General features: G+C 46.7%; 6 protein-coding genes and 1 pseudogene across 10 annotated transcripts; 6 read left to right on the top strand and 1 right to left on the bottom strand.

Moving 5' to 3' along the window:
• The first annotated feature begins 3,595 nt into the window (after window positions 1-3,595).
• ERGIC1 (endoplasmic reticulum-golgi intermediate compartment 1) lies at window positions 3,596-103,531 on the top strand. Of its 4 annotated transcripts, XM_032465086.1 has the most exons (11): window positions 3,810-4,059; window positions 4,435-4,468; window positions 50,314-50,375; window positions 56,638-56,710; window positions 66,358-66,452; window positions 70,593-70,717; window positions 78,027-78,131; window positions 81,836-81,896; window positions 86,617-86,717; window positions 89,214-89,336; window positions 101,735-103,531. In XM_032465086.1, the coding sequence occupies exons 1-11, from the start codon at window positions 3,825-3,827 to the stop codon at window positions 101,840-101,842; spliced, it is 1,122 nt and encodes a 373-aa protein (XP_032320977.1). In that variant the 5' UTR covers window positions 3,810-3,824; the 3' UTR covers window positions 101,843-103,531. The 4 variants fall into 4 exon arrangements, with proteins under 4 accessions (XP_032320975.1, XP_032320976.1, XP_032320977.1 ...); XM_032465084.1 differs by lacking the exon at window positions 4,435-4,468 and having other exon boundaries at window positions 3,596-4,059; XM_032465085.1 differs by lacking the exons at window positions 4,435-4,468; window positions 78,027-78,131 and having other exon boundaries at window positions 3,596-4,059.
• A 4,780-nt stretch (window positions 103,532-108,311) lies between these two features.
• Window positions 108,312-115,051, top strand: RPL26L1 (ribosomal protein L26 like 1). Its single transcript, XM_006183428.3, is given in 4 exon segments — window positions 108,312-108,416; window positions 108,808-108,984; window positions 113,862-114,011; window positions 114,690-115,051. Coding segments are annotated over 4 exon segments (543 nt in total). The 5' UTR covers window positions 108,312-108,326; the 3' UTR covers window positions 114,816-115,051.
• Window positions 115,052-117,040: 1,989 nt separating this feature from the next.
• LOC116659158 lies at window positions 117,041-117,134 on the top strand (annotated as a pseudogene).
• Window positions 117,135-120,019: 2,885 nt separating this feature from the next.
• ATP6V0E1 (ATPase H+ transporting V0 subunit e1) lies at window positions 120,020-151,305 on the top strand. The gene is made up of 5 exons (XM_032466344.1): window positions 120,020-120,031; window positions 121,612-121,847; window positions 126,132-126,179; window positions 144,101-144,230; window positions 150,809-151,305. The coding sequence occupies exons 1-4, from the start codon at window positions 120,020-120,022 to the stop codon at window positions 144,192-144,194; spliced, it is 390 nt and encodes a 129-aa protein (XP_032322235.1). The 3' UTR covers window positions 144,195-144,230; window positions 150,809-151,305.
• Window positions 151,306-164,134: 12,829 nt separating this feature from the next.
• On the top strand, window positions 164,135-214,019 carry CREBRF (CREB3 regulatory factor). The gene is given in 10 exon segments (XM_032465082.1): window positions 164,135-164,273; window positions 180,489-180,694; window positions 182,661-182,786; window positions 184,234-185,320; window positions 190,570-190,764; window positions 192,405-192,439; window positions 192,441-192,595; window positions 193,842-193,915; window positions 200,230-200,352; window positions 208,325-214,019. Coding segments are annotated over 9 exon segments (1,920 nt in total). The 5' UTR covers window positions 164,135-164,273; window positions 180,489-180,685; the 3' UTR covers window positions 208,441-214,019.
• LOC102509501 (N-glycosylase/DNA lyase) lies at window positions 205,602-206,640 on the bottom strand. Its single transcript, XM_032465083.1, is given in 2 exon segments — window positions 205,602-205,994; window positions 205,996-206,640. Coding segments are annotated over 2 exon segments (1,038 nt in total).
• A 4,651-nt stretch (window positions 214,020-218,670) lies between the features above and the next one.
• Window positions 218,671-231,761, top strand: BNIP1 (BCL2 interacting protein 1). 2 transcript variants are annotated; one of them, XM_032465081.1, is made up of 6 exons: window positions 218,671-218,822; window positions 220,690-220,782; window positions 224,386-224,477; window positions 226,726-226,827; window positions 227,647-227,913; window positions 231,130-231,267. In XM_032465081.1, the coding sequence occupies exons 1-6, from the start codon at window positions 218,739-218,741 to the stop codon at window positions 231,131-231,133; spliced, it is 642 nt and encodes a 213-aa protein (XP_032320972.1). In that variant the 5' UTR covers window positions 218,671-218,738; the 3' UTR covers window positions 231,134-231,267. The 2 variants fall into 2 exon arrangements, with proteins under 2 accessions (XP_032320972.1, XP_006183492.1); XM_006183430.3 differs by having other exon boundaries at window positions 218,672-218,822; window positions 227,647-227,765; window positions 231,130-231,761.
• Window positions 231,762-237,564: the final 5,803 nt, after the last annotated feature.

Here is a 237,564-nt window from a genome sequence, read left to right as displayed (position 1 = left end):
CAAGGTTGCAGTCAAGTTGTCCAACAGGGCTGCAGTCATCTCAAGGCTTAACTGAGGCTGAGGGATTGGCTTCCAAGCTCATTCACGTGGTTGCTGGGAGGCCCCAGAAGATTCGCTTGCGAGCTCTCTCACGTGGGCCTCTCACAAGGCTGCCTTTTCACATGGCAGCTGGCTTTCCCAGAGCCATCGATCCCAGAGACAGAGAGAGCGTCCAAGACAGAAGCCACACCCTTTCTATACCTTAGTCTTAGGAACAACACGTCATCACGTCTGCCATATTCTGGTCCTTCAAAGTGAGTCAGTAGGTCCAGCCTACACTCTAAGGAAGGAGATTACATAGGGTTTGAATACAAGGAGGTGGATTAATTGGGATGGCAATTTCAGAGGCTGCCTGCCACGGGTAAGGCGTTATTACCCTTCATTTCATACTCAGACACCCTGCTGGTTAAGCAGTGTGTCCACGTCACCCAGCAAGAGTGTCATCTGACTGCAGCGGCTTACTCTATCACTAAGCCAGTCTGGGGCGAGGTGGAGGAAGGCAGGGAGGAGATGCTGGCAGAACAACAAATGGGAATAAGAGTCTGTATTAACTGTCTACACTGTATAATCGATTACCCACAAACTGATGGCTTAAAAGTAACAGTTAGTATCTCATACAGTTTCCAAGGGTCAGGAATTCAGGAGCAGTTTAGCTAAGTGGTTCTGGATCAGGTCTCCCACGTGGCTATAGTTAAGCCGTGGGCTGGGACTGCAGCTTTGAAGACTTACTGAGGCTCAGGATCCACTTCCAGGATGACTCACTCCCATGGCTGTTGGTGGGAGGCCTCAGTTTTTTGCCACATGGACCCATGTAACCATGCTTGAATATTGTGATGACAGAGGAGGTGACTTCCTCCAGAACAAGTGACGCAGAAGAGCCCAAGCAGACGCCTCGGTGCCCTCACTGCCCAGCCTTAAGCTTCATATGCTGTCATTTCCGCAGTGTCCTGTTGGTTCCCCAGGTTGGCCCTTCTCATTGTGGGAGGTGATTACACAGGGCATGGGAACATCAGTCACTGGAGGCTGGCTACTAGCGTGTCCGGTGTGAGCAGTAATCCCCAGACTCAACTCTTCGTAAGTCATTCCTCGGGGTCAAAGAGATCCATCGCTTCCCCACTTATGGTAGCATGTCATCTGATTTCCTTAGCTCCGTCTCACACTGTCTTTTGGGCCGATGGACCATTTGGAACTGGCAGCTTGGTCTCATTAAAAACCTCAAGAGTCACCTCCAAGTCCCTTGTTGATGCACCCTCTCCCCATCTTCTCTGTTCTGTGGGAAGGTCTGCTTCTCCGGGAAGCCTCCATTCAGCCTTCGACACATAATTATGGCACCTCCACCACGTACAGGTTCTGGCTGGGTGCTAGGATACGGTGGTGAGCAAACAGACATCCATCCTCTACGGAGAACTTCCAGTCAACATGGGGATATAGACACTAGCTGACTAATAATAATCCCATTACAAATTGTGACAAATTCTCCCCTCAAACACCTACAGGGTGCCACATGAGCATTTAATGGGGGACCTGGCCTATTCTGCATGTGGTATTTGAACCAAATCAAGAAATTAACTAGGCTGGGCAGGTGCATTAGCATTAGGTTCAGATGTAAGTGTCTAAAATAGTAGCTTAAGTAAGACAGACATTTATTTCTCTCTTGCTTAGAAGTCTGGGCAAGTATTTAAGGACAGGTACAGTGCCATTCAGTGGGCAGAAACCCAGGCTCCTTCTGTCTTGTTGCTCTGCTCCATATGATCTTCATCACACCGTCCAGGATGGTGGCATCTGCATTCTGGGCAGCTAGATGGAGAAAGGGACACAGTGGGTAATATCCACCAACAATCCCTGAAGTGGCCACAAGATGCTTCCCCTTACATCATAATGGCCAGAACTTAGTCACATGGCCACATCTAGCTGCAAGGGAAGCTGGGAAGTGCAGCTTTCATTCTGAGCACCCATATGCCCAGCCAAAAACTGGGAGCTCCATCCTCATGCAAAAATAGCATCCATAGTCAACCCTGTCTTGCATTTACTCTGTGCCAGGCACTGTCCTGAGTCCTTTAAATTCATCAGCACATTTCACCCTCACAACAGATCTATGAGGAAGGTAATATTATTGCCCCCATTTTACAGATGAGGACATTGAGGTACAGAAGTAAAATAAGTTAGTAAGGAGACAGGCTGGAATGTGATTCCCACGCAGTTTGGCTCCAGAGTATGGGCTCTGTTAACAGAGTTAACAGTTATGAAGAAAGGGAGAATGGCTATTGGCGGGCATGCACATTCTCTGTCCATAGAGCAGGGTGGAAGGCAGCAAGAGGAAGCACTCCAGACAAAAGAAACAGAAAATGCAAAAGCCTCCAGCCACCCAATGTAAGATCCTTTATCGCAGCACCTCTCAAACCTAAATGTGCTGAAGAATCTCTTGGAGATCATGGGAAATGCACTCTTCGTTCAGTAGTTCTGGGCTAGGGCTGAGAAGTTGCCCCATGGTGCCCAAACAGCTGCCCCGTGGACCACCACCAGGCTGTGGGCCATCTTTTGAGAGGGAGGACTCGCGGTCAAATGCCCACCACTGCATGGCTTCTCTCCTGCACAGGGCCAGGCCAACAAACAGTTCAACCAGTAGCTAGCTACCCAAGGCCCCTTCACCGTTCTTGCTGCCCCCAGGGTTTCCAGTTCTGGCTGAGATTTCCTTCTCTCTCCCAAGGGTGCCAGGCTCTTTGCTGAATGAATGAACGAGTAAATGTATGAAAGAGGGAATGCTGGAGGTGAGAGGGAAGGACAGGCCACCGACTGTAGGGTCCAAGAGAAGAGTTCGGTTCACTGGCTCCACTCTACACCAAACCTGGACTAACACTGTGCATTCTGAATCCTCCCAGGGGAACAGATACTACCATTTCCCTCTATTTAGAGATGAGGAAACTGGCTGCTTTTTTAACATGAGCGCCTGCCCTCCTCTTCCCCTGGAATTTTTCAAGCTCCGTGCTACCACAACCTTGGAGGTGGGGGCCAGCGACAGAAGGGGAAGTTCAGAATGCGTTTCCTCCACGTGGGTCTTGTGTTACAGCTACCGTCTTCTCTAATCCAGCAACTCCCCAAGGATATGCCGATTATCTGTGTATTTCACACAAGGAAACTGAGGCTCAGAGAGGTCTGCTGTCCTGCATAGCTGTGACTCGGAGTCCCGCTCAGTGAACTCAGGGAACAGCGCTGGAATGAACCACAAATGGAAGGTGGAAGTAGAGCTCCCAGGCCAGCTACAATAGCTTCGGGTGACTGAGCCCTTACCAGGTGCCTGGTACCGCTAAGCGGTCTCCCAACGTTCTCATTTGATCCCCAGGAAAAAGCTCCTCTAGTATGTGTTATCCGCCTCTTTGTTTAGACGTGAAGGGTGTGGGCTCAGAGAAGCCAAGTGTCTTTCCCAGAGAGGCACAGCACAGCAGGGACGTGCTTGGTCGACTTTACAAACCTAGGCCTGCCTGACCTCCTCCTTCCTCTCACAGCATTAGGCCCTTACTCGGAGTTCGAAGCTGCGCACAGTCCGTATCTGGACCATTCCACTCAATCTTCACAACTCAAGGAAATTGTTTTACAAATGCGAAATAACGGAGGCTGGAGAGGCAGAGGGATTTGCCTACGGAGAGAACGTGATGGAAAAATCCAGTGGGGGGTTCAGAAGGAATGGACGCGGGAGTCTTCCGGGGCTACCCCTCCGAGAGCCTTGACACCCAGCGCGCGCGCCCACGGCCCTCTCCTCCCAGACCCTGGGGCCCGGGGCTCCTTTAATGGGGCGGCGGAAGGGGCGGCCGGGGGCGCAGGCGGCGCCCAATGGGCTTCGCGGAGCGTCACTTCCCGGCGGCGGGAGGCGAGCGGCGAGGGCGGGGGGCGGCCGGCGGGGGCGGGGCGGCCGGAGGAGGTGTTGGCAGCCGGCTGGGACCCACGCGGCGCCGCGGCCCACCTGGCCTGCAGCGCTCCCACCCTCGGCGACGGCGGCGGCACGATGCCCTTTGACTTCAGGAGGTGAGTGTGGCAACCCCGCCACCGGGGAGCCCCTCCGCGAGCACGGGGGATGGGCACGCCGCGGACCCCTCCCGCCTGGAACGCAGAAGCGGCCCCCAGCGCTGTGCATGCGTCTGCAGGCCCTCGGGGACCCCAGGCGGGCCCCCTGCCGCACACAAAGCCAACGGGGGCCGCGGAGGTCCCCCTCCTGCAGCGGGAGGCGAGGCCACCCACCTTTCGGCCGCTCCACCCCTTCCCTCCGCGGAGCCCCAGCCCCTTCCCCAGGCTCCCCCGACACCTCGCAAACCGGCATCCCATTCCTCCCATCCTGGGATACAGATTTCCTCCCTCCCGCAGATGGGAGCCAGCAAACCATCCACTTCCTCTCCTCTACAGAGCCTCGTTTTGTGGACCCCACCCCAGCTGACAGGTGCGTCCAGGGCACCTTGGATAAGCCCCCAGGGGTCTGCAGCCCCATCCCACCAGACAGCAGCTGAAGGGTTTCATGTTTCCATAGCTTCGGGCTCCCCCCGGCTGGGCCGAACAGGAGGCCTGTCCCCCAGCCAGCCCTAGTCCTGTACTCTGGGTATGGGGGCTCTGTGGGGGAGGGGAGGAGGCCAGGGAGCTGTGGGCAGGGCTCGGCCGCGGGGCCCAGCCGGGCCTGGCCTTGGCTTTCTGCAGTCACCACAATGGGCCCTTTGTGGGGGTCAGCCTCCTCCTGGCCCACGTCGTGCTGGGCTACGCCTTTGGAAGCCTGCCTGAGAAGGGGTCTCCACCAGACTTTCCCTTGAGGTGCAGAGCCCTAGGGGATGCCCTGGCCTGAGGCAGCCAGACTGTGGCTGTACGGCCTGGAAAACAGCAGGGTTTTAGCACGAAGGAGCTGAATTAGAATCCTGGCTCTGCCCTCTTCAAGAGCATCTCGTTCTAGTCCAGATGTTAGGGGCGAAGGCTCTGGGTTCAGACCTCGCCTGAGCTGCTCGGCTAGATGACTCAGGCACATGTCTGAGCCCTCTCAGTATTTCTGTGTCACCACCTGCACATTGGGGCTAAAAATAAAGTCCCACCTGCATGGACTGAGTGCATGGGAAGTGCTTAACTCAGAGTCCAGTAGGGTGTAGCGCTCAAAAGTGGGATGTTAGTGGACAAGCAGCCTCTCCATGAGGCCATTTCCTTATCCACAAAATAGGGGATTCTGGTGCCTGCCTGCTCCTTCCCTCTCTACAGGTGTGAATGAAGTCAGGATAACGTGAGAGTCTTCCTGGGAAGAGAAGCCTGGCAGAGACCCCCATGGCACGTGGGCATATTGGGGTTTAGGGGCTTAGGCCTGGAGGGAACATTGGCTTTGGACCTCTTGCACTGACTGATGTGGTACTCAGCCTGCCCCGGACACCAGTGTCATCCCACCAACAGCCCCTTCCATGCAGCCCTGGGGCTGGCACCAGGGTCTCAGATGCACGCTTAAAGACCCCGGGTAGTTTGAAAGCAAGGAGAGCCCCCCTGATGGAATTCAAGGGCAGTCCTCATGTGGACAGTTAACATCTGGACCATGACAGAGCTGTAGCTGGCACATCAGTTCCTGGTTCCAGAAAGCCTCCCCTTACCCATACTGATAATTCCTGCCCCCACTCCCATCTCCATGTGATCCGGTAGGTTTTGGTGAGTTTGACCTTGCTGGGGAAGACATTGCTTTGGGGCGTTTAATTCATTCACTCTGCACCTAACCCCTGCCATTTTAAGAGGAGGAAGTTGAGGCCTGAGGGTTAAGGGTCTTGTCCTGGACCTCAGGGAAGCAAGACTGAAGAGTGGGCCCAGGTGCCAGGTCATGCACAACTCCTGACCTGTGCCCCCTGAGTTGGAGGTTTGGCGTGTCCAGATTCCCTGGGGGCCTCAGCTTAATGAGATAATTAATTTCTTGGAAGGCCCATACCACCACTTGAACAGTGAGAATGGATTTCAGCACTTCACACTGGCACCTTTGAGGATGAGCCTAGTAACCCGCACTTCTTAAGATCTGTACATCACAGGGCTCAGGTTCTAAGGAAGGGTCCACCCACCGTCCCACACACCTTCCTCCGCTTCGGTGTTCATTCATCAGACGTTTACTGAGTGTCTGCTCTGTGCTCAGTCCTCTGCCATGTGCCCCACTATGCAGAGCTGGGTGCCATGTGGCTCTGCCCTTTCAGGCCTCAAGAGGAGAAGGGAGGAGGGCATCCTGGGGTCCCAGGAGTGGGGGTATGGTGATCCAGAGTGTGTGGGGTGTCCACCAATGTACAAGCACTGTGGGGGTGCAGACTTGACGTCTGTTCCCTTGTCCCCTGTGAGAAGGAGTTTCAATCTTCATTTAAATCAGAGGAAAGGGAGACTGCTGGGTGGAAGCTCCTTTGCCCGGGGCCAGGCTGTGGTGAGCTGGTGGAGCTGGGATTTGAACTGGGGACTGTCAGCTCCAAAGCCTTAGCTCTGGGAGGAAAGGGTGGACTCAGAGAGTCCAACAACCCCGTAAGATCTCTTAAAAACTATGGGTGAATGGAGAGGGGCATACTCTGATCGGACCCCCCTCTCCCAGTCAGAGGCCGGGGAGAAGACCAGGCTTCCTGCTTCTTTTGCACCCTTAAAACAGAACAAAATCTTTTCCATCATAGGTTATTACAAGATACTGAATATAGTTCCCTGTGCTATGCAGTAGGTCCTTGTGGTTTATTTTATATCTAGTAGTGTGTATCTGCTAATCCCCCAAAGAATATATAACTGAATGCATGACTGAGTCACTATGCTGCACACCAGAAACTAACACAACGTCGTAAATCAACTATAGTTCAATTTAAAAAAGAAAGAGCAAGATCAGGAAGGCGGGGAAGGAACCGCCTGTCCTTTCTGATCGGTGCTCCCCTTGTCTCCTGACTGCCTGTGGGGCTTCACGTGCCTTGCCTCCTGTGTGCATCGTCTGAAGTGGGGATGAGAGCAGTGCCCATTGTGGAGAGGACTGACTGAGTCAATGTGTGTAACAGCATCAGACACAGATAAGCACCCAATGAATTTGGGGCGTTCTTTACGCCTCTTCTGTTATTTCATCAAAGCTCCCGTATGTCCTAACACTGTGTAACTCACTTAATTATTATACTTACTCCCTTTCTTCCTTGCATTCAAATAAGGGCCTCCGAGGGCAAAGATGTCTATTGATGTCGTTCACTGTTATGACTCTAGCGCCTAGAAGAGTGGTGGGCCACACTCGCGCCCAGGAAATGTCTCTCAGAGTCTGTTGAGGAAGCCAGAGGCACGGTGTGATTTGATATGCCGCATCTTCCTTTACTGGGGAGATCCCCCCCCCAACTTCCTTCCTCAAATGTGCTCTCCTCTAAATTGTAGTGGAGGGGGTGGGGGAGGAGGCAGAGTACAGAGGAGGGACCCTGGGCCTTCAAGGCTGACTCGTGTTTGCTTTGCTCCTGGTGCGCTGTTTTGTTAATCGCTGGACCTTGCCGTGGTGGAACTGGCCTTGTGTCCCAGTTCCGTGGGCGTTGGCTCTGCCTGGACCCAGTTCCGGCTGGCAGGGGCCAGGAGCACCTGCTGCCTCTGGCTCAGGCTGGGGTAGGTTGGGGGAGGGCAGTTCCTGCAGCCCAGGCCCAGGGGAGCCTGAGCGCTGCTTTCAGGGACGCAGTGGTGGCCACTTCCCCAACAATGGTGGCCCCCGAGTTGAAACCCCAAGACCTGGGGTGTGCTGTCACCCTGCCACTGACCATCCAGGCCCTGGGACAGTTGGCGTACCTTTTCCAAGCCTCAGTTTCTTCATGTTAAGGAGAGGTTGGCCTCTCCTGGACTGCCTCACCTGGAAGGGTAGAGGTAGAGGCGGATGAGATGTCCCTGCAGGGTAGGGCTGGCTGCATAATTTTTAGGGCCCAGAGCAAGATGAAAATGCAGAACCTCTTGTTGGAAAAGTATTAAGAATGTCAGGACAATGAGAGCAGAGTATTAAGCTAAGCCTGGACGCAGCCCGCTGAGCAGGAGACCCTGTGGAACTGCACAGGTCACTCGCCAATGACGCCATCCCTGCTGCACCTCCTTGGTTCCACCTCCGTCCCTTCTCAGCCTTCCGAGTCATCTGTCGTCTCCAGGAGACCCCAGGTCTCCTCCAGAATCCCAGGGTTGCTTTCCAAAATTGACCTGATTTTTTCACATCCTGATTGCAACCTCCACACAGGGCCCATGGCTCTGATCAATTCTGATTTCCTTAGCTCCCCATGCAGCCTTGCCTGAGGGGGGCCCCTGCAAATCCTTACAACCCCCTCACTCCCTGCATCCCATAAGTCCCAGCCCCCACGGTGGGCTCTGAGCACACAGTCAGCACTCAGCGGATAGTAGCTGACGTAAGTGCCCGTGTTTCTACCTGCCTCATTCCAGAAAGAACTTGGGGACGCTGAGGGAAACACATACTTCACAAGTTTTTAAAAATCTAAATAGACTTCAAAATCAAGGCATAGGGGAAATAAAGATTAGACGGCAGAGGAAAAATTTGGTGAAAATCCAGCCAGTAATTTGCGTTTGTTGAGCACTTACTAGTGCCTGACACCGGGGTAAGGATCTTTACTCATTTAACTCCCAGCAACCGTGCAATGCAGACCCTGCCATTGTCCCACTTTTCTGATGAGCCGGTTGACACGCAGCAGAGTTGAAGTCTGTGGCGGGTCAGCAGGAGGCACTGGGGTCGGAGCGCTGCTCTGCTGCTCAGAGCCCCACGTGTATCCTGCAGGCTTGTCTCTAAAGCTCTCCGCTTCATTCACCAAGTTCAAACTCCCCTGATTGGACTCCATGGCTTTCTCATCTCTAATCCTTTCCCAGCCGCGCTCATTAAGAAACTTAAAGTCATCAACTTTTTTTTTTTTTTTTAAACTGAAAGTGTGGTCTGACACCTGATTCTGAAATTGACTTTAAAGACCCCCACTGTGGTCTCAGGACAACGTACAGCATCTCACTCTGGAAGGTCCGGGTTTTCCCACTCCGGCCGCTGGGGCTTTAGAGTCGAGCATGTGTTTACCTGCTCATTGGATGTGGAAGGGGATGGAAAATCTCTCCTCTCGAGGCAGTTTGGATTCCTGACCTTGATGCCGTAGTATCTGGAGACTGGCTTGAGCCAACCGTGGCCTCATTGAGTTCCACTTCCCGTCTGGTAATCCTTCCACATTTCATTTTGGAGTTGCTGCTGGGCAGTTTTCATCAGGCATCGGAAAGGGTGTGAGGAGGGCACTTGGGGTGAGGCTTACCCACTACCTTTCCATCAGTGAGCCTCATTTCTGGCTGTCAGAATCGCTGGAGGGGTTTTAAAACTCCCCACACTCAGGTGGTGTGCTCCAGACCCAATAATCAGGATATGAAGATGCAGGCCTAGGGCATCAGAAGTTTTTTAAAGGCCTTCACATGATGCCAGTGCACAAGCCAAGACTGAAAAGATTGCTGTAAATCAGAAGAACCCATAGGAAGCAGGCTGAGAACACCAGGGCAGCCAGGTGCTGGGGGAATGAGTCCTCGGAGGGGAGGTTGGGGAGCAGAGCGTGGTCCCATCTGTCACCTCTGCATGACCTTCAGCCCACTGCTTCCCTATTCTGGGACTGTTCTTCACCGGTAAAGCTGTTGGTAAGGGAGGCGTGGTTACCTTTCCATTGATATCCTTGCTCTTCAAAATGTGGTCCCCACACCAGCCGCTTCAGCATCACCTGGGAGCTTGTTGGAAGTGCAGAATCACAGTGCCCACCCTGCCTCTGCATCTGCAGTCTGACAAGAGCCTCAGGTGGTTTGGATGTACTGTAAGATTGACAGAGCCCTGCTCTGTACGATTGACTAACTCAGCATCTCTATGTCCATGCTTATCAATGCCGTGTCCCCCGCTTGGAGATTCACAATGCATGTGTAACTTACTTAAGGCTCTGACAAGTCCTGCACAACAGGAACAGAGGTCACTTGGTTTAGCCCAGTTTTGCACAAACTTACTGTCTAAGCCACCCTGCTGTTCATAGGGCAGCCAGGATCCGTTCTCAGACTATTGTTTGGGAACCACAGTTCTAACAGATCCTTTAAGGGAGTGGTAATTAGCCTAATTGTCTGTTGTCAGCTTTAACATGTAGGTCTGTTAACTTAATTACATTGGTTGTCTATGCAGGGAAAGTACAGGACAGGGGGGGAATAAAACCCAACAACACTACTGTGTTTTGGTTTTTTTAAAGTCTTGACCCTTGGGAGAGGCAGGAGGACTCAGGACTCCCTGTACTACTGAGAGCTCAGGGCTATGTAAGGGGCTTTACAAATCCTCTCACGCTCTGAGTGGGCACTGTTCCTATTTTACGACCAGGGAACTCGACCCCCAAAGATGTTGGGTCACACAGCTGATGCATCAAGGGGCCCCCGGGGGACCAGCTCACACCTGACAGTATAATCCTTCCTTTGAACGCTTCCTTCTGGAACCTGCCGGGCAGCACAGCTGGACAGGAAGCAAGATCCGTTTGAAACGGACTGCACATTCTGTTTACCCAAAAGGTGGAAACCTTATTTGAGTTGAGAGGCCCAGCTGTTACCAGACTTTAGTCACAGGTCCCTGAAATGCTGGGGACTGGTGACGCGGTGGTTCTTCCACGGAGTTAGCGTTTCTCCCGCGTTCCAGTCTGGAGCTTGAATTTCTTCGGAGGAGGAAAGGAGGCGAGGCTAATGTTATTAGTAATGCCTGACGGCCCCTCAGCTGGTGATGTGTTGCGCACTGTGCCGGTCGTGTCATTGGACTTGAAAGTCACGCTGGCCCCATGAGATAGATATGATTATTAGTCATTGCTTTTCTTTATTTTATTTTTTTAGATTAACATACAGTAAAATTGCCCTTTTGTTGGCATACCCTTCTGTGGAATTCAGGACATTATAAAATGTCACCGCCCCTACAATCTAGATACAGGACAGTTCCATCCCCCTCAAGAAACTCTAAGATAGTTAGACTGTCGATTCAATTTTTTAAAATTGTGGTAAGAACACTTAAGATGGGATCTACCCCTCAACACGTTTTGAAGTGCACAATGCAGTGTTGTTCAGTACAGGCGTGGTGCTGGGCAGCAGATCTGCAGAACTTAATTCATCTTGCGTAACTGAAACTTTACACCCATTGAACAGCAGCTCCCCATTTCCTCCTCCTCCCAGCCCCTGGCAACCACCATTCTATTCTCTGCTTCTATAAGTTTAAATATTTTTAGATACCTTGTATAAGTGGAGGTAGTATCGGACCTTCTGTGACTGGCTTATTTCACTTAGCACAGTGTCCTCCGGGTTGATTCATGTTGTCATATATGGCAGGATTTCCTTTTTAAAGGCTGAATAATATTCCATTATATGTATACACCGCATTTTCCTTATTCATCTGTCCACCTATGGACACTTAGATGGTTTCTACATCTTGGCTGTTGTGACTAATGCTGCAGGGAACATCTATATCTCTTCAGAACCCCGATTCCAATTGTTTTGGGTAAATACCCAGTCGTGGGATTGTTGGATCATATGGTAGTTCTACTTTTAAGTTATTGAAGACCCTCCATACTATTTTCCATAGTGGTTGCACCAGTTTATATTCCCTGCACAACAGTGTTGGAGGGTTCCCGTTTCTCCACATCCTCACCACACTTGTTATCTTTTGCTTGTTTGGATAATAGTCATTGTGACAGGTGTGAGGTGCTATCTCACTGTGGTTTTCATTTGCATTTGCCGGATGATTAGTGACGTTGAGCATCTTTTCATGTACCCGTTGGCCATCTGTATGTCTTATTTGGAGAAGTGTCTGTTCAAGTTCTCTGCCCAGTGTTAATTGGGTTGTTTGGTTGTGGGTTTGTTGTTTTGTGTTTTGTGTGTGTGTGTTTTTTGCTGTGGAGCTGAAGGAGTTTCTTGTGTATTTTGGGTATTAACTACTTTTCAAATACATGGTTGGCAAATATTTTCTCCCAGTGAAACAGTTGCCTCTTCACCCTGTTGTTTCCTTTATTCATTCAGTTTTAAAACAGGAAGGCAAGGGTGAGAGCTGGGAAGTGACTGGCCCAGGGCACACAGCTGAGGAGGTACAGGACTGGGACTTGAACTTGGGTTCACCTTCCAGAGCCAGGGTACTTGACCTTGGTGCCATCCTGCCTCGCTGGTACCCTGACATTGTCGATTTTGATGATTCCCCACCAGGTCTTCATTGCCCTCATCTTTCTTGCTTTCACACCAGGAGCCCCTGACATGTAGAATTTAACCAAAATGTCCCTTGAGAACTTTGAGGGGAATCTGGTGATATTTGACTTGTTTGGAAGTTTTGCAGGGTCCAAGGGTACCTTCGTGGTGTGGAGCAGCTGTCTCCAAATCTTCAGGGGAAAGTGCTCCGCAGAGGGCCATCCTTTCAGAATGTCCGTCCACACTGCGAATCCCTCCGAGGGCTGCTTCCCTGGAGAATGTGGCCAGGCCGCCCCAGGAACAGACCTCCACGTTGTCCTCATTCAGATCCCTGTGGATCTGAGTCCCTTCCCCATGTTTCCCCATCACGGTACCCTGGACAAGACACTTTGCCTCTGTGAGCCTCGATTTTCCTCATCTGCAAATTGGGGTGCTCACACTTTCCTTGCAGGGTTTTATGAAGAGGAGGTGGGCTTGTGTGGAATGGGGGATGAGTGTGCTTAGAAAATGGAATGCATTTCCCTCTGTCTGGCGTGGCCTGGTGGCACTGTCCCCAAGCTCTCACTGAGCCCTGGTAGACCTCAGCAGAGGGGCATCTGGAGGGTGGACACGGTAAAACCGGGGCCCCTGGGGGTTGCAGGACCAGTGATGTACTCACATGAAAACACTTGAGTTCGACCCGGAGCTGGACTCCCCTCAGTGGCACCCACACAGTGACCCCAAACACCAAGGCCTTAATCTATGGTGGGAGAGAAAATGGTCAAATGGTCACACACCCGGATGCCCCCTGGCCGGGGCAGGTGTGGTGGTGGGCAGCTTGGTGTGGGCTGGGGCCCATCCAAGAGCGATGCTCCTTTGGGAAGGGGCAGCTCCCTGTGGCTTGTTGCCCTGCAGATTGCCCAATTTTTCAGGAAATGATGAAAATCTGATAAATAGTGTGAAAATCATTAGTAACTGCGTCCAGTTTTATTTTTGTTGAACATTCTGCTGGGCCAAACCAAAGCCTCCTGAGGGCTGATGATGGCCTGTGGTTGGCAGCGTACAACCTGTGTGTCACACATACCATTGTGACCCACAACACGCTAGCCGGGGCTTGGGGTGGAGCCCCTGGACTCCCGGGACGTGATCTGGGAGGCATGGACTTGGAGCCAGAGGCAAAGGAGTGAGGGACCCCCAGGTTCGGGCTGGGGCACAGTTCCTCCAGGCCTGTCAGCCGGGCTTCCCTCCTTTGGCTGGTGCTGGGATGGCCCCACCAGCCCTGCCCCAGCGCCTCACTTCCCTCTTCAGCAGCCCCAGGGCTGGCCAGAGCTCCGTTCGAGTGACACCCCCTCCTCCAGATCCTCTAATACCTTCAGGCCTCAGGGTGTCTCTTTCTGGTGACCTCCCAGGGCTGTGCTGTGACAACAGTGTTCACAATAGTCCCCATTTATCAAGTGCCAGGCTGAGGCCTTTCTGGGATTCCTTCAGTTCATCGTCACATCGGGTAGGAGCCAGGTGTCATTCCCACTTGCCTGATGAGGATCCTGGGCACAGAAGGGACAGGACTTGACCAAGGTGGCACAGACCATGGGCAAGGGGAACCCTCTGTCTGTGATGCTGGAGCCGGCCTTCTTAACCACTTGTGTGCCCCGGAGGGCAGTGTTATTGCCTCGATTTGAACCTGGGGGTGGGGGCGCTTCATGGACACCCCTAATGTCAGCTGCCTTGTAGGGAGAGGGGCTCTGGGTACCTGAGAGGGGGCTGAGCCTGGCTGACCGTTTCCAGGCCTGAATGACACTGTACATCTTTGGGCAGGAGATGACTGCCGAACCCCTGCTGGGGACCCGGGCTGGGGGTGTGGTCCTTCCCGTGGGGAGCCGGTGGGGCTGACCATCCTGCCCTTTGTCTGCGTGGTCTCCAGAGCCCCAGTCAACAGGCCAGGGACGGGCTGGGGTGGCAGAGTCATCTGTTCATTGAACACATTTATTGAGGACCTGCTCTGTGCTGGGCACTGTTCTTGAAGCTGGGGCTGTAGCACTGAGCCAGACAGTCAACTCCTGTCCCCCCAGCCACATGGAATTTATGTTTCAGTTCTGGTATTTTTCTTGTCTCTTTTTTTAAATTAAATACACTTTTAAATTTTGGAATAATTTTGAATTACAGAAAAAGTGTAAAGCTAGTTCAGATCCCCCCATCCAGTGTTCCCCCTGGTTCACACATACATCACCACGTCTGTCACAGCTAAGAAACTGACACTGGATGTTGTTACTAACAGAACTCCAGACTTTGTTTGGATTTCGCTTGTTTTCTGCTAAGGTCCTCTTACTGCTCCAGATCCCAGCCAAGATCCTGTGTTGTATTCGGTGGTCACGTCTCCCCAGTCTCTGAATGGGGACAGTTCCTCGGTCTCTCTTGTTCTTCATGAGCTTGGCAGTCTTGAGAATCGTGTCCGGGTATTATCCTGCGGTTTGACAGATGTTTTCTCACGGTCAGATTGGGTCTCGGGTGGAGGGTCCTTCTCAGGGCATCCTGTCGGGGGTGCCTGACATCCATGTGACGTCACTGGTGACATTGACCCTTCGTACCTGGATCCGGCGGCATGTGCCAGGCTGCCCCTGGATCGCTCCTCACTGATCAGCAGTCTTTCTCCCCACCCTCCTCACTATAAGCTGGCTCTCCCACCAGTTTCTAAAATCCCTTGCAGCAGAAGTTCATTTCTTGCTCTTGCAAAGTCCAGAGGCAGTGGGGATGCTCTGCCCCTCACGGGCACCGAGAAACCCGGCTGCCTTCCGTCTCATGACCCCTCTTTCTCAAGAGTGTGTAGGACCCTCCCTGAGGCCCAGTGTGTGGAGGGTCTGGATTTGGCACCATCACTTTTGTCCTGAACCGAGGACCTGGCCCCACCCAATTCCAGGGGCAGCCAGGACATCGGGTCGGGCCATGGGCCCAGGAGGAAGAGGAAGGGAACGGGCCTTGATGCGGATAATCGCTGGCAGAGATGCTAACTCCAGCCAGTATTTTCAGCCTCCCACCCTTCTGGTTCCATCTCCATAGTTGGGGGGCACATTTCCCAACATGTGTTACTGACTCGATAAACTTTTCTTTCAACTACTCAGTTTTAGAATTTAATGCTTGTTTGCAAAAGGTAACTTTATAACATCTTTGAAAATGGAAAAATAGTATCACCTACCACAGATAGATACAAATCATTGCAGGGTTGTTCATTCTAGCTGGCTGGTGCCCACTAAGGTGGCGGCTGGGCCTGTTAAAATGGGTGTTAGCAAGTGCTGGGGAGACGAGATGAGAGGCTGACGGCCAGCGAGCCCCGCCCTGAGACGGTCTCTGTGGTGTTCTCGGAACACTCAGATGAGAACTGAACAGGGAACGGCCTCACTGTGAAGTCCAATGCCATTTTAACCACCAGGTCCCCGCAATGCCTGGAATCACTCCACGCCACACTGGTGGCATAGGGGCCACACTTTGGGAAATGCTGGCTTAAGGGACAACCAGCACACCATTTGTGCACAGGCGAATCCAAAACCTGGTGCAGGGAGAGAGGGATGAAATCACCCTTCCACCTCGCAGCACTCATCACTTTGTAGTTTGTACCTTGAGGGAGGAATCAATGGTGTCACGTAACCAGTGGGGAAGCTGAGGCCCAGAGCAGGACACGACCCTCTCCATCCCCCACCCCCCGAGCCCTGCAGGGCTTACAGCGCTTCACTGTCCCTGGCTGCCATCTGTGGTCGGGAAAGGCTTCCTGCCCCAGGTGCCACCACACTGGGCGGGTCATGTGTGCTCAAGCTGCTGTCCCATCTCTCTGTTCCTCTCACCCATCGCCTGCCTGCTACATGTGACTGTGTTTGCACAGGAATGCCAGCCTCCCAGACTTGCTTCAAGGAGCCGAGAAATCAGAGGGCAGCCCTGGCATCCTCGGGAACCTGTCACCCATTCACCGGCCCAGTGGGTGACACAAGATTTGTCCGGGGACGGCCTCAGTGGGTACTGTCCCCGGGGAACTGCTTAGCTGCATGCTGTGGAGGGCGGGGCTCCCCGGATATCCTGGCATGCCTTTCTGAAGTTGCTTTGTGGCCCTGACTTGGGTGGACTCCACGAATGGTTTGCTCACAAAGCAGAGGGGTCCAGCTTCCTCTCGTGCTCCTAACTCCCCTCCCTGATGAGCCACCCACTCCAAGTTATCGCAGCACCAGGCCCACCTGCTGGAAACAGGCAGTGTGCCCTGGATCTCCCAGCGACATGGCCAAAGGGTACTGTTACTCCTGTTGTGGGGATGAGGAGATTGAGGCCCAGGGAAGCGGGGTTCATTCATCCGTTCATGCACTCATTCAAAGATTTACTGGGGGGGAGTCTTGGGAAAACAGACTGACATTGTCTTTACTGTTGTGCCATTTCCAGGGTAGTGGGGAAGGTGTGCTTAATGACAGTGAAGAAATAATGGCACAAATATTTTCCACTGTGGTGAGGACCGAGAGGGAAGGAAACGGAGGCAAGGAGTGTGCGGAGGAGGAGCTGACTGGAGCAGCTTGGCCAACTCATGCCCTTCCTCCAAAAAGACCTTCCCAGACAGCTTCTTTGGTCTTATTTGGGTCGTTCCCCCTCCCCATGCCCCTTCCCTGGCTGTGCCGTGTCATCACACCTGGATCTGTCCTTCAGATCCCTTAGCACACTTGCAGTGATCTGTATGTGCTGTTTGTCCTTGAACATCTGTCTGTCTGTCTCGATGGCGTCCAAGCTCTTGAGAGCAGGGACTGAATCTGTTTGCTGCTCATCACTGGCTCCTGGTGTCGAGCCCGGGGTCTGCACGCAGCGGGTGCTCAGTAAATTTTTATTAAGTAAAGGAAGGAGAGAAGGGCTAGTCAAGCTGGAATCAGATCCCAAGTTCGTGAAGGTGGGGCCCATGCTCCACTGACCTCGCGCCTCCCACCTCCCATGAAACAGCTCAGAACCCCAAACAAGATGAGACCTCCCAGACCTGGCAGAGGGGTCCAGGTAGGCTGGGATCAGGTGCTTCGTGGCCATCTCTCTTTGTGTTTGGAGGATGTTTTCAGTTTTCTTCTAAGAGTGTAAGTGTCTCAGAAAGGATTTATTTCTTTAGTGGTGGGAATGGAAAATGTTCCCTACTGAATGGGTCCTGCGGATTGGGAAATCAGACGTTGCTCAGGCCCTGCCCAAAGCGGGAGTGGGTAGCCAGCTGCCCGTCCCAACAGGAGGCTCCGAGCGCCCCTCCCCACTACTAGTTCCACTTGCTTGAAATGGCCTGTTAGTCCCTGGAATCTGAGGTGGGGACCTGGGAGGGAGCAGACCCTGACATTCTGCCTTCACCCCACCCAGAGGCCCAGGCCTAATTGTTCCCCTTTTGAGAAGACAGAGGCTCAGAGAGGTTGAGGGCTAGGCCCAGAGCCACACAGCTGGCAAAGTAACAGCCAGCCCCTGAAGTCAAGACTCTCTGCCCCCTAGAAAGTGATAGTTTCTGTTAGATCACCTGACCCTGGAGAGCCAAGCGGCCTGGTTTTCAGTTTCAGTGAAACGATTCTGTTCTCTCCAGAACTGGCAGGTTTCCCTAACCTCCTGGGTCCTGCCCTGCCTCCTACCTCCCAGCCCCAGGTCTGGTCCAGTTGGGCCTGGGAATCTACATCTTTCAGAGTGTCCTCAGTAATTCTTAGGAACCAGGAAACTGGGGAAACCCTGAGGAAGGGACCACCGTTGTGACTCAGGTGTAATTCTGGGACTGAGCACCACAGATCTTAATTAACTTAATTAATAAGGATTATCATGAATGCATGACATGCGGCTTAAGAGTTTAGAAAGACTTTAAACCTATTACCTTATTCAGTTCTCACAACAAACCCAGGAAGTAGGGGCTTTTATGTCTCCCATTTTACAGATGAGAAAACTGAGGTGGGGTGGTTTGTCCCATTTTTCGTATGTTCTCAGGTTCCAGGCTGATAAGAATCTGTAAACACAGGGGCTGGCAGGGCCTTAAGATGGATGGAGCCAGCCCCTTCATTTTGGAGCTGGGGCCCCCGCCCCGATTCACCCCGCAAGCCAGGTGCCTAGGGCTATTCCCCTCTCTCGGACCTGAATGCCTTTCCCCAAGCTGGCTTCAGTTGGCTGAGCCTCACAACTCGGGCACACTCAAAACCAGGTGGTTTGTCAGAGCTGAGTTAACCCTGAGTCAAGGAGGAATGAGAGGGTTCACCCACCCACCTCTTTCCTGCCCCACCCCACCTGCCCCTCCCTGGGTCAGGCCCCTCACAGTGGGGTCACACAGACGCGTCACCCTCCTTGGACCTCTGCCTGCCCCCACACTCACAGGAGCATGAAGAGTCAGCCACCCAGGACTCAGCTTGTCCCAGAGCCACTGTTGCGAGCTGCAAGGCAGACCTGGGACAGCTGGGCTTTGGAGCCTGGCGCACCTGGGACCCAATCCTGGTGCTTCCGCCCATTTGCTGTGTGACCTTGGGCAGCTCACTTCACCTCTCTGAGCCTACTTTCTGGTCTACAAATGGGGACATGAACCCTGACCCCACACACCTCTCACAGCTGTTGCCTCACAGTAGGTCCTAATTCGGTGACATGGCCCCTCCGCTTCCTTCCCCCGTTTATGAAACTTCCTGACAGACTTGACCTAAAGCAGGGATTGTAAACTGGTAGTGTTGAGGGTTGATTTCTGCCGAGTCACAGGTGTGATTATTTGGTCCTCACGTTTAAAAAAATTTTAAGTTAAATGCCAGCATTCCAAATTAGATTTCACATAAAAATCTGGGTTTCTAGTGCCTCTGGAAGAATGGGGCTCCTTGGCCTCACTGGCCAAAAGGAAAAGAATCAGAATCAAAAAAATAAATAAATAAATAAATAAATAAAGAATCAGAATCAGGTGTATCGTCATCATTTGGTTTGGGGGGCAGTGTTGTATTTCTCATGTCTCCCCCTTAACCCCAGTGCTTAAAGATTCTCTAAGACCGCCCCATGGGGAAGGAGTAGAGATGAGGAGAGTGAGACTGAGAAATGGTCTTTAATTTTTCGAAACGCTAGCGCCACCTGCCCGGGTGCCATGTGCCAGTGTTTTTACCTGCAGGACCTGGATCAGGCTGGCCAGTGGCATCTAACTCAGACCACGTCCTCACAGGGTTTTTCTACAGACCCCATGCCCACAGTGGACACCAGGCACCTCGACAGGGAGGTCTCCCTTTGGAAGGAGCCATTGGGGTGGAGAAGGGGGTTAAGCGGTAGAGACCAGGGTTAAGAGCTTGGCGTCCAAGCCTCCCACCGCGCTGTCAGCGCTTCGCCCTGCCTTGGCCACTCTGGGTCCCCAGAGTCTAGGTCAGTGATGGGCATGCTGAAAAAAACGTGTCGTATAGTGAACGAGCAGTCTCCCCAGTTTGAACCACTGGTTTGTCACCCGCGTCATCAGCAGGGGTGGTGACGGTACCTTACTCCCGGGGGACAGCAGAACTTCAATGAGAAAACTTGGCTAAGTTGCTCTGCGTGGCACCCCACTGTGGTAACCGCCAGCCGCGTGGCTGTGACTAGTGTGTAGTTTGCACAGGTGTTTCTGTGCCTGAACCTTGAGTCTGGCCACCGCTCGGGACTCTGGCCCTGCAGGTGACGATGTTACAGCCGTCATTTGAGAATCTTTCTGCGCACACTGGCCGTAACAGCCCAGAGGAGGGCGGGCAGGCAGGCTTGGCCAAGGGAGAGGACCTCTGGAGAGAGCCACGCGTTTGTCAAAGAAGCGCCCGTGTGTGCAAGTGTGCATACGTATGTGCATGTGTGTGACACTGTGAGTGTGTTTGCTGAAGTCCCACGAGGTGGCCGTCCCTGCCCCAGCCGGTGTCACATCCGGGGTGTCCTAGCATGGAGACATGGGCTGTGGACTCGGTGTCCACCCGCTCACAGGCTTAACCGGTTCACCATGTGCTGCTGTTGCACAGAAGACGTGATAGTAGGAACGTGCCCCGGGCCCTGCAGGCTCTGTGACGTGTGAGCGACTCCTGGGTCTGCTGCAGCCTCAGGTTTGGAAGCTGCCAGAAGAATCCCGGCTGCAACCCCCACGGCGTGCGTGCGGGCCTTCAGAGTCCCTTTCTAGCCCTGAGGGCTCCGGGAGTGGAAGTGGAGGGGCTGGTCAGGCTGCCCAGAGTGTCTTCCTCGGTAGACCCTTCTGCCGGTTACCTGTTAGCTGTTTTCAGGACGCATACCCAGCACTTCCCTCCTGTGAAAACCCCAGTGGCTCTGTTGGGAAGAAGTCACCCCTTTCACAGATGGTAGGACTGAGGCCCACGGGAGTCAGTCTGCTCAGCTCACTGGGGCAATTTGCTGGTTCAAATTCAGATTCCCATGGGCCTGCCAAGAGAGTGTCATGTGGGGAATCAGGGCCCTGGCCTCTATGTTTTTAAGCCACCTCTCTGGGGGCGTTGTAGTGATCAGGAGGCGGGGAGCCCAAGCCGGGACTCTGGGCTTGTGCTCTGGCCCTGCTGTTTGCTCAGTCGGCCAGATCATTCGCTTCTGTGGGCTTTGTCAGTTTCCTCTGCTGTGGGATGTGGGGAGTAAGTGGTACCCGCCTTGGAGCGTGGTTGTGAAAATTCTGTACATTCTTGGGGTTCAGGGAGTATTGATTTGTTGCTATCATTACACTTGAGATTTGTTACAAAAGCAATTTAAGAAACAGAAAAGATATGTGTGTGTGTGATGTACAGGAGAGTCATCCCATCTCGTTTGAAGTGGGAGTCTCAGGATGCTGGAATCAGGGTCCCTCTGCCCCCATTTTAGAGATGAAACCACTGAGGGGGAGATTGGACTTGGGAAGTCCCATGGAGGTGGCTGCCTTGGGTCGGGGCAGCCGTGGGCTGGAGTGTCACAGGTCACCGCACCCCTACCTTCACCTCCCCCTGAGTGACGTTTCTCAGAACACCAGGAAACACCTCCGGGCAGGAATGGTGACACTGATTTCCAGGAGGGCAGTGGGGGCAAGAGAGGAAGCACAGCCACGTGCCTCCCAGACTTGGTCTGGCTCCAGGGAACACAGCTTCCAGTGATCGCCTCACTTCTCCACTGGTGGCTCTGCTGGGCCAGAAGTTCCCCCTAGAGCTTGTCTGCTGAGATGCTCTCAGTCCCAGCCAGTGCTCTGCTTGCTCATTTGCTCACTCATTCGTGTCACAGTTAAACGCGAGCACCTGCCGTGTGCCAGGTGCTGTGCTGGCGCTGGGTACCAAGATGAATACCACGGAGATGGTACCTACTCTCATGGAGGGGCCATTCCAACAAGGAGGATGGACAGTTAAGTGATTAAGAGTTATCTGAGCAAGAACGCCCAGGGATCTCAGGGGATACTCTGATCTAACTTGGTGCGAGGTCCAGAGAGGCCCTCCCCAGAGTGCCACCTGGAGGCCTTGAGATGAGCAGAGCTGGGTGGATGCCCGGGCCAGGGTTCCAGGCCCCACCAGAGGCAGAGGCAGCTGTGAATTGTCAGCACTCAGCGAACTGGCTGGAGGACGCATCATGGGTGCAGTGGGGGGGTGTGTCCGTGACCTTCAGCACGATGAGGACAGGGGTGAGCAGGGAGCTGGGTTCTGTCTGTGCTGTGGGCAGCCCACAAGTCTGCTCTACAGAGACGGGCCTGGGTGCAGGCGGCGGGGGCCAGGCCAGCAGCCGCTGGCTCTTACACTGTCCTGTCATTCTGCCAAGAGGCCTCTTTGATTCACATTTTCCACGTGGACTTGATGTTTTAGAAATGCTGACCTTCAACTAATCAAATGCCACTTATTAAATTGCAAGTCATATCCTATTCAATTTACAAAAAAGACAATGGACCGGTGACTGAGTTCATGGCCTGTTGGCAAGAGGGAACTTGACAGCCCTTGAGGCCAGAGAAGAGACAGGTGCCTTATCAGTGATCCCCACCACTACCGTCCCCATGTCCCCAGGGGGTGGGCAGTGTGTCTGTTCTGTGAGAAACTGGACTGAGGGTGAGGCTAGGTTAGCAGCCAGACTGGAGGAGCCATGACAAGGCTGGAATGCCCGGTCCAGGAAGGTGGACTTGAGTTCTAACTCACAAGAAGCAGAGTCTTCTTAGAAAGGTGAGGTCGGCTCATATGGGCTGGACTAGAAAAGAAGACAAAAGACAGAATGTGCACAAGCAAGGAGTGAACTGGGAGGGCACTTGAGAAATGAGTTGAGGTGGGGTCGGGGAAGGGATGGCATTCTGGGTGAGGGGCTCTGCAGCTTGATGAGATCGGGAGGCAAGGATAGCAGAGTGGGAAAAGGCAGGGGATACGACAGGCATGTGAGGTGGGCCTAGTTTGTGGACCATCCAGAGGAACTCAGCTTGGGGTCTGCATGTGCTGCATCAGGCAGTGGGGAGCCACAGCAGGTTCTTGAGCAGGGATGGCACTTAGGAAGGAGAGAAGGATCAAATGAATATAAAAACTCTCTAGGCATGGACTAAGGGAAACTGAAAGCCCGTTGGCTTGGATTGATGTGTTTCCCAAAGAGAGTGGGGCAGCGTTCTCCCTGATTCTCCCTGACGGGATGACTGCTCCTTATTCACGCCCTCGAGGAGACAGAAGACAAGACTGTGGAGGCCAACCTGAGACCGAATCCATGCATCCAAAATGCCTAAAGCACATTACAGACAGACGGGCAGCAGTGGGAATTGTAGCCAAGGGTTGGGGCCCCTGAAATCCCCACAGCAGGAAATGCACAGTTGAGACATTTAAAAGTCTTTTAGAAAATAGCACTGGGGTCCCAAAGCCATTAGTGGATCTTAGGGACCTGTTGATGTTTGCTGAAGTTCACTGGAATAGCACAGTGAAGACACTGAAGACTGAAGACAGTGAAGAGACTTAAGATGCATTAAGCATCTTAAATTAGGAATAACAGGAACTTCTCTCAGCTTCAGTTTCCTCATCTGTAAAATGGTCCTAACCATAGTGCCTGCTTCCTACGGCTCTTCTGAGGATTAAATGGACTGAGGCAGGTGAGACTTGGCTGGGGTAGGTTCTCAGCTGATAGCTTGCAACGGTCCAGTTCATTTCCTCTCACCGTCCTTACCCGCTAAGAGCATGAGCATCTCCGTTCCAGCAGTTTCAGGGAGATGCCTGTACATTTGTCTCTCTCTCTCTCTCTTTTTTTTTTTTTTTTTTTTTTTTTTGCAGGAATGCCTGGTGTAAGAGACCCTCCCTATTTGATCTAGAAATAAGCTAGAGTCTGGACTGTTCATTGTGTGCCGCAATGAGCAGTCATAGCTCTGACCCCACTCCTTCCCCGCTGTGGGGGTCTCAGGCACGTCCTTCATCCCCCTGGGACTCAGCTTCCTCACCTGTAACAATGGGCAGGTCATAGCCGCCCTACCCAAGCATTGTGTGAAGCAAGATGAGACAGTGTCCGTGAATTGTCAGCAAGTCCTCCCCCAGGGCCGTTGGATCACTGAGCCCGCTCCTCCTGGGGTCCCAGGAACCCCCAGGCAGCCCTCATCTACCCCCGTCTGCTCCCTGCTGTACTTTCCTTTTCACTGTTCATCCCCTGGGCTGTTTGTTCGTTCACTCACTCACTCACTCATTATGCACAGACATTTATGCTGGTCATTGTGCCAGGCACTGGGTGGGGATCCGGTGGTAAATGAGAACAATACAGCTCTACTGTCGTGGAGGCTTCATTCTCAGCAATTAAATCGAACATCCAGTTAAATTTGTACCAACAGTCGGCGTGAGGGTGGTAAAAGGAAAACACTGGGGGATCTGGGGCCGAGTCTTCCAGAGGTCAAGGGAGACCTCACTGCGGTGACGTTTGAGTGGCTCTCTGGAAGGTGCTGAGGGTTCACTTGGAAGGTGCTGAGGGTTCACTAGGGAGGGGAGGGAACAGCACGGGCAAAGGCCCTGAGGTGGGGAGGTCACATTGTCCAGGTGGAAGTGGCTGCAGGACAGAGCCGGCAAGAGCCCAGGCTGGAGGAGTCAGCTGGGCCAGGCCATGAGAGGGCCTCATAGGGCATGATTAGGAATGTGACCTTTGTCCTAAGAAGCCTTCAGCCCTTGAGGTGTTTTAAGCAGATCTTGGTGAAGAGCTCACTGGCCTGAAGGGGAAGCACAGCAGGTAAGAGCCTCCTGTGGAGTCAGAGCGAGGGCGGTGATGGTCCGCACGGCTGCACACCCCAGGGCCTTTCATCACACGCTGGAGCAGCAACTCGTGACTTGCACTTAGCGAGACCAGCATCCTTGTATGGATATGGAAGAAAGTGACACACAGCAGGATTGTGTGTCCAGGAAACTGACACACAGCAGGATTGTGTGTCCATTCTCTTCCCAATCACCAGCTCTCATGTGGCCTTGATGATTACCATCCACAAGCTGCTCAGAGGAACCCAGGAAAAACCTACTGTTTGCCCAGCAGATCCAAGTTCATGATCTCAGCCGACCTCCCCAGTGCCCTGCGGACCCGGGTGTTTTCTTTCCAAAGAAAGAAAACAGGGTTGGGTGCTGGTGAGGGATTTGCCCAGGATCCCGAGGCTCCTACCTGCCAGGTGTTTTGGGCCAAAGTCCATACTTCCCTGCCCTATAGGTAACAGCAGGGAGAGCATGTCCGGGTTTCTGAAGCACACTGGACAGATAACACCGGGTCAGGAAGTTCTGTGTGTCACCAAGAGCCTGGGGCCAGGAGAACCTTCTCTGAGGGCGTGACTTCTGGGGCTCAAGTTGCCTTCTGCCACCCTTCATACCGTCCCAGGATCCCCCAGACCTGGGTGGCCTTACCAGGGAGGGCTCTGCTCCCCCCGTGCCCCGCTTTCTGTCCCCTGCCCCCCAGTTTATCCTTTCAGGCCTTGGGTCAAGGCAGGGCCGTTCCCTGTAAATACCAGTCCCCTTACATGCGCATTTTTCCTCTATGATTTTTCCTGTTTTGATGAAACACTGCTCTTGGCTGTGCAGGTTCCCAGGAGGGAGCCGAGGCCCTGGCCCAGCCCGGCCAGTCATTCAGGAACTTTGCTCCCAGGCCCAGCCCCACACCCAGCCCGCATTCCGCCAGGGCCATAACCTTAACCTCCAAGCTCTGTGTGAATGGGCCTCCCCCCCTACCCCCCGATTCCCATGGTTCCCATGGCCACCTCCTTATCGCTTTTCCCAGCTGGCTGAAAAAGGCTGCATTCCAGCCCGAAATTATCCTCGCCCCCGCTCCTTTCTGTTTTCTTCCAGACTTAGGGTTGTGAGAGTTTACTGAGTTCAGGGTCCTGCCACCAGTATCTGAGCCCACTGCATCCACCAGCACCTGATTTACAGGCTGTCTGGAGGGAAAGGACGGGGTGGTGCCTGTTAAGTACCTTGGCCCATACGTTCATTTGTTCATTAATTCATTCAGCAAATGTCCTGAGCGCCTACTATGGGCCAGGCATTGTTCTAGGCACTGGGCATAAAAAGAATGGACGTTAACAAGTATCATGGAGGTAACAGTGCCATCTCCCCTCCCGGGGAGGTGCAGCCGCTCTGCTTGGCTCCGCTTTGCAGGTGGCGGTGGAGGTGCAGAGAGCCGATGCAGGTTTCTGGGGGCTGCTGGTCACCTCTCTGCCACCTCTGTGGGGGATCACGGTAAAAGCCGCTGAGCTGGGACCCCTGGCGCCCGGTGCAGCCCTGACACCTCCTGCAGCTGAGTGTGGGTGAGATCCAGCCCTTGCCCTCTGCCCCGCTGTACACGGCTTTGCCAAGACCACAGCATGGGGCCAGTAGCTGGTGATTCTGGGATTTGGGAACCAGGTTCCTCTAATTCCAAAGTCAGTTCTTTGGGATTCTTGATGATTTGCTGGCTGGGTTACATCTGTTGCTCTTTTCCTGCTGTGTTTCTTGCCCCTCAGCGGCGCTGCGCCTGCAGGCCTTGTCCTGTCACCCAGCTCTGCCAGAGGAGCTTTTGTTCAAAGTATTTGTCCTGAGTAGTTACAAGCTTTTAATCTTACCTTTGACGCACACTTACCCATCCCATACTCCTAGCTGTTTGTTCATTACTTATTCATTCTGCAACAAACAGCATTTAAGCAGTACCAGGCCCCTGTGTGCCAGGGAGGGCAGGGACGGGTGAGCTGGACTTGTCCCCATCCCCAGGGAGCTCACAGTTGTATGAGGTGGTGGGCTTGGGGCTCCGATGGGGGAGGCATGATAGCCTGCACTGGGGATTGATTCTGGTGATGCAGGGATGCCTAACCCTGGCGTAGCCTTCTCAGAGCACCTGCACTGCCCTCTTGCATCATCTAATAACTGATCTAATCCTCACCACCAGCACTGTGAGGTGGGGTAAAGGATCTGCTATTACGAATGTTTTACATGCCGGGAACTAACTTGCCCAGGGTCACCCAGCTAGTGGCCAAGGCAGGATTTGAACCTAGGCTTCCTGGCTGCCCAGCCTGGGCCCTTAACTGCACCGTGCTGCGTGAACATGAACTTGCCAGGTAAAGAAACGGGAGCCGGGCACGCACATCGCAGGACCGCCGAAGAAACAGACCACTCTGCGGCTCGTGTGGCAGGATCGTGGCCAGCGGGCGCCCGAGTGGGAGCAGTCCCGGGGCTGGTGCCGAGTTTGGGTCCCCGGGTCAGGGTGGGGAGACGGTCCAGGGCACGGGTCCTGGAGCCGGAGGAAGACCTGGAGTGATCTCCTGTGAGGAAGAGGCCAGGGCGTTGGCCACACCCGTGTTTCTTTGTGAGCACAGAAACATATTCCAGAGCCAGCCCCTGAGTTCCACGGTGTTTGGAGCTCTGCCGGAGGGCCTGGGCCGGTGCTGTGTGGAGGAGGAAGGGCCTGGCTAGAGCAGACGTGGGCCAGGCCAGCCTCAGCCGGAGCCTGGCTCTGTCACTGACCGCTGAGGTCACTCTGGGTGAAACTCAGTCCGCCCTCCTGGGCACTCAGTTCTCTGCTTCACATCCACTGCGGAGAACAAGCCAGAGTCCTTTCCGTGGCCTGCAGGGCCCTGGGTGATCTGTTGTACCCACTTCCATCACTGACCTCATCCCCCGCCACCTCCACTCCCTGTACTCCAGCCTTGCGGGCACCACTGCTCCTTGACCGGGTAGGCTGCGCTCCCACCTCACCCCCCCTGCTTGGATGCCCCTCCTGGGCTCTCGTTATGGCTGGCTCTTTCCTTGTTAGTGAAAAAATGAGCCTTGGTATCCTCATCTGTAAAATGGGAGGCAACTTGCTGATCTGCTAAAGTTGGTGTAAAGATTAGAGTGTGTTTAGGTTAAGGTGCCTAGTACAGTGCCTGGCACAGAGCAGGCACTTAGGATTGGTGGGTAAAGCAAGGGGTGAAGTCCAGGTATGAATTTCCAGCCTGGTTTAGACTCTGTGGGTGCTGCATAGCTGTTTCTTTGACATTGCCAGGCCAGCCTGGTACTCACCAGCTCTAAAAATCAGGGTGATGGGTGGGGCAGGATGAAGTGAAGGAAGGAAAGAAGAAAAGAGAAAAAAGGAAAAGGAAAAAGGCCTAGAATGCAGTGGATTGTTTTTCAGTGGAAACATAGAAAGAGATGGTTTCTCTGAAGGCCAGCTTTGCGCACTGGAAAGTTCATAAATTCCTGCCAAGGACTTTTATTTTTAAAATATTTGGTCTTAAAGACCAAAAGAAAAAAAAAAAAAAAGAAGGAGGGCACAGGTAATTCCAATTAATAAATGTGGAAAGAATGACAGAATTTGAAAAATCACCATTAAAACCCCTTAGTAATAATTGTTTCAGTTAAAGATCCACTAATGGATGCTAAAATTAGTGGGCACAAGTTTAAACCGAAATAAGATATTTGTATAGTCTCCCCCCAGATATTTAGCAATTACAAAGGGGGAAAGAATAACTTTACGATGGAGAATCCTGGCCGATCCCATCTTAGCCGAGTGATGAAGGCTCAGAGCACCTGCGTTAAGACATATGCACCTCATGTGCCCCGTGTGGAGCTCTCAGGAGGGCACCGCACTGTGGGATTCTTCCCAGAAACGCACCACCTGACTTAAACCCCCAGAAAATGTCAGACGGGCCCGGTCTGAGAGGTATTCTACAAAATAACCAACACTCTTCAAAAGTGCCACAGTTACAACGGACAAGGGAAGACCTGGGACTGTCACAGCTTGGAGGAAACTAAGGAGGCACGACGTGGGACCCTGGATTGGATCCTAGACCAGAAACAGGACGTTAGTGGGAAAATTGGTGAAATCTTAATTAGGTTTGTCTTTTCCTTTGTAGTATTGCACCAGGGTCAATTTCCTAGTTTTGAGGCTTTTTCTGTAGTTCTGTCTAGTTCTGTAAGGTGTGAACATGAGAGGACGTTGGGCGAAGGGTGGGGGACTTCCCGTGCTATCTGTGCGACTCTTCTGTAACACTCAGATGATCTCGAGATAAAAAGTTCAGAAGGATGGCACTAGATAAAGAAGTATGGCAGGAAAAATCGAATGGAGACTTCATTATAGCATCCAGACTGTGCAAACGAGGACGTGTCTGCAGAAAGTCCCAGTGATGCTGGGTGATGCTGATGGGAATTCCAAAGCACAGAGGCAGACACCTTTCAATTGCAAAATCCCGTTTCCATGAAGAATTCTCCACAGCTGGGTGGCTGGCTGGACTTGACCTTGCTCTTCCTTAAGGGACTCTGGTTCTTCTCTCCTGAGCTCTGGCACCCCTTACTCAACAGGGGGCGTGTCCTTAGTGACGCCTACTGATGTCAGGCAAAGCCCTGGTAAGGTTCCCTAGCCGCAGATTCCAGAAGTCCTCAGCAGCATCGCTAAACTTCAGCCATTCTCGGGCTACTTTCACACTTTTTGCCGTATCTACCTCTGCCCATACTATTATAAACTTTCTATTTTGCTTATATGGATCCACTTAAAAACTTTGAATAGATGAGTGAAAAGAAACAGTAAAATCAATGTCACCTGCCATGAACCTGAAGTATCCATACAATTCAAAGCAGTGAGGAGAAGGTTTGAACTCAGGGCTGTTGCTGGTGGAAGGTTCTGAGTCTGAAGACTGCTCTTCTCTTTATTTAAAAGGGAGATTATTAGGTGTTAAAAGACCCACTGGTACCAAAAATGAGACTTTCTTCTGCACCCGTTCAGGAGAATTGACGGAGGAGTGGCCTGGGAGTAACTCCCTCACTGGATGATTGTGCTGTCTGCCAGCCTGTCTGGGTTCCACCTAAAACCATGTCATCATGCCGGACGGTGGAAGTCCCCCAGAGCCACCTAGCCCTTCCTGACGGACAGGCGCCAAAGGGCCCTGGAGCCCAGCTGGCCACACCATCGGCCTGTGCGGCCATGAGTCCTCCCTCATCCTGGCCAACCTCCCTTCCAGCCCCATGACACGAGTTCAGGTCTGACTGTGTGAGCCCAGATCTGAAGCCACTTCCTCCAGCCAGCTGTCCCTGATCGTTCCTCACCTTCAGAGCATGTTGGCTTAAAAAAAAAAAGCAAACATCTGACTTTCTTGGAGATACTAGAATTATCCTCCTAGTGCGTTATTGTTCCTGCTTAATTCCAAGAACCGGGCTTGGTCCTGTTGGGCTGGTAACTGCTTTGTCACAGAGCTGTGTGGAGTTCAACAGAGCAGGGCTGTTGAACTCCACACTCACTTCTGGCATCTACCCTTTGTAAGAAATACATTTTATATTGCAACCAGCAGACGTGTGAAAACTCAACACAGCAAGGCTTCCTTTATTACAGGCAATGCAAACAGACATTTTCTATTCTACTGCAGTCCAATTTTTTTTTTAATGCTGGTTACAACCCACTAAGTTGATGTCTCACTTATCAGTCATAACTTGCAGTTGGTAAAACATTGCTCTAGAGGGTGAGAGCATGAACCATAATAACAGGCCCCACTGTTTTTGAGCAGTGTGTGCCAAGCACAGTGCTGAACACTGTCTTGTTGAATCCTGCCCACTTTGCACATCAGACCACTGAGTCTCAGAGAGGGATGTCACTTAGCCCAGCTCACACAGCACGTAAGGGCAGAACCAGGATTCCCACCCAGTTGCCCATATCTTTGGGCTTGGGAACATTTCCCCTGTGTATCTGCCTTTGCACCTTGTTCAGGGTTGTCCCCAGAGGAGGTACTGATAGGTGCACGAATGATGGACTCAAACATCTTGTTGATATAGAAAGAAAGTCAAAAACGATCTCTAATTTTACCCTAAGCCAGTGCAAAGGGTTTCCGAACCTGGTCGATGATTTAATGTTCTTTCTTCTTAACGTTTCATTTAATTTTTAAATTGAGGTATAGCTTATGAGAAAATGTGCAGCTCGGTGGCTTTTTACAGGAATACACTCATCTGCCACCCGGAGATCAAGACACAGAACGTTTCCCACACCCTGGAAGCCTCCCCTGTGCTCCATCCCAGTCAGTACCTCAACCAAGAGGGAACCCTTCTCCTGACCTCCCTCACTGTTGATTGATTTTGCCCGTCCTTCAGTGTCACATAAACTCTCAGTGTGACATCTGTGGGATTCACCCATGTGGTTGCATGCTTCAGTAGTTCATTCTTTTTTATTTTCTAGTATCCAATTTATTTTTGTTACTTAAGCTTTAAAATTTCTTTCATACACTATTTTACTTTGTTTATTAAAATGTTGATTTACAATATGTTAGTTTCTGGTGTACAACATAGTGATTCAATTATATATATAAATATATTATTTTTCATTATTGGATATTTCAAGATATTGAATATAGTTCCCTGTGCTGTACAGTAGGACCTTGTTATTTATCTATTTTATATATAGTAGTTAGTATCTGTAAATCCCAAACTCTTTAATTTTTCCTTCCCCTCTCCTGTTTCCCCTTTGGTAACCGTAAGTCTGTTTTCTATGTCTGGGAGTCTGTTCTGTTTTGTAAATAAGTTCATTTATGTAATTTTTTCAGATTTCACATATAAGTGATATCATATGGCATTTGGCCTTCTCCTTCTGGCTTACTTAGTATGACAATCTCTAGGTCCATCCATGTTGCTGAAAACGGTATTATTTCATTCTTTTTATGGCTGAGTAGTATTCCATTGTACAACTTCTTTATCCAGTCATCTGTCAGTGGACACTTAGGTTGCTTCCATGTCTTGGCTGTTGTGAATAGTGCTGCTATGAACATTGGGGTGCATGCATCTTTTCGAATTAAAGTTTTCTCCAGATACATGCCCAGGAGTGGGATTGCTGGATCATTCAGTCATACACTATATTTAGACACATCAAATAGCAGAGAGGATAATCTACACCTACTCCCTCCCCATCTTAAGAAACACACCCTAAGCCCCCACATTCCTCTTCTCCTGCTTTCACATTTCCATCTTTGATACATCCCCACCCTCATCCCAGGGTAACCACTCTCCCAAATGTGTCGATCCTTCCTGTGCACGTCGGTAAATTCTTACTACCTGTGTGTGAAAATTCCTAATGAGTCTTTCATCTGAGTGCGTGTGAGCATGTATGCAGATGCCCTTTTTTTTCTTTTGCATTGCAGAGCCCAGATAAAAAATATTTTTAAGATGTTCCAAGTCTTTCTGGAATTCAGAACCTCAGCTCTGTGCTATTGAGGTCAGGAGAGTTGGAGCAGACTCCAGAAGGATAGGCCAGACGGGGCAAGGGAGGAAGAGAGCAGAGTAGGGACAGAGCCCGGGGGGCAGGAGGGGGCACGGGGCAGACACTCTGGGCCCTGTGAAGCAGAGTTTCCCAGGGATCTCAAAGCCCCTGCCTTCTGTCCTCTCCTCAACCCATGGGGACCTTAGTGTGCCCCTCTTTCTGACCTGATTTCCTGGGTCCATTGGTGCCACCTCTGCCAAGGCAGCCCTCAGAGGGACTTGGGGTGGGGGGCAGGGAGAATGAGGTTTTCCTTTGAAAAGGGGAAAATGCATGTGGTCCTCTGTACCTCCACCCTGCATCCTAGAGGCAGCCTACAGGTAGAGTAGTGAGCACCCAGTTGTGGGGCCAGGCCCTGTGCTAATAAACACTTCCCACGTCCTAACATATGGACCCCTCAGAGCAACCCAAGGAGGGGGCACAGCGGGGTGAAGTCAGATCCCTGGGGCCTCCACTAGCGAGTGGTGAGCTGGGACTCACACCCAGAACGGCCAGCTCCAACTTACTGTGACCCATACACACTCCAGCCTCAATTCTAATAGTGGGGGGAAAGGCCCATGGCCTCTCTGTCCTGGCGCTCCTCTCCTTCTCTAAGAACACATTTGTAACAGAGGTTTTCTTGACTTAGGCTGCAGGCAGGCAGGGACAGCCTTTGCTTGGTTCACATTGTACACACATTGTATCGTCCAGAACAGGGTAGATGCTAGTGATATTCGCCCAGTCGATGCTGAGTGAATGAGTGCATGAATGGGCAACAATGGAGAAGCAGAGCAATGGGAAACCCTCCGCAAAGAGGCCTCTGGGTGGAGTCTGCAAACCCCAGGCTTGCCTCCGGGCTGTGGGGAAATCCCAAAGCCAAGGGTTTGAGTCCCAGCACCAGTGCACCGTGACAGTGCCACCTTGGGGAACATTATCTTCCTCATCTGGAAAGTAGGGATCATGACCGTCTCTCCGTCCCAGGGTCACCAACACTGCGTGGTCAGGGTGTGATGCATCACAGACCATTCCGGGTACAGGTGCGGGTGATGGGTCGCCCAGGTGGGCGGGTCCTTGTAGACAAAAGGCCGAGGTCGTTTAGTGGGAGAGCACAGGAGTCCTGGTTGAGGCCCCGCAGTTTCATGGAACTTGCTGGTGGGCACATGTGAGCTGTTTGGTAGATGCTGCCCCATATCTTGTCCCTGTGTCCCTAGTTCTGCCCCTCGGAGGCTGCAGGAACAGTGCCGACTGGCCTTGGCCACTGCCTCTGAGTTTCAGCCCTCTACTGTGATTTGACACCAAGAAGACAGCTAGCTGGGCTGCAGGAGTGATGCTGCCCCCGTTCCCGGCCAGCGTCTGTCCCCTGGGTCCTGGCTGGGCAGGACGGCGCTTGCCTCTCCCCGTTCTCATTCTGCTTTGAAGACACGGGCCCTGGCCCCGGCACTAACCCACGGGCCTTCATCTCCATTCTGTAATACAGCCGCCGTCTGCCATCCCTGCATCCTGCACTCGGCAGGGCTGTTCACAGGAAATGCCGGGGACCGAACTCACCTTTTGTGAGTGCCTACTGGGTACCGAGGGCTCTTTCTGCCTGCCAGTTAGGGACCCCATTTGTTTCTCAAAATCGCACTAGAAGGGAGATGGACTCCACTGAGGTTCAGAGAGGTCTAGCTCGTTGCCTGAGCAGAGTCAGCTCTAGAACCACAGCCTGTGAGACCCCAAAGCCGGGGTTGTCTCCACGTCCCCCCTCGTGCTGCTCTGCAGAGGGAAGGCAAGAGTAAACCCGCAGTGAAGAGGCTCAGGGTGGAGCACGTGCTTAGCAGGCACGAGGTCCTGGGTTCAATCCCCAGTACCTCCATTAAAAATAAACAGATAAATAAGTAAACAAACAAACCTAATTCCTCCCCCCCCCAAAAAAAACAAACAAAATGGGTACGGAGAAAAAAGAAAGTAAGCCCACAAGTGGCAGTGGCAGACACAGGCTAGTGATGGTTATCGTGGCTCACACCTGTTGTGTGCTCGCTCCCTGCTGTGGACTCCAGTCAGTGCCTCACACGCGCTTCCCCATGTATTCCTCACTCCCGTGAGGTAGTCAATATTTTTATCCCCATTGTACAGGTGAAAAACACCAGAGGTTCAGAGAGAAATTTGTCCCGAGGCACACAGCTAACGCGCGAGGCAGTAGCATTTTGCAGATCCACACTTTGGGGATTGAAAAACCAGCTACACTGTGGCGCATCCAGGCATTGGAATATTATTCAGCACTAGAAAGAAATGAGCTGCCGGACCATGAGAGAACACGGATGGGGGAAACTTAAATGCATGTTATTGAGCGAAAGGAGTCAATCTGAAAAGGCTATATGCTGTATAATTCCAACTATATAACATTCTGGAAAAGGCAAAAGTTATAGAGGCAATGAAAAGATCAGTGGTGGCCTGGGATGGTGGGGGAGGGATGAGCAGGCAGAGCACGCGGATTTTCAGGGCAGTGAAGCTACTCTGTACGATGCTGTAACGGTGGATGCGTGTCATTATACATTTGTCAAAACGCACAGTGTACAGCAGCAAGCGTGAGTCCTGATGTAAACTGTGGACTTCGGGCGATAATGACAGGTCAGTGCAGGTTCATCCCTGGTAACAGATGCCCCGCTCTGGTGGGGGCTGTTGATAATGGGGGAGCTGTATGTGTGTGGGGGCAGGGGATGTATGGAAAATCTCTATACCTTCTGCTCAATTTTGCTGTGAACCTAAAACCGCTCTAAACAATGGTCTATTTTTCAAAAAGCAAACAGGTCTACAATGCACTTGTTTGATCCTTAAGCCGCTGCCGGCCCGACTCCCTGGCCTGAGCACTTCCCCCAAATCCCAGCAATGATGTGAGGAGGGACATGGCTCTGCAGAGTGTGGGGGCTTCCCTGGCTGGGTTATCTGTGGGCTCATCTTTTCCGGGTGTTCTGCTGTCAGGTGTGGTTTGAAATCCAGTCCAGGAGTGTGTACTGCATGGGGAGCTGGAGGGAGGTAACGGTGCAGTTAGGTGTCCAGGGGAGGCCGAAGGGATGGCAGGCATGCCAGGTTCTCTGCAGGGGTGGATGGACTGATCCTCCCTCTTGGGGAGGAGGAAGGAGGAGGTGAGGGAGGTGATACTCACCATTCTTTGGTTTTCATTTCTGGGACAGCGTGTGCTCAGGGAACCTGGCCTTGCCACTGCCAGGGCATTGCAAAACTCAAGCTCAGTTGATGCAATGTCCTTTGGAAAAGTACATTTTGCTCAGGAGCCAAGTAAAACTGAAGATTCTGCAGCCAGCACACTGAAGTCGAGAGCCGTGACTCACAGTGAGTGGGAGGGAGGAGGGTCAAGCTCAAGGCAGGCCTCAGCCCCTCAGGTGGGCCCAGGCTCCCCTGGCCAGCTCAAGGCCCTCAGCTGGGACAGTGTGTGTGCTGAGGGTAGCATCCTCAGGTGGCTTCGTGAGGCCTCAGATCTCCTTGCTATTTAGAAAAGGTTCTGTCCCTGCAGAGCTGTGGATAAAATGAATCACTGTTAAAATCAAATTTTCTTATTGACTTGCATGATTAGTGTAGAGATGACATCTCTCTAAAGTCTTTGGTAAATAATAGCTCCAAAAGCCTAAAGATTTAGGGGCACCTGGATGTCACAGGAAGAGCCCCCGATGGGGCTCCAGGATAGTTCTCATTTGTGACATTAGGCAAGCCAGTGTCGCTTCCTGGACCTCAGTTTATCTGCCTTTAAAATGGATCTGAACTAAATCAGCCTTGCTGAATACCCAGGAAGCACGTCACTAGTGCTCCCAGTCCCATGTCCTTGGCAGACATCGCTAATCCATCCCAGCACGCACACACCGAGCCCAGTGCCAGCCTTAGCAGCTGGGCAGCCACTAGAATTGATTCCTGAGACGACCCTTTTGGATCACACGGGGACTCCTTGATCTCAGAGTTCCCTTCTAGCTCTGCAGCATTTAGGTCTTCTTACCTATAATTTCAGTTCTGTGGTCTCTTCTGAGACAAAAATACTTTAAGATTTAAGGCCAGGTTTACAAACTGATAGTCCCCACACCAAACCCGAGCCATAGAAGTGTTTTCTTTGATTTGCATATTTGTTTTATTTTTTAAAAAACCAATAAAAAGGTTGTCATCATTTTTAAACTGGTTATTTCATGTAAGACCTCTGATTTCTGGTTTTCCCTGATCTGGCCAGCCCAGGGCTCCTTGTTCCAGTCACAGTCCAAGCTGGGGGTGCTTTCTACCTTTAGATGAGTTGTGGACCCTCCGATTGCCCCAGGCACCACTGGTTCACTTCTCTTCTCCCCAGTACCTACTCAGCCTGGTAGGCATTTTCTACTGGAGAGCGTGTACTTCCTTCGCAGACACATACTGCCCAGTTGTCTCCTATTTGGTGATGTGAGCAGCTAGGGGACAAGTGTCCGGGCCTGTTGATTCATTTGGGACACTTGCTGTTTCCTGGAATCATATTCAGAGGAAGAGATGTTTTAAACCTGTGAATAATCACCCCCTGGTGAAGTGGTTTTAAATTTTCAATTTCCCACGTGCGTTCTCCGGAAGGCAAGCATTCAGATAAGCCGTGCCCTGGCGAGGCAAGTGCAGCTTGAGGCAGATGTGGGATATGGAGGGTGCGGAGGAGTCCCCCTTCCCTCCTTCTCCGTCACTCACTCCCTGTCTCCCAGAGGTCTCAGCTGTGATGTCTCATTGCTGGTGGGTGGTTAGGAAGCCAGGTGGCTCCCTGAGCACATCTCAGGTGAGCTCTTGGCCCGGAAAGACCCACAGTCTTCTGTGACGTGGTGGGCCTCTTGTTGCTTAAAAATGATGCTCACCACTTAAGGCTGCTGTGCCCAGCACTGGGGACCTCACGATGTATAAAACCAGTTCCTGCCCTTGAAGAGTTCACAGTTCAAGAGGAAGACACCAATCTTTTTTTGTTGTTGTTTTTTTAATGAATATAATACTATGAATATAAAGGACAGATAGAAGAAAAACAAGTGATGAGAAAATAACACAGGTTTGGTTTGTTTCTGTTTTTATATTCACTAGTTTGTTGTATTTTTTGGATTCCACATGCAAGTGGTAACATACAGTATTTGTCATTCTCTGACTTAATTCACTCAGCATGATGCCCTCCCAGTCCATCTGTGTTGTTGCAAATAGCCAGATCTCATTCTCTTTTATGGCCGAGCAGTATTCCATATACAGTACCCTGTACACACACCACATCTTCTTTATTCATTCATCTACCGATGGGAGACAGCAATGGTGTTGACGCGACAGAGAGGGCGGTGCTGTTCGTTCATGATTGCACGTGTATAAGGTGCAACACAAATATAATGACAACACACCATGTGCCAAATGATGACAGAGAGAAACTCAGGGGCTGTGGCAGCCCAGAACAGGGCACCTCAGCCAGTCCTGAAGCCTCTGAGATGGCTTCTCAGAGAAAGGGATGTGAGAGCTAAGTTTTAAAGAACTACCTGAGGCCTCTGACCTCATCCCCGACTCCAACTGTATCAGCCTCCTTGCTGTTCCAGGAACCTGCCAGGTACGCTCCCTGCCTCAGGGCCTTTGCACTTACAACCCTTTGGTCTGGAATGCCCTTCCCTGGACATCCAGGTGGCTTGCTGACTCACTTAATTGAGATGTCTATTTGCATATCACCTTGTCAGGTGAACCTTCTCTGACACCCCTTGAAAGCAGCACCCACGTTGCACTCTACCTCCTAGCCTGGTTTATTTTTCTGCATCGCATTGCCATGTATTAGTTCATTTATTGTTACACCCCCAGGGTGTAAGCAAGGTGAAGGCAGAGAGTTTGTGTCTGACCACCATTGTATTCCTAGCACCTAGAACACTGCTTGGTCCATGCTGGGCACTCAGTAACAACAGAGAGAATGAATGAGCTGGGAGAGAAGGAGAGAGGGGTGGGGTACTGCAGACAGGGCACAGTGCCTGCAGGGACACAGCGCTGGAGCAGAATGGGGCGTCCTGGAACAGAGAGGGTGGGTGGGGTGAGGGGGCAGGTAATAGACAGGGGCTGGTGAGTCCAAGACAGGTCTCCTAAAGACCCTAACTGTCTTCGTTTTCCCATTTATAACCTGTTCATTATAGAACAACTGAAAAGTACCAAGATGTGCCTAAGGGAAAATGGTCACCAACGAAGCTCTCCCCCAGGCCAGCAAGGAGAGCCCTATGATTCCTTTCCTGGTGCCTCTTTGCGCGAGATTGTCTGAACATCTCACCTTTGAACTTGTGAGCCAGACCGCATTTCCTAACGCACACAGCTGCTCCCTAACACGGCACAGCAGCTTCGTGTCCAGACAGATGAAGGCGCAGACCCCAGCTTTGTCACTTGCTGACTGAGTGACCTTGGGCCTGCAGAGCCATGAACCTTGGCCGGAGCGGTTGCTCCGCCCAGGACGCCCCTCCACCCCTTTTCCCGGGCCTCGTTTCTGCTCATCTTCCTGCATCGGGGCCTCAGCCTGGGCGTCACCTTCTTGACACAGACTTTTCTGAGGCTCAGTTCCTTTTTCTGTAAAAATCAGGGTGAACCTCGTTGGTATCTTGAACAGTTTTGAAGATTCGATGAGACAACGTGAGGAAAGAGGCTGGCTCGTCGGAGGTGCTCGGTAAAGCCTGTCCTTCCCTTCCCCGTGGTGACACCGGGTCTTTCTCCTTTTTATCTCCAGTTTTTCCTCCTTTATACCTTCCTTATCTGCAGGTCTCTTCAAACCTTAATCCTGTCCTAGGCTTCCACCCCAAGGCCTAGCCAGAACTCAGCCTTGAACACTCAAGGCAGCGGAGAATGTTGTTCTAAAGGTGGTCTCGCAGCACAGAGTAAAACTGAGCCCCTGTGGCAGGTGGAGGTCAAGGGACATTTGGGGGTCCCTCGAAGGGGGCCCCTCCCACAGGTATGTCGGTACAGCTGTCGTTCCCCCGGCGCTCTCCTCCTCAACGTAAAAACACCAGCGGCAGTAGTTGCTTCCTTTTAAATCCGCTGGAGGCCGTGCCCTGGCGGGGAGCCACAGGGATGAGGATCTAATCCCCGGAATAGCTCCTGCCGCTCGGCGTTTAAATGCCGTCTGTATTTTTATCCGATGATGGGTCACTTCTGAAAAGCCCGCTCACGTCCGGCCCCTCTAAGAATACATTTCCATTTATAGCGTCTGCGCTCGGGATGTTGTTGTGTCCCGGTGTGGGGCCAGTGGCCACGTCCTGTTTCCAGTCATTTGGAAACACGTTGGGGGCCCTGGCTGTCCCCCGGCCCTCGCTCCCTGTGGCCTTGACAAGTGGGAAGCCTGACTCCAGGCCAAGCCCCGGCTGCCTGACGGCCTCGGGCTCGGACAGCAGGCCTTTCCTGTTTCTGTGAGCGTGTGAGCTCATCAGACGGTTGCAGGCTGGGCGAGGCCCATGGGGGTGAGGGGACCCCATGCAGCTGAGCTCTGCCAGGGCCTCAGTGGCCCCACGGCGCAGTTCCGGAGCACCACAGGACCCTTCCTCCTTCATTTGCTCACCAGGTGCCCTCAGCCTGATGTCAGTGCCAGGTGCATGGGCAAAGGAGGACAAGCACAGACAGCCAAGGCCCCCAGGGGCCAGTGTGGAGGTTTGGGTCAGTGTACGGCCTCCAGGTGAGGCTGACCCGGGTTCCAATCCTAACTGTGCCTCTTGCTGGCTGTGTGAGCTTAGGCAAGTGGCTCAGCCTCTCTGAGTCTCAGTTTCCACATTTGTTGATGGTACCTCGTGGGTGAAGGGGGAGGGACTCGGTGGGATTGATCGTAGGTCAAGGGTCTTCAGTAGTGCTTGGCCCATGGGGTAGGAGCCCAGGAAATGGATTTCACAGTCCCTCAGGTTCCTCCTGCCTCTGTTGTATTGGGATTCTAGGAGCAGGTTTTGTGTGAGAAGCTACTGAGTTTTGTTCTGGACATGTCAAGTGTGAGGGGCAGGCATGCTGCCTCTGGGAGTGAGGAAGCTCCTTGGACATCGCAGTGTGAGCTCTGCAAGGACGGTGTCCACTTCTGTCTTGTTGGCTTTCTCCTGTCTCCCTCGAACTTGGCACAGTAAATTAAGGCATAGATAAGTTTGGTGTGGAAATTAAAAGAGGAAGGGCCTGAACACAGACCCCTGGGAGTCTACCTGGATATCAGGGGCAGGAGGAGGAAGAGGAACAGACAGAGAAGATGCTGAAGAGTGAGGATGCCATTTTACTCTAGGCGGCTGGGACAGTCAGCAGGATTGGTGCAGAGGCAGTACTGAGGAAAGCCAATGGCATCTGGCCCGTAGTGACTCTTGGGTGATCTTAGCTACATCAGGAAGAGAGAGTGACCGAGGGGGGCTGGCGTCAGGCTGCTGTGGGATAAGGATCAAGTGGAAAGTGAAATGTCAGGTTGTTCTAGGCCAGCCGTTGAAAAGTGTGCCGTGTACTTCCTACTGCATCACATTGAGAGGTCCAGAATAACTGGCTGTCTTCTCCATGAGATGTTAAGGTCGATCACTACGTTCAGGTGGCAGCAGCCTGATCCATCTGTGTGAAATTTCCCATTCTTGCTGATAAATGCCTAAAGCCAGTATTTCATTAGAGGATGCACAGTGCTGATTTTCGTAATTCTATTAGTCCTTCCACATTAGTTTTTGAAATTATCCTATAAAACAGAACTTTGTCTTCATCAGCTATTTGGTTACCTGGAAATCCATTGTGTAGACCAAAAAGGTCAGCTTAATCACTAAGTGCTTTTTCTTTATTTACCAATTTTCAGAATAATGACTTGTTGGCTTAGCATCTTCAAAGGTATCCAAAGAGGCTTTTTTGTTTTTTGAAGTATCATTATGGACCCATAAACTGCTTAATGTATTTGATGTGTTTCCATCATGGCTGTCATTAAAAAGTTTTTCCCAGTTTTATTGGGGTATAATTGACATACAGTAATCGTCACATAAAATTAACAGTTTGAGAAATTTGACATATGTACACATCCATGAAGCCATCATCACAAGATAGCGAATGTCTTCATCACCCTCCAGAATTTCCTCAAGATCTCTCCCTTCCCTCCCTGGGCAACCAGTGCTCTGCTGTCCCTCCAGAGTGATTAACACTTTCTGGAATTTTATATAAATGGACTCATACCGTGTGTGCCCTAGTTTGGCTTTCATTCCGCATAATTATTTTGAGAATGAACCATGTTGTTGATCATGTCAATACTTCCTTGCTTTTTATTGCTGAGCAAACGTTCCGTTGTATGGATATGCAATAATTCATCTATCCATTTGCCCATTGATGGATATTTGGGTTGTTTCCAGTTTGTGGCTGTTACAAATTAAGGCTCCATGAATATTCATATTCATGTCTTTGTATGGGAATATGCTTTCATTTCTCTTGGGTACATGCCTGGGAGTGGAATGGCTGGACCATGCGGCAAGTGTATATTTAACATTTTCAGAAACCACCAAACTCTGTTCCGTAGTGTTTGGGCTACTTTACATTCCACCAGCAGTGTCTGAGAGTTCCAGTTGCTCCGTGTCCTCACCAACACTTGATCTGACCAGTCTTTACAATTTCAGCCATTCTAAGAGGTATAGAGGAGGATCTCTTTGTGGCTTAACTTGCTCTTCCCCAGTGATTCTGAGCGTAGCGTCATTTCACATGGCTAGTCACTGTCAGTAAATCTTTAGTGAAATGTCTGTTCGAATCTTTTGCTCATTTTTTTAATGGGTTGTTTGTTTTCTTACTGCTGAGTTTTGAGAGTTCTTTATACGGGATGTAAATCCTTTATCAGACAAGTGATTCACATATATTTTTCCCAATCTGCAGCTTATAGTTTTATTCTTTTAATAATGCCTTTTGAAGAGTGGAAATTTTTCATCTTGGTGAAGCTCGTGTATCAGTTTTTTCTTTCATGGATCGTGCTCTGGGTGTCTTACCTACGAAGTCTTTGCCTAACCTAAGATCACAAAGATTTTCTCCTATGTTTTCTTCTAGAAGCTTTAAAGTAAGACTATAGTAGGTATAGTAAATAAGTAAGTATATTAAGTCAGATCCAACTTTGTTCTTTTTCAGAGTTGTTTTGTCTATTCTAAGTCCTGAGCATTTCCATGTGAATTTTAGAATCAGCTTGCCAGTTTCTACAAAAATGCCTGCTGGAATTTTGATTGGAATTGAGTTGAATCTACAGATCAGTTTGGGGGGAAATGCCTTCCTAACAATATTGAGTCTTCTAACCCATTTACATCTTCTTTAGTTTCCCTCAACACTGTTTTACAGTTTCCAGTGTAGGGTCTTGCACATCTCTTGTCAAATTTATCCCTAAATATTTAATATTTTTATGCCTCTCCTACGAATAATAGAAGTAACCATTTGTGTTTGGTTTTGGTTACACCTTCTATTGTTTCTTTTTTAAAGATATAAACAAGGATGTAGATTTATTTTTATCACTACCAGCCCCCATGACCCTCCTCCACACACACATAAAATTTAACAGAACACAGTGTTCGGCAGTTTGCTTTTTGCCCGTCACTGTACAGGGATTGTCCTCATTCTTCTTTATGATTGTATCATCCTCCACTTCATGGATGGTCTGTAGTTTATTAACGGGTCCCCTTGGATGGACGTTTGGATGGTCTCCAGTTGTTTGCTATTACAGCTGGTGCAGCGGTGAATGGCCCTCTGCCTACGTCATTGTATATTTTCACCTGGAATTTACTGAATGCCATTAACGGGCCAAGCCTTGCATGACCCATAAGAGAGTCCAGAACAAATCTGACTGTCCCAGCCCAGCAGGAACGGAAGACCCCGCAGCCATCTCAGAGCTGTGCCAGGAATGTGTACGCCCACAGACCCCGGGGAGGTAGGGGGAGGTGGCTTTGAGAGGGACCTTAGAAGCTCAGCAGTCAAATTTACCCCTCTTCCTCTTTGGCCATCTTTGGTGGCTTTTGTGGGAAGGAGGGGAGGGGAAAGTCCAGGGCTTTGTGGTCAGAGAAGGTATTCTGAGATGGAGAGGTCACTGTGTAGATAAGAGACCTCCACATGGGCACTGAGGCTCAGGGAAGGAGCCACGGGGCGTGGGCTGGAGGGAGAAAACTGCATGTGCGCAGAGGATCGCCACTCAGACCTCCCGTGGGTACAGGCCTCCACTCCCGCTCCCAGCCTGTCTCCCTGTACCAGGCAGGCATGTGGTCCAGCGGATAGAGCAGAGGTCCCAAGGCCAGGCTGCAGGAGTTTGAGTCCCCGCCCTGCATCCTGGACAAGCGAAATGGGAAGAATGCTGGTCTCTACTGAACAGGGTTGTACAAAGGATGGGAGCTAACGAACACGCAGTCCTCGTCCAAGGCCCGGGTGCACATGGTCCCTCACGGTGGGGGCCGCCGCAGGGTAGCTGCGAGCACTATTGTTATTCTTCTTCCTTCTAAACTCCTCCATCTGTGCTGGAGACACATACAGACTTTTTTCCCTTCGTTTTGACAGAGGAAGGAGGGGTGTGTGAGCTCAGAGTAATAGCTGGAATGTCAAGGACAGGATTCCGGGGGCAGTGAGAGAGATGCTAGGGCTCTTAAGACCTGGCACTTGCATGGTTCTCTCCCAGCCATGCTCAACTCTCGAGCGTTCGTTTACCTCTGTGTGCCCTCCAGCACACACACACACACACACACACACACACACACACACACCCCAGTGGTTCTCATGAAGGTGGAGGAGATAGGTAACTGACCCACCAAGCACATTTTTCACCCCCTGGGCTCGGCACTGAGAGCTCGGACAGGCTGGTGGGCAGAGGCGACCAGGCCAAAGAACCAACTAAAAAACTCGCTGCCTATTTTTGGGACGAATGACCCACCACTTCCAATGACTTGCTCCTAAACGGCATCTAATTTCATTAGGCCTTGGAAACAGTGACATCACGAGCGCCTGCCTGGTAGCCGCCCACATATGGCGAACCACAGGGCGATCCGAGATTCGTCTTCAAGAGCGGGGAGAAGCGAGGTCCCAAGCAGCAAAAGTTAAAATAGCAAAGCTGAGGCGTTCTGCTATGAAAAGAAATTACAGAAGAAATCCATTAGTCAGAGATTTCCAGCGGCAGTTTCCTTGCTTGGGAGCAAGAGAAGACTTATGCATGTTTATTTTGGGTGAGGTTATGCAGCCGTTCCTCGCTCGGTGAGGCTGGATGTGGCTTGTCAAGTGAATTTCTGTTAAGTCAACCCCACGTTCTCATCGATTTCTAGTACCAATGTTGATGTATGTCTTATCCTAAGAAATCTGTTTTGTTGTAAGGTGTGATGAAGTTAGAGGCATGGATTCAGCACCTTTTTGATTCAGAGGGTGACACTTGTACTGACTGTACCATTACAAGAAGTCACAATTCCAGGTGGACTTTATTTTTCCCCTGTGGGTTCCTTTGCCCAGTTTCCTCCAAGTGTGTCTTCTCAGGCACAGAGCGAAAAAGGAAAGGGAAAGATTGCTTAATCCAGATCCCTGGTCTCCGTGGGGACGATCAAGGCCATGGCCACGACTCCACCCAGCCAGAGCACGTTCTGCTCTGCCTACAACAGGGTTTCTCCACTTGAGTGCCACGGACATTTGGGGTGGGTAACCCTCGGTTGTGGAGGGCCGTCCTGTGCATCATAGGATAGCAGGATGCGTTAGCATCCCTGGCCTCTATCTGCTAGGTACCAGTAGCACACGTACTTCTCAGTGTGACAACGAAAAATGTCTCCAGACATTGCCAGATGTCCCCTGAGGGGGCCAAAAATCACACCTAGTGGAAAGCCACCAGCATATAACATTTCAAGAGTGTAAGATAAGGATTTCACAAGCTTTTTATTGGCTTATTTTTGTTTTAAATACTCTGAGTTAAATTATACTTTGAACTGGGCAAGTCATTCCTCGGGCTTCCATCTTCTCTTCTGTGAAATAAATGGGTTGGACACAGTGATCTTAGAGCACCTCCTAGACCCGATAGCGGAGCGTGGTGAAGGCAGGAGGCCCCGTGGGCTCCCCGTTTTTGGGTCCTGTCCCGCAGGTGATGAACCTCTGGTCCCCCTGGCTGCAGGCACTGCCCCTTTTCTCCCGGCATCCAGTTCAGTTTTTCTCAAGCCCAGTTAATTGTTCTCTTGCTTTAATTTAAGCTCACTTTGCCTTTTTTTTTTTTAAAGTGAAAATTTCTAAATATCCACGGAAGTACAGCAGTGCAGGGAACCCCCCAGGACCCATCATCTGGCTTCTCCACCATCCATTTCATCTTAATCTTGTTTTTAGGGCCAGCTGGTGGGCCTTACCTTCGTGCAGATTCATTCATTAACTCATTCCCTCAGGTCAGTTCTCCAAGAACTTGGATTGGGCAGGGCTGGACAGCAAGGGGACCGAGGTCCTGCCCTCGAGAAGCTGACAGGCTAGTCAGCAGGCAGGGAAAGAGCATTTATTTGACAACTGTGGAGAAGCCATCCTTTAGCTTTCTCTCTTTGAGGTTAAGCAATCCCAGTTCTTTAACCTTTCTTCCTAAAAAGCAATTTCTACCCAAATGGTCCTGATTTGTCCCTGCATTGTTGGGAAGAGCAGCAAGAACATAAATCAGGCCTGGATTTAGACCTCTACTCGGGCACTTCATAGATATACAAGCTTAGCCAAGTCAGCACCCTCTCTGAGCCTCATCTGTAAAATGGGATGACAGTCCCTAAATTCGCAGGTTGGCTGGGGGAATTGGATGAGACTGTGGCCTAGTATGGGCCTAGCCTGAGCCTAGCATGAGCCCAGCACACACCAGGTATGTGCTAAGCATCGCTGCCCCTTGCCCCCACTCTCCTTAGCCTTTCCTCCACATTCTCTTAACAGTGAGTGGCCACAGCGGATGGCATCAGCGTCCCCACCTCACCGCAGTGAGGGACTGACTAATGTGAGCCAGAGAGGACGGCTCACTTCCTGGTCTGTCACAGGCCTGGGTTCTCACCAGCCTCATTTTCTTAGCAACATTCACTGCTGACTCACTTGGCTTGTGGTCAGCTCTGAACCCAGGGTCTTTTTCAGCTCTCTCTTTACCCCACCACCACTCCCTAGCCTGGATTTGTGGTGTGGGAATGGGTCATTATCAGAGAACATTCTGTTTAGGTGGCCCTTCTCAAGGAGCCCAAAGCATTGCTAGACTGACAGTTTCATGAGGGTGGGGGTCTTGTCTCCCTTGACCACATTCATTTTCCCACCAGCTAGAGCACTGCCATTAGGGACTTAGTAAGTACCTGTTGAATAAATTAAGGTACTTTGAACTGGTCCCTGTCTTCCAGGAGAGTCTCACTTGCTCTGGGGCAGCATCCTTGGAAAAGCAAATAAGCAAAAAGCCCTGAGACTTGAGTTTACCAATAAATGAGCTGTAAACTGATTCCCACAAGTACAGGGCAGTGGAAGGACGGTGGCCTGTGGACCCAGACTCGGGTGTGCATCCCAGCTCTGCTAATCATTGGCTTGGTGACTTTGTGCGAGTTACCTATGGCAGGGCCTTAGTCTTCTCCCTGGAAAAATGGGCTATCAGTACCTGCCAGGGTGATCGTGAGAATTACATACGAATATATATGGGAAAGTGCCCAGCATGGGATGGCAGTGATCTTGGTTTCGCATCATTCGCTCTTTCTGGAGCACCTACTTTCTTTGACTGCCATTGCCTCCTGTGGTTTGGTCCAAGTCTCACCTCCTCCCTGACACCTGTACTCACCCAGCCTTCTTCTCCCCTCCCACCCCCGACAAAGACATCCTCTGCCTGCCACCCGGCACACCCGGCCAACGTTTGTTAAGCCAGCATCTCAAATTCAGATGCCTACAGGGACCAAATATACATGAAAAAAGCAAGCTGGGTGGGATTTTTACGTGAAATCTCCCCCCTCCCCTTTTTTTTTTTTAATTTCCATTAAATTAAAAAATGTTTTCATTTTTCATTTTGAAATAACTGCAGACTTGCAAAAATAATACAAAGACGTCCCATATTACCCAAGCTTCCTTAAATGTTAACATCTTATATAACCAAACAATTGTCAAAACCAGGAAAATAACACTCTACAGTACAGTAACTAATCTACAGATCTCACTCAAATTGCATCAGTTGTCCCACTGACATCCCTTCTCTGACTCAGGACATCCTGCAGGATTTGGTGGTCACATCTCTTCAGTCTCCTCCAATCTCTGGCAGTTTCCAAGTCTTTACTTGTCTTCATGTCCTGGATACTTGTGACAAATGCTGGCCAATCATTTTGAAGCGTGACCCTCAGTTTGGATTTATTTGATGTTTTCTCATAATTCTCTTGAGGCTGTGCATTTTGAGCAAGTTCCCCCACAGGCGTGACGGTGTGCCCTCCCCAGTACGTCATATCAGGAGACACGTGACGTGTTTCCTTACTGGTGACACTTCAGTCACTTGACTAAGATGGTATCTGCCAAGTTTCTCCACCGAAAGCTACTCTTTCCTTCTCTATAATGAAGAATTTGGTGGGGGGGGGGTACTTTGAAGGTATGTAAATATCCTGTTCTCATCAGACTTTTGATTTTTACTCATTTCTTTATTTACATCTGTGTAGATTTGTGGCTTCCTGTTTTATCCAATGGGTTATAATCCATTACTATGATTATTAATTTTAATGCTTACGTTGTCCCTTCCTTGGCTCATGGGAGCCCCTTTGAGTTGGCTTCCTGTCCATTTGATAGGTCCCATCCTTCCTTCTTGCTTTCTGACCTAAGAAAGTGGTCCAAGTTTATCTTGTATTTTCCCTACCCAGCCCTGGAATCCGCCATTTCTCCAAGGAGCTGATTCCTTGGAGTAAAGAATGATGCTTGGAAGCCAAGGTTTGAGGGCCAGATGTGCCGATTGCTGTCTGGCTGTCACTGTTCCCACACCCTCTCCACAGGATGAGCTAGGAAATAAATGTATGCATGGTGTAGACACATGCACACGGCTGTTTCTCCATTTGTGTATGTTGAACATCATTAATTCACGGCTGTGCCTTCATTTTCACTCTGAACACCACAGGGTTTACTCGATGTTTCTCTCTGTGTGTACCTCCCTTCCCCAACTGTGAGGCACCTGCCTCCCCACTTTATCCTCACTGTATTTACATATTTGATAAGTCCTCTTGTATATAACAACCTCTCATCTCTCCCCTTCTCTGACAGTCTGCTCTGGGCCATCCCCACCTCCTTACCCTGCGTAGCCTCCAACTTCCCATAAAACTCCCCATTTTGAAATGATGGTTCATATGTTTTTTAAACCATGAGGCCCAAGTAACTGGACCAGGAAGCTGGCTTGTAAGCCCCTCCCGCCTCGCCAGCATCTGCTCCCTCCACTCCCATCCCGGCACCACACGCAGGTAAACTCAGCCCTCTGGCACGCCAGGTTCCGTCCTCTTATCGGCCTCTGCTTTTCCAGTTCTTTCTGCTGAACTAGCCTTCGCCTGCACCTACCCTTTCTCCCTTCCTCCTGCTCTGTTCAGACATCACCTCTTGCAGGAAGCTTCAGGATTACCCCAGGTGCCCTTTCCGGTTCCTCTGGAGCCTCCAGTTGGAGCTCCAGGGTGGAGCACCCCTGCGTTCTCCTTGCGTCTCCTTCTTTGTCTCTGCTGCCTAACTGCAGGCACACAGGGCCGAGGGCCGATTTTGTTCCCACGTCCCTAGTACCTAAAAGAGAGCTGGCACATAGTAGGTGCTCGTAAACGTCGGCCAGATGAACATCAGTCGCAGTAACAGCGGATACTCACGTCGCACTTCCTGGGTGCCAGGCATGGGTCAAGTGCTTTATGTGTACTAAGTCATTTGGTCCTCGGCTCTATGCTGCGACATGCTTACTATTGTTGCCTCCTTTTTTTTTTTTTTAAGTGGGGGGAGGTGATTAGGTTTTATTTAATCGAGGTATTGGGGATTGAACCCGGGACCTTGTGCATGCTACGCACGTGCTCTACCACTGAGCTATATATACCCTTCCCCTCCGTTGCCACCATTTTGCAGACAGAGGAACTGAGGCCCAGAGAGGTTAAGTGATGCGTGCAAGGTCACACAGTAGTGGGATCACATTTGAGTCCAGGCAGGCTAACTCCATAGGGCACGCTCTTCCCTCTGATATTAGCCTCTCACAGCTAAAGGGGCGGCACTGGAGTAAGGGAGGTGAGTAGGTGTGGGTAGTTGAGTCACATGAGTCACACTCCCCTCCTGACCACACTCCCAGCTCCAGTTTCTTGTCCCCTTTGGGGCCTCAGTACAGGCTGCTGGTAGCTGAGCAGGTAGGAACGACAGTGAAGCCTTTAATTCCACAGCCCACAGGAATCTTTTTCCCCTGAGGTCACGGGAAATCAAGTACATTCACCTGTAATTAGAGCGAGTGCAGAGGAGTCAAGTGTCAGATCTTATGCAAGATTTCCAAGTCGTTGCATCGGGGTTAGCAAGGCACTAACATTGTTTCCCAATCACCCAAGAGGAACCACATGCCAGCTGGTCCCCCGAGGGCCAGAGCAGCTGGCCTCTCCACCCGAGAGCTGGGAACACGGTGTGGACCTAGAGCTCCGTTGGTAGAATTGGGCTGAGAACCACCTGCTCAGGTTCAAGTGAAGGGGAGGAAACCAAGTGCCGGAAGAGGCTCCCCTGGGAACGCTGTGTCCAGTCCCTTACGCCTCCTCGCAGTGGCCTGGTCTCGTAGTAGTAGCCCCGTTTCTACAGACAGGGTGACTGGGGCTCAGAGAGGTGAAGTCGTTTTCCTAGAGTCACACAGCAAGGAAGGCGACCAGCCAAGATCTGAACCCAGGGCAGTCTGATGCTAGAGCCCTAACTCTTAAAACAAGTGGCCAGAATGACACCCACGTCAGTCTGTCTCCAAAACCCCAAATTCTTCCACTGCACCCCCACCACCTCTGTGGGCTCTGGTGGGGCCCAGATGAAAGAAAGGCGTCTGCTCTGCGTCTGGGCAGAAACCCACACTAGCTGGCAGTCAGGAGCTGATGCTGAGGTCGTGGGCCCCAGGCAGGGTTTTTCTGTTCACCTCAGACCTTGGAGTTGAGGAGACTCTCCCAGAACAGGCTGCAGGAGCTGGGGAAGGGGGGGAGTGGAACAGGAGGAGAAGGTGGAGGAGGAAAGGGAAGAGGGGGCGGAGAGGTGACGCCAGGCGGGAGTGCAGCTCCGTCAGAGACCTCAGGAAAGACTGCGTTTCCCTGTTCCTCCCAGCGTCAGAGAAAGCCAAGACTCAGGTTCAGTCATTCCACTGACGCTTACTGGGGGCCCCGACGAGGGTCTGGGGACGCGGCAAGGGACAACCCCTAGCAAGGTCCCTGCCTTCGTGCAGGTTACACTCTGATGGGGGAAGACCAACCAAGAACCATGGCCAGATGAGGGTCAAGGCCATCTGTCTCGGGGGCAATAAGTTGTAAGAAAGTGTGACAAGGTGGGGTGGGGGGCAGGTCCCAACAGGGGAACATCCTTCAGGCCTTTTGGGGTGGCAGCCCTCCGACCCGTGTGGCACACCAGCCAGCACCGTTTCCCCCGCTGCCTGACCCCTGCCCTCTGCACCCACCTCACCCCTGTCCCCTTTGCTCTCCGCAGGTTTGACATCTACAGGAAGGTGCCCAAGGACCTCACGCAGCCAACGTACACCGGGGCCATTAGTGAGTAGCCCCCTTCTCGCCATGGCTCCCGACCCCCTCCCCACCCCCGGGCCGGTGCCCGCCCTCCCTCTGCAGAACTGCTGGGCCAGGGAGGGAAGGAGGAGGGGAGAAACGGTGGGCATCTTGCTGGGCCCTGCCTCGAGTTCCACAGCTCATCTCTGTCCTGACTGTAACCCCGCAAGGTATAGCATCCCTGTTTCTGGAAGGAGACACCGGAAATCATCCAGAGTGGCTGCCCCTGGGCGGGGAAGCGGGGGCTCGGGGCTCGGAGGGAGACTTACTTTTCTCTTCACACCTTTTAGGCTCTTGGAGGTTTGGGCATGAGTATATTTCTAGCCATTTAAAAAATAAACGTCTCACGCAGACTTTGGTTTCCGACTGCCAGTCTTCACTAAGAGGACCTAGGGCTCCTTGGAGAAGTGGCTGATTGCAGGGCTGGGGCAGGAAATGTGCAAAACAAGCCTGGGGCACCTTGTGCCAGAAAGCAAAAAAGTGTTTGGAGGTTAAAAAAGGGGTGGGGGGATGTCAGCAGGACCCAGGAGCCGACCTGACAGAGAACAAAGACCAACACTGGGGCAGTTTGAGTAACACAATAAAGCACGGCATTATTGGCTTATAACGCAAAGAGTTAAGAAAAAGGTCCATGAGTCCGTACCGATCTAAATAAATGGGGGAGAAGAGATGAATCTTCCTGACAGAGGAATTCCAAATCATGTGCACGAATCTAGCCCCCTCCAGGAGGTAGACCTGACTCTCCTCTCCTGAAGTGTGGGCTAGTAGCTCGCTCTTAAAGAGGAGAATGGAAGGGAAATAGTAACTTTGCGGTGGAGCCATCCAGGAGGCGGCCCCTTCACTAGGGGAGAAAGGTTCGCGTCAACCAGCGAGAGGTCACGGGGGTGTCACACGCCCCTGCGGGGGTGTGATGGGAAAGGCACCCACCTCTGTGGGATCCTCCCCTAAAACCACAGCCCAGTCTAACCATGAGAAAGCGCCAGACACCCCCAGACCGGGGGACACCCTGCAGTCACCTGCCCAGTACTCTTGGGAAGCAGCAAGGTCTTGAAACCAAGAGAAGACTGAGGAACCGTCCCAGGTTCGAGACTAAGCACACGATCACTAAATACAAAATGGGATCGCAGGTCGGGTCCTCGAACAGAAAACAGGCACTAGCGCGGAAACTGGTGATTTACTGAGTCAGGAACGTAGTTAACAGTGTTGTACAATGTTAATTTCTTCATTTTGCCAAATATACTGGGGTGACGTAAGATGTTAGCATAAGAGGAAGCTGGGTGAAGGGTGTATGGGAACTCTCTGTACTATCTGCGTCCATTATTATTCGACAATAAAGTTTATTTTAAAAATTATAAAAACAAACCAAACTGCCCTTGCGAGCAGGAATGCTCTGGCCTTATTTTCCAGTTGACAGAATGGTCTCAGAGAGGTGAAGTGACTTGTCTGAAGTGTCACAGCTCACAGAAGGTGGGCCTCCCTGCACCCGCCCTGGCCTCTCCAGTGGTTGCTGTGAGAGAGGGACCCTCCCCACGGACTGTCCCCTGAGCAGGGCCCTGGGTCTGGGCTGTCAGGTTGGAGTTCACTCCCAGGACAGGCAGGGTCAGCTTCCGGGATAACCTTGGGGATCTCCCCTCCCCGACCCTGCACCCACCCCCGGCTGGCCCTTCCCAGCTCAGCTCTTCAAAGCTGCAGATGCCTTCTCAAGCCTGGATCTCCACATCCCTGGAGAAGGGACCAAAGCAGCCAGGCAGCAGGATTGGTGTCCTGTTAGCTCCAAGTCTGGCAGAGCTGGGTTCGTTCTCCCGTTTAGCAGCTGGGAGGCCTTGGGCAAGTCACTTCACCTCTCTGAGCCTCAGGTTTGGATCTGGGGATTAAATGTGATCACAGCTGTCAAGTTTGGGGTACATGCCACATCCTCAGTGCTGGGACCACCCACCTCTTCTTATCACTGTCCTCCTGGAGCCCACAGCCCACGAGGGTCTGTGATGGCAGAAGCTGGATGCTTTGTGTCTTGATCTCCATGGAAAGATATTCTGGGGACATGAGAGGAAAGGGGCTTGTTCATCTATCTGTTCAATTAGTTTATGAACCTGGACTGAAAAAAAACTTCCAGTGAGGCTTCGTGTCCTCTTCCTACCACCAACTAACAGCTCAGACCACTTCTTCGCAAGCACTGCAGTCTTTCCCTTGTCAAGTATGTTTAACCATCAGGTCTGTGTTCTTCTAGAATGTTTTAAAAATACATTCAGGCTTTGAAATACCTATGTCGTCATATTAAGCACAGATGGGAGCGTGCTGCGCACACCATCCTTTCCGGCCCCTTTTCAGCTGACATGCCTTTCAGACCAGCACGTAAACAGCCACCACGTTCTTCTTTCCAGCTGTGTCATGTTCCATTATCCGGCTGAGCCACGGTTTATGTAACCAGCCTCCTGAGGGTGGACGTGCTGATTCCAGCTTACTGTTGTCACAGACATCCTTGTCCACATGTTTTCATATCCTTGTATGGTTGCTTCTGTAAGGTAACTTTCCTAGAAGAGAAATTACTGAGTCAAAGGGCATGCACATTGTAAAATTTAGAAGGTGCTGCCAATGGCCCTCCGGGGACCTGGTCGGATTTGCAGTCTCCACCACAGTGTGTGAGAGGGCGAATTCCCTTGCACAGGAGGAAAGGCGAGAGCATGGGAAGCCAGCCCTTAGCTACCATTTAATGAACAAATATTTATCAACCAGGTCTGGAGCCAGGCCCCGTGCCAAGTCCCGGAACCACGCGGATGAATGGGCTTTGGTCTTTGTCCTTGAAGACAGCGCGTGGCTGAGCAGGCGGGCAGACACAGAAGCACACCGTTTCCTTACGTCATGATAAGTGCTATTAATAACTGAAGGAACCAGCAAGGGCACTGGGATCTCATAGGTCAAGGCTTGAATTTTGCCTCCTCCACTTAAGTGGCCGTGTGGCCTTGGACAAATTCCTTGATTCCCAGGGCCTGCGGTCCTGGGTCCAGTGCCCCCTTTGCTGGCTGCCGCAGGTTTCCCACTAGAGAGCTCTCTCCTGGGGTCACATTCCTCCCTTCCGGTGCCTGAGTTAGTTTCGGGAGAAGTCTGGAGCCAGAGGGCCTGAGCGTCTTGCCCAAACATGGACTGAAAACCCCATCAGTATCAGAAAGCCATTCTGGTAGAAATACTGCCTACCTGCCTTTGTGGTTTTTATTCATTCATTCATTCACTCAACGAATAATTTATTTCATACCTTCTGTGAGCCAGGGCATTATGCTAGACTCTGAGGCCCAGTGGTCCTGAGACATTGTCTCTGTCCTCCCAGTCTAGGGACAGGATGCAGGGAGCAGACACAGAGCGTGGGCTGTTGGATACTTGGGATTCAGCTGAGCAGACTCGGCACCTATCCACCCACTAAGTCCAAGCCTGGAACAACACAGGTTTCATAGAGAGGCCTTCCTGTCTCTGTCCCCCAATATCTGATCTGCACAGCGTTGGAACTTTGGGGCCCATTTGCAAGGAAGGCAGCTAGAAAAGCTGGATTGGTCTAAGTCGGCATTGACCTTCAAAAAGACCTCCCTAGTTTGGGCTTGTTCATCATTACAGCAACCATGGGCTGTTAGGGCTTGAAGGGGGAGTAGGAGAGGTGAAAACAGTTCTGACATGTGGGTCACAAAGGTGCAAGATTTCAGGTGGAGGGTGTTTTGCCCACCTGGTGGGATTCTTTATCAGGAGGCATCATAACTTTGGTTTGCAAGTGAGAAGGGGAAGGATGTGAGCTGGGAAATGTGATTGACAGCTGATCTCCTGCAGTGGATTTGCTCAGCCGCTGGAGAAGACGTTTGAAATTCATGTCTATGCCATAAAAACAAACATGCAACACGGCCACTCTATAAACCATGTGGCACCTGCTTAGACATAGACCGCTGAGTGAGCAGAGCACGGTCAGAAGGACGTGTGCATTATGCTGCTCACTTAGAGGAAAAACTCGTATGTGCATGGCAGGGCACAAGGCTGGAAGGGTGATACCTCTGGGCAGGGGGCTGTGGAACAGGAATGAGAGACTCTCATGGTGTGCCTTTTTATACAGCTTGACGATTTTTTTAATCATGTGCATGTATTACCTCTTCCAAAAAAAAAAAAACAAAAACCCTAAATTCTGCCCCATAGAGCTTTTTCAAAGTTTGGAATAATTGGGGAGTCATTCTAGCATCCCTTATGTCTGGGTGTGGTTTTGGAGGCTTGGTGAGGACTCTGGGGATGTCCCCCTCCCACTGTTCGCTTGGAGTTCAAGATTTGTGGCTTCTCTTTCTTAGGGCATTGGCTCTAGGGTGCACAGGGTTTGGTCCTGCATCCCCTCCCCTGCCTGCCATCCCGTGTGTCTTTGGGCCAGTCTCTTCCGGTCTCTGAGCCTCCGTTTCTACACCTGTCACATGGCCTTGTCCCCTAGCACTTGGAAGTGTAAAATGACAGCTGTCCATCAGTGCTTCCACAGCAGGGCACAAGTAAGTGCCCAGCAAACACTCATTCTCTGCCTTCTTCCCCTAGAATTCATCTTTGTTCATTTGACCATAGATGATGATAATATTAGATAATGATGGTGATGATAAATACGTGGTTTCAGCGCCCACCTCAGCCAGCCAGGTACACGCTGTCTCAAGAACATAGCCAAATCAGAAGGTGGGACTGGGAACTTTTTTTTTCTTTGCAGGAAATTTAGGGTCAATCCATTTGCCAAATCACCTTCCTCAAATCATCAAAGCCTTCAAGGTCTCCCTGATGAAAATCATAATAATGAGCTAATGTCAGGCACTATTTTAAGCCCAGCCTCTGTGTTGTGGAAGTTCTCAAGCAGCCCCGTAAGACAGGTACTACTGCTGGTACCATTTTACAGATGAGGAAACCGAGGCAGAGAGAGGTTAAGTAACTTACCCAGGGACACACAGCAGGTGAGCGGTGGGGCCACACTTTGTGAGCCCTTACCCACGACATGCCTCTGTGATAAACCCAGATGAGGCACGCCCACCCCTCATTCTCCATTCTGGGGCTGGCTCCCTGCTGTACGCAAAACCTCCTGTGTACCCAGGCCAAGCATTAGAGCTGTGGAGTTTTTGCCTTTCAGGATATCAGTCTAATGAGAGAGACAGCCACAGATAACCAATAAAATTTGGGAAGTGTTCAAATGGAGGCTGGTGATACCGAAGAAAGAGTGACCAGCTCCACCTCTGAGGGTTGGGGGACCTTCCCATTAGATGGGGCATTTAAGTTGGGCCTTGGCCTGGGAGGATGAGTAGGAGTTCACCAGGCAGAGAGGATGACCAAGGAGGAAGAGGGATAATGGAGAAGGACATTCCAGACAAGAGAAACTGCATATGTAGGGACAAGCCGGTGACTCAGTGTGGCTGGGAGGTTGGATGTTGGGGGTGTGTCAGGAGATGCGACCAGAGATGAGTTGAGGGCCAGCCCCTGGGGCACTTGTTGTGTCTTGCCCCAAGGAGTGACTCCAGGGACACATGGGTGGGGATAAATGGCGACAGACACTCTGCCTCAGCTTTGGAATCAGGGAGGTGGGAGGGAGTGGTGGGGCCTGTGGCAAACTGGTGAGCTCAGACGCCTTGTGGGGACAAAGTCTTGAGTGTTCTGGAACAGCCAGAAATGTGGACTTTTATGTAAAATCTCTGGATTGTTCAATGTCGACTCCAATTTTTTTTTAACATTTTATTTTTTGGGTTTTTTTTTTTTTGGTGGGGAGGGGGATGGTAATTAGGTTTATTTGTTTATTTTAGCAAAGCTACTGGGGATTGAGCTGAGGACCAGGTGCGTGCTAAGCGTGCCCTCTACCACCCAGCCTCCCTCCTGCTTTGACTTCAAATTCCAAAATAAATATCCATCAAGAGAAACAGAACACATCTATGTGTTCCAATAGATGCGCAATTCACAGCTCTTATTTTCAACTGACTTCTGTGTTAAAGTGCTCTTGTGGAAGGAAGCCAGGCTGGCCCCCTAGAGGATCTGCCTATGTAGCAGGGTCGGTTCCCATGGGAGGGTGAGGTCAGTTCCAACGGTGGTCTCCCTTTCTGGAACTGGGGCTGCTTCGTATCGAGGCCAAGAGTAAGAAGGGGCTCTGGAGGGTCTGTGGACCTCTGGCCCCCTCCCAGTAAGCAGCTTTGCTCTGAGGGCAGGAAGGGGACGGCTGGCCTCCCACCGTCAGTGCCCACCACCCTTAACTGTTTGTCTGTGTTGTTTCTTCCAGTCTCTATCTGCTGCTGCCTCTTCATCCTCTTCCTCTTCCTCTCGGAGCTCACCGGATTCATAACAACAGAAATGTAAGTCACATCCCCCAACGGGGGATTCCAGAGCTTTCAGGGACCCCTAGGTGAGAGGAGGGAGGGGCTTTACAAAGGAGAGAAGCCTCCGAACCTTCCACTCCCGGTTCCCAGCCTGTAGTATCCGTTGCGCCTCTGTTTCTTAAAAGGGTTTTAAAGCCAGAGCAAAAGTCGATGTTGCTTTGTTAGAGCTGAAGAGAAAACTTCGGTTCCCTTCTGAGGTCAGGGGTGGGGGGCCTCCTGGGTCCGCAGATGGACAGAAATCGTTTGCTCATGTTTGCCCTCCCTGTGTTTGCCCAGTGGGCTTTTTTCCCTCTGAGTCATCACTCAGAGGGTCATTTGATGTTAAAGCTGGAAGAATTTGGAGAAAAACGGGTGCAGCTTTCTACCCGAGGGGCTGAGGTTCTGACATCAGAGCCTGGCCCCCCTCAGCCAAGCCCCCTTCCCTGCTTGCTCAGGCCCACGCCGGGAGAGGAATCAGTGTGGGCTTCCTGGCAGCGGTTGACGCATTGTGAGTCCGTCTCAGTTCCTAGAATCATCCCTTGTCCAGAAAACCTAGTAAATGCTCGGGGCCTGTGTAACCCAGGATGCCATTGGGATTATTCAGTCACAGCCTCATTGGATACCCCTCTGAGAAGAATTAGATCCAGAAGCTTCCTGCCCTCACCTCTGGCTTCTAAGCCTCTTCATTTCCATGTTTACAGTCCAGAAAGTCGTCACAGGGCTGGACTCTGGCCACCCACTCCCCTGTTCAACTCTGGAATTTTCTCCTTCACTCATGGAATTTCTTGGTTTCCTTTGCCTCCCTCTCAGCCTCGAGACAACAGGAAAATGAAAGCCCCGGACAGTCCTTGTTGCCATTTAAGCATTACCACCTTTAATCCTCAGACAGCCCTGGGAAGTAGTTGTCCCCGAGGGGGCTCAGAGAGGCAGGGGGAGGCTGCCCACGGTCAAGCTCCCACGGGAGTGAGCATCTCGCCCCGCCCACACCGCCGCACCACCCCACCCCCACCCCGACTTATTTCTGAATATGGTTTCCTGCCCTCCTCTGATGTGGGAGAGCTGTCTTCCCCGTCCTCTGATCCTGTTTTTAACCCTGATGGCACCAAAGCCCTGGGGGGGCTCATGGAGGGATGGAAAGAGCACTGGACAAGGCCTTGGGAGACCCAGGGCCAGATCTCTGCTCACTTACCACTTCGCTCTGTCACCCTGGGCAAGTTGCCAAACCCCTTTGGGCCCCAGTATTGTTGGCCAAACAAGGGAGGGCACACCAGCATCAGAGCTCCCTTCCAGGGCCGGGGAGGCTTGTCTGTTTCCCAAGACGCGACTCTCTGGCCATGCAGGGGTCACAGAAGGGAATTTGTCCCCTGGGAGTTGACTGTCCCAGTCAAGTGTCTTCCCCTCTCTGCACATTTGGGCCACTGGACATTTCAGGGGTCATCCCATCATGATTTGGAGGTGGAAGCAAGGAGAACAGCCAGAGATTGAGACCGGCTGGCATTATGAAGTACCTATTATGTGCAGGGCACCTGCTGGTCTCTCTAGGCTGCACCCCATTCCATGGGAGTGAGGGCTGCTGTGCAGACCTCTTATGTTCTGGGCAAGGTGAGAGGGGATGCCCATGTGACAGCAGTAAGGAGAGAGCCCCAATTGTGTCCCAAGTGCCAGGTGAGAAGCTTTATATATTCCAGGCAGGGGCACTAGCAAGTGCAAAGGCCCTGAGGCAGGAATTCCCTGGTGTATACAAAGAGCAGATAGAGAGCTGGTGTGGCTAGAGCAAAGTGAGCAAGCAGGAAGGGTAGAATATGAGGAGGCAGGAGTCAGGCACTGTGCACTGTGCACTGTGCACTGCTGTGTATTAATGGGACTCTTCCTTGGTCCTGAGTCCCTAGAAGTAAGGGGCCAGGTCCGCCTGATTCACTGCTGCCTCATGCTCGAAGGAGCCAGACATGCCAGTGGTGGACACAGATGGTCAACAAGCAAACAGAACGGAAAATGTCAATTAATGATGAGGGCTCTGAAGGAAAAAAAAAAAGCCAGATAGGAGTTAGAGAAGGTATGTGATGTTTTGTGAGGCTTTAAGAAGATTCTTTCCCTGAGAGGTACTTGATATAGCACCTGATTAACATCAATGGCTCTGTATCTCTTCATGCTCATATTTGTTTCATATTTCTTCCGTATCTAACAGGAAAAAGGCTGTAAGACCGCTCAGCGCCTGGCATGTAGTGGTCTTGGATGTACATTTCCTGGTCCCCTCCCTGAGTTCAGAGTGGGCCTCCCTCACCTCCTGCTGGCATTGTGAGGGGCTGCTCGTTAAGCTGATCATCTGCAGCCCATAGTGAGGTGGTGTGCTGAGGCAGTGCCCCAGCGGGCACGTTTTGACGTCAGAGCTGGTGATGGCAGCAGGTGGAGCCCTCCTGCTGTGCACCGGGCCCTTGAGCAGCCCAGACAAGCTCGCTCCATTTACCAGGGCAGGACTGGCTCCTTTCCCGAGAGCACAGTGTGTTCCCACCGCTCTGCCCCTCCCTTTGTCCAGGACTTCCTCTTCCGGGCTCCTGGGGGCATTCTGGACACTCTGGTCCCACCACATCCCTGGAGAGGAAGAAACATGAGAGGTGAGGGGAGGGATTAAAACATGGGGGGCCATTCACTCGGTGTTTGCCCTGCATCAGGCCCTGTGCTAACAAGCACTTCTCCGTTGGCAGTGTGAGTGGCTGGGGAGAGGAAGGGCAGTGGGGATGAGAAAAGAGACCTGTCCGAGCCGGCGGCTCCATCCATGGTGATACAGTAACCCTCATACTCCCCTTCTGTCTGCGACCTTGTAACCAAAGAGAATCCTTGGGGATGAGGGCTGCGGACTCTGCAGAAAAATCCAGACAGAGGATTGCACCTGTATATCTTTCCTCTCTCAGAAGCTTCTCTGACCCCCGGGAAGCCCTGCCAACTTGAGAAGGACCGCAGGTCACAATTTCTTTGCCTTTTCTGGGTGGCTGGCCTTCCCTGGCAGTTCTGTGACCACAGTGGGTCGGCTCCCCATGAGATTGGAACCCAAGGAAATGAGGTCACTGCTGGTTGGATCAACGTCGCTCCCATCCTGGCCTGTGGTTATCAGTGACATGAGAGGCTTTTCTGGCCCGGCCCAGCGGGGAGGAAGGCCTGTTTGTTTGGGTGGTTGGACTTCAACCTGGCCATTAATTGTCCTCGGGAAAGTGACCCCACAGGGGTCCATTTGTGAGGCTCCATTTCTCCAGGGGAGTGGCAGCTCCCTCCTCCGAGCACGTGGCGGCAGAACATTCCAGCCTTTGGCTGCCCAGGACCTAGCTGCTCTTAATTATTAACATGAACAAGAGGTATAATAAGAAAATGTAGTAACTGGAACAATGCATTGGCAATTTATAGCTTAATATTACCCATTGTACTTTCCAGTTATGATTTATAATAGGCAACCACATGCCAGCTACCTAAGTCTGCACCCTACTGTGTTCATCTCATTTAAGGATCACAAACCCCCTTGAGCCAAGTGTTAACTGTTAGCATCAGTCTCACTTTACAGCTGGGGAAACTGAGGCACCAGGAGGCAAAAACCACAATGAAGTTTGTAAGTGGCTGGAGTGAGAGTCAAACTCAGACTTGTCTGACGCCAGCTCCCAGACTCGGCACCCGGGCTCTGACATCCCACCCTTTTCTGCCCAGAGCATGTTGGAGCACCAGGCACATGAGAGCCACTGCTTGTCGGTCAGAATAGTTCACCGGAAGACGTGGATGCACCCTTCCGGGGGAAGGTGGCTGAGCCGGCAATCAGAACTCCAGGAAGCCATTGCCCACCTAATTGGAACTTGGAAGTAACCTCGAACTGTGTCCTCACACGCTCCGGCAGCAGGCCCAGAGTTGGGAGGCCAGTAGCTTAGCCAGGAGGAGGAGCTGGATGGCTCCCTCAGAGCCTGGCTGAGCCGCTCTGAGGCCTGGATTGTGAGCCAGAGAGAGAGCCACAATTGTCACGTGGAGGAGCAATGGGTGGCCTGAAAGCTTCTGAGCATGGAGTGATGGGATGGGGTTCATGCCTTGGAAAGATCACCTCTTGGCAAAGATGGGTTTGGGGTGGGGTGACCCTAGAGGCCAAGGCTCTGGTAAGGGGGCTGGGCGATGACCCAAGGCAAAAAAACTGAGGGTCCCAGGGCAGTGGCTGTGGAGAAGAGGGTGGGGGCAGGACTGAGTAGCTGCAAAGGGGTGATCTTTTTGGACATCCGCCTGGTAGGTAATAGATCCTTACTTACACCTAGAATGGTCGGGATTGAGAAGTCCAAGTCCCAGAGAGCTTGCTTGCATAACCTCACCCCTCCCACTCCCACCAGAGGCCCTTACAGTGAGCCTCGCTGCTGTGTAAGTTTCCATTAAATCAGATTATTAAGCATGGAGGTCAGCGACGCTGGGCAGGAATCCGAACTATTCAAGTGCTCTTCTAAAAGCAAATAAAATTGTTTTCCGTAGATGTCATCGGACTCACGCCTCAGCCTAGAATTTCAAGACGCTCCGTTACATTCCACCTACACTCCCCCCACCCATACCTCCCTGGCCCCTTTCTTCCTCTCTCCCTACATGGCCACTGCTTTCTGACCCCCACGCAGTCTCGTGCAGTCTGGCGTCCCCCACCTGGAATGCGCTCCCCCCCACAGCAGAGGTTGTGCGCATGCGCTCTCTGCTGCCAGCGCAGGGAGCCTGCGTCCTGGTTGGGGGGCTGGGGGAGGCAGATGCTGCAGCCCACCGGGGTGTGGTGGGTGAAGGTGACGGGGAGACTTGTGCGACACAAAGGGAGTGGACCCCTTGGCACCTCTGTGCCCTGAAGATACTTGGGCCATAGGTGGCATGGAGGGGCATCTGGAGATTATCAGAAAGGTGGTGGCCCCTGCATCACACGTCTCCTTAGGGGCCGCCTGCCTCTCGGTCCTCCATTGATTCCTGTCCCGTGCAGTGGAAGGCAGTGGAAAGAGCGCGGCTGTGGGCGCCCGTGGCTCTAGATCCCTGCCTCTGCCTCTTCCTGGCTGTGTGATCTTGGCCGGCCTTTCATCCACCTTCCTTTGAGCCCAGTTACATCCTTGTGAAAAGAGAACAGCAACCGTATTTAACACTGGCTTGCTGTGAGGATTAAATGAAATACTGTATGTGAAGGTGCCTGGGTGCCCGGAACTGGGACATCTCCTTTGATTAGTTATAAGCAAGCAGCTTTTGTGCATGTTTAATCCTCCCCTCGATGCTGCGAGGTGGGTACTGTCACTATGTCTGTCATTGTCCACTGCATAAACGTAATGATATTAGTGATAACAATAAAAGTAGTGGACATTCACTGAGCACTTACTGTTTTCTAAGGTTGTGCCTGTGGTTGTCCCCATTTTACATCTGGGAAAGTTGAGGCTGGTGAATGCAAAGCCCCGTGTACCAGGTCCACCAGCCAGTGGGTGGTGGAGCTAAGATTCGAACCCTGAGAGCCTGGACTTCCACCATCTGCTGCTTCTCTTTGCCAGGAAGGGCCTGTGCTCTGTGCTAGGTCCTCCGAGATAAGTGCCCACCCTGGGGCATCCTGCAGCCCCTCTGCACATCCTCACACAGCCCTGGGAAGTAGCTGGAACCATTATCCTTTTTTTCCCTCCCTTTCTTTCTCCTTCTTTCCTTGTTTTCTTTCCTTTATGATAGGTGTGCGTATAATGTACAAACAGCAACATGCACGAATCTTAAAAGGGGAAACTCTGAGAATGCTTGCCCGTGTTCACAGCCATGTCGCCATCGCTCCATCAAGACCACACATCTCCACCACCTGGGAGGTTCCAGGTGCCCCCTCCCAGTCAGTACCCCACCCCCAAACCACCACTGTTCTAACTTCTGTTGCCATGAATTGATTCTGCCTATCTTCAGACTTCATAGAAAGCTTTCCCAGTTTTACAATTGAGGACACTGAGGCTCAGAGAGGTGAAGCAACTTGTTCCAGGTCCCCCAGCTTCCAAGTGACAGAGCCAGGGGGTGAGCCCACATCTGTCCACTGCTGCCCCACGGGTTCTCATCGCCCACAGTAGTGACAGGAGTCAGGCCCACGCGAGTCCCCAGGCAGCAGCAATGAATCCAGAAAAAATATTTGTTTTCCCTCCAGGTGGGCTGATTTCTAGCCTCCGTTTGCCTTTTAAAATCAGTCCAGCCAACGGCGTTCACTAGCCTTGGCAGGCACCTGTGAGTGGCACTGCGGCGCTGGCAGGGGTGGCGGGAAGCCGGGGGCCCTGGAACATGTTCCTTGGACACGGAAGGCGGCAGCCACGTTGACCTCATCGGGCAGGCGGCACAGGTGATTGACCTTGTTTATCTCGCAGCCCCGGGGCCCTTCAGGAAGGCTCCAGGGAGCAGCCCGTCCTGGCCTTACGTAACCAGACTGGCCCCAAGCTCTGCAGGCCAGTGAGTGTTCCATCCCCTCCCCAGCACCTCGGCCCCTTTGTCCTGGGCAGCGGGTCAGCCCCTGGGAGCCCGGGCTCCGCGGGCTGGGAGAGGCTTCCTGGGGCCTCAAGGGTGAGCTCACCTTGGCGCCACACCTGGGATTCACCTCACTGGGCGCTGAGGTCACCTCCGGAGGATTGCCAGGGGATGACATCATCCCACAATCCCTCAGTGACGTGCAGTGGCCTCGCCTCCCAGGTGGGAAAGGTGCGTGGCTTCAAGGAAGAGTCTCACGCAGCTGTAAGGGAAAGCTGGGGGCTCTCCCTCGGTGACCATTCTGTTACTCACCCAGCGATCTCATTACTCAGCAACCCTGCGGAGTTGCGAATTAAGGCAGGGGTAGAAACTGGGCACCAGAAGGAGCATCTGGCAGTGGAGGAGTTGCTCTTCCTCCTGCATAACCTCCTGTGGTCCTGCTGGCCCCTCTCCTGTGGGCTCATTTGTTCCTCCCCCTCTCTGATGTGGGCCAACAGCATGAGCCTGCTACGCACAGGCCCCTGTCTCCTCTCTCACACCCCGTGACCTCAGAGGACCAGGGCTCCTCTCAATCTTCCTTGACCCTGGGTGGTGAGGACGAGAGGAAGGGCAGGCAGCGTGAGCTGTGGGGAGCCTGGCAGAAGGCCGACCCAAGTTGGGCTTCCATCTTGGCCAGTTCTTACTGTGTGACCGTGGGGGTGGGACTCACCTTCTCTGAGCATCAGTTTCTTGGTTCTGAAAGGGGACATTTCACAGGAGCGGGTGGGACGACGTGAAAGAGTGTAGGCACAAGGGGGCCTCTGCTGGGTGAGTGGGCTGGGGACCCGGCAGTCTGAAGTTTAAGCCGTGTCTGTTGCTCTCTTGTCTCTGGGAACATCTTTGTGCCTGCCACGAGGAAACAAGCCCCAGGTATTTTTTCGAACCTCCCGTTTCTTGTTAACTGAACATCAGCTGTATCATGCTAGGAGCTCGGAGCACAAAGACAGGGTCTTAGTGAACAGTGAAGAGCCCTTGCCCTGGCTTGACTCATTCTTTCCCAAAGAAGTGGCCATTTCCAAGGCTCTCTTAGAGTCCAGTTATTTAGAGCTGACAGCCCCGCTCTATTTTACAGCCTGTGGACGGGACCCAAGGGGCCTGATTCATGTTTAAAATAACCACAGCCCGGCCACCTCCAGCACTGCCCCGCAGCTGCCCACCAGGCTGGCCTTTAGAACATGTTCCTTGGGGAGTTACCTGGGAATCAGTAATGGGCTTCAGCCACAGCCGTCCGATGTCCACTCAGAGGCTCCTTGGAGGTGTCTCCAAGTTACCTCGAGCTTGGCACAGCCGTATGGAACTTGGTACCTTTCCCTCCCCACCAGTTCCAGTCCTTTTCCAGGGGCTGCCAGCCCAACGAGTGGTTCCAGAAAGTAACCTGGCCTGCCTGCCTCCCTCGGCCCACCCCCACCCCCTGTCCATCAGTGAGTCCTGGCTGCTCCACACAGCGTGCCCTGCATCCCTCCCTCCTCTTCATCCCAACCACACCTGGTCCAGGCCGCCATCTCTGACCTGCACCGCTCAGCAGCCTCCTGACTGATCTCTGTAGTCCACAGTGGCCCCTCTGGTTGGTCCACAAAACAGCCAGAGGGATCCTCTCAAAGTGCCAGCTTCACAGCGCTGCTGCACCTGGGATCGAGTCTGAAGGCCTCACCGTGGCCTTCGGCCTCCCCACCACGACCTGGCCCCATTCTTCTTCTGCGTCACACCCACTTCCCTTTGCTCTACTCTGCAGCCACAGTGACCTTCATCCAGTTTCCCAAACAAGCCGTGCCTTTTCCCACTTCCTGGCCTCTGCACGTGCTGTCCCGAGGACTGTCCCTCCCTCTTTGCCAGGACAGCCTCCTCATCCTTCAGACCTCAACATCCATCTCCTCAGAGATGTCGTCCTAGTCCACTCTCCCCAGAGCTCCATTATCCCGTGTGTCTCTCCCGCGGCTTTCCGTCAAAGCAGTGATCACAGCTGGGATAAGGTGTTTATGTCGGAGGCGAGCGGTGTCTGTAAGCTTGATGAAGGCAGAGACCACGTCTGTCTGGTTCCTCGCTGTCTCTAGTGCCTGACAGGTAGTACTTGCCAACAGACCCCAATGTGGTGCCATTGTCCCCAATAGGAAGGTGTCATGGCTGTCCGTGGAGCCACCTGCCCCACATTATGCCCCCCCGCCCCACCAAGATGTCCCCGTTCCTGTCCCTGAAAGCTGAAAATATGTCACCTTATGTGATAAAAGGAACTTTACAAATGTGATTATGTCAAGGGTCTTGAGACAGGGAGATAATCCCGGGTTACCTGGGCAAGTGGGATGAAATCACAAGAGTCCTTGTAAGAGGGAGTTAGAAGGTCAGAGAAGAGAGAGGATGCCCGCAGCTGGCTCTGAAGGTGGAGGAAGGGACTCTGAGCCGAGGCTTCTAGAAGCTGAAAAGGCAAGAAAACAGATTCTCCCCTCACAGCTTCCAGAAGGAGTCCAGCCTCTGAGACACTTCTTAGACTCAGACCTCCAGAAGTATGAGATGATAAATGTGTGTTGTTTTAAGCCTTTAACTTTGTGATGGCTTGTTACAGCATCCACAGGAAGGTAACGTGTGTTAGACTAGTCGTGTCTTGGACCTGCTGCCCGCCCCAGGGCTTTGTGAGAGCCGGGACATTGAGGACGAGCGGCCCGCAAGCCCCCGACTTCCCAGCGGCGGGGAGGGGAGCTCACGAGAGGAGGGAGTCCTGTACCATGTGCCCGTTGGTGCCAGGCCCTGGTCCCTACCTAGCGTGGTCTTATTTCTCATTTAAGTGTTCAGAACACCCCATTAACAGTGGGTGATGGTATCCCCACTTAACAGACGGGTTCATGGAGGCGAAGTTACCTGCCCGAGTTCCATAGAAAAGTGGCAGAGTCAGGCTGGGAAATGAATCCGGCTGACTCCAGAAGCTGAGCTGTTGCCCCCACCCCATCAGACCCGCCTCCCCTCCCTCAAAGTGGTAAGGCCGGCGGTGGGAGAGTGCCACGGAGACCGCAGCCCCGCGCCCCTGTGCCAGGGTAGGCGCAGGCTTCGCCCAGATGGGAGTCCAGGTAATCCGAGCGGTGGTCACCAAGTGAAGTGGTCCCTGGCCGTCCCCTGCGGCGGGGATGGGTGCCCCCATCTTAACCAGGCTTCTGTACTTGTCCCCTCAGCGTGAACGAGCTCTACGTCGATGACCCAGACAAGGACAGCGGGGGCAAAATTGACGTCAGCCTGAACATCAGTTTACCCAATTTGCACTGTGAATGTGAGTATTCCTGGCAGCTCCGGCAAGACACCGCCTCTAGACCGCGCTGCGTGTGTGGAAACGGCGGGATAACCAGCACGGGTTAGGTGGGTGGCAAGCTGCGAACAGCAGACAGCAGGAAATGCTCCCCACTCTTTTTTTGAGGGGGTTAGGGAGGATGTAATCAAATGTGCATACACTTGGAGGTTTTTTGGAATAAAAAACATAGAAACTGCCAGCAGTTTACCTCTGGAGAGTAGCCATGTTGGGGTGGGGGGTGTCTTTGAGGTCAAGTTCACAAAAAGCAGAGCCTGAGATTTTTTGCAAGTGATTTATTGAGCGAGGGCTCTCAGGAGGAACCTGTAAGGGCTTGAGGAGGTGAGACAGCAGGAAGGGTGTGTGTTCAGCTGAAGTCTAACCACAGCCTGATCCCACGGGGAGCTGTGGCATGTGAATGTCACCATAGTTTCTCTCACCCGGTAGCAAGGGGCTGGGCTGTTACTATCCATATGCTTGGCTAATGGCTCAGGATGGCGTGCAGGGAGCGGTGGGGGCCATATTACCTCCCAAGCATCCCAAGGCAAGGGGACCTCCAACCAGCCAAGAGCAGTCACCTGGAGAAGGATGCAGCTCCGAGCTGTTAGCAGCTGTGGGATAACTCCTTTTTTTATTTCACACTCCACTGTTTGTGTTCATGTGTTCTGTTTTTGTTTTCTTTTCTTTCAACCAATTACCTATATAAAACAAAACTCATTGGAAGTCTGGTTTGGAGTCAGATTCTGGCTCCTTTGCTTACTAAAATTACGTGACCCTGGCTAAGGTGACCCCTCTGAACCTCAGTTTCCTCAGCTGTCAAATGGGCATAGTTCAGAGGGAGGGTATAGCTCAAGTGGCAGAGCGCATGCTTAGCACACACAAAGTCCTGGGTTCAAACCCCAGCACCTCCTCTAAAAATAAACCTAATTACCTATCCCCCTGCCAAAATGAAATAATTAAATAATACAATAATAAATAAATAAGGTATTTTTAAAAAATAATAAAGTGGGCATAGTGCTATCTCTTGCTTGAGGTTGGTGGAAGGATCTGATGCACTGGTCCCTAGATTTGTTAACGAGGGGACTGGGTTCCAGCTGTCCCCCTGCCCCAGCCTGGCACGGACCCCACGCAGGGCCCTCTTCTCCTCCTCTCCCCCTCTTCCTCCTGAAGGGCAGAACACTGGGTGGGTCTGCGGCAGAGATGGGGAGAGACTGAGCCCTTGGATTGCTTTTGGTGAGAATTACATCACAATTTTGAATCCACTGTGGGCCCTGAGCCAGGGAACCTGTTGAAATGGGTAGATTTTATTTTTATTTTTACTCTTCCTCTCAGAAAAAATAATTCATCTGGCAGCTTCTCATTCAGGAGTTGGTCGTGTGTTTGGAACAAGGAAATTCTTAGGCCAGAGGACTGGGACCAGCAGGGCAGGGGCGGGGAGGGATGTGGTTCCAGGCTGGATCCCAGCCCCGGGCCAGGGCCCAGGAGGGACTGGGCAACCTCAGGGTGCTGCTACGGTGGCCCACTGGACCCTGCCAACCCCAGCACCTCCCATTATAGTCCTGCACCTGAGCTTTGCTTTAAAAGAACTTCAAACTTAGATTATAGGGGGGAAATATGCATGCTCATCATTGTACCTTTGGAAAATCCAGAGCAGCAGAGAGAGAAGAAATTGCCCATCATTCCACCCCGATGACAGCATCAGTTGACACTTGACGCCGCTCCATCCCGTTGGCCTTCTGTTCCAAGCATTTCTAAACATGGCTGAGATCATGCTGCCTGTGCGATCTCATATCCTGCTTTTAAAAATAATATTTTTCATTTACACAACTCATACAGGGATACTTTTTAAAATTATTTTTTCTAAAAAGATACGTGTTCAAAACACAGAAATATATAAAGAAAAAAAATAAAAGAAGTACGTGCTTCTCAGCATGCCGCCCGCCCGAGAGAAAGCCTGTTAGCATTTGGGACCCCTTCTCCCACCCCTATATATGTGTCTGTCTGTCTGTCTGTCTGTTTGCATACGTATGTCATGTTTGGTTTTGGGGTTTTTTCTTTTCTTTTTACATAATAGAGACCCAACTACAAGGGACCTTCTGGGGTTTCTTGTTTTTTCCATTTATATCTTGGAACTGTTCTTATATTACTCATAATATTAGTAAAATAATAACCACAGCTGCCATTTATTCAGCTCTTCCTCCAGGCCCGTTCCTGTCCTGAATCTTTTGGCTGTGTTAGTGCACTAAGATGAGAGGTGTTCTGGCAATGTGGCCAAAGAATGTGGGCTCTGGATCTAGACTCTGCAGGTTCTGATCCAAGTGCCATTGTTTCGGAGCTGTGCAATCTCAGGCAAGTTACTTAATCTCTCTGTGCCTCAGTGTCCCCCAGTATAGGATGGGTCTACTAATATTATCTTCCCCCTAGGGATGTTCCAATGGTGCACGCTTCTGGAAAAGGCACTTGGAAGAGTGCCTAGCCCATAGTAAGTTCTGTTTTAGTTTTTTTAATCCTCACAAACCTAGATAGAGCAAGAAACTGAGGCCCAGAAAGGTGAGGGAACTTGCTGGAGGTGCCACGGCCAGTAGGGGCAGAGCCAGGAACACGGACAGGTCAGCCCCAGAGCCCATTCTGAGCTGCCTCTTCCCACGTGCGGGTTTAGCTCATTCTTTGTACCCACTGCACAGTGTGCTGGAGGGGGCTGTTCCATTGACCAGTCCCCTGTCGACAGGCAGTTGGGTTGCTTCCAGATGTCACGATTTCAAATAAGGTTGCCCAGAGCAGCCTTGCGCGCATGTCTGGACACGTGTGCGTCTGGAGGACGGGCTCCCAGGGGCGGAACTGCTGAGTCAGACGGGGACCTGCTTACGTTTCTTTTCCTCCGAACATTACGGCATCAGCATTTCCCACGTCCTACAGACCCAGGAGCGTCGTTTTTAGTGGTGCATCACACTCCCTTCCATGGATGGGCCCTCGAGCACTTCCGTCCCCCTTGAAGAATACTGGGTTCTTCCTATTTTTCCCTTTTCCAGTCAGCTCACTGAAAATTGCTTCCAGCTGCTCTTTCTCTGTATTGCAGCCTGCTTTCTAGCGCTCCTCGCAGGGAAATCTCTGCATTTCCGTAGTTTATGGGGACACCCCCGGCAACACTTGCCACTTGGACCATCTCAGGGAATACAGTTGGCCTGGGCCTGCCCATTTTGCAGATTGGGAAGCTGAGTCACGGTAGGTGATGGAGAATCACGCTGGAGTCAGCACCAGGACTCTAGGCGCCAGGTTTCCCATTTTTAGTGCACAGAAGAACCCAGAAAAGTGCCTTTGCTCCTGGAGGGCAGGGCCTCGGGGAGTGGGCATTGGGTAAAGGAAGGTGTGGATGAATGCCTGCCTGAGCCTGAATAGTGCCCAGGGAACACAGAGACAGTCTAAGACGTGGCAAGTGCTGAATAAATGTCGGCACTTATAATAAAATAGTATTATGTAGTATTACCTGAGATTATTAAAGTATAATTATAATATAATATAAAATCATAAAAATAATAGAATAACGAAAGGGCTGGCTTTTATTCCCCACTTGCCAGCTACTGTGAGTATCAGGCCCTTCTTTAAGCATTTTCAACACATATTAATGATTTGATCCTTGTGATTCTCCAAGGAAGCTTTAATTATTATCACCTCCCCGCCCCTTTAAAGAGAAAGAAACGGAGTCATCAAGAGGTCAAGTGCCTCAGCCAAGGGTACAAGCTAGTAAAAGGCAGGCCCAGGATTCAGATGACCTTTTAAGCCTGACTCTCCGCTGCTCCCCTGCAGCATCACGTTTAGCAGAGTCCTCCCCCTGCACCCTGCAGCCTCCTTCCCTGGCCCCCTTAGCTGCTGCTTCTCCGGACTCTTTCCCCTCTTCCTTTCCAGCCAGCAGTGGCCGGGGCCGGGGACGTTGTGGGCTGGCTTGCTCTTGGTCCAGCCATCCCTTCCTCCTCCTCCTTCTCTGCAGCTCTGGGCCCCAGACTGTGAGCTCCTGGAAGACTGGGGCCCCCGCCTGCCCATGAAGTGGATGAAGAGGGGGTCCTGGGAGGAGGGAGCTGGTCTCGTTTCTCTGGGGGTTTGTGACTCTTCTCTCCTTGGCTTCTGCAGTGGTCGGGCTGGACATCCAGGATGAGATGGGCAGGCATGAAGTGGGGCACATTGACAACTCGATGAAGATCCCGCTGAACAACGGGGCGGGCTGCCGCTTCGAGGGGCAGTTCAGCATCAATAAGGTACAGAGACCCTGCCTGGCCCCGCCCACTGCCCCGTATCCCCTTGGTCCCCTTCCTCCCTGGAAACTGGATGGCGGAGCTGTGCGCCCACTCGCCCCGTCCCCGGCAGAGTCCAGGCGCCTGGCAGTTCCTGCTGAGAATCTGGGTGGGGGTTTCAAGCGCCCTGAGATTTGGAGCCCTGCTGGCTGGTTCAGGAAGGGACTACTCTCCTCCCCAGCGCGGAAGGAGTGGGCGGTGAGAAGACTGCAGGATTGGCAGCCCTGAGCGCAAGTGTGCGTCTCATCTCTACCCCGTCTGGGCCAAGCAACATCCGCCAAGTCACTTAACGTCAGCCTTCACATCTTAAGGTTGAGGACGTGATGATAATAATTATATAATGGTACTATGCACGTCACAGAGGTTTACGTGATGATTAAATGAGCTATTGCACATTCATTCATTTCATTCATTCAAAAAACTTTTTGAGCACCTTCTGTGTTCCAGGGTGGGTTATCGGCTCTGGGCAATGCAAGGACTAGATGGGCAGTGCTCCTGCAGTGGTGGGGCTTCTGTTCTAGCAGAGGGAGACAGAGCATGCAACTAAAAAGCATTTCGGCGGGTGGTAAGTGCTGTGACGAGAAGTCAAGCAGGAGAGGAGTGGGACTGGGTGGGTTTGAAAGTACCTGCTCAGCTCCAGAGGACCATTCAGGTATCACTGTTGTTTTGTCTCTAGAACCAGGAACTTCAGATCCTAGGTCAAGGGTGTGCAGGAGGTGCATTTGGAAGAACCAGGGAACCCGGGCGGGAGCCAGTCACATTTATGCTTTTGAGCTGCACCTTCCAGGACGGTAGCTACCAGCTCCATTTAAGTAGAGAAAGGTCACTCTGGCATCTGTGTGGAGGCAGACTGCAGGGAACCAAGAGCAGAGGTCAGGGGCAATGCTGTGGCAGTGGCATTGGAGAGAAGGGTCCAGATTAGGGAGCTAGGGTCAGCAAGACTTACTGATCAACGGAGTGTGGGTGGTGAGGGCAAGAATGGAATCAAAGAAACGTCTTAGATTTTTGTCTTGACAACCAGGGGGTCCCATTCTCTAGATATGGAAGCTTGGGAAAGCATGGGTTCCATGGGAAGTGGGGCTGGGACTCAGTCATTCATTCTGGACATGTTTCATTTGGGGTTCCTGTTAGAGACGTTAAACTGGACGTTGAGGGTGTGCTTCTGGAGTTTGGGAGAGAATTCCGGGATGGAGATATAAATGTGGAGTCATCAGTAAACAGATGGTGTTGGCAGCCATAGGTCCCCGTCAGTGCTACTCAGAGGGGGGCCCCCAGACCACCAGCATCAGCATCCCCTAGAACCTGGTGAATATGCAGATTCTCAGGCTCCACCACCGACCTACTGAATCTGTGCTATAACAAGCCCTACAGGGCACCCTGACACCGCTCCTGTTTGCAGATCACTGATCTGAGCTCGATTACCTGGACAGAGGGGTAGAACGTTGGTTCTAAACCTGGGGTCCACGGACACCCAGGGAGTGCGGCTCAAATTCAAGGGGTCTGTGAACTTAGATGGAGAGAAAAATGGCATGTTTATTTTTATGAAGCTGTAACTTAGATTTAGCATTTTCTTCTGTGATGAATGTAGGCAATGAACCACAGTGGCATTAGCAGCACCCGTGACCTTGTCACCAAGAGAAACTGCCGATGTTCATATCACATTAAAATGGTCACAGATCATTTCAAGATGCTATTTACACTCATCACTGTTTTGAAATGACAGTAATTAGTTGACCCGCAACCAGGTCATTTACTGCAATAATAACAAAGCATATGCAAATGCTTTGATTTCTTTTAATTACTGTTTTAAAATATCATTTCCTTCCCTGTGATCCTATGTATTTTATGCAGTCAAAGCATTTTAAGCATCTAAAACATAAGAATGACATCACTGATGTCACTGTCCCTTGCTTATTTGTAGTGTTTTGGGATAGCTGGACTTCTCAATAAATACATAAAGATTACGTAATCTATAGATTAATAATATAGAAGATGTATAGATCCCTTTTATTTTTAATTTTCATTGAAATATAGTTGATTTAAAACATTGTGTTAGTTTCTGGTGTGCAGCAGGGTGATTCAGTGATATGTATATATATTCAGTTATGCATGTATAAATATATATTTTTTCATATTCTTTTTCATTAAAGGTTATTACAGGATAAAAAAAAAATAAAACATAGGTGTCACCAGCCTGGCAAAGGGTCCATGGCACCAAAAATAAGGATGTGGTTTGAGGACTGCTTCCTGGTGCACACCAGTGTTTAGCAGTGGGGAGGGAAGGAAGAAAGAGCAGCCAGATAGGAGGAAGTCAGGGTGGGGAGGGCCCCCCAAGTATCTGGAAGAGAACACATATCAAAGAGGAGGTCTGGTGCTGCGAGGACAGGGTGCACCACTGACCGTGTACAGCCAGGACAGCCCGCCGTGTTGGGGAGAACGGGCAGCTGCACAGCCACGTCCTGAGGATGCAGGCTGCAGAGGAGGGCCAGCCCCGGAGACGAGGGAAGGCCTCTGTGGGCACAGTGCAGGGAGGTGGGTGAATTGGTGATGGATCCAGCCTCCTGCTCTGCCTCCCATGCCCTCACTCTGCCCCCATCTATGCGTCTGGGGAACTGCTGCTCACCCATGGGTCCCGTTGACTTGGGTCCTTCAGGGGAAGCCCTCCCTCCCCTTCCCCTGACCACACACCCATCACGAGCCTTATCCGAACGCTCTTGTCCGTTTTACTCCCTGACTTCTTCTGACCATTGCCTCCCCAGCCCCGCCCCCGCCCCGCCCGGTTCATTCACTTATGTCACACTCTTGAGTGTTGACTGTGTGCCTGGCTCGACGCTTGGCACTGGGATGTGGTGAGGAGGGAAACAGCCATGGTCCCTGCCCTTGGTGGCACTTAATGATCTATTACGAGATGGCAGGTCAACAAGCAAGCAAATGTGGAATTTGATGAAGCAGCCAGGAAGAGAATGGGGTTGTTATGGTGGGGAATACAGACAGGAGGTCATCAGGGAAGGGATACCTGCGGGGTTGAAAGATGGGTGAAGATGAACAGACAGACATGCACACCTCCCAACTGTAGGGGCCTCCCTTGGCGGGTATGATCACCTGGGTTAAACAGATACCAATGCCCCAGATGGTGAAAAGGAGCGTTTTTTCACGTTTCCTCAGCACCCCAGAGAGGGTGGGCACAGGAAAGACAGTATGACCACCTAGGAGACGGCCCAGCACCACACTCTCCCCACCTTGGCAAATATGCCCAAGGCAGGCAGTGTTGGGGCCCCAGTGGCTCTGGCTGAACTGGAACTTGCTCTCTGGGGCCAGACAGACCCATGCCAGAGAATCCCGGTTGAATGACTGGGCAGTTTAGCCTCTCTGAGCCTCGGTTTTCTCATCTGTAAAATGGGAATGATTTTACTGCCCTCACAGATTGTGAGATGTGAACAAATGAAAATCCGTAAAGCATGTGTCCCAGTTGGGACAAATCAAGCCTCAGTGCCCTGCCCTGGGTGCTCGTCTCCGGTCAGTGGGAATGTCTATGATCGCATCAGCTGGCATCCACCATCACCCGGGTACAGGTGTGCTTGTAGAACGTGCATGGATGAGGAGGGCAGGGTATAGCTCAGTGGTAGAGTGCATGCGTGGTGTGCACAGGTCCTGGGTTCAATCGCCAGTGCCTCCATTAAAAAATAAATAAATCAGTAAATAAATCTAATTATCTCCACCCCTACCGCCCCAAAAAGAGACTGTGCGTGGATGACAACCACAAAGCGGGTCTTCTCTGGTCAGGGGAGGGCTGGGATTCTAGCAAAGAGTCACGCCAGCCCCCACCTTTTGGCTACCACCTCTTGGGTTCTCACCCAACCCTTTACCAGCAGTAATTCATTTAGTCCTTGCAACAATCCTGAGGAAACAGGCACAGGGGATTAAGTGAACTGTTCAAGGGCCAGCATCTCGGTGACATGTGTCCATTCATTCCAGGCCACGGGTCAGGCCAGCCTCTGCGCCCCACCCTTGGAGGCTCAGGGTTCTTGCCTTCCTGGAATTCTCAGTCAAGGGGTGCTCAGATAAGAAAGGCAGCCGTGTTGACGAGCGAGGTCTGCAGCTGGCCCCCACCCTTATATCTCCCAGCATCAGACTCACACTTGCCCCATGGCCCCCTTATCCATCCATCAGGAAATCAGATGTCAGAGTTCACATGTTTCAAGCCGCCCCAGCAGCCCAGCAGCCCTGCTCCTCGCTTAATCACGCAGCAACCCCAGGAGGACAGGACGGCCTGCGGCTTGGGGCCTGGCTCCTTCTATATGTTTTTAAAACCCATCAGAGACAATGACGTAGGTTCCTAAGTCACAGCGCTAAAAGCGTCGTCTTTTCTTTCTTCAGCCCAGCGTGTGCTGGCATGAGTCAGCCACCTGTGATGGATTCCGGGCCGAGGGGGAGTGGGTCACTGAGTCAGCCTTGCGGGGCAGCAGCGGGGGGCAGGCGTGCGGGAGCCAGCCTTCTTGACTCACCTAACTCTGGGAGCGTGAGGCCCAGGCCCCAAACCCGATTCTGAACTCTGCCCACAGCCTTGTCCCCGGGAGGCCCCGTGTCACTGCACAGAAAAGCTCTGAAGGACACACGCGGGGCATTGTTGCTGTCTTACTTCCGGGGGCGGTGGGCAACGGGGACTTGAGTTCTGACTTTGCCATGTGAAATTTTTGCAGTGAAAATATATCCAGGTGTTATTTATGTAACTAAAAATGAAGTTAAAAATATTTTTAAAATACAGTGTGTCTTTTCCCACACCCTGACCGTATACATCCTTGTTCCCTCTTCCGGGAGGGTCCTTCTCTCTTGGCTCAAACGCATTCATTCTCTGAACCCAACCCAGTAGCACCTGCCATTGACTTTGTATTCATCACCTCATTTAATCCTCACCCTTTGTGGTTAATTATCCCCATTTTGCTGATGGGGAAACTGAGGCCCAGACTGGTTGCTGACCTTGCCCAAGGCCCCCCAGCTGGGAAGCGGAGCCGGACCGGAGCCTGTACGTGGCACCCAGCGGCTACTCTGCCACGGGTAATTGGGCCCCTGAAGTGGGCGATGCTCTCCCTCCAGGGAGATCCTGCTGAGCTGTTGCTCCTGTTCACGCCAGACCCAGCGGGTTGCATCCTCCTCCGAGCCCCCTGGGCACCATTCAGCCCGTGGCACACTGCACGGTGAGCTCACTGAGGCAGGGCCATGCCCTGTGAGCCTGGGACCTCCCATGTCAGTCCAGAGCTCCGGTCCTCATGAAGACAAGACTATTCCAGGAGGAAGCCCACAACTTTGTGTTTGAGACAGGCATGCTTACAGAGTAAGCAGACTTTGATGGGCTGCTCTGTGCTAAGCCATAAGCCCTATTCCTTCCCCCAGTGCAGCTTGCTAAACCTTTGTTGAGCTGGAACGAAATAAACCCTGAGCTTTTCATTGTGATGTTGGGGTCTTTGCTAAACAGCCCCAGCTCCCTCTTATGCGTCTTTGTTTCCTGCTGCGGTCACTCCCCCAATCCTTTCTTTTATTCGGGGTTCACTAATACCAAATTCTTCTAGTTCCTTACACATGCCCACCACTGTGCAATTTCTGACCTCCGCACTTCATGCTGTTCCTTCTGCCCAGATGCTGTACCTTCTATTCCTGAGAAATGTGTACTCGTCTTTAGAGCCTTAGCATAGGGTGTTCTTTCCCCTGAGAAGCCGTCCCTGAACATCCCCAGCAGAACTGAGGGCCCCCCCCCCCCGCGGTCCTACGGTCTTTGCATCCCTCTGGTCCAGTGTGGGTCACGCAGTCTCATCTTCTGTTCCAAGCTGTGTCACAGCAAGCCCAGCAGGGGCTCTTCCAGGGCCAGGCTCTCGTCTGAGTCATCTCCCCAAGCCCGGCGCCTCCTGAAGGCCTGGCTCCACGTGGCCATCAGCCCAGGGCTGCTGAAGTTAATGGCCTCAGTTTTAATGTGTGATGTGAGCAGTTTTCTTCACTGCTCTGAGCCTCAGTTTCCTTTTCTATAAAATGGGAATTATCAGGCACCAAAGCCAAAAGTGATGTTTTAGGGAGTAAGGTCATTTACTCGTTCTTCCATTCATCCAGTACGTATTTACTGAGCGCCTGTTCCGTGCCAGGTGAATACAGTATCAAATCAGACAAAAATCCCCACCAGTGTGGTGTGTACATTCTTCTTATGGGAGGAGACAGGTGAAGACGAGATGAGGCCGGGTGGCAGGTGATGTGAGTGCTTTAGCAGGGTTAGGGGCTTGGGGGATGGGGGTCGGGGGCCCCAGAGCCGAGGCCAGAGGGAGAGCCTTGTGGAAGAGGGTTCTAGGAAGGGGACGCGGGCACAAAGGCCCGAGGTGGGACCTTGTTCCCGGTGCAGCAGGGAGGCCAGCGTGGCCAGAGGGAGAAAGCGGAGGAGGACTGGAGACGTGGCTTCAACTCAAGACACCAGAGGCCTTGAAGGGTCCTGAGCAGAGGAGTGACAGGATCAAATGCAGGTTCAAAAGGCCCCCTCTGGCAACTATTGGGTAAAGGCCTGGGGGCACCAGGGATGGAAGCTGGAAGCCCAGGAGGGAGGCTGCCTCCGCGTCCAGTCCAGGGGGGCAGTGGAGGCGGGAGGCGTCAGACACTGGGCATCTTGAAGGTGGAGCTGACAGCATCCCCTGATGGGTGGGACGTCAGTGTGCGAGAAGGACAGGGCCAGCGCAGCCGGGAGGAGAGGCCTTTTGGTGAAAGGGGAGGCCCCAGGAGAACCCACAGTCAGCTTTCATTCAGGCCCTCTCACTGGCGGCGCTCTGCGAGGCCTCGAGACCCAGGGAGCAAAGGAGGCCACTGCAGTCTCGCCTTTGAGGATCCCCCAGTCTAGGGTGACGGGGCAGGTTTGGGTGGCTGATGATGTTGATCTGGAGTTCGAGAAAGCTCTGTTAGTCTGCAGGCCTAGAGGTCGTTCCCTGACCCCTCTGGGGGGTGAACAGCTAGGGAGTTGATGGGGGCAGCTGCCTTTTCAAGCCCTAGTCTTGTGCCAGGTGCCCAGCTGGGCACTTCACGCACATCCTCCCACCCTAGAGCCCTGCATCCCCCTAGGGCAGCCACGGTTGTGACCCCCTTTCTACAGATGAGAGGGCTGAGGCTCAGAGAGGGCATGACTCCTACAAAGTCCCATGGCCCAGCTGGGATCCAAACCCAGATCTGTCTGAGCCCAGGGTGATGCCCTGCAGCCCACCCTCTGGGGCAGCCAACTCAACTCCTGAAACTTGCATCTCTCCCCCAGGTCCCGGGCAACTTCCACGTGTCCACACACAGTGCCACAGCACAGCCACAGAACCCGGACATGACCCACATCATCCATAAACTCTCCTTTGGGGACACGCTACAGGTGAGCGGAGCACACTCAAGGCGGCGCAGCTGGGGGTGGGCATCCAGGGGCCGCATCACCAGAGGCTTCTGCCCTCCCTGGGCGCAGAGAGATGCCCTCCAAGGGGGTCCCCCCTCTTCGAGCCTCTGCTCCGTCAAACAGCCCCTGTATTACTTCTGAACATACGGCTGCCGTGTTGTCAATGCTGCACTGAACGCAGAACCTCAGCTTGAGACCAGGGCCTGGGGGAAAGGACTCACCTTCATGAGCAAGTACTCAGTGTTAGTGCTTTCTGTCTGCCAGGGCAGCCTGATGAGGCAGGAGGGGACACCGCATTTTACAGACCTGGAGCTGGGTCCAGAGAAGCCATTTGTCCAGGGTCCCCCAGCAGGTGTGTCTGACCCCAGAGTCCAGCACACTGGCCACCGCACTGTCAGTGCCCACGTCCACCACATAGGCGTGAATGAAGTATTCTGAAAGTCCTTGCGATTTTGATGGAGAGGCCACCTCCAGCAGGCCCCGCCCGCAGTCTCCTCCTCATGCAGATACTGAGCCCTGATCTCTGCCGGCTGCAGGCAGGGGAGCTGTGACTCTCCCTGTCTCTACCCCCAGCACCACAGGGCCGCAGGAGAATTGTTGCACCCTGTGTGACAAAGAGGGACTCAAGGCTCAGAAGCAGAAGAAACTGCTCCAGCCACAGCGCTGGCTTTGCAACCCCAGCTCCTGACCCCAAGCCTTGCTTGATGAGAACCCTGCTTCCTGGTTGAGGTTGCTAGGTGGGTGCCCTCCAGGCACGGTGATGTGAACATGGGGCACACACAGGCCCATGAGCACACGCACACACACTGTTCTAACACCCGTGTGCACACGTCTGCTCAGACTCACGCACACACTCATCAGACACGCACTGAAAGGTGTACCCTGGCATATGCGTGCTTGTATATGTACTGAGACCACACTCTGAGCACACACACCACATGTGCACACACTCACACCCACTCAGACCTCACACAAACACAGCGCACACACCCAGGTGTACAACTTTCTCGTAAGCATCCCCTGCCCCCTGCCCAGCACAGTCATCCCTGCACACACACCTCACCCAGAGATACGCACAGACTCACCCGGGCGGGAACATCTCACACACAGACCCACACGCACTCACTCCTGCTCACACTGCCCCTCTTACGTGAACCTGCCGCGTGCATCCACCTGCCGCAAGAATGCCTGATGCCGGCTGAATGCTTTGTGTGCGCCGAGCAGCTTACTTCACAAGCACGATCCTCTTTCACTCTGTCAGCAGCCCCAGAGGTAGATACTATATTGTCCCCATTTTTCAAATGAGGAAACTGAGGCACAGGGAGTGTGCAGCCTGTTACAGAGCCTGGGTCTGAATCCAGAGTCTGGCTGCGGACTGCACGGCGGGTCCCGCCTCCAGTAAGCTGTCCCTCAAGCACATGTGCGCTCTCACGCTTCCGTCCCTCCACGTTTCTCCCGCCGCTTTCCCGGGGCATCTTGTGCCCAGCAGGAGTGGCCCTGTCATTGCCTTCCCAGTCCCTTTGGAGGCCCCAGAGGTTTTCCTCTTGGGGACAGGGCATAGAAACAGAGAAGGCCTGGGCTCCCTGGGCCGGACTTGCTGTCCACACACTCCGTGAAGCACGTCCTACCCTGGGACCGTGGGCTCACTCCCTGCAGGCGGATTCACGCAGGATTCACACCACTGCTCCATCCAGAGGACTACTGTGTGCCAGTTCCCCACTTGCTTTTCTGGGTTCACATACTGGCTCCACCACTTACCAGTTGTGTGACCTTGGACAAATTATTCTTACTAAGCCTCAGTTATCTCACCTGTAAAATGGGGACAATGATTGTACCTGCCTCATAGGACTGTAGTGAAGATAAAATGAGCTAATGGCACGTGAAGCTCTTAGAATTGCCTCGCACAGAGTCAGCGGTCAGTGAAATGACCTATGAGCATTGTCACCCGCGCCCTCACTCTGCACCAGGCCCTGCAGGATAAGATGTTGCTGGCCCACAGGGGCTCATACAGCCATGGGGAGACAGACGTGGGGTGGTCCCCAGCCCACTGAGGCAGGAGCTGACACATCCCAGGCAGGGCTGAAGCCCATAGAAAGAGCACCCACCTGCCGTGGGGAAGATGGGCCATGAGGCAAGGCTGCAGGTAGGGAGGTGAGGGAAGGGCTGTAACCAAGGCCAGGGGATGGGACCCAACTGAGGCAGGGCAGGGGGAGGAGAGGAGAAGGGGGCAGTCTTGCACTGCTGTCGGCCACTGCAGAACAGGAGGACAGTAACAGCCTTCTGCTCGGTCCTTATGGTGGAAATAGGATTTTTCAAAAATGTAGCACACTTAGCTGAGGGTCCAACTACCCATCGGTAACCCATCCATCCATTCAGCAAATATTTACTGAGTATCTGCTATATGCCAGTTCTTGCACACATTGGTGAGGACGAGTGTGGTCCCTGCCCACGTGGAGTATATAGTCCAGAGGAGCAGACAGAAAGTAATCAAATAATGTGAGATAAAACGCTGATGCGCGATGATGTGAGGGAACATTCCAGCACTCTTGTCTCCACAAGCACCATCCTCTTGGGTGAGAAACAAAGTCTTTAGATGGTCGATCCCTAGGCTGCAATGAACAAACTTCCCTTTGGGCTTGTTGAGTGCACCGTTCTGTTAAGTGCTCAGTGAACATCAGCCATCTGAAACCAGAATCAGGTGTCAGGTTCCCCACTGTTCCTGGAGTGGCCCTCCCTGTAGGAGCCTGTCCCCTCCTACCTCTCTGACCTCTTTCCTTCCACTCCTTACCCTCTTCCTCTCTAGGGCCACATGGGCTCTGTCTGTTTCTCAGTCTCCAGACTCACGTTTGCATGTGCTGCTTGTCTGATTAACTTTCCACTTTCCTACAGACCGTGGTGTCCGTGTCACTTCCTCCAGGAAGCCCTCCAGGATATCCAGCTCGGCAGCCCCCATTAGTCAAATCCATGGTGACATGCCCTGTGTACTGGGCATGCTTTGTCCTGCCTTAGATTCTCCTTGAGGCTGACCTGGTGTCCCACTGTCCTCGGAGGAGAGGTGGGATGTGCCCTTCAGCCCCACTTTACAGCAGCCACTGCCAGGGCAACACCACGGGGCCGGCTGCCTAGAGGAGAAATCTCTTCACAGCTGCTATACATTCCCCACAGCAGACGAGGTGGGAGGCCAGCAGCCCGGGTCCTCTTTCAGAGGGCTGTGTGGTCTCAGGAGGAGCATACTGGGACCCAGCGCAGCTTTACTTGAGTTTTCTGCGTGGTCTGATGGAAAGAGCCCAGGCTTGAGGTCAGATAGACCTGAGTTCAGAGTTCAGTTCAGCCACTTATCAGTGGTTTGGTGCTTCTCCAAACCTTGACTTGCTCTTCTGTAAAATGGGCCCATGGTACCTCATTAGGGGCATTCAATGAGATGACACTAGGTACACAGGCCCGAATGCCTCATAGTTGTAAGTGCTCAAGATGGTAAGCAAGCTAGTGCCTCCTGGGTTCCAGGCCTCTGCTGTGTCTGTGTCTTGCTCCCCACAACTTCTCTAGAGACAGACCACACTGGATCTCCGTTTTACACATGGACAGGGTCCCGGGACCAGGTGGCACCTGGTCATTCCCCCACAGCCAAGGCCAGGCCTAGAGGTGGCAGCATCCTGGGGTCAGTCCCTCTCTGTGCTTCTCCACAGGTCCAGAACGTCCACGGAGCCTTCAACGCGCTCGGGGGAGCAGACAGACTCACCTCCAACCGTATGTATCTCATGCCTGCACTGGGAACAGCTTTCTGGCCCGGGTTTCCCAGGGCCGCAGAGAGGGAGTGCGGGAGAACGGAGGCAGCCTCGCTGTGAGCCAAGCTGTTCACGCTTCCTTCCCGCTGCTGGCCTGAGAGGCAGTGGAAAGATCCGTATCTTACAGAGAAGGGAAGGAAAATGACCTGGAGCCGGGGAGTTGTGGCGCGCCCCATGAATACCGGCTGTTACAGTATTATTATTATCATCACTGCCACATAGTGGTTCTTGGTTGAGATAATCACCCTAGATCCCACAGGGAGTGATGACACAGCCAGAATTCATCCTGGCTCCAGGTGGCACCCAGGAGAACAGGGCTGTGGGTGGCTCAGTCAGGTCAGGCCACCTGGGCGGCCCCCACCCCGCCCCCCTCCTGCGTGGGCCCCTCCCACCCACAAATGGCCCCTCCCTGAACCGTCTCTTTCCTGGGCTCCCTGGCACCTCGGCCCAGATTAAAGAGAGTGCCACGTCTTTACACACCAGCAGAAGAGCGTGCATACCTAGACACACGCACACACACGCGTGAGGCCTGAACGGAACGGGTCTGGGAGGTCTGTCCGCTCAAGTGGATCCGCCCTCTGGATCCTGCAGGACGGTTACCAAGACTTTTCTTTTCTCACCAGAGCTCACCTTGCCCCCAGATGTCTTTAATCACTTCTTAAAATATATTTCTAAGCAGACCTTAGAGATATTGCAGATCTGTTTCTGGACCACCTCAGTGAAGCAAATATCACAGTTAAAGCGAGTTACACAAATTTTTTGATTTCCGAGTGCATGGAAAAGTTATGTTTACACTATGCTGCAGTCTGTTAAGTGTGCAGTAGCATTATATCTTTTAAAACAGTGGAAATACCTTAATGTTAAAAATCCTTTATCGCTTAAAAAAAAATGCTAACCATCATCTGACAAGTTGCCACAAACTTCAATTTGCTAAAAAAAAAAAAAAATCAGTATCTGCGAAGAGCAATAAAGCAAAACAATAAAAGGAGCCGAACCTCCATGACCTGTCCCCGCCCCAACCACTCAAGCTTTTCATTTCCCCGTGTCGCTGGGGATCCTTGTCCGTGAGCGGAAGTTGGTTTTTCCGAACACAGATAGCAGCCGACCTTCTGACTTTGGTACATGGTGTTACTACAAAACCACAGTTCGGGTACAGTTTTTCCTCTGGTGACAGAGCCACGGTTGCCCACCTAGCAGCTCTGCGGTGCTTTATTAAGGCACTCTGTCTTTTCATGGAAAGTGTCTGTTCCTGGTTTTCAGCAGTGCAGTGATGCCCCCGAGACTGATGGAATTTGCTTTACCAGTAAGCAACATTACCGCGTTGCTTCCCACTGGGTCCGTGCCCTTTCAGGCTGCCTCCAGCGGCGCCTGAGTGTGTGACAGTCGCTCCTGGCTTTCACGCAGGTGTCTGATGCTAAGGGAAGGCGTCGATTCTTCGTATGGGGGGGTAGTCATCGTGGTTGTGTGAGGGCAGCGTGTGGTCCCAAGGGGGGCCGCCCACCTGCTTGCAGCTCGCACTGGCCCCTGGCTGCCTGCTGTTGGAAGAGGCTCAAGCTTGGAAGACCTCAGAGTGTGCAAGCCGATGGAGGACGTGGGCAGAAAGCCTTGCCTGCTCCTGGGCTCCCGAACAAAGCCATCTCAGGCCGCATCCGTGGAGAGAGAGCTGCGTTAGATCAGGCGGCAGACCGCCAGGGTAGGGCGGCCTCTCATCTCCTCAGCCCTGCAGCCCGGTCGCCCACACTGGGCGCTTCGCCTCTGCGGGTCCCTCTGCTCCCAGGTCTCCCACAGGGGCTGCTTCTTGTCATTCAGGTCTCAGCTCAAATGCCACCACCTCAGAGAGGCCCTTCCTGACCACCTTATCTACAGTCACCCCCACGCCCAGCAACAGACCTGTTTTTCTTCTTTGTGCAGACCAATCTGAAGATACTGTGACTGTTGATGTTTTAGCTGTGATGATGGCATTAAGGTGGTGGTGGTGGTTTTTTTTAAGAGTCTTTTCTTGAGACATAATGAAAATATCTGTGGATGAATTGATGTGATGTCTGGGATTTGCTTCAAAATAAAATGAAGGAGGAGGAGCAGTAGGGCAGAGAGGAAGCAAAATTGGACATGTGTTGTTGATTGCTGAGGCTGGAGAATGGGTACCTGCATGTTCCTCAGTACAGTTCCCCGTATATGTTTGAATTTTTCCATAGTAAGATGTTTGGAGGGAGGGAGGGAGCGGGAGGGGCACGTGGGCCCGCCTGGATCAGGTTGGAGCCAGCAGCCCCAAGGAAGGGTCCTCTGCCCAGGAACCCACGTGGGTGTCATTAGGTGCTGTGTTTCCAGTGGCGTTTGGCAAATTGTACCAAAGGCCTTAAAAATGGTCACTGCCTTTGAGTCATCAATTCTACTCATAGGAGAGTGAGCTCAGGGAACGATTAAGAGAATGTGCATGGATTTAGGGAGATAATGGTCATTAGGTCATTGTTTATAGGAGTGAAAATGAGCCACAGCATCAGTGTCTAGCCCCAGAGCCTGGTTATGCACATTGTACGTGGCCACACTGTGGGGCACGTGCGGCTGCGGACGGTCCTGTGTCAGAACCTCGCTGGTGTTCAGGCAGCAAACAGTTACTGAGCACCTACTGTGTGCCTGGCACTGTGGGAGGGGATACGATGGTGGATAAAACCAGTGAGGTAGAGCTTGCACTGTGTCTCAGACCTGAAACACTGCCTAGGGTGTTCAGTGCTCAGAAGAAGGTTCAGTATGATCCAGTTTTAGGGAAACATAAATATACATATAAATAGAAATCTGGTAGTTTATACATGAGGATGTGAACCTACAGTTTTCTGTGAAGAGTGGATTTGTGGGTGATGTTTTTTTCTTTACGATCACCTGTGTATCGCGCAAGTTGTAACAGAACCATTATAGGTGTGATGTTCATAAGGCATCACTCTCTTGTTCCTCCAAGTTTTTAATGAGGGGCGATGGGCATTTGGGCTTCTGGTTTAAAATGCAGATTCTTGTGGGGGGAGGGTGTAGCTCAGTGGTAGAGCACGTGCTAAGCATGCACGAGGTCCTGGGTTCAATCCCCAGTACCTCCATTAGATAAATAAACCTAATTACCTCCCCCTTCAAGAAAAAAAAAGTCTAAAAAAGATTTTTTAATTAAAAAAAGGCAGATTCTGACCCCCACGCCAGACCCAGTGAGCAGAATCTTCAGTGGTGAGGCCCAGGTGTCTACCTTTTAAATCCTGGTGGCCTCAGTGCTCCTGATAGCTGAGCGTTGGCGGTGTTGAGCAGAGGGCGGTTGGGGTCCTCATGGGCTTAGCCCTGACGCTGCAGGACTTTTCCGAAGTTTTTAGAGGAGTCGGATCTCAAGGCAGTTCAGAAAACACTGTCCTTTCCTTACTAAGATGTGGTACTGGCAGGAAGAGGCAGGGGACGCCGTCTGCGTCCCCTGCCCTCTTACAGAAGATGAGTTCTAGGAAACAGGAGTGACTCAGCCAGAAGACCAGGAGTAGAGCCCATAAGCCTAAATTTCTGTGTTTTAGCTGCATGGCCCCTGACCCCAGATTCTAGAAGGCAGGAACAGAGGGGCCCTTGAGCTCTCCCTAGCATCCCAGAAGGCCCGAGGGAATACACCTTTCCCGGGTGGTATCAGCAGCTCTGGGCCAGCGATCTATCAGCTGAGCAGTTTGATTCCGGTTACCTCATGCTTATCAGAAGCTGAGTCATCTGTTCTTCCATTCATGCCTCTGACCAGTCATCCCTCCATCCGTTCATTCATTCAATAAGCATTTGCCACTGTCCACTCTGTACCAAGCTCTGCACAGGGTTCTGGGGACACGGAGATGAGTAAGGCTCGGTCCCTGACCACCGCCGCCTCCTCCATCCAGCGAGGAGGGGGTAAGAGTTTCAGTGGAAGATGACAGGACTGAGTAGAGCGAGAACTGATCTCCCATTAATTGAAAATGGGGGGAAAAATTAATCAGTTCTTTATAGATGCAGTTTTTCTGGTCGGTGGGCTCTTTTTAAAAACATAAACCCAGTTTGTTTCAAAAGTAGCAATATTCAAACAGGATCAGAGGGTGCACAGTGACATGTGATCTTTTTCAAATGCTGCCTTCCTCCCCAGAGACTACAATTGCTAATTGTTTCTTGGGCATCTTTCCAGAAAATTCTTCTGTGTATTCATGCCTATAGAGAGAAGAGTGGGTCTTCCCTGCCCCCAGTACACGGAAACACGTGATTTCCCCTTGTCTGTGACTTAGTTCTTTACACTTCAAAATACCTCTTGGAGAGTGGCCTCTCCCAGCACCCTCTCTTCAACAGTTTCCCTGTTCTTTATTTTTAATGGAGGTACTGGAGATTGAACCTGGGGCCTCATGCATGCTCAGCATGTGCTCTACCACTGAGCCAAACCCTCCCTCCCCCTAACAGCCCTATTGAGGGAACTTTGGGTTGTTTCTAGAATTTATTATTGTATGCAGTGCAGGAGTAAAGACCCTGATGGGTGGAGGTGTCCATCAATTCCTGGTGTCCAGAGGGAGAAAATGAGGAAGTGTCGTTTGGTGGTGAAACTGTGGAGGCTGAATCCCCTCGATGCCAAGCAGGCTTAGGGTTGGAATGACCTAGAAAGAGCTGCCTGCTGGGCAGTGCCCATCCCCCTGCTTCATGCCGCTCTGTCCTTCCCGCAGCCCTCGCCTCCCACGACTACATCTTGAAGATCGTGCCCACGGTTTACGAGGACAAGAGTGGCAAGCAGCGGTACTCCTACCAGTACACGGTGGCCAACAAGGTACCCCAGCGGCAGCTGCGCCCAGCTGCGTGCAATTGCGCCCTCTGCTGGCTGAGAGCGGAGGTGACACGTGTCTGGGCATGCTTTCCTCTGTTTTCCTTCACCGGGCTTTTCCTGGGGTAGGGTGCTCTGGCCTGGCTCTGTCCCTGGGTAAAGATGGGAGGCCAGCCTCAGAGTCAAGGGGAAGAAATCTCACCAGGAGATAGTGTGTGGTCTGTTTGAGAAAGAGCAGGCGGGTGGCCTGCCCCAAAGGTCCATCCCCACAGCCCCTGCATCTGGCCCCAGTCCTTAAGATACAGGACCCTGATTGGTTAGCACAGAACAGATGCTCTGGCTCTTAGGGCACAAGCTTTATCCAAAATCATGATGCCCTTGAATCACACCAGATGGCCATTGGTTAGCAGGTATGTCCCAGGACCCCAACACTCAGAGTCACGGAGAAGCAGGCAGGTCTTGGTGGAAAGCAGAGCACAGTCAGAACCAGCAGAACAGGGTGACAGACAGTTTCAAACCGAAATAGCCTCAGCTTCCACGAGATGACCCTGCCCATGGGACATGAATGCTTGAAACCGGTTGGTTGAGCCCCCCCCCCCCAGATAGACCCCCTTCCTATCAGGAGTCTCCTTTCTCTTCTGTTCCAAGACTGTGCAAACCCCTTATAAGTGATATATTGTTTGGCTCTAATAATAATCACAGTAAGAGTAGCAGTTACCATTTATGGGGTGCTTTCCGCAAGCTGGACATTGTGCTACGCGCTCTGCCTCCAACATCTTTTTCAGTCATCATGACAGCTCTGACATTGGGACTGTTATTGTCCCCATTGTACAGATTTGGCCACTGAGGTGCTGAGAGGTGGTCCTGGAGCTATAAAGTGGCTGAGTGGGTCTTAGAACCAGCTTCTCCTCCGGCTCCAGAATCTGGCCTCTTGATCACATCACCTACTCAGTCTGAAAGAGAGGCCTCTGAGTCTGCCGGGCTGGGAGCTACTCTCTCTCGGGGGACTTGGGGTCCCCCTTCTCTGATCCACCTGCGCTGATGCTCCGGTGTAGCTGGAGCAGACGTCCTTTTTCTCGGAGGGCATCTCGCTGGGACCCTCAAGTGCTGACAGCATCTGACAGATGGGAGAAGGCGGAGGCAGACTGAGCAGAAAGAGCGAGGGCTGGGGAGCAAACTTCCGGCTCAAAGCCAGCGCAGTCACTCACCGGCTCTGGGACCTGGGACAAGTCACATAACCGCTCTGTGCCTTAGTGTACTCACTTTATAAATGGGGATGGTGCCCGCCTCATAAGGTCGCCATCCAATGAGGCAATGCTTTTAAAACTAGCTAGCCCACGAAGAAGGCCTTGGGTAAATGGGACCTACTGCTGCTTTTTTTTTTTTGCTTTTTGTTTTCCTCCGTCCGTCAGCACTGGGCTATGGCCCCATCAGCTCTCCCTGGAGAAAACTGATCTTGTTTTGCCCAAGTCTCCTTCCCCTGAGGCTTTGGCGAAGGCCCAGTGGCCAGAACTGCTTGCTCAGCCCTCTGTGGCCTTGGCCCAGCCTGCCCCTTGAGTGAGGGCGGCTGCGCCCATCCGGGGCCGCTGGCTCCCCAGCAGAGGGCACGTCCCAGGGTTGTCCCCAGAGAAGCCACAGGGCTTAGGTCTTAGTATTTGGGGTTGGGGCATTAGTTTGGTCTCCAGTTACTGTAGACGAGTGAGAGTAGCCCCGAGGTTTCCAGCGTTCTGAAGTGGACAGACACACTGTTAATTCAGCCCCTCGGCATCCTTGGAGTCCCGGCTGTGCCCTCTGACTTTCCAGTTCTGTGTTCCTGCTTTGTAGAAATTCACCCCCCACCCCCCTCTCTCTCACACAACCCCTCCTCGGGACGTCGTGTGTGGCGTTAGACTGTCTCATCCTCCAGACGCCCCGGGGGAGCTGTGGCCGTTCGTTCACAGCCCCGTCAGCGCTCCGTGTCCCTCAGTCAGGGCACGGATGATGCTGCCTCCTGCTCCTGACTGTAAGCCCCTCTGGGGATGGGGCGGGGCATGCTCCCCTCAGGGTCCCCCTGCAGCCAGCATGGGGCCAGCACACGGGAGAGCTGCTCAGTGAACTATCACCGGGTAAATGGATGCACTCTGCATGCCCCAGGAGTTGAAGGGGCTACTAAGCCTTTACTCAGACTCAGCCCAGGTCATGCTTGTCCCTTGACATCTCTGGACTCAGTCTCATATTGATTCTGGTGCTGCCTCCAGGGTCAAACTGTCAATTTCCAAGCAGCCAATAGTGTCCCAAACGCCCCCAGCTCAGTGGCCACCCAGGTGCTATGGCAGAGCCTCGGGGGGTGGGGGTGGGAGGTGTGAGAGGAGGGGGTCCATGGAGCTCGGCTCTTGGAAGGGAGAGAGAGAAGAGCCTGTGCTTGTGCATTGCTGGGGACCCTGTACAATCCACCCCGTGAGACACAGTTTGTGTGTCCGAGTCTCACATCCCCCTCCCCTGTTCTCTCTCCTCCTACCCCAGGAGTACGTCGCCTACAGCCACACGGGCCGCATCATCCCCGCCATCTGGTTCCGCTATGACCTCAGCCCCATCACGGTCAAGTACACAGAGAGACGGCAGCCTCTGTACAGGTTCATCACCACGGTGAGTAGTGGGGAAGTGGGGGGCGCCTGCTGTGGGCTCCTTTTCTTGCCCCGCCCCCCACAGTTCTCAGAGAAGCAGGATGCAGCCCACAGGGCCAGAGGCTCAGCCTGCTCACAGAAGGTCTCTAGGGTGTTTAGAAATGTCGTCAGAATCATGTCAATATCGATGGCATGTCATCGAATCTTTTTCAGAGAGGAATGCCACTCAGTCAGTTCTATTCCTTAAGCAGCTCTTTATATGGCTCAGATGTTCGTGATTTTCTCCACTTTTTAAACCTTTACGAAAGTTATTCTTAGCAGGGCTTATCCTTTTCTGTGTAGATTTTACAGTGGAGATTTAACTCATTTTTTCCCCAAGTCTGTTTTTCACCTCTAGCTGCTACTATGGTCAGGTTTTTTCTTTCTTTCCTTCCTCCCTGTTCTCTTTTCTTTCTTTTTTGCCATTGTCTCCACCAAGTCCAATTTTCCGTGGGGCAGTTTCAAGCTGATATCAGTTTTCTCTGATGCTGAATATTTCTACCAAGTGTACTATCCTGGCCTCCCATTCAAATGTCCTTGGGGTCAGAACAGCAGGATCGCAGTGCCCTGCTCCAGCTGAGACCTGGAGATGTTTGGCAAGCCAGAGTCAGCGGAGGTGGAAGAGATGGGGTCATTATCCCTCCCTGACAGATTTGGAAACTGAGGCCCCCATCTGTAGTGGCCGCCCAGATGCTATGGCAGAGCCTCAGGTGAAAGGGTGTGAGTGGAGGGGTCTTGTGCTTCTCCACCTTTTCATACCAATTCAGGATTAGGTGTCCAGTCTCAGCTGTTTCATTTCCTGCGCTGACTAGGTCTGTATAAGGACTCCGTTACAGCAGAGAGAGAACCCCACATCGAGCTGGCCTGAGGGGTTAAGTGAGCCTCAGGCATGGCTTGATCCAGGCGCTTGGTCTCTCTTCATTCTGCTCTCCTCTGTACTGGCTTCATTTTCAAATAGAATTTACCAGTAGAAAACGCCTCTTTCTCAGTAATTCTATCCTAAGTCCTGAATAGAATGGCACTGTCATTGGCCCAGCTCAGGTCCCATGTCATCCTTGTGACCTGGGGGATGAATGAAGTGCTCCAGCTGGCCAGCCCCACCCAGACCACAGGGACAAAGATTGCAAGGGGGTGGGGTTCCCTAAGAGAAAAATCAGAGGCCAGTTACTAGAAGAAAGAGGAAGGGTACTAGGATGCTGAAAGGCCAAGTGTCCACTACAAAGCCTCCATCATGTAATCTGTGAAACAGGAATCACAGTCCCCACTCTTCCTACCTCCCACGGCCTCGTGGGACTCAAAGCAGACCATGAAAGGGAAGCTCTGCAGTTACAGAAAGCCATGTGCATACTAAGGGTGTCCAAATTCTGGTGCTTCTGTGAGCCTCGGAATTGCCTTTTACTGTTCTCTGACTCCGTAAAAAAATGTGAAACTTTTGTGATCAACCAGGGGCACCTAACATAAAGCTAAAACACCAGGCACAAATTGGGAGACAGTATTTGCCACACGTACAAGAAAGGACACTTCAGAATTTCCACATTAAAAAATTCCTCCAAGTCAGTAATAAAAAGTTAAATGACCAAAAAGAAAATGGGTAAGGGCTGGACCGCTCACGGAGGAGACCACACAGGCAGTGGAAGGTGCCCAAGTTCACTAGAAACTGGAGGAATGAGATTCAAGACAACCAGCCCCGATTCAGTCCTGTCGAGTGGCAGAAATGACAGACCTGCCACTGTCAAGACTGGGAGGAGGGCGCGAAACAGGGGGACCCGCGACGCAGTTTGGTGCGCGGGTGAATTGGGTCAACCACTTTGGGGGGAGACGCACCAAGCCTTTGGCCTCAAATCAGGAAATTTGTGAGCAAGTGGTTTTACCCAGGTTCCCACAGGGTGGCGCCCCAAGCGGGTCTTGGCGCTGATTCTTAGGCCAGCACTCCTAAGGCAGCCCCAGAGTAAGACAGAAACGAAATTACAGGTAGACACCTCTGTGCAGGTGTGGTCTGCACCTCAGAGGACCTGGGGTCCGCGACAGTGACAGTGGCAGGGAAACCCCTGCGCGCACACCTCACCATAGGGTCTTCATGACCCCCTTCCTGTTTGCTCTGCATTCCAGACACCTGAGACTCTGACCCTTAAAACCCCTTGGCAAATGGCTGAGAAATGAAGCAATTTCATTTAGTCACTAAACGTTTGCTAGAATTTACCACCCACCAGGCTGGGTAGCGGGGGTAGCTGAATGGGACCAAATCCCTGCCCTTCAGCTGCTCCCCAGCTGGTGGGGGAGCTGGGCGAGCACACACAGAGCCACAGCCCCGCCCGGCAACAGCTCCGATGGAGCTGTGCACCGTGCACCGCGGTGGGAAAGGCTCCCCTATGTGTGGAAAGTTCAGAGAAGGAAACCCCAAGATGGGTCTTGAAGGGTGGGGAGACATTTTCTAAACTGATGAAGGAAAGAGAGAGGGTCTTAGCAAAGGGCATTGCACATGCAGAGGGGCCCAACATACCATAGATCATGAAGGCCATGTGGCTTCTTTCGATGGCGAAGAACTTCTTCCCAGGAAGTCCCAGGGGACGAGCCTGTCCTTTGTCACCCAGAGACCTTCTCCTCCTCCTTTTGGCCACCAGGCCCCTCCTCCATCTCTGCCCTGTCCACCTCCACCTGGGTGCGGGCCATGCTGCAGGGAACCTCCTGACATCATTAGTCCGGTGGTTTTTCTGAAGGCCCGGCGTTGCCATCTTGGTTGCCACAGCAACCGTAGGGTCAGCCCAGAGTGAGCCAGCCGGCTGTCCCTGGCAGATGGCGTCATTGTGGAGCTTCAAAGGCCCTTGTCACAGGGCGGCAGATGCGGGGATGACGCTCCCACACAGACATACAGACACAAAGACCCCTGGGGAGCCCTCGCCGGGCAGGGTGGGGCTGGGAGGGAAGTGGAGACACCTGCTGCGACTTCTCTTTCTCTCCTTTTAAAATCAAACACTTGTGTGCAAAGCCTCTGAATCCCAAATGGGGGCCTCTGCAAATAGCTCCTTAGAGGGGCTGTGAAGAGGGGGCGTAGGCCAGGATGTCGTCATGGGGCGGCTGCAGGCTGCAGAGGCAGCTGTGGATGGGCTGGAATGAGGGGTGGGTGTGGGGTGTGGAGGGGAGAGGCGGGGGGCCCCCTGATGCATTCTAAGTAACACATACCTGGCTTATCCGGGGTCGCCCCCTCCAGGGTCTCATGGTCTGGGAAGGACCTGTTCACCCCAAGCCTGAACAGACGAGGCCACCTCCTCCCGGAAGTCTCCCCAGGCTGCCCAGCGCTCCTCTCTTGGGACGCCCAGGGCACCTTGCTCAGACCTCCGCTTTGTGCTGCTCCAGAAAATTCCACCACTGAGGGAATAAACAGATGGTGCTTAACAATATGCGAGTGGTCCCCTTCAAAGTGCCCCCTCCCACACACGCACTTTTGTTCCCTGCCCCTGCCACTTGGCAAAGCCCCTTTTCGGAGACAGCCTTCAAGTGGGTTGTAGTGACAGGCTGGATGGCTTTGGTGGTGTCACATCGCTTTCCTTGTGTGTTTTATTCTATTTGTGGGGAACAGCCAGAGGTCATCAAGTACCAGATTGGGTCAGTATGGCCGTGACAGTGTTTGCCCACCAAAAAGTAGCAGCTGGCGATGACACGCTTCCACTGGGCAGCAGGGATAGCTGAGTTGGACATCTTCCCTGCCCTCAAGGTGCTCTTGGCCGGTGACATAATCCCCCAGACTTCAGACTGCGCTCCCTAGGTGCCAGGCCTGATGATGATGAGCTCCAGGTCTGGCTCACCTGTGTCCCAGCATCCAGCATGGGGCCTGCCCTGGACCTGGGTGCTCAGAAAAACACAAGGGATGGCTGCTTGAAGAAGTGATCATATAACTATGCTTATCAAGCGTCTACTAGGTGCCAGGAAATTTTACAGTTATCTCCTTTAACCTTCCCAGGTAGATGAAGTCATTCTTGTTTTATATATAAATCGACTGAGGCCCAGAGAGGTAAAGAAACTCATCCAAGATCACACAGCCAATAAATGGCAAGGCTGGGATTTGACCCCAAAACCTGCCTGCCTCTGCCACATCCCCACCCCCAACCCCTGCCAACCAGCTTGGGAGCCTCCATCTTCCAAAACAAAGGCTTTCAAGGATGTTCCAGCAGCAGGGCTTCCAGAAGCCACGGAGCCCTTTAGAGGACACCAGGATCATTAGATACAGCGACTTTCATCCTAGGAGTCAGGAGAAATATTATAGCAGGAATCAAGGAGATATTGTGAGCGTCTGTGATAAAATCACAGTCACGCACATGCAAACCATAAAAAAATTAGCAAACTGTCCACCTAAGACTAGCTGGCTGGCGGGGTGCAGGTTTTCCTGCTTGTATCTAACCACCTCTCACTCATCTGTTTGGGCACCTGCAAGGATTTCCCATTGACAAAAGGCAGCAGGTGCCTGGGGCACAGGGTGCATAGGATAGTTAAAAATAATAATAATACTGAGAGGAAACAAACTTAAAACTGAGAATGTTTTACCACTGAGATGTGTGAGTTGGGAAAAGAGCAGCTTGGTAGCTGGGCTGGGATGACAGCCCGTTCAGAGCCTCCATTCTCTCCTACTCAGTCTCCCCTCGATGTGTCTCTCCTCCCAGGACCACGGCTCCAGGAAGGCAGGGCTGGGTCTAAGTGTTCTCTGGTCTCCAGACCTGGAATAACATGGTCGATGAGAAGTAGGTGTGAACAGTGCGCAAGCACGTGGAGGGTGTCCACCTTGGTCCACACCCCCCCCAAGACAATTTCTGTTATTTGAGGAACAGAGCAGAACCTAAATTAGCAACACAGTTACTCAAGCTTGGAAATGTGTATAAAACCTCAGTTTCCATCCTTCCAGACGTTTGCGTGAAGCTGGTTCTTCCAGAAGGTTGTTTATCAGGGACAGGTTGCTCCACCTGGGTCTGAACACAGGTATCGCAGTCGTAGCAGAATGCCCTGGGGCTGGCTTTTCTAAGGCAGGTTCTGAGATGAACAAGGAATATTAGGATGGCATGGGCTCCATTTTGCAAACTGCATTTATATTTACAGCCACACAGCTTTTTATTTCATCAGCTTTGCTGATGAAATAAGGACATTTGATATGTAGGACTTAACAGAGCTGAGAAAACAAAATATAAAGAAGCCATCCATGCAGGAAGATGGGGACTGAGGGGCACATTCAGGATGGGGGTGGAGCAGAAGAAAGCAGGCCAGTTTGCAGCCTCCCAGACCCGGATGCTCATCACCCTTACCGACTTGGTAGCTGTGTGACCTTGGACCAGTTGGTCCCTGTCTGAGCCTGTTTCCCCATCTGTGAAATGGAGGTCACCCGGTTTGCCCTAGTACTTGCAAGGATTGAATGAGAAGGCAGAAAAAAGTACCCTCTCAGGCATGGCACATAGTAGGTGCTGAACCTGGCACATAGTAGGTGCTGAACCAAGGTGTTTTTTCCCAAAGCAGGAGGTGGGTGTTTTGCAGCTGCAGCCATTGTAAAAAATGGCAGGGAAGGGACTCCACTCTCCCCAAAGGCCCCTGGACTAAAGGGTGGGAGTGGGGGGGTCTAGCAGGCATGACACCGTTGGGTGGAGACCACCACACCCTCTCCTCTCCCACCCCCACCCCACCCCCACCATTCCTGGGCCCAGTCATCAGCTTCCCTTCCGCGACGGCCCCCACCTCTGCCCAGCCACAGCTTCGGTGTTCTCATCCCAGGCTCCAGTCTGTCTGCCGCCGGCATCTGATGGGACTCCTGTTCATTATTTATTTCCTCCTACTGTGCCTTTTCCACAAGCTTTTCAAGCAGTGCTGTCTGGAGGAAGACAGTGAAAGAACAGTTTCCGCACACTTGCAGCGGCCCATCAGGCAGCCAGGCAGAGGTCATCTTGGTCCTCAGAGTGGACCCCATTTCACAGATGAGAGAAACTGAGGCTCAGAGAGATAAACTGGGTTTCCTGGCCAGGGTCGCAGAGCTGGGATCCGCCCCCAGGAGTGTTTACTCTGGAGCCCCCAGTCTCCCCACCATGGTGGGGTGTGCCTCGTGCTTCTCCCACTGCACATTATGGAAAAGTAAACCTTGGCGGGGAAGGGAGGCATTCGGGGTGATGGATTGGGAAAGCCATAGTGCTGGGGGAACAGCAGAGGGATTCAGCTCGCCAGCCAGTGTGGTTGGAACTCGTCCTCTCTATGTTATAAGGAATCAGGAGCCGTGATGAAAATGTCAGGGAAACAAACACACACACACACACGCCCCCTCCTTTTCAAGGTAGACAAGCTGTCTTCACTCTCCCCATAGTGGAAGGTCAGGAAGCTGAGGGACCCGCAGGGAAGAAGTCTCTGCGTCAGAACAGAGGAACTTTTTTGATGACTCTAGTGAAAAGTGACATGCGTCTCCCAGACTCACTGGGGCCTGCACATCCCATTGTCCTTGTCTCCGTTTCTGGAGCGGGGGCTGCTGACTAGAGGAGGGTGCGTGTGTCGGCTCAGCAGCTCTGATCGCTCATCCCCCACCCCCCACTCCCAGGGGTTGTCCCCTGCCTCAAAGCCGGGAGATACCGCAGTGTGGCAGAGCAGGGGACCAAGGGAATTGGCATCGAAGGTGTACGTGTGACACGGAAACTCTCACTGAACCCCACAGCAGTCCTGAGGGGTGAGAATTAGCCTTCCGTTTGTAAAAGTTAGGCAATGGAGGCTCAGGGAGCGATGGGAGTGGCCCCAACCATCCTGAGTCTCCTCCCCCGTGACCCCCTCCCACTCCTGGCTGACAGCCCTGTGTCAGGTCACCTTTGCCCCCTGCCAGGGACGTGGAATTCTCCTGCCCCTTTCTTTCTTTTTTTTTTTTTAACATTCCTGTGTGTGTGTGTGTGTGTGTCCTTATTTTATTTTGTTTATTTAGGTTCCACATATAAGTGATAATATATGGCATTTTTCTTTCTCTTTCTGGCCCACTTTGCTTAGAATGACGATCTTCAGGTCCAACCATTTGCTGCAAATGGTATTATTTTATTCTTTTTCATGGCTGAGTAGTATTCCATTGTATAAATATACCACAGCTTCTTTATCCAGTCATCTGTTGATGGACGTTTGGGTTGTTTCCATGTCTTGGCTATTGTAAATAGTACTACTATGAACATTGGGGTGCACTGGATTTGTCTTTTTGAGTTTTATTTTTCTCCGGGTATATACTTAGGCATGGTATTGCTGGATCACATGGTGAGTCTATTTTTAATTTTTTAAGGAACTTCCATACTGTCCTCCATAGTGGCTGATCCAATCTACACTCCCATTAACAGCATAGAGGGTTCCCTTTTTTCCATACTCTCTCCAGCATCTGTCATTTGTAGACTTTTCAATGATGGCCGTTCTGGCTGGTGTGAGGTAATCCTACCCCTTTCTTAAGACCCTTCCTTCCTTCCTTCCTTCGCTGTCACACTCACTCACCGACTTCTCATCCATTCTTTCTCACTCCTTTACTCAGTAAACATGTACTGAGCCAAAAGTGGAGCAGGTCCCTCTGCTGTCTCCTCTCCCTGGGGCGTCCAGGAAATCTAGGGTTGACGTAGGGCATTGAGGAGGTAAGAGGTGCTCCCTGACTGGTTGAAGACTGGAAACAGCCTCTAGCCTGAGGTGCCCCGAGGGACGTTCTTCATCATGAACACTTCTTGGTGCTCACCTGAGGAAGTATGCAGTCCAGGTGTCAGCTACTCCATCTGTAGAATGGGTCCTTGGAGGGCTTGGGACCTGAGCAACTGCAAGGAATCTGCCTGTGGTGCCTGGGACACCCTTGTCCTCTGCTTAAAAAGCCAGGTAGAGAGTGGAAATTGAGCCCCAGAGCCCTGCTCTGGGGAATAAGTGATCTTTTACCCATTATTCTTTTTAGAGTGGGTCTCAGAGAGGTTTAGAAAACTTGGATCTTAGCAACAAGGTTGGAGCCTGCCAGTCAACTGGAAGGTGAGCTTGGGTACCATCTTACTGAGCACCTACTAAGTGCTAGGCACTCCAGAGGCGTTGCCTCCAGTATGACAACTGGCAAAATAGGGGTGGTTTTCCCATTTTATAGATGAGAAAATTGAGGCTCAGGAAAGCTCTCCGACGTCCAGAGTTAGGAAGTGACAGCCAGGACTCAGCTTCGAAGGGCTGAGCTCTTCCTGCTGCCCCAGCCAAGAAGGGCACAGTGGGCTCCCAGCGCCCCGCCCCCTGCCTTTGCCGTGTGCGGTGAGGAGGGTCATGCCTCCCGGCCTCTGCACACCACGGAGGCCTGGTTCTCCCAGCTCTTCTGCGTGCAGAGCAGCAGGCAAGGGAACTCAGTGTCGTGGGCGTGATTTGCTGCGTTTTCTTCTTTATTAGTTTGCATTCACCTTGGGCCCCATACTCCCAGGTCGTGGAGACACCCAGTCTCCATCCTCCCTTCTGCCCTTCCGCCAGCCCTTTTATTGTGTGTTCTTAAGATTGCTTCAGCCTCCTAACATCAGTGGTTGGTCATTTCCCCTCAACTCACATCAGCCAAGGAGGCACAAACGTGGTGAAGCCGGTTTTCTGGCCACCACCAACGTAGGGCCGGAGTCCAAAGACAGACAGACCATCTGGGGCAGCCTCAGACGCAGGAACTGTGATCTTCTCAGAGTGAGGAAGGGCCATGACTGACCACCTTCTGGGGCGAGTCCGGATGTGGGAGCCTCCTCGTGATGAGGGTTTCTGTGGCCCCCATGGGTCGGAATCCAGGGAGTGCCACAGCCTGGGAGCACCACCAGACCCTCTCCTCACAGCTCCTGCCTCTCCTCACACTGGTCCCCTCCTGTGGATGTAAGCAGGTTGGCGAGGCACAGGCAGGCCAAAGGCAAAATAATGAAAGCAGGGGCCATGGCAGCAGCAGGCGGGCTGCAATTTCTCTCAGCTTTTGAGGACCACCTCCTTCCCTGGAATGTGCCAGGATCCCACCTCCTTAGTTGATGGGTGACCAGCACCTTCAATAGATGTAGGCTAATGGGAGACGTGCTGCTATGTTGGGTAACATTAGCAGATTTGCACGGGAGCTCCCTGCTGGGCCTCCCAAGCCTCAGGCAGAAGGTAACTCACTCTGATGGGGTCAGCTGCCTAGAAGCTTCCATGCTCCCAGGGCCTCGGTTTCCCCACAGCTCTGTGATGTCTTGTGTGCCTCAGTGTCTGTGTTGTCTCCCGCTCCGGGCCAGCCCAGTGAAAGGAGGCTTCAGTCTAGGTGCCAGGTGCGTGTGACTCATAGACCCCCTCAGGTCCCAGTGTGTGTGTAGATGAATATAGATATGTGTGTATGTGTGGTTATTTTTTTATTTTTTTTTAATTATTTGCTCCATTGCACTTAAGTCACATTTTCCTATCCTCTGATCCAAGCTCTAAAAGCATTTTGCGGTATAAAATCTCTCCTCATCTGATCCACTCTACCAAAATAACCCAGCTCCCCTGCCGTCATCTTCCATGAAAAGTGGTCCTGTGTCATGGTCTGAAGCTGGCCGGGAGGGGCCTTGCCTGCTGAAAACACTTCATAATAATCCCCCCAGCGTCCCCCATCCTTCTGTCTCCCTGGGGGGCTGCTCGGGTTTCTGGGGCTGTTATTACTGGAATGTCAGCTGCTCTACTTACAAGCCATCCATACAGACCTGCTCTGTCTGTCTTGGGCCGCACAGGCCTCCGCTTAGCTCATCTCGTGGAAATATCATTTTAAAAATAAACGCCAATTCAGTTCGCACTTCCCTTTTGCCTCCACTGTGTCTCCTGGCCTCCTCCACTTGGCACCAGGGGGTCCATTAAGGCGCTGCTGTCTCCCAGAGTCCTCCAGTGGTCCAGAGTCGGTGGCTGGGTGGCCACCCGGTGGGGCCTCCAGGGTGACCTCAGGGGCCCTCTGGGGCTGCCCGAATTGGCTTCTTTTGAGTCCTGTGGTCATTTAAGTGGCTCAGGGGAAACAGTGAGAGCTCTGAACGCATACAAACTTGACTCTGCCACACACTTGCTGTGTGACCTTGGACAAGTTATTTCCCTCTCTGGGCCCCACAGATACACGAGCAAAGAGGTACCTCCCTCCTAGGCATATGTGATAGGTGGTATTGGTTTTTATGAACGACATAAAGTATGTCTTTAGGGGAAAAATACATTTGAAATTTCTTTGCAAACCTATTATGAACTTCTTTTATCTTCCATCATCCTCGCTTTGATTCTTCCATGGCACCAAAAAGCAACTCAAAGGTAGGCCAGAAAATTTTGAGTAAAACATAACATCATCTTGCTGCATCACAAGGGGAGTCCTGACAATTTCAAAGCAAAGTCAGTCATTCGGCACGGTGGCATGTTTCACGCCTGGGACGCAGCAGAGTGCCACGTGGAGGGTGCAGACTTCAAAGTTTGGAACTCGGTTCAGCCACTAATGACTGTGGCATCGGATGAGTGATTGAGTGTCCCAGTGCCTCAGTTTCCCTGGCTGTAATATAGGTAGAAGCATGTCCTAGGGTTGGCCTGGGGATTCAGTGAGGTGGGAGGCATGAGGCATTTCAGACTGTGTGCCTGGCACAGAAGGGTGCTGTGTACATGCTGTCTTGTTGTGGTTCTTATCTTATTATGTGGCAGGAAGTGAGGAGTCCAGACAGACAGGTGGCCTCCGTTACCATCCCCCTACCACATTCGTAATCAGGGACAGTTTGGACCTCCAGAGGACATTTGACAATATTTGGAGACATTTTGGTTGTCCCAATGGGGAGGAGGAGGTACTACTGGCATCTCACGGGTGGGGGCCCAGGTTACTGTTGCATGTCCTTCAAAGCACAGGACAGCCCACAGCAAAGAATTATCTGGTCCCCAAAGTAAACAGGGCCAGAAGAAACTTTTCCCTAACACAAGTTTTCTTTTCTTTTTTTCTTTTTTTTTAAACATTTTTTATTGATTTATAATCCTTTTACAATGTTGTGTCAAATTCCAGTGTAGAGCACAATTTTTCAGTTATACATGAGCATATGTATATTCATTGTCACATTTTTTTTGTCTGTGAGCTACCATAAGATCTTGTGTATATTTCCCTGTGCTATACAGTATAATCTTGTTTGTCTGTTCTACAATTTTGAAATCCCATCTATCCCTTCCCACCCCCCGCCCCCTTGGCAACCGCAAGTTTGTATTCTATGTCTATGAGTCTGTTTCTATTTTGTATTTATGCTTTGTTTGTTTGTTTGTTTTTAGATTCCACATATGAGCGATCTCATATGGTATTTTCCTTTCTCTTTCTGGCTTACTTCACTTAGAATGACATTCTCCAGGAGCATCCATGTTGCTGCAAATGGTGTTATGTTGTCAGTTTTTATGGCTGAATAGTATTCCATTGTATAAATATACCACAGCTTCTTTATCCAGTCATCTGTTGATGGACATTTAGTCTGTTTCCATGTCTTGGCTGTTGTAAATAGTGCTGCTGTGAACATTGGGGTGCAGGTGTCATTTTGAAGTAGGGTTCCTTCTGGATACAAGCCCAGGAGCGGAATTCCTGGGTTTCTTTTTTTTTTTTTTTAATGGAGGTGCTGGGGATGGAACCCAGGACCTCGTGCCTGCTGAGCATGCACTGTACCACTGAGCTACACCCACCCACCCCGTCCGCCACTGCAAGCTTCCTGGTGGCACCCCAAGCCCCTCTCTCCTCTGTAGCACTTGCCTTGGTTGTAATTTTGCATTGATAGGTAAGACTATTTGATGACTACTCATTCCATTGATATAGTACACGCTTCTGAGGGTGAGGCAAGATTTGTTTCGCACTCCAGCCCATCCAGGCCAGCACTGCCTGTTCAGCCCACCCCAGACCTCAGTCACAGGCAGCACTGGGGCCTGGGCCTGTCTGACCCAGGTTCAAGTCCAGTTTTGCCACTTCTCGGTTATATGACCTTGGGCCCATGGCACTGCCTTTCCGAACTTCCATGCCTTCATCTACAAATGGGATTGTAAATATCTGATAACTTAGAGTAGAAGGTAAGACTGCCGGCTCCGGGATTGAAGACATGCCTGAGTTCAAGTCACAGCTCTGCTGCTTACTCTGGAAATGGAGTTACCTATAAGCCTCGGTTTCCCCACCTCTGAAATGGGTCTGATAATCCCCTTACTTTCAGAAGGTTAATATGAGATTTAAAGGAACTGATAATGATTACTTTTGTTATTATTTAATTCATCATCCAATGAATGGGGTTTTTTGTGCCCTGGGTGTGTTCAAGACCCCATGGGTTACTGTGGGGGACACAATAGGGCGGAGCGTCTCCAATTGCTAAGCTCGTCATCTCGTGACTTGGGAGAGGTCTGGCCTGGTGCTTCTTCCAGTGCTGACCTCTGATCCTCCCCTCCTTTCAGATCTGTGCCATCATTGGCGGGACCTTCACCGTCGCCGGCATTCTGGACTCGTGTATCTTCACAGCCTCGGAGGCCTGGAAGAAGATCCAGCTGGGCAAGATGCATTGACAACCCGCCCGGCCTGCTGGCCGAGGACCCAGGGAGACCATCAGCCCTGCCTCCAGTGCCCTGTCTCCTCCTGCCCTCTGTCTGGCCTGGGATCTGGCTGTGTCCCAAATTGGGGGTGAGGGGAGGGAGAGCGCGGCTCACAGGTTCGCAGCTACCTCTTTTCCCCATGTTTAATTTGAGATGAATTACACTGCCTGATGTCGTGGTGCCCCTTTCTTTCCCTGAGGAGCCCCAAGACCAAGTCAGGCAAGGAAGGCTTGGAGGTGTTGGGGACCACTCCTGGTAGAACTACGGTCCGGTTCCTCCTAGGGGAGCAGCCCAGCATCCACGTCGACCAGCTCTCAGCCAGGCTTTGACAATCTCGCAGCCCCCACCGTTTGGACGCACTAATCACTTGGTTTCTCCCCTGGGCAGCCAACCCGCAGACCTGGGCTTTGGACCAGACTGCCCAAAGGTACTTCCCACCCAGAGCCTTCATCAGAGAATGGTACCTCCCAGGCAAGCCCCTGAGATGTGGCGCTGGAGCTGGAGCCCTCGCTTCTGCCCGACCCACAGCCCAGGCCTCCCTCCCCACCCCTTTCTTTTTCTCCCCAGAAGCAGATGCCCAGTTGTTGGCAGCAACTGTGTAGACTCAAGTCTGCCCACTGGATTTCCCCTTCCTCTCTTCATCTCATTTCTCTGAACCCCCCGCCAATGTGCCTCAGCCCCCACGCCGCGTGGCAACAGCATTGCTTGGTGGAGGGGCCGCCTGTGACTGGGAAGTCATCCTTTTCTGCGATCCCAAAATAATCATGTCTCAGCCTCTCCCAGGCGGCTGCCATCAGTCCCAAGGCCTTAGGTGGGGGAAGCAAAGCAGACCAGCCCTTCTCCCCTCTTGGGACGTCCACCTGTGCTCCCCAGGGTGCACAGTGCTCGGACCTCTCAGCAGCCCAGTTGTGGTCCGTTTGGCCCACTGAACTCCCCCATTGGCTGGCCACACACCAACTCATTCCTGGTCCCTGGGGCAGCTCCACTGTCTCCCCACTTGCTCTTGGGTGGGTCCCTACCCTTTTGCTCCCCCTCCCCCTTCCCCTTTAGGCTTGAAAGGGAGGGGCAGTGGTCCTGCAGGAATTCTACCCAGGGAATTTGAGGTATGCCCTCCCATCCCAGGGACAGAGGCGCCCACCTGTTTCCCATTTATATCAAGATTGTTTGCATACTTTTGTAATTAAGGGGAAGTGTCCAGTGGAAGGCATTTTTTATCTATATGGATGGCTCAAGTCAGCCATTTGTAATTTTTGGCTCCAAATTCCAAGTAGAAAAGCTTCCCCTTTTGCATATGAGTTGACTGATGTGAGTGTAAACTGCATTTGGTTATTTTCTGGTATTTGTGCCCACTCAGACGGGTTGTTTTTTGCATTCTGCTCCGCAGTTACAGAAAGGAGCCCCTTGGGCATGTGAATACGTGTGCCTGTTGGGGGTGGGCAGGGCAGGCTGGGGAAATGTGTGGCATGCACATGATCTGAAATTCTGCTTTTGTGCATTTAAAAGAAAAAAAACTCGAGGACATAGGGGATGTCAGTTTCCTATGGAAGAGACACCTCTGACCCATTGTTCTTATAAACAAAATCTCAAGGGGGAAAAAAAATGTTTCTGTTCTTTCCCCACTCGTTGGATTCAAACAGATTAAAAGGCTAATTTTCAGAAATACTGCTGTGTGCTGCTGTCCAGTTGATTGAGGCTGGAGGCTGGGATCACAGTCAGAATGGAATTTCCCTCTAGAGGAGAGAAACTGGGAGGTGTGGAAAGGTCTGTGAGGATGACCAGAAAGTCAGGACCCCTTAGATTCAGTCCTTCCTTTATTGAATCCCTACAGAATGTTTCCTGATCTGCTACTTGGCAGTTGTGTGGCCTCAGGCCAGGTCCTTAACCTCACGGGGCTGTTGCAGAAATTAATCTACAATATACTGAAGTAAATTACACGGGATCATAGCAAGCTCATGTATGCAGCAGAGTGATACCTGGTAAGTTTTCAAAAATGGTGGTTGTGCCCTAAAGGTGTTCCCAGAGTAAAAGATCAGCATCAGCTCTGAGAAAGGGGCTTCATTGGGTATTTGCCAACCTGCTGCCCAGTCCTTCAAGGCTTGGGAACAGCACTGGAACAGCACGGGCGTGGATGAACACATGAGGGATAAACGTGAGAGCAAACCAGTCTGCAAGAGTCTTCACTGACCCTCCCCTTTCTCTCTCTCCTTTTTAAAAATATTTTATAAGCTTCAGGTATATGGTATTAGTTCAGCATCTGTATACACTGTACACACATCTGTTTCTCTGGGGGGAGGTAATTAAGTTTACTTACTTTTTTTTCTTTTAATGGAGGTACTAGGGATTGAACTCAGGACCTCCTGCGTGCTAAGCATGCGCTCTACCACTGAGCTGTACCCTCCTCTCCCTGATCTCGCTTTCACATCCTGTGTGATACTGGAGTTACACTGCGACGCTCAGAGCTCACAGTCAAGAGCACATGCCTGCTGGTCGTCAGTTACATGTGTTAGGGCCAGCTTTGCTACACTGTAGTGATGTGACTCACTTAATGCATGAAATACGGTTGAAAAATGAAAGAATCTAGCAAAACTGAGTTGAATACTTTGAAGAGACCTAATAAAGGGGAGTTACCATCCCCTCCTCAAAATGCTACCAAATTCAATCCACTGAAAAAAGTTGAGGGCGGGAAAGTCCTGGAGGATTCTATGTTCACCCTGAAAGCATGTTAAACTCTCACTCCATGCTAAAGAAACCAAAACCCGGAACCTGGGGTTGGCTTATGTAAGGACATGGTTTATGCAGGGAAGATGAAGGAGAACTCCAGCATTCTCAATGAGAAAGTTTTCTCAGTGAAAAAGCTTTGCTTCAGGGTCAAAAGATCGGCCAATGTGTTTTGAGTTGACAGAAAACCTTTAAGTCATGTATGTGTCATTTTTTTTATGATTTCTCCCTTGGAACAATTTTTTCAGTTACCTAACCACGTGCGGAGTATAGTGTGCGTATATGTAAGGACCTTGGTGGTTCAGGCAGAGATGTCTTCTCCCGGGGAGGTGTTGCCCCTGCAGAGGAGGTGAAGTTGGAGAGGGGCTTCAGTGAGGAGAGACCCTCACGTGCCGAGCCCACACTGCCTGGGGTGGGCAGGGGGCCTGTGAAGCTTGGGAAGAGGTGGGGTGTAGCCATGGGGCTGATAAAAGGCAGCTGTATAGTTAGTTTTTATGACTAAATGTCTCAAGCTCGGTTTTGGTTCTTGTCTGAAACAAAGATACACATTTTCTCAATGTGGCAGGTCACTCGTGTTCCTAATCCCTTCTTAAGCTGGTTCATTAGCTGCTCCAGCAGATAGAGGCTGAGGTCCAGGAATGCCAGGGGGAACAGTGTGGAGAACATTCACCCAAGACCCTCCTCCCCACCCCCAGCAGTTGTCTTCTGTCAGTCATGTGTTGATGAGGCCGTGCACTTTATTCTGACCCAAAGAAATTATTTTGGTCTCAACTCGTGTAGTAATAGCTACGAATGACTGGGCCTTCTCCATGTTCAGGCCTCGTGTTTCTCAGTCCTCACAGCAATCCTACAAGGCTGTTCCCTCCTTTTTAGGAAGCAGAAAACAGAGATGTAGGAACTTATCTCAGTCACACAGCTACCAGGCGGTGATGCTGGAATTCAAACCCACGTCCTCCTGACTCCAGTGTTACGAAGAACAGTATGGTTCTGCCTTCCTGCCCACAATCATCTGTGTCAAAAGGGTGAACTGACCACCCACCACCCCCGCCAAAAAAACGAGGATTTAAAGTAGTGAGGGTACTTTTTTGTTTTCTGTTTTCTTCCTCATAAAACAGCCTGCAGAGGAAAGTTGAGTTGAACATCGGGGCTCTTTAACCATTACAACACAGTTTTAATTACACAAATAATACATGTTCATACCAATTGGAGGAAAAGCACAAAAGAGCAAAAAGGAAATAAAGGAAAATTAAACTCACCCATAATCCCACTAATCAGGGATAATCACTTAATATCTTAGCGATAGGCTTCCATCAACAAAGTGGATCATGCTCTTAACGTTATTTTGTAGTTTACTTTTTCGCTCACGTAATAAATAGACACTTTTCCATGTTAATAACTGGATCTCCTCATCTTTATTGCCAACAATAACCATATTGAGTATCTACTGGCAGATCAGCCTCTGCTCCCATCTCATTCAGAACCTGTTTTCTCACCTGTAAAAGGGACAATTTCAAGGGTTGTTTACCAGATTAAATAAGGTGATGTTTGTAAAGCTGTTAGCACAATGCCCGACAGTAAATGCTCAGCCTAATATGACCAGCTGTGATTATTCATCCCTTTAATACATAATAATTTCTACCATTACTTAAGTGCTGACTTTGTGCCAGTTATTGTGCTAGGGGTTCACTGAATCCTGACACCAAACTGATAAGGTAAGTACTTATTATTCCCATTTCACAGATGAGGAAAATGAGTGACCAAGAGACTAAATATCCAAAGCTACAGAGCCAGGAAATGATGGAGCTCCAACCCAGGCAGTCAGAATCCAGGGCTCTTCCCCACCGCATCACCTTCTGCCTTGGAGACATAAAAATATTCCCCGGGCATCTCCTCTGTGCCAGGCACTGTTCTAGGTCCCGGGACTTCTACACCAGTCCCTATGCATGTCTCCAAGGGAGGTACAAGGCAGGATAGTAGCCAATCCCATTAAATCCTAATTAGAATAACGGAACCTCAGGCTTTTGTCCTCTTATCTGGTGATGGCATTGTACCGGTCTTAATTTTGTTGAGACACCACAGGGGGCAGGTAAAGAAATGCTTTCCCCGCCCTGATTGATAGTGAACGCCTCTTGATTACCTTGGGAAATGAGACGCCCTCACATGGCTGCCCTTCACCAGTGAGGCCCTGCGCTCCTTGGGAGCAGGGACCAGATTTCACTCCTCCCCCATCTCTCTGATCTAGCCCTGTACCTGTGGCTCCATGTAGGTACCAAATAAACGATGAAAAAGTTAATGAGCAAATGGATGAATGTGTGAGTAAATGAGCAGCTGACTGACGATGAATGAGTGCGGTAGGGAAGTAATGAATGAACAGAGAAGGAGCCAGTGGGTAAGTGAATGAATGAATGAATACATGAATGAACGCATTTATCAAAGGGCTTGGGCCTGATCAACACTGTAAGGGCTCCTCTGAGAACTCTGTGACTGCCTGTGGGCACTCAGTCATAACAGCGTTTCATTCCCAGGGGCCGCGCGCAAAGGGAGTCTCGGCCTGACGAGCTTTCGGGTGGTACCGGGACTCTGGGCTGTCTTTCCGGGGGCGGGAGGCGGAGCTCCGGCACGACCTGGCGGGACGGGGCGGGGAAAACAGGAGCCGAAGGCGGCCAGGGCAGGGCGGGGTGGGCGGGGCCGGGCTGAGTGGGGCGGGGCAGTGGCCACAAACTCGCAGGTGCTCTCGGAGAGTCCCGGCTGCACTAGATGCGCTAGAAGACTCTCGCAGAGTTTAAAAAAAAAGAGGAGTGGGGAGAGCACGACCCCGAGCTTCCATCAGCGTGGCGCATTGCACATGTTTACACCAAACACGGGAAGCTTACAATTTGCGTCATCAGAAGTTAATGGCAGAAGTCTGATCGTGAGGACCCCGGTGAGGCCTCGCCTTAGGGACTGTCCTGGAGCAAGCCCTACGTAGAGACCTCTGCTTTCATTAGGAATATCAGCCGGCTGTAATTGAGCGCTATGTCCAGACATTATTCTAAACACATTAAACGGATTAACTCATTTAGTCCTCGTAACTATTCTAGGAGCCATCTACTAAGATCATCCCCATTTCACAGATATGGAAATAGGCTCAGAAACATGGAAAAGTCTTCCCAAGGTCCAGCAACATGAAGAGGCACTTGGGTCCAGATCCCACTCGCCAACCTCAGCTCTTCCGAAAAGGGCTAAAAAAAAACTGAGGGGAAGTTTTTCAAAGCCAGGTAGATTCGCAATTACCTCAAACATTGGTGCGCTTCAAAATCTTTGGTGAGGGGAAGAGCTTGTTTTAAATTCTGACTCCCTTACTCTGACTGTCTAGTTTGGTAAGACTGTGGTGGAACACAAGAATCTGCATTTTAAACAGGCTTCCCGGTGACTTTGAAGCAGCAAATCAGCCGATTGCATTTAGAGAATCGTGACGTTAAATCACCCCGGCCATATGCCTAGATGACCTCTGCGGAGAGTAACAGGGGCAAAGAGTTTTGGGTAGGAGAGAGACTATTGCTAATGTACCTATTAAAAGAACACCAGCAAGCCTTTATGCCAGGCCCTACAAAAGTGCCGCTTCTCCCCAGCGGCGACAGCTCACTCGGGCTACGGGCTAGAACCGCGGAGCCGCCTAGAGATCCCATGGCACCTTGAAACAAGGCACTGCGATCCCACCGACCCACAGGGGGCGCTATTCAGTTTCGGTCCAACGGGAATGGAACGTTGCTTTCTTTCTGCGCTTGCGCAGCAAGGAAGCCTCACTTCCGGCCCTGCGCGCCCATGGTCTGAGCCCTGCCGCTGCTTGGTGCGTGAGTAGAGGCTCGGGTGTTCTCCGACAGTGAAGCCCTGCGCTCCATAGGCCCCTTCCCCACGTGCCGGGGGGCTGCCTGCCTCCCCAGAAGTCTCTCTGCCTAATCCCCCGCCCGAATGACCTTTTTTCGCACAGGTCATTCTTCAGCCCTAGCCCTCCTCCTTCTGTCAGCCTCAAGTCCCAGTGCCGCCCTCGCCCCACATCCCTCTAGGCAGACACGCACCCCCACGTACGTCTTACCCGGTCTAACTCCCAGACCCCTCACAGCCTTCATTCTCCTCCCTAGAGCGCTTGCGCGGTGATGGGGAGCCGTGTCCCGCATGGAGAGCAGGTCGTGGTACCCCGCTGAGCGCTCCTTCGCTCCCTCCCTCGCCTCTCTTTGCAGACGGGCACCATGAAGTTCAATCCCTTCGTGACCTCGGACCGCAGCAGAAACCGCAAACGGCACTTCAGTGCCCCGTCCCACGTGCGCAGGAAGATCACGTCGTCGCCACTCTCCAAGGAGCTGCGGCAGAAGTACAACGTCCGCTCCATGCCCATCCGCAAGGACGACGAGGTCCAGGTACGTGTCCCCCGGGCTCTAGTTACCCAGCAGCTTGGCGCTGGGTCGCCGCCTTTGCTTGAGTGTGCTTGGACGTGGGGGAGTCTTAGATTTACGTGCCTTCGGAACCCTGGCAAGTAATGCTACCCTGTAGAGGTGTTAGACCAGTAGTTGGGCCCAGGAGCCACTAGAGAGCGCCTGCCCAGCTGAATTAAGAGCATTCCCATTCAGTTCTAATTTGAAAAAAATATGTTATGCCAACCAGGCAAATTTCTCCTTTTTTACTTAGTCCGGAGGCTGCTAGTTAGCATTGCTCTGGGTGGCTCTTTAAACCAGAATTTACAGGGGAAAAATATTGCGATAAGAGTAACGTTTTGGTATCATTTGGCTTAGTGGAAGCTGGGCATTTGATGGTACTGGATTTGGCAAGAAGAATGGAGAAACAGCAGCAAGTCAGAGGCGTGACATTGTGAGAGTATAACCCATGTGAGAAAGTCTGAGCCCTCTGTTCTCTGTGACTGGCGCTTAGGGTTAGGAAGTGTGGTAGGGAAGTGGGGGTGAGTAAAACAGGCTGGAAGCTAGGTTCATTCCTTGAAGGAGTATTTATTTATTGAGCACTTGCCAGGCACTGTTCCCTGGAAGACCAGCAGTGAACAGGACCCACAAGGCCCCTGCTACCATAGAGCTCACATGTTAGAACCGGGTTTCCCAACCTCAGCGCTATTGACATCTTGGGCTGGATAATTCTTTACTGTGGGGGGCTCTCCCGTGCACTGTGGAAGGTTTAGCAGCATCCCCGGCCTCTCCCCACTGGATACCAGTAGCACCTCCTCACAGTCAGGACAAGCAGAAACATTTCCAGATACTGCTCAATGTCCCTGGGAAGCAAAAGCCACCCCTGCCAACCTCCCCCCGTTAAGAATATTATTTTAGAGAATGAAATAAGGATTTGGTGTATCATCTAAGGCACTGGAACCCTGAAGGTCTGAGGAGGAAACGATCAGAATCAGGGGATCAGTTAGGCTGAGAGTGTGACGGGAATAGAGTGGGAAGAATAGTCTGGAGGTATGATTCAACCTCGCCTCCCAGATCCTTCCCATCAGACACGTTCTAGAATGGAGGAATCGCAGATGCCTGCAGGGGCTGGTTAGGCAGATTAAAGGAAATGGGCTCTTTTAAAGGAGATAGTCGTCCACCCTCAGCCCTTTGCTGCCACAGGGAAATGCAGGCTCCTTGTTGTCAGATTCTTCAGTCTTGCAAAAGAACTGGAAATTTTTGGATTCTTTTCCCAGCCCCACATTTCCTTCCAGCTACTGCTCTCTACGTGGATGGCCAACCTCCTCAAGGTGAGGGCAGTTCCTCACCTCCCACTCACTCTTGGACGCTCTCCAGTCTAATCTCTGTCTCACCACTTTATAGAAACTGCTTTTGGCTGACATCACCAGTAACCTCTTGGCGACTAAATTCAGTGGGCACATCTTGGTCTCACCGTCCTTGACTTTTTCAGCAGCACTTGGCATAGGTGTCACTGCCTTCCTTCTTGAAATAGTCTCTCTGTTTAGGTTCACAGTTTACTTCTGACTCCTCAGACTTCCTTGCAAGCCGTTTCTCCTCTGTCTGGTCCCTGACTGCTGGAGTTGGTCGGGGCCGGCACCTGGTCTTCCATTGTCTTGCCTACATTGTCCACCTCGATGATAATCTGTATTCCTAGAGCTTTAAATGTCTGCCCTGTGCTAACACCTCCCTGTTGTATATTCCAGTCCAAACCATCTTTCTGACCTCGGCCCTGTAGATCTAACTGCCTGCTGAACATCTTTATTTAGCTGTCTCACTGACATCTCAAGCTTCTCATGCAAGGATCCTCTTGATCCTGACACTCTCACTGCCTCTAAAATCTGATTCTCCTCCCATCTTTCACACCTCAGTAAGTGACACTACTATCTCCCCACTTGCGCATGCTATCAACCTTTAAATTATTATTAACAACTTCCCTTGACCCTTCTCTTCTAATCTATCACTAATTCTTATTGATTCTACCTCCAAAGTAAGTCTTGACTCTGACCACTTTTTTATATTTCCATTTTCATTTACAGCATCTGCAGCTTCCCCTCTTACTCTAGTCCATCCTCCAGAGTGGCATTATTTGCAAATCAGATCCTATCGGTGGTGCCTGACGTGCTAATTATAAAATCTAAATCATTGACAAGGCCCCATGTGATCCAGTTCTGGTCTAATACTCTGCCCTCTTCTCATCTCACTATCCCCCACATGCTCTGTACTTCCAACACACTGGCCTTTCGGGTCCTTAAATGCACCCTCTGGGTCTTTGTCCAGAGTGCTCCCTCTGCCTGGAGTGCTCTTCTCCTCTTTACCTGGCTAACTTCTCATTTTTGAGGTCTTATCTTAAATGTTGGCTCCTCAGAAAAGCGTTCCCAGATAGTTAAGCTATGTTTTAGCATAGCATCCTTTATTTTTCTTTCATAGCAAGGAACACAATTTGACATCTCTTTTTTTTTTCAACCGAGGCATAATTTATGTACAGTAGAATGCACAGGTGAGTTTTGCCAAATGTAAAACCATGTAGTCATTACCCTGATACGACGCAGACCATTTTTAATCACCATCTGCCCTCTCCCAATTAGTGCTCATATATTTGCCTGTTTACCTATTAACTGCTTACTACCCTTCAAAGTAAGGTCCACGAGGCCAGAGAACTTCTTTTGTTACCGGACCTCAGTGCAGAGCCTGGCACACAGCTAGGGCACAGTCAATACTGAATGAATGAAAATCTATGGACTAGATGGAACTGGACCGTGAGCTAAAGAAAAAGAGGGCAGGGAGACGGAGCTGCCATTTTTGAGGGCGGAGGATGAATTGTTCTCTTTAGATATGAAGAAAATGAAACTTAGTTTAAGTCATAAAGAAATAGTATAGAAAATGAGCGCCTGAGCCGGGAATTCAGGTCTCTAACTCCAAAAGCCATACTGGGTAAGCACTTGTCCGTTAGGAGAATAAAACAGTCACAATTAGGTTTGTTAAAACTGCCTTTTCTCTCTTGGGAGCTTCTGAATCTCACCTACCGCTTTCTCTGAGCGGTTGACTATTCCCCCTGCTTGATAGAGGAAACCAAACCCATTGTCCAGGAACTTCCAGAGCTCCTGTTCCAGCCCTCTGGTTTACCTGAGTTCCACCCTCCCGCCTTCGTCCTCTCCTCTTACAGAGGAAGCGAAATCCCTGTTTCTATCTAAAGGTATCCTTCTGCCCCAGTCCGTGACACCCACCACTCTTCCCCCCTCCTGAGATCCTTCTGTCCATTAGCCCCTTTCTCTGCAGTTTACCTCTTCCTCCAAACTTGTTCCTTCTCACCAGCATTTAAGCACATTCATGTTTCCTCCTCTTTAAAAATTAAAAAAAAAAAGTCCCTTAACTAACGTCTCCCTTGAGCACATGTCCTCTCTCTCATCCTCTTCAGACCCGAGATGCTTGGGTCTCTTTTTTCACCTTCGCCGTCTCACCTCTGGTGAACTCATCGCCTTAGTGGAAACGCCTTCCATCCCACTGCTCCACCAAAAGCACTCTGGCCATGACCACCAGCGACCAGTTTGTCATATCTGTTACTTTACCCCTCCAGTAGTTGATCATTCACGACATTTGACCTTCTCTTGGCTCCTGTAACACCACACTCCTCTGGTTTCCCATTTTCTCTGGCTGCTTCAATCTCTTTGGCAAGCTCTTCCAAAATGTTGACTTTTTTTTTTTTTTTCCCATATTTCTACATTCTGCTCTCTTCTCTCACCACCAGCTCCCTAAGTGAAATCAGGCTGAATTGCCATCTCTGGGGAAGGCATATCCATCCATCCAGGTGCGCAGCCAGACTCTGGATGTCATCCTTGCCTCTCCTCCCTCACCTTTCCAGTCCAGCCCACTTAGTCTCAGCCCGTCTCCCTCCTTGCTGGTCTGTCCACTGCTCTATCACGGGCGTTCCTTTGACTTGTTTTATTAACAGCTTTCTTCAGTCTTGATGATTGTTAATAGGGGCTTTTTTCACAGACTTTTTTCCACATGAGAATCTCTGTTCATGTGGACTGTGGTGGATTTTCACTGAAGCATGCATGGCTGTTGTCTTTTCAGCCTGAACATCGCCTTGGTGAGTAAGCTGAACAACCTAGGTAGACATTCTAGCTGTATCGAGATTTTCCAGTTCTTTCTATGTGGTATTTTCTCTCTGTGTATTGGTTAACATCACTTATATTATGGCTGCTGTTTAATGGGCTCTTGCCTTTAGGGAAACCACAGTTGAGTTGGTTTTTGAATAGAACTGGAGTGTGAGCAGATTTTTATTATGCAAAAATAGCCCACGAGATTGTAACTTAGCATTTTAATTTTTTTCTGATTATAAGATATTTGAATTAATTGTAGAAATGTTGAAATTTGGAAGACTTTACATTTTAAAATAGCCATCTGTAATTCTGCTTCTTGCCCAATGGCAACCATGATTGACATTTGGATATATTTTCATTTCATCGTGTTCTATGCCATATATATGAAACATGCACACACAAGATTCAGGCTGTATTCTACATGTAGGTTTGTAGTCTTTTTTCTCAGGAGATCACATCTTGAGCATCTTCCTAGGTCATGGATTATTTCTTGAAACAGATTTTAGGTGGTTGCATGAGAATCTCAGTGTAATTTCTCTTACCATTCTTCTCTATTTAGGTCTTGAGGGTAATTCTATATATGCATTTTTAATTTTACTTGCTTTTTTAATTGAACTATAATTGACATATAACATTGTATTAGTTTTAGGTGTACAGTGATTATAATTTTTTTTACTCTCAGGACTAGTCCTGTGATGACCAGTCCTAGTTCAAGGAATGTCTTGTATTTTCCCTTAGGGGGTTTGACGACACTACAAAGGTCAGCAGATCGGCAAGGGAGTCCAGGGGTACAGAAAGAAACGTGTCATCTACATCAAGCGGGTGCAGCGTGAGAAGGCTAATGGCACGACTGTCCCCGTGGGCATTCACCTGAGCCGGGACCAAGCAGTGGTACCGGCCAGGGAGCATAACGTTCCTGCTGGAGTTGTTGGGTGTCGGTACCGTCTGCACAGGTGGCCATCATAAGGGCTTCCAGGAGGTCAGGCAGACCTGTCTGTTTTGTCATCCTCGGTGAAGTCCGCATCTCCAAGCTGGTCGCAGGAGTGTTCCAGGCATTCCAGGCATCACTTCCTTACCAGGTGATGTCCAGGGGAGAAGAGAGAACACCTACCTCTTCCTGGGGCCCTCTCACCCACCAGTGGAATACACTGTTCCTCCTTTGCACTCCCATTTTATACATGGTATTGCAGCATCTCTCTTCTGCAGTTTCAGATCCTTAAGGGCAGAATGGTTGGGCCTTACTCATCTTTATGATCTCTGTATTGCCAGTAGCCAGTTAGAATGCAGGTATTTTTGAAACAACACATTTTGCCAGCCAAGGGGTGATAAACAAATCATCCAAGTTGGTAGTATAATTTTTCACAACCCAAATGATAATTCATCACTGAACTGTCTAAATGGTGTCCTAGATCCTCGGGAGTTAGAAGGTAGGAGGTTGGGTAGCAGGAGAAGGAACCCAAGCTGCTGTTGTCAAGGGGGAGATCTGCTGTATAAGATAATTATAGTTATAAGTCCTTTCCACTTAAAAAAAAAAATTAAGATCTGTTTGTTTTTTCATGCTAACAGGTGGTTATCACCAGGCTAAAACTGGACAAAGATCGGAAAAAAATCCTTGAACACAAAGCCAAATCTCGACAAGTTGGAAAAGAGAAAGGCAAATGTAAAGAACTTACTGAGAAAATGCAGAAATGAAGTTAACCTGTGGCGCAGCCACGGTTTATCTGTAGATTATTTGCCTGATGTGTATTCCTTTGAAACTTTTCAAGATGTCTCTGGAACAGTTCGTTTCCTTCCTGTTTTGTTACTGATGTGTCTCTGTAAATCTGCTTTTGCTGTTTCAATTAATAATTTTATGAAGAAGACCTGGAAATGTTTTCTAGTCCTGAGTGGTATTTATTGTTTTATAGATAAAATCCATCATATTTTCAGTTCCCCACTGCCAGTCTTTCATGTGTTTCATCTACAGAAAAAAGATGCTAATACCTGCACTGCCTTCCTGTCTCATGGAAAACACAGAAATGAAATGCCAGGATCAAATGGGCTATTTCTGAGCACACTTTGAAAGTGTGAGTGGGTGCATTCTAACATTGCTGTTACTGTCCAGTTAACTTGTTTCCAATTCTGACATTCACTTTGCACTCAAAAAAGCAACGATTTTTTTCACAAAAGATTGGTAAGCTCACAAACCATAGAACTCAATGTGCACATTCTGACTTTGTGACATTGACTTAAGAGTAGGCTCTGGTCTTTGGACAGCCATTTTGTGAGCCTCTGTTTCCCTGTTCTATGTAAGAAGCCGGGAATGCTTATCTGCAAGGCTGTGAAGATTAGAACAGCAGTCCACCAGACTCCCCAGATTTTAGGAGTCCCTTGGGTGCTTGCTAAGAGTCTCCGCCTCTTTGCCTGGAGATTCTGTGATGCAGCAGGTCTGAAGAGAGACCTCTTAAGGTCTCGTGTGCCTGTGTATTTTTCATACGGCCCTTGTATGATACTTATGACCAGGGAAATGTGGGAAATTGTCGATTAGGATGTATGTATATGTACCCACAGCACATAAAATAGAGTGGGTGCCCACACACAGTAGCTGTGTTAGCATATTGAGCTGTTCTGTCTAGCAAGCATAATAACTAGGTCGACCAGTAAGGGCTTAGTTTGTTTTTCTAATTTGAGTTCTGTCTTCATTCTCATCCAGGCACATGTTTTAGGACTCCAAATTTGTATAAAAGTCAGATTTCACACTAGATTAAATTCACAGTAGGATGACCTCTTTGGATGCCTGGTCTGGGCCCAAGGCTCCCGCCGTTACTGTCATCATTAAACTTAAATTATGATATTTCTCCTAGGAGTCAGATTTGGTTTCTTTTCAGCAACTTGCTCAGTACAAGTGATAGTTGAGAGCTGTAATCCTCCCAGATCATGCCAGATTGCTTCTCATCAGCCATGTGAACAGCAGGGCCTGATCAAAAGCAGGAATTTAGCATCAACTGAAAGCTCTAATCCCAGCTCAGTCAGCCCCTAGCTGTGTGACCCGGGGCAAACGGCGTAACCTCTCTGGGCCTCAGTTTTATTCTTTATAAAATGGAGATGAGAGGAGTGCCTACCTCATTAGAGGTGCCAGACTTAGTCCTTGAGATTCCGTGCATAAAGCACGGGGAGCTCAGCAGAAGCCTTGTCTTTCAGAGATTGGCAGGGGGTCGCCCTAGGCGCAGGGAAGAGGTTTTCTCCAGGGAGTTCGGACAAATGCCTGAACGAAGAAGGAGGGTTAAAGGCAGCAGTATTGTGTTTGGGCTGCTGTGGGAGACGGGGGACTGGAGAATGCCAGCTGGGTGGGCCTGCTTATCAAGGTTCAGGCGTGGGGGTTCTAGCCTGTTTCCTGGAATGGGTCTGAATTAAGCAGTTTCCTACTGACCTTTTCATCAAATTTGCAGATGTCCACTTACTTGAGTGAGTCCCCTTGTGCTATTTTGGGAAGACTCCAAGCTTTTAAACTTCAGATAACTGCTTCTGAATGTTGGCTTTCAGAGCACACTCGGGTTGAGATGTCCAGCAACAGAGCTTTCAATGGGAGCTGGGTAGGCAAGTAAGTCTTGAACCTTCTGGGAACCAGGCAGAACTGTACTAACCAAGAGTTCTTTGAACTCTGCTGATGCTAAGACTGTGAGCAATCTGGGGGTGGCTTGGGTCTGCCTTCATTATTCTTTTAAATTAGGTTTTTGGTTTTGTTTTTTTTTAAGAAGTTAATAGTTCTGTGTAGTACACCAGAAGGTACAAAAGGTATACAGTGAAAAGTACGTTTCCTTGTCACATTGACCCTCAGTCACTCGGTTCTCCCCAGAAGCAGTCACTGTCCCCAGTCTTTTGTAGCCTTCCAGAAATAGTCTATGCATATACGACTGGGTTTTTATTTAAAAGTTTGAGTGCTTGTTTCTGCAGCACGTATGCTGAAATGGGAACAATACAGAGAAGATTATCATGAATGACACACAAATGAGCGAAGCGTTCCGTATTTTTAAATAGCATGTGGTATCACTTAGATGTGGAATCTAAAATATGATACACATGAACTTATTTACAAAACAGAAACAGACTCACAGATACAGAAAACAGACTTACGGTTACCAAAGGGGAAAGGGTGGGGTAGGGACAAATCAGGAGTTAGGATTAGCAGACACAAACTAATATATATAAAATAAACAAGGTCCTACTGTATGGCACAGGGAATTGTATTTAATATCCTGAAATAAACCATAATGGAAAAGAATATTAAAAAGAATACATGTATGTATGACTGAATCACTTTGCTGTATATCGGAAACTAACACAACATTGTAAATCAACTATACTGCCATAAAAAATTAAAAATTAAAAAAAAATTTAAACAATCCATGAAGAAGTCTTCGTGAGAACAGCAGGTTGTCCAAATTTAAAAAAGTCGTGTATGGCTGATTTATGGCCTGAACACCATAATTACAATGTTAACACGCACCAATAATAAATAAAGTGTACTTTGTCCATCAGAAATAACTAAATGAACCACACGCTAGCCTCTCCCTACTAGGAGGGCAGCGAATTCTGGAACAGGATTTCGAAGGTCTCATCTTGTGCATCAGAGGTCTCTACCTTGTCAAGTAGTATATAATTTAAGTTTTTGGGGTTGACTTACTATTTGAAATAGGAGAGGGAGCATGGCTTAGTGGGAAGAACAGGAGCTATGAAGACCTATCTTCAAATCCCAGTTTTGTCTCTTAAAACAGCGAGATTTGGGGGGTCCGGGGTGGTGAGTATTGCCCAGTGGTAGAGCACTTGCTTAGCACGCACGCGGTCCTGGGTTCAGTCCCCAGTACCTCCATTAACAACAAGAAACAGACTTTGGGCAAGTTACAAATCGGAGCTCCTCTTTCGTAATATGTAAAATGGATTTAATAACATCTATATTAGGTTTTGTCAGCATGGAATGAGACAGGTAAATTCAAAGCGCCTTGTTGAATGACTGGCACGTGGCCATCACCAGGAACTGGCAGCTGCCGTCATCAGTGGGGGCTGCCCACAATGCATGGTCCCTACGTACGTGCTGAGCAAAGGAGCAGCGAAATATGCTGGAGTTTCAGCTTCTCCACTAACTTCCAAACTTCCAGATCAACTTGGAAAGAAGCTTTATGACTCCGTGGCTCTGCAGCTCTGCGTGCCTATTTAGGGGCTCCTTGGGGCTTGCACAATCGTGTTTTACTCTGCTCCCATTTATCTTATCCTATTGAGGTTGCCTCCAAGGCTTTTCCTGTAATTTAAAAACTATTGCGGACCTGAAGAGCTTGTTAATGTGGGTTCTATCGATTGATATGATGTACTATATTACACATTAAAACAAAAATTAAACATTTATTTTAAATTCATTTTAAGCTAATAATAATGAATCCAAAACATGTTAACACAAATAACATTTTTATGCAAAATAACTATCTGCCACAACAAAACAAAAAGAAATGCAGCAGAAAAAGTGACATTGTGTTACATTTTTGGAAAATTCCTTAATGTCTGGCTTGACAGAAGATAAAGAGATTCTTATAACGCTTCTGCGGTCCATCTGTTGCAATCTGTTGTTTTGAGTGAGGCACAGAGGAAAAATTCAGCCTCACAGAGACTGGTAGTTAGAAAAGAGATGACCTGGGAGGGCTGCTTGGAGAGTCTCAGGGACTCCCCAAGGGTCCTTGGACCACGCTGCCCAAAGTCTGATTTATTGCCTGAAGTCAACTTTAAATGCCTTGAAGGCAGAGAATATTTCTTCATTCGGAGGGTCACTGAATCCTAGTGTTTGTTCACAGTTTTCATTTGGAACGTGTGATAAAATGTTTTTGACAGACTGACTGATAGAGGGAGCTATTGGCCAATACTAGCCCACAAATATAACGCTGAGATGAAAGATTTTTCTCATTTCACAGAGGATGAAACAGATTTAGACAGAACTGGTGTCTGAACAGCCATGTCCCTGTGCTCCCTGACATCTGCTTCTCAGAGAGGCCGCCAAGAAGGCAAGGCAAAGGTTAGACTTACGAGGATCAACTTCAAAGAAAATACCTGCATTTATTTAAGAAAGGAGGAAAAATTTTACAAAAGCCAAAAAAGTGGAAGCAACCCAACTATCCATCAGCAGATGAATGGAGAAACAAAATGTGGTACAGACATACAATGGAATATTAGTCAGCCTTAAAAAGGACGGAAATTCTGATACATGCTACAACATGGATGAATCTTGAGGACATTGTGCTAAGTGAATTAAGCCAGTCACAAAAAGACAAATGTTACGTCATTCCACTAATAACAGGTATCTTGAATAATCCAACTTATAGAAAACAGAAAGTAGAATGGTGGTTGCCAGAGGCTGGAGGAGAGAATGGGGAGTTGTTTAGTGGGTATGAAAAAATTCTGAAGATTGGGTGCACAACAACGTGAACATACTTAACACTACTGGGCTGTACACTTAAAAATGGTTAAGAAGAGCCATTTGCAGCAACATGGATGGACCTAGAGATTATCATACTAAGTGAAGTCAGTCAAAGACAAATATATGATATCACTTATACGTGGAATCTAAAAAAATGACACAAATGAACTTATTTACAAAACAGAAACAGACTCACAGACATAGAAAACAAACTTATCAGGGGTAGGGATAAATTGAGAGTTTGGGATTAGCAGATACAAACTACTATATGCAGAATAGATAAAGAACAAGGTCCTACTGTACAGGGAATTATATTCAGTAACTTTTAATAACTTATAATGAAAAAGAATATATACATATATGTATAACTGAATCACTACGTTGTGTACCAGAAACTAACACAACATTGTAAATCAACTATACTTCAATAAAAAATTAAAAAACAAATAAAGAAGAAATGGTTAAGAAGGTAAATTTTAGGTTATGTTTTATGTTCTAATTTTACCACAATTAGAGTAAGTTTGGGAGTAGGGAGGGCACAGCACAGTGGTAGAGTGCGTGCTTAGCATGCACAAGGTCCTGGGTTCAATCCCGAGGGCCTCCATTAAAAAAAAGTTTTTTTTAAAAACGTAATTACCCCTCCCACAAAAAAGGAAATAAGTTTCAAAAAAGAGAAATGGGAAGGAAGTAGGACGACACTTTTCCCTCTAATTTAGTTCTGGCTGATCTCACCTTTTCTACTCAATTCTGTTGTACCAGTGTTTATTGAGCACATTCCATGTGTAAAGCACTCCTAAGGAGCAAAGATCAGTGAACAGTGCTTATTCTCAAGGAGTTTACCCTCTAGCATAGGGTTAGTTGAGTTACACACACCGGGCCACAAGACATGCATCAACAGAATGAAACAGGTCTTGGAGAAGGCGGTGCTTGGACTGAAACTTAAGACAACAGAATTTCTGCCGAGGCTACGTTGGGGGTGCAGGATGAGCACAAAGGAGAACAACGAGTTTCCTACCTTGTCCTTCGGGTAAAGACTTGGCATCATGTTTAGAGAGTTGGTACAAATGTTAAAGATCATTGGTCCAGCTTCCTATTCAATCCAGGAATCCATTCTAGTTGAATGGAGAAAGAAATCAAGAGGTAATTCAAGGTCAGGAAATGTGACCATTGCAGGGAAACCGTGCTCCACGGTAAAGCACATTGGTTTACAGATCTGCTTTCCATCTTGCTTCTGCCTGGGAGCTAAACTTCCTCCCTCTCTCTAAGAGTTGGGCTCCTCCTCTGTTCCAGGGTTGTTGCATACTACAGTTAATATCGTGAAAATCCTCGGCAAGCATTAGAAAGAAGCTCCATGTTTACCTTCTGCTTACAATTCTTCTGGCCATTCCCACTCCTCTTCCAAGGCTCAGCTCAGGACTGACTGGGGTGGAAAGTCCTGCACTCTGGTCCCTCTACATTCACACTGCATTGAGTGGCTTGCTCACAAGTCAATCTCCTCACCAGCCTGTGAGCTCCCCACGGGGGACCTGTAGATTTCCGTAACCTCAAATCCTGGCACAGTGCACAAGTCATACAGTAGGTCAGTAGCTAAGAGCACTGGCCTTGAAAATCACATCATCGTGGCTCTGCCACTTACTAGCTATGTGACTCCGAGCAAGATCCTTAACCTCCTCCTGGAGCCTCAGTTTCTTCAATTACAAAGTGGGGGCAATAATTTAAAGTACTTCATCGGCTGTAGTGAGGTGTCCAGAACGAATTAAAGCGCTTAAAGTTCACAGTCCAGTGCCTGGCACACAGGAATTCCGAACAGAAACTTACCATTATTAAGTTCTCTCTACGTTCTCTCTTGCTGCATAAGAAGACAAAACTGTAAATAACTACGCTCTTTGCTGAAAAGGGCCACGTTCTTATCAGAAAACTTTACTGAGCCCCTGGTGACTTGTCCCTAGTTCTGGGGCTCTGGGCTGACTGACGTCCCTCAAAGGAGCTGCAGCCCCGAGACCGGCTTGGGGAGGGCGGGGCTGTCTCCGGGCTCCCGGCGGGGCGGAGTCTGGCGCGCGGTCACGTGGGGGCGCGGGAGGCGGGCCTGCGCGCGCGCCGGTCACGCGGCCGGTGTTGACACTTCCGGGTGGGACTGAAGTGAGGCGGCGGGGCAGGGGCTGGCAGCTCCGGCGACAACCATGGCGTATACAGGGCCTCACGGTGCCTCTTATCGTGATGAGCGTGTTCTGGGGCTTCGTCGGCTTTCTGGTACCCTGGTTCATCCCTAAGGGTCCCAACCGGGGGTAAGTGCGCCAGGCTTGCCCTGGGAGGGACGTGCGGTGAGGACCGGCTGGGCCGGGCCGGGCCGGGCCGGGCCGGGCCGGGCCGGGCCGGGCGGGGGAGGGGGCGGCCCCGCACAGGTCCGAGTCAGGCCCTGACCCCATGCAGCCCCCCGACTTCCTGATCGCAGCAGCCTCGGGGCCCCTGGCACGAGCGCGAGGAGGGTAACCTCCGGCGGACCCTCCTTAGGAAGGAGTTTTAGGGGAATTTTTTCCTCATCACATCCCTGCGTGGGGAGGGTGCAGTCGGAAATGGATTTATACCGAGTCAAGGAAGAGCTGGGATTCGTCCCTAAACGACTGTCTCCCCTTTAGCCGTGCTAAGTCCACAGGCCTCATTTGCCTAAACTTTAAAGGAACGGATCAAACCAATAAAATAGAAATTGCCCTCTTTGCCTCATAGGCTGTCCTAGTTGCACAGGACAAGTTTGTGCAATAACGTTGAACTCAGGCCGTGCATCTAGTGAGTGCCAGGAGGTAGCTGGGGCCTGATCTAGAGCGAGACTAATTACCAAAGAACAAGAGGTATTGTTTAGAAACCCCTGCGTCATACCTTTGGGAGGGCGCTCCTGCCCTCGTTCGTGAGTGGAACAAGCACTTAGAGCGATTGGTTAAGAAATACTTTTCCCCCAGACTTCTTTGTGAAACAGAGCTTTATCTCTGTTGTAAGTAAACTTTTTTTATTGTAATGTGCGACAGAGGCTTAGCTTCAAAGGAGCTTTAGAACACCCTCTTTCTGGTTCCTCTTTTGCCTTTTAGTCATTTTTTCTCAGTGCAAGATCATGTGGGGGTGAAACAGACTGAAGCCACAGTTTTTTGGGAACACCAGCTCTTGTTTTATTCTTTGACACTAACTGGTGGCTTCACAGTGCTTTGCATGCGTAGTGGGCATTCAGTGAATATGTACTGAGTGGATAATTCTATTGCCTCTGTTAGAAGAAAGAAAATACTATTACTTCCTTAACATTTTAATATTTGAACCCCTTTTGGTCTCTGGAATAAACTTGTATTAGCTTACAAGTAAATCATAATTTGTTTATAAAGGAAAAATGGTAGGTGAATTTCTATCGTTTGGTTGCATTAGGTCTCTTGTTCCCCTCCACCCCACTGTAACATCAGTTATATAGGGTGTCTTTCCAGTCGGTAATAGATGATTTAGAGTGTCAGAATTCTGGGGTTACTAAAACAGTTTGTAGTAACCAAATTTAACTGTTGGGTTTGTTTCCCCTACTGGAGTTAGAGAACAACAAGGTGCCCCTTTGTTGTGTTTCTGTCTTCAACTGATTCATTACCCTCTGTCTGCCTTTCCAGCCTTCATACTCACACTTCATACTTTATTAATGTGCTGGTAGCATTGACCACTCCTTTCTTCAAGACCCCCATTTGGGGCTCACCGTGCCCAGCCGTGGGTCTCGATGCCACTGCTGCTTTTCAGGGTAGTGAAAGCCTCCTGTGGTACATGGGCTACTCAGTGTCACGATTCAGGTTTGACCTGCTAGCTATGTTATCTGGTTCTGATTCATAGCTTCTACCATGGTCCTTGCATTTCCTGCCCTTGGCAGAATTGAGCAGGTCTTAAAACACAAGGTGTCTCCTAGGAGTTACTGTATTACACTTTGAGATACACTGCTCCGATACACTGCTCCCAGCTGGATGATCCCTGTGACCTTGGATAATTTAGTTAACTTTTCCAGGTTCCCATTTCCACATTGTAAAATAAGAATATTAGTGCTGAATTAGTATTAGTTCCCTTTACCTCCTGAAAAGACTACAAAAAGAATTTTTTTTTAATACATGAAGGAGCTGAATTGCTTCAGGGACTATGGTCAATTTTTAATGCAGGAGAGCATTTCTGATTTGAAGCATTGAAAACATTTTCGTTAAGGAGATAAGTCAAGGTACTGGGTGAGAAGGGAAGAAGGGAGACTTCGCTGTTAAATCCTCTTCTGTGAGGTTTTCAGGACCTGGTGAAGCTGCGGGGGAGGAAGGGGAAAAAGGTTGAAACCCTTCTGAATCTATGTATAACCTAGAGCAAGCCCCTTACTCTCATCTTTTCTCCAACTGAAAAACAGCTGGATAGAATCAAGTCTATGTCTGGAATCAGCTTTCCTGACCATTCCTATGTTTCATGATTTCCCACTTTATTCTTTAAGAATCTACAGATTCTTTAAAAGCTTCAGATTTTTTTTCACAGCGACTCCCCTGAGGAGCAGATGAGGCGGAGGGGATGGGGCCAGAGTGCAGGGATTCGTGTGCCAGGAGTTCAATCTCCAGTTGTTTCCAACATCACAGAACCTTTTCAAACATACAGCAAAGTAAAAGAGTAGTCCAAGTGTCATATACCACCGCCTAGGTTCAGTAATGTTCACTTATTCATGTTTGCTTTATCTGTGAATCCATGTGTATGTACATATCTTTGCTGAACCATTTGGAAGTAAATTGCAGTCATTTGACACTTAAACACTTCAGCACGCAGCAACTAGGAAGAAGCACATTAGGAGCTGATATTTTAATGACGGAGCTTTTGATATCAAACTATTAAGCAGGTAGTACTAAGGGCCCTAGCTGTTTCCGCTCTCTGAGATGGTCTTTTTGGGGAAAGTAAAGGTTGAGGAAGGGATTCAAGGTGGGACAGGGAAGGGGAGGAAGATGAGCAGAAGCTTGGGATGGAGAATAATAAACGTGTTGTGGTTGGGGACATGCTGGGCATCGCGTTCTGGAGTGAAGGGTTGCTGTTTGAAAGTATAGAGCAGTGAGAAGGATGGGTGGAGCTGGACTTGATTCTGTAGATCGCCAAACATTTTTGTCATGCTGCTGTCAGCATTTTTTTTTAGCACAAACCACCTTATCTATTTCTGTATGTATTAGAAGTGTAATATTAGGTATAATATTATATAAGGCACGTGCTTTGAAGAATGTGCCTTCAGAATATATCCAGAGTCAGACCAGTTGTCGCTGTGGCTGCTAGCAGCCGGCTCCATTAGTGCAGTTGCCCCCTAACTGCTTTTTCTGCTTTTCCCTTTGCTTCTCTTGCCCCGACTGTTTCCACCCCGCTGAGAGATCCTATTAGAATTTGGATCAGATTTTGTCACTCCTCTCCCCAGATCCCTCCAAATTGCTTCCCTTTTCCTTTCAGAGGCTACACGTTCCCTCTGACCTCACCTCTGACCAGGCTTTCTTTGCTCTGCTCAGCCATGCAGGCTTCTGTCCTCTTTGAATGCCTCAGACCATCTCACCAGGAGCCCTTGCTTTGCTCAGCTTCACAAGGGTAGGGAGTCTTCATCTGCTTTGTTCACTCGTCTCTCCCCAGAGCGTGGTGCAAACAGGACTCTCAGAATCTGTTGAATGAATGAGTGGAGATACACACACACACACACACACTTTGGAAATTACTCCTGGAGATGATGGGGGAGGGTACTGAAAAGTGTTAAGCTGCAGAGTGATGTAATGAAAGGAATATTTTAGAAAGAGTAATCTGATGTGATTGTAGAAATGATTGAAAGATCGTATTGGGTAGAATGAAAGGAAAGGAAGAAAGTTTTGAATCTGCTAGTGGTTAGTTTGCCAGGCGAACCCGATGAATTTTGGTGTTAACGGTGGGAATGGAAAGGGAGAAATCCACATAGGGAAGAGATGCTTCAAAGGACTAATGTACAGCATTCAGTGACTGTGAGGGTGCAGGGGAGGTGTGAGCAAAAGGGTTCTGAGGGGTGGTTTGGGTGGGTGGAAGTGGCAGAGCTCCTCGGGAACAGATTTAGAAGCCTTTGGAAAGAAAAATGGGAAGAGAATATCATGAATTCAGTTTTTTAAATGTTGAGATTCAACTGACCAGAGATCCAGGTTAAAGTTTTCTTCAGACAGGATTGGAGGTAGGGAGCAGTCAGCACTAGAAAATCATATTTTTAGGAGTATAGTGTCGTTTCATTGCAGAGGATGTTACCACATAGGGCAGTGACTTGGACGCCAAGCTGATTGTCACTGAAGGTTTTTGTGTTCAGTTTCAGATGGCTTTGGGTTAAACACTTAAGCTGTAGAATCAATACACGTCCCTTTAAATACAAATGTGAATTACTTACGTAGAATTCTGCCGAGTGTACCCTGGGGTGCGCTGCTGTCTACTGGTGTTTGAACAGACTCAGATCCATTTTCCTGGTGTGCAGTCCTCGTCAGTTTGATCACTTGGGAAGGGAACGTGAAACTCCTGCAAGCTAGTAGTCTAACGATTGCTTTTCTTTTTTTTTTTTCAAGAGTTATCATCACTATGTTGGTGACCTGTTCAGTTTGCTGCTATCTCTTGTAAGTAGTTTTTTTTTCCTAAAATAATAAGCAGTTATTCTTGGTCTTTATCATGTGCGTGATTAAAAGTAAAATAAGTGGAGCATGATTGTTCTGAAACTTCACACTTTAGTTTCATTGGGGCTTGTCTCTCATGTAACATCTAGAGATAGTATCTTCAGATTGAAAAGAACACTTTTCCTGTGTTCAGTATATTGACCTAAGAACTGTACAGATGCTCTGTTCTACTGGCAATACAGGTGTGATTTATTTGGCACAAATTTAAATCATATAATTAGCTGGAAATTGTCATTGTCCTGCTTTATATTTTACTATTGGGAAGTATTTAGGCCTACTCATTTTTCTTAGATATCTCACTATGAAGCCAATACAACCATTCTTTGCTATGAATTTTGTTTATCTCATGGCTAGAAGTTGAGCTAAAATTATCATCAAGTAGAGAAAAGGCAGTTTTTTTAACAACTCATTGTATGCTGTATCAAAGTTTGATAGTAATTGGCATCTGTTTGAATAGATTATATAGTTTGTATAAACAGTTGAATGAAAACCTTTAGGATACGTAAGGTAAATTCTCAACATATGTTTTTTTTAGAATACTGTTCTATGTCCTCCTGACTGTTAGAAATGGCAGGACTGCAGTTGAACTGTTTTAAAGATGTTTCCAACCCTTGTCTGCGTTCTCCCCTCCCCCGAAGAATGAAACAAGCCAAGCCCTAGGAAAAAACTAAGTATTAATCAGTTTGTGGAGAGAATAATCACTTCAAAGTATTTAAAGGTCTTCCGGTTTCTTTTTTTCTTTTTTAAAATATATTTATTTAAATATATATATATTTATATGCCATATATATATATATATTTATATATATTTCACATACCATAAAATTTATCCTTTCAGGGCTTGCTTTTTAGAGTTGAGAACCAGCGATTCTCTTCTCTTTCTTTTTTTTTTTCCTTTTTTTTTTTTTTTTTTTTTTGCAATTCTCTTTTCTTAAAGAGAGCTTTCTAGCTCCCCGAGACTTCCTTATATGGAAAGTAAGTACTGGTGTGTAGTGCCCGAATGTGGTAGGAGGCAGCGGTTCTGATCCTGTGATGAAAGGCCATGGTTCTCTGCGGCTCTGAATCTATGAATTTCTTATATCCTGGGGCTTGTGCACTGAGGTTTTTCAAAGAGGTCTGTGGGTATGAGCCAATTCTTGTTCTTGGCATGGATCAAAATCTGCCCCTGACAAAGAGTTCTTACCGTGAATTTTGGCTATTTGGCCATCCAGGCGCTTGCGTAAGTGCCCCTGGAAGTGTTCAGAGCTGCATCGCGCAGCACGATGGAAGTTTTGCTAAATGATGATGGTGTTGTTTGACTGCCTCCACACGAGCGCTGAGATGATGAGACTTTGTGCAGTTGGCTTGTTTAGTCTTTTCTTCCCAGTTAGAAGGGTAAAGAGGCTTTTTCAGATCACAGCTCAGCCCCGAGAATGGAAGTCTGGCAGGCAGCGTTTGGAGGGCATTCTTACACTAACTGTGTTTAGCTCTGAGAGTAAATGAGAAGAAGTACGTGCATCATCAAAAATTCCTCATTTAAGCCACGGGGAGAGTACAGCTCAAGTGGTAGAGTGCGTGCTTAGCACGCATGAGGTCCTGGGTTCAAGCCTCAGTACTCTCTCTACAAATAAATAAATAAACCTAATTCCTGCCCCCTAAACCCCCCAAATTTTTTTTAAAAATGTTCCATGTGTAAGTAGGGGTAATTGAGTACCAGCCCATTCTATCAAATCCTCTAGAAATCCCAGCAAGGGAGCTCTTTATCAATCCAGGAGCCAAGGACTGGTTCTGCGATAGAAAAAGCCTTTGTTTCCATTCCTTTGATCTCTGCTGCCTGAGCAGTAAGGTTGGAGGTGGGGCTTTAAAGAGAGAAAATTGTGGCGCAGAGGAATGACTTGAGATTAAACCAAGATAGGGCAGAAATGTTTTGTGACTTTCTGGTCCTCCATGCTCTTTGAAATCTGGTTAATTTTCCTGATATTGTCTTTAAAACAAACAGGAAACATTTCCAGTGAGTCTCTTATTTTCATTTTCAAGTGTAAAGTAAAATAACTGGGCTTGGTTGGAAATTCTGTCACTTTGAGGCTTAGTGACTCAGTTGAGAACTGTCTGTGAGCCCTCACCTCTTGCTGTCTAGATTTTTCCCTCTGACCTGGTGTGCTGGAGACTGCTCTGTTGACAGTGGGTCAGTCCTGTCATCAATGTATTAATAAACGTAGTACATAGTGTTCCAGCATTGAATGCTCTGGAGGCCATTTTATGGGGAAAAAGCTAGATAGTAGACTTTATGCAATTTTTTCCTTTTGTTTCTTTGACACCTGTTCATGTCTCCTAGTTAGAAAAATATCTGCTTGAAACATGTAAGTGGAATTCAAATCCCAAATATTTTATGTATCTTTTTCCATAAACGAGCGGGATTCTGTAATAAATTCAATTTGAAATTCAAAAAATTTTTCACTCTTTGGCACTGGTACATACAGTTTCTTGAAAATACCTCATTTGAAGTAAGATATGCCCAAAGAAACCCGATGTCTCAAAGTCATGTTTTGAAATACATTCATAGACTTTTAAATTGCCTTCCATTTGGGGCAGTTTTTTTCCTCTTTCCAGTTTGTTCTAGTTTAAAGTCAGATTCCGTGGGGCGTACCTTGTTTGAGCTCCGAATAAATCAGGATCTCTGCCAGTACAACCAGTTCGTGTTATTAGTTCAGCAGAGGAAAGTCTAAATGTTCTACATATGGTTCCCTCTTTGAGGCCCAGGATCACTTCTGTTTCTTAAGGATACAGTCCTTCTAGTTACCATTCTGTACTTTCTCTTGTTCTTAGGTTAGTTGTTAATGTCGAGTTACGTTATAGCTTACCCAGAGTCACAAAGCTCACATCTTTAGGGTAAATTAGAAACTTAGAAGACACAGTTGCTTCTTGGAAAATGTGCTGTATCTTTAGCACTTGACTAATTGTAAGTCTTACCAGCAGAGTGATAAAGAAAAATAAATACTGACTAGGAGGAAGGAAACCTTGGTTCTGCTTAGGCTGAATAATATTTGACCTGATTATATGGTAGTATGCTTTGGTGAGTTTTTAAATAAGATGCTGTATGTGTAAAAACTTAGAACAAAGAATAAGAAAAATGTAGAGTGATGTTACCAGTGGTTTTTTAAAGTAAATTATTCAAAGATCCATATGTTACCTGTAAGCACGATTTGCGTACAACACTGTTGTAGCATTTATTTTATTGGTCCTTATTAGAGTTCATTCTCTCAGCTTATTTATTGTGGGTTTTTTTTATTCCCCTCAAAATTTTATTATGAAAAATTTCAAACATACAGAAAGGTTGAAAGAACTTAATGGTGAACGCCTGAATATCCACCACATAGATTCTGTCATTAACATTTTACTGTACATACTTCATCATCTATCTATCCATTCTCAACTTATTTATTGTTAATGATAATAAACTAATACTAGTATAATGAGCCTACTATGTACCAGGCACTGGGTATGTAGGAGTGAATGGATAAAACAGATGTATCTCTCTGCCCTCTCTAGTGAGAGGAGAGTCAGTAAACAAACAAAGAGCCAGAGAAGCCCTCAGTCCCTTCCTGAAGAGCTTCCCTCATCTGCTGATTCCCACAAGCCCCTATTCTGTGACCCCAAACGTGTTCCTGTCACTCACCCCTCCAGCCTCCTAATACTGCCTATCACACAAGCTCCTGCACAGCTTACAGAAGCTTTCCCCGCTTGTCCAGAAATTTGCAGATCCACAGCCAAGCCCAGCCTTGCTTTGGTCCTGGCTCTAGAGCCAGTTCCGGGACAGGATGTGATCACCTCCCAGAGTCAGGGTCGTCCCTTTAATTTCCCACCAAGTAACCACAAGCTGGTCAGTTTCTGGGATGTCCTTTACTATAGCTTTTATTTATTTATTTATTTTTTTTTTTAACTTTCTGTTTTGGGACTTTTAAAGCCTCTTGTATGCTCTCTACAGAAGTAAAGAATAGTATGATGAACTTTCATTTGCCTGTTACCCACCTTCAGCAGTTATCAGTTCATGGCCAATCTTGTCTCATCCTGACACACTTTCCCCTTCTAGTCCAGATTATTTTGAAGCAGATCTCAGATGTATCAGTTTGTCTGTAAATATTTCTCTCTCTCTCTCTCTCTCTCTCTCTCTCTCTCTCTATATATATATATATCTAAAAGGTAGTCATTCTTTGTTCAAATATAGCCCCAAACCATTGTCACACACAAAAAAGTTAATTCTTTAATATCATCGAATATCATATTTAAATTTCCCTAGTTGTTTTTTTATTTATTTATTTATTTATTTATTTATTTATTTATTTATTTATTTATTTATTTATTTATTTTACAGTTTACTTGAATAAAGATGTACATAAAGACCATGCATGCAATTAGTGGATGTGTCTTTCAAGTCTCTATTGGTTTCTTCTCTGAACCTCTTTCTTTTTTACCTTGTATATTTTGATAGAAAGAAACCAGATCGTTTGCCCCATAGTTTTCCAGAGTCTGGTCCTTATTAATTGTATACCCATGATCTCATTTAACACACCCTTCTTTTACATATCCAGTAAGTTGGTAGTCATATTCAGGGGCTAGATCACATTCATGTTCAAATTTTTCTTAAGTCTGTTTTATAAATGGTGTTGACATTTTCATCAAGGGGTACAAAATGTCTGATTTTTTTTTCTTGTATTTTGGCATCATTGATGACGTTCTGTTTCTATAATTTCTTATTTATTCTAGCTAGAGTACATCCAGAAAGAGAGATTTACTTCATCAACTACTTCGTTATCCAAGTAACTGAAAAACAGTTTAAGAAAACCTAGGATATATGTGTGGTAGTCTGTTTACTTGCCAGTTTTCAAAATAATAAATTGGTTCTCTAGTATCTTCCAGTGATGAACAATGATTTTTGTTTTTTGTTAGTATCATCATGATCTGATACATATTTGATGTATTTTGTGGGAAGGGTATAGCTCAGTGGCAGAGCATGTGCTTAGCAGGTACAAGGTCCTGGGTTTAACCCCCAGGACCTCTGTTTAATAAACAAACAGACAGGCAAGTAAAGAAATAAATACCTAATCCCCCCCTCCAGAAAAACACAACAGCAATAAACATATTTGATGTATTTCAATCCAGTATAATTAAGATCCTGTTGGTGGTCAGATTGCCCAATCTTTGGCCAGTGGAAGCACCTGTTTTATTTGACCTTCTGTTAGGTGGTGGGTAGGCTCTATCTTCACTTCTAGCTTTGAAGCTCCTTCAGACAGGAAGCGTATTTTGTGTAGGTGGAATGTCTCTGTCTCGTCTCTCCAGTGATTGGTCATTTTTTTGTGTCTGTCTCCTGTCTTGTCTGATAATGTCTGCTAATAAAAGGAAATTGTGGCGTCAATCATGGAAAACAGTGAGTAACTCAGTTTAAATTTGTTCCTGAAATATGAGGTCCTCCTGCCCTTGCTCCTTTCAGCTTAGAACTCCCAAGTGGATAGCCAGAGGAAGCCATGTGCTGTTTTAACTAACTGACTCGTTCCCTTCATTGGGTTTCCTGTTGGTATCTCACATTTATAGGTGGCTGTTTGTTCTGCAGCTTGTTACCCACCTTCCCCTGAAGTTCAACCAATAGGCATTTAATAGAATACCTACTCCGTGCCAGTTCCTGGATATACAATAGAGAACCACATCCCCGCCCTCCTGGAGGTGACAGTCCTGCCAGGGGAGTGAAACAAGCAGGTTAACAGCAGCAGCAGCCAAAATGTTCTCAATCTGTAATAGACAAAGTGAGAAAGTGCTTTAAGGAGCCAAACGGGGTGCTGTGGTAGAGAACAGTGAGGGTGGTGGGAGAGAGTTGTTCAGAGTGATCCCAGAAAGCCTAGTGGAGGAGGAATCAGCCATGGGGGGAACTAGAGGCAGGTCTCCCGCACATGCAAAGGCGCTGAGGGGTGAGGAGCTTGGAAGGTTCTGAGACGGTAGTAGTGTGATTGGGGTTTCATAGAGAGGCGAGGAGAGGTAGGTTTGGAATTTAGGTAAGGGCCAGGTCATGTAGGATTTCATGGGCTAGGGTAAGGACTTTGGGTTTTATTTTAAGCGAATGGGAAGTCTTTTCAGATTTTAAATAAAAGAGTGTTTTGGTCGGATGAGGATTCTGGCTGCTCCGTGGAGAGTAGACTGCTTGGAGGCCGGAGTGGAAGAGGGCACAGGTTAGGAGAGGTTATGGCCTTCATTCAGGCCGGGAATCTTTGTGGTTTGGTCCGAGGTGAGGATAGCGAAGATGAAGAGGGTGCCTGCTTTGAGCGGTAATTTGGGAGTAGCATTTATTGGTCCTGCAGATGGATTGGTTGTGGGAGGAATCAGAGATGACTCCCTGGTTTCTGGGCCGGGCCACTTACTAAGATGGTGACGCCTTGGGACAGGATACATTTCAAAGCAAAACTTAAGTTGAGGACGTGCTAAGGTTGAGATTTGAGATTAAGAGGGTTTGGCATTAGGCATGACTGCTTCCGAGGGCCACAGGCCCTAAAGAGGTGGGGTCAAGCTGTGTTTATGTCGCTGTTACTTCGTTTGGGCCTCCCCAGTGCAGATAGCTGGTTGTTGCTGTGTCATCTGTTGGAAAGACTTCCCTTTCTCCATTAAGTTGCTTTGGCGTCTTTGTTCAAATGCTTTGATGGGAGGGTGGGGGGTGGGTATAGCTCAGTGAGGCCTGCGAGCCTTCTAAGAGATACTAAATAGGACGTTGGCTAGAAGAAGAGATATTTGAGGCCATACGAATGTACCTAAGGCAGTGATTCTTCTCTGGGGCTGGCATCCAGTGGGTGGAGGCCAGGGATGCAGCTAAACATTCCACACTGTGCAGTACAGCCCGCCTTCCCCCTAGTGAAGAATGATGCGGCCCCGCACATCAATATGGTGCTGAGCTTGAGAAACCTGACCAGAGGGAAGGGGTGTGGTGAGAGAAGAGAAGAGATGTTAGGGCCAAGCCTAAGAGATGCCAGTGTTTAGGTACGGATAAGGAAGAGCCAGAAAAGGGCAAACTATGCCTCTTCTGTTGAATAAGGTGGAGTGACTGGAACATCGGAAGGAGGAAAGGGGAGTAAAATCAGTAGGCTTGCACACCCAAGCAGAAGGCAGTTTTTCACAAGAGTGGGAGAGACTTGTCTGGAGGCAGCCAAGGAGGAGCAAAGAAGTTACTGGTGCCATTGCCAACGCCTGAGCTACCTGCCATGAGAATCAGCGGCCTCCTCGGCTTGAGGGAGCCTGGGGAGGGAGCTGGAGGCAGCGGGAAGTGAGAGGTTAGGAGGTGTGTGTGAGGGGCAGATCACTGAGCAAGTTCCCTAGGACACAGTGCGAGGGTTCCGGAGAAAGGAAAGGGAGGGGGCACGTTGGATCAAGTGGTGAGATGAACAGAGCAGGCTGGGGATGGGATTGGGGTCATACCAGATGGTCCTGAGAGGTTTGGAGAAATTTTTCTGGCAAAAATTGAGGTAAACAAAGATACGAGACCTGTTGAACTTCTTGTAGTTTCTCTTCTTAAGCGAGGACTTGGACTAGAGCCTGACGGAGGGTTTGGCAGTTAGGCATGGCTGCTTCCCAGGGCCACAGGCACTCAAGAAGAGGGGGTCAAGCTTTGTTTTTGTTACTGTTAATTTTGTTTGGTTTTCCCAATGCAAGTATCTGGTTATCTGTCTGCATCATTTGTTGAAAAGACTTCCCTTTCTCCATTAAATTGCTTTGATATTTTTGTTCAAAATGGTTATACGTGTGAGTCTATTTCCAGACTCTCTCTTCTGTTCATTGATCTGTTTGTCCAGCCTTATGACAATACCACACTGTCTTTAATATTACACCTGTATATTGAAATCAGGAAGTGTGAGTCCTCTGTTTGTTCTTCAGGATTATTTTGGCTATACTAATGTAGCCATGCAAATTTTAGAATCAACAACGAACAATACATGGGTATTTTAGAATAGCCAAAATAATCTTTAAGAACAGAGGACTTACACACTAATGGCATTGAGTCCTCTGATCCTGAATATGGTGTATCTCTCCATTTATTTCACTTCTCTTTTATTTCTTTTTTTTTCGCCTACTCCTTACTTTGAGTTTAATTTGCTCTTTTTCTAGCTGCTCAAAGTGGAAACTTAGATCATTGATTTAAACTTTTCTTCTTTTTAAATGTAAGCCTTTAATACCATATAGTTCCCTTTACACATTGCTTTAGCTACACCCTATGAATTTTGATGATGCTATGTTTTCATTTTCTAATTGTAGTGTTTAATTTCCACATACCTGATGCTTTTCTAGTTATCTTGTCCAAAGATGTGTTATGTAAGAATTTCAGTCTTGAGATTGTGGCTTATTTTATGACCATTCCACGTGCATTTGAAAAGAATGTGTATTCACCAGTTGTTGTCTGTAGTGTTCCATAAATACCAAGTCAGGGTAATTCAAATCTTTTATGTCCTTATTGATTTTTGGGGGTCTGCTTTTATTAATTACTGAGAGAAGATGTTAAAATTCCTAGCTATGATTGTAGAGTTTTCTATTTTTCTTTTTAATTCTTTCCCTTTTTGCTTCATACGTTTTGAAGCTCTGTTATTAAGAGCATGCGTGTTTGTGATTATTATGTCTTCTTGATGAAATGACATTTTTATCATTATAAGATATCCCTCTTGATCTTTGGCACTGCTCCTTAACTCTATTTCACTTTGTCTGGTATCAGTAATCCTGCCACCTTTCCTGTGCTCATTGTATGTAGAATGTGCCTTTTTGGAGACAGTATGAACTTGGTCTTACTTTTTCATCCGTTCTGTCTTTGCCTTTTGGCATATGGATATTCTGTATACCGTTAATGCAACTATTGATACAGCTAGGTTTGAGTCCACTATTTTGTTAATGGTTTGTCTCAACTCTTTGTTCCTCTGTTCTTCCTTTTATGCCTTACTTTAGGTTAACTGAATATTCTGAGTTTTCTGTTTTAATTCCTCCAAGGTCATTTAGCTGTACTTCTATATTTTTCTTTTTTAATATTGCTCTAGAGATTAACTCTTCACAGTCTACTTAGAGTTAATATCAAGCTACTTCAGGTAAAATGTACCAATCTTGCCACACTATAATTCTGTCTACTCCCCATCCTTGTGCTCTTGTTACACCTTTATGTGTTGTAAAACCCTTGCTGCAGTGTTACAATTTTTAAAGAATCATATGCCTTATGAAGAAATTAAGAGAAAAAAGTCTTCTATTTTTGCCCACATATTTACAGTTTTAAGAGTTCCTTGTTTCTTTTTGGAGATTTGAGTTTCTATCTGGTATCCCTTCAGCCTGAAGAACATCCTTTAGTATTTGTTATAGGATAGTTGTACTGACAACAGATTCCTTCAGTTTCATTTATCTGAAAATGTCTTTATTTCACTCTCGTTTCTGAAGAATTTTTTTCTGGGTTGACAAGATTTTTTTTTTTCCTTCTTTCAGACAGTTTTAAAGGTGCTCTCCCATTATCTTCTGGCCTCTATTGTTTCTGCTAAGGACTCAGCTGTAATTTGAATAATTATTCTTTATGCATTCTTTTTCCTCTGGATGTTACCAAGATTTTCTTTTTATCTTTGCTTTTATAGGTTGACTGTGATGTGTGTAGATTGTTGTCTTTGAATTGATTCTCATTGGGTTTGCTATTGGATCTTTAAGTTAATGTTTTCCACCTAATTTGAGAAAAGTGCAGCCGGTGTTCTGTTTTTTTTTTTCTTTTTGCTCTATTCACTTTCTCCTTCTGAGACTCCAGTTGTACCTGTGTGGTGTTTGATTCTTTTCAGTATTTTTTCCCTTGTTTCTTCAGTCATCTCCAGTCTTCTGGTAAGCCCATCCAAATATTTTTCAGTCTGTATATTATGATTTTTAGTTCTGGAATTTCCATTTGGTTCTTTTTTAAAGTTTTAATTTATTTTCTGAGATTCCCAATCTGTTTATTCTTTATAGCCAATTTTTCTTTTACGTCCTTAATCATATTTAAATAATAATTGTTTTGTGGTTTGTCTTTTTGTTTGTTTTGTTTTTAGAACAGTAAACACCTTTAGTTCTTGAGCTAAGATGGGAAGCAGGAAGATTTATTTGCCTTTCTGGGCCTTGGTTTTCCTCAGACTGAACTCTGGCTCCTTCCCCCCAGCACATAGCCATCTGCTCGGCCACGGTGGCCTTATAATGGCTGCTTTAGAGATGTTACCTTTTAACTGCCCCTGTGTCATTTTGGTCTCATTTGGTTAATTCCTTTGTTCTTGATTGTTTGTTACATTAGTTGGCTTTTTGCACATGTATTTTTTACTAAATGCTAGATATTGTAGGTGATTGAGACGCTGGATTCTACTTTGTTCCTCTGAAAAAGGTTAAATTTTGTTCTAACAAACCATTTAATTATTAACTGATCACCTTAAACTCATGGAGGATTGACTTTACACTCTTTCAGGGCAGATCTATTTCAGTTTTGCCCTTAGAGGGCCTTCTCCGTTAAGGTCCAGCCCTCCTGGGGTGTCAGTGGAAAGTCTGAGGTGTTTACTAGGCCCCTCTAACTTCAGACTCCCAAGTTCTCCTTCTCCGTGGTACACAGCAGCTAAAATCTCTGCTCTGTCTTCTCAGCCTTCTGGGTGTTTCCCACCAGGCCTTGGCATTTGAATGCATGGATCAGGGATGAGCCAAGAAGTTAAGGGGAATTTATGCACGGGTTTTGGGGCCCCCCTACGTGGCACCCTCCTTTTTGAGATTTCCCCTCTTAATTTCCAACTGCTCTGGCAGCTCTGAACTTCATCTTTGGCTACCTCGAGCCAGGAAGGCTGCAGGGTTTTTGCTTGGGCTTCAGTTATCCTGCCCCATACGTGGTCTGGACAGTGTCCTCAGGGAGGATGCTCTTTAAAGTTTCCAGTGGAGCTTCCTTCTTTCAAGGATTGAATCCTTTCCGGTCTCTACCTGCTTTGGACACTCTCCTGTGCCATCTATGAGTTGTTTTTCATATTTTATTGGGAGTTTATAATTACTACCTAGAGAATGAGTCCGATGCAGGCTACTGTGCTATTACCGGAACCAGAACCTCATGTATAGACTTTTTTTATTTTCACATATTCTGTTTTTCATTTCTATAGAAGTTCTTTTTTGCTGATTTTACAGTTTTGTTTTCCCTCCTTTTCTCCTTCCCTCCCTCTCTCCCTTTCCTTCCTTCTTTCTTCCTGCACGTATTTTAAATGTATCTTATTTCTTAAAACGTAGCAGGCAGTTTATGTATAGTCCATATCTGATCTTTCCTTTTTCTGAAGCCCTTGCAGGTTTGTGTCTGCATTTTGCTGTCTTTCACTCTCGGCGCCCTGTTCTGTATGTGTTTGTTTATATCCGCCGTCTGTTCATTTTCCCTAGAGTTTTATATGTGTGAGTCCTCTGAGGCCCGGTATGAAGGTGGGCTCCTCCAGAGAGGATTTACATCGCTTCTGCCAGGTGTCTGTGGCCGTCACCAGTGTGGCATTCAATTAAGTAAAATCTTGGTATGCGCTTTTGTGAAACCAAGTAGTATGGATTTGAGTTGGCAAAGCTTCATGAAGACCAGTTCTCAGTGGTAGTGTTTTTCTCCTTGGTGTTTACATTTATGATAGTTGATTTTTCTAGCTTTCCGTCTGAAGGGGTTTTGTTTGATTTACCCTTACACTGAGACAGCACCCTTTGAGGTCTCAAATTTGGGGGGAGGGAGGTGAAACTTTGGTTAGACTCTCTACCTTGTATGGGCCCTGGGTTTTCTCTATCATTTTTCATGCGCTATGAGGTCTGAAAACAAAGCTTAGATCCCTCTGGTTTTGTGTATGCTCTCAGGGTGTGGAGAGCAACCTGGAGTCATTTTACTTCCCTCTCTGGGTTATTGCCTTCCCTTGGGCTTGTGGTCTGAGAATTACCTACATTTTTCTCACAGATACATGTGAAATGTTTGGATGTCCTGACTGTTGACAGTGGAAAGGAAATCTAGGGACCTGATCTAGCATACTATTACCTGCTGTATAAAAAAGTTTATTTTTCTTACTCTGACCATATCATCTTTTCATTTATAATTTGGCAGATAAGAGAATTTGAATTGAAAGGCCTAGTATAGAATTGAGAAAAGAAAGGAAAGATCAAGTTCAGAGCAGGCAGAAATGGGGCATATTTCTACAGTAGTGAAAGGGCTGTAGTAGAGATAGGGCTGGCATCAGGTTAGTGGAAAATAACCCTCATCTGGAACCTGGGGTCCTCTTCCAAGCTCCCATGGCTGTGACGGACTTCAGTTCCTCGTGCTTGTAGGGCTGAGGCCCCATTTCCTTGCTGGGTATCAGTTGAGGTTGCTCTCCCACATGTAGTGCCTGCATCTCCCAAGCTAGCAAGAGAGAATCTTCCTTTGTGTCAAGTCGTTCTCATCCTGTAGCAGTCTGGGTCCAGTGAGGAGATAAACACCACACAGTAGGTTGAATGTGGGAGGTGTAACATAATTATCCACTAGGACAAAAGAGTAACTGTAAGTTATAAGAAAACAGCAGATGGAACCCGAAGGCTGAGGGGGGGTACCCAAGCAAGGACCGACTTGGAAGGAACTCAAACCTTGTTGGAGAAGATGTGGTCCAGCCCACCGGAGAGCAGAGAAGTTCATGAGTTTGGCCAGGCCGGAGCTGGTCTGGGCTTGCCGGCAGTGGGCCACCATCTGCAGTACAGGCAGGAGAGTGGGCCGTAGTGGCCTGGGTGTGTAGCCGGAATCCCTGTGTACTGCGAGCAGGAGGACCCCACAGCATGTAGGCCAAGCAGGGGCTCTGGTTTCTGTATCGAGAGGGCTGCAGAAAGGTTGTCTCCAGGCCAAGCCTTCCAGATCCAAGAGAGGCTGTGTTCCGGGCCTGAGCCTGTGCGAGTTCTACCAGATTCCCTCACACCCGCTCCCCCAGCTTCCGACCCGTGCCTGCAGTGTCCCTCCAGCTCCCTCTACTGAAAAAGCTTAACATCATGCCCACTTTGAAGGAGAAAAAAAGAATTCTGTTGTTTGTTACGGAGCACATTTTAAAGGGTACTTTCCAAGCTGATTGGCAATAAAGTCATAAGTACATACACTCCAGATAGCTTTCATCAAGTAGAGTCCTGGCCCTTGTAGGCGCTCACCTGATCAGGTCAGGCCCACCCAGGATAATCTCACTATCTTAAAGCCAACTGTATCTTTTTTTTTTTTTGAGGTATAGTTGATGTACAGTATTATATAAGTTTCAGGTGTACAACATAGTGGTTCGCAATTTTTAAAGGTTATACACTATTTATGGTTATAAAATAGTGGCTGTATTCCCTGTGTTGTACAGTGTATCCTTGTAGCTTATTTGTTTTGTACATTATAGTTTGTATCTCCCTCTCTCCTCCCCCTCCCTTTCCCCTTCCCATTGGTAATGACTAGTTCTCTATATCTGTGAGTCTGTTTGTTTTGTTATATTCACTAGTTTGTTGCATTTTTTAGATTCCACGTATAACAAATATCAGAGAGTATTTGATTTTCTCTGTCAAGCCAGCTATATCCCATAATCTAATCATGGGAGTGACTATCTCATCATATCCACCATCCCTTGTTTATACAGGGTGTCTACGCAAGGGAATGGGAATTTGGGGGCAGCATCTTAGAATTCTGCCTTCTGTAGGTGTGGTGGCAGGAGAGGAGGTGGAAATGAGAATGATTCAGTGCTGCATTTACAAAATCCTTTGTAAAGTAAAATCAGTTGTATTTCATTCTGTGGCTTGAGTACATTTTTAGTGATCTCACAGAGAAGGAGAAGGAATAACTCGTATTTATGAAACATCCATTTGTCAACTACTACACAGAGCACTTTCATATATTATTCCTTTAATTCTTAACATCATGAGGCAGGAATTATTATCTTCATTTTACAAAAGGGGAAACTTAGACTCAGGGTTGTAAGCTCCCTTGCCTGGAGTCACTGTAATATTTGATGTAGCTGAAATCAAAATCCAACCCCGTCTAATACGGAATCCCACATTTTCTAATAGTGTCTAATAATGTTGCTGCATTGAAAGAATTTACGTCATTGAATTGGAGTGAGAGGTATTTGACAGGGGTCATCTTGGTAGAGACAGGGCAAGTCACTTCTCTGCTGTCTCTTAAGGAGCCCGCTGATAGAGGTCACTCCTGTCATGGCCCTTTAGAGGGACAGCAGATCAGAAGAGAAGTCCTACCCAGGCCTCCCTATTCCAACAGGGAAGCTAAGCAATTACCCCCTTGACCTGTGTATCACCAGGAAGTAACCATGCCTCTGTTCCCTGTTTTCATATCTGAATGCGGAACAAAAGAACAAAGCAAGATTTGAGAGAGCTGGGTGTCGCCTTTTCTGTGGGAAGGGCCTATTTTGTGCTTGAAGAATTCAGCTAACCAAGAGCTGAGCTCGTGAGAAGTGGTCGGGAGTGTCTGTGATGAAATCACCCTATGCCTCTCTCTCCCACAGCAAACTCCGCCACCATCCTTGGTTTGTCCCTCACAAGTCATGAGCCCCTAGGGGATGGCCCCTCAGCCGATTCCCCTTGGCATCCTTAGAGCCAGAGTTACGGAGCCTGGCATTGGGAAATGATTGTGGCGTGAAAGAGGAACTCCCAAACTGCCTGATTTGTTTCATCCTTAATACCCTGTGGGAGCAGCCTGGTACCATGAGGCTCACAAGTCCTGGGTTCCCTTTCCGGCTCTATCACTGATTCGCTGTGGGGTATTAAGCTCCCTAGGACATGGTTTCTTCATTGTGAAAATGTGGAACACGGACTTGACCTCTGGTCCACTCCAGCTCTGCAGATCTCCGAAAGGTGTTCCGGCGCCATAGCTGCCTCATTTGTCTGAATAATCTCAGAAGGCACTGGGGGTTCTGGAGGCAGATGTGGAGGGTACATTTAGTTCTCTCTTCTTGGATACATGAAGTAATAGATTCACTGGAATACGATCTCTTCCCCCACCCACTTCCATCAATTCAGGGTGTTTTTTTCCTCCTTCCACTATGTTTATCAGCTTTAAAGAAAAATCTGAAGTCAGGCAGTAGTCAGAAGGGCGGGTCCAGAGCTCCGCTGGTTGGAGGGGGGAAATTCCTCCCTGGAATTTCAAATGAACTGGCCTGGGCTGTTTCCCAAGGAATTTTCTTGTACTGTGGTTTGTTAGTTTTTTGTTTTTTTTTTAAGTGAGATGTTTTGCTTGATTTGAAATATTAAAAATAGTATGTGAAATAAAATTCAGAAAAGTTTCTGAATACTGATCTGAGCAAGCAGAGTGGACTTTGTTCTTGCTTCTGGATGTTCCTTCTTTACCTCTGGTACCAAAGGCTCATGATGGGCATAAGAGTGAACAGATGGAGTCTCTGTATCCCTGACTCCCAGACGGTTTAGATTGAGCTGAATTGATGCCTTCTGAAATATTGTCAGTTAACATATTTCAGAAGGTAACTTGTGAGGCAGGAATATTAGTCAGACGTGATTTCGGGTTCAGGAGCTGCTGCCGCCTGATTAGTGTTATGACCATAGGTAAATCATTTCACCTCTCTCTGCCTCAGTTTCCTTGACCAGATTGTGGGAGAATTAAAAGAAAGAGCATTTGTAAGATATAACATCATTTTTTTTTAAAGCTCCAAGCTCCCTGGGTGATTATATCTATGTACTGTCAGGATTGAGAAGCACCACAATCCAACATCATACGAAGTGCGGGGAGATAGGGTTTTTACTGGGTAGTATGCATTTTGGGTGAAGAAAAGAGACAGAGGCGAGGTTCTAACATGTTTTGTGTTTGGCATTTCTAAGCACCGGCCAGTGATTTCAGCCTGTCCTGAGAGGACGGACGACTGTTTGTACAGTCTGCTTCCACTGCCTGCTGGGATTGGGGAGGTCCTGGGTCTCTGGAATTTTCCATGACTCTCGCTCTGCACCATTAGCGTTCGCTGCAGTCACAGCGCTTCTCAGCGTGTCTGCCTGTGCTGCCCTCGGCGTTCCTTTTTTCAGGTAGATGTTAAACCTCGGTGACAAGTCTTGGTATTTTGTTTGTGTCGAATTCTCTAGTTCCAAGGACAGATCAGAGAATCTCATCTGAATTAACTTCTTGTTTATAAAAGTGAGTCAGCTAGAGGTAGCTGTGTTGGCCCAGTGTCCTCAGGTGTCATGTTTCCGGTCACAGAACCACCTTCCGTTGGGGTGGGGTGGGGAGGGGAGGGCCGGTGCTTTGTTTCTGCAGGTGAAGCGTCTGGTGCTGGTGCTGGTCGCTTCCCCGGCCGTCTGACCATTAGTGATCAGACTCAGCTTCTTGATCCTCTCATTGGAAGAGTTCTAAAAATGACAGCAAGTGGAAGAACAGAGATCCAACAAGACCGTGACCTGGGTTGGCTTTGGCTAGTTCGCTCTCTTATAGGGGAATTGAAAGTCCTGAAATTTTAGGAGGAAACTACTGTTAACAGGACATCTCCTTCTCCGTAGAAAGCAACTCCCTACATCCCCTGCAGAGAGGACAGCAGCGTCAGGGTCCCAGGCTGAAATCCATCCTCCAGGATCACTAGTTGACGGAGTCAGGGCTTGTTTACCCCCCCCCCCCAAAATAAGAGCAGTTCCAATTTCCAGTTTAAATTCTAATTTAAAGATGAATGTTACATTTTGGATAGGAATTCAAGGCAGTTGTTCTTCTTCATTCTGGTCTCCACTCAAGCCCCACATCCTTGGAAAGGCCTTCCTGACCAGCCCATCAAAGTAGAACCCCCGTTACCTCCATCTTTTCTGTCCCTTCACCCCACTTTATGTCCTTCCTGACATATTATATAAATTTTGTGAGGGAAGTAACATTTCATTTTCTCCTTTGTCTCTCTGGGGCCTGGAGCCTATTCGGTGCTCATTAAATATTTGTTTAATAAAGTAAAACATGGAATGATTTGAATGGCTAGATGTTTGCTCACTGTCTTTCTATTGAGTCATGGGTTCTTTGTATATTTTGGTTATTAACCCCTTATCAGGTATATGATTTGCAAATATTTCACCTTTTTTTCCCTCTGCTTTGGTCTTAGTTCAGTGATTTTCCAACTTCAGTGGGCGTATGAATTCCTAGATCAGGTATAGAACCATTTATTCAGACCTCTGTGAGCTGTATATGAAAATTTTAAAGACAGTCTTGACTATGTGCTATTTTTCTAACCCTGGGGTAGTATGTACACCATCGTACTTCCTCCGTAATTGGTCTGTGATGCAGAGGAATACCTTGTTACTTAGATTCTGAGTAAGCAGGGGGAGTTAAATGTCCATTTTCTCAGCTCCACTGGGGCCCAAAAGGTATGTAACACATTTTAGTGGTGATGGTGATTACAGACGGGATGCTCCGGTGTCATTGTCTAATTGGGAGTCAGCAGGCTGAAATGGCTGTAGCAGTGAACATGGATGTGTCATATTGGTTGTGGGTCCCGGCCTTTGGAAAATGATAAAGTAAAGTAAACCCATTTTTCCTGAGCCTGAAAGTTGTGAAGGTGATAACTGAGATTAGACAAAAACACTCTGAGGTGAAGATACCATATGAGTTTAGGAAATCTTGGATACTTGGAAAGGGAATTGAGATAACGAGAGAAAAGAGAGACATACTGTGGTGAAGCCTCACTGCTTTGTCAGTCAGGCATCCAAACGAAGGCAGGGTGTTCTACGAAGCGTTTTGTTGTAAAACATGGTCCCGTTAGCACCATGTGTCTTATGAACTTTAAGTGTATCGAAGGTTTGGTCTGAACAGAATAGATTTAAGTTTTACTAAAGCACTCTTTTCATCCTAATCAAAAATGGTCCTGTTCCAACGTGATTTCACCACTTTTTGTTGTCCTTCCGCCCCCATTATTTTTTAGTTGGCTGATTGCGATTCTGGCCCAACTCAACCCTCTCTTTGGACCACAGTTGAAAAATGAAACCATCTGGTACCTCAAGTATCATTGGCCTTGAGGAAGAAGACCTGCTCGCCAGTGCTCAGTCGTTGAGGTGACTATGCCCTTGACCTTTCACATGAGTGTTGTCTGTCGGTCAGCTGGAGTTTGCCTTGACTTTTCCTCGGAAAACTCGGGCCTCTGCAAGGGTAGGCTCTTGCAAGTAAATGCGATCTGAATAGCAGAAATAGATGTGGGTCTTAGGCCATTCACTGTACCAAAGGATTTATTTTAAATTGTACTCTTACCCAGATGTTTAAATAAAGGTAGGATTGCATGCAGTCGTTGAGACACAGATCAAGTACGTGATTGTTTATGCTTGGTATTTCGAGCTTCTGCAACTTTAAGTGGCTGGCAGATTTTACATGAAGGGCCTCTCTGAATGCTTTGGATAGAGAGAGACAGATGCTTTTTGAAAATTGGTCTTAAAATTGCAGGTTTCATTTGGTTCTGAGGATCGGAGAAGGAGCAGTAAGGAGTGGTGTAATGGAAAGACTTATTCACAGGCTGAGAGTCGGCAAACCTGTCATTTTGTTTGTTCCTGTCTCCATTATTTCGTTAAATGGAGGTGACCGCTGAATGCTTGACTAGATTCAGGTTCAGCTTTTTTGGCGAGGGCTCTCAAGTGGTTCCGTGAACTTCGTATTGCCTTGTATCAGGAGACACACGATGTCTGTCTTCAGTGATGCTAAGGTGATCAGTGGGTTCAGGTAACAACAGCCTGGTCCCTCCAGATGTAACTGTCTCTGTCCACCTTTATCCAGTGAATTTATCCATCAATGATCTTAGCCTGAATGAAGCATTTCAGTAGAAACTGCACAGATGGTGATTTTCTATCCTATTATTACCTCTATATTTGATTAGATGAACTATTTCTTTAAAAAATGAGCTTTTCCTCACCAGCTACCATTACTTGTAACCTTGAAACATAGGTCATACAAGAAAAGCAGAATACATATTAAATTTTTTTTTTTTCTTTTACTTTTTCAGAGTAAGATGTTGGTGCCCAAGTTACTTCTAGGGTATCCAATAAGGTTTTCTTTCATTTCCAGTTTTAATCAGTTGCACATTTGTTACCCTTTTTATGTTCAGTTCTTTCTTTGGCGTTATGGGAGTCTCTGTCTAGACTGGCTTCCGGGTCCTTTTGATATTAGTCTTTGATAGTTTTCTTTCTGGCAACATCAAGGTGTTCAGACCTTTCTTGTATGTTTCTTGTCCCAGACGTGGAATCAGCTTTTCCTCCAACTGCTTTCTGAGTCTCCCACTTGAAAGGATCCCTGGTTCACTAGACAGTCCTCAAGCCCCATGGACCCTGGTTTTTTTCAGCGGTAGTGGTGTTTAAAAGCCATGATCAGATGGCCAGGTGCCTTCATTTCTGCCGAGGTGTTGTTGCTACCAAGCCTTTACAGCAGACAAAGGCAGGAAGTATAGATTTTTAAAGAGAAAAAAAAAAATTATCATGAGTTCATGTTAGTGTTTCTAATTCAAATTTAACATTACAGGGTTTTTATCTGACTTCTTTGGTTTTATACTTGAATATCATTCACATATACTGAAAATCTTGGCTCCTAAAGGCAGTAACGAAATTACTTACTTTGATTATCCTCTTACATATATGAGATAGTTTCAAAATACCACCAATATAACTACTAACTATAAGTTTATCGAATGCAATTGAGGATTTCTTTGCTGTTTTATATTGTCCTTAGAACAAATAAAGGACAGAATGCTGTTTTGGGAGGTCAACTGAAATAATTGTTTCCTCTGGTGGTTATCAATTTATACACAGATTAAGATGGTTTATTTTGTATTCAATTTTCTAGTAATTTTTTTTCTTTGCTACTTTTTTTGAATATGTAAAATATTTCCAGAGTCAAGATTATAATTAAGATATATTCATAGAAGACTATATCCTTCCACTGTTTCTCTGTGCAAAGATCAGCAAACGTATATACGTGTGTGTGTCCATCCCCCGCTACACACACAGCTGTTACAGAAGAGATACCATATTACATGTACTATTCGGTACCTTGCTCTTTTCACTGAACAGTATATCCTAGAGATTGCTCCTGTCAGTGTTTAGAGATCGTCCTCAATTCTTTTTATAGCCATTGATATCCTTTCAGATTATTTCCAGTCTTTTGCTATTACTGATAAAGCCATGGTGCCATCCTGTGCATATGATGTTTTTGTATTTTTACCAGTGATCTTTGGGTTAGAGTCCTTGAAAATGGAATCTCTGGGTTAACGGTATATATACTTTTCCTTGATATTACTACATTCTGTTCTATAGGAATTGTACCATTTTTGCATTCCCACCAACATTATATGTGAGTGCCTTTTCCTCATAAGCCTTATGTTTGCCAATCTGGTAGATAGGCAGCTTTTTTTTTCCCCCTTGGAGTTCTTTCTTTGCCCAAAGGGATTTTGATTCCCTTTTATATAGATTTTTTAAAAATACGATTCATGTATTTTTTTAACCTGCCTTTTTTTCATCAGGTTCTGTTTTCTCTCGTTCTTCTTAACTATAGTGAATATTAGGTATGGATGTTGCTTGGAGTTTAAAGCAGAGAACTTTAGGCCTCAGAGTGGGATCTGGTTCTAACATTGCCTTTCACTTACCATCTCTGAGCCTTATTTCCTTCCCTTACAAGAAGTAAATTGGGCCCTTTGGCCCTGAATAACACTGTGTGTGTGAAATCTGAAGGTTTCCTTTGGCCAGTCTCTTCAGTGTCATGTGTCCATAGCCTGATTGATGAATTCCTAACATTTGCAGTTGGATCCACAGCACAGACTAGCACTGCTTAAAACCTTTATATTAAAGGTTGTTCCTTTAAAAGCAAAACACTGGGAAATAGAGCACAGCCAGGCAACCCTACTTATAAACATGTCACATTCATTCCATGTTTGAGGCAGTGATTGTGATTCCGTAACTGTAGGCCTTTGGAGTTATCACATCAGGAGATCTAATCTCTGCCTAACATTGGAGCAAACAGAACTCTTAAGACAGGACTTCACTTCTCTTGGTAAAATCCAAAGAATGAGCTAAACCAAATCCCCTTTAGAACTTTGAACTTCTACACAACGTGGAATGATAAAGGAGTGCAGAGACCAGATATAGGCCTGTCTCCACCTGGTAAGGAAAAGTGTTCAGGTCTGTATATGATTCTTTAAGAGGCCAGATTTGGAAAGTAGGAGGTGTAAGCCAGGCATGGTATTCAGCAGAGAAAAATGAGGAACAGTCATGAAAGCTTTTGCATAATTTTATACACATGAAGTTGAATTGGTTCAAACCACACAGTTAAATAGCTAGCCAGTCCTTTCGCTACTTTAAACACTTTCATTGCCATGGTTTTCTTTCATATGTTGATAGGCTGAGTTACAGCACACTGTGTTTATTGGCTGGAAGTCTTACCCAGTACTTTTAAGAACAGTGCTCACTCCATCTCTGCGTCCTGCCAGCCTCGTCTGCCTCTAGAGCCTCGATTCCTAAGATTCTAATGGACCTGTCACATCACGGTTGCTGTTTTTCTGATGTCCCATTTTCCTGCAGCTTTGGGGGTCTGATGCTTGTACGGAGTCCCCTTGGAGTGGCTTCAGACCAGTGTGCTGTAAGTTAGTTGATAAACCACATCATTGTAGTATGTTTAGATAAGCCTGTGTGGTCTGCCACAGTCCTAAAGGGCAGGCATTCTACTTTATTACAAAGTCTGGACCAGAGAGGAACAGCGTATTGGTAATTAGGCCTCTGCCCCGAGGGAGCTGTTTTTCTATGCGTTCCAAAAATATTTGAGTGTCACGAGGTGCATAGGGTTTCAGGGAAGGCTGTGGGCTCTGAAGGGGTTCATGATCTGCTGAGAGGTTGCAGTGAAGCCAGGCTTGTGAAAAGTTCAACTGTACAAGGTGTTTCATGGTTAAAGAACCTGCCGTAGTTTTCTGTGTCACTTAGGGTCAGAACTTGTTCGATCGCTTCTTTCTCCTCTTCCTTGAATCCAGTGGAGCCTGGGATGTCTCTTGTGTCTGCCCCTCCTTTCTGTTCCTCTGACGGGGACCCCAACTTCTGACCCAGTCGCTGCAGCTCTGAATGATTGCAGTGGTTTCTCATCAGGCCTGCCTGTCTCTTCACTCAGGGTGTCCGCAAACCACCGCCCTGTTCATCTTCCTGATGTAGCACCTCCCGAAACACATCACTGCTTTTTGCCCCAGAATTTTCACCCCTTCTCCATGGCCTACAGCAGGACTTTTTTTTCTTTTAACCTGAAGGCCCTGATTTTCATGGATACGTGCCCCTTGAAATGCTGTATGTAACATGTTGTAAGCACAGCCTGTCCAGGTCACCGAAGGTCCCCATGGGCCACAAAAGATAAGAATGACTCATCTGTAGGTTCTGTCCTGCTCTCTGACTTGGCGGTCAAGGCCTTCCCAGTTCTGCCCTCAGATCACCTTCTCAGCCTCTTTTTCACTGCTTTCCTCCATGGTTACCTATTGGTTTTACCGTTTTCGTGCTCTTGACCTAATTAGCTTTACGTAGCTTTTCCTGCTTCTCACTACCTCACAACATTCATTAATTCAGAGGGCAGATTGGTAAACTTACTATTCCGTGAACATTCTTCTGCTTTCTTGTCTCCACTCACTCATTCTCTTGGAATTCTTTCTGATATTTTCTTTCTCTTTGAGTGTCCAGCTTGCAAATCCCTGTACTTCCTTTCCTGGCCACCGGGCTTCACAGTGATTTCTTCTCAGTATATTTAGCTCGGCAGTTTTTGCCATCCATTCAGTGCATTGCCTTGGATTGTGAAACACTCATGCCTTTAGTTTGCTTAAATACCTCTTATAGTTAATCTCCTACAATAAATACATACCTTACGTATAATAGTAAAGAAGGAATTATTTTGTGAATTTATCTGAAGTGAAAAAATACAGATAAAAATGAGACCTCTTCTGTGTTTTAAAAAATATATTCACTCATCCTTCCCTGAACAGATATCCTGATTCCAGTCCTAATATTTTTATGTTGTCTTCATTCTCGGTTTTATCTGAAAGTAGCTTTGTGATTCCCTTATTTAAAAAAATGAGAAGATGACAGGGACCCTTTTGTTGAGTTGCCCACCTCCACCCTGAAATGTCCATTTCATATCAGAGAGATGAGTAGAGTATGGGCTTCTTTAATTCACTCAAATCGAACCACAAGTCTGTGCCGTTTAACATAACACTCACATGTCTTAAAACTGGTATCACTGAGCTTGAGTGAAAATTACCCCCTGTTTCTATGTGACTTTTCAAAAGTGAAGACTGATTTTCCCTCTTTGTGATTATTCATTTGCCCAAAAAGGCCTGAACAGTCTAAGGAAATCTAACCAGTGTGCTCTTCGTAAGAAATTAACACACAAAACGTCTGGATTCACTGCTTCAAGTCTTCTCAAGTAAAATGTATAATCTGCCTGGAAGTCAGGTCTGTGCAGAGGACTGTTTTGCTGGCCTAAGGAGAAGAGAAAACGATCATTAGATTAGAAGAGAGCTTTTGTGGAGCTGTGGAAGAAACCGGTAGCTCTGGTAATTGCCCCGACTTGGCCTGCTCTGGTTCTTTTCCTTAGTACACGGCGAAAACAGTCCTCTAATCACATCCTGACCTGACGGGTGTTTTGTTTGCAGTGCCCTGCCCTGGTGAGTCCCCGGCAGTCTGGGACTTTCTGCCGTCAGGGGCAGTCGGACCGCCCAGCCTGCCTCAGTAAGACGTAGTAGCGGCCTCATGTCTGCTGCTGGGGCCGTGGGAAACCTCTCATTTTGTCACCCTGCCCTGTGGGTTCTCCTGGTTGTGCCCACTGATTTGGAAAACCTCAAGGGCCCACCTGATCTCTCTCCACGCTTTTCAACCTTCAGTCTTTTCAGACCTGCCTGCCTCAGCCATGCCTCATCCGAATTTAACTAGCCCCCTCGCTCCGCTGCCCTTAACCCTCAACATTCTGGCAAATGGTGGGTCATGACCAGCTTGTTTTCTCATCCACCAACTCAAGGCTTGTGTGGAACTTCCCTCTGAAAGACACTATTTAATTTCTATTTTCTCTCTCTCTTTTTTACTGGAGTATAGTCGATTCACAATGTTGTGTGAAGATACCTATTTTAAGTGTTTGCTAACTTTGCGAAGGTGGTGGTGCAGCTTTAAGCTTCCAGAAAAAGAGATTCTCATCTGTCACCTATACTTGGGGGGAGACAAGAACAATGAGCAACCTCGAGGACCAAGGACCCTGCTTTTTAGGACATAGAGGAAAGCTGGCCCGCCTGCGGGAAGCCCCCTTCCGTGCTGTAAGAGGGCAGGTGCACATGCAGGTTCTTGAAACCCAGGTGACCTCGTCAGATCCCAGTACGGTCGCTTCGCCCTTCCTGCTTTCCGTGACACAGTCAAACCGTGACTTGGGATCCTCAGTTTAGCGTTGTCCTTGGTACCTGGACCTCCTGTCACAGCCCTGCAAAACCTGCCCAAACCTGCATGTTCACTGAGCCTGGTTTCATTCCAGTATTTAGGGAGCACCTGTATATTTTAAATTACTGAACTGGTTGACTTTCTCCATGCTAACATTTCGCCCTCCTGCGGATGGCGTGAGGCCCAGTCACTGGGACGGTTTTGTTTTGCAGGTCACGAAGACAGTGCCTCAAGATGCAAAATCACCTCCATACCCAGACCACCTTCCTCGACTCGCCCCTTTCGGCCATCCGCTGCCTTAAACGTTCACATCACACTTGAATATCTTAGTCTACAACGCAGTATTTTTTCCTATCACCTTTTTTTACACTTTGATGAATGATGTGCCTATTTAACCTAAACTGTGCTGCCTCCGCAAAATGTTTCTGTCCTCTTCTGAGACGGAAAGTGCTGTTCTTCTGGGAAGCACGTTACTCTCTCCTTGGAACCTGTGGATTTGAAGATGGCTCATGCAGCTCACAACACGGGAATCAGCGAAGTGTTTAAAAACTGTCACAGGACAACAGGACCCCAGTGGGGCAGTCAGTGGGAAAACATGTTCAGAGGGGAAAATCTGTCTCAGCAGACTTATACCAAAGTATATTTTCAGGGTGAATTTCTTATTTCTGCCATCTCTTGGAATAAATTATTTTTCTGCTTTCTATGGAAATCTGGTTTCGGTGTTTGTTAAGCTCATTTTTTTTTTTAAGCTTTCCTATCTCTAGATAATTCCTTTTGGAAAAATGATTTTGTAGTTCAAACTTAGCTTGAATGTATAAAACTGGCCACGTGGTTCAAGATACCTGAATAGTCTGGTAAGTACTATTCTTCATCAATCCAGTAAACATTTGAGTGCTCGCTGTAGCCACTGGAGGAATCAAAGATGTGGAAATCGGGTCCCTGGAAGTTCAAGAGCTGATGTGCTATTTGGAGAGGTAAGGTTGGTACACACAGAACTGTAATACCAGGCCGTGTTTGACCATTGTCCGCAAAAACGTGGTTATGATGCTGGGCAGGTAGAGGGGCAGGACCAGCCACAGGGACGAGCCGGAACCAGCAGTTTCTTGTATCATCACAAGACCGGAAATAGGACTGAAAAATCAGGCGATGGAAAAGCCGAGGACGGGGACAGTAAATTTGTGTTTTGGTAGTGGGTACTTCAGTAATTCACTAATTTGGGGCCTTTATTAGTGTTAAGAAATTAAAAATGAAAATGGATCTAAATTTTCACCAGCTCTTGGTTCTTTGACAGCCAGCCAAGAGTGGATTTCCTGTTTTGCAGTTTGTGCTTTTGTATTCCTCCCAGTCTATCTGAACTCATTGCTTTGCTATTCTTAAGACCAAAGAGAGTTTCAAGCTGAAGTGACTCTCCTGCTTTCATTTCTTTCTTTTCATCCTGGGCTTTCATTTTGAACTTAAAAGTTTTCCTAAGAGGCAACTCCATACTTTACCTTTCCAGCAAACAGGCCTCTGTAGCTAATTTCATGGAGTCCAGAAAATAGTGAAGATTTGGTGTCGAAGGGACCACAGTGATATATGCTGACTCCATCGTTTTATGATGAGGAACCTGAGCCCAGACGGGGAGAACTCCGTGCACAGTGTAACGTAGCCGGTCGGGGCGGACAGGGGAGTAGGATCTGCGTTCTCTTGTTTCCGCCCTGGGGCACTTCTCACTTGCCCCCTGCCCCTCTCAGAGTTTCGTTGGCCAAGAGCCACCTCTGGGGCTCGGGTGGGAGGGAAGAATTCTGCCTTTGTGGGTGACCAAGCTGAATTTCATCAGAGCAACTTATTTGACCCTTAATCATTATTTGTCATCGAAAAAAGCAATGCTGATGGTTACTATGGGTACATAAAAGGATGCCACAGTCTTTGAGCCCTGACTGTGGTCAGGGGAGTATGACTGTGTACCCAGATTCAAATCAGTCACCCACTGCCCATCATCGCTGGAGGTTGGTCTGAAACCTTTCCACCACCACCACCCCGCCCCCGCTGCTTTCCAGCAGGCCCCCGTGGGTTTGAAGCTGAGCCGCATGGTGTGCCTAATACGTTGCTTCCCTTGAGAGTTGCTTTTGCCTGATGGGCAGCCTCCACAGGTCCAGTGCAGCAGACCGGGCTGCAGCGTGCTTGCAGCCGTGATGGAGGGCAGTCTCGGGCTCTTCTCATTCACGGTAGTGGCTGAACACATTCCCGGTCTCACGGCAGAGGTGAAAGCAGAGGTCACGTCCTTGCTGATCCAAGCCCCCGAGTTCTGCCTTACTCTGTCACTTTGTCCAGATCCATTTTTGCACTCCTTGTTTGCTGTGAGACATTGGGATTACATTGCTTTTTGCACTTGGGCCTGCTCACCGTTTGGTGGGATCCGATTTCCTACAGATACGAGTAAGGAAATTTTGTGTGTTGACCGCACTAACAGTGGGGAATGCAGGGCCATGAGCACTGAAGGGCCTGGTGATGTGCCAGGGAGGTTTTGAAAATCCTGCTCAGTAAGCCTGCTCGGGAGGTGAAGGCCCTAATAAGGCAGCAACTCAGGCCTGAACCTAGAAGGTTTTCTCCAAACCCTCCTGGTATTTACTCCTAATGAAGCCTCAGCATAAAGCCTATGAAGAAAAAAGGAGCTCATTTCCCAGCCAGCCTGGAGATCAAAGATTAGTCCCCCAGAAAGACTGATTGCAAGCTCCTAGCAGCCAGGTCCTCTGGCTCTGTCCTCACCGAGCTGTATCACTGTTGTTGAAATGAGGGAATGATGAGATCAAGTCGGCTTTTGTGGGGGAAACTCAGTAAGTTCCCTTTGTCCAGGAAGTCACTTCACCTTTGAGCCTGTTTCCTCACTTATGAAATTCTTAAGGATATTAAATGCAATTAACAGGTAAACTCAGACATATGTTTTCCTGTCACCTCCCTAATAACTGAACCATTTTGTTACAACACAGGCCAGCATCTGAGATGGATATGCTTATGAATCCTGTTTCCTTTGTCAGTGCCCTTTCTCCTGTGCTTGCCAGGGCCCAGATTGCAAGAAGCTCCATCCAGCCCTTTAAAAGGATCCTGGAGGTGTCTCTCTCTTCCAAAGCCTGTCTGGTGAACATGGTGTGGCCTGGGATGATCACTAGACTAGGGGAAGCCCTAGGTTTGCAGTTATTCCATCATTTGCTAGCTATGTAACTTTGAGAAAGTCATTTAACATCTGAGCCTCAGTTTTTTCATCTATAAAATGGAGATAATACCAGACCTTTCTGCTACACAAGGTTGTTACCAAGTGAGATGGTGGTAAAGATGATTTGTAAATTATGATAATACACAAAAGGTATTTTTCAAAGAAATGGCGAAATCCCTAGGACCCACTGACAGTACTTTTCTATAAAGATAGGCCCCAGAGGGGCAACCAATTGATTTTTTGTTTTAAACATATGGTTTCCCTTTTGTTTAGTCATTTGTACTTGGGTTACAGAAAAATAAAAGGCACACCCCAGGCTCCAGGCCTGAGCTCTGAGCAGGGAGCTGGATCTCTTAGAAACAATCATCACGTAAGTATCTAGACCACATCCTTCCTGCCCTTCCAGGTTCTGGCAGCTTGTGTACCAGAACGGCAGTATTTCTGGCATGCTTTTGAAGATGCAGTCCGAGGGTCATTGGTTTCTTTTAACATTGTTTTTGTTATTTTCTTTAAACATAGAATGATGTCTATACCCTCATTTATTACTGACCCAAGAACTTTTTATTGTATCTTCCTTTGGTGTTGCTTCAAAAGTAGCACCTTTTTGTTTATTTCTTCTGGCCAGTTGTTATTTTTAGCAATGGTAGGTATTCTGCCACGCAGAGGCAAATTTAGAATTGAGAAATTATTTTAAATTGTTGCTCTGACTCCTGGAAGATTTTGCCCTAGATTATTTCATCTTTCAAAAACTTGAAGTCATTTGCTTCTTCATTAACTATATTTAAGTTGTATTTTAAAAATATATATCTAAGCCTTTTTTGGGTGGGGGGAGGTAATTAGGTCTACTTATTTATTTGTTTTTTTGTTTTGTTTTTTTTTAATGGAGAAACTGGGCATTGAACCCAGGACTTCGTGTGAGCTAAGCACACACTCTACCACTGAGCTATACCTTCCCCCATAAGCATGTTAGAATGGCTTCATCACCCCATTCCTCTATGCTGGAGCTCTCTTCTGCTTGGGAAACAGATGTATTCAAAGCAGAGATGTTATTTTTCTTCCCCCTGCCCTTTTATTTCAGTTTTCTCGCAAGAATTGAATGTATGAAATTAATGGTAGAAAATCCATAGTTTTCTAAGGAAACAAGCACAATGTAAAATGCCATTGTAGAAGATATCTATCATAGCACAGTTAATGGACAGCAAACGTAATGCTCAACAAAAGGAGATGCTTACGTAAGCCATGCCGCATCCAAATGGAGGAATACTGCAATGCATTTTAGTAACTTCTTTTCTCAGAATATATGCCTAGAAAAGAGATTGAAAAGACAAACAACAAAGCTGTTAATATTGCCTCTGATTGGTGATTGCAAATGACTGTAATTTTCTTTTTCCTTTGAGCATTTTCTCCAACGATGATGTAATAGTTCAGCAAAAAGAAACAAGTTACTTTAATAACAAAAGATAATAGGATATTATGTTAAGAGGGGGGAAAAAAACCAGGATTTTAAACTTACATGCGTAGAAAAAAAAACCTGATAGGTCATAGACCAAAATGTTGATAATAATTATTCTACAACTTTGTGTATTTTCCAAATTTTCCACAAAGCTTGTATTTTATAATCGGGGGAAAACGGTGTTTTGAGAGGGAACATTGTCAGAATAGTGTTAATACTTCCTTCAAACATTATATAACACACACACACTTTTTTTTTTTTAAGTAATTCAGGGTCAAGGGAAGTGAAGTCAGCTAGATTTATTAAAACACTGAAGCTATTCTGAATCAATGAAAATCAGCGTGTTCACACAGCAGTTCTGATTAACTGTTTGCATTGTGCAGGACAGAGTACAGAGCATTCAGCTCATAAAACGCCGGCCTCCTTTTGTATAGGTGCTCACAGTGACGGCATGGTGGAATGAAAAGGGAGCATTGATTTTGATTCTGCCCACATAGAAAAGTGGAAGCCTGGGGTATTAATGTTCTGGGGTCCCACATGGCTATGAACAAGCCCCACTGTTCTGCCACTCCCAACTGCTCCGAGTAAGTCTTTCATTCAGGCTGTGTTGCTGCTTCAGTTAAACCCCCGCCCCCTTGTGAAATGTACTGTCCCCTTTCCCCTCAACACCCACTCTCCCCCACCCCCCAGGCCAACTCAAAACGGGAGGATTCTAGGCAAGGATGCCCAGCGACAAATACCACTACCCACGTGAATCTAGTCAGGAGTCTATTTAAACTGCTGTCAGGACTTTGACATGGTTTCTGTAGTTTCTTTACACTGTCCAAAGTGTGGTACTGCCGTGCGCCACCCCAAAATGAGCAAGAGGAGCAGCTGTTTTGTAAAATAAGAACCGAAGCTAAATGTGACTTTGCAAAGCACGTAAGGTTTTCAACCACATTCAGCAGGTATCTTCAGCTCCTGGTCCTTGTCTGATGTTAGCTGCTCGAGATGATGGTAAACAGGAGCAGCAGACCCTGATCTAGATCTTAGAATTTAGCAGTGGACCCCGGTGCAGGTGCAGTATCTTAGCAAGTACAGGTTGCTGGGCAAGAGCACTAGAAACACTTAACTAATGGTAGGGGAAGCTTTTTAAAGGAAATGACCTTTAAGAGGAAACCCAAAGAATGAGTAAGAGCTAGGCAAAGAGGAATAGTTGAGGTGTTCTAGGCTGACGAGTGATTAAGTTGTTGCAGGAGTCTAGGAGAGGGAGAGAGGTCTTCTATATTAGAGAAATGGAAATGAAATGAAGTCAGAGAAGTAACTGAACTGGGGCCATATTTAGTAGCATATAAAGATAGCTGATGGATGTTGGAGGGGAGGAGTTGAGGATTATACCCAGGTTCCCTGCGGGGTGGACTGGAGAATCTTTCACTGAGATGGGGGCCATGATGAATGATGGACAATGAGAGTTTGCAGGTGCCTGAGGTATCCACATGGAGATAGCCAGTGGGCAATTGTTACATGGGTCTGGACGTTGATAAGGAGCATGAGGCTGGAGGCAGGATGCAGGGCACTAACATGGAGATGACTGAAGCAGTGGGTGTGAATGGGGGCCAGGAAGAGAGTGTGTAGAGTGAGAAGAGATGCTGTCTTGGCTGGAGACCTGAGGAGCACCCACTCTTAAGGGGCGGGCAGAGGAAGAAGAGGAGTCTATACAGCAGATCCTGGTAAATGCCATGGCTTAGACAGCAGTCAGCACCACCCTCCAGCTTACCCAGTATTTTCACATGCTTTACCCTGTGGACACATTCCTATTTTACAGTTGGAGAAACTGAGGTCAGCAAAGGTTGTATGACTTAACCAATTCCACCCAGAGGTCTACCTTCCCAAAACATCAAAGACCCTCTCATTCCAAAGGTTTCCCTACCCCTTCAGCAGGTGTGGTTACAGGGCCTCCAACCTTCCCTTCCTCACTCACTCACATCCATGCCTCTTCCCATCTCTGAGATCTAGGAGCCTTTTTGGTCCTTTTGTGCCTGCTTTTTTTTTTTCTCTTTGCTGGGTTTTGTGGGTTTCTGTTTGTGTGTGTGTGTGGCTTTTTCCCTTCATCGTTATCGGTCCTATTGCTAATGAGAATAGCTAACACTTAGGTAGCAGTTGCATAAGCAACACATTGTTCTAAATGCTTCACATACGTTAACTCATTTAATCCCCACAACAACCGTGTTAGGTAAGTACTATTATTGTCCCTATTTTACAGATGAAACAATTGAGGCACAAGGCCGCTTAGAGGTAATGGGATTTACTCCAGAGGCGTCTGATCACAGGGTCCAGGGCTGCCACTGAGGCTCTGTGGCATTTTTCCCCAGGGTCAGTTTCCCAGGTTCCTGCGGTGAAGTAGCAGCCCTCACCCACACCTGCGCACCCGAGTGAGGGCGCATGCACACTTCCTGCTCTCTGCCGGCATTCCTGAAAACTGGAGTCAGAAATGGAATTTTCGGGTACAACATCGAGTATGCACAGAGAGTGCAGGTCTGGGCAAAGCATCATCCCCTCTCTCACCTCCCTCTGCCTAGAACAGCCAGCACCCTTCTCATCATGCCTCTGACCTCAGTCAGGCCCTGGAGGCTCTCTCCTACCTCCTCTCCTAACTTGTGACCCCTCCCCGGGTTCCCACAGCAACCGTGGCTTATTCCTGTCATCACAGCTGTATCATATATAGATCTCTTCCCCCAGGCTGCAGAAGCTTTACTGGGCAGGATCTCTGGCTGGTTCAAGTGTTTGATCTCTACAACCTTGCACAAAGTTGCGCAGCAAGAGTCCTGTGGGAGGCCCGCTTCAAGTGCACGTGTTATAAATTCCATTCTCTAGATACTGAGTTTGCTTAAAGCAAGGGTACAGCTGTCTGACCTTGAGCTCTAAGGTCTCCTTGAGCCAGCTGCATGGACATGAGACCTGTGCAGTCACACAGGGCCCCAGGCGTAGAAGGGTCCCGCACTTGGTTTAATGTTCTGCTCTCGTCATGAATTTCACAATAATTTTCGAACAAGGCGTCCCTGCATTTTCATTTTGCACTCGAACCTGCAAGTTACACAGCTGTTGCTCCAGGCTGGAGTGTCCCCCTCCTACCTCAGTGGGTCCTAATCGGGATATTACACAAATATTCACCCGCCCCCTGAAATCACCTGCAAAATTAGGTGTGTGTATACTTGTGTGTGTTTTTCTGGGGAGCAAGTTTTTGGCTTTCATCAGACCCCCAGGAAAGTTCAGAGCGATTGTTTTTAATAATAACAGTAATAGCTACCCTTTACTTAGGTGTGTTGTGTGCCAGACCCTAAGGACTTGACATGTGTTGCCTTCCCCTTCCCCCAGAGTGTAACTGGGTTGAGCCAGGGCAAAGAACAGTATTGTATTTCCTCCTTTCTAATACTCCCTACTCCTCTGTTCCCCAACCAGAGGGGAGAAGAAAACCTCCCTTCTTCTATGGAGTTTGCCAGAATCTAAACCTTTTATTACCTCCTTTATTAGGAGGCAAGGAGAACTGCCCCCAACTTTGTTCTAATCCTACTTCAACTCCCATTGCCACTCCCAAGTTCCCCCAAAGGCGACTTCCTCTTTTGCCAGACTGGGAAGAGGTGATTGGGTAAGTAGGCAAAGAATCCTCCTGATGCTGAGCTGACTGGTCGTTGGGGCACCAGGAAAGAGCTGTGGCCGGCTCACCAGGACTCCTGCAGCCAGAACTCTGACTTGTGCCTGAGTGTTGGGTGCACCACCCAGGTTGCGGGGAGCAGGTGCCCTCAGGGTCTGTATAGAAAGACAGGCAGCCCTTCGGGAGCCTAGGTGGGCACTGACTTATGGCGGTGGAGTAACGAGACTCCTTCCTGGTACTGCCCTCCTAACACAGGATAGAATCCACACTTGGCATTCAGGCTTGTTAACATCCTTTATGCCTCACTGTGACTGGAGTGAATGCAGGGGCAGAATATCGCGCCCATTTGTTTCATGCATCTCACTCTTGGGCTGGACCTTGTGAAAACAGGATGAAAAACCTCAAAACCAGGACTGGGCACCATCCCTGGTTTTGCTGTAGCATGAGGGAAATTCATGACCTTGTGAATTTGGGGGAAAAACACCTTGGAGACACAGGAACTGCTCCCCTCTGCAACTTCCCCCTCAATTCTCTGAGCTTTTAATTTTTCCTTTCCTTTAGCGAACTCTCTGGACTGTTTTCTTCTTGTGTTTAGAAATCCAGCTTCACAGTTTCACACCAGCTTGGGTCTTTTGGAATGTGCCTCTGTTTGTAGTTCAACAAACTATTATCTGGCTGCAGGTCTTGGTTCCTGCTTCTTATCAATCTGTTCCTCCACTTTCTGCACTTTCTGTTTTTATCACCCTACTTCTAGCCTCACCAACAAGAATGTCTTATTGTACCTGTCCTTTGGGAGTCTTTCCTACAACAAATACTAGATTGTTCTCCCTGCCTGGCTTCCCGGTTCACTATCAGTTAGAGTTGCTGATACTAGTATGTTCAGCTCAGCACTAACAAAAAAAAAAAAAAAAACAAAAAACAAAAACCCACAGGAACTATTAGATGTCCTAGACACTTTCAGTCTGAGTGAAACAGACAGAACAGTTTTGACAGGAATGCTACCTCGGAAGATACTGCAATCAGAAAATAGTCTGAGTTGCTTGCTGCCTTCTCTTGTGGCTTTCCCTCTGCTGCCACTTCTCTTCTGAGAAACTTCCAGTCACATTCCCCCACCTCCCGAAGGTGGAGGAGGGGGAGACCAACACTGCTGAGCACCTATTATGTATCAGGCCCTGCATTTAATCCTCAAAATCAATTTGTGAGACAGGTGACTACAAACATCAAGGAATAGACAGATTAGTTACTTGCCCCAATCAGCAAGAAAGTGGCCCTGAATCATGTATGTATCATGTTCTTAACAACCAGTCAGGGCTTCCCCTCTTAGAAGCTCTACTGTATTGTCAATTTCCCACATCTTTCATCAGGTTCTGAGTTCCTCCAGGGCAAAGACTGTTTCCCATTTGGCGCCCAAACAAATATCAGTTTCTCTCTTTCTCTCCTCTTATCCATTACTAAGTAAGCTTGAATATGCTGTCTAATGATGTGCCTTGCATTCTCCATAATTCAAAGATGTATCAGTGTTTGTGCCATTTGATCTAACTGAGGAAATAATATCAACACACATGATACAAATAATACAAAGCAATAAGTACAGCCAGTGCTCAGCTGGGTGGTGGAAGAAAGGAGATTAATGAGGGCAGAAATAGACATGGTAGAAATAGACTTGATAAAAGATGTGAGATCTTTTTTTCATTTTTCAGTTTTATTAGGTAGAATTGTTACAATTTGCATATATACAATATATTGCATGTAAATACATATACACAATATACTGCACATTTAAAAAATTTATATATATGTACTGTTTATTGTTTCTAAGAACGTTTAGAGCTTTAGCTTTTTAAACTTACACAGTTATCAAAGGAATAAAGCCAACCACCATATAAGAATTGGTTCAAAGAGATAGGATGTGGGATCTTGAGCCATGGAGGATGAATAGGATTTGGAGCTTAATCTCTGCATTCAGACCACAAGCAGTTACCAAGCTTCTGTCCTGTGACAGACCTGGATCTGGGTATGGAGAACAAGGAATTGGGGTGAATAAGTAAATGATCGACTAAAAGGAAGGGCATTGGGGACTGAACTTTGGCTCTTTCTGGGAGAAGTAATAAACTGAAGCTCAGAGCAGTCACATAAGAACACTGCATCCTGTTGAGAGGCTAAGGCAATGGGCAGAACTGATCTTTCCTCTTCCCTGCGAGAATATTTTTTAGGAGGAAATGAATGAGGGATGGGTGCCAATTGCCAACCATCAATTAGTATCTTTCTTAGATTCCCCCTCAGCAATGCTCCGGTCTTCTCAGGAAGAAAATCACTTTTTAAAAGTATCAGAGGGACACAGCTTTTCCTGGAGATCTTCCAGTGCTGAGTTAATTAATCTCACTTCTGAAGCTGTGAAATCTTTACATCACACAGGTCCAGAGGGGTCGGGAAAGAAAACATATATTTGTAAGGATAACGCTCATTTAGAGAAGTGTCCATGATCAGCAGGTAGGGCTGCCTGTGCTCTAGTGAAGAATCACACACAGTGCCAACTTTAGGTCAAAAGGAAAGGGAGGACCTGTGGCAACTTTTAATTCTTTCAGGAGAACTCAATGTGAAGTGAGAAGGATTGGAGAAAACATCCAGTTCTAGTCCAGATCCCTTCTGGTGAAGAAACTGTAACCCCGCGAGGTCTAGCCCCTCTCTCTGGATCTCATAGTTGGTGGTAGAGCTTAAACTGGGGTCTTGGTTCCAAGAACAGTGTTTCAAAAACATCAAGGTTTAAAGTGGGTGAAATGTCTGCATACACAGAGAATATCTCTGGAAGGATACAGAGAGTAACTGTGGGTGGCTCTGAGAAGGAGAAATGAGTGACCGGGGAACAGGGTGAGGAGAGAGATTCAATATTCACCAAAGACTTTTTGTACCTTTTGAATTTTGTACGGTGCATATATATTACCCAATCATCCAATAAAAATTTTATTTTTAAGAATTCAGTGGAGTCCTCGGTATTTTTTTTTCTTACCCCATTGTCTCGTGTTTGTGTAAAACATATTTTTCTGACTCAGGCTATCCCAGTATGCAAATGATTCTGCAGGAGCAAGGTTCAGCACTTTGGAAGTGGACACAGCCACTGGTTACTACTTTGTGGCTAGAACAAGAAGAGGCTTCTGAAACTCAAATCAGTGCGATTCCAGAGTCCTAACTCCCTGCCAACTTTGACTGTGGCACAATCTGGCAGGATAAAACCCAGAGAAACACAAATCAATTAGGAGTCAGCGATTTCATTCACTTCGGAACAGGATATAGTCATTAATAAACTTTGATGGAAAGGTCTCTGTTAGCCAAAACTCTGTCCTTTCCAAGGCAACAGAAGATGCAAAGGCGGGAATACAATATAATTCACCAGTAAGTGCCTTCAATGGGCACAGCCTCACACTGGCAGAAGAATCTGGGCGCTCCTTGAGCCCGAGGAACTGTTGCCCAGTAGAGGAGGTGAAAATGCCTACATTCAGAGGACTGCGTGACAGTGGAAAAGCCAACCAACCATCTGCTGGAGTTTCCCCAAATATAGTATTACGAGAGAGGATCATCTGTCATGTATTCCGTGGAGATTTAATGCGTGAATCTCATGAATGAGTGAGAGGAACCTGGCTCAAACTTCCCAAGCTACTTTTTCTATTGGGGTTTCTTTTTTAAACGGCAGTTGATGTGGAAAAATTGAATGTGGTATGATAGACTTAAGAAAATAATTATAATCCTGCTGCCTCCTGTGCAGTAGGCAAAATACTCATTCCTTCACTGCGTATTGAGACCTTAAGGCATTTTGAAGGATACAGAGGTGAAATTTACTTTTACTTCCCTTTCAGGTATCTACATATACTTACCTTTTAATATTGTGTACAAAGTATTATTTTAGTAGCTGCTAAACTGCTAAAATCTAGAGTTATCTTTACTTGCTATTTAGTCTGCAGTGGATCTTCTTAAATGATGTCCTTGAAACAATCTATCATTCATAAAGTACTCACTGTATTCAAAGCACTATGGTAAACGCTTTATATGAATTTTTTCACTCAATTCTCACATCCACCCAGTGAGGTACTTACAGAGGAGCCTCACAAAGCTTAAATAATGTGTGCTGGTTCACACAGGGTAGAGCAAGGATTCAAATCCAGGTTGCTGTTCAACCAGTATGTGGCAGGCAGGAAAGGCAGAGGAAAAACAACACAGATAGTCTTTGTCCTTTTGAAGTTTAAGATCTATAAAACTCAGAAGTTCATGGTTTTGACACTGACAGTACTACTTCCATAGAACTGTGCAAAGAGGAGCCACCTTTCCAAAGGCAATTACTCCTAAGAGAAAACTGGCATCCTAAAGGAATCTGGGCAAGCATTTCTGTTCCTCAATCCTCCTTTCCCTATACTTACTAAAATTAGATTTCTGACCTGTGCTCAGAAGATAAATTCTGTGCCCTTAAAGATCAGTCTGGAAGCACAGGCTGTGGTGACAGACCTGGGTTCCAGTCCCGGCTAGGTCATTTACAAGCTGCTTTACCTTGAGCAAGTAACTTAACCACCCTCTGAGTCTTAATTTCCCCGTCTGAAAAACTGGCATATATTACCACTGCGTGTTACTATCAATAGGATTAGTCATCTCTCTCCCTCCCTCCCTCTCCCGTGTGTTATGAAGGTTTGTTTGTCTAGGACTCTTCTGGTAGCATTCTTTTTGTACGGTTGTGTACAGCTCTTTCTCATAAAGGTGCACGAAATCTGGTTGATTCCAGTGTCTGGAGCATACGTGCGCAATATATATTAATTGAAAGAATGAACGAATGACAGAAGGCAAGGTCAGCTTCTCGGTGAATTAAGAGGTTCAGATAGGGAGGACATTCATAAAACAGAAAGTGGATACAATCCCTAGTCCCTTCAAGTTTCACTAAACTTAAACTGTAAAATGGGCATAACGGGCACTTCAGGCCTCATCGCGCAGTTGTGAGTTAGATAAACGCTGGATGCGAAAGCCTTTATAAATGATCATCCTTCACAAACTTGAGTGTAACTGGGTACCAGACACGGCCCACACCCACGCTGCAGTGGCAGGCGCCGAGCCCCCGCTCCGCCCCCTCTTCCTGGTTTTTCCCGGCAACCCGCCCCTCCGGCGTCATGTGACAGGGGTGCCCTGCCGGGCCGAGCTCCTGATTGGCCGGGCTGCAGAACGCCTCGCGATTGGCCCGGGGCCGGCGGGCCCCCGCCTCCCTCCTCCTCCTTGCCGCGGCCCACGTGAGGGGGGCGAGTCACGCGATTTCCGGGAACCCGTCAGGAAGGACATAAACAAAACAAACCCGAGGCAGCATGGAGAGGGGCCGCGGCCCCTGCAGCGGAACCGGACCCAGCCCCTGAGCCGCCCCTACACCCACAGGTGAGCTCCGCTGCCTGCCGCCCAGAGCCTGCAGGGGCTTGGGCTAGGAGACTAGACGGGCGGGGGGCGGAGGAGGGCCGCTGGCCTAGGAGGCGGCAGCGCCGGGGCTCTGGGCCGGGCCGGCGCGGGGCGGGGGCCGGGACCAGGGCCGAGTCTGGGGGCGCGCGGGCAGCAGGCTGCCGCCTGCCGGTCACGGGGGCTCCGGCTCCCCTCCCCCACTCCCGGCCCGGGACGATTATATAAAAGCGCGGGGCGGCAGTAGAGGGACCCACGGGCTGGCGGCAGGCTAGGCCAGGGATGGGCAGTGCCTGGCGTCCTCCCTGCCAGGCTGCCCGGCCCTTCACGGCTGCCTTCGAGCCCGGGGCCGTGGCTGCCGGCAACCGGCCTGTCAGAGAAGCGAGCGGGTGGGAGGGGCCGGGGAAGGGAGGGGAGGCGAGGCTGGCGGGGGAGGAGGAGAGAGAGGGGCGTGTGAGGAAGGGCTGGGGCCACGAAGGTTGGAACCAGGCTGGCAGGAGACAGCGAGGCGCGGGCTTGGGGTGGGGGGGTCCAGGCAGGGGTGTCTCGGGGGTGGCCGCTCCCCTTTCCCGTCTCCGCCCCATAGACAGGCGAGAGGGGCCTCCCTCCCGGGATTTGTTTATATGTCTTCTCAAAGCAGCTTGAAGCGGCATCGGGGCGGAGCCCTCGGCACCGAGTGGCAGGGCGTGCCATCCAATGGGGCAGGCGGACGGAGGCTACCGCGCCAATGGGCGTGGGGATGCGGTGCCGAGGATCCGCAATTGGTTAGGCTGTGCTGGGGGTGGGCCGGGTGGGGCGGCCATGTTAGATGGGAGGGGAACAGTGGTGGTGGGTCACTGAGAGGGGAGGAGACAGGGCAAAGGGCAAGGGAGCCGGGCCGGGGGCGCTTCGGGTGTCCGAAGGCGAGTCCGATCGGACCAGGAAGTAGCTCAGGCGAGCCCGACCCCGACCCACCGCTCTCCCTACCCGAGCAGAGGAGGCAGGGAAGTACCGAGGGCAGTCTAGCCGCCCCTTGGGGGTGGTTCTTGGGACTAGATGGAGCTCAGTCTCCGGATTCTCCCTCTTTCCCGGCCCTACGCTTCCTGACAAACCCGGCCGCCAGACCCTGTAATTGCCCTCCTTTAACTCAAGAAAGCAAAACCTTTATTGCTGTTTATGAGCGAGCTTGAGCCTTAAGACTACCTTAAGAAGGTACTTGGAAAACTAGCGGTCTGAATTTATGCACCAGGCCTCCGATAGAAGCAGGCAGTGAGGAGGAAGTTCTGCTTTTCTGGATTTTGCCCAGAGAAAACCAGGACTAGAAAAGCCGAGAAAGTTAAGGGCTGGACGGGGTCTCCATTTTTTCATCAGGATACCTTCTAAAGATCAGGCCCCTGGTGCTTGCCCTAGTCTTAGTAGTAATTTGCGCCTCCTGCTTACATAAATTGGTAGCTCAAGTAAATCAGCTTCATGAGAAAACTGAACCTTGAGAAAATTATTTAGGTATGAAGGTTCTTTAGGACTTTGTCTTGCGAATACCCTGCAGGTGAGAAATAGGATCAAGATTTGACTTACTTCTTTTAAAAAAGCAGAAAATAAGACTTCTGTGTAAATCTTGTAATCTGTGGTAAACTGTTTGTCACCTGATTGTACTTTAAAATATTTTCTCCCATTTTCCTTTTAATCCGAAGTAGCTAAGAGAAACACCAAAAATGAAGGAAGAGATGGTATGAGTAATTAGAAAATCACTTATCTTACTTTTATTTGCTTCATGATTATTTTGGCATCATGTCGGCCGTATTAAATGCTTAGTTTAGTTTTATTTTATCGTCGCCTTACAACCTGTGACTGATTGCATTGGTATTGTCAAGGGTACCAGGCTGTTGATGCATCTTTGGTTAAGACTTAGGGTTAGGAACATGCCTTAGGTATGTAATGCAGGGGCTATTCAAGAGTTAATTGTATTTATTTAGGAATTTGCTTTATCTCCTTTTTTGTTAACTGGAGAAAAGTAGTTGGTAAATAAATGATTTATCGATTTCTGTATTGATTTGATATGGTTGTCTCAGGTCTGTTAAGAATGATATATAGAAATATAATCCCTAATTATTTGGTAGACCGGTTCTTAAATATAATTTTTATGGCAAATAAAAATATTAGCTTTTTTTCCCTCTTATTCTAAGAACGGCAGATAGATCCAACGGGACTTATTTGGATGTAATTCTTTTATGTGACTGATAAAGCATCTTTGGAATTTTTAGACTGTTAAGCACATAAGAGGCTAAATACATCCAGAAGAAGAGATTTGACTCCTCCATTTACCATCCCATTTTCTTGTCTGCCTGTCATGGCAGGTGAAGACAAACTTGTACAAAGACTATGTCCTACCTAGTTTAGTAGTTGAATGAGTGTGGGTTTTTGGATGCCAGTGTAAGGCATAAAGGCATAATTAGTATGGTGGCTGGTGGTGGGGAACTAAACACAAGTGACAGTGAATGTATGATGAATTTGCTAGTTAATTCTATTCATGTAGCACAGTTTTGAAAGATTGAGATCACTGAATTCACCATTTGCTTTTAAAGTTTAGTCAAGGTTGACAACGACATGAGTTTGAATGAATCAGCAGAGGTTTCTTTCCATGCACTTGGATGTTTGGGCGAAGAATTGTCTTTCACCATATTCAGTAATTCATCTTTCAGGGTAGATGAACTCTTAGGCTGGACATAAATATGTCGGATCGTTGGTTCTGATGATTCCAAGATAGGGGTTGACAGACTTTCTGGACAGGGTCAAGTAGTAAATACTTAGGTTTTGTGGGCTATGTAGTGTTTGTCAGAACTGTTCGGCTCTGTGAATTGTGGCATGAAAACAGCCATAGGCAGTATGTTTGGAATTATGATCCAAAAAAACTTTATTTACAAGAACAGGCTATAGTTGAAGGCCGTAGTTTGTTTGTCAACTCGTGTTCCAAGACATCAGTCACTGGGTTTTAAGTACTTAGATGTTAAGATATTGCGGCATATGTAAATGTAATATTTGAGCACTTGCAAAATGTACATATCACCTGTCTTGAAGAATTTTTAGAATAAGAGCACATGGCAATATTGTATTCTATATTTTTATTTCACTTGCAAGGAGATGTTTTCCTGAAAAGATCTTTAAAAGTTCTGTTTATTTTAGTGATGCTTTCTGGTTGAAAAACCTTTAGCTTTAAGATATATCAAAGAACCTTAATATATTCAAGAGTATGACCCTGTTGAGGTTTAAAAGTGCATTTAGCGTATCACTCCTAACAAAACTGGGTACAGCTGTTTGAAGAGAAGTTGGTCACACTTAGCTCTTATACTCATATATATCATACAGTTAATTTGGGAGCCACATTGACTGTACTGTTGCCTGAGATGTCTGTAGAATTGCCTAGATAGGGTAGGGTGCTTTTTCAAACTAGACCCTGAAAACATAGGTTGCTACCCCTGCTCTTCCTTGGAAAATGTCAAGTGGTGCTAAGTGCTCACTGAAGCAGAGATGCCATAACTAAAAATATTACAGGCAGAAACGTAATTTTTTCCTATGTGGCTTTTTGTTTTGTTTTTATGTAATTTTTTTTGCCAGTCTTGTTGACTTGAACTGGATTTCAACTGTGAGCATGAAACTTTAGGAAGGAGACTATATATTGAAAAGCATCATGTAGCCTATAATCTTGTTTCTTGTTCTGGTTAACCTGTGTTTGCCTTGGCGACTCAGTAATTCAGTTTATTAATTTGTTGATGGTAGGTGTTAATGATGTTTTCCATCTCACAGAGGGATATTGGGAAATTGTCAGTTACTGTATTTTCAAGCTCTTGTACTTTGAATATGCTAAAAGTCCTTGAATACGCTAATAGCTGCTTGAAGCCACCTCTCAAATCTGGATTCAGTTTTCTTTCTCTCAGTTTATCTTTATTAGAACTTCCCAACTCTACAGTATTTCTCTACCCATTTAACTGTGAGCAACTTGAGGTCAGAGTCTGCCTCTTATTTCTGTATCCCCAGTGCCTCACACCTTTTAGTGCTTCTGAACTACTTTTTAAAATGAGTGAATTGCTAAAAACTGCGTATCTGGAAGGCAACAAGGCAGTCTACTATTAGGAGAGAGGTTGGGCTTAGCTGGAATGGAGTAGTCAATCACTATCTGCGCATATAACAAGTCTTCATTTTAAAATTGACTCTTTCTTGTAGGAAAGTTTATAGAGAGGCTATTTTGATGATGTCTAAAAATCGCTTGAATTCTTCTGTTAATTTTTTCAGATGCATTCCATTAGTTAGAGTTGTTGACTGTTCCTTCCAGGCACGCGCACTCGCGCACACACACACACACCGAAAACTGAAAAAACATCAACAAAAAAAAAAACCTTGTGCTTTGTCCTTTGGATTTGTCATTAGCTCTTGGCACACTTGGTCTCTGGGTTTCTGGCCAATGTGAGTGAAACCTCTTATTTCTTAGAGGTTTGGGGTAATTATTCATCTGTGTAGCAGAGTCCCTTTTGCAGGGAAGCACTGTAAAATCATTCTTGCAAATAAGTCTGATTCACCCCGCTGGGGAGGGCTGGACATGGAGGGAGTTTGTTGCAGGGGCTGCAGTGGTACTTCGTGACTGCAGTACCATCCCATTCCATGGCCAGCCCAGCCTTCTGTGCCCTTTCACCAGTTCATAACCTTTCTTCCAAAAATCTGTATTGAAGCTCTCCTCCCTTGACAGCTTTCCAAACTGCTCATCTCCCCACTAGTTCCCAGCAACTCTGATCATCCTGTCATGCTGTCCTTTTAACGCCAAAACTACTTTTACATCTTTTGTTACAAAGTCATGTTTTCACTTATTTATCTTTGAGTATTGTTGACGTTGACAAGTTTCCCATGAAAACCTCATGAGGTGGCTGATTTTTTTGTCCTTCCGTTTTCTTCAAATTCTTGTACACTTATTTTCTTCTAGATCATGTTCCGTCTTGGCGAGTTTAAGCTGCTCCTTTTATTTATAGAGGAAGTTTCTTCTTTGATTGCTACACACCATTCCTGGCCTTCTCTATTTTGTGTTTGCCATTCAGTGAGAAATGTAAAACATTACGAAAACAAAACTTAGAACGTTCTTGGAAAAAAAAAAAAGTTCTTGATGGTATGGGGAGAAACTAGGGGTAGGGTGGATTTACTCGTTTGAAAGATTCACCATGCCTGTTAAACAGCAAGGCTTCAAGCATCTACCTGGCTGTGTGACACGAGGTGGGCTTTATAGTTTTTTGAACTGCTTTTTAGTAAGGGTTTTCATCCTTACAATTGAATCTTCTGCTGGAGTTGCCTGTAGTAGAAGAGACGGACGTTGTAGTTCAACATTATTTAGAATAATGTTCTGAAAATATGAAAGAAGGGCTACTAACTATGCCAGGAAAAGCTGGAGAAGCTTCCCAGAAAAGGTGACCTTTGACAGGCCTTTGAAGACTAGGGAAAGAAGTCAAGGAAATATAAAGGTGTAAAAGGTGGGTGGGGTGGCGTTGGTGTGAGGACTTCACCTAAGGCAGACACATAGTTGGAAGAGGAAGCGACTGCTTTGTGAGGTTTAGGAGGAAAGAACTTCTTTGCGTTCCCTCGTCCTCTCATCCTCCTGGGCCTGCTTTATACTGTCCGGTCTCTGTCCTCTTTTCTCTGTAGCTCTGCCTTTGATTGGTTGGTGTCTTTCCCTCTCGCTTTCAGTTTTTCTTTTAGTCTGTCATCAAGGTCTGACTCACCTTTCTTCTCTCTTCTAATCTGTGGGTGCCAAGGTACCTTTGATTCTGACCCAGTATGTCCCTTGCCTTTGTTTCATCTCCTTAATTTCGTCCCCTCCTTTACTCCCTTTGGGTTTCTATTCCTTTTTTTTTTTTTTTGACTTATTGTTTTCCTTTTGTTTTATTTAAAAACGAAACAAATTCTTAAACACTGTCTGCTTATTTAGCATATGATCTGCAATATGTGTCTGAGATGATTCCTTCTTGGGAAACCTTGTAAGACCAGCTTGTCTTTGATGCCTGCCCAGGTACTAAATTATCCATGAATCCATATGAAATTTCTTGTTTTTGAAGCATTTCCCTTTGTGTTCAGAGATGCCACTTCTCATAGGCTGCAGTGCCGAAAACTGCTACTTACGTCCTGTGTTGTCTACTTCTTACGCACCTTCGACTTCTCGTGGCGAGACCCAGTTCAGGTCTCACCTTTTCCTGAACTTCCCTGGGGAGAGGTAGCAGTACTCTTCCCTCTAGTTTTACAGTATTTTCTAAACACCTCTTTTAAAAACCAGCTTTACTGAGGTATAGTTTCCATAAAATTCACCCAGTTTTCAGTTTTAATAAATGTATGCAGTCATTTAATCACCTCTAGAGTCATGATAGGGAGCATTTCCATCACCACAGGAGTTCATTCGCACCCCGCTTCATGCCGGCCCCGATTACTGATGTCCTTTCTGTCACTGGAGTTTTTTCTTTTCTGGAATTTCATGTAAATGCAGTGATAGAATGTGTCGTCTTTTGAGTCTGACTGCTTTTATTTAACCTAATGCTTTTGAGACTTGTTCACGTCATTTCAAGTATCAGTTGAGTGAGTACTTGTTGTGTGGACATACCGCAATTTGTCTATCCATTTACCAGTCGATGGGTATTTGGGTTGCTTCCAGATATTAGGCTGTTGTGAATAAAGCTGCTGTAATCATGTACAGTTCTTTTAAATACCTGTTTTAACACTACCTTTAATTTGGAGGTCGAGTTGCAAAATGGTTAGGAATAAAAGTCCTAGAGTTAGCTATAGTCACAAAGAAGGTTCTTGCTAGCTCTGTGGTTTCAAGAATCTTTCAGATTCCCCATCTGTAAGATGGGACTGGGTGGAGATTGGAGCAAGCTGGAGATCACAGGCCAGTTTCAAGGGGTAACTCTCACTTCAGGTCAGGTGATCTTGCCTGGAATATGTACCCAGTGTGGTTAGGTCTGGGTTTTTTCCTCCCAGGAGAGTGGCATTTTATAACAGGATTCAGAAATTTTATATGAAATTTTCAACTTAAGTGCTGGCAGTTAAATTTAAATTTTTTATTTTTTAATGGAGGCACTGGGGATTGAACTCAGGACATGTTAAGCATGCACTCTACCACTGAGTTATTACCCCCTCCCCAAATTTAATTTTTTAAAAACACTGATGTGTGGGCTGAACAGAACCCATATATGTAGGTAGCAGCTTGTGGCTGCAGTGCAGTTTGAGACCTTTGCTTTAAATCTTCAGTTTTTTGTCTCCTGTTTTAAAATGTACATACATCAGGTAGAGTGAACTTATTAGGACCTTGTTTCCTGTGTTTTATAACTTAGCATAATAGCTTGCTGGTTGTCCAAACTCCCAAGTTAAAAACTAGTGAATTATTGTAAATGAATTTTATTCATTTCTCTGATTAGCGGGATATAAGAATTATGAGTGTATAATGAAAGGGTGGGACCAGGTTCGTGTTACTCTTCGTACTTCTTTGATAGCGGCTGATTCTATTCAAAGCTATGTTTTCCCTGCAGTTGGGATAGTCTGCCTCCTTTGTTTGATTTATTCTGAACCCTGTTGAGACAAGTATGATATAGATTAATGTGTGTGTGTATTTATTAGAAACTGTGTTAAGGTATTAATGAATACAAAGAGAAATTCTGTATAAATCTACTCCCTTGAGTTGCTCAGAATCTATGGTGAAGCCAGTGTAAATAACTATTTTTTAAAAAGAGATAAATTGTATGTAATTGTCTGAACAATAAGAGCAGTAATCTCTCAAAAGAAGCCCTTTCTCCTTGTAACTTATCTGCCAATTCTTTACTGTGTATAGAGGTGACTAGTTTGCAGTTTTTGAATTACTTTGTGAATCCGAAGATTCTTTTGCTGATTAAACCAGCATAATGGATGTTTCACCCTCATAAAGCCAGGGCAAGGGTGTTAAATGACCTGTGTTGCCTGCGTATTTTTCATTCACCCTAGTTCCAGGCAGTTGGGTTTTTGTGATAATTAAGTGTGGAATTCAGACAATCGAGGACTCTGAGTTGAGTTCGGGTTTATACATTCAATAGCAGCCACATCCCAGGAACATCTTATACTAAGAAAGGAATCTGAAAACAAAAATAGTCACCATTTATTGTCTGTTTTGTGCCAGGGCCGGATTCTTTACATATTATCGCGAACCGCAATATCCCTGCAAAGTAAGGGGGGGTTATAGTATTTGTACGTAAAAGATGGCAAGTGAGAATCTGGAATGAAATGAGAAATATTCAGTTTTAAAGCAGAAACTTTTATCTTGAATCTAGAGTTTGCTTCTCATAGAGCAAGCCTTTTAGGAGCATTGGAGTCAGAGGCAGCCCACCTTTCTCAATGTTGAAAGAAATGACTGCAAACTGTATTTACAGCTTCTCTGTAGCCTGCACCATAACCTCTGTACCTCTGTAGTCCTGTGTCAGTGGTGTATACGTAGCCCATTTCACGCAGTAGGAAGGAATTGGAAGGAAATTTCAAAATTTCTCTAGTATGTATTTATGCTACTTTTGAAAAATGCCAAATCTGAAGAAAAAGGGAGGAGAAGATAAATTTTGAGGAAGTACCCAGATCCCTGATAACAAGAACACTGATGTCATCAGGGTGTGTCCAGAGTGTCCTGTGATGGATGTTTCCCTGGAATCCTGCTGGATGGCTCAAGTGTGTTCTCACCTGCAGCACCGTCTTGTTTTTATGTTCCTACCTTTAATTGTACTGTTCCCTTTTTACATTTTGTAAATTTCTGCAGATCAGCTCAGAAAACAAAATGATTCTTTAAAACTCCAGTGTTTAACCTGCATACAGTATTTTGTTTTGATTAGAAATATGTGTGAGCAAAAGAGAATACTGAAACATGTACCAGTCCAGTGCCTCAATTCAATTAGTTTAAACAAATTTTAATCTTACCCTTTCCTCTACCCTCTCCTCACTAGACAAAAATTATTTCAGGTCTTTCAAATTGACTGAAATTTGAACAGCACTCTTCCAAGAAATTTAAAAGAAAATTCAGGAGTACAATTTTAAATATTTTTATTATACTGTACTACAGTGGTTCAAGACTCAAATTCACAAGCTCCTACAAGCTACTTCGGAGCATGTAAAAGATAATAAATATATATTGAATGACTGACTTCTTTGTAATGTCCTCTTTATAAAGAACATTGCGCATCTGACTCTGACTCCTTATCCAGAAGGACCTGTGGTCTTTGGGAATTTCTTATTTATTGTCAGTCACCTCTTGTCTGGATGTCTGTGCTGGGCAAAGTGCTGCTTTTGGCACTGTAGTGAAATAGACATGAGATAGAATGGTCGTTCCCAAAGATTGTACAGTCTGTGGTACTAGAGGCAAGGGGTTGGGAGGAGGAAAAGGAAAACCTTGTGAACAAAGGCATGAAAAGCCAGTCTTACTGCTGGAGATCCTTAGTGGAGTGAAGTGGGACTGTAAGAACCTCAAGGGTCTGGGGGAAATTGTAAAATCAAACTAATACTGATGTTTTGTTTGTCAAAGAGTAATGGAAGATGGGATTGGAAAGATAGTCTTCCTTGTGTTTGAGTATTTTAAAACTTATGAACCATAGTGCTGATATGATGTGGTGATTAGGGAGAATAACTTTATAATAGGCACTAGAACTGGAGAGAGGGACAGACTGGAGACAGGACGGTCTGTAGAGCAGATATTGGAGTAATAAATGTAGAATGGTGAGGCCCAAGCAAGGGCTGAGGAAGTGGGAAGTCAAAGTCAAGACAGGTACATGCATGCTATATACAAGGTAAGTTGTCATATCTTTGATAAAGAGACTTGCATGATTTAATAACAAAGCAAATGGGGAAGAGGAAGGAAGGAGTCAAGGCTGAGATGAGTCTTACATGCTAGATGTCTGAGAGGGATGGTACTGTTGACAGAATAGGAGAGTTTGGGTGAAGAGGTGGCATGTCATGTCTGAGGTCATGGAAAGGGAATGAACATGGGAATACCTTGATCTCAGGTGGCAGGGACGGTGCACTGACGTGTTTAGGATGAACATGAGATTTGGGAGTCCTTTTGAGATGATCTTTGAGGCAGTGAGAGCAGGGATGGTCTCTTTGATGATAGGTTTACACAGAGGCATTCATTTACTAAGAGACCTTGGACAACTCTCATCCTTGCTGAACTTCTTAAATTAATGTAAAAGTGGTTGGACAGAGAGTAGGGGATAGTAATAATGCTAATACTAACACTTTACCAAATTGTTTATTAAATGACAAGGTATAGCAATGTGCTTTGTAATCTGTAAACAGTTACACCAAATATAAATAATATTTGTTGCCAGTGGTAATCAAGAGTGGCTAGGGTTAGAAATGCATTCTTTGGTTCTGTCTAAAACTGTCCCATGCTCTTATTCTTGCTCTGAACTTCTTCACTGGCAGGTGTCAAGGCTGCAGAAAGCCCTGGTATCTTATAGTCAATAGTTGACAGAAATAAAACCTCTTCCCATTCACCTCGCACTGATTCAGAAACCTGCTTTGATGGTCTTTCTTATCGGCTCCCAAAGGAGTCTAACTAAGCTCCCATGTGTTGGCTCTGTAGCCCAAAGATTAACATTGGGCCAAAGCCTTTGAAAAGGAATCAAATAAAATTCTCTTGAGAGGTCTTGTGTCTTCCTCTAAGACAGCTTTCCAAGGAGAGATCATTTTTGAGATTTAGTATTTTCTTAGCTCCTCAATGTGGCTTAAATTGTTTCATTTAATTTAAATTATGTGGCCGATCTAATTTACCTTTTATGTTTTAAACTCTGAATGTAAGGATAAAAGGAGACTCTTGTGTTGACCCACGAATAAAGAGTTCACAAGGTGTCATGGCAGAAGGATCTTATCCAGACTGGATTAACATCATACTAGGATAACCATTTAGTTTGAAATTTATTTGCCTGTTTTCCATATTTTGGAGTCTAGAGAACTGCTGTTGAAGGGTAGAGAATGGCAGTTCATCTGCAGTCATGTTCACAGGATTTATGTTACATGATGAAAGGGAGAACGTGGCCCTACCTTCCCTCCATCCATTGTGTTCTTGTATAGTTAGCCTCTGCTTCCTCAATGGTGTGGAGATTGAAGGATCTCTGATTTCCGCTGTAACATGGAACAGGTAGTGGCTGGATTTAGTAAGCATTTGAAGGACTGCTTTGTGCAACTCTTATTAAGTAGTTTTTAGAAGGAAAGGAATTGTTGAGTGGGACATTTGAAGTATAGCAGTTTGGATGGAATGTGTGACTGTCCCTCCCTCCTTCCTCCCCTCTCTTCCCTTTCTTTCATCTTTGGGGATTAAACCTCAGAAGGAATGAATTATTTAAACTAGGGGTCAAACCAGTTGCTACCTACAGAGAGAGAACCCAAGAACTCTGCCTACATGAAATAAATGATGAGCATGAACTAGCAAAGATTAGCAAAGATGAAAATAAACCATGGTACATGAATTATGTAACAGTATAAATGTGTTGGCCTTTCTTACTGCAAACATTTTTTGAAAAAAATGTTCTTTATGGTAAAATAAACATAAATTTTGCCACTTAAACCATATTAAGCGTACAATGCAGTGGCATTAAGTACATTGACAGTTTTGTGTAACCATCACCACTATCTTTATCCAGAATATTTTCATCACCCCAAACAGAAGCTCTGAACCCAGTAAATAATAACTCTCAGCCTCTGCTAACCTCTGTTCTAACTCTTGTCTCCATGAATTTCCTATTCTATTCTTATATTCATGTGAGTAGAATCATATAGTATTTATCTTTTGTGTCTGGTTTATTTCACGTAGCATAATATTTTCAAGGTTCATCCGTGTTGTAGCATGTACCAGAATTTCATTCCTTTTTATGACTGAATAATGTTCCATTGTATGTATATGCCACATTTTGTTTATCCTTTCATTTATCTGTGGCCACTAGAGTTGTTTCCACTTTCTGGCTATTGTGAATAATGCTACTTTGAACATGAGTGTACATGTATCTGTTTGAGCCTCTGCTTTTGATTCTTTTGGTATATATCTGAAAGTGGAATTGCTAGGTCATATGATAATTCTATGTTTAACTTTCTGAGAAACTGCTAAACTGTTTCTCAGCTGTACCATTTTACATTCCCACCAGAAATGCCTAGGGTTTCCAATTTTTCCATATCCTCGCCAACACTTGTTATTTTCCGTTATTTGGATGATAGCCATCCTGTCGGGTGTGTCAAAATTTTTTTAACATCTACTCTGATGAATGTTGGATGACTCAGAAGTGCTGTTTACCATTGTGAGGAACCAGTTTCCTTAAGATAGTGAAAGGGAGCAGTGGCGTGAGCCAGTGCCACACAGAAGGGGAGCTGCAGAGGTGCCAGCCATCGTGTACAGCATCTACTTACTCATGAGACATTTTCACTTATAAAGTGGTTTATATTTTTCGTGATGTCAACTTTTTTTTGTACGTGGACTCTGAGGGATCAGCTGAAATCCTCAGACTCAGAAGGGGTACAATTTAGGAGCTCCTGGATATGTGTGAGCTTCCTGCGCCACACCAGTCAGCCCTTGGGTTTGGCTTTTAAAGTTTGGATTCGTGGTTTGAGCAGTCCACGGGCTGAGCTTCTGTGAGGAGTCCTTTGACCTTACCTATCATCTTTACCTTTTGCCTTGCCTAATGTGCATTGTAAGCCCCAACATATTTTCAGACGGAGAACCAAAAAAGCCTGGGGTAGGACCTGGTGGAAAGGGCTGTGAAAGGGATTGAAGTGGTAGCTGTCTTCACGTGGTCCCATTGCTGCTGATAAAAATCAGTCGTATGTCCATCCCCTTGCTTCAGAGAACCAGTTCTGTGTTACTGGGGCATCTTCCTGAGCCTAGGAGCTGCTGCTGAATAGTTCTGAATGGGCCCAGGTACAGAAAAGCTGTCAGTGATTATTATTTCTGATGGACCACAGTCTTCTCTCCCTTGAAAGGGTCATAGGACTGTCCTGGGAGCGGTGAGCCCGCGCCGTGAGTGAGGAAGGAGTGACTGGGGGAGCGGACGCAGCCTCTCCCCGAGCTGTGGCGGTTATTGTTGTTGTTTCGCTTTCCGAATAAACACCAGTCCTTGAGGTCAGCTTGAGGGCAGAGTGGAGGATTTTATGATCAAATAAGTTTGAAAAATGGCATGTGTTCCGTTCACTTTGGTGATTTATAATGAACATTGGCACCTGGCATCTGAAAGTTCCCAAGGAGTCCTGTGTGACAGCAGCATTATAACAGTTTTGTTTAATGTGGTGTTTTCCTGACCTCACAGCCCTTTGGTTGAGTAACCATTTAACATTCCTAGGAGCAGTCATTCCTCAGGTCACACACTAGGAAATTAGATCACTGCTTTTTATGTACTTTAATATCAAAATTTTGAGTAAAATACAGGTATTCTTGAGCCCACAGAAGTGTGAAGGCATCCCGAAAACCAAGCTGTTAAACCTTCCTCCTCAGTGTTCCTCAGCCAGCGGAGCATTAGTGCGCACGGCTCCCTGGTGCAGGAGGTGGTTTGGGAGCAGTGTGTCATGGAAGAGTCTATGTAATGGTAATTGCCACAGAAGTCCTTATTCTGTTTTTTTTCCTTCCACTTTTTGGTGGGGAATTTTGCTCTTCTTGGTTGTTTCACAATAAATGTTTGGAAAAGTACCAAGCATTTCTGGAAAATGGGTGCAAAATGTTGGGGATGAGGGTAGTTGGTGTCATGACCTTGAGTCATTAGTTGTAGAGACTGGGCGAGTGTATTTATCATTGAAAAGAGGTCCTACTGCTTGTGGTAGAATCAGCCCTCTCCCGGCCCTGTTTGCTGCTACCTGAGAGGCTGGAGAAGCAACTAAGGGCCTTTGTCCCAGGGGGACGAGCTCAACCCTGCACGTGGTGGATGCCCTGTCTTTGGGAATTGGTATCTTTAAAATATTCAGCCTTGCTGCCAGCAGCTGTCACAGATGTTGAGTTTCTGAGCTAAACTAGCTGTGGGACAAAAGAAAACATTGAAAGAATATACCTACTGATAATGATCACCTTTCAGGTTTATTTTATTACTGAATCCTAATTTAATATCTCATTCAATTCTCATAACATCTCTATTACATAGTTAAGGGAGAATAATTATAATTCTTCAGTCTGAGGGCTGGGCATACGTTTAATTAACTTGCTCTGATTCTTAAGGCTGTTTAGTTTTAATTATGAAGTTAAGACTGGAATCCAGGTCTCCTTTCTCCCCAACAAGTGCTCTTTTTTGCTAACTGCATTGACAAGTTTGTTTTGATGCCAAGTATTTAAATAACGTTTTAAACAAATATATTTGTATTTGTATGGAAGTTTTATGGCTTAGAAAATTTGGTAGCCAGGAAGGAGTAGTATCGTTTTCTTTCTAGAGATGAGGAAAATGAGACTTAGAAAGATGGACCTCCTCAGTGTTGTATAGTTTGTAAATGAGAGCTGGGACTAGAGCTTAGCCTTTTTTGTCCAGTGTTTCCGTGATAAACCAAGCTGTCGATACGTGGTGTCTGTAGTAGATGCCAATAAATGAATGTTGAAGAGAACTCAACCACCTTCTTGGGTCTTCAACCCTGTTGCTAGAAAGGGTAAGTTTCAGATTTTAGAGAGTATCAAACTTTTCTCCCAGATCCAGGTTATAGACCAGGGTAAAGACCAGGATGACACTGGTCCACTTTGTTGAATGCATCACTTGAATAATGTGCTTTTGGGGGTGGGTCTAAGTAAGAGGTCTGGAAAAGACAACTGACTTTGTTTCTCACAGAAATCAAATGAAGAGTTAGGACTGAGACTACGTATCAGGGGTAGGTCCCAGGCATGAAGCTGAGGTACTGAGCCAGAACTGGCCTTTGCCAGGAGCAAGAATCAACCCACTTAACCTGTAGCACAGGATCGAGACGCATAGTTCATTGTTTCTAGGCCCAGGCTGTGCACTTGAGGGTGTTTTCTAGGCTAGAACAGTGTGCTGGGAATGACAGCCCATCATATGGAAGAGCCCAGCAAAGATGTGGAGAATGCAAATAAGAATCAATTTTTTAATCTAATTGACTAGATCAGTTACTGAGTCCTTGTTGACTATCTCTTATTTGTTCAGCAAGAGGTCTCTGAAATCAATATAATGTACCACTCTAACTCTCTAGCCCAGAGAATGTGTTAGCTACAGAGGCAGCTCAGCTTGAATTGGCTCTTTACATCAATCAAAGAAATAATGCTGCATCTAGACTGAATGAGAGCAAGGAGTTCAGTTTAAAGCAGAGGTTCTCAAATTTTAGGGAGGAATCAGAAACACCCCGAGGGCTTGTTAAAACACATTATTGGGCCCCACTCCCAGAGTTTCTGCTTTAGTCGGTGAAGGCAGGAGCCCAAGAACTGCACTTCTGACAAATTTCTAGGTTGATGCTGGTGCTGCTGGTCCTGGGATCGCACTTTGAGGACCACTAATCTAGGAAGAGATGATGAAATGGGTATATCTGTTTAGTTCTTCTTGATTCAGGTGTTCACAGAGGAGGGAAAGGGGAACTAGCATGTCAGTTTCTACATCCGTCTAGACACTGTGCCACATGTTTGCAATCATTGTTTAATTTAACCCTTGAAACCACCCTGCAAAGTAGTCCTTATCCTTGTTTCCCCCCTCAACATACACGTTAAAATCTTGCTGGAAGAATTCTTACTTTAAGGACAGCTTTCAGTTATAGCTCAAAGAATATTGTTGCATATACCTTTACAAATGTGATTTTATTTCATGTGGAGGATATGTTACATTCTGTTGTTGATTATGTTTTCGTTTCTCTTCTTGTAGATTTTTGAGGTATATAAAATGTATATTCACTTAGCAGTATTGATTATACAATAGATGGAATTTTTGAGTCATGTTTCTTATGTAAAATTAGAGCTTGATTTTAATGTTAAGTATAATATATCTTTACATCACAGGAAAGATGGGTCAATGTTAATCTTGTCAGGTTTTTTTTTTTTCAGTGTTGCCAATTGGTTGTACCTACAATAAATACAAATATAGGGAGAGATGGTGAATTTCAGAATAGTTGGTTCTCTTACATTCTTGATGTTACAACCACAGTACTTACTCCTTTAAAGTGTTCTTTGTTAATGTCATTTTTGAAAGGTCAACTTGTTTATAGTGGTGCTCAGTGAAGTTACTTTGTGTTGTTTGACAGATTCACACGGAATTAGTAAAAAGAAAAAAAAAAAACCCACAGTGATCCAAGCAGTTGAATTGAAGGCATTCTGGGAAACCTGTTGTTTATTGTGAAAATCATCTTTGATCTTGAAATTAAAAGTAAAGCTGGAAAGGAATTTACAAACAAGAAAAAAAAGAAGTTTGGGATCGGACTCACAGGATCTGGGCTTGGAAATGCCTCAGGTAAATGATACAGAGTAGGTGCAAAGTTTTATATTTTTCCACTGCAGAAAGTCAGTACCATTGGTTCTGTAAGCTCTCTGAATCTTAACACAACCTGATACACTATCTTTTAAAAGATGTTTGCCTGTGATCTCAGCTGGTTTTGAATACATGTCCTTCCTTTCGTTTTTATTTCTTCCTTTGCTACAGCTTTGAAATTTAACAAGCTTGACACAGGGAACAACGTGAAGGAAAAGTTGGTTAGAATGTCGGCAGATGTGCTGGCTTTATGGGGCTAAACCAACTCCCCTGAAAATTAATGTGCCACAGAGAGCCCATTTCTCTCTCTTCTTCCTGTTTCCCCATTGTTCTTTTCCATTTACGCCCACTGAATTCAGTTAAGAACAAATGGTGAGGGGCTTCAGTCTCTCTCTCTCTTTCATACACACACACACACACACACACACGCGCACACACACGCACGTATACACCTCCTACAAAACATGTCTAAAAATGACTATATCTGTTTATATTATGGTAACTACTTTGAATTGATCAGTTCTGGTTTGAGGCAATCCCTGAAACAATAAATGAAGTCCTGTTAGTCCCTACTCTGCACATCCAAACTTCTTCCCTTCCCCCTCCAGTGGTTAGCACTTATCCCTCCCCTTTTTGTGCTGGGGAAGGACCTAGAAATAATGAGAGGGCAGGGACTCTAAAGGGGACTTTATCTGAGGCCAGGCAGAACTATGCCTTGAACACAGGAAATCAGTGACTTGCTGAGATGGTCCACATGCTCAGAAGTGGGCAGCAGAGGCAAAGAAAGGGGATTTGCTCACTGATATTAAAAAGATCAGTGGCTTGCCTCCCCCCCCCCCACCTCTGTACCAAGTCGACTACAGATACCCATTTTGAGTTCTTTCCCATTCAAGGTTTCATTTACTATTTATTGAATACTTGAATTTGCAGAAAATTAGAGAAAGAAAAGAATGAGATGGGAAGTACCAATAAAGGAAAACCTGGTAAAAGAGTGTTTGGAAAGGTCAGTCTGTGGTGTCTGGGAGGTGTATGAATAGAGCAATGTAAGGAAGTAGACTCATAAAATTTTTTAAGTTTTGATGGAAACTTGCAAAAGAAGAACAAAAAGGCAAAGAGGGAATTTTTATTCTTTCCCGTCTTCTTCCTTTGTCCAAGTTAGATTGCAAAGTGAGGACTTTGACTTGTTTGGGCCAGTTTAGGAGTCTTAGCCCATCTTCACCCTGGAATGATTTGTATCAATACTGAAAAGGAAGTGGGGCATGAAGAGAAAAGAAGGAGCGTTAACTCTGGGTGCCGAGTCTTTTTTTCCTCTTTCTTTTTTATCATAGAAATTGTACCCTTTTCAGGGATCAAGACTCAGGCTCAGTACTGAGTTCATGCCCAAGTTACTGGTCTCACCCAGGAGAGTGTTAGATATTTGCATGCTTCTCGTTCCTGGAGGCATTTGTTGGACTAGGGATGCCCAAATTGTCTTCCACTTGTTTTGGGAAATAAGACACTGAACTCATTTAGGAGTATAGAGTAAGACTGTCTTGCTACCTCTGCAGACCCCAGGAAATGGCAGGGGATTCTGCACTTTATGGAGTTAGAACAGAGAGTGTTGACAGAGATGGATTTGAAGAAATGTTATATAGCTAATAAGTAAAAGCACTCCTTAGGTACTGTGTGCTGCTCTGGTGGATAAATAAGCTCTAGTTTTTAGAAGTGAGATTATTTAACAATTGTCGCTCTATTCCTTTTCCTATTTTTAGTGCATTTCGTTATTTTTCTAACGTAAGTCCACAGTTTAACATTAGTTAAATATTTTAAAGGTACTAAAAAGAAGGAGAAAACACAAAATCGTTCTGAAAATAATTATTTAGAGTTGGTGTGGTTGTGGGGCTTACGTATAATAAATTGATCCTGAAGCAATCTCTAACTTCCCCAAATTAAAATCACTCTGTTGTAGCCTAGTGTAAGCGGAATGGATCCGCCTTTTGGGGATGCCTTTCGAAGCCACACCTTTTCAGAACAGACTCTGATGAGCACAGATCTCTTAGCAAACAGTTCAGATCCAGATTTCATGTATGAACTGGTAAGTAACATTTTCTTGGATTCTACTTTAATTGATTTGGGGCAAAAACATTGTGGTATAGTTTCTTTATTTATAAATACCTGAAAAGAAAAAAGGATGTATTTAGGCCAAATTTTTTTCTTGTCACTATCAGTTTAGTACTTTAGAAGTATGTATGAACCCACTGAAAATAGTAAGAGGAAGGGTTATCTAAATATCCTTAAGTCCAGTTTTTGATAATGAGGATGGGAAGCTGTCTTTTTAATATGCCTAATTGCTAAAGGACTTTTCAGCTGGGATTATTTAGGAATGATAATATTCAGCAAGTCATACGACACAGAGACTGTTGAGACAAAAATAGCAATTCCAAGCAGTATCTGAATATACGTATCATTTTTTCTTGAGGTAAATAGATACTTAAGATTCCTAAGAAAAACACTTTTTAAATAAATTTAATTACGTACAACTTAGGCAACACTGAAGTGTATGAAAACTGGGAAACTAACACAAATCTGTTAATTTACTAAAAATTATTGAATTGTACACTTAATATAGGTGACTTTTGTGGTGGGTAAACTACACTTCAGTAAAGCTGTTAAAACACAGAGACGCACACAAGCAAAAGCAAAACAGCCCCCTGAACAAACAAATAGAAAAACCAAAACAGAACAAAAACAAACTGGAAAACTGAAAATTTTATTTCCTTCCTGAACCTCCACCCACCAAACCTTCTCCCCAAAAGTAATTACCACTAACAAGAGTTTTTCTATGAATATTTTAAATTGGATGACATATCATAGATATAGTATTCTGTAACTTTACTCTTTTTAACATAAAAACATGGTAAGCAGCCTTTCATCTTCGTACGTTAGAGCTTAACTGCATTCTTTTTAATGGCTGCGTAACCCTACTGATGTTTTAAAAATCACACCTCTCCTCACGAGGTGTGTCATGCTCTTGAGGAGTGTTTTATTCCCCATGCCCAAGCATTGTTACAGGTCTTACCAAAGGTCTTATCTTTCTGTGGCTGCGTTGCTACCTCTCTTTGGATTGCTCCTTACCTCTACATTTAAGTTCTCACTTAAGAAGACAGATTCTTCTGTGAGGAAGATAAGGTCTTCATTATCTGCTGTATAAGTGAATCTTGTTTCTAAGAAGATTCTCAAATCTTTCAAAGGTCAGGAAATGTAAACTTTTTTCAGGCAGAGTGTTTATAGTGAAGTTCAAGAGCCCTTGACTGTACCTAAGCTGCTCAGGGGACATATTTTCCCTCTTTTTTTCCCCCCCCTGCCCAAGTAAATGATATTAAATGGAATGGTAGAGTGTCATGTAAGTAGTCTTTATCTTAAAATAAAACGGACCAGAGGTTGAGTACTGATGTATCAATTTGATATATGGAAGTTAGGATGGAGGTAAATAATTCTTTCCCAAAGTATGGTCTGTGATTATTTTTTTAAACCTTTCTCAGGATAGAGAGATGAACTACCAACAGAATCCTAGAGACAACTTCCTTTCTTTGGAGGACTGCAAAGACATTGAAAATCTGGAGTCTTTCACAGATGTCTTGGATAATGAGGGTGCTTTAACCTCAAACTGGGAACAGTGGGATACATACTGTGAAGACTTAACAAAGTACACCAAACTAACCAGCTGTGACATCTGGGGAACAAAAGAAGTGGATTACTTGGGCCTTGATGACTTTTCTAGCCCTTACCAAGATGAAGAGGTCATAAGTAAAACCCCAACTTTGGCCCAGCTTAATAGTGAGGACTCTCAGTCTGTTTCTGACTCCCTTTACTACCCCGATTCACTTTTCAGTGTCAAACAAAATCCCTTGCCCTCTTCATTCCCTGGTAAAAAGCTCGCAAGCAGAGCAGCTGCCCCTGTGTGTTCTTCTAAGATTCTTCAGGCTGAGGTCCCTTTGTCAGACTGTGTCCAAAAAGCAAGTAAACCCACTTCAAGCACACAAATCATGGTGAAGACCAACATGTATCATAATGAAAAAGTGAACTTTCATGTTGAATGTAAAGACTATGTGAAAAAGGCAAAAGTAAAGATCAACCCAGTGCCGCAGAGCCGGCCCCTTCTGAGCCAGGTTCCCGCGGACGCAGCGAAGGAGAATACCTGCTACTGTGGCGTTGTAGCCAAGAGGCCGGAGAAGAAAGGGACGGAGCCTTTGCAGGGCCATGCCACTCCAGCTTTGCCTTTTAAAGAAACCCAGGAACTATTACTCAGCCCCCTGCCCCAGGAGGGGCCTGGGTCAATTGCAGCAGGAGAAAGTAGCAGCCTTTCTGCCAGCACATCGGTCTCAGATTCATCCCAGAAAAAAGAAGAGCACAATTACTCCCTTTTTGTCTCCGACAACCTGGGTGAACAGCCGACCAAATGCAGTCCTGAAGAAGACGAGGAGGACGAGGAGGACGTTGATGATGAGGACCATGACGAAGGATTTGGCAGCGAGCACGAACTTTCTGAAAACGAGGAGGAGGAAGAAGAGGAAGAGGATTATGAAGATGACAAGGATGATGATATCAGTGACACCTTCTCTGAACCAGGTATTGTAGTGTTGGGAGGCTTAATTACCAAACGGACTTTTTCCTGCTCTCTTGAAATAGGAAGTTTTGCTGTGGATGCTTTCTTTGTCTTAGTTTGGGGATTAAATGACTTACTGTCTTCTCTTGGACATGTAATTGCTTTTATCTATTCAAACAGCTCTCAGATAATCACTTTTGCTCATGAGTGGTTCATATGCTGATTCCTCAAAGGCTTCTTAATTTATCTTATGCTAAGTGACCTGATTTGTCACTCTGTTGAGCAGCTGGGCAAAGATGCCAAAATTGATCGGTTTAAAATTTTTTCTGTTTCTGCATGTGTCCCTCTGTTATAGTTGAGGTAAGTTAGGAGTCCCTGGAATGGTGAACGAAGCAATGATGGTTTGTATTACTCATGCCTGTAACCAACAAAACCTACTTAATGAATAATGTAAAAGAGAGCCATTGCTTTGTGTCTGCTGCATCTTTCGTTTGCAGTATTTTTCCATTTAAGAAAAATACATGCTATAATTTAATGAGCATGAAGGAGCCTCTGCTCTATTTGTATACAACGCATATAAATAAAAGGGAGAAAGAAAATGAAACCCTTGGGGAACTGGTTCACTCCAACAAGTACATGGTTGGGCTCTTGCCATCATTGGCTTGTACAGTTTATTTATGAAAATGGTATTGCCAAGTGGCACGCAGTTTAAAATGCACAAAGAAGTGAAGATCTTCACATTTAAGCAGAAGTTTTTTTTCGTGAAAAATAATGTTGATACTATAACTTCTACATAAAAGACCAAGTTATTAGGAAAAAAAAGTTATGAATTGTCGGAGAGCTCTTTCATTGTTGGAATTTCCAGCTGTACAAATGCTGATATTTAATTTTCAGGAAGGTTTTTCAGCCATAGTAGCTAGACTGTAGCCGGTGAAGCTTACTATTGCCGAGAGACTTTCCTCTGAGTGAAATCTTTCTGTTCACAAATGCTTAGATTTATGCATTTGATACAACTGAGTTGTTTGAGTTGGGTGGAATTTCAAGTAAGGAAGAGGTACTTCACTGTGGAAGAAAAGAGCTTATGCCCTTTCCTTGGTTTGCTTTAGGACTCAGTATAGTCTAGTAGAACAGTTGTCTTTTCTACTTAGCAGGGAAACTTCTCTCAACAGATTAATAACATCTGCTTTGAGATGTTTCAAGGAGAGTTGTCTTTGCAGCTAGTGGTGTTAATATAGCTCCCTCCTGGGACCACAGTGCTGTCCATGAGTGGTCCTTAACGTCTGAAAGATTAGCCCTGTTGTTTTGAGTCCCGTATTTAGAATTAGGGTAGGAAGGAGGGGAATGGTGAGAAAAGGAGTAATAACTAGGGTGATGACTTGGAAATGGAAAGAATGGGGAAGAAACACCTTTACCAACTGATGCTTAAAGGAATATATAAATCCAAGGAAGTCAATAAATCCCCTCGTCACCAACCAAGACAGGCAAGGACTATGCTGTTGATTCCATCTCTGGTTGTAGTTTTGCTTTTCTTTGACTTTTAACTCCAGTTTAAGTTCATCCTTGATCTTTTGACTTGGTTTCACTTGGCTAAATGTTGAGAGATGAGTAGGCCCATGAGGAGAGACTACTTTATAAGCTGATCCTCATTTCCATTTTCTCAGCCTTTTGACTCTCATGGGGAGGGGGAACCAGTGTTACAGCTGGTGATGTCCTGTCATGCCATAGTCTCTTGCCCTGTCGCTTGTAGGAGAAGCCTGATTTGTGAGTTCACTGGTATTAAGCAAGCGACCCTGCTTTAAAGCAGAGATGCTTTACCTGGTGCTCAGCAGGGTAAAGAGAGCTCTTCTCTTGGCACTGTTTAATGCATTTGGATGGCATTTAATTCACTTCGCTTCCAGTTGACTTGAAGTAAAAAGCTCTTCGGTTAGTATTGCCTGGACACCTCTCACAAATTTTAATGAATGACATGCTTTAACCACAAATCAATATTTTGTGGTATTTTGGGGGCTTATTCACATTTGCTAATGAAAATTTCCCTTCTTGGAAGAAAGAGCTAAAGAAGCGACTTTAGGAATACAAGCGTGAATTATTGGTGAGAAGCAAGAAGAAATTCTTTGAAGCAGGAAAGTGGGGATAGTTATAGTTTCTTCAGAGTGCTAGTTTTAGAGTGGGCTGGTTGGTTTAATTCGCAGCAGGCGGTTCACAAAGGCCCTTTTGTGATGACTCGCTCCCTTGATGCTGTTTCTTGGCAGTTGGCTACAACAGTGCCTGAGCCTACAAAGCTCCAGGAAAGGTGTAAAATGGAGTTTCAGTCCCTATTCTGGACTTGCTCCCAGGTTTTAATAGAGCCTATTCTGTGGACAGGCTACAACTGTTTGGGGTCATGGAATTACATGGTTATAAGGCTAAGAATTAGGCCCTCAGAATGAGAGTTTATTTTGTAATACCTACTAGACATTTTCATGATTGACTTTACCAGCTTAATGGCAGTAGTCTGGACTAACCAAAGATAAGTGATCAGAATTTTATGCAGTAAATACAGCCTTTTGGAATACCATTTGGTAATTGTGTCAGGGAGAAATAAGTTAGATCAATATGGTGATCCACCAAATGAAAAGAAAAGGGAAAAGCTTCATACGAAATGTTACATTAAACAGGCCACTGATTCTTAAAAGAAATTGAAGGGGCTTCCTATTTTTGTGTTCGGCACTGTGTGTGTTAGATTACTGGCTATGCAGAGATGAGCAAAATAGTCATGGTCCTTATCTTCATGGAGCTTAGAGAGGAGTGGGTTTATTTACTGTCATGTTTTCTCTGTCTTCTGATCTTATGTGTACTGTGACTTGGCAAGAGAAACATGCAGGATGAGAGTTTCTTAAAACTTATTTGACCATGGAACTCACTTGGGATTGAAGGCATGTCTTATAGTAATATTGTTCCTCAGAACATACTTTGAAAAATATTTAATTACCTTTAATGCAAGACCAATGATCTGGGAATATAATTTTTCTGCATCTACTTGATCACAGTAGTTGCTATTGAACAGTGGATGACTTTTACCAAATCCATTGTGTGTGTGTGAGATTATGAATTTGTCGTGTATGCTATTAGAAAATGTTAAAATATTAGGTCAAAGAAAACTGATGTCCCTTAAATACTTTTTTGGAAAAAGACTGAAGATTCATTCAGTAAACAAAACTGGTAACTAATTTGGATGGTACAGGAGAAATCCAAATCTTAATGACTTTGAATTTAACGTGGAATACATGTCAGGAAAAAAAATCCACTTAGACCATTAAACCGGATAAGCACAGGAGAGGGTTGCCTGAGGAAGCTGTGTATAAGGAAGTTTCCCTGATACTTTGGGCTGGGGTAGACTTAAGTGTGGAACACCAGTTCTCGACGCTGATAGGAAGATGAGAGTGTTTTGGTTGGTGCATCCCCCTGTATTGAGGTGTTCCCAGCCATACTAGGGTAATCTCTATGGGCCAGTAATTTTAACTTGGCCTTGTGGAGCAAGGGTCTTTTGAAAAAAGGCCATTTCTGATGGCACCATGTGGCCTTTGTACCTTTTCCAAAGCTAGGTTGATAACTAGATAAAATCCTTTCAATTATTTATTTATTTATTTTGTTGAGGGAGGTAATTAGGTTTGTTTTTTTTTTTTACTGGAGGTATTGGGGATTGAACCCAGAACCCAAGTGCATGCTTAGCATGCACTCTACCACTAAGCTATACCGTCCCCCCCAAGATAAAATCCTTTAAAATGAAACATTAACACAAGTAAATAGGCCAAAGTTACCACTTCATGTATCTAACAAAATTTTAAAAAATCAGGTTTCTAGAAATGATTGTGTCACTCCACTTGTGCGTCATTTCTTAAAAAAGAATCTAAGGTTCTCTGTCACACTGCATGCCATGTTGTTCTGAATTACTACATGAGCATTATAATGCTGTTAAGCCAGCAGTGTTACAAAAGCTTATTTGACTGTTGCCTCAAAATCATTCTGCTATCCTTTTTTCAAAGGTTATGCTTATTGAGGTATAATTTTCACACAGTAAAATTCACCCCTTATTAAGTGTACTACTTTGAGTTTTGACAAGCACATGCAGTCATGTAACCACTGCCACCATAATCAAGATATGGAATAGTTGGATTACCCCGAGATGCCCCTCGTGTTCCTTTATAGGCAGCCCCTCCCTCCACCCCCAACTCCTGGCAACGACTTTGTCCCTATAGTTCTGCCTTTTCCAGAATGTTGTATAGATGGAATCATGTTCCGAATTAATTTTTAATCTGAAGAAAACCTGGTAAAATTCTAAACTCCTATGTTTTTCCCAAAATGTGCAGATGTCATCACTTTCTTCGTGTTAGTTCCAGAGGAGTCATGCTTTTAGGAGGGAGAGTGATCATTTTGCTTGGCCATTGCCATCCAGTTTTTCCTGGCCACCTGAGGTTTAGGGCTGTGCACATCCCGTCTCTACTGCCCCAGGTATCCAGCACTAATCATGTGGAGTATACCTCTAAGACGGGCATGCTCTAAGGGTATTTCAGATTTACAGCTCTTCCTGTATTGGGTGTAACCAGTAGTTCTAGCAGCTCAGAATTAAGAATTTTGTGCAACTACCCACTAGTAGGGAAAATAACTTCTTAAAAAGTGAAGTAAATGCAAATTACTTCCAATAAAATATTAGTTCAAATAGGCATATAAGTTTTTATTTGAATAACCTGTGTGAGAGCTGTCATTTTTGTACTTTTACAAAAGCGGTAAGGTGGGAAGTGGGAAGAAAACCACTGCTACCTCACAGAGTTCCGCCTAGTGGGAAGCCATCCCAGAAATGCAGACAGCTCTGTCTGGCAGTGCTTCAGTGCATAAATATTAGACGGAAGACATTTAAAATCACAGTATAGTGTGTAAGTACCAATATCTAATGGTACTTTGGACATTCCTGTGGCTATATTTCATTACTCTCTCAATCTTACGTGAAGATACAGAAAAGTATCTTACACTAAAAAGAGAAACCCAAGGAAGATAAACAGTGTAGTTATCTCTGTTTATTAATCTCTAAATATTTTGTGAGCTAGAGATTTCCACATTAAAAGTTACTTTATAGGTTTGGTTTATTATCTTTGACATGCTAATAATGTTTTCAGATGAAAGGAAATGTGTCAGGTGGCAAATAGAAGGGTTATTTTTGTGTGTCCTGACTGGTTCATTGAAATTTATGGAACTTAAGAAATTGGGAGGGGCTGCTTTTTTTTTTTTTTTCAAGGCTATGAGAACGATTCTGTAGAAGACTTGAAGGAGATGACTTCAATATCCTCTCGGAAGAGAGGTAAAAGAAGGTACTTCTGGGAGTATAGTGAACAACTCACACCGTCACAGCAAGAGAGGATGCTAAGGCCATCTGAATGGAACCGAGACACCTTGCCCAGTAATATGTATCAGAAAAATGGCTTACACCATGGTAAGAGGGGATTGCGATCATATATGTTGTGTCCCTCCCTCCCTCCCTCCCTCCCTCTCTACCTCTCTCTCTACTTTCTTCTTCTTTTTGAAATACAGTTGACGTACAATATTATGTTAGTTTCAGGTGTACTACATCGTGATCTGACATGTGCATACACTATGAAGTGGTCACCATGATATGTCTTAGTAACCATCTGTCCCTGACATTTCGCGTCACTTTTAAATAGAGGTACTAACTGCAATGCTTAGTCATCATCCACCGTCTGCAGCGTTCAGCCCTGCCGAGCGGGCTGGAGGGTAGAACAGTGCGGAGCTGCTGTGTCTGCTGTGACTGCGCTTCACTCACAAATAGCTTTTATCCGTGTTGAGAGCCATCGCCTAAACAGGGGGAACAGCTTGTGTAAAAGCAATTTCTAGTCACTTGTCAGTCTACATATCCTACCCAGGAAATGACCAGGGGACTGCTGGTCCCTCACCTGTCTCAGCTGCTGTAGACAAGAAGGGTTGGGGAGGGAGAGCATCTTGGGGCTCCAGCATCTCTGTCCTCCACTCGTGTCCACTCTCCAGGCCTAAATGTGAACGGGAGAGTGGAATCAAAACGGTGGTGGGGAGAAAGAGGAGCAAAAGGAAAGGAGAGGAAGAATAATTGTGGAGAAAAGGAATGGAGCAGGAAGAACTGAATATTAGGAGTCAGGAGGGGCTTATAATCTTAAGTAGGCCGCATTTTGAACTGTGGACCCAGAAGGATGTAGTTAAGTAGAATTTCTTCTGCAGAAATGTTATTCCAATGTCTGTACGAGAAGAGGGAGGGCACTCATAAGCTTGGAGCTCAATAAACAGTTCAGTAGTCACTCATGCTACAGACTTAGCTAAGCGTTTTTGACATAGAAATTGTATCAGAAGTATATTTGTATGTCATTTTCCCTCTCCACTGGCACTCAGGTCTATACTGTCTTACAGTGAATAAAGACCTAGCTTTTGACTTTATATCAATTTTCTACCAGAAATGAAAAGACAGATCCAATAAATAGGTCCAGGTAGCATGTGGTGAGTGCTAGGGAAGTTGTTCAGGGTATTGTAGTACCTGCAGTCATAGGGAAAGACTTCTTGAGTCTTCTGTAATGTTACTTATCAAACTAATTGAAGAAGTGGTTTCCAAAAAGGCAGTCTTTACTTGTTGGACTTTTAAGTCCAACACAGGAATATACATGTCTGACAAATTTTCAGTCATAGCAAAATGTCTTGGTTTGGATAAAATTTTCAGAACTCTCTGCTGACCACATCCTGTGCCCTAGCCCCGATTTTTGTGTGCAGGTGAACTTCCACTCCAGTCCTGGAGTTTGAAATGCTTATTACTGCCATGCAGATAATTAAGAACCTGTCATGCTGGGACTAGAAACCTTGAGGTGGAGAAGGGCTGGAAACAGGCTGGAGTCGTGCAGTGTTATTCCCGTTTCACAAGCTGGGAAGTCTGAGAGGAGGGCAGCCCCCTAGCATAGGTTGTTCATATGCTGAGACTTCTGAAAAAGAAAGGGGGGAGGGGAGAAATGGGGTTTTAAAATGTGGCTGTAGAAAATGTACCTCTTGTTAAATAAAAATAGGATGATCTCACTTAAGCTTCTTTTAAAACATCTATAGGGAAATACGCTGTAAAGAAGTCACGGAGAACGGACTGTAGAAGACCTGACTCCAAATCCTAAAAAACTCCTCCAGATAGGCAATGAACTACGGAAGCTGAATAAGGTGATCAGTGACCTGACTCCAGTCAGTGAGCTTCCCTTAACGGCGCGGCCGAGGTCAAGGAAGGAAAAAAATAAGCTGGCTTCCAGGTAAATGCTCATCCTGTTCATTCATGCGATTGAAGTCTAGGAGGTGGGGTTCGACTTCCAGTGAGCTTTTGTAGAGATGACCCTCGGCCATTTATTGAGAAATATACTTTTATAAATAGTGCAATGAGAGTATTACAATTTTTCCTTTGAAAGTAAAAGACGGTATTTATGCTTCATGGAGGAAGTTTTTAAAGAGGAGAGGTGAATGAACTCAAGAGCCTTACAGTATAACAATGAAAATTTTTGTCATAGCTTTATTTTTTGTTTGTTTTGAAGTAAGTCAGGGTTTTTTTTTTTTAACTGAGGTATGACTTAACTTGTGGTAGAATTCATCCCTTTTAGTGTACACTTCTATGAGTTTTGACAAACATATCCAATCATGTAACCATGACCACAATCAAGATACTGAACATTTTTGTCACCTTAAAATTTTTTCTTATGCCTCTTTGTAAAAGTGAACTCCTTCTCTCACTCCTCACCCATTGCAACCATTAATCTGTTTTCTGTTCCTTCAGTTTTGACTTTTCTAGAATGCCATATAAATGGAATCATACCATATGTAGCCTTTTGAGTCTGGCTTTGATTTCACACACAGTGAATTTGGGATTCATCCATGTTGCTGTGTGAAAAAATAGCTTGTTCCTCTTTATTGATAGTAGTAGTCCTTCAGAGTGATATGCTGCCGTGCATCCGCTCACCAGTTGAAGGGTATTTGAGTGATTTTCAGTTTTTGGCGGTTAGGAATAAGGTCACCATGAACATTCACTTACACGTGTTTATGGGAACGTAAGTTTTCATTTCTCCTGGGGAAATAGCCAGGAGTGTATGTTTAACTTTATAAGAAAAAGCAGTAGTAGCTATTTCCAAAGGAATGAAATAAATTTTCAAAAATATCTACTATTTTCCAAAGTAGCCGAATGTACTATATTTTACATCCCCACCAGCAACATATGAAGGTCCCGCTTACTGCACATCTTCTACAGCACTGGGTATTGTCAGTTTTTGTTTGTTTATTACTTCAGTGTACTGGCTGCAGCTTCATTTTTGAATGTATGCTAAAATTTAAAGAAATAAGTTTGGGTAAATGATTATATTGTACGTTTTGGAATAACTGAGTCCCTTGATATAAACATCAGTAGGCAGTGATTTTTGGTTGCTGTTAAAAAATGTCTGACAGCAGCAAAAAGAAGTATATTTTGAATGTTCACTTGAAAAAGTCTGAATTGATTGCTCCTTCCTTTCACAGGGCTTGTCGGTTAAAGAAAAAAGCACAGTATGAAGCTAATAAAGTGAAATTATGGGGCCTCAACACAGAATATGGTAAACTTACACTTTTAAGAATTCGATAAACTTCCTTTTACCTTGCTGACCATTCTCTTTTTCTTTGGTTTTGTTTTTTGCTTTCCGTGTGTCCTGCCCAGTTTTCGGCCCCTTTTGTTCGTCCACTCAGTAAGCCACACGCTCGCTCTCAGTCGTTCACGTCCTCCTGTTAGCGTGTCTGTATCTGTGGCTCCTCAAGCCAGATCTCATCTCTGTCCTAAAGAGCTCATTCTGTTGTGACCATGGTACTCTCTGGCTTCCACTTTACAGTTCTGTTGCTGGGCTAGCCAATTTTATTGGCTAATGTATATTTTAACCTTTCAGTGGATAGTTTAGATACATGTTTTACAAATTTGATTGCTCATTAGAATCATCTATGCAAAATGTGGACTCCTAGGCTTCTCCCCAGATCCTCTGAATTGTAATCTATGCAAGTGGAACTTGGGAATCCATATTTTTACCATTTTCTCAGATTACTCTTACACAGCCATCCTAGCACATATTTGGGAACTCTTGGCTTAGATCATTGCTTCCCAGTCTTTCACATCACGGCACGTGCGGATAACTGTCATCTCTAAGGCAGCCTGGAATATAACAGAGCAGGCTGCTCCTGGCTGAGAGGATCATTGTCTCACACATGTGGAACACTTCTGCAGCATACCAGAGGGCTGGAAAGCTCTGCTTTTAATAAGCACTCCCCTCCTTCCCCCCTTGCTCTGTTGCTCTTTCTTAAGCCTGGTATCATAAAAGGCCGTATATTCCTTTGCCTCTAAAATTGTCCTCTTCCCTGTGTAGCTCTTGGGCTAAGTTGTGTCCAAAAGGAAACAGTGGCTAAATGAGCAATGATTATTTGTTTCCAGAGCTTTTCTTAAGTCCAGCATGATGTCTGGCACACAAGTGCTCAATTAACATTGTGTAGTTTTTCTTAATCCTTTATCTTGATGATCTTGTTTCCATTTGTGAGGACAGAAAGGGGATTTCCAACTGTGAAGTTTACAACCTGTGAAATGAACTGATGGTTTTATTTATTTATGGCTACACAGGAACTCTTATCAAGGTATATGAATTAAGTAAAACAAGAGTTGGTTTGTTGGAGTGGCAGTCTACCCATTTTCCTATTATTCTTTCTTGCTACTGAAGCATTTTGACCTTATACTCTGTAAGTATATCTGTACAACAATTGCAATTTCTTGGGCATTCATATTTCAGAGCCTAGTGACTCACACTGCAGGGAGAGGTGATGGGCCACTAGGAGCCTCTGGGTCTCTTTTTCTCTGGACACATGTAGGCATCTGTCTGTGTGGTTCAGTTAATATATCTATCTATCCATAATGATGTACACCTGTGTGGCCATATATTTTTGCATTTGTATGTATGTACACGCACGCCCACACACACATGCTTTCTGTCTGTGATGTATATATACTCTGGGGTGGAGAACAACTGGGGAGTTGGTAAGGGCCAGGAGGGTGTGTATTTCTGAATATGTTCAATCTCAAATTGAGTTTTTGATGGCTGACTTAAATTTCTTGTTTCCAAAGCTAACTTAAAGCCTCTGATATTTACATGTAGGGAAAGGCCTGTCTTTAAAGGGTAGCATTTTCTTCTTAGTTAGTCAGCATGGAGGGAGAGGACCTTCCCCTTCTGTCTTACTAGCGTCTCTCTCCAGTCTTGGGAAAGAACAGCCTTGACTATTGGTTTAGAAGACGTCTTCGAACCAATGAGATAACTCCTGTGTGGTTTGCCACATGCAGTTTGAAAATTCTTCCCAGAGTTTCTGATACGTCTCTCAAGGGAACAGTGTCCTTGATTCCTCTCAGTAGCTGTGAGTCACTCTGTTACTGCTTTGTGGAACAGTTTTATCCATTGTCTATCTATTGACCTAATGGTTTCTAGCATTTGTGATTCACAAATCAGTGACATTTGAAAAAGATTTGGGGACTTGGGAACCGTAGGTTGGCCAGGTTTATATTTTGCCAGGTAAGGAGATTAAAAAGAACATCATCCATGACCCCTGTAATTTCATACAAGAAAGGACATTTTAGCTTTAAAACATTGAGACAGGCATAAACTCAGAATAGAATAAAATATGCTTTATGAAAAATGTATTCTGTCATTCTTATCCTTTCTAATTTGTCATCAGCTAGCACCATTCCAAACACTAGCTTCAGGGACCCAGTACTGTCCTACTCACCCTGTCCTGTCCTGCCAAACCTCCTCCTCCTGTTGACTCCTCCTACTCACCAGAAGCTGCCCTGTGAGTCACATGTAGGTTTGTTGACTCAGAATGAGAAGTAAAACTGCTAAGAGGACTGGACCTTCACCCTGATCGGCCTATTTTGTCCCTAAGCAAGCTATGTGAGAAAATTAAAACTAGAAAATTCTTGGGTGAACATGGAATCAAAGCAGGAGGGATCTGTTACAGGTTGAGTGTCCTCACTTTCTGAGCCAGATGCCTCCACTTCCTCACCCAGGGGTTTTTGATGGTGTTAAATAGAGCCCTACACCTCTGCCCTCCCTGCCCCCTGTGTCCCGGCATGGGTGCTGCCCAGATTGAGAAGAGCTCTTCTGTTCTGTTTCAGTTTCGATTTTATAGTGGAGTTTTTTTCCTTCTTTTTAAAGGTAACCTGATTATTTTACCTGTTGAGGATGGGGGAACCTCATCGCTTCTCATAAATCCAGACTGCCTGTAAAGGTCCTTATGTATATTTGAGAAAATGGTGTTCTCTCCCAGTTATTCATTGAAAAGAAGCATAAATTTCTTGCTTCGTGTGATTTAGGGAGTCAGTTTCACTTTCCTTGTTTAGTGACACATTTTATATATATTGTCCCTACATGAATTTTAAACTGCTTTCCTCCCAATTATTTCTCACTTTCCTCTTCAGTATCAGTCTGGATTGGTCTCTTCTCAGTATTAATAGATGAGGAATAACAAATTGTTATTGTTAACTGTTGCAAAGCAGTCTCTAAAGTGGTAGAGAGTTATTTCAGACCATAGGAATCCTGTGTGTTGAAACTGGAAATGAGCTCCCCCTCACAACTTCACTGAGATGTAATTGAAGTATAGTAACTACATATTTAAAAAGTATTATTTGATTAATTTGGACATGTGTATATACATGTGAAACCAGTCAAGATCATTTGAACATTTTTATCACCTCCAAAAGTTTCCTAGTGCCCCTTTGTAAGCTAATCCTCTCCCTCCCTTCTATCCTCAGATAGCCACAATCTGCTTTTTGTCATGACAGATTAGTTTACATTTTCTAAAATTTTGTATTAACAGAATCCTACAATATGTTCTCTTTTTTTGCCTGGCTACTTTCACTCTGCATAATTATTTTAAAGTTCCTCCATGTTTTTGCCTGTATCAATAGTTAAATCCTTTTCATTGCTGAGTAGTATTCCATTATAATAGATATACCAGTTTGTTTATCCATTCTTCTGTTGATGGATACTTCAGTGGTTTCTAGCTTTTGCAGTAACAGTGCTGCAGTGAATATTCTTGTATAAGTGTTTAGGTGGACATATGTTTTTAATCTCTCTTGGTTATATACTTAGGAGTAACTTTATAAGAAATTGCCAAACTGTTTTCCGAAGTGTCTATACCATTTTACATTCTCAAAAACAGTGTAGGAGGATTCTGGTAGGTTTACATCCTTGCCAGCAGTTAGTAGGGTCAACCTTCTTAATTTTAATTAACCTAATGGGTGTGTGGTGGTATCTCATTGTGGTCTTAATTTGCATTTCTTTGATTAATGATGTTGAACATCTTTACCGAACTTACTGGCTATTCATATATTTTGTGTGTGTGAAGCATCTGTTAAAATATTTAGCCATTTAAAGCCCTTGTCTTCTAAAAGTTCTTTAGATACAAGTTCTTTTTCTGGTATATATATATTGAAAATATTTTATTCTAGTCTTTGGATTGCCTTTTTGTTTTCTCACTGACATCTTCCAAAGAGCAAAATTTTTAAATTAACAGTTAGGTGTGTGATCATTTCCAGGTTAATTTTTATGTGTGGTGTAAAGGCTAAGAGTTGATTTTTTTTTCCCCATGTGACTATCCAGTTCATCAAGCACCATTTATTGAAAGGACTTTCCTTTTCCCATTGAATTGTTTTTGTATCTTTGTAAAATCAGTTGACCCTATATGTATGGGTCTACTTCTGGACTCTGTATTCTGTTTGTCTTCCTTTATGTGAATACACAGTATGTTACTGTAATTTTACAGTAAATCTTTTAAGTCTGATAGTGTTAGTCCTTGTTAGTCTTCCAATTTTGTTCTTCCCTTTCAAAGTTGTTTTGGCTATTCTAGGGCCTTTGTGTGACCATGTACATTTTGAAATCAGTTTATAACTTTTTACCAAAAAAAAAGTTTCCTGAAATTTTGATTGGAATTGCTCTGAATTTATAAATCAATTTGGAGAGAATTTACCATGTTAGTAAAATGGAGGCTTTCAATCCATAAACTTGCTATCTCTTTACATCTAATTAAGTCTTCTTTAATTTCATTGTGTCTTCTTTTATAGTTTTCAGTGTAGAGTGCTTGAACATCTTTTATCCTTTGTTTTATCCTTTTTATCCTTTGTTTTATCCTTTGTTTCCTGGGTGTCTTATATTTTTTGGTACTGCTGTAAATGGACTCATTTTTGAATTTCAAACTCTTTGTTGCTAATATATAAAATGGATTTTTGTGTATTACTCTTATACCTTGTTATCTTACTAAATTTATTAGTTCCAGTAGTAGGTATGTAGATGCCCTGGGATTTTCTGTTTAAGCAGTCATCTCCTGCAAATAGAGTTGGGCTTTTTCCTTCATTCTTGATCTTTATGCCTTTTAATTCTATTTCTTGCCTTATTGCAATGTCTAGGACATTAAATAGAAGTGGTGATTGCTATGTTCGCAATCTCAGAGGGGAAGCTTTCACCTTTAAGTTGGTGTTGGCTGTAGGCTTTTTTGTAGATGAGATGCTCTGTGTAATTTTGAGTAAGTTCCCTTATTTTTCTAGTTTGATTTATCATGAATGGATGTTGAATACTGTCATTTACTTTTTGTGTGTGTGTGCATTTATTGGAACACTTTGTTCTCCCTTATTCTTGGTTATATATCACATATCCCCCTGTTAATGTGGTGAATTACATTAACTGATTTTTTGATTAAACCAACCTTCTGTTCTTGGAGTAAACTCTATTTGTTTATGATGTATTTTCCCTTTTTATATTAGAGTCTTTTGCAAATATTCTGTGAGATTCTATTCCAGTATTTTAATTTGGATTCTGTCACTAATATTTTGTCAATTATTTTTATGTCTGTATTCAAAAGGGATTTTGGTCTGTAATTTTCTTTCTTTGTCAGGTTAGGTATTTGGGGATACAGGCCTTAGAGAATGAATTAGACTATCATCTTTCTTCGTTTTTGAAAATTTTTGCTAAGATTGATTTTATCTCTTTATTGTACATTTGATAGAATTTTCCATTGAAATCCTCTGGGTTTTCTTTTGGGAATATTTTTTGATAAATTCAAAAACTAGAAATTTCTTTATTAGAAATGGGCTATTCAGACTTTCCAATTATTCTTGTGTCAGTTTTGTTAAGTTACATTTCAATAAATTTGTCCATTTCATTCAAGTTGTTGAACTTCTTGACATAGCATTTTCGTATTATCCTTTTAATGGTTCTAGATTCTGAAGTGATAACCTCTTTTTCATTTTAGGTCTAGGTGATTGAGCAATATAGCTGGGGATAGGGGACGAGGGTAGCAGAGGGTATCAATTTCCATATTTTCAAAGAACCAGCTTTTTGCTTTGTTAACTTTCTCTACTGTGTGTATTTATGTTCTGTTTTATTGATTTCTGCTCTTATCTTTATTATTTCCCTCCTTATATATTTTTGGTTAGCTTTGTTCTTTTTTTAAAAGCTTCTTAAGGTGGGGAAATTTATTTTTCAAGCTTTGTCTTTGAAGGACTCTGATTTATTTAATAAACATTTACTAAGACCCTCTGATTCGATATACCAGGCACCGTCATAGGCCTTAAAACTGTGAAGACAAGTAGGGCAAATTGCTTACAGGGTAGTGGACACTGATATGTGTCCACAACGTGTTATCAAAAGTGGCACATCATTTGAAATTAGTCTCTTGTGTAAGAGAGAAGGTTTATAACCATCACTGCTTAATGTTTTCTTATATATTCTTCAATGTATTGAATACATTGAATGTATTATAAATTCTTTTAATTGAATATCTATTATTACCTAGTAAAAGTAAATTTTTCTCTATTAGTGACATGTTCCAAGTGTCTTGTTCTGTCTTACAGATAATTTATTATTTGTAATCAACTCCATCAAGCAAGAGATTGTAAACCGAGTACAGAATCCAAGAGAGGAAAGGGGACCCAACATGGGACAGAAGCTTGAAATCCTCATTAAAGATACTCTTGGTAAGAAGAATATTGGATAAATTAATAACAAATAATAACATGTAATGTAAGATACATGATTCAAGGGGATACAAATTGTTTTAAGGAAAAACTCAAGTGCTCTCATGGTGGTCACTCTCCTCTACGAGTAGTTTTTGTCTCTTGAGATTTAGCATTTGTACACGTGTCCTGTTGGTTAGCACGATTTATTACTCAGACTTCATCATTGAACGGTTTTAACACTTAGGAAAGATAAACTTCTAGCAACTTTAACCTTTTGTGGGGAAAATAAAGATCCCTGAACTTGTCAAGCCTGCAGTTTATTCTTTAGTGGAGTTTCCTACCCATTTATAGGATTCTAACAAACATGATCATCTGGTTTTCCATCCCTGAACAGATTGTATAACATGGGGGAGGAACAGTGAGGCGGGCATGCCGAAGGCAGTCAGAGCGATGCCTGACGGGGAGGATGGAGGGAGCTGATGCACACAAAGACATGAGAACCCCCGAGGCCCAGGAGCTCAGCTGCCGTAGGAGCAAATCACCCCATGATCAGTAGCATCCCAAGGGCATTATGGCATAGCACAATCCATGAAAACCCTGAAGCATCATGAAATTGGTTCAGCTATATTATATATTCCTTGTTTAACAGTATTTATTCTAGGACTGTCTCTTAAATACCAGTTCTGACATAGTCATTGTGTAGAGTGGTAGACTTTAGTTACCTGAGCATTTTCTTCCAGTTCATTTTTCCTGATGATGCTGACTGTGTATTGAATTAGGTAACTTAAAAGAAGCAGAGTTTACTTTTCCATCATTAGTTAGTTACTTATTTTAATTTTAGGGTGCCAACACTGTAATTTAATTTTTTTAAATTGTAAATATCTTGGAATTCGTTAAGACAATTTTTTGACTTCCAGTTATTATAAACTCATTCATTCCACAAAATTTTTTCAGCACCTACTGTGTGCCAGGCTTTGGGGGGGGATACAGGGTTAATACGCTGAGACTTGGTTGCTGCTCTTCTTACCAAGTTTGTAATCTAAACCAATGAAAGACAACAAACAGAAAAACAAAAACAAATAACATTGTGGCAACTGCAATAAAGAACTCAAGATGCTAAATAGAGTGGAGTGAGCGAGAATATTTTATTTCTATTTTTACAGAGAGACTACTCATAGCTACCAAAATGATTGCATTTTCTTTAATTGAAAATACATATTGAATGCTCCCATTCATTTAGTAAGTTTCTCATGGTCTTTGAAATTATTTATTAGTTTCTCTTAATCAGCATTGTGTTCATACTGAATGTAAAATATGCTAGTATTTTCCTAAACAACCACTTCCTTCTTAACTTCCATGTAGATTAATTCCACACCCAAATATTAAGCAAAACATGGAATAGTAATGATGAATTTGCTTGACTTTTACTTCAAATGAATTGATACTATTTTAGTGTTTTATATCTTCTTTCATAGCATTTCTGTTTCCTTTCTTATTCTTTAAAATCATTTTCAGTTTTCTTTTGTTAGGTAGACGGAGGGATTTAATGTTACAAGAAAAAATTCTTCCTACCTTTTTTATTAATTTAGAGGTCTTATATATTGATAAGCTTGTGTTTTCCCTATATACCTGGTTGTCAGTTTTACCAGGTACAGTCTTTGACTCACATTTTCTTGCCTGGAGTATTTTAAATATGTTTCTGCATTTTTCTCCTGGCAGAAAGTATTGCTATTGAAAAGCTAATAATTGCCTAAGTTTTTTCCCATTATGTCATTTGCCATTTTTGCCCAGATGTCAACAGGATTTTTTTTCTTTAAATCCCAGTCATTTTACTAGACCATGTCTTGGAGTTGGTCATTTTAGGTTGATATTCACATGTATGCTCTATGCTCTTTCTGAATGTAATTTTAGATCTTCTTAGCAAAATGATTACCACAAGTCCAGCTAACATTCATCAATATATGTAGTTGCAAAATATTTTTTCTTGTGATGTTTTTTGAGATCCTCCCTACTAGCTACTTTTGGATATACAGTACCATATTATTAACTGTAGTCACCATGCTGCACATTACATCTCTATGACTTATTCATCCTATAACTGGAAATTTGTATATTTTGACCACCTTTCATCCATTTTGCCCAATCCCTACTCCCACCTCAGGCAGCCACCAGTCTGTTTTCTGTATCAGTGAGCTTGAGGGGGTTTTGTTGTTTTTTTGTGCGGTTTTTGGTTTGTTTATTTTTAGATTCCACATATAAGTGACATCATACAGTATTTACCTTATTCTGTCTGATTTATTTCACATAACATCATGCCTTCCGTGTCCATGCATGTTGTCAGAGATGGCAAGATTTCGTTCTTTTTTATGGCTGAATAATATTCCAGTGGGGTGTGTGTCTGTGTCTGTGTCTGTACACCACAATTTTTTTATCCATTCATCTATTGATGGACATATAGGTTGTTTCCATGTCTTGGCTACTGTAATGTTATAATTAACATGGGGCTTTATTTCTAATTCTTTCCTGAATTTTTATATTTCTGATTTGTGTTTCTTATGTCTTAAAGCATTTGCTTTAATGTCTTTAGTTAATTTTGAAATAACAGTGGGTATGGTTTTCACCCATTTTGTGGTCAAGTCTTCCAGGCATCCTCTCCTTGGTTGCAGGAGTCTCTTATTCCCTTTTTTTTCTTACTCCTTTTTTATGGGATTTTGACCTTGTTGCTTTTCTGTTAATCATTTGTATGTGAAATGAGTTTTTCTGAACTTTTAAAAGAAAGTTTGCTTCAAGATAGTTTTTCTAACTTCAAACTTAACAGAGTGTCCCGTGTTTTCAGGAAACGTAAAAAAATGTCTCATATGCGTTCATGAGATGGTCATTCTGGTCCAGCCAAAAGAGGGGACACAGGAGAGGAGCAGGAAAAGAAAGTTCATCCTAGAAAGACAGAGTCACCACATGCCACGAGGGGGCCACACGAGGGGAGCACTAAGGGAGCAGGCGCAACCCATCAGGTCAGGAGGAAACAGGGAGAGAACAAAGGAAGCTGTGGGCAGGTGCCTTTATCAGGGGTCAGGGCGAAGTGCAAAGGCAGAAGGTGCGAGGGGACTTCTTGGGTGCATTTGAATGTCACTAGGCCACTCTATTTTAATTCTCAACAGTGCTGGCCTGTGTCCTACGAGGGAGTCCTGGCTAGCCATGTTTTCTGAGTTCATAGAAGCTGGACTGCTCCAGCCCCTTCACATCTGTGAGCCCCGCACTCACCTTATACTCATTGTTTGTTTAGATGTGCTCTCACAGCCTCGGCTGCCCTCCAGTTGTCCTCTCGTCCCTCCCAGCGACTAACCTGCTGGCCACTTCAGGTGGCCAGGTTCTCAGGTCCACTACTTCCTTTTGACTCGTCCCACACAAGTAGTAATAATGTGAATGCCAGGCGGCTCAGCGCCTTTGGTAGTTTATTCCTGTCTTCTTGAATTTTGAGGTTCATGGAGATAACTTGTCACTTGTTAAAGTTTTCCATAGTTTTTTTATTTGATTGCTCTGTTTTTATGTGAGGAGTTGAGGAGATTAAAAATCCATGCTGCAATATGACTATCTTCCCAGAATTCCCCTCTGGGGCAGTTTATTTTTAATTTTTATTGAAAAAAATTGGGGGGGGGATAATTACGTTTATTTAATGGAGGTGCTGGGGATTGAACCCAGGACCTCATGCATGCTAAGCATGTACTCTACCACTGAGCTGTACCCTCCCCACCTTGGAGCAGTTTAAATATGTTGGAGCTTCTTTTCCTGAAAGGTTGTAGAATACTCTTTTGAAACTGTCTGGCCCAGTGTGGTTTTGTGATTAACTCTTTGAAAACTTTCTTTATGTCCTCTATGATAATTTGTCTGTCAAATTGCAAGTTCTTCTGGAATCAGTTTTGATAATTTGTATATCCCAGAAGACTACCCACTTCCTCCAGGCTGTCAGATTTATTAAAATTGAGCAAAACAATCTTTGTTTCTTAATTTCCTTTGTATCGGTGGTTAGCGCTACATTTTTCATTTCTTTTTTTATATCTATCATGTTCCCCTTTTTTTCTTGAATTGATTGGTTTCAGGTTATTCTACTCCCTCCCCTCCAAAGAACTAGCTCTTGAATATATCAGTTCTTTTAATTTCTTCAGTTAGATGTTTAATTCATTTCTTTTTATTCCTTCTTACTCACTAATATAATTAAAAATCTTTGACATTTCTTCTAAGCACTGCTTAGTTGTATCTCACAGATTCTGATGAATCATATTTTAATTATTTTCTGAATACTTTGAAATTTTAGGTTTGATTTACTCTTTGACCCAAGGAATTTTTGAGAGAGATTTAAAATTTTCCAGAAGACAGGGAATATTATCTTCTGGTTTTATTATTATGTTCTTTTGTGATTTATTGAGATTTTTTAGCTACCTATTATATGATTGTAATTTTAAATATCTTGTGGGCATTTGTAAAGAAGATATATTTTCTGTTTTATATTAAAACTCCAATATATGTTAATTTGCTAATCTTAATTAAATCTTCTTTTCCTTTTGATTTTTGTAAGAGTTGTTCATTTACTCTGTGTAGTACTGAGAAAGGCCCCCACTCATGTGTTTCAATTTCTTCTCATATTTTGTGTTTTGGTTTTTGAATGTTGGATGTTTGAGTATGATTTTTACTACTAGGTCTTCATTGTAGACTGCAATCTTTATCATCAAGAAGCACACATCTTTTGTCTTGTTTACAGTTTTTCCCTGAATTCGGTCTTGTCTGATATTACAGTCATGAATGCAGCTTATTATTTATATTTGCTAGGTATTCCTTTGCTTGTTAGTCTTTTATTTGCAATCTTTCTAAATTACTTTATATTAGATACATCTCTTTTTAAAAGATCTTAGATTAAAATTTTAATTTAATTTTGATCATATGCCATAAAATTCACTCTTAGATATTTATGTATAACTTATAGTTGGATTTTCTTTGTTAGCCAGTCTAGAAGTTCTTCTTTAATAGGTGAGTTTAGCTCATTTTTTTTCCATACAAATGTTTCTGTTTTATTGTTCCTTCTTGTAATAGAAGAGGTTAAAACCACAGGTAGCTCTGTTTCCCCCGACAATCCACACCCTATATTGTTGAGCAAACTGCTTGATTTGAGGGTGCCTGACTCCTGAGCCCCCTTTACAACAAGACTGGATGGGGGAGAGAAGTGGGGGATTGGGGGGGGGTGTTTGGGGAATCCCTGTGTCCAGTGCTCCCACCTAGCCTTCCAGCCCCATGTATCTCTTTCTGCACTTTGCTGGTGGCTCCTGAGCTCGGTGGGCTTGGCGCAGGTCAGCACTGAACAGCACTGCTTGGCCCCAGCCAGCATAAGGTCCCCACAGGCTCCGGAAAAGGTTTCTCAGTTCCTTGTTGGCTTGGGGGCTCGGACCCTTGGCTTGGGTGGTAGTGGGGTGCCAGCTGCAGTCACGCTGGGCGATCTGCCACACGTGGATGTCCACAGGCACAGCCTGGGGCTTGTCTAGGGCCATCAAGCAGATGCAGTCGGCCACCTTGGTGCCTACCCCTGTCAGGGTGCAGAGGGCCTTGTGGGCCTCCTTGTAAGGGGCCTTGCACAGCTGCTGCAGCCAGGGAAGTCCACCCCATTCTTCCAGGGATGGCTTGGGCACTGGCACGCACGTAACGGGCACGGTACCCCAGGCCCAACTTTCTGAGCTGAGCTTCCACTTCCAGCCCAGCCAGGACCTGCAGCCGGGGGAAGCCATAGTAGGTGACATCATCAAGCTGGATGAGCCGAGGTCCGAAGGCCTGGCAGAGCTGCTCCACCATGCCCATGATGCGGGCAATGTTGTTGTGGGAGGAACAGATGAAGGAGAAAAGGCATTCGATGGGGTCCTGTTGCAAGAGTCCCACACCTTGGAATTTCTGAGCCACCTCTTGAAAGTGGGGGTCCATGGAACTCCAATGGTGATACAGTTGAGCCAGGCTGACAATCAGCTGGAAGTACTGTCGCATGGCCTTTAGCTCTTCTGGTGTGGCTTTGCCAACCTGGCCCTTGTCCCCTCAGTACACAGTGCAGTAGAGCTGTTCCTCAGTCTGCGTCAGTGTCCATACCTGGTCCGCCAGCACGCCACTCCCACGCGCAGGGCTTTGCTCCATCTACGGGAAAGACTGTCCAGAAGCCAGAATCAGGTCCAGGCGCAGCTCAGAGTGTGGACAGGGGATGGAGGCCCACAGGGCGGGGATGGAGGCTAGAGTACGATGCCCCATGCTACCGGGCAGAAGGGAGAGGGCTAACATTTCCACGTCTGGACCCGCCCCATTATGGACCCCCCCACTCAGAACAGCTCCACTCGCTGCCAAGAGACCACACCCCCACTAAGGCCATGCTCCTCAAGTAGCTCATTTTTATTTATTGATATATGTTGGGTTTTAGTTCTGTCATCAGAAGATCTGTTAGGGTTTGTTCATATGGCTTTCTTGCCTTTTTATGTCATTCCCTGTGTGATCCATTATTACAGTTTCATTTTTGTATGTGTCTCTGATAATTTGCAGGCCCTGCATTTTTGTCTTGCAGGTTCGCTCTTTGACTGTAACATAACATGTATACTAATTTTTTTCCCTCAACTCTTCATTTACGATATCAATCCTACAAGAAAAGTAGAAAGAAACAGTACAATGAACATCTGTGTATCATTCACCTAGATTCACCAGTTGTTAATATTTTGCTGCATTTGCTTTATTTCTGCCTCTGTCTACATTTTTCCCCTAAATATTTGAAGGTAACTTGTAAACATGTGACTCTTCCCCCCTAACTACTGCTTCAGCATGGATTTCTCAAGAACGGGACATTTTCTTACTTAGACATAATACTCGTATCACTTCCTGCTTCACATTGATACAATACCTATGTGGAGTCCATATTTGAATTTCCCCAGTTGTCTCAGTAATGTCGTTTATAACCTTTTTGTTTTTGATCCAGTTAAGGATCATGTATTACATTTAGTTGTCTTTTTTTTTTTTTCTGTCTCCTTTAATCTAGATGAGTCTCCCAGCCTTTTTTTTCCCATGAAAAAATACAGGTAGTTGACCTTGTAAAATGCCCCACTATCTGAATTCGTTTCCTCGTGATTCGATGCAGTTACATTTTCTTGGCAAAAATACATTGCAGGTTATATATCCTTCTCATTCCATTGATTAAGAAGCATCTATTATCAGTTTGTCCCATTACTGTCACACAGAATTTGACTACAGGGTTAAGGTGGTGTCAGTTCTCTATTTTTTACAGTATCTTTTGGCTTCTTATGAGCAATGACTAAATAGTATTTTTCTGCTTCCATATCCTTTTAATTACTTACTATTTTTATTACTTTTGGAACATTTATACCTCTGTTACTTAAAATCAATAAATCAAATATTTTTGACCTCAGCTGTAGAAGATAAGGAAGATGGAAAAAACCCAACATACCTGCAGTGTCTCCCACCTTTCCTTCCTCTTCTCTTCCAACTTGGCTGATTCATTCACTCTTCTTTAAAATAAGGAAAAGGGGACATAAAATTTATCCAGTCACTATGAAAGTGACTGAAAACATCCTTCAGATCTATGTTTTCAGTCATGTGGGTGAAGCCCGTCCATGAGATGCAGTGAGGTTGGAGCAGCTGGAAGAGACTCGCTGAGAGAACAGGGGAAAACGTGCGTAGTGGGCTTAGGGACTAGTCCCTGTCGGCAGGCCTGGGGCTTGGGTTTGGACTATTATTACTTGTCATCTACCCTGCTGTAAAATGTTGATTAACCATTCTTCATGGTTATCCTTGGTTTAACCCTTCTAATCTTAAAATTGTAGGCCCTAACTCAGTGGATAGAATTATTTTCTGGGCTCAGTAGCAAGCAGCCGAGCACTCATCTGGGACCAGTACTGAGCGAGGGTTCCCCCTGACCCTCACCTTCATATGTGTCTAAGTGTGCCTTTTATTCTTTTCTTAGGTCTCCCAGTTGCTGGGCAAACCTCAGAATTTGTTAACCAAGTGTTGGAGAAGACGGCAGAAGGCAATCCCACTGGAGGCCTTGTGGGACTAAGGATACCAACATCAAAAGTGTAGTCAGCCTCATTGGACCACTGGTCAGAAATGTCTGTGTTTGTCATGTTATTCATTGTAAATTTTCATTCTGTTTTGCATGTCAGCTTAGCATTATGTAAACATTTACAATTAGGTTACATTGTTTTAAGAACTAAGTAGCATAAGTGAAGCATGATCCAAAATACTTGATTATTGCATTTTCAGAGCATAAACCATGGTTAAAACTGCTACTGGTATCAGAATTGAAACTCACACATAAGGAGATGTTTAAATACAGATTGCAGAGTCCGTTAGAGCAAAGCATTTTGGAAGAGCGAAGATCATAGTAAATGCCAAATATTGTGGCAGGTTTATGCTCTGAACCACACAAAAAAATTGAGGAAGCATTTTTTTAAACATTCAATTTAGATTGTTTTTAGAATTACTGCTTTTTGTTCTAATTTTCCACAACCATTAATCTCACTTGTACATGGCACAACCCAGCACTCACGCCCATGTGCCATATTAGATGTTCATTTTCCGAGCTCAATATGGTCTATATAAATATATATATAAATATATATAATGTCTGTGCAAGTAAGAAAAAAAAAGCATATTCTTTGTGCCTTGTATTTTGGGGAAACTATAAAACTGGTAATATTTTGTATGATGAAAACCCTAATGAGGAAAAACAAGATAAATAGATGGAAAATTATGGGGTTTAAATGTTTTTTTGTTCCAACTCTTTTTCAAATTTTTTGAATGTATATAGGACTATGTTGAAATGTAGATATATGCCACAGAGTCTGTGTATTGTATAAAAAACAAAACAAAAAAAAACAAAAAAAAGATGGCTCTAGAAAACTCATATTTCGGTACTTGACCGGAAGAAGACAAATACTTGCACATTATTGCGATTGTTTTATTTTTTGTACCAAAGACAAATGCAACTGATATGGCAAACTGCCAGTCTAAGTAAAGTTTTGCACAGCTTACATGATACTGTATGAATGTATGAAAAAAAAAAAAAGGAGAAAAAAAAAAGAAAAACGAAAAGGTCAGGGTTAGGGATCTTACTGAACTGTGAATTTTATTTCTGTTTGGGTCCAATTATCTACAGAAGGAGCATCCACACATACAAATATTATTTTGCTGTTCCTCTAGTTCGCTTCCATAGTAGATAAGTTGGTGACCATTTAGGTGTCTATAAGTCTTTTTATTTCTGCACTTATTGTAGGAAATTTTAATATATTTCATTTTAGTAAGCTATTGGTAAAATAGTTTTTGACCTTGAAAATTAAAAGTTTATTTAGCTTATTGTAGTATACTTCCACCAAACAACCAAAATACAGATTATTTTTATTGTATTATGTATATATATGTAAAGAAAGAAAAAAGCTAAAAATATCTAATTCTTTAGTTGCCACTTTTCCAATTGATGTATTATTGTGCATGTAATATTTTCAAAGATCAACACAAGCTTAAAACAAAAACAAAAACAATTTATAGATTTTTATATTTTTGTACAGGTATTTTCAAACTAGCTTCTTCAAACTTAACATGTGACTTATTCCTCTTCTATAGTTTCTAGAACTGAGAAATATTAACACATTTAGTTTTTAGGTGCTCTTTTTTGCTCACATAAAACAGCTTCATTAGTCAGTGTTTTAACTGTGTTAAAGCTTTACCTCTTGATGAGAAATTTCTTATGTCAAGGCACCATTATAAACCTTCCCTACAGATATTTCCATCCTGTCTCTCTTACTGTTTTATTTTCAAATCTTGTGTTTTGAACTCTGAAAACTGGTGGCTTAAAAATTATACTTAAAAAAAAATCCTATTTAGCCAGAAAAATACCAAATATTCCAGACCTAGCTGCTGGGAAAGTATCTATTTCTCCAATTATTTCTCCATTATCCCTTGGAGAATTTATTTGTAATTACATTCTGTCTATACAGTGTATTTCCTTTTTTTTTTTCCTTCTCCCTCCCCATCACCCTTGCCCATTTATAAGTGATAGCACGTGAAGCTGTAGCTTTTAAAGTTTTGATGCTAAAACACACAGTAACAACTGAGCAGTGTTGCTTCGTGCTTCTTTGACATTATGAAAAAGAAACTCCGAGAAGGATTGTCTTAACACCTTAGCTGAACTGTGATGCACAGGATTTCCCTGCGTGCTCGGTGGAGAAGTACCTGGTTAGTGCACTCACACTAAACAGATGTTATAAGCTCAGATCCAGCAGTTTAATAGAATGTAAGTTGACTGTTTAAAGGTTTTCCTTTTTAGGTGGGAGAAGGCAAAGCACAGGTTTGTAACTTAGAAGTATATGAAGTTTTGACAGAGTATGTCTGGGAAATTGAAACATGATCCCAAATATGGCAGTTTTGCAATCAGGTGAAAATCACTTTATGATAAGAGATTCAGCTGATGAGGTTTATAAAATTGCCCCTTTCTAGCTGCTCTGTTAGGAATTCTGGTTTTTGATACCTTTTTCCTGTCTGCAAACCAGAATTTGATTTTTTGGTCTTGCATTTCAAAAAAAGACTTTGAATCTGTTTAGTAGATTCCATATCCTTGCATTTCAGTGTTTTATATGTACTACTTAAGTTAAATAGTTAAAAGCTTTTAAATAGTTGAGCTTTTTAATGTTGACACTTTATTTTGTACCTATTTATATATGTATGTATATCTTAGAAAAGCACTTTGTTAAAAAAAAATTGCATTTTATATGATTCCTGCCATTTGCTGCTAAATCTGGGCTGGTCAGAATGCTGCAGCGATACTTGATCTAAATAAAACCTGGCAGTAAAATGTAGAGTGAAAGTTAAATCCTCTTGCTGTTTTAACTTTATCATAAAGATGATATAGGCAAGCTGTGCAGCTTTACATTTTAACCAGGGGACTCTGTGGCATTTAAAACCGTCTAGAAATGGTTGTACTTTAATGCCAGTAATAATCTGCTTCCTCTATTGTCATTAAAATATATACGTTTAGTGTATCACACAAACAAATCTTATAAGGGTAACGTAAAAACCCCAACAATTGTACACGTTCTGTTTTTGAAAATTGTGGCATGTGTTCTTGGGTGAAGATCATTAGAGAAGAGCTCTCTAAAGGTTTTCTGTGTTCATACATGGTATACAGATAGCTCATAATGAAGTCCAGAGGCTTACTTTAAGTGAAGGCATTGTGAATTCACCTCAAACAAACCCATTGTTCCAAAAGTAGTTGTCAACTTTGACTTGTAGTACTACTATGATTTGAAAAAAAAAAAGAAAAAGAAAAAACATTCTTCCTCGTTTCAGATACACTGGATTCTTTATAGAGTTTGTCTCCATATGAAAGCATGCTGTCCAGTTGTTCTCGTTAAGATCTCGTCTGAGTTTTGAATTGGGTGCCACACTTTGTCAGTCGGTATGACTGCTTGTTCTCCTGTACCATGTATGATGCTTGTCCTCGCCTAGACCCTTCATGACAGATTATGATGTGGCTTTATATTGTGCCTTACTTGTACATTTAAAACCAACCATCTTCATTCCCTCCCACTTCGTAAATCTTTCACTTTGACCTTTTTGGTAAGAGAATCAGAACTATTATAAAAACATCATGAAGGATTTCAGATGGGTATGGTTTCAGATTCCCTCTCTTTACTGTTATTTTATATTTGTATGAAAGACCAGTTTTGAATGGTCTTTGAATATGAGGGGGGAAGATGAGCAGTGGTTTCACTACATCCCTTTTTCCTAACTTTCTTGGATTTGTCATACATCTTCTTTCTGATGCTTGACTTTATTTGCTCCTTAGCAATAGTCTGCATTTAAAGAAAGGTGTGTTCCGTTCATCAGCTTAAAATTTGACTATTTCATTTTTTCCAGAATTTTTTAGGAGAAGAGTACCCGTTTTGTTTGTTTTATAAAACAGATGACAAGTCTCTTTAAAAGAAAACAGAAGTACAGTACTTTTGAAATACAATGCTGTTAGTTTGAATTTCTTTTTTATATATAATATTCATACAATTATCTGATGTTTGCCTTCATTAATAAAGCTGTTAGTTTATTCACCAAAATGTCAAGAATGGATGTGCTTTTCTTTATTCCATACATTTAAAAATATTTTAGCTGCTAAGACTTAGTCAACTTTCTAAGAAACGAATTCAAGTTGCCTTCAGCAGGAATTAACAAAAACTTATGTTCCCTTTCTTTATATAGTCTTCCTAAAATTCTGTTCAAGTATTTTCTAGTTAATTATGTAACAGAATGTTAGCATCTCTCCAAATCTTGAAACTTGAATTTTGAGACTGCATTGAATTATGCTTTCAGTGTTAAAGTAAAAGGTTTCAGTTGTTCTTCTAGTGAAGTCTGTTGTGGAATACCATTTCCCATGGAACTGAGGCCACTTCCACAACTTTGCACAGTCCTGCAGTCTTGTTCTTCCCTTGGATCATGACAAATAAGTCTCACACAGTGCCGTAACACTTGCGGATTCTTTTGTAATCTTTGTAATCTCAATAAGGGCATTATGAGAAGATGACTCCATGTTTCTTTTTAATATTTCAAACACATTGGGATGTAACAATGAATGTCAACTGTAGGAATGGTTGTTTCGTTTTAAGGAATAAGCATGTTGGGGAAAGACGATGAAACTGTACTACTGAAAGTTTTACACTTCCGTAGGCAAGTGGGGTTATGTGTTGAAGCATAATCCTCGTGCTTAGTAAGTGACTGAAATTGTAGAAATTACACCTAGGAAATGAATTATGCCAAATTGCCATTTTCCTTTAGAAAAGAGAGATTTGGGGGTAGTGGTGAGGGAATAGAACCTTAAAACTACTTCCGAATAGTATCTTGGAGCTGAAGACTTGGTGACCAGTGACGAACATCGGAGCTGGGTACTTCAGTGTGCCAAGTTTGGGTGGACCAGGTTCGCCTCTTTTCATAACCATGTAAACACAATGGTGTGGTTAATTAAGTTCTGGGTGGATGGGAGCGGGACTGATTACTGTGTCTTGCCCTTCGCCCTTTGTTTTTTCAGAACCAAATAACAGAAATGTGTATGTGTGTACTGTATCTGCCTTTTCACCACATTTTTATGACACTGTATTCCACTGCCTGCTTTTCTTTTTTTTTTTTTTTAACCTTCTCTCCCTAGGATTTGTCCTAGAACTTAGCATTTGTGGTTAACAGTGATACTAGGGCTGACCGCACATAAGAAGTCATAAGAGAAGAGTGGAAAGGCAAGAATTCAAAGCATTTGTTCATACCAATGTGGCGACCTCTTCTGCATAGCTGCGTAGGCTCCTGTTTGTAATGCTACCATGAATATTCTGTAGTTCTGTTCCCCTCCCTCCCCCAACTGGAGCTATGAAACTTTTTATTGGATTCAGTCTTGTCTTTTGTCTAGAAAGAATTTTATCTTGTTGACGCATGAGCTGTTTAAAAATTATTCTATTAAATGTTGGTTAATAGTTGTGCAGTTTTTCTTTTCAGAAGAAAAGGCAATTCAAACGTTGCCTTTGTTTTCTGTCACCTTCCAACCCCTCGGCACTTCTAGTCAGATACAGATTCATCAGTGTATGCAACATCCTTTGTAATTTAAAATAAAAAAAAAGATGAAAAGAAAAGGTTCTGAATTGTTCGTCTCGTGTGTTCATCCTTCCTTTCCCTCTTGCTTTTCTGTTGCTTTCCAAGGTGACCACCTACTCCTCTTCGAAGTAGCCCACCGCAGGCAGATTCCAAACTAAAGACAGCGCTGAACTCTTGACCGCGCTGCCCCCCTCCTGGTGTCGTGTACAAAGAGCTAACTTTTTTTTTTTTTTTTTTGACACTTCGGGCTGATTTTTCAATACTTGAGTGAAATTTAGCTATTATGTAGAATTATATGTTGATAAAAACTTTACATTCTTCATAGTTTAGAAGCACAGTTTAGTTTATCTTTATTTATTCTCCTTGATTCTTTGGCCAAGTGATTTCTCTGAGGGAAATAAAGGATTTAGAGTCTCTCCTGCCTTAAGCCTTTGTATGTGTTTGTGTGTTTCGTAATTCTAAGTCAGTCCCCTAATGAGGCTGGGTATGTCCAGTGAGCCCTTAAATCGGGGCTGGCAGTGTGTTCCTTCGGCCAACAAACGTTTGTTTAGCACTTACTCTGCCAAGACTTGGGCTAGAGGTACTGGGATAGAAGGAGATTGAAGAGATTTCCAGGAACTCTGGAGTAGGCTGAGGGAGGCCGCCTGTGAACAGGACCGCAGAGCAACACGAGCTGTTACAAAGCGTTCTAGGTGCATTAGCACAAAGGTGTATTTGCGAGGACAGAGGCGGGATGTGTTAGAGAATTGAGAGACTTTGTTCATGACATCCCTGGTCCCTTGAAGAAGCCCCTTCTGCTTCATTTGAGTGACAGCAAGGCTGTCAGGAAGCAAAGTAGACCTGGCCTCTCATGGCTGTTGGAGCTTCAGGACGTGACCTCCGTTGGGGTCTGGGAGCTTTAAGGAGCTGGGTGAGCCAGGTCAGCATAGCTCTTAGGAAACTAAACCTTCGTAGGCAGCACCCAGTGAGCTGAGTTGTTCAGTTGTCTCTCACCCACAGTAATTTGGAAACCAGGACAGCACTTTAGCCAGAGAGAAAACCACTAGTTGGAAATACTTTTAATATCCCAGCTGAAAGGATCAGAATAGGAAGAAGGCATTAGAAAGTCCCAGAAGGCTAGGGTGGCATTCAGGAAGCCCTGGCTAGGTGCTTTCCCATCAGGGAACTCACCTGCTGCTCTGCGTGGCCCCGTGAAATGGGAGGTCATGCCCATCTTACAAAGGGGTCAGACTAGACTCAGAGATGCGGGGACTCGCCCCAGACCCCACTGAGACAATACAGCTCCAGTTCAAAGGGCAGTCTGCGTGCAGCACTCAGACGATCCATACTCCTCCGCGAGGGCCAGGCCAAGTCACAGGCAGTGTTTAGATGGATGTCTGTGTAGGAGGAAGATAATGAGCTTAGAATCTGAAAACCAGAGAGAACTAAAGCCAAAACCTAGTAGATGTAGGCAAAACAGCACTGCCAGTAGTCGGTGCCTGGTAGTGTGGGTCACCAAGTTGCATGTCTATCCCCCAAGAATGGCCTCCAGCTGAAGAGCTTAGAACTGAGTCTTTCCTATTAGAAGGGAGTATGTTGGAGGGTGGAGAAAAGGGGAGCTACATTTTCTTTAATTGCCACACACACATGCAATTGGCGACTGTTAGTTGCAGAGGAATTTCCAGCAAGAAGCATGATGGGAAAGGGGCCCAGGGCCACACGGGCAGATCTACTGCTACAGACTTGGGGCTTCTTCCCTGTGACACTTAAATGGGGAGCTTCTATCTGAGGATCCAAAACGTTCGAGTGACCTGAAAAATGTCAACCTCAGTTTCTTTAGGTTTTTAATCTTAAAAATTCGCCAGGAATGGACTTAACAGAAAATGTACAAGGTCTAAAGAAAACATTAAAATACTATGAAGACTTATTTTGGGGGAATATATTTTAATATGAAATGGAATAATACAATTTCACTTCTTAAACTGCTTTATCCAAGATAAATATTTTCTAATAAAACATTGGTCATTACTATTTAAAAAAAAAATGCTATGAAGGACACAGAAGACTTGAACAAATGGAAAGATAAACCAAGTTCTTGAACAGGAGCAGTCAAGGGCATAATGCTGTCAGTCCTCCTAAGTTAAACAATTTAATAGCATCCCAATAAGACAGCAATACAATTATAAAAAAAAACCCCTAAAGTTCACATGGGGGAAAAATGGAGTGTTCAATCATAACGGATATTAAAACACATAAAACTATAATATTAAAACAGTGTCATTTGATGCATGAATGAAAAGGCCAACAGAATAGAATGGAAAGTCTAGGAGTAGATTCAAATGTAAGAATTTATATGGTAAATGTTGCATCTGAAACTAGTGAGAAAAAGATGGATTATTGAGAAAATAATGTTGGAACAATTGGGTAACCCTCTGGAAAACGTAAAGTTGGCTCTATACTTCACACCACAAGCCAACATATATTTCAAAATGGGTAAAGATCTAAATATTAAAAAAAAACAAACCACATTACAAACACTGGAAGGAAATGTGGCCAATCCCTTTAAACGTCTATGGGTAGGGACGGCCTAACTGGGATCTCAAATCTAGGAGTCATAAATGAAGACTGACAAATTCTATGCGAAACAAAAATTTTTAAATTTCAAATAAAACTTTTTTAAGGCCAAAAATAACCAGAAGTCAAGTCAAAATTCTATAGACTAAGACTATAGACTTCATCTCTAAGGGCAAATCCTCCTAATATGTAAAGAGCTCCTTGGAGCTGATATGAAAAAGACTGACAACCCAGCAGAAGAGCAAGCAGAGAGTAAATACGAATGATTCTCAATCTCGTTCATGGTAGGAGGAATGCAAATTACCAGATGGCACTTTTCACTTAATCAGATTGGCGAATCCCACTGTTAACACACTGCGTGGGTGAGGCCGTGAGAAAGCAGGCATTTGTGCCATGTTGCTGGTGGGAGTGGAAACTGAGACAACCTCTGTGAAGAGCAATTCAGTAGCGTTGTATCAGAATTTGAAAATGCATATACCCGTTGACCTAGCAATTCCATTTGTGCTGGGCAAGTCATTATTCTCTCTGTCCCTGTTTCTCCATGGGTAAAAGTGGATAATTCTACCTCATAGGGTTGTTGTGACAGTTAACTGGTTAGAATGATACATATAAGGGACTTAGTCCAAAGTGCCTGGCACAAGGGAAGTGCTCCAAAAAGGTCAGTAATATTAGCAGCCAGCGCGTATTGCGTGCTTACCATGTACCACATTGCTACATTATGCTGGATGCTTTTTATATATTCCCTCATTTAATCCTCCAGCCAACGCTGTGATTACCACCAGTTAGCCTCTGAGGAGACTGAATCACAGAGATGTGCAGTAGATGTCAAGCAGGATTCAAGCAAGGCAGATGCCCAAGCCTGCAATACACAGCCTCTCTATTAGGAGAAGTGGGGTGATGAACACCTTAAGGCGGGGTGTGTGGAGTGGTAGGCGGGGAGCATTTAGCCCTGCTTCTTCAACACTACCCAAGGGGCCATATTTGGTTCTTGAGGGAGGATGTAGCTTTCAGTTAAGACTGCCAATTTCAAGTTGGGTAACCTTGGGGCAAGGATGTTTTGTTTTAATCTACTCTTAGCCCAGCTCCCCTCCTGTGAAATTGGGTTATTTCCTATTTCAAGGGTGGTTGTGAGGATTAAGAGAAACAGCTGGCACTCAGGTCCTCACAATCTATGTTTGCTGAAGTGAACAAAAGTGAATGTGGTGGCGGCAAGTGGGGAAAAAGCATTTTAAGAAGAGGGAACAGTTGGGGGACCATATAACTCAGTGGTAGAATGCCTGCTTAGCACGCATGAGGTGCTGGGTTCAATCCCCAGTACCTCCATTAAAATAAACATAAATAAAATTTAAAAAAAAAAGAAGAGGGAACAGCACATTCCACGGCTAAAGATCCAAAAAGAGCTTGAAGAATCCCACAAGGAGGCAAGGCTGATTCCCTTGAGGACCAGCTAAGAAACTTACAGGCTCTCTGATTTTATTTTTCTTACTAAATACTCCATCTGTGGAGGGTGTGCTCTTAATTATTTCCATCTACATTAATCCATCAAAACTGCTCCAGCGAGGCAAATTTAATAAATCCAACTGCACACAAAAAGGAACCGCCGGGAGCCAGAAAAAGGGTATAAACTGGGAGGTAACGATCAGTCGTGCATTTCAGAAATATCCCTCGGACCCTGGGCTGGACCGTCAGAGGTGCCCTAGCGACCTGCACTGAATTCCATACATTTAAAAAAGTAATAACAACAACAGCTGTAATTTTTCCCCCTTTCACGGCATAATTTATAATCAATGTAGAACATACAATAAAAATACAAGAAAGTTTAAAGAAATCTAAAAAAAAAATTGTTAATTCTACCTTCCAGGGACATCCCCACTGACACTTCCAGTCTTTTCTCCCCCTCCCTTCTCTGCAAAAAATATGCAGTCACTCGACTGGCTGATAGGCGGAAGATGGGGAGAGGCCACTGCTAAACCGTTCTTTATAATTCCTTCCTCTCTCCCTTTCGGTCTTACTAGGTCCACACTGAGAGGCGGACCGATTTCTCCCACGTGTCAGGGAAAGTCCCCGTGGCGCGGCGCCCGCGCCCCCGCTCGCCGCGGGCCGGGCTCTAGGGGGCGCTGCCGCGAGATCCGGCCGGGAGAAGGCGGTGCGAAAACGCGTTGGGAACTTGGCCACCGCGGCTGCCCGTAGCCGGCAACCCCAACATGGCAGCTCCCCAGGATGTCCACGTCCGGATCTGCAACCAGGAGATTGTCAAATTCGACCTGGAGGTGAAGGCGCTTATCCAGGTACTAATTCCCGGGACCCCCGCAGGGGTCCAGCAGCCTTAAACCCAAGCTCTGCCAGCTTGAGCTCTGCGGCCTCACTTGCGAGCTTTCCCCGCTTGGTCTAGTCTCCGAGGTCGCTGGCCCCGCCCCATGGCCGGTTACCCCCTTACCGACCCGCTTTGGTCCCATCCCCTTGGCCCTGATCCATCTCGCTGACTTTGGTTCGCCCTCTTCCGAGACCCCTCCCACCCCCGCCTCTGACCACGCTTCCCCTTTAGGGCTCCGCTTGGTCCCTACCCCACCCACCCCTGGCGTCGGCTCTCCCCGCCCCCGACCGCCTCACGACACACCTGCCACCCTGCTGGGCCCCGCCTCCTGACACCGTCCTCTCCATCACTTGGTAGCATTCTGGAGGCTATGAGCCCCGCCCCCTGCTGGCCCGCTCCTTGGAGCAGATGCCCCGTGGCACCAAAGGCCACCTGGCACGGGTAGCGCCGGGTGAAATGAACGTCACCTGACCGTAGTTATGATTTTGTAAATGAAGAAATCGAGTTAAGTGCCAAGGCGTGGACCAGAAGGCAGATAATGGCAAAACTGGGACCCGGACAGGGAAAGTCAACCTAGAGAAAAAACTTAAGAGTCTGCTCCTTTGTTTAACAGATTGGGTAATTATGTCCTTTGCCGTAAGCCATTTAAGGGTAGGAGGTAATAGAGCAGTAGACCCGTTGGCATAGGCAAAAGTTAGGAATGTAAATGATTCCTTGAGTTTAGAAAAAAATCAAAAAACACAAAACAAAAAACCTAGGAGTTTTAAACAAATCATTTTAGGCAAATCCTTTCCATTTTTAACAAATGCTACTAAACATTAGATGTAAACTCAGTTTGCAACTAGCTGTGGTAAAAAGTGAAGGAAAGTAAAGCTTTCCACGGAAAACAGATGTAAACTAATAGTTTGTTACATGGTGCAAGGACGTGTGATTTGATGAATAATCCAGACAAGTGAGGGAACTTGATGCAAACATTTAAACTGCTTGAACCTCACGTTTCCCATGTATAAGCTATAACACATCTGGGCCAATTCTAGAAAAATGAATTTAGGATTTATACAAATGAAATTGCCTTTTCATATAATCAAAGTTGCTTAAGCCTCTTTTTGCACTCTGTAACATTTGGGTTCTCATGATAGCTAGATTTAGTGCACTCTCACCGTGTTCCAGCTCCTCTATTAAGCCCTTTAAATACATCCTGGTCTGTGAAGTAGGTAATGGTGTGATGAGGAAACAGGCACAGAGAACTCAAGTAACTTTTTCAAGGTTACACAGCTAATAGATTGTTGCAACCAGAATTTGAATCCACATAATCTGGCTCCATGGCCTGCTTTGAAACCTGGCCTCAGTAATTCTGAATGTTCAGAAACAAATTCCGACTCTGCCTTTGACCATGTCTACAAACTGTGTGATTTATAAAAGACGGTTTGTAAAATTAGATTGAGTTGAAGAAGTTAATCTTGTCATATGATGCCAGGGATTTAGCACCCTGATTTTTGTGTTGGGAAGATCATCCACCTCTTGGATGTTCATTCTTGTCAGACGTACAAGCCCCTGTAAGTCTTCAGAATGGCTCGGTGGCATTTTGTTAAACTCCAGAAACTAAGAAGTCAAGAGAGAGCTGTGTTTCTGTCTTTGCTTTTATATTACTTGCTCAGAATTAATCTAAAGAGGGATGGGGAAAATGTAAATTACCATGTTTTTGCTTGTGTTGCAGAGGTAAACAGCAAAGATCAGGATGAATTACAGTCAGTAGGCCGCACTGCCTCTCACTGCACAGGTGGCATCATTTTATTTCATTGTCTTGAGAAAGGCCCCCTCACCTCTTCAATGTCTCCTAGGATATTCGAGATTGTTCAGGACCGTTAAGTGCACTTACTGAGCTGAATACTAAAGTGAAAGAGAAGTTTCAACAGTTGAGGCACAGAATCCAGGTGAGTATCTGCAGAGCTGAGATGCTGAGAGTGGGTAACGATGAACAGGACTCGGTCCTGGGACTGACCTCTGCTTGCGAGCTGTCCTGGTTCTTCAGTGAATGTTCAGACAGGGGAGTGGTAAATGTTTAGACAGTGGAGGTAACTATTGCTAACCTGCTATCCCAGGTAGAAGTGAGAAACTTTGAATGCAGAGCACTGCCAGCTGTGTTAACAAGTGGATAGTAGGGACACCGTTGTCCTTGGAAGTTTTCAACTTGAAAACTGAGGTCACTTGAATTACTTTCTGTTCTATACCAGTCTCTCCATCCCATTCACCTCAATCCATTTCCGGGGTCTCCTGGGATTTTTCCTGCTGTCAATCAGCCCAGCGTCCTCCTCTCTGTTTCTGTAGTCTCCAGTCACATTATATGCATATGTAACAGTCCTGAATTCGACTAGGGTATATGTACTGTCTCCAAAAAACAATAGAGTGAGAAAAGTAGCTGTTTGAATAGCGTAGGTGTTTCTGTGCCGTGCCCTGAGTGAGGGCAGGGTGGGTGGCATGGCTCTGTTCACCTGTGGGTCTTGGGGCACCTGGTCTCACTGTGTGTGGTCCTCGGATTTGAAGACTTGTGCTTTTTGTATGATATGGCCCCAAATGCCAGCCAACAACTCTGTTGCTGCTTAACATAAGAAAACAGTCTGTTCCAAAGCTGGTTGCAAAACTGGCAGTTTGGACCATGAGAAACAGTATGTCTGCATCCTGTGTGTTAACTTCCTAAGGGATTTTCAAGGGCAATTTTGGCAACGTGCAGTTTTTATCAAAGGAGTACACTTCAGGGTTTCAGCGGTGTCACTGAACCTAGCTGATCTCATGTTTGTTCTCTGTTCCCCTCTTCCAAACAGGTAACCGCTTTTATTTGTTACCTATGTAGTTTTCCATCGTTTCTCTACTCAGATACTAAACAAGACAAATATATTTTCTTATTTCTTTCCTTTTCTCATCTAAAAGGTAACAGACTAAAACACTGCTTTTTTTAAAAAAAACTTAACAGTGTGTATTAGAAATCTTTTCATATCAGTGTGAGGAAGTCTCCTCATTCTTTTTTCATAGCCATAATTTGTTTAGCCAGTTTTCTATCAAAGGGAATTTATTTGGACTGTTTTTTTGCTTTTTAAAGCAAATTTGTTCCTTAAAAAACCTTTCTTCAACTCAGTGGCTTCAGTTCTCCAACCACACCCTCCACCTTAAGTAGAAGTATTTTCTTGTTAAGTTTCTGTGCGCTCACCCAGTGTTTATTTTCTGAACCCCAGCAATACATGTATGTATTTATTATGTCCCTCTCTGCTTCATCAGCTCTTCAAGCACCAGTGTGTCCCTGGCACCTAGTAAGGCCCTATTATACACATGATCAATGAATGAATAACCCCATCCCTGTTTAATCTGCAGCTCCTAAATGTTTATACCTGGAAACGTATACAAGATTTCTATTTGCTTGATGTTCTTAGCTCTTCCATGAATGTCTTCTTTGTGTATTAGCAGCAAGATTGTGTGATACTAGGTGAATTGGCTTCATAGCCTCAGAAGATGACATTCTTAACATAGTAAATGTTGAACATTAACAATGTGTAAGTATTTGTGTGAATGTCTTTGTATATGGTTCTCAAACTGGAATTTGAGAACTACTTTACCCCCTTTGTTTTCTCCTAGAACTCTCTCCGGTTCTCTGTGACAGAACTTCCAAGCCTCCTCTCATGGGGAGCCTGTACATTTCTCCCTCCCTGCCTCCCTCCCTTCTTCCTGTACGTCCATTCTTCCATTCCGTGATCGGTGCCCAGTATGTGCCAGGCACACGGGGTATACGTAGTGAACACTAGATACAGTCCTGCTTTCACAGAGTTTACATTCCATCAAGGAACCTAGATTTTAAACAAATCATTAACTTACCGCATTTGCAAAACCTTCCCAGCTCACATTCTGAGAATCTGAGCAATTTTCTGGCCGTCAGTTAGAAGTCACCTGTGAGCTAGTGAGATGGTGGATACAGATGCTTGTTCCAGACCATCGCGTACAAATTAGTACAAAAACACGCATGTAAATAAGTAAATTAGTATGTAAGTGAGCTAATAGTGTATGTCTTTTCACCAGTAGTTTGATTAAAACTGGAACTTGTTTTGATCTGAAAACAAAAAATATGTCATGACCAGAGAAAGACAAATAACATATGAATGATACCACTTATGTGTGAAATCTGAAAAATAATGTAAGTGACCTTATTTACAAACAGAAACAGACTCACAGACATAGGAAAAAAAAACTTATGGTTATGAAGGGGGAGAGGGAGGGGAAAGATAAATTCGGAGTATGGGATTAAGAGATACACACCCCTCTATATAACATAGACAAACAGCAAGGATTTACTGTAGAGCACAGGGAACTATATTCAATATCTTATAATAACCCGTAATGGAAAAGAATTAGAAATATATATATATATGTATGTATAACTGAATCACTTCACTGTTCACCTGAAACTAACACAATATTGTAAATGAGCTATACTTCAATTTTAAAAATATATATGACATGAGAATTGAGATGTACATCCTTAGCTATAGTCTGTCGGATAGTTCTGTTTTCTGAAGTTCTTGGAGGGGCGCGTCTCAGACTGCTGCTGGTTAGGTCCACTGCCCCTCACCGTGGTGGCCGGTTTGCGTCCTGGTGTTGGGACGTGTTGGGCTCTGAGCACTCTTCGGGCCTTTTGTGCGGCCTCGGTGGGAGGCACGTCTCTTCAGAGGTTTTTCACTTGCTGTTACAAGGTCTCCTGGGATGACCGCAACTCTGGGAGCACTTTTTGTGTTCATTTCTCCTCGTAGAGGTTCTTGAACCCCTCAGGGAGGGTGAATTTGAGCCCCAGATCGGTATGAGGGCAGCTCTGTGGTTGTGTATTCTCAGGGGAGATATTTTATATGCTCTGGCCACACGTACCCACAGCAAAAAAAGACAGGCTTCCACGTCTTCTCTGTGCTGCTTGACAGACGCTCTGCTACTTCATCTTCTCACTGAGGCTGTGTCCCTTTGTGGCCCTGGCTTTGCGGTGTTCTCAGTTGCTGTTCCCAGCCTCATGCAGCCAAGGCTTCATCTTTCCCTCCCTGCATGGACTCTAAAGCTCTAATTGTTACCCGTCTACAGTGAGATGTGTGCAGAGATGGAGGGTGAGCGTTTAGAAACCGCTAGCAGTTGGATGTTTCCATCATATCCAAGGGTACGATCAGTGAGCTCCTATTTAGTCGTGTTTTTTCCCTTTGCATTCCAGGCACGCCCTAGGTTGCAGGAGGGCGTCTCCTGCCCCAGGGCAGCCTCGCACCATGCCCGGGAAGACCCCTTAGCTCTTAGCTCGCTTCTCGATGTGTGGCCCTGGGGATGGTCCTTTCCTTTCCTGCAGACTCAGCTATCTGTGTAAAAGGATGTTTGTTACGTGTGACGTGGCATTCCTAAGTGTTCTGTTCTAGAAGGGTTTTCAAGTGCTACTGTATGACTTTGCTAGAAATAGAAGTGCTCTCCAATTTTTGTATTGGCTTTTAAAGTCATTTTAACTGAGAGCTGTTTTCCCTCCAAAGGAGCTCGAGCAGTCGGCTAAAGAGCAAGACAAAGAGTCAGAGAAGCAAGCGCTGCTCCAGGAAGTGGAGAATCACAAAAAGCAGATGCTCAGGTAGGGGGGGCCTGGCCTCCTGCCAGTGACCTCGGCTGGGCCACCTGCTCCCTGTGCGGCTTGTGCCTGGGTTTGCCCAGTAAGCCTGACTTACCGACTTGATTGTGTCGTTTACTGAATGTAATTCTCAAAGCCAGCAGGCAAGCGGGGGCTGCTGGGTGGGTGGACCTGTGCATAGTTTACAAAAGCATATTTAACATTCTGTATTTTATGTTTTAAAAAGCAAAAACGTGATTGCTTTTGTAATACAAGGTCTTTTTGAATCTAAGGAGAACTGATACCAGAAAAAGTCCACTGAAAGTGAACCTACTTAAAATGGACCAACATTTAGAAAGTTCTGAATGGGGCTTCATCTTTAACAGTGAACAAAAAAACGCAAATAAGCTTATGTTAAACAAAATGGAGGCTTTCATTGCAAGTATACTAACCCCTGATGACATAATTAGAAGTATGTGTTATTTCCTGTTGTTGAATTGGGGGACTTCTCAACAAAATTGTCTGACAGCATGAAACCGTACCTGATCCTTCACATTTGATGTTTGCACCATAATCATAAAGAAGGTTGATACTTGCAAAAATATTTGAGGGCCCCATCAGCTTTCCCAGTCGCCTGGTAGCCAGATCATTCTCTTTTGAAGTCGCTAGTGTGTCACATCCTCAAAGGTTTTCTCTCCATCTTTGTCAGTCGGTCTAACTGCTTCTGATTTGAGTACTTCTCCAGCATCACCCTCCCCTGTGGCAGCTGTGTTTATAACACCCAGAGGTCAGGAGGAAAGGGACTGACACAGACAGGGGCGTGGTGGAGGCTTGCGTGAGTAGGGAAGGATGTGTGAGTGGTGAGCGGGACCAGCGTCAACGATAACGTGTTTGGCTCAAGAGTGATAACTTTGTGTCACGATGGCTTTTGTTTCCCGAGACCACCGTGGAGACTCAGATTATACACACTGAGTAAAGAGGACCCCTTGTATAGCGTCTAGCCAGTGACACCAACAAAATCAGCTCAGCATGGGTTTAAAGTTGAGAGTGGCCTTCATGGTGTGGAATCCCCGGATAGAGGAGAGAAAGCAGTAAATTAGTACTTTGCCAGTTGTGCGTTGAAACAGTACCGTGCTGGGTTATCGGGCTCATCACACTATACGGTAAATATCTCTTTGCTTGGCTTTCTCCCCAGTGAATGTGAGCCCCTTGAGGGCAGGCACTGTGGCTCGTTCATCTCTGCATTGCAGGGCCCAGCAGAAGCCCCTTGCAAACAGATCGAAAATGTAATTGATTCTTTTAAAATACCAGGCAGTGGGACGGCGTGGCAGACGCTGGTCAGGCATCAGAGAGCTCACCTGAACACTTTGAACGCAGAGGTGCTGTTCAGGACCACTCTGCCAGTTCATGTCCCCTCGTTTGCCTTCTTCAATATTCTGGGGGTTGGCTCAGTTGATTTGAGCCAGCTGCAGAAGAGTTCTAGAGTATGAGTTTGATTCTCTGAGGGGCCCAGTTCACTTTTTTATAGTCTGTCCACACACTCTTACCTCCTGAGATCTCCAAATTTCACCAAATTTGAGTTGTTTCTCGCAAGGGAGCTCAGGTAAAGAGAGTGAACAAGTCATGTCAGACTGGGCCATGCTAATACCGTATATTCGTGTTGTCCGTAATTGGTCTGTGGTTTGTAAAGAACAGCAAATCTTGAAGAAATGTTGAAGAAGACTGTCTTTTAATGATTTTTCTACTTCCTACTACGTATATTGATTTGAGCAGCTGACGGGTCAGTGGCTGTCGTTCTGCGTCTGGTGATACAGAGATGAACAAGGCATGGTTCTCGAGGACTGAACCAGGCAGTACCCGAGGCAGAGCAGTGAAGTGTAGGGAGGAACTGGAACGGGGCCTCGTGTGTCCAGCTGGGGAGTGTGGATGTTGCCCGAGTCTGGAGCCATTGTGGGGCTGTAAACAGAGGCGTGCTGTGGCCAGACTGCTCCCTCGGGCTGCCCTGGGGGGACAGAGACAGTTCTGAGCTACAGGAGAACGTCCCAGGGGCAGCCTCCAGGGTCCAGATGAGAGGTTCCGGAGGCCTGAGCTGGAGCAGTTGCCGGGGCAACCAAGGGGAAGGGGTGGCGGGAGGTGGGGCTGGGCTCTGTGGGCCACACCTGGGTGGCCTTCCCCACCACTCCCTTGCTGGAAGGAAGAACTACTGTGACTTGAACTGACTGACAGCCTGATGATGTCAACAGAAACTGACACATGACCTTTCTGATTCCAGCAATCAGACCTCATGGAGGAAGGCTAATCTCACTTGCAAAATTGCCATTGACAACCTAGAGAAAGCAGAACTGCTCCAGGGAGGGGACCTCTTCAGGCAAAGGTATCCGTCTTTTTGTCTCTCTGGGTGGTGACAGAATGGACCGCAGCTGGCAAGGCGCGAACCCCCCTGTAGTGAACCCTCTCTTGTTTTCAGCATAAAATTGGCATTTAATTCTATTATATAAGTAATATTTTTAAGTATGAAAAAAATGCTCGCTTATTTGTAATGAATTGGTAGAATAAAGAAAAATACAAATTACAAAGTGAAAGTAGGTCGTAACTGTGCTAGCCACCGACATTATGTTACATTGCTTCCTCCCATTATTTTTCCCTCCATATTTTTTATAAAGTCAATACCATACCACACATAAAATTTGGTCTCCCACTCTTCCTCACTTAGTATTACAGCACAAAGACTTGCCTGTTTAAAAAAAAACAAACAAAAACTCTTTAAACAAAATTTTAACAGTACATAGTGTTCTCTTGTATTAACTAGTCTGTTGTTTGTGTGTTTATATGTCATTTGTCAGTATTGTAAATAACACACCAGGGCACGTGTTAGGACATAAGGCTTTATCCGCATTCTGGATGTTTCCTTTGGAGAGATTTCCAGGGGTGAGATTTCTGGGTCTCAGTCGTGAACATACCTAAGGCTCCTAGCACATATCGCCAGATCGCCCCCAGAAGGCAGCCCCGCTTTCTGTCCCCACCAGCAGCCCACAGCGGCGTGCTCTGGGCACAGCCTTCCCCCCACTGACCGTGATCTTTTTCAAAATCTGTACTAATTCGATAGATTAGAAAATGGGATCTCATGTGAATCTGGGGCTTTCTTGCAAGCCAGGCTTTTGTTGACATTCCTTCTCCCACTCTGGACTTGTAGGAAAACCGCCAAAGAGAGCCTGGCCCAGACGTCCAGTGCCATCACAGAGAGCCTCATGGGGATCAGCAGGATGATGTCCCAGCAGGTCCAGCAGAGCGAGGAAGCCATGCAGACGCTGGGTAAGGCCGGGCCTGTGGCAGGAAGCTGCTCCCGGAGCCCTGGCCCCGTCAGCGGAGCCCTGGCCCCGGCCCCGGCACCGGCACCGGCACCGGCACCGACACCCTGGGCTCCTCCGCCTCTGCCCCCACCCTGCCCCCGGGCTTACTGGTTTGTGTGGCTTCTCACTCCTTTGACACTGTGGCCTTCCCCAGGGTGGGATACACTGCTCCTATTTCTCTTTTTGGGTTTTATAGTTGTGCTACAAGATCCATACCCACCCCCCATCAAACTGTGTTCCCCAGCAGAGGCACTCGCACGGGCTCATGGGAAAAGCAGAGACCCCCCCCATCCCCCGGGCCCTCTCCTGGAGAGTGGGTACCCGCAAGGCTAGGGGAGGGGCCGGGGAGCCTGTTTCTCATCAAGGGCTCTGGGGATGCCCGTGGCCAGGCAGGTTTGGGAACCGTTGTCCGGAATGAGGGTCAGTGTGCTGGCTGCCGGCTAGGACCTCCGCTTACTGCGGTACTCCTGAGTGCTATTTTTACTGTGAGCTCCTTTTAAAAGATACAGTCAGAGGCCACAGAAGAGGCATCTTGAGACCGTCTGGTTCTCTCCAGTGGCTTTTCCATGATGTCTCCCTTGCAATGCAGAAGAGAATCTGCTCTGTCCAGGATCTTCTGTTTGGGAAAACAGAGGAAGAGAGATTTACTCCTTGAAACACTTTTGGAAGATTTCACACGGAGATGGAGACCGTGGTACATGAGTCCCATGGACCCATCACCCAGCGTTAAAAATTGTCAGCTCACGGCCAGTCTTGTTTCACTCTGTCCTCACTGTGCCCCCATCTGGACTACTTGAAGCAAATCTCAGACGTCATCCATAACTATTTCAGTATGTCTCTCTAAAAGATAAGAGACACTGGAAACAAAAAACAAACAAAACCAAACCACAGTACCATTATCACCCCTAAAAATTATCTGTAATCTTGAACCTTTTTTTTTTTCCAGTGCGCTATTCAAACAGAACCAAAAGGAAAGCAAGCAGCTTGTCCCCAAGGTCACTCCCTGTATTTGAAACTTATCTGAGCATTTAGGCTCAGGACCAGCTGGTCACCTCCTCTGAGTGTGCACTGGGGAGTGCAGCCCGAGCCTGGGAGAGGCCTTGGGGAACATGAGAGGGAGGAGCCAGCCTGCCCTTGGGATCAGGGCTTTTCTGCTCTGCTGTGAGTGACAGGACGCCCTTCCCCAGCACACGCATTGGAACAGACCGTATGTCTGTGGCTGTCGGGGTGCTGAGGGTTGTTCTCGGGGCATATTTTGTAGGAGAGACAGTTGTTGAGAAAAGAATGCAGTTCTTTTATTTTTTCTAACTTATTTTTCTTTACATTTTCTAGGTGATTTTACTTACTGATTTATTTTATGGTTTTGGTGGGGGGTGGCGATAGGCTTATTTATTCATTTTTAGAGGCAGTACTGGGGATTGAACCCAGGGCCTTGTGCATACTAAGCATATGCTCTACCACTTCAGCTACACTCTCTCTCCTCAGAATGCAGTTCTTAACCCTTTCCTTATGGCTCACAAATTCAGCTTGATTTAAAAGCCTATTAGGAAAAGAGTTTTAAAAAAAAAAAGAGTATTAGGGATATGATGTCTGGAAATTGCTGCAAAATCATAGGACTTTTGGGGGTCGGGGGTGGAGGGGGCAGGATTGCCAGGGAGTTGATGGTTCTTGGGTATGAGTGATGGGACATGGCATTTCATGACACTATTCTACCTACTTTTTTGATGGTTAAAATTCTCTATAAAGAAAGTTTTAAAAGAAAAGGCCTATTAGGTTTTTATTTAACAGGTTCTTTCTTTGGTTTCTGAAACAGCAGCAGGCATGGAGAAAGGGCCGAGAGGGATTTTTGTGTATAGAGTCTTTGTTTTTACTCCTTATCTGTGTTTTTCAAAACGCTGCTCTGTTTCCTCTGATAATTTCTTTTATTTGCTTATTAACTTGTATTTTGTGGAACAGTAATGTAAATTACATGGTTAAGGCAAAAACCTCCAGGCCAGCCCTGTCCAATACAAACAATGTGAGCCACATATGGTAACTAAATTTTTTTTTAATTATATATTTTTTCACATATGGTAACTTTAAATTTTCCATTAGGCATATTCAAAAAAGTAAAAACAAATATATGAAGTTAATTGTAATAATATATTTTTTACCATTTCCGCATGCAATTCATATTGAAAATTACTGAACTACTTTACATTTCCCTGTTTTCCCTAAATCTTTGAAATCATGTGGGTATTTTATCCGTGGAGACATCGCAGTTTGGATTGGGACCCATTTTATACACGCAGGTGCCATGTGTATCTGGCGGCCGTCACACCAGGCTGCACAGCCCTGGACGGTCTCGGGGGGAAACAGAAAGACAGCTCTCCCTCTGACACCCCCCTGGCCCCCAGCCTCCAGGTCTGCTCCCCAGAGGCTGTTACCAGTTTCTTTCGTATCCTTATGCAATCATGTATAGCGCAAGCAAAGTAAATATTACTTATCCCCTTCTTTCTTACACGAATGGAAACATTTCACAGACTCTCCTTCCCACTTTGCCTTCTCTTTTAACATGTTTCATCCTTTGGATGTTCTGATGCCTTATTGTGCTTTGTAGGAGAATCTTACCACGTAAACCTTCTTCCCCGAGTGTCAGGCCCAGAAACCCACACTCAGGAGTTAATTTGATACCTGGGTGAAGTGAGCCTGAAGGGACACGTGCCTCCTCCTAGGTTTCACGCAGGGGCTGGAGCACAGGTGTCACACGTTTAAAGCTACAGCCAGTGTCCCAGGACTGGAGGACTGGCATGTGTAGGGCTTGTGACAGAGTGCAGGACACCTTGCCCTTCCACTGTCCCTCAAAGAGTAGGTGTGACCAGCAGGCATCCTGGCGGAGTGCACCTTGCGGGGGGAGGTCCTGCCTCCCAGCCCTGCCCCCACGGGGACCTCACAGTGCCTGTCCCCAGTCACCGTCTTAGTTTTGTGGCCGGCAGTTCTTAGCAGCGCCTGCTTCCTTCAGAAAGCGGAGTGAGGAGAGGAACCGTCCTCTGCCCTTTGCCCTGATGATGTCCACGTTGGAAGGACTGCTACTTATGGCCCCTGACATTGAATGTCAACAAACCACATCCCTCTCTGAGCTGGACGGGACCCAAGGAAGTGCCTGCCCTTGCTCTGTCCTGTTCCATGCTCCTCTGTATGGCCTCTGTTCACATCCTCTGCTCTGGCTCAGAAGAACTTGCTTCTGAGTGCGGTGTTATTTACTGGGGACCCAGCCAGCAGAGCAGAGTCTTTGGATTTGGTGCTGTGCAGTTTCTGAGTCAGGCTTCCTTCCTCCTTTGTTTCAGTTAATTCTTCCCGGACTATCCTGGATGCAAACGAAGAATTTAAGTCCATGTCGGGGACCATCCAGTTGGGACGGAAGCTCATCACAAAGTATAATCGCCGAGAGCTGACGGACAAGCTTCTCATCTTCCTTGCCCTGGCCCTCTTTCTTGCTACAGTCCTCTATATTGTGAAAAAGCGGCTCTTTCCATTTTTGTAAGGTCTGAGAGCTGCCAGCTTTTGCCCTCTGAGCTCCAGCATCAGGATCTAGCCACAATCCTGAGCTCTGATCCCGGCTATCACACCGATCCATGCCACCCCCCAGTCTGCTCCAGTCGCTCAGCAGGTCAGATGGAAACACAGCCCCCCAGGTTTCTGCAGTTGGCTGGCACGTAAGGGGGCAAGCAGAGCAAGGGGAGGGAGGCCTGTCATCGGGACACCTGCAAGGACACGGGGACTCGAAGAGCCGTCGCACAGTGTGGGTGGCTGCCACACGGGGCACCCAGAGGCCAGCGTCCGGGATTCGATGTTCCTTCCTTCTCCCTCTGCTGCTGCAGCCCTAATGCCAGGTCTGGCGGAGGGAGAGAGGAGAGGGGACAGAGGGGATGAAAACTCATGTCCATTCCTGGAATAAAGTTCACTGTATTTAACAGAATGAGATGCATTCGGTTTTATAAGGTATCCCTCTGGGAATTTGTATACCTTTTTTTTTTTAATTGAAGTACAGTTGGTTTACAATGTTTTGTTAATTTGTGATCTACAGCATAGTGATTCAGTTATACACACACACACACACACACACACACACACACACATACACACATACACATACACACTTTGCAATAGCCTATAATGAAAAGGAATATATATGTATGTATGTATATATATGTTTCTGTATATATTCCTTTTCATATTCTTTTTCATTTAGGTTATTACAAAGTATTGTATATAGTTCCCTGTGCTATTCTGTAGGACCTTATTGTTTATCTATTTTATATGTAATAGTTAGTGTCTGCAGATCTCAAACTCTCAGTTTATCCTTCCACTCCCCCCCCGCTAACCATGTTTGTTTTTTATGTCAGTGAGTCTGTTTCTGTTTTGTAAATAAGATCATTTGTGTCTTTTTAAGGATTTCACATATAAGTGATATCATATGATTTTGTCTTTTTCTGTCTGATTTACTTCACTTAGTATGATAATCTCTAGGTCCATCCATGTTGCTGCAAATGGCATTATTTCATTCTTTTTTATGGTTGAGTAGTATTCAGTTCATATATACCACAACTTCTTTATCCAGTCATCTGTCAATGGACATTTAGGTTGCTTCCATGTCTTGGCTGTTGTAAATAGTGCTGCTGTGAACATTGGGGTGCATGTGTCTTTTCTAATTAGAACTTCCTCCAGATAGATGCCCAGGAGTGAGATTGCTGGATCATAGGGCAAGTCTATTTTTAGTTTTTTAAGGAATCTCCATACTGTTTTCCACAGTGGCTGCACCAAACTGCATTCCCACCAGCAGTGTAGGAGGGCTCCCTTTTCTCCACACCCTCTCCAGCATCCATCACTTGTGGATTTTAATGATGGCTATTCTGACTGGTGTGAGGTCACGTACCTGATCTTGATGTACAGATTTCTAGGACATGAACTTGGATCCTTGCTTTGTTCACTCAGCAAAGAGCTATTAAGCACCAGCCACACACACAGCATTATAGACGCTGCCTGGTCCCTCCCTCAAGGAGCAAGACAGACAAAATCCTGCAGCTCTAAGGAAGGAGGGTGCACACAGCTCAGCCCGAGGCAGACATCCTTCCTTCTCTTTCTACGCCTGAAGGCCTGGCCTGGTCTGGCCTGGGGCTGTGTGCTCTCAGGGGCTGGCCTACCCTTTTCTCTTTGAGGTCCAGAGCTAAATATAACCAAGAGAGCAAAGTTAGTGATAAGCCAAGGCCTGTCTGGGCCTGAGTTCTGTTGAGGCCTACGGTATTGTAAGGCCTGGGTCTGGCCAGCCCAGGAGATGTTGGTGTCTCCTTGTGCTATAGGCCTGGCTGACCTCGCATGCAGAGTCCGTGCCTCCCCCGCTATTTATAGCCCCAGAGGCCCTGGAAGGGTAATGTGGAGGCAGAGAGGAAAGACTTGCTTTTGATATTGGCTCCACCAATTAAAAAAAGAAAAACCACATGACTTAGTGACTGATGTCACTAAGCCTCAGTTTCCCCACCTGTAAAGTAGGAGTGACAGTCCGCTCGTGGAGTCTGAGAATCACAGGCATGAAAAGCAGCAAGTGCGGCTTCTGTGACTGAGCAGCGGGCTCCCCAGACCCGGCCACTTCCGGGCCTCTGGGCCCTGGGGTTTCCTGTGGCAAACTACCAGGGTCTGCAGGGCAGGCTGGCTGGGCGCTGGGGAGTTCTGTTTAGGTCTGTTGAGCAGAGGGCACCAACAGTTACGGCCGCAGGTATGAAGTGTCAGATGTCCTGGGACCAAGTCGTACGAGATTGGCTGTACACCTCAGACTGACTAATGAGTAGGTTCTGAGTGAAAGTGTGTGTGTGTATATATATATATATACACTTTATATATCATCCTTAAACAATTTCTGGCCCCAGAAGACACTCAGTGCGAGTTCTGCACACGTGTGTCTTATTTATAGTCAAATTAAAGCTGCGAATAAAGCGCAGATGGGAAATTCCCACTCAGATTCCAGCTGTAAGTGCAGCAGATGGATGTTATGTTAGGATTTTCTTGTCTTAACATTTTTCTTTACTTCCCACTAATTGTCAACATCCTCCTCACAGTATGGAAATGTGTGGGCTCTAAATAAAAATTTTACTCCCGAGAAAGTTCTCCCTTTGACGCTTAACTCCCCATTTCCTTGCCTCCGTCTGAAAATAGGGTTGAATCTGACCCATTTTGAAATGTCATCGATCGCATATCTTGTAACCCCAATCAGCCACCAGGGTTGGAAGTTGTCCCTAAGTGAGCTGGCAGTGTGGGAAGCCGCCATCTCCATGTTCAACCATGAGGGGGCAGTGTTCACATTCGCTCTTTGGTCTACCTGTGAGTAGCCTGTTTCCATCGGTCCATATGAAATGCTCTTATGGATTTTTTTTAAATAAATGCCAGATTGTTTTTTTAAAGCAAACATACAAAGCTTATGTATATGGTTTTTGGACGACATTTCACAAAGGACCTTAATTTTCACTGTTAAACAGTAAGGCAAGCTTGTATTCTCCACTTTGCTTAGCTGACAGCCAAGGAATTAAATTATTAGAACAGCTTTCAAGTGATTGTTAATTCAAGTATCTACTGAGCATCTTACTTTGTGCCAGGCACTGTGTTAGGGATACTCAGGGAACAAAACACAGACTCCCTGTCGTCATGGAACTTGCAGTATGTGGGGAAGGGTGGGCAGGTGAGAAACAGCATACTAGAAAACAAACTTGTGGATACCAAAGGGGAGAGGGGAGTGGGGGAGGGACAAATCAGGGCTATGGGATTAACTACTATGTATAAAACAGTTAAGCAACAAGGATACATTGTATTGTACAGAGAATTATAGCCATTGTCTTGTAATGACTTATAATGGAGTATGACCTGCAAAAATACTAAATCACTATGCTGTGCACCTGAATCCAATATAATATTGTCAATCAACTATACTTGAATAAAAACAATTAGCATACTAAATAAATCACTTATTACATTAGGGAATAAGCGTTTGGGGGAATGTGGAGCCAGCTAACAGAGAATTGGAATATAGGCATGGGGTCAGGTTTGGTCTCATGGAGGAGGTAGGATCAGAGCAGAGCAGATGGCCCGGAGAAGAGGGTTCAGCTGGAGCAGAGGACTACGGTGGGAGCATGTGTGGCCTTGTGATTTATAATAAGAAATATATATTTGGTCTTTGTTCTGTTCCTGGCACAGAGGTCCTAAAACCCCCGGAATTTCCTGCAGTGAGAGTGATGAAGTTGTCCTTAGTTATGTTCTTGAGGTGACTTTGGGAGAGAACTAATTAAGGATGGGGGTTGGTACCAAGGGCACCAACCGTGTGATTAGAGGGTTGGAACTTACAGTCCTGCCTCCTAGTATCCAGGGAGGGGAGCGGGGCTGGAGGTTGAGTTTAATCACCAATTGTCCATGACCTCATCAACCCTGACTGTGTAATGAGGCCTCCACAAAAACCCAGAAAGGATGGGGTCTGGAGAGCTTCCAGGTTGGTGAACAAGTGGAGACTGGGCGGAGTGCTGCCCTTTCGGAGGGCATGGAAGCTCCGCCCCCTCTCCCCATACCTGGCCCCGTGCATCTCTTCCACCTGGATGTTCCTGAGTTACATCCTTTTATAATAAACTGGTGATCTAGTAAACTAAACGTTTCTCTGAGTTCCGCTCTAAAGCCAATTAATGGAACCCCAGGAGGAGGGCTCGATGGAAACCTCCCATCTATAGCCTGTTGGTCAGAAGTGCCAGTGACAAACTGGACTTGTGATTAGAGTCTGAAGCTGGGGGTGGGAGGCGTCTTGGAGGACTGAACCCTTATCCTGCGTGATCTGACACCAGCTCCAGGTAGACAGTGTCGGAATGGAGCAGAATTGTAGGACGCCCAGCTGGTGTTAGAGAACTGCTTGGTGTTGGGGGGCAGGGGGGAACCTCAGAGTCAGAGCATGATTGACTGGCACATTTGGGGACTAGCGTGGAAGCCACTGTGGCTGGAGCAGAGCGTGAGGAGTGGGAGAGAAGTAACACAGGTGGTCGGAGAGACGGGTGGACAGTATCGTTAACAAATGGCCTTGTATGTCACTGGGAGGGTTGGCGTTATACTCTGAGGGACATGGGGAGCCTACAGAGGACTCTGAGCAGAGGAGTGACTCGATGGACTTGTATGTTGATGACAAAGTGAAGGGGATACGAGCAGAGCGGGGAGACCAGTTACGAGGACAGTGGCAGCCACCCAGGTGGCAGGTGCTGGTGGCTTGTAACTGGCTGGTGGCAGTAGAGGTGGTGAGAGGTAGTCGTAACCTGGATGTATTTCGAAGACTGACCCACGGGACAGAGCTTCCTGAAGGAATGGATATCATTCTTGAAGGAATGAGAGAAAAGACTGAGATTTTTGGCCTAAGGCACTGGAGGAGGAAGAAGGTCAGGAGTTGGGTTTTGGACACACTGGGTCTGAGATGTCTGTTAGACACTTAGGTCAAGGTGACAGGTAGGCAAGCGGCTGTGTGAGTCTGGAGTCTGGGACAGCAGTCGGGGCCAGAGGCATGAGTTTGGAAGTGTCTGGCGCACCGGTGGAATTTAAAGCCATGAGGTAGGGTGAGATCACCCGGAGATCTGAGTATAGACAGAGAAAAAGTAAGGACAGAGAAAAGGGGAACCAGTGAGCAAGGCCGGGAGGGGAGGACCTGAGACAGAGCAGGCGCTCTCCCTGGTTAGACTTCTCGCATCTAACTGTTCTTTTAATCCCCAGACGGGGGATTTTCTCATCTTCAAGAATCTGTATTTTTCATCATCGTCTTCATTGCTGTAGTCATGGTTGTTACCAGCATCATCCAAAGCATCTTCCAACTGTCGAGCTCCCCCTGTGCATTAGACTCTGAGGACTGCACATAAATGGGGGCCCCCGCCCTTGAGGACGACACAGGATGACAGGGGTGCCTGGGGGAGCCATACGGGGAGAGAGCGGTGCTCTGAACGGAACATGGAAAAGTTTGTTTCCCCCATGAGCCCCTGCTCTGTCTTTTCTCCTCTTGACTGCCCAACTTCTGGGACACAGGTCTCCTTTTCCTCAACCCCATTTCCTCAGCTGCTTCAGTCTGGCTTCCGCTACCATCATCCTCCCCAAAACAAGCTTTGGAAGGTGATCAGTTGCCTCCAGGCTGCTGCTCTGGAGGGTGCCTGCCCCCCCGACCTCCTCTCAGCGGTGTTGACCACGCCGCTCTGCTCGTTGGTGCTTCTGTGACCCCCCCACCTCTCTTGCTTCTCCTTTTGCTTCTCTGGCAACTCCTGCTCCCCCTTCTTTCTTCATCTTCTCTTCAGCCTTAGATGCTGGCTCAGATCTTCTTCCCTCCCCTGCCTCTAGCTGTTCTCTCAGAGGCAGGGTCATCCACGTCCCTGGAGCTGTAACAGTCATCTAGAGGCTCGTCGTCCATGTCAGTGAGCCCCAGACCCCTCTGTTGTCTCCACTCAGGTGTCCCTGGGGCTCCTCCACCACGGGACGTCCCTGAGCTCTCCCTCCCACGCACAGCCTGGCCCTTCTCCAGCCTTCCCTGACTTCCCCCGGCAGCTCTCCCATTTCCCCTTCCCAGGTTCTTTTTCCTTTCACCCAGCCCCTCTCCTTGACACCCCTTCCCACCAGCCCAGGAGAGGAGACTTCATTTAACAGATGCATGACCACCTGGTTCGGAAAGTTTGGAGATGCTTCTATGGAAAAAGATTTAAAAAAAAAAAATGTAAAATAAGCTCTGTTTT

The sequence above is a fragment of the Camelus ferus genome, chromosome 22 (genome assembly GCF_009834535.1).
Source record: "Camelus ferus isolate YT-003-E chromosome 22, BCGSAC_Cfer_1.0, whole genome shotgun sequence".
Lineage (NCBI taxonomy): Eukaryota > Metazoa > Chordata > Mammalia > Artiodactyla > Camelidae > Camelus > Camelus ferus.
Note: the sequence above shows the minus strand (reverse complement) of the source record. Positions and strands in the feature narration are given on the sequence as shown.

What these genes read in the sequence shown, in the direction of transcription:
- ERGIC1 (XM_032465084.1), top strand. Translation starts at nt 3,635, where the DNA reads ATGCGAAATAACGGAGGCTGGAGAGGCAGAGGGATTTGCCTACGGAGA. An exon ending in AACGTACACCGGGGCCATTA is followed by an intron (nt 50,376 to 56,637) that starts GTGAGTAGCCCC and finishes TGTTTCTTCCAG; the next exon opens with TCTCTATCTGCTGCTGCCTC. An exon ending in AGACAGACTCACCTCCAACC is followed by an intron (nt 81,897 to 86,616) that starts GTATGTATCTCA and finishes TCCTTCCCGCAG; the next exon opens with CCCTCGCCTCCCACGACTAC.
- ATP6V0E1 (XM_032466344.1), top strand. An exon ending in CCTAAGGGTCCCAACCGGGG is followed by an intron (nt 121,848 to 126,131) that starts GTAAGTGCGCCA and finishes TTTTTTTTCAAG; the next exon opens with AGTTATCATCACTATGTTGG. An exon ending in TCAGTTTGCTGCTATCTCTT is followed by an intron (nt 126,180 to 144,100) that starts GTAAGTAGTTTT and finishes ATTATTTTTTAG; the next exon opens with TTGGCTGATTGCGATTCTGG.
- BNIP1 (XM_006183430.3), top strand. Translation starts at nt 218,739, where the DNA reads ATGGCAGCTCCCCAGGATGTCCACGTCCGGATCTGCAACCAGGAGATT. An exon ending in AGGTGAAGGCGCTTATCCAG is followed by an intron (nt 218,823 to 220,689) that starts GTACTAATTCCC and finishes AATGTCTCCTAG; the next exon opens with GATATTCGAGATTGTTCAGG. An exon ending in GGAAGCCATGCAGACGCTGG is followed by an intron (nt 227,766 to 231,129) that starts GTAAGGCCGGGC and finishes CCTTTGTTTCAG; the next exon opens with TTAATTCTTCCCGGACTATC.